Source organism: Alosa alosa, chromosome 10, assembly GCF_017589495.1.
Source record: "Alosa alosa isolate M-15738 ecotype Scorff River chromosome 10, AALO_Geno_1.1, whole genome shotgun sequence".
In the NCBI taxonomy this organism is placed as follows: Eukaryota; Metazoa; Chordata; class Actinopteri; order Clupeiformes; family Clupeidae; genus Alosa; species Alosa alosa.
The window spans coordinates 17,052,462-17,273,361 of record NC_063198.1 but is presented as its reverse complement, the minus strand read 5'-3'; the positions used below and the strand labels follow the sequence as shown (position 1 = coordinate 17,273,361).

Sequence of the window (220,900 nt, the reverse complement as noted above, 5' to 3'; positions counted from 1 at the left end):
ACATTGGCACAGGCTTATGTGATTGAGATTCTATAAATTATCCTCTGGACCTCTAGCCTACTGTAAACAACGATAGTGTTTAATGTTCCGATCATCACAGACCACATTCATTTTTTATGATAGATAGATAGATAGATACTTTATTAATCCCCAAGGGGAAATTTAAGAACATGAAATCATGAAAAAGCCAAACAACACCATAATCCATTTTCCTCACGTCATTGAAATATTTTAAAATTGCGTTCATCTCATGGTGATGACCTGTGGTGTAGTCTACGTAATACGCAGGACTACGCAGTATACCCACTTAAAAAGCATCAACATCTCAGTATACCCACTTAAAAGGCAAATATAGGTATTAACATTTGGGGTTGATCACAGTGTACCCACAGCTAACTACTACATCCAGGGGCGTCATGCAAGGCAAAATTCAGAGGGGGCACAATCAGGCCAATTTTTTCGGGGGGGGGGTTCCTGTTAGAGGGGGCCGGTGATTTCTCCCCCAGTATGCTGCTAAACATACCATTTCAATGCAGTTTGGGAGGGACAGAAATACCTTAACAGAGCAAGCAGCAACCATCCTCTATCTGAGGACTAAGCTAAAGTATCTATTTTGTAAGTTAATGTAAAACACATAGGTTGGTGAAAGAACTGTAAGCTCAAATTCAGCTCATTAAAGCATGTTAAGACACACACATTTACACTTAGGCCTACTACACATGATTTTAAAAACAGTATCATTGCAGTTGTTATGATTTGATTGATATGTGACCTAAGAACAATCTTACATTAAAAAAAGTTGCTGAGGTCTGACTTTGTGGTGCTCAGAAATTAAATTATTGTAATCTTAATTCATGTGATGAAGGACTTTGAAAGAAGTTTGACAGGTTTCAGTGCTGAGTAAGGTTAACCCTAAATATTTGAATATTTTACTAGTAATATATTTTTCATGACCATTATGGCAAGCAATAGGCTACCTCATTTGTATAAGTTGCTATCTGCAAATCATGAACAAGTGACCTGATAATAACCTAGTAAATAAAGTTATGAGCACGAGAGAGACTATTATAGGCCTACTTTCTTGCCCTCTAGATCACGGTCATAGCGATCCTATATAAAACAACTTTAAGCCTCCTTTTGAACGGGTAGCCTATCCCTTTTCCTTACATGGATTAGCAGCCAGATACGTGAAGAGAACAAGTGGAGAAACATCCAACGCAATTCCTTGGTAGCCCTAATGTTATTAGGTTGGATTTTGTAGTCACTGCAAATCTAACACCCTCGTTTATGAAACTGGAAACAATTGAACCAGGAGACTTTGCCAAATATTTGTAATAGTAGCCTAGGCTACGTTATACTGACACCATGTAGGCTAACGTTAACGTAATGCTCTGAATTCGCGGCCAACATCAAATCCATAGTTCTAACTATTTGATCAAGTCAAAATGTCCTGGTCAACTACAAATAATTCCACTACTTTTTATTGCTTAGCTAGACTACTTACCACTTCAACACCATTGACTGTATCTGTAACTGTAACAGTTCAACTGTTCAAACTGTAGCCTAAAGTTAACTGTAACAGTTCAACACAAGCAAAACATTGCGAGCTGAATGCACGTGTGAGTTGTTACGGGAACATACACAGACACCAATTTTAGGAAAAGGGCTGTTGACTGGTCTTCAGCTATTTTGCTACGGTTTATTGCACATCTAGAAGAATACATTTGAGCCGTTATAGGCTCTGGCTTATTATGAAGCATAATAGGAACAAAGTTATGATCAAAAAAATGATCAGGGACGAAAAATCCGAGGGGGCACGTGCCCCCTTAACTTCAATGGTCATGACGCCACTGACTACATCACAGTATATCCACTACAGCTAACTACACCACTGGTGATGACCAGTGTTACACACAAAGGGGATGGTTAATCTTGTGTGGTTAACATACAGTCATTTCTTAGCCACATTGTGTATAAACTGCAGGACAGTTCCTATGCAAGTTAATTAATTAAATAATGAATAAATTGTCCAAAATGTCTAAATGCTCTGTAATGCTGTCTGAAGTCCTGTGTGTACACCAGGACTTCAGACAGCATTACAGAGCATTTAGAGTGTACAGCCGTACTCACTGCCGTACTCACTGTTCTCAAGGAGAATTTCCTCTGTGTGTGTGTGTATTCACACCAAATTGGCCTACCATAACTTCCCAACTCTACACAGTATCCCATTTACTGCATGACAGTAGGCTATTTACAATGTTCTGTAAAGTTTGTAAACACGTTATCAAAATTAACTTCAATCCTGCAGGCGCCCCTGGATGGGATCATCTCTCTTTACTCCTCAGAAGTGAGTGTCCAAAGTTTTTTTTTATAAGCCACTAGGACAAAAGTCCTAACTAATGCTTTAACTTATTATGGGGAATTAGTGTATTAAAATGGTAAAATCAATGTTTATCTGAGAAGTGAAATAACTGAGTTGTCTATTTGATTCCATCAGTCATGTCTGATGTAGGAAAAGTAATGTTATGGTATGCCTGCAAATTTAAGTTGTTGTTGTTGCTTCCAGGATGACAGGGTGAGAGTGTAATGCAGTGTGTCTAAAATGATCAACCACTGTGCAGTTAATAGCAGTCAGCCTATTTGAGCCCTGGAGAGAGGTTATTCACCAGAAGATCAGACAAAACTGCTCTAAATGTCAGACACACCTCTAGGTAGAGAAGGCATATAGACTAAAATTCACACCTGGGCAGCTTTAAATACTAATGGTCTCCCAAGCTGTAACTTTAGTAAATGGAGGGTTCTTTAATGCATATCAAGTCTGATGAATAGGACACTTCTATTAAATAAAATGACTTTTGCTGATGCTATAAAGAATAAGCATCCCCTCAGAGGCTAACTTGGAAGCACACAGCAGCAGCTTGTTAGATAGTCATGATGACCCTGATCTGACCCGGTGCTTCCACAATTATAGTGTGAAAATTACTTTCAACTAATAACCCCTCTCTGATCACCTCCGATTTGGCATTCCAGTCATTAGCAGCTGCAAATGACCTCTGGCATTAAGCAGAGGGAAGCTGGCCATTTTAGTCCAAAAGAGAACTCATGGAGATGTCATACATGAAAACCGAGCTATTAATAAATATATCATAATATTACTGATTTTACCCAACAGACACAAGGTATTCAAAATCCTAGTTTAACCCTGATGCATGAAGTCCAAGTGGACATTGGGCCACTCCATTGCTGCATGGCTTCTACAGTGGATAGCTGCATCAGTTACATTTGTATTTATTGCAAAGAAAGTAAAAATGCTATATTGAAGAAACTTCAATAAATTATGCCTCCTAATTTTAATCAGAAAAAAAGTATTTTACAGATATTACAAAGTTCACAGGTCATGTCCATTGGCATCTGCCATTTTGCATTCATGATGTTAAATGTCCGAATAATAATAAATAGCCTAATAAACATAATACTCACATAACAGATGATTGGGGGATTCCCCTGGTTTGGAGTAGGCTAAATCTTGCCAATCATGTTGTTTCAGACGATATTAGAATATCTGTTCATTGTAGTGGATGCTGCACATGAAAATGTTTTAGGCTACCCTGAGTCCACTTCTTCACTCTAAAGATCCAGTACCTAAACAAGGGTATGCAGATGAAGGTAAGTGGTGGGATAATGAGCTATATCCACAAAAGCCGTCAAGGTTGATAACCTTCACGAGGGCCCTCCAGTGTCTATTCAAAGATATTATTGCATAGCAGCGGCGCTGGGAAACACTACAGATTTGCCAGTGTTGCAGAGCAGTGAACTAAGTAATTCAATTAAAACTTCGTTTTGCAGAATTTTACATTCATGTTGCATAATAACTCAATTCCTTTTTAATTACTGAATTACTTTTGTCGTTGTTATTACAGTTAGCTTGAAAAGTCATGCTTTCGAAGTAGGCAATAGCTTCTTCCAACACTGCCATTTGATTTCACAAAAACCTCAAACCCATATTGGGATTCGAGTGGTCTAGGACAGTTATGCTTACTTCGTAGAACAGAACTAAGTGTAGCCAAATATGAAAGGGAAGTCATTCTGATTATCTCGTGTCAGACAGATGTTTGATTGTTTTCGCATAGTCCAACTAACGGTAGGCCACAGTCTATGATAGGCTACACATTATTGCACCTTTTTCCTCTAGAGTAGACCTATATTTTTTCTAGCTATCATTTGAAATGGTAAATCAACAGTTTGAAAACATTTTACATGACGTGTTTTTTACGAGTTGCCGGCAATATGAATTTTCATCAGTGAGAGTAGCGTAGCCTACTCGATGAAAGATAATCTTACTTGGCACTTGTGGGCGCTGTTAGGCTACTTCATGCAGAACACGTCATGCCTGAACCTGATTCCGCGCTCGCTGTCGAAATAGTCCTTTCATTCACACAGTTTCAAGATAAATCATATGGTGCATGTGCATATCAATGATAAAACATATGCCTGCATATTCTATTGCAAAACAATTTACGTTACCGAATGCTTTCATTTTCATATTGCTTGAGAATAGATTCATATAGGCTAAATCATGTTTGACGAAGATTTTGTTCCTGGGTAGGCTATACATACAATTTTACTTCCTATGGCATACTAGCCTAATTTCCATGTCGACTCTTTTCGAATATAATAATAGCTGTTATTGCAGCTGAAAAGGCTTTCTATAGCACCATTTTCATTTCGAACGATTAGTTTCCACCCCCTGCCGTTGCGCAAGCACCTATCTGAGGAATCCTTACGCTTTGCAAACACTTGCAATGGATTAATGTAGATGTTCACTGGGGGTTTCGGGCTAGTCGAGGGCTCTCAAACCGCTCTCCAGTGAGAATCCATTGAGTTTTACTTTCTCATTCATGTCTACTCTTACTATGATAGATAGCCTAACTCTATGGAAAGTAGCCTAATTGTTCATAACCTATGTATTTCAACGTATGCATGGAAACAGAGTCCATTATTAAGTAGCCTATGTTATTTTCTGGTTAATTTATTCTGTCTACTTGTTTATTATCGTTTTCACTATATTCTAGTTCCTAATTTTCTGAGAGGTGGGGTCTTCACATATAGCCGTTCACATATAGCCGTTTAACTTAAACAGCTGGTTTACAGCTGGTCTTATATATATGTTTGTCACGATGAAATAGGTTACACATAAAACACAAATTATAGCAAACCTGGTGGAATGCTTGGGCATTCTTTGTAGCCTATAGCAGTTCTGCATTATCTACGTTGCATATGATCAAATGTGCACTGTGGGCGGTGAGCGCACTGCATCGCTTCAGTTGTGCAGCCACATCTGAGCTGGGTGGTTCGCTCTACCATCAATACCACCAGTCACTCTCATATCAACACCGTCTTTACATCGAAAGACACCGATAATGGAATCATTTGCCGAATTGCTCTATTAAGCCTATTAAGGGGAACAAAGTTGTGAATAAAAGGGGCCCGTATTACCCCCTTTCAGCATCACTTTTTACAGCGCAACAGCTACTGGTGGCGTTAATTTGACAATTCTCCTGGATATCCCTCTGAACAGTGGATGGAGTTGTCTGGAATTTGAAGAGAATATTGCTCTTTTGATCAGCACCACGCCGACGATTTGATAACATGTTCAGGAATAAAGTTATGCTGAAGGTGAAGGATCAGTACGCAAGATGAAATTGCAAGGACAGAATAGACTGGTGAGTAAAACTGGGTCAACTTTGAAATATTTCATTGATGAGCTGGGGACAATATTTGGTGTGCCCGGACTCTAATAACCATACACACCCCTCAGCCACGCAGTTTAGATAGTGTGTGCTTCTGAAGTGTTAGGCATTTTCCTCATGTACAATAACGAGCCTTTGTCATACAACGCTTCAAGAAACAACCACACATTCTGAACGCATTTAATAGTTTGCTTTCGCCAGTTTTCATGTAAAACCATGTTACAACACTGTGAGTGTTTCGTTTAGTCACAGCGATGCTTTGTCAAATAGCTTATCCTGCAGATCTTTCGTCAGCACTGAATTTCTATAAAAATCAATATTTACATTTTCCGACCTCCCCTTGTTATTTAAAGCATTGGAGGCTGGAAGGAAGAACTGACACCAAATTAGATGTCACTGTATTAGCTGCATGCATTAAACCCAATAGAGTCACTTGGGGTGGATTAAATTATAGGCTGAAAATCTTATTTCTCAGTCAAATAAAGATATGGAACTCCCAGAGTGAGTCTTTCTGCTGGGCTTCCTAGCCAGCTCACAGGCAGCTGAGATTTTCTGCACAGGTCCCAGTTCTTCAGGTAAACAGCAGCAGATGCTCTTGGTGGATAAAGATACTAGGGATTGTCAATGGAATTCTTTCCATTTGCTGAACCTCAACCTCTTCATAGAGGAGAATACAGTGACGTAACAGTGTCTCTATCAATTGGTGGACAAATAGGCAGACAGACAAATGCAACAGGCTCATGGATTTGTCATGCAGAGAGGTTCCAAATATCTGATGTTTTTTTTCTAATGTGAGAGAAGACACATGCCTCCTTTATGTGTTTTTCACTGAAGAACTTGGAGGATTTCTAGATATTACATTATGTTTTCAGACATGTTCAGTAATGACAGTGAGTGTTGTAAATGTTTAATGCCTCCCCCTATCTACACCAGAGGCATTTATGATTGATGTGTTATATAGTTAGAGTCATTCATCCAAGTCAGCTGTGGTGGCCCTCTTTCTTCAGCACCTCTTTTTTCGTTTACTTGGATTTCATTTGTACAGCCACTGTGCTTGATTCATTTTCCACTGCCCTTTTGGCTTTGTATTCATATACCTCTAATCAAAGAAATTAGTTGGGCAGGCTTTGATGAGAGAACACTTGAGATAAAAGAGCATTGAATGATGACAAAATCTTGGTGAGGAATAATGTTCCAGCATTGCTTATGTGAAGGTGTCAAGGCGACCAAACAAAGGAGCCATTTCTGTTTGGTCAGTTAGAGCACAATGACGGACCACAGACCAGCACTCGTATTTAACGAGCTAGAGTGATGTTAAGGGATTCTAAGCCTCCTAGAAACCGTGTATTGCAGCTTAAATGATGTTAATGACATTAAATGTAGCTTAAGTCAGGGGATGAGTATGAGTCTGTGACAGAGATACGGTAGAATCCTGTGTAATTCTCCGCCCAGCCATGCATACTGGGAGCCTGATTTCACTGGTGCCAAATGTGGATGAAAGGCCTGATCCATGTAGGGAGAGAGCTGTCCACTCATCACTGGACTAATTATCCAAAGAGTCGGGCTCAGCAGAAAAATAGATTCAGATTCAATTTGGTCCCCTCTCTCTGAGGCCCTCTCTCCACCACGGGCGAGGGTTTCTGTGGCTGTGTTATCAGGTCGTCCCTCCTTGAACGTTCTCAACCAAGTCAGCATTGTGCCAGGCAGCCCCAGGAGAAAGACAGATAGAGAGAGAGAGAGAGAGAGAGAGAGAGAGCAGAAGAGGGGAAGAAAGAGAGGAGAAGGGGAAAGGAGGAGGAGAGAGAGAGAGAGAGAGAGAGCCTGCCGGGGGTTCCATGGGAGGCTTCATACCGGTAGCCCGGGTCCAGGGTCTTGGTTAACTTTGTTTGATACATCTCCCTCAGCCACCCATATCTCTAACTTGCTCTCGGCCACTTTTAACAAGTGCAGACTCAGCGCCACGAGTCCCCCCAAATAGCTGCGGCTATGTGAAGATCATTAAATATGTCATCGGCCTGACTCAGAGTTATAGTGGAGCTGATAAGCCTGCTGAAATCTTGCTAAGTTAACTCATCCTGAATACATTACACAATGCCAAGGGCCCAGGGTTGGCATGGACCCTCATGTAGTGGGGCCATTCATCTATCAGATGAGCCCATGCAAAGAGCCTTTGATGTCCACAGCACTTGTGCACAATTGTGTTCTCTAATGAGTGATGAGACATTCTTACGTGTCCAGTGAAATTGGTGCTTTGTGTGTGTGTGCGTGTGTGTGTGTGTGTGTCACACAAAGCACATAAATACACAGTGTGTATGTTTGTGTGTATGTGTGTGTGTGTGTGTGTGTGTGTGTGTTTGGGGGGGGTCATACAAATGTGTTTTGTGTGCGCATGTGTGTGTGTATCGTTTTTTGGGGATATAAATGTCTGAAGGGGTGTAGAATAGGATGACCGCTTGTGACTCACACAGCGCGTCCACATTCCAGCTCAACTCCCTCACTTTCCCCCTGGCTGCGGCCATCTGCTCACCACAGGACCTCGCCAAAGAGCTCAGTAGCTGAGGAGCATCCAGAGAATGATGGAAACAAATACAAGGAGAGAGAGAGATAGGGAAAGCAAGAAAGATATGGAGTGAGAGAGAGTGAGATAGAGAGAGAGAGAAAGAGAGAGAGAAAGAAATATATGGGGGAAGAGAGCGAGAGAAGAAGAAGAAACAGATGAGGGAGAACAAGGGTGCAGGGGGGAGGGTAATCAGGTGAAGAGACATTGACATGGAGAGAGAGACTTAAAGAGGGGAATTATGGGAATGGAGAGAGATGGAGCCTCAGTGAAGCGCTGTGCATTTCAATGAGGGGGAGGTGCACACTCTAGTCAGGAGAAAACAAAACGACACATTATGTGCCCAAAGGGGCCAATATTTGCCATCTCTTATAGCTGAAAACTAAATGGCTAAATTATCTGGAACAGGCTAAAAGCAGTTTGTGAGGCGTATCGTCACAATATTTGTTGGACATGACCAAAAATAATGAGTGAAAATAACATTTACAAATATTGTAAACACCATGGCACGTCATGAGTCTAGGAAGTACAACTGCCTAATTATAAACAAACTTATAATGAAATATGGCAGTCGCTTTAAGAGCTGTTTTCGTTGGAAAAGTCGGAAATGTTATCAAAGACCTTTTGCTCTTGATTGGGCAGGGCTGTTTCAAATGAGGAAACACCACCTGGGATTGCCAATCCATGGTCAGCACCTACTCCTACAGATGAGTCATAAGGGGTGTGTGTGGGCTTATCTTATAAATAAAAACTCTTGTGATCACACCAACCGTCAGGAGAGAAACCCACCTCTGAGCTTGATAAATTACTTCTCGGTACACAGTAATTGCACATGTCTGTGACTTTCTCTCTCTCTCTCTCTCTCTCTCTCTCACACACACACACACACACACACACTCACACTCACACACTCACACAATCTCTATCTCCAAATGTCTCCACACCTCACATGCTTGTACACACTGTTCACTTCTCACTAACTGAGTGCCCTGCAGGAGGAACAGAAACACACTTTTATTACTAGAATTTCACACTCTTTGTCATATTTATTAACACTTCATATGTATCGGCATATATTATCTATATTGTAACATTCATAGCCAAATAGGAAAAAAGAACGAAACAGCACTGGCCATTGGTGAGGCACCCACCCACCACACCATAAACTGACGTCAGAATAACTGATGTCACTTCCAGCAATCTAACAGTTTCACACATGCCTTAGAGCAGTGGTTCTTAACTGGTCTGGCTTTGGGACCCACAATTTCCCATGTTCATGAAGTCACGACCCATATATATTTTATAGCGTTCAAGACAACAGATTTGGTGAGCTACATGCTAAGGCGAAGTGCCTGTAGGCCTATTTGTTTGGAACATGCTGTTTGGCATTACATTTGTGAAGTCTCCAACTCCTGGTGTCACCTTAAAGTACTTGACAGGTCTGTCTTTAACAGGTGTACTTTATTATGAGGCATTTTCACTCATGTTCCAGCAATTGTGAACATCGCACACTGTGGATTCTGCACCATTTCGTCTCAATTTAAGTCTATTTGAAATGGGCGATTTCTTCTCTTTTTTTAACCACAAGCTCCGCGACCCACCCAGAATGGTTCCGCGACCCACTTTTGGGTCCTGACCCACCAGTTAAGAACCACTGCCTTAGAGAACGCATGGTAAGACAGGAGAATGAAAAGTTGTGGCACTGGAAATATGTTCTTGTGTTAAAATGTGTACCAGAATTAGATTAGAAAGAATAATTATTAGGGCTGTAATGCTGTTAAAGCAGGTGTTATTACTGTAAAGGTGATACCGTCGATAAAATCATAGTTGAGTGTAAAGCAAGAGAGTTGCAGTGAGAGAAGGAATAAAATAAAGCAGGACAGGAGCCTCATCCCATTTTTCCATTTCTTCATTAATATTTTATGTATGCATTTCTCCTTCGATTTATCATTATACTATTTATGTATCAGGTTTAAGAGCCTTGCTTGAGGGTGTCCATTTGAAGTGGTGGCAAAAGTCCATGGTATAGGGCAGAAGTTCAGCGCTGCTTGAAATGCTGCAGGTGAGCTCACTGGCGGCCAGCCAGGAAGGGTCAATGGGTCGTGCTGGTTTCATCTTCGGCCTGATTGTCTCGATCTGCCAGCATGCCCACTCTCTGTACGGCTGTGCGGTCACCATGCAGTGGTTCCCTTCAAAACAACAGTGTAGCGTGCGTCCCCTTAGGCACTGCCACCCTGAAGAGAGTGTGTTCGCTGTCGCCAAAATGGGATTATATAGCTAAGTTTGTCCAGGGACACCCAATCTGCTTGGCAGTAATAAGGCAACTGTTTTCTGTTGATTGTGGGCTTAAAGTTTTTTTGTGCGTGGATACGTTTTTTTTTTTCTTTCTGTTGCCCTGACTGTGGGCAGGTGATGTGTGTTTGAAGTATTTTATCTGCTTGCCCAAGGCTCAGTAGGGTGTGTTTGGTAGGTTCAAGAGCCTGGGGGTCTCCTCCCATGTACATGAGCAGCAGTATGCCAAAGCGCAAAAGGAAATCGCAGTTCAGATGAGCTGCCAGGTTAGGGGGGACATGAGAGCTCGGCTTTTTAAGCAAACAAAAACGAGTGAAAGCGAAAAAAAAGCGTTCAGCTTGCCAAGCCCTGCTCTCTGGACCCCAAATCTGCTGAATCGAGAGGGGGGAAAATAGACTCCATTCCAATTCAGTTGTTCTGAATTTCTGGTGAAGGTATGGGATTGACACCCCATCCCAAGCCCCAAGGCACACACAATCAGCCAGCACGCACATCTGTCACGTGGCCGGAGGCAGCCTAGGGATCTGTAGCGCTGACTTAGCCTGCGGTCGAGACTCAGTCAGGTCCCTGGCTTTGGCTTTGAGCACCAGAGGAAGGCAGATCCCTGTGTGTCATATGCGAGGCAGGCTCCAGTCATGTGGCGGTGTACGTGCATGCATGTGTGTGTGCGTGTGTGTATGTGCCATCCGTCCTCCTTGGCTGGGTGTCTGCTAAATGGACTGTGAAATGAGCACACTTAGCACTCCCAACGGCAGGGCCAGCAGACAGGGATTCTGCGGCGGTGGCGGTGGCACTTAGACTTCGGCTCAGGGCTAAACACTTCTCCTGCGGCCTCTGATCTCCGAGCAGCTCCCAGAGCTCTGGGCATCGCCCGGTCATCTCGTTTTAATGGAAACGACGAGAAACTTTCCTCTTCTCATGGACAAGGTGTGATTATTGCTCAATTAGCAATACACTCATGCATTTATATTGTTTCATGTTACAAACAAAGCACAGATACAAAAAAATCGTGTTTGTATATTTACTATATTCTATAAACAATAGATTTGTGTGTGAGTCACATTCACACACACCAACACACTCAGAGGCAAACATAAACTAGAAATGTTATAAGCACAAAGGGAAAAAAAATCACATTTAAGCCCACATTTCCAATGACGTATGACGAAAAGAACAAGCTACTCATCTCTGTCCTCCACCGTCACCCGCACTCTGTTTCTTCCTCTTTTTTTGATCGCCCCCTCTCTCTCTCTCTCTCTCTCTCTCCCCCTCTCGTCTTTGGGGCACGGTGCAACGGCAGAAGAGAATTGCTCAATGAATAAAATTTTCACCAACACACAAGCAACAAGGTGGTGCAGAGGGCCGTGAGCCGCGCTCTGATTTTCATGCTGCAGTGACAACCGAGGAGGAGATGTATCCCCTCAGCCGCCGCTAATGATGCAAAATGGCATGTTCAGAGGCTCGTTAAGGGCCTCCGCTGCCTCCGCCGCTAGAGTCCCAGGCTTTGATAACGAGAAGTATTTATTTACTAAGAAGCCTTTATTAATAATGGATGGACTGCAACCTGGGGGAGAGGCCCAACAAGTCTCCCCAGCCCTGCCCTCACCACCCCGACTTGCCCTCCACCCTCCCCACTATCTCAAACGGCTGTCTCATGTGCATGCGGTCTGGCTCTCTCTGTTGGCTCTCCTCCTTTCATTTCAGGCTGTCCGTCGAGGTCGCGTATGAAATGCCTTCCTTGACCCTCTCTCTCTCATTCTTGTCCGTCTAAAAAGGCTTGCTGAAATTGAGTGTCGGTTGGCGGCTGAAACTGTTGACGGCCCTAATGGAATTGAGGTGGGTTGTCTGATAGCGTTAGAGAATGCAGTGACCTGCGCTCCGCAGAGGTCATATTAGCTTTCTCCCTCCCTCACTGTCGCCACGTCAACAGGACACATGGCTTCTGTGCGTCAGTCAGAGGGTTGTCATAGACATGTTTCACCGATCTTGGGGAAACTTACACGTGTCCATCTCAAAGCCTTGTGGGAAAACCATCTCAAGGGCCATGTGAGACTGCCCCTTTGTGAGTCAGCTGAAGGTGCTATGGCTCATTTCAGTGATATTCCAAACATATTGCATTGTATTTGAAAAAAATACTTTTTGTGCGCATTATATTGAAGCTTTGTATTATTTACAGAAAAGATAATAAGCTGAAATAATTTACACACTTACTGAAGATCCACACATCTCACACCACATCATGTAAATATTTCATTTAAATAGTGATTGATAATCTTTGCAGATCTTCTGAGTCAATGAAACCCTTGCTGCTTCTGCCTTCAAAGCTCTGAATTTGCTCCAGTTCTAATCAAGTGTGTTCATATAAAATTTAACGTGGAGAGTGAGATACAGCTCAGATGGTTAATTTTATGGCTGCATAAAAATGATTATTGAGGAAGCAGAGGTCCATCCATGCAACATTAATGACAGCGTGAAGTTACTCTCTCCAGGAGTGACTCAAGGATGGTTTCATGGGAATATAGTGCCATGTGTTTTCTGGAGCGTGAGAGGCATACAGTTTACTCTATAGTAAGCACAACATGCCCACATTAAATTGAATCTTGGACCTCTCTAACGCACGCTTACAGGGTATGACTAACACCTGGCCAGAAAAAAGCATAGGAGAGAAACTAAATCATCCCATGAAAGCCATTTTAGATACATAACATATGGTGTCAGGATTGCGTCGAGCACAGTGCCGATATAGACGTTGCAAGTGCACCCACTATGCTATTTGCATATGCCACTGTGTTCATTAATCTTGCAAGAATCCTTTGGATGTTCAAACAGCCACTCTATAGCAGGCAGATCCAAAAAGTGCTGTGATGTTTGAGAGCTCGCCTCCTCTGCTCCGCTATGCCACTGTGTGGGTGTTCTCTTTTTGTCTCCCCCGTGAGGGATGCTCTTGTTGTTTTGCGGGGGCAGGTTGAGTTCCAAGATTAATGAAAAGCTCCATCTTAGTCATAAAAAATGCATTTTCACAATTTATTCCAATGCGGCGTGCTCTCTCCGACATGTCTAACATTAACGTTTGCAGATATCGACACGGGCTGCCTGAAGCGGCGTGCTGTGGTGCATGGCAGGCCGCTGCTGTGATTTCTCCCTCAGTGTCCCCCAAAAGTGTCTGCGGGCATTTTCTTCTCTCGTTCCTCCCTATATATTCCTCTCCGACTTTCCATATTGAGCACCAGGACAATCAGCAGTACTTGTTGCTCTCTGGGGAGTTTGCTAAGAGTGGTCTGACTGAGTAAAACAACACTGAATATTCATGAAAGACATGCACATGTGTGACAAAGTGAATGTCTGCTGCATTCGGGCGCCCGCTCGGGCCTCTCGCGTACGGCGGACGTGGGCTATGTGGCCCCTACAAGTCCTCTCGCATTAACACACACTCGTGCTGATTTATTAAACACCTGTGTGTCAATCGGTTCATTACCTCCGACACTGCACATTATTTATGATTTACTAAAAGGGACAGAGTCCAAATGTGCCGTTGAATGTGAGAGTGGCTCGCTCAGTGTGTGGGTCGGAGTGTGCGCCTGAAATGACTCAAGTATTACTTTCCTCGCAAAAGCATCAGCTAATGAGACAACTGCCTCTGGATAACCAGAAATGACTATGCACTACAGTCGCAGAGAGACATAGCTGAGACGAGCCTAAGGTAGTTAGTTATCTGTTTACAGGAACAGCAGTAAAGTGAGGCAAGTGCATTGTGACTGAGCATATAGGCTAGATGTGTTTTCACGAAAATTGGTACATTTATGTAGCTTCATAATAGCCTACAAAACAATAGAACGACGAGAACACAACAACAGTAGAACAACGTTATCTTCACCTAATGCATATGATCCGCTATGAGTTTGAGAGATGATGTATGAACTGATCTTTATTACCCATCATTCATTCCCCATTCTCTCTTGAAGGGCTTTTCTGTGTATTTACCACATTTGAAGGTGTTTTTCTTTCAAATTTAGTCTGTAATATCACCAATGAACATTAAAATGCCAGGGAAATTATTGGTGGAATCAGTTGTTATAATGTAACAAAAACATTGTCAAGTAACATGAGAGCTTTAATGAATAATCTTGTTTTTCAATCAACTATAAATACAAAATGTATATTCATAACATAGGGAATGAAAAATAAAAATGCAAAAAAAGTAAAAAACGATTTAACTGTAACAGACATTTTAAATCTGTTCACAATCTAAGCAGAGAATCAAAATTAGTATCTTCGATAACCAGAAAAAAAAATTCACAACAATCTTTAAAGGATTTATAGACTTGCTATTTAAACAGTTCAATGTGCTCAACAATGCTGATGAGCAAATTTCTGCTGAGGGATTAGCTGGGATTTACAAAAACGTTTCACATGAAGGACTTCAAATAATAATAAAAAAAAACTGGCATGCCACAAACATGCCCCCAGTTTATGTGTTTGCTTACAGGGCAGAATTACAGAGCATCCCACCTCTTTAAACAGTGATTGTACATGCTGCCGCATTACCGAGCAATCCTCCGAGGACCCCAAACATGTCTTATTAAAAAGAGCACCTGCAGAGAAGCAGAATGCGCAGCTTCAGGAGCAGGAGGGACGTCCGTCGAGAAGAAACCCGCATTTAAAGACTTATTCATGGTGAATTATTGATTTGGTGCAAATGGTAGTTATTACATAGAGGACTCAGAGGCCACCTGGAGGTGGGGGGATTAGAAGGCAGGTTGTGTGTGTGTGTGTCTTTGTGTGTGTGTGTGTGTGTGTGTGTGTGTGTGTCGGGGGAGTCAGCATGCTGTGTATGAGCAGCTTTCCAGGAACGTGATTGTTCTTTCTGCTCCCGTAACACTTTGCCTGTCCCTCCTCACTGCTCCGTCAGCGGTTCCCCACTCCCTCTTTTGGGACCCCGGCATCAGTTTGGCGGCCGAGGACCGCTCTCCTTAGGAACTTGTTCTAAAGCGTGTTAGAGATTTGAGTGAAAAGCCTCCTCTCCTGCCTCTCTCCACCGCCTCTCCAGCAATCACGGCCCTTGTCAAGATGTCAGTCGGCGTTACCGTAACCGCCCCCATCCCGAGCGCATCTGTGAAGCGCAAGGCGAGGTCGCCCGCCAGGAATAACTAGAGCGGAACGAAGGCACTCGCTCCACGAGGGGCGAGGATGGAGCAGTCGTCTCCATTGTCCCGTGACCTTTCTGGGTCTTGGAAAGGGTGCAGAGGGAGCGGGCCCCGGTGCGAGCAGCCATGACGGGCGACAGCAACAGAAGACAGCACACTTTGTGTCACCGCTGATTACAGGGATTAGATGAAAGGCAAAGGTCAGGAGGTTTCGGCACTGGAGGGCTACTTGTTGGATGATGACCAGTCCCTAGGCTGCTCCAAGTTTAGTGGCCTTCCTGTCCGTCGTCTGTGTCCTCTCTGATGATTGAGTCATCCCAAAGGACCCACCTCAGCGTGCAGTGCCCTTGACAAGGTGACTCTGTTCTGACTAGCTCCTATTATCAGTCACAGGTGATGCAATCTCTGAGAGTGCACTCTGATTAAGATGTGATGCATTAGCTCTAGTCTATAGAAGTCTCAAGTCGAGGGAGAGACAGAGAGCGAGCTTGACACACTTCTCTCAGGGGAGCTCTTGCTTTTTATCCCAGTACAAAACAAACTCTACAATATGTTGATTGGGTTTGTTTGTTCTCAAAATACAACAAATATATATATTTTTTATAAATATACGAGAATCAAAGCCGGAAATGAAACTCAGGCTTGACAGCATTAACTTTCAGAGCAGTGAGGGAATTTCAGTGATTTGCTTGTCAGTGCTTTCAACCTGAAAGCTGACAGTCAATTAAATATAACTAAATAAACATGCACACACACACACATATTAAATACATTTCAGTGATCACAGCATGAGGTGAAGAGATATCTAAGTCGCAAAATGGTAGCAACTTATTTGGCTTTTGACAATTGTGTTGGATGTGGGGGCCTTAAAACACTAGCTTCTTGTCTATCTACATACTGAATACAAAGAGCCCTGATGCAAGACTCTAGTGCACACAAAGAAGCCTGACGAAGCCCTGTCACCTGACTAGGGAACTGTGCTAGTTACTATGCATCCGATTCCACGCTGCACTGCGAGCTGCCTCTGCTCTCCCTGCTGACTGCATATGAATCACACTGCCTATCCTCTTCCTTTGGAGCACCGAGGGCTCCACTGCGGTATTATCTTAGAAGAGCAGTCCATTGTTAAATCTGACTGGGTGAGGTATGCATTTGCTAAGGGAAAAGTCTGTGAATATTTATATTCATCTAATGTTAACTAAATGGTTAAACAGTGAGATGATGTTAGAGTGTTAGACTGTGTTGGGGTTATTGATTCACTTATCTATGATTTATTTTGTGTCTGACAGGCAACAGGCAACAGTCTTGTTTTGTGTAGTTTGTGATTGCGGCACCTTCAATTCAGTACAGTAATTTCCTGTGTATTAGCCACATTGGGAAAAAACCGCATGACCATGTTTTATGCAAATTCTAAAAAAGACGAAAACCAAAAGCTCTGTACAGACTGCAGTGCCCAATAACTCAATGAATCAGAATCAGATCATGTTTTAATCATAAAGAAAAATGAAGGAACGAAATGCATTCCCATGTATAGTCTGGCCCTGTGTATTAACCTCTTGGCTGAAGAAAGTTTGTAAAATCTTGCACATTTTGCAATTGATGTATAAACTTTGGTTAGTAGACGGTGAATTACAATATGCCCAGCTGATATAATGTAGAATTAGGTGAGTTTGGCCTCTAGACAAGCTAGAATGGATTCAGTTGATAGATATGGACATGTCTTGAGGTAAAACATGTTTGAAATTCTGATATTTATACACCACATTTCACTTACGTCTGTACATAGGCCTACACATCTCAAACACATAACCATTCACCATCTACACACTGCGTTTAAAACCACGTGCACATACACACATGTTAGTCCAGAGATGAAGAGAGATGAGAAGTCATGCTTGATATGCAATGAAGACATCAGCAGCATACACAGCAAATCATCACTGTCCAAACGAATGAGGCTCAAATCAGTCAAGCATCTCCACATGGCTTGGAGAGCAGCAACAGCATGTCTAGACTTGCGAAGAAGAAACCCGTCCCTGGTAGTGATTTGGGGGGGAGGCGAAGAGTAAGACTGAATTATCAGATATTATCATATAAGAGATCATATTGAATTCAAGGAATGGTTACACATTGTTGGTTTATATATAAGATTATTTATTTGTGCTAGCCTAATGACTCATTTCAATACAATCATGTCGACATGACATCATGTTGCTGAGTTTTACTAACAGCAATATCAGAATATCTGGCGGCAAAGGTATTTATTCAGTTTTCTAAGATCTTTCAATAGTGAAGTGGTCTTTCAATAGACATGAAATCGTTCTCAGCTTATTAACAAAACAGTTGAGCAAAAGAGGATGTACTCCAGGGGAAACGTCTGCATGCAGGCTTACTGTAGAAGCACACCAGCATGGCATCATGTACTAACTCAATTTTCACATTTTTCCCCCTTTCAGAAATTAAATTCAGAATGAGTGTAAGTTAATGGGAATTTGCCCCTAGGCCTACCTGTTTTGTGGTAAAATTGTTTGAGGTAAAGCTGTATTAGAAAGAGCTTGGGAATATTGACTGAACAGAACTTAGATGATTTAATTCACATTTATTTCACTGTGTGCTTGCTGACAACTTGGGAAGATATTGGCTGTAATAACCTAACTGGTGTTTTCATCGAAATGGACAATCAAGACTGAACAAATGAGTGAGTGACTACAGTCTTTTATGCAGTAGTGGACAGTCTAAGTTGACACATCTATAGATACATTCAGGTTACTTTTTTTCTGACTATGCACGCCTATTCATAGTCTGAATAGTTCTGCTTAGACATCTATAATCTGCTATCTATTTTCAGCTCATTTCAGTCAATTGATGTTGGCATTTTCTGAAATTCACACTTGAGTTGAGAACAATGTACTGAGTGTTGAATCCATTTCAGCTCAACTGTGAAGTTGATTGGTCATGATAGGTGACACAGGTCAATCAATCAGGTTTTGCCTTTTGGTTTTTAGTTTGCTAAATTAGGCATGTGAAATACATCACTTATAACTCTGAGCCACACCATTTAACAGGAGACAGTAGGCCCATGTATTCCTGGTAGTGATGTTTCATAAGTCCATAACTTAACTGAATCCAACGAATACTGATGCACGGTATCAAGTCTTTGGCTGGGTCCTTCATACAGCATTGAGGCCAGACAAAATGTGTGCGTGGAGGGAGGCCTGATATAGTGCAGCTGATCAGCTGATTGATCAGCTGCAGGTGTAAGGCTTTAGTAGGCAGGGGAGAGAGAATAAGTGACAGGAGTGTGAGTCTGATGAGTGGGCGTGGCTGGGGAAGTGACTGGTGCAGAGTGAGGTGCTGCTGAAGAACCTGGCAAAGCTGTGACATGCCTATTGGGTTAGTTACTTCCAGTACTTCTTCCAAACTATTATGGCTAAAAAATGGGCCAATCTGAACAAGGACAGAGTGTGACACTGAACACAGACTGTGACGCAAGCCATCCCTCTGATCACTGCCCCCCTCCACTCATTACGATACCACTTTGAGTTGGAGATTCAGGTAAAAGTGTCTGGAACCTGCAGTGAGCTGTAATGAATCACTGGCTGTAAGGCAGCCAAATCAGCCTAAAGCTCAATCAATTATTCCTCTGGGTGTCAAATAAGAATGAAAGAGAACATGGCGGAGCTAACTCTAAAACGGCAGTAGTTCTTTATGAAAAGATAATTTCAGGGTTTGTGCCCTTATATTTTGTAAAATGTAGCGAGAAACAATCACTTAAATTAAATCTAAAAACCCAGGTTTTGTGACCAAAAATTTACTCATTTACGACCTATTTGAAACTTAGTGTTTTCCTTACTCCAAGGTGACGTTATGAAATCGTTTCTCTCTCGCTATGAGTGAATAGAATGTTTGTGTTGATAATTACTAGCAGTTAAAAGTCTTGAGTGGCGTTGTGCTGGGATATCGCCACCCGCGATGACTCATGGCCTCTCGTCCAATCAGAAATTAATAAATAGCTCGACCGGACCGAACTGTTGTGTAATATGATTTTAGATTGATTTGAAAATGTCTTGAAGTGGAACAGAAAGAGTGTCCATGTGACGGTCAAGATGACATATTATGGTGTTTTGTTCAGCCTCTCTTCTCAATATACCACCACTGGTAAACGAGCTGAAAAGAATGTCAATGATTTATTGTCCAATTTCAAACAATATTACTCTCAATCCTCTTGCAGTACAGCCAGGCCGAGAGAGAGGTCACAATGTATGGTCACTGCATGTCACCAATTTGCAGTTTACGCTTTCTTTCTGCTTCATCTTTGGTCAAATAATCCCAATTATTCCTTTTGGCCTTCATAACGATACTGAGCTGCCTATTATGTTTCTGGTCATACATATGATTAATAGCCTGAGGGTTCTATTACTTACAGTCTTCATAAAATACCCAATTTATGTGCTGTCCATGGAACATGTCATTCATTTACTGTCATTATATTCCCTCTTTCTCATCTCCTGATGACAAATTATTATGTGTTTATACAGCGCCAAGGACCTCATTCACCTGAAATACAAAAACATACTACCAGCTATCCATCAGTGTAGAAGAGATGGATGGTTGTGTGTTTGTGAGTATAGATGAAAATTAATGAGCTAAACATTCGAGAGGGAGATGCCATACATAGCTTGTCATGTTGCCTGGCGCCTCCTTTCATCCCATAAGTTTCTTTCTTTTGTGCCAGTCTGACTTATTCTTAGACATCTTGAAATTAGGGCTGCAACAATTCCTTGATTAAAAGATTAGTTGTCAACTATTAAATGAATGGCCAACTATTACAATTGCGGCCTTTTAAACGTAAATATTTTCAGCTTCTATGACAGTAAATTAAATAAAGCAAGGCATTTGAGGACATAATTTTTTTTTTGAAAAAAATTACAAAACACAGATCAACATTTTATCAATCAAGTCCGGTCATGATTGAACATGCACATGAACAGAATATAATAACCACATCCAACCTGTTCAGTCGGTGTCGTTCACACATAATATCCGCAGGTTAACATCATACCTGAATCACCCAAAGGGTCGGCCCTCTGTTTGACAAAGATCCGCGGAGGTTGTGTCTGATAGCAGCTAATGCGACCTGGGACTTGCTGGTCTTCTACTCTATCATATCCATGAGGTAAACTTGGGAACATGGAGGCCTGTCAAATTCAGATTCAAAATCAATACACCCATAGTGGACTCCTGCAACCCCATAAAACCTAGATGGATGCTTGACATGAACTCTCTGTGGCTCAATGAAAAGTGCACTTCTCAGCTATATTAAAACAGATATGGGAGTATGTGGACTATATAAAGGAGTATTTCACTGGTGTAAGTCTTTTAAATGTACATCAATGTGTATAGTGATATCATTGTAATCATAAGGAACAAGACTAGCAGGGCTAATATCCACTAGCACTTTATCACTTTAGGTTGTGGGTGCCTCTCATTGACAAATCCAAGAATTGGTGTACCAAGGAGGCAGATGAGGTGCCATCTGACTGTATGACTGCATTCTATTAGGCAATACAATTTGCCCAGTTTCTTTTGCTTCTCATGAGTGCAAATTGTAACTTCATGAAATATATGTGATGTGAGTGTTACTGGAAAGAGGACTAACCAAGCAACACAATTAAAAAGACCTCTCGAGCCCCTTGATTAAAAACAAGTACAGCTAATTAACCATAGTCATCAACAAGACTCTCTCTTAATGAATGGGAATGGGAACAAGTGCCATTCAATTTGGGGCTTTTTGACTAATAAGCTTCACAAAAAACTTCCTTCTCCCATGGCTTCCCCTCGGATACAAATACAATGCTTTTTGACAAAACATAGTTAAATAACACTATGTGCTTACAGTTATGGTTAGAAATATTTTAGAATTAGAAATAACTTTTGACAATGTTTACAAATAATCCAATCCCAACATACAATTATCAATATAACTCAGATGTTGATGTCAACTACAAATCAAAAACAAGCAGTTAGAGGAAGAAATACAACTATTACCACAACTGCTACTGTTTTTCTCAAGATGTCACAGTTCATACCCAACCAATATGGCGTGTCATTACTGGTGCACCTATATAAACATGACAATCTCAGGAGCTAGCAAATTCTTGCAAATTGCCTACAACACCCGAAGGTATCCGTCAGTTACACTGTCACTGGACACGGTGCAATATCAGCCAGTTGGATCTGCACTCATTTCTGGAAAATATGGAAATGAGGCAAGAAACATTTTTGGGCTATTGACATCATTAACCATAGGTGTATACAGTTTTTGACCCTGGCATTATGTCTGTGTTCCATATTTGTGGAATGTGAAGAGTTAGCTCTGCACAATTATCCTGCTAACTCGGCTTTGTGCTATATGTCAGGGCTGTCCTTGGGCAGCCTTATGGGGTAGACAACAAACCTGAGCTAAAACTAGAGAGACGCTCTAAAAATGGCTCAACAATGGGATTTTTTAAAATAGATAAAGGTTAAGCCTATCAACACAAGGGTTGCTTCAAAAGACAACGCAAGTGAAAAATGGAAATCCCCAGCTGACAGAAACAGGAGCGCAGCAGCTCTATTTTCTGACAGTGCCTAAAGCCCTGTGTCCTTAAAAGTGGTTAATTGGGTAGATGCACCTTTTTAATCAATCTGTTGGACAGAGATAGCAATTGAGAGGTGAGAGGTTTTTGTAACAACTTTCAAAGGTTCAGCTTGTAAAGGAGAGGACGGATGTGTAAACAGTCTTATATTGGTAAAAACTGTAGGTTCCTTCTCTGTTTGCAAAGAGCTGTGAGTTATCCAGCAATAACCATTGACTTCTATAATACCCTTTACTTACACTTTACTTGTTTTTGTTATGCCTTATTAATACTTACCTGGTACTTATCCTGTAGAATTGTTAACCAGATAATCTGACTCAGAATATTAAAGGATAATTCCGGTATTTAGCACTTTGAGTCCCTTTTCTGGTGGATAAACTAGAGTGGTGGACACCAAAATTTTGACGATTGGTTCTGTCTCGACTTTTCTGACTCGTTTTGAATCGCCTTTGACTTCTTCAGAGTGGCTGCCTATGGGCATGCACAAACATGTCCTTAAAACAACCCTTAACGTTTGTTTTTAAAGCTGTGCAACTCACCGAGTGGTTAGTGGTGTCCGTGGTGTCCGTGGTATCCTTTAAGATTGTCCAAGGAGTCACACCTGAATTGCAGATACTTTCCACCATAACAATAGTTGGGCAGTTCCAGCGTTATGGATGTGACAATTGGACTCATATTGGTAAACAAAATGCCTTAGAGTGGGGGCAAAATTAGTATCAGTAAATTAATTTGCATAACTTTTAATGTAACCTCTGTCCTCTGAATACTGAGAAATCCTCACATTTCATATTATCAATTTCATTCTTAGAATACAAGGCATTTTATCAGCGTTATGGATGTTACATGAAATGGACACACTTTTGTGAGAGATTACAGGTTTTCTACAAACTCTGTGAATTTTGAAGGAAACTGCCGAAACTATGATATATGTAGCATGAAGGAGACTTGAATGAACACAAAAAGTGTGTTTTTGAAACTATGCGTCATTTTCGTAATGCATTATGTAGGAAAAACTGGCGTTATGGATGTGACGGTTTCACGTTATGGGTGTGACGTGTCTGAACCAGTCCTCGACAAAATACATAAAACACATACTTAAGTAGTGAATTTTGATATGGAACAATTGAAATAGTAATCATGAAAAACTAGCAATGAAATTATTGCTTCCTCAGTGCCCACTAAGATCCACAGAAAGAATCAGGACAATAAGTCATTTAAAATATAAAAAAGACATTTATTTTTTTCTTTTACCGTCATCAATTTTGGTCAGTGATTCCCGGGTTACTGAAATGCCAGGAAACATGAAACTAGGGAACATGAAACTTGGTGGCCACTCCCCTAAATAACTAGCCCTACCTCAACCGTTGCACCCAAGATAACAAAATATTTGTTAGTCTCAAAAGCCCGCATCAACCTAACCCATACCCACTCATTTGTGATTTGCACACATAAAGTACACGCACGTGCACACACACACATGCACACACACGCACATGCGCGCACACACACACACACACACACACACACTTGCACACATACAGACAGGCAAGCACACACATAAACACATACAGACAGGCAAGCACACACACACACACACATGCACAAACACCCACCCACATGAATGCAGACACATAAACACACACATGCACAAACATCCACCCACATGAATGCAGACACATAAACACACACACACAGGAACGATACGCGTAATGCAGCAAACACAAACACACACACACACATAAACACACAAACACAGGCACGCATAATGCATACACAGACACACACACACACACACACACACACACACACACACACACACACACATAAAACAAAGCAAACTCACAGCACACACTCATTTACATGCACATGAGTTGCAGGAGTAGGAGATGGAGACAAATTGACAAGCGTGATTTATTTTTGCGAAGAGAATATGCAGGACTGAGAGGCGGTCATATTTTGTACCGCTATGTGGTACATCTAGTTTATTGCTGCCCTTACTCATGTTACTCTGTGGGTATTAGCTACAGAGGACCTGACACTTATGCTGTCATATCGTGTCACATTTAAAATTAAACTGTGTTAAGCAGACGTGAACGGCAGGCTGAACAGATCTGCAACAGAAGGAGGTTGCTATATTAACTCCAGCTGCAAAGTCAGCCATCTTCACCAGCTAACACGATAATCCAGTTACTGTACAACAACAGTATGACAGTTACAGGAAGATAATCGTTCAGATTTTCGTTATTAGGCCACTTGAAAATATGCTATGGCTAGGCTAATTACTGGAGGTATTTTAATATTATGTTTGTTTTGCTAATGGTTAGGCAAGGCCTCCCTGAGGTTTTGATCATCCTAATAATCTTTGAAATGTCAATTGTAAAGACTAAGTTGAAATGCGTTGAAACTGACATGCCACCAGAACAGACGTTTTATCGGCTTTGAGGTATAATAAAGTCCCCAGTCTTGTAAATTCACATAATGTAACATCAATAACGTCACATCAATAACGTCACATCCATAACGCACCATTAAAGGTTTTAAAAGTAAGAAAGGGGCACAATTTGGTCATCACACTTTACATTGATATAAATCAGCTTTGCACAGACACTATGGACATTGTCGCATCAACACTGTATGTGTAGCATAAACTTTTCCTATAAAACGTTATGGATGTGACATGGCCATGGAACTTGCTGACTTAAAAACAAAAGCCTTACAAATGTAAGGAGTTGTGCTCTTAAAGGCAAGCTGAGCATAGACATTGCTCTACCATTCCCTTGTCAATCTGGAATTTGTCAAATGACACAATTTGTTTGAACCTTGGGTCCATTTATCCACTTTTTAAATATGTATAATATTACCATGTGAGAAATGTTGTTATTTCATATTTATGATGTAAAAAGAGTGTCATTCTCCATCAAATTCAATCAGATCAATAAACAATAAAATATAGACCTAAATTAAGATTTTAACAACAGTTCTATTTGCGTTTGCACAACTTTTTTTTCCATGGTAAGGATGACCTTTGCATGGAATTGCCCAGTTAGTTCTTTCTTACTAGTGTGTATTTTTCTCTTTGGTTCAGGCAGTCACCAGTCCTTCACATACAGGCAACATTTTCTCTGAAGGCAATGTAGCTCCACATCTTGTCACAAGATCTTTAAATCAGGGAGCCTGCTTTGAGTGGATCCATTGGGAAAGGTAGGAAAGGAAATCTCTAAGAAAAGTGCACTCAGAGAACACACATTGCCAGTGAACAGTGAAATGCACTGTGTTGCTCAAAGAAACATTCCAGCATGTACTTAAAAGAGCACCTTTTTTACAAAAGAGCTATTTTGTTTGTTTGTATGTTTGTTTGTCTGTGTCTGTCTCTCTCTCTCTCTCTCTCTCTGTGTGTGTGTGTGAATATATTACACAATCCCAAAGGCAGGAAGGGACCCTTGTGTGCAGGGGCCATTCATCTATCAGATGAGCATAAGCCTTTGATGTCCATAGCACTTACTCAATTGTGTTTTCTTGAGCGACCAAAACATTTGGATATGTTCAGTAGTTTGTTTGTGTGAGGGAGTGAGTGTGTGTGTGTGTGTGTGTGTGTGTGTGTGTGTGTGTGTGTGTGTGTGTGTGAGTGTGTGCATGTAAGTGTGAGTGTGTGTGCCTAGTTGGGTCTGAGACCCCGTTTATATGTACATAGTTATTTTGAAAAAACGGAAACGTTTCCCTTTGTTTGTTGTTTACATGCAAACTGAGAATTAGCCTCTGAAAACGATTCTTTCTAAAAACTCCAGCCAGAGTGGAAAACTTTGTTTGAAAGTTTGGATGTAAAGTGAAAACTTTGTTTGAAAGTTTGGATGTAAAGTGAGAAAAACTGAGTTTTAGGCAGCCAACATCACAGTATGCGCCAGAACTTGCACCTGTGGCAAAAGTGCGACCTACGTTTACGTTTTCATTTGGCTATGGTGATCAAAAGAGAAAGAGGAAATGATTCGTTGCTGTTGTTGCTATTTTCGGGATTCTGATTTGCTAACGTGGGCTTGAGCTTCTTATTACACTGCCACCTACAGGTTTGGCATGCTCTTGACGGCATATATATACGGGTTAGTGTAAATGAAAACTGACAGGTGTGCACAATGTTATTTTTGAAAAAGGGCAGGGTGAAATGTAGAAACGTAGTGAAACGTCTACAGTTAATGTTAATGTTTTGCGTGTGCATGTGTGTGTGTGCGTGCATGTGATGATCAAATATTGTTTCTCTAGTTTCCATTGTGGTTCCATTATTTTGGTATGGCATTTTTATGACCGCCCGCAGCGAAGCGGCGGTCATATAGGTTTAGTCAGATTTTTTTTTTTTTTTTTTTTTTTTTTTTTTTTTTTTTTCGCATGTCCAAATTTCCGTCAAGGATTCCCGGGACACTGTAAGACCGGGGTACACTAAACTTGGTGGGCATGTAACCCCACATGGATAGCATGGAACCTCCTGTTTTCGTTTTGATCTGTAGCCCCCCCGCTGGACTGGACCCCCCGAAAGGAGGGTAGGGCAGACACAGTTTTCTGTGAATATCTCGAGAACCGTAGGGTTTAGGAGGACCATTTTTTTTGTATGTTGATCTCAAAGGGCCATGTCAACCCATTCCATAACCACTCATTTCATGTATAAGCCCACCTAGTTAAACACAAAAAGTAAAAATGAGGTGTTGTAATCGCAGGTATCTGTGACCTAACATAGTCAAAACTGCACGAAATTGGAAGTGTAGGATCATTATGACACCCTCTGAATGCACGCCAAGTTTCGTGGAATTCCATTCATGGGGGGCCACACAATAAATTAATTTATGTTACTATACACCAACTGGCCTGTAGGTGGCCGGAGACAGTTTTCTGTGAATATCTCGAGAACCGTAGGGCCTAGGAGGTCCACCTTTTTTTTGTATGTTGGTCTTAAGGGGGCATGTCAACCTATCCCATTACCACTTATTTAATGTATAGCGCCACCTAGTTAAAAATTAAAAAGCAAAACATTAGGTGTTTTCATCACAATATCTCTGGCTGACATGGTCAAAACTGCACGAAATTGAAAGTGTAGGATCATTATGACACCCTCCGAATGCATGCCAAGTTTCGTGGATTTTCGTTCATGGTGGGCCTTACAATAAAATAATTTATGTGTACATTTAGTTTTTATTTGAAAGACTGAAAGACCGGGGTACACGAAACTTGGTGGGCATGTAACCCCACATGGATAGCATGGAACCATCGCTTTTCGTTTTGATCTGTAGCCCCAGCTGGACTGGACCCCGAAAGGAGGGTAGGGCAGACACAGTTTTCTGTGAATATCTTGAGAACCGTAGGGCCTAGGATGACCAATTTTTGGCGTATGTTTGCCTCCAGGGTTCATGTAAACCCATTCCATATGCACACATGTGCATCAACAGATACACACGCACACACATACATTCACAGTAATCCTACGTATGACACATACTCACACAGTAGACATATATACGCATGCATGCACATGCACACACACAGGCACATAAACAGGCAAACACACAAGCACATGCACGCACACACACCCACCCACACACACATAAACATAAACATGTACACGCACACATGCACACAATTCAAGAATTTCTCAGAATTATGAACAGGCAAGATGGGGGTGGGGTTGTATAAAATGTATATTACATGTGAAATCTATGAACTAATCATGTTTTGGTACTTGTTGCCTAGCAGATACCAGTGAAAATTGAGTGTGCATAATGCAATTCAGTGAGACAGTTAGAATCATATATGCCTTTCAGCGTGACTTATTTTTGTGGAAAACATGTGCTGGACTGGGCGGCGGTCATATTTTGTACCGCTCTGCTGTACATCTAGTTACAATTTCATTTTGAAACTTGCAGTAACAGCTGGCAGTTTTGTAAAAGATGTTAAATAGTCTTATTTCTTTTCAGTAATCTGGGAGGAAACAACTGCCTCTTCTGTTTTCTTTCATGGTTCCTCCACCCTTTCTTGTATTAGTTAAGCAACAGTTATGGAAGGCTTTTAGTCAGCTTGTTATTTTAGAATGCTGTTCATCAAAGCTTTCCTGTTTACAGTAAATGAAACCTACCTGAAATAAAACAAATGTCTCTGTCAATTTGATGTATAATAAAAAGGCAGCTGAGATAGTAAGGGTTTTTATTGCATTTGAGTAGTTGTGCTGTTGTGAATATGTGGAAAGCATCCAAGGCAGGCAGCAAGGTTAAGTAAACACAGGGAAGTCTTGGAGATCCATCTTCATGTCCTGTGTAATCCTTTAGACATGGGCCCTGGCCTCTAAATTGGACCAATGGCTTTATCCAACAGCCCTGTTTGCTGATTAGGTCTTCATTAGACATACCGGTAATATACAAATCCTCCTGGATTTGCAGAGAAAATCACACACAGAGGGATTTCAGTGATATCCTTTAATTAGCCTCTGATTAAGTGGAAAATGGTGGCATCTAATAAGGAAAATAATAAGATCAAATGAGGTAAAGGTTAATTAGGATGTAACCCTGGACCAGGTGGTATGATGCCTTGGAGTGAAAGGAGGATAGGTTTTAGAATGATTTCTAAGAAATCGTATGGGTGTACTGTGGTATTAACCTTTAGAATATAAGAATAACACCATTCAAATCTTCATGTTTTCATGATCAGAATTTGATGGGATTCTATACTGCGGTGTCCTTGCACTTTAAGTACCCCCTTGCACACATTCATTGAAACACAACAAGGAGATGGAGAAAGAGTTCATTACTCCAAAACACAAAAGAAGTAGTGGCAGTAAAAGGTAAATAATGTCCAGACTAAGACTATATTTACTTTTGGTAAATAAAACAGACCCTTGAAAGGCAAGTGACACACTTTGTGACACACACAAATTCAAAGGAGAAAGGAATAGAAATCCTTCCTCATATTGGTACAAACTTGTTTCAATTAACTTGTAAGAGGGTTGAATGTACAACATGCTGATGTACTGTGCCTCAGTGTGTTGCACATGATGATTAGTTTATTTCATTGTATTTAGTTTGTGGAAAAAGTTACTGAAAAAAGTGTGATTTTTTACCATACAATTCCTATGATACTACAAGATTCTGATAAATGTATTAGTTATAGAATAATACAAATGTTCTGTTCTAACCAATTCAACTGTCCTGATAAGTGATATGGGGTGCCTAGATTGTCACTTTTTGTAACAGGATTCAAGCCCTTATGCTGACTCCTCTTTTCGGCATGAGTAAGCTTTGACGCCAACAGCAGTCTTTTTTTCCCGCACTGACAGCCAAGCTTATTCAGTAAAGCAGAATTATTGATGTATACTCTTCTGTATTATTCACACATAGTGAGTGCTGGTTCATTAGAAATGAATGGTAGCATAACATTGATAACATACATAGTCTACTATAGGTTAGTAAATTCTTTCTCTGAGACTGTGATTGGACACCATAGAACTGACGTAGGCTACCTCTTGCGCAGTAAAACTTGGATATGGACTGCTTGAGACTTAAGTAGTGCAATACGCTAGCGTGCTAAAGCCTTTGTAGTTACTAAGCTGACCAATTGTGCCGTCTATGTGATCACAGGTTTAAGAATGGGGTGTGGCAACAGACTGCCATGGATGACAAGTGATGTGAGGCCTTAAGAGAAAGATACAATTCTTTGTGAATATATATATATATTTTTATATCAGATGCAGCTAATGCACAGCATCCACTCCAAACAGCTCTACTGTTGGCCCCTACTAAATTACAATGTGACTCTATGTATAAAACTGACATGTGAAAAAGCAATTTGACTCTACACTGGTACTATTTAATTGAATTCAATTGTTCTCATCTCCACTAATCTTCTCCCTGGCATATTAGTATGTGGGTTCAAAGGCCCGCATGTGATGCTCGCTTCATGTGCAATCCACTCACAGATCAGTCGGCGCTCGGCAAAGTGATATGCTTATCTGACGCCAAACAATTAAGTCTTCCAGAGTCATAATGTCAGATATGTGCCCTTCCTGTACTTTTGCTGATGATGCAAGTTTGTTAGGGGGGGGCATCCTCTCAGGACATCTTTGATAAGCCATAAATTCTTTAATCTTGACAGGCAGTGGGAGCCAGTGCACAGATAAATCAATCCAACTGACAGGGATGGCTGTCTTCACTATTGACTGCGTCGCTCACTCAGTAGCACAACACAGATAACAAACAGCCTCATGTCATCCATCTTGCCCTGATTGGATTCCGTTACCCTAAATTACATGAAGTGAAACATGTTATCCTCTCCTGCATGGGCTGTGTGAGTAGTGAAAAGTGACACCTAAGCTGGGGCAACATTTTAGATAGAGATTGCTCTCAGTATTTTTAAATCAGTTAATATTTTGTTTAAAAATAGCAAATGTATTTGACTTATTATTACATGATAGAGGGTCATTTAAACCTTTAAAAATGTTGCTTAACGAGAGTTTTACAGCTGCTTGAAGGAACACCATGGAATAATTTATATCTTTGCCTCTTTTAGTGCTGTGACGGTACCCAGTCAGTCAAAAAATGACTAGAAGGGTCATTATCTTACCCAATCAACAATGTTACATGCAATATCAAACATTTCAATCACGCACTGGCAATGTCAAAGACTTTATTCTCCATATTATCAGTTGGTGTAGCATCTGAATGAGTTTGAAGCCGTATGGTAAAAATAACTGCACTGTGTTGCTTAAATACCTAGGCTTTCACAAAAACAGACATAAGCACCTATAACGGTATACAAAGCTTGTTTTCAACAGGTTCAAGCTGTTCAAAAAGGCATCTTAGTTATCTTTGATGTTACATGAAAATGTGTACATATAGGTTAAATTACATATTTATGTCACTTAGGTTTATGGTATAAGGTGATGAGACGATGCTTGAAACGAACTTTTGTGGTGATGTGTATTTCTGATTGTAGATTGATATTCTATTGATTGACAGAATGTATCAGCTACAAGCCAGAAAATGGCATGTTACACCATCACTCAGTTCGAAGCTTTCATTTATGTTTACGGGTACTATCAGACTTATGCAGGGGTCAGGTGGCTATAATAGGGCAATTCCATGGAAAATTGACTTTTTGTCACATCCGTAACGCCAGTGAAATGCCTTGGCATTTGTATGATGTGAATGATAACATTGATTTTTTGTGCATTTTTTCTCATGTACATTCTTCAGCCAAAAATAGCAAATGCTCAAATTTCATGTAATCATTCACATCATATCAAGTAAACAAGTAAAATTGTTTCATTGCCACCTGCTCCACCAGTGCCTGCCAGTCAGTGACTCCGACAGACAGAGTGAAAGAGTAAACGTGACCCACTTTCACGCAGTGCGTCCTGGATCATTACTCTGACTCTTGCAGATGGTCGCTTTAATGTGGAGACAACAGCAGAGGCTTGATATACAATGCTCTCCACTATCTCGCTGGGTCATTAACCAAACAAAGAGAACAGCTTTGTGCAGGGCTGAGCGGTATACGCTGAGCAGAACTGGAGGATGTTAAGGGATCACTCAAACTCCGCCGCTTCTCCCTGACAACCCTGAGACGGGCAGAGAAAGGGACAGCGTCCTGTGAATGATGCAGTGGTGTCCAGAGAGCCCAGGTGGATCAGCATGGCATGTCCCAGACCCTTCATGGAACACGCAGCTTCATCCCCCTATACATACTGTATATATCTCATATAGGATAGATGGCATAAAGATATATTTAAAATCAAGAGAGAAAAGGCCACACTTTGCAATTTTCTGCGTAGTGCATTCATCAGTGTGCTTAGGTAAAAAAGTTACATACAAATCTTACATGCCCACACCCATACACACATACCCATCATCAACCAATGGTAATACAGTCCCATCCAATACAATAATGATATTAAAACAGTCCATCACTTAGCCTACTAATCTCAATATACAATGTAGATGCATGTGTCATATGTTAGATGTGGTTTGCAGTTGTGTTGTAGGATTAGATATGTATAAGAGGATATGACATATTGATAGATACTGTATGTTATATCTGATATATGTGGTCTACAAGAGATGAAGAACGCTGCCTCACTATTATCTGCTTTATGAAAGGTTGTTTTCATGGTATGGCCATGACAGAAAGGTATCTGAAAGGATCAAAAGAAAAGCAGTGGCCCTGACAGGTTCCTGTGTGGTCATTAAGGCGCTAGGTGTCAAGGGGGTCACAAAAGCTGGACTCAGTAATGAGAAGTCGGAGAGGTCAGAGGCATTAGCCCCCAGTGAGGCAGCAGCACCCTGACAACAGTCCTATTTCACCCAGCTTGCAACCTCCCCCATGGGACGGTGAGATCCAGATCTCAGCACTTCCGCAGAATTTTCTGGGCTAAATCTCTGAACATGCCTTGCTATTTATACTTTAATGGTTATATTTAATTGATCTCCTCTTTCCTCTTCCTTCCCCGGACAACCTGTTGTTATGAGAATAATAGGAATCTGGTCGAGAGTTCTGTTTTATATATAGGCTAGCTGAATGCAGGGTTCATAAGATGCTGTGCAAAATTGGATCGCAGTTGATGCAGCCATCATGAGGCAGTATTTTTTTCCTCCAACAAACAAAACCCACTGCTGAACAGCTAAAAAACAACTAAAAATATACACGGTAAAAGTTCAGACAATTATTCCAGTCACAGCATATGTATTATGCATCTACAGTGTATGCGTACACTGACTTGATAACAGCAGACTTTGCATCACAGTTCTTGAAAAATTCATGAGTTTGTTGACCTAGGGTAGAACATCCAGTACATACGATTTACTACAACATTTAAGTTGTTGATTAAATGTTTATGAAATAAATGGATACACACTATAAATATCCTACCATAGGTTTGCAATGAAAATAATCTTTCAAGCTACAGAGATTAGGCTACTTTCCCTGACTTGCCACAAAGATATTTCTTCAATCCATTCTCCTTTTTCCATTCTTGACATGCTGGTCTGTTCCACTCTGTGCGGTGGCTTTTTGAGAGGAGAAAGACGCCTGGATCCTACTGCTTTGCATGAAATGATTCTTTTGATGTGCCTCTGTTTGATCCATCATAGATGACTCCCCTCCGATTGTACCACGGCATGCCTGCCTAATTTTTGGGGCGTGATGGCTAAGATAACACTCAGCAAACTCCACATCGAGACAACGCTCTGGTGTTAACTCAAAGGTTGTAGTACATAAAAAGTGAATAAAGATGCTATTGCTGATATGGCTGTTTTGTCACTGCAGAGGCATTATGTTTCAAGGGTGAGATGTTCCAGGCCAAGGAGATCTGTCAAGTGGCAACCATGTGGGTCGTCCTGTTTGAACACATAGTTTGTGCTGACCTTCCTTCTGCCTACTGCTCTTCTCAGCAGGCCAGAATAACTGTATGTCACGAAATATTTGTTGATTCTGTTACCCTCCGAGGGAAACACGGTATTGATTTAATAAAGTAGGTCAACAGTTGCAAACACTGTGTGTAGGGAAGAAAAATTGGAAGGTAACACTCTGTCCAGATGCAATTGTGTGGAGTATATGAGCTTCATGATGTTATAAAAGCAAAAGCAGCAGACCATATACAGAGCCATCCCTGGCATGTGGGAAATATATAGAGTTGGAAATCAAGAGAGTATTCCTCCTACTTTTTAACTCCTACACTCAGTGGAAATCTTTGCAAACAGATGAAGGATAACCTGGATGCCTCTTCTGTGGAAAGCCAAGTTAGAAATTCTTAGGAAGTTTGCTTGTGCCTCACATGCACTTGTTCTACCACACAAAGCCTACCCAAGTATATTTTGCCTTTCAGTTCCTAATTTTGTATGTTTACAAATATTTATCCTTGCAATAATGCTCATAATAAATGTCCTTATCTGTTTTACGAATTAGACCAGATTTACCGCCCTTCCCCTTTTTTTGTTTGTTTTGATTTTGTTTTCAGTAATCTCCCTGGTAATTACCATTGTAAGTACTAATTAAGGCTGCAGGGCTCTAGAAATGGTTTGAATGGTCGTACCTCATTAACCTGTTGTATTTGCTACATGCCAGCAACCATTCAAGGTCGGATAATGTTGAGTGACACCTCTGCTTGTGGGAGATTGGACCACAAGTCCGTTATGCTACGTATGTTCTGATAGCAGAACAGATGGTCTATAGAGGACCCTTCAGTCCACAAAGTGTACACTGATGGCACTGCTATCAAAATGCCTATGTTATCAATATAATTAATTGTTCAATATTATTTCCAGCTCACTTTGCTCCACGCTCATGTAAGAATTACAGTACTCTCCCAGGTAATATACTGTATCCAGTATATTTATGTTAGTTTCTGTAACTGCATAGTGTTCCGTTCAACAACATAGTATTACTACAAGATAGATAGATAGATAGATACTTTATTGATCCCCAGGGGAAATTCAAGGTAAAAGAGAGAAATATAAATAAATAAATAAATAGCAGCACTGGATGAGATGCTTTTGGGTGCTCCCAGTATGCCTGGTGCTGCCACCCCCTAGGACCACATCACACAATGCTATGTGCCAAGTGCTGGGGCATCACAGCTCCAAGCTGGCATGTGTTCATCAGCGCATTCTCACCATGTCTGTGCCAGCCTACGTCAGCCTGGTATCCCCATCATCCTCTTTTAGTGGTGAATGAACTAGAAAAAAGTACATCAACTTCAGTGACTTTGAAAGAGGAGTGATCGCTGAGGTTAGAGTTATTTGTTTACCGCTAGCAAAATCTCTCAGGCAGAGAAGCTGTCAAAGTGGGAGAGCAAATAAGTAATTCGATCTCTCCCGCGTGGCACTTGTAACAGCTTGTTTATTAGATAACTTGGTTACTTTTAAGATGCTATTGGTATAACACTGTTAGTGTGGGAATTAGCACAGGCTGTGTCTGGCAAGTCCAACCCATTGCCCAGCAAACTAACCAAACAAAATATTTATATTGGGTTCGCCAGTCAGCATTTTAAAGTGTAGAACTTGGCGCTTGTTATGAATGTAAGGCACGCTCGCACAAGCACTCTACTAGTGTAGGTAGGGAGTGTTTTTCTCCAGCTTGCGTCATGTTTATGCATAAAAATGTAGGACGCCTTGGCCCAGGTAGCATGCGGGGCAGATGTATAGAGGTATGCATGGAGTCAGCCAGGGCCTCTTCCTTTTTGCTGGGAACCGGGGGGAGAGAGGTTCTAACGGGTCGGAGGGGGTCTGCACTGAGAGGTGAATTAGAGAGCTCCTCCTCTCTCATGCAGAGGGCTCTGCGTGGCTCCTTCCCCCGCTACACACCCAACCGACTCGCCCCAAAGAGCACATGTGTCAGAAATACAGATGGGCTTGATGCTGCCTCTTGTCCTCATTTACTGCGCACTTTTTGTAATTTATTTCCCACAGACCCATATGCCAAAGAGATGTGTTTGGTCTTTAGAGTGCAGTCACGTCTTCCTTTTGATGTCGAAAATGGGAGGCGAGCAGTTTAGTTTTTTTCTCGCCCTCCGTCTCTGTCTCTCTCTCTCTCTCTCTGCTCTCTCTCTCTCTCTCTCTCCTTGTCGGCATACCTCTGGTAGAAATGACATCTTCTCAGATCACAAAGTGTTTAGTTCAGAGGGAGGATGCTGCTAAAGTGTTTTCTGAGGGAAAAAAAATAAAATAATAAATAAAAAAGACAAGGCAGGCTGTTTGTGGAATGGAGCCAGTCCTCCACCAATAACAAAGAGCATTTTATGGTCCCTCATGGCTTACTATACAGTGTGGGCTTATGGTCCTCCCCCTCCAACTGACTCTGAGAGGCCTGTTGATTATGATAACATGAAAAATGAGCAGTGAAGGAAAAGTGGGCCACAGTTGAAGGGTCTTTGTTAAGCGCTGACAATATCCCCTTCTCTGTCTTGTGTTGAAGCGGTAGTGAAGGGAAGGTTCAGCCAGCATTGTGTTGTGCCAGCATTCATGGCCAAGTCAGTGTTTCAGTATGGCTGTTGATTAGAGATGTTGTGATGTCATCATTGCCGTTGCAGTTGTGTGCCGGAGGAAAGGACTCAACCTCAACTCAGACCTGAAGGTTATTCCAGCAAACTGAAATATTCATGCATTATTGATTACATATCCGGCCCCCCAAACCTGGGAAGAAATTACTTTTTCTGCACCAGTCACATGCAATACACAGAGCAGTCTTTGATTTGCTTTTGTATTTGTAAAATACTTCTTCATTTCATTGCAGTCGAGACCGGTGGCAACTGATATTTATGGCTTTAATTTTCCCAACAACAGCAAATTTATTCAACTGTCTGGAAAGTAAAATGAATTATTAATGGAATGAAAATCAGCAAACAGTATGGATATACTGTACATGCATAAATGGACAGACAGGTACATGCATAGTTAGATTGTTTGTAAACTAATCATATTAGGTTTCAGCATGTTTGCCCTGAACACCATGAAGGTTAAAAATCTGATTTTAATTCAGTCAATGTTCTTGGACTCTGAACTAAGAGTTACATTTAATTTTATAATGGCAACCAACTTCCACTTGTAAAATAATTATCATTGTGAACAGTTCAGTTCAACAGATCTGTTGGTTTCGCAAAAATAAAAAATAAAAAATAATTGGCTGTGGCAGCTGTATACATACATATTATCAAGAACTAATTATTTATGTATTAACATCATGGAGATTCAAATTCCAAGGCAGTTCATTTAAATTATTGAAATGAACTGCCTTGGAATTTTAATTCAGATCTGTTACTATTTTGTTATTATTTTGATTGATTCATAGTTAGTAATAGTAATAGTAAAAATAATGGATAATTGATTAAACAAAAACATTCCACATTCTTCACTGACTTCACTAGCCGTATGGCATTCGTCAGTGATGTCATCTATGATCAGACACAGACACACACACACACACACACACACACACACTACACAAATGCACATTTACTGTATCTAAATCTACAGTTCATAAAGATAGGTCTATGCACACATACATGCGGGGAAATTACATGGAGATCAAATACAAGAATATATAACAGAACAAGAATATATAATAGAACATATTGATGTAGTATTAGTGTATAGAATAATATGCCTGTGCTGATGCGTCTGGTATATTGCAATAACCAGCAACATTATTACCGGTACAGACCCTTCTCCCCCATCTCCCACGGCAAACACTGGACTCCAGATCAGCTGTTCATTAATGGTGTTTTCTTATGCCTTGGTGAGCGATATGTCCTTTGAGATGTCTGTGAAGCTCCTGATATCTAGTGATCCTGATACCCCCCATAGGCCCTCCCCCTTCCCCTGCAATAAGCCACCTCCAGAGAGTCCGACGGCAGATGATGGAGCGCCCCCCAGGACCCCAACTCACCCCAGCTCACCCCACCCCAGCCCACCGTGGACTCACAACTCACTCTCCCCTGTCTGCTTTGTGCAGTGAAAGCAGCTTGTGAACAGGGGGAGGGTCTCAGGGTGAACACCACACACATCATTATCTTGGAATAAGGGAAACATCTTGAAGAAATATTGCGTGTGTATTTGGACTCGTAGGCGAGGCTAATTTGGTCTCATCTTTGCAGTTGTCCCGTATGAAATAATCAGCCTATTTTTTCTTCTTTCTCTTCTCTGATGTTGGTTCTGACCGTTAGATTACTGGACGTAGTGCTGTTCTCCACCAGCTGAAACTCTAGCCGGGGTGCTCCTGCTGTGATGGCCTTGGGTAACAGCAGCATCTACAAGGCCTCAGTATCTCTTGTTTTAGGATGAAACAGCACTGGTTTCAATGGCCTTCCATTTTCATAGCCATTTCATATGATGAAATATTTAGTCATTAAAAGTATTTGATATGATCAATCAGGTAAGCTCAGAAAAAAATATGCAAAAGACATAATTTATGCCTAATTCCTGATGGCACTTAGGATGTTGTGAGACAAGAAATATGTAGGATGTGTGTGAAATCTTTTTTATTCTTATCCTTTGTAGAGATATGTGTCTAAATAATTGAATATAATTTACAATTCTTATTACATGAATGTTTCACAACCTAAAACAGCAGTATTCCAAATGATAGTAATTAACAGTGATTCATATCCATGGATCATTTCCACATTTGGGTTCAATCTTTTTTAGAAAATAGTGGGCAAGATCATCTTGTCTAGTGGGCAGACAGAGACTTTTGATGGAGCCGCGTTCCTGTTCTCTTTACAGAGATTCAACAGGACTGAATGAACATGGCGAAATGGTTTCTCCTTTGAGATATGGAGTGTATTTAAAGTTGCTGGTACTTACACTGTGTAAGTGATGAATCTCGTTCTCCCCTGGTGTGTAGCCGTGTGACCCGTTCCATTCGCGGGCCCACTGCCTTTGAGCGTGTGGGGAGAGAGATTGATACTTCAGGGTCAATTATAACAAGGACTGACTGAATGGTGTCAGCCCCACAGGCACAGTGAAGGTAGATAAAGACACCACCTCTGTGTGAGAGAGAGAGAAAGCGAGAGAGGAGGGCAGGGAAAGAGAGAGAATGACATGATTAAATTACTACTACAGTCGTCTGACAACACAAATATTTTTGTGGCACTAATTTGATTTTGGCCTCTACATACTGAATGTGTATAGAAATATTGAAAATATAACTTTAAATTAAACATCAGTAACAGTAAGGAGTGGGCGTTTGAGTGTATTTAGACCTGCGCTATAAAACATGTATAAAAATGTGCATAATTAAAGTCTTTCAGCAGAGACTCAGGCAACATGAGGTGCATGGATTTTGGATTACTGCCAGTCTTGTTGAAATGAATAGTGATTTATTTTGATTAATTAAACTATACTCTGAATCTTAGATGCAGATGCACAGAACCATGACAACAATCATAGTAAAACAGGGAGCACATGGCTGTGTTAGTTAATGATGCTTGAATCTAGCATGGGGACAGGTGGAGAATGTGAATATTATTTTTGCTAAGCTTGCACAGGTATTGGATGCAGGCCAGTAAGGCATTGGATTCGACAGCACCAACCTAGCATGGCCAATTGATGTAGGTAAAGCAAGCGACTCAGTCAAATAAACTCAGCTAATAAAGTCAACTAAAAGAGAGAAGAGACGTAGATCCTTGCCAGTTGGCAGATGTGTGGACAGTCGAGTCACTTGGGCGAACAAAGCAGGAGGGAAGCAAGGAGCACATATGGGGGCAGTCAGCACAGGGGACATGAATCTCGCCGACCACAGCTTGTTAGCACAGCTGAATTCCGCGGTAGATGACCTCATGAGAAATCAAAGAGAGGCTGCTCCTTATGCAGCTACTGCACCCGGGTCAACTGGAGAATATCTGTGGCCATCAAAAGCTACAGCTCTGGCTCTTGGAATTGGCAGCGGGTGGCTCTGTGTATTAGTTTAGCGTGGCACTACAGAGATAGTGGAGAAGAAGTAAATGGCCAAAATGTTTTTATTATAGATAGATATCCGGTAACTGTACTTCGGGGCTCTCAAGGATTAAATCACAAAACCGATAATGACAGAGAAGATGGGAAAGCATGAATGAATGCAATGCAGAGGGTGGATATTTCTAAATTCACAGCAGACCCCTACAGGACTGCGCTGAAGACTTTCTATATTCTGCTCGCTGCTGTTGCGCTTCACTGACTTGTGCAAAGGGACAGTAGCCACATGGCGTTCACCAGTGATGTCATCCATGATGGGATGATATAGCTGTGGCAGCACACACCAACGCGCGCGCGCACACACACACACACACACACACACACACACACACACAGAGCTGGAGTGGGGCCACTTTTCAGCCTGGGAGTTTCAGGCCCAAGACTGGCCCACGTTTTCCATAGTGGTGGAAATTGGATAAATGAAGGAACATTTCAGCTCTTACTATTCTGTAGTTTTTATTAGTACCATGGTTCAACAAATGTGTAAAGGTTATATAATAATATTCCACAACTTAACAAAAACAGAAAGAAAGAAAGAAAGCCTTTGAAATGTAACCTATCCCACGCTTCCACAAAGAGGCATATTGAACTAATGTTTAGGCTACATGTTTTTTGCATGGGTAGTAGGGCTGGGATAAACGATTATTTTTTAAATGATTAATCTAGCGATTATTTTTTCGATGCATCGATTAATCTAACGATTAATTTTTTCAGTCCGATTCGATTTCGATTTGATTATCGATTATCTCCCCATTAATTTAACCTGACAATAGCCAGATGAATGTCGTTCCGGTTAGCTCCGCCTAGCTTCACTCACATCCATCTGGGACCTCTTCCATTGAGAGTGATTTCTGCAACCGACTTTATGGTTCAGCCAATCAGGACGCAGGGCGGGAGTTTCATAGATGTGACATAGCGTAGAAGCGACTGTGAGACTGTTATCAGCGTCACGGGTTGGCTTCGATGTGAGTGGTTGAAGTAGCACGTCAATAGATGACGGACAAGTGGCTTATTCAATCATATGCAAGCATTTTTTGATTAGGCCCAGCCTTCTGAAGCAACACTTCAATGGATCGGTTCCAGATGGATGAGTGGAGCTAGGCGGAGCGAAATTCATCTGGCTATTGTCAGGTTACCATTAATTGACTAATAGCAACTTATACATGTTGATTTACATATCTGAATGAAAAAAAACATGAATTCCTTAACATTGGAATATTGGTCTTAAGATTCCAAAATAAAAGACTATACAAGTGCAAAGTAATGCATTCTTAGTCAGAGGTAGCATTCAGTTCAGTTCAGTTGGTCTAATTGAGTGCCTGTCACTTTAAGACGACGTTCGTGAGGGAATCCCTGCAATTAACATTAACACTTTTAAAACGCTGCTGATGTGTGAATGCCATTCATACGGTAGTTAGTTCAAATAACGGTTCGTAGCCTACTTCTCCTTGGGACAAGCACTTTTGAGTCTTGGAAAACACTTTTCCATTTACATTGGGATTTTGCAAACATTCAGAGTCAATAAAATGAGCCCTACATGAGTAACGAAATTGACAAGCAGATGTAAGTAAGCATGCTAAACTTGACATCCGAACAGTATTCTAACGTTAGCTTTGAGATACTGCTTGATTGCATAACTTAACTTAGTTTGGTCTCCTCAATGTAGGCTACTATGTTGTGATGAGACCTTAGCAGAGTTAACTTTAATGCAGCAGTTTTGAACACATTTGCGCAGCATGGTCACGATGCTACGCGGATTTAATAGCAATTTAGCCCACCTTGTTCTATGCAATGCTTCTATGTTGCAACAACAATCCTTTATCAATCGTGAATATTTTGTTAAATACACATGCAGAGGAGGAGCAGCGGGCTCATTACAAGAGAGAGTGGCCAGGGCAAGGAAAGGCTGCGTGCGTGAAAAGCACAGCTCAATGATTTCGTGGCCCCCAGCCACAGATTAGTCAACGTATGGGAAACACTGAAGATGTAAAATTCAAAATATGTAGTGGCATACATTATGCTTAATGAATAGACGCGCATATTTTGCGTCGACGTCATCGATTACGTCGACGCGTTGTCCCAACCCTAATAGACCTCTCCAGAATAAGTCCCGCCTCCGTAACTTCCGTATCCATCCAACTTCCTGGCGTTGATTGTCTATGGGAAATAACATGGCGTTTCGAAATATCATACCTGTAAAACATCTGTAGGTAGCGAAGTAGAAAAAGCTGGTGGGCAGATTGGCCTACACACTTCTGCCATCTAGTTTCCACTGGATTTTTTGATTGTCAGTGCCGTTTAAGTAGTATACTATAGACTATACTACCTACAGAGTTTGACAGGTACGATCTTTCAAAACGCCATGTTATTTCCCATAGACAATCGACGCCAGGAAGTTGGATGGATACGGAAGTTAGGAGGCGGGACTTATTCTGGAGAGGTCTATGGGTAGGCTATATTGTTGTTTGGTGATTTAGCCTACTCCTTTACTAGGCTACACCCTCTTCTGAGCAAACAAGGCATATAGGTTTATCATGTAGGATAATTGCTCTTTCTTACATTAAATAACTTTAATTTATCCTCTCTACATGTCCCTGTAGTCATGGCCTCCTCATCACTAATTTCGGGCTCATCATTTTCAGTGGTCGACTGGTTGATCTGCTGCTCAGAGGCTAGTATATATATATATATATATATATATATATATATATATATATATATATATATATATATATCTATTAGCGCAATAATTACATTGCTAATAATCATTGCCTAGGCTATCTCTCTTTACCAGTTGCCCCTTTTTTCTGGAATCTGGAATCTGGCACATTTAGCAGCATTCTACCTGGCCGTTTCAGTCCCTCCTAGCCTCTTTCTACCATCCATCCTTCCTGACGCTTATGGGCCGGCTCGGCTATCCGTATCTGAGAAAACATTTTGGAAAAGACGGGCTATGGACCCAACCAACTCTTTTTGGGAGGGGAGAACTCCCTCACGTTGGCTACCCATGAGGCAAGGTGTCATGCACAGAATGCGGAACGTGTATAGCATCCTTAAAGAAAAGAAAGACTAACGTGACAAATGTCATTTTTTTTCCTCGACCGGCCCAAAAGTGAAGCGGCCCACCGGGAATTCTCCCGATTCTCCCGATTACCCACCCCGGGCCTGCACACACACACACACACACACACACTCGCACACACAAACGGGCACACACAAACAGGCACACACACACACACACACACACACACACACACAGGATGGAGCTCCATCAGTCATCAGTCAACATTCAGTCTCTGCTGTATGTGTCAGGAACAGAATGTGAAAAATGCAATTATACACACTAGTGTAGCTCAGAAGGTTCCTCCATGTGCAGAATGTTTTTTTTCTGTGTTTTTTCGGTCCTGTCTTCCATTATAGTCATTTGGAGGCAACAAATAATTCAGATGGCAGCAATTTTACACATTGGTTTGGGGGAAATGAAAGATAAGACATGTCAATATATATATGAAAATTCAATGGAGAAAGAATGAGGAACATCACTGAAATAATCACATTACTTACATGTGGACACACACGTGTAGGGACTGTGGGCTGTGAAGTGTATTTTTAGTGTTGTATCATTGACATTTATAGGTGCATTCAGTAGTGCAAAGGGAATATATTTCTCCTTAAATGGATGAATAAAAGATCCTTCTCTTTGAGGTTGCTGAACATAGATATTTTTGTTGCTCTCTTTGATGCCATACCTAGGAGCGACTCTTATTGGGGAAATATACATCATATAGGCCTAGCATTGCGGTCTGTTTGTAAGTGAATATGGAAAGTGTCTTCAGCAGCTTCAGGGTGATATTTTATTTAGTGGCTAAACGGCTTGCCTTTTCGTCCATTACCATACAAACAAGGGTGAAAGAGTAGAGGTCAGGTGAACAAGTCTGTGTTATTTTACATATTTATTAAGATGCATCATGCAAAGTCAGAGACCGGCCCCAGAGTGCTGCTCTGCTGAGTGCATGTCGTTAGCAGAATTTGGCCATGTACTGTTGTCACAACTCCTGTCTCGTCTCGTTCCCAGACCAGATTTCTGTTCCAGCTCTCCATAGGCAGAGCCAGTGCATTCAGCCTCCCCAGTATTTTAGTATTTCTCTGTATGAAGTTTCTCTGTCCCGCCATGTTTAGTTACTCACCTGTGCCCAATATGCTCATTATGTTTGTATTTAGGCCCTGAACAATTCCCATATCCCTGTGTGGAATTGTGTCTGCATCCGCATTCTGGTGTTCTTGATTTAATTCTCTGAAAAAGAAGTCTTTGCCGAACCCCCTCCATAATATGAAGCATTATTTTGGAACATAGCCAACTAGGCCATGCTATCCTTGATATCTACCGTTTTGGCGTTTGGTCAGGTGTTAAGTGGTGTTAAGGGGTGTGAGGCTTGATGTTAAATCAGCACTGTGCAAGTTTTTGGTCTAAAACTAGCAAACTGGCTACCAGAAAGACACGCAAAACCTTGTATACACCACCCAGAGCATTACTGCTACTGCTGGTAGGCTACTGTGAAATAGTCAGTAATGTTGTGCTGCAACGCTTTCTTTCATATCTGCTGTGTGTTCCTACCTGGAACACAGTACAGCATAATGCATTTCCTGGATGGCTGGTGGGAACATCACATGGTTATCTCTCCTTCATATATCCATATACCATTCAAATTAATCTGAAGATACCAAAGATACCAAAACTACCTGTTAAAAGCATACCTCAATGTGACAAATTGCTGCATACTGTAGTTTTGCTTTAAAGGGATATTCCACTTTTGAGGAATTACACTCATTTTCCACCTCCCCTTGAGTTATACAATTAATTTTTACCCTTCTGTAGTTCATCCAGCTGTTCTCTGAGTCTGGCGATACTAGTTTTAGCTCCAGCCTAGCATACATGTAGATAATTGAATCCGATTAGACCATTAGCTTCTCACCTGCTAGCATCACGTTTAAAAGTGAATAAGATTTCCGGTAATTTTCCAATTTAAAACTTGTCTCCTCTCAAGTTAGAAAGTGTAATAAGACCAACAGAAAATGAACATAGCGGTTTTCTAGGCTGATTAGACATGGAACTATACTCTCATTCAGGCGTATTAATCCAGTCACTAACCAATTTGTCTGCTTGTTGCTGGAGGTTGGCCTACAGTGACTATTTTCAGGTGCTGCATGATATCATTGTGCTGCTGTGCCCATGGTGTTCCTTGATTATTATGCTGGATTATATATGTTACGCTGGATTATTATGTTATACAGGTATATGACACAAATGTAACAATACGCTTTAACAATTTAACAATTTGCTTTTGATATTCCCACAGTAGCAATTATCATGGTGAGTTTGGAATGAAATTACACAGGCACTTGACATTCACCACATAGCAAGATCGTTACATCATTAAATGGTAAATTAAATACTCATAATTGAGTTATCCAGTTTTGTTATGAATGGTGAAAACGTTTTAGATTTTTGAACAGAATGAATAACAATATAAAGTGAATCCTAAAGTGCATCCTTTTTAACAGTTGCAAAGTTACAGCAGAAGTAACAGCAGAAGTAAGCAGAATGTTGATGCTGGATACAAGGAACTAAAGGTCTGTTTAAGTCCTTGTGATCAACCAAAGGATGTACATCCATAACATTATAATACATTAAAATGCTCGAGTTCATGTGTAGAGACCCTGCGATACTTCGAGCAAGGTTTCATGTTGTGTCGAGCCTTCTTAGTGTAAAAATAGTGATTTTGATGCGATCATAGTGCCCCTAGCACTCCCATTCAAAAGGCCATTTGACCCAAAAACGAAAATACGGTCAATCTTAAAAGTGGTGCTATTTGGTATTCACTATTCGTGTTTATGCCATCTTGGATGAAATGCATGTTAAATGCTAGACTAGATGCAAGCTCTCGTTGAGACATTTCATATGAAATACAGATATCAGTATTGTGTTGTCGGAGCTTTGGGTGCAGTGAGTATTAGTTTACTGTGAAAACAGATGAAAAAAATGTATAAATGTGTACTCTCTGAGACACTGACACATCAGATAGGAAACCCTCTGGGTAATACAATGGAACAGTGCATCAAAATTCAACATTTCCATTCGCTGTGTTGCAAAGAAGTCTGGAGGAACTAACTTTCATTCTCTCTCAACCTTGGGAGTCCATGGCAACCCTTTCTGCTCCATTCAAGAGGGAGGAAAGCGTCAGATGAGACCTTTTCACCCAGTTGTACAAAGAAAAGAAAGTTTATGTAAGAGAAGGAGCGAAAATAAGTGAGAGAGATACTGTAGAGAGTGCAATGCCTAAAAACATTAAAAACAAATGTGATGCTCCTCTTTCCCGTCAATTCTTTTTATCTCTCTTTTTTCCTCTTTGTTTTTTTTCTGCTCTGACTTTCAGGTGTTCCCTCACTCACCTGTCAACCTGGGAAGCCTGAGGGACTGACGTTTGGCACCTTTGGGAGAGGACAGCGGCTTTCAAGAGCTTCGCTTGGCCGCGAAGAGGAGGAGAGCCGACAGGATTATCTCTCACCTCTGTGTTGTCCAAAGCCGCCTCCAGGGGGGGGGGATCCACACGGTCCGGTAGGGAGTCCACGTCGGGTAGCCAAGCAGTGCTGTGCTGCCCACTCTCACTCCAACCAAACATGCAGAACAGGGCTCGCACTTAAGAGGGAGGCCAAATCCATGAGAAATAGTTTTTTTTTTCCCCCAACCCAAAAGTACAGCTTTGAGCAATGAAATAAATCCAAGAGGATCCTTTCTACCTCGCTGAGCTATCAGGTTGATATTCGGTTGTGCTCTTCAGTCTGAATCGAGAAGGAAAAACGAGAACAAAAGGGGGGAAAGAAATCGTTCGGAAGGTACACGCGGGTTTGGGCGACTGCCATGTCTCCGGTTTCTGCCAACAGACGGACCTGGCTGGGCCATCACCGCGGCCTGGCTCCAGTCCCTGTCCTCCTCCTCCTTCTGTGCCATGTCTTGGCATTGCGCGCCGCCCGTCCCAAGGGCCCTGGCCACACGTATCTCAACTCTATCCGCATCGACGGCGACATCTCGCTGGGCGGCCTCTTCCCAGTGCACGCGCGCGGCCACGACGGCAAGGCGTGCGGCGAGCTCAAGAAGGAGAAGGGCATCCACCGGCTAGAGGCCATGCTCTTCGCGCTCGACCGCATCAACAATGACCACTCGCTGCTGCCCAACATCCGCGCTGGTAGCGCATCCTGGATCCTGCGTGCTTTCGCGACGACCGCCGCCCTCGAGCAGTCGCTCACCTTTGTGCAGGCGCTCATCGAGAAGGATGGCTCCGACGTCAAGTGCCTGGGTGGCGGCGCGCCCATCATCTCCAAGCCCGAGCGCGTGGTGGGGGTCATCGGGGCGTCGGCCAGCTCCGTGTCCATTATGGTGGCCAACATCCTCCGCCTGTTCAAGGTAAGAAGCTCCTCAGTGTTGCTATGCTTGGGCATGCATGCTTTGGCAAGGGCTGTTGTCACACTGTGCAAACTGATGGAAGGGAAAATGCACTTCAACACAACAAAGCGTCTAATTATTTAGAGAAGTACTCACATAATTCCCTCGAGGACATTGGCCAAGCAAACATTTATATAAATAATGATATGCTGGTTTATGTATCTGTTATTGCCTTTCTTCACAGATTGAAATATTTGCTGCCCTTGAGTCTGATTTATCCCTTTGATTTCCTGTTTGACTGTGTTTGTGACACGCTGATATGTTGGAAGCTCGGTTGCCTGTTGTTTGTGTTCATAATTTCTAGCATTCCAACGAATCTGTGTGGTTATGTTTTGATTATTCACATGGCAGGCTTAGACCGACCCTTGTTGAAACCAAGATTGAAATTCAAATGGGATGTATGTCGCACTGTTGGTTCAATAAAGGCAATGTGAAAGCTAATGCATCTGCTGTGTTGCAGCAATAGGACGCCTGACAGCCAAGATTCCTTTTTTTCACTAAAGAGATTGTCAGCACTCCAATGGCAACATGTCTCAAATTGCCAGGAAGGATGCACAGTTTTGCAGAGCAAATACAAATAGAACTAGCTGCATTTTGACGAAGAATGAATGAATGAAATACTAGTTTGCAGAAGGCAGCTGAAAAAAGGCCAGAGACCGACTGTGGACAGATGTTCCTTGACACAGGCAGGAAATATTTGTTTGACAACTTATTTTTCAACTTTTCAAGCTCCATTTAGCTTTGCCCAAGGGAGTGACCAAAGTGGAAAGCATGTTCTTTAAAACAGCGTGCAATCTGTTCCTCCTCCTTTCAAGATATGAAGCAGCCTCATACTTCAGCATGCTCATCTGGTCGATCTACTTAAAAGATATTAAGTGAAAGTATCAAGGCAGATATGACTTTTATTGGTGATAACTCGTGACAATTTGTTTTTCCATTTGTCGCCTTCAGAAAGACGGCACATTCAAACAAGTGTCTGATATAGCCCCCTGATGTTTACTTTGAGTTTGCCATACATAAAAGAGACTACAGATATTGTTTTTGTTTGTGGTCTTGCCTGAGGTTATTAGATAACAGCTTTTTTGAAACACCACTGCCAACTGTTCCCAGTGAATCTGAATGCATTTGAATGACGATAAGGCCCCTCAGTACTTGCAGGATTTGTATCGCTGAGCTCCGTGGGCTTAATTCACAAGTGTCACATTATCTGTGTGGCGGCGTCACCCCTGCTCCCCCCATTCACGCTTATCAGCTTAGCGAACAAGAGCCCTTATCTCATCGGCAGTTTCAGTTTGGTCGTTGTTGCGAACTTCCAAGAGTTTGGCAGGAAGCATAGAGTGATGCGCACTGGAAATCCCTTTGTGTAGCCAGACAGTGCGGTGGAGATATTTACCTTGGTTTCCTGTCGTGTTTATCACATGGGGAGCTGGGGGCAGGGAGGGGGGAAAAAGTGTGCAATGAAAGAGAGTGAGATCCCCGGAGTAGAGCAGGCCCCGGCTGCAGCGTGGTACCAGTGACAGCCTGGAAGCGTGTGTGCTGTGATAAGCACATTTCCAGCCGCACAGCGAAAGCTTGTATTACTTGGTGGGGGGGTGCAGGGGAAGTTATGGTGTGAGTAACCCCAGGGGTTTGTGTTTGGCTGTTAGCAGTAGGGTGAAGGCTGAACTGAGGTTCTATTGGAGGGTTGGGGGCTCATTACCGCACACTCACACTGTACCTTCCCCCTGCTCCCCCACCCACCCCCCAACAAAACCTAAGTTAAGCCTTCACCCTAGTGCTAACAGCCCCACACCCTGACCCCGACAGCATCACGGTATCCATAGGAGACGTCAACTTAACTGACCTCTCCCTTATAGTGTTGTTTCTGTAATTTCCTTTTAGTCTGCCGTTGTTCAGTTAGCAGGGGAAATAAAAGGAAAACACTGACCCCAGCAGCCCTCAGGTTCATTTCTGAACCATTACAATCCATTTAGACCGCTGATTCTCCAGTTCAGTGGTCACACACACACACACACACACACACACACACACAAAGAAAGAACTTTGAGTAGTATTAAAAAGGGGAACAACATTAATCCCTTACACTTCTGATTGTAAAATGTCGGCCGAATGATCCAGGAGACAGCACTGTCTGACTTGTGCTATAAAGCAGACATAGGTATGGATTAAACAGTAAGCTAGTAAATGGGAGAAGGGATCCCAGATGGCAGTGACTGGTCTGGGCACTGCTCGGTGCAGAGTGGTGCCAAATGATTTGCAGGTCAGCAGGGCGGGTCTTGGCGGTACACGGGCCAGTAATGGCCAGTCTCGGCCGCTAAGAATAGTGCCACCTCATCAGGATCTTGCCACAACAGCCTCACGGATAATGCCACAACCACTTTCATTTGCTTTGAGATGTCACAGCGGCCTGCCACAGGAGACGGCAGGGATGATATGTCCAGGCTGACAAACAAATACACGATTGCTGCTGTTTGTTCAAGCACACATAGCTAATAGCCAATCATGGACAGACGTCATGCGCATTGTCTGCCTCCCTCAAAAAGATGCATGTGCATCTCACAAATGCACACACACACGCGTACGCACGCACACACGCACATACACACGCACACACGCGCGCACATACACACACACACACGCACACACACACACATGCACATATACTGTACACACGCACACCCACACACACACATACACACACACTACTTATATACAGTATAACTCACAGCTGGAAGTATACCACCCATGTGTTGTTGTAGAAGGATGAGAATAAGGATGAGGTGGTGTAGCAATATTGCACACAGTGGGGTTACATAATTATGTCTCCGGCATGGATGTTGCTGTGCTGTGGTGACTGAGCCAAGAACAGTGCCAGTGCGAGGAGAGGGGAAACATGTTGGGGAATGGGCATGCTGACCTAATGACCCTATTCATTATCCCACCAGATGCATATAGACCTATGGACCCTTTCAAGAGAGTTCCATTATCAGCATCATAGTTGGCCCCACAAGACTTCCTTTTGAACATTCCATATGTTATCTTAATGCAGAGGAAGTAGATTGGGGCCCAAATAGAACGTTCAAGCATTGTTTTTGTTTACCTTGTTGAAAGGGTCCATTGAGCATCCTCAGCCCTGGTACATGTGTTCGCACTTTCGCCCCATCTTCACTTCTCTTCTCTTCTCTTCTCTTCTCTTTTTTTCACTTCACTTCTTTTCTCTTCCTTTTTCTCTGTCTCTCCTCTTCTTTTTTCTTCTCTGCCCTGATCTACTCTTTTTCCTCCTCTCATCCTCTGTCTGAAAGAGCCTAAAATACACACACGGAAGTGAGTAAGCCAAAGAGGGCACTGGAATCGCCATCTGGTGTCCCAGACAAAAAATCCTGTAATGGGGACCTGTCACATTTTTCGTTGTTCTTAAACAGTTGGAGGCACAGTGTAAAACATGAAACTAAACAATCACTGTCACTTAAACCACCAACCATTACAGAAAAAGAGCAGAAGAGAAACAGCAGGGGGAGAACACAAGTCTCAAGACCTAGCATGACAGCATAAACTCTGACATAAGTGGTCAAGCAGACCAAATACTTTCAATAGACAGCCCACACACTGATTTATGAGAGCTTGTGGAGATACGTATACTTGCCCAATAAAAAAAGGACTGTACAATAGCTTTGCAGAGGTGGATGAGCGTGTGGTTTAGCAGTGGATAAAAAAAACCTACGACCTGATTTGAAATGGAGTAAAGAGTAGGTAGCAGGGAGACAGTGCCAGGGAGAGGTTGGAATGGCCAGCGGAACTCAAATGGAGTGGATGAAGCATTTAACTAAAAAGCTCTCTCCTGATTTCTCCCTCTCTCTGCCGGTGGAAAGTGATTATGTGCTTTAGCAGATTTCACGTTAATTGGCAGAATGTCAACGTCTGTCCCTCTTTCCCAGTCCCCATAATCTCTTACAATGGCCAATCATCATGGGTTATTTGATTAATACTACATGGAGATGGCTTGGGTATCACTGAGACATAGTTTTAAAACATTTCCATCTGCCCTGGAATAAAAATGGTGGGAGATTGTGATGAACAATGATATTATCTGATCAACATACATTACACTGACAGTATCCTATATATCCAAGAACATAACCACTAATAACTGACAATTTGATAAGGTTTTATCAGAGCATACTGTATCTTGACAGTTTATCTTGGCACCTCTCCCTGAGATATTTGAGGAAATGTTGGGTTCCCTTTTCTGTCCAATAAATCAAAACATTTTATTTATTTACTGAGCCCCTTACTGAGAATTGGGTTTCTGGGGAATGCTAGAATAAGAACAACAAATACACTTCAGCATATTTTTCTTTCTCGGTTTGGGTAGCAACATAAGACCTTCTGCTGTGAAGCTAAATTCTTCATACGTCCCCCGAAAATACAGCACAGTAAGACTTATGTGTGTGGATGCTCATAAATGGCTTTTAGGGCTGAAATGATCAATAATATAAAGCAATAAAATATACCTGGCAATAGAAAATCAATGCATTTAGAGTCTCAGTCCACAGATCAAATCCAATACATTTTGGTCAAATTCAGCGATCGCTCTTTCACGGTCCCTCAGCTGCCCATTCAGGGTGTGCACTCCATAAACTCTTGGTGTCTGTTCCCAGCCCAGACTGTAAATGGGAAACAAAAACAGGGTTGCTCAGACTGAGCCGCACACTACTCCAGCTGATCAACGTGTTCCGTTAGGAGCACGGAAGGAAGGAGGGGTGCAGGCACTGGTGAGGAGCAGTGAATTACAAACTAATTACATTAGTAGCACTAGTAGTTTTACCAGAAAGACTCTGGAGACAGAAATTTAATGAAAGAATTGAATCCACCTGAATATGATATGTAAACAATATCAGATACATCAGCTGAATACCGATCTGTGTATTAAAACAGTCTTTGGCAGAGGCATGGGAGAGGAGCCTACAGCAAAAGCTTAGGACAGGGACCAACTGGTGGCGGTGGGCTGGAGGTGGATGCATCAAAGTAAAAGAAGTAGCAAAGAGGTGAATTAGAAGCAGAAGTTTTGAAAGAAAATGGTTGGCGTTACTATTGGTTAGTAGTAATTGAATGAATAGAGGTGGTAAAATGATTTCCTATTATGGCTTACACCCGAACTGTGATTGATTAGGAAGAAGCAAATGAACGACTTGACAACATGACTTGTAGTACTTGTACTTGTAGTACTTTTTTCCTAGGCTATAACTGATTAACGAGTTGTGAAGTGACAACAAGTCTTCCCAGTAGAACTTCTCTAAAGCATTAGTATTAACATTAGTACACAACTAGTACACTAGTAGTACACTAATAGTACACAACTAATAGTACACAATGAGCATTGTGTACTAGTTCAATACTAAAACGGCAAACAATTGTGCCCCCATACGTGTTTAGTGTTGTATAAACAGTATTTTGTACACTACTTAGTATCATATGTGCATTGTCAATTCTTGGAGCTATGTTTTGTTTACTGTATCTATAGACCCTTTCAACAATAAAAACAAAAACAATGCTTGAACGTTCTATTTGGGCCCCAATCTGCTTCCTCTCCATTAAGATAACATATGGAATGTTAAAAAGGAAGTCTTGTGGGGCCAACTATGATGCTGATAATGGAACTCTCTTGAAAGGGTCCATAGACCCTTTCAAACAATAAAAACAAAAACAATGCTTGAACGTTCTATTTGGTGCCCAATCTACTTCCTCTGCATTAAGATAACATATGGAATGTTAAAACGGAAGCCTTGTGGGGATCAACTATAATGCTGATAATGGAACTCTCTTGAAAGGGTCTACATTTTAAGTAGTTTGAGCTACCATTTCTTCCCTCCTCTGAACAGTAGAGGACCACGCGGCTCATTGGAACCATGCTGCCTGTGGCATCCTGTCCCTGCTGATTTGCACACTCAAACAATGAAGTAGTGGAGGAAGTGGGGTGAGAAGAGGCTCCTGTTTGTGATCGTGTGTCCCCGCTGTATTGAGCACCTGAGAGTGTGCGTACTTATGATAATACTCTGGACTTGTTCTTGCGTCTTCTTGGGGACTATGAATTGTTCCTTCAGTTCACACCAGCGACAGGGACAGGCAGTTACCTTTTTCATTTTATGCTGAGTGGCTCTTGTTATCTCCAGAGTCACAAGAAATAGAAGCTTCTAGAAGTGCAACGAGATTGCAAGGCCCTAAATCCCCCTACTTCCCTATTCCTATCATAACAGGCACTCTCAGAAGCAGAGTATGTGCCATGATGCATGCCAAAGAAACTACCACTCTGTGAAATAATGGTATTTGTTCAAAGCCCCTGGTTCACAAGGATAAAAGCATTAACCTTGGAGAAACAAGGAAGTCTGTCAGTTCAGTGGAGTTGATTCTTGATTTAATTTTCTAAGTAATAAGTGAGTGATTTTCCAGTTTCTGAGATTTCTTACTGCATTAATGGAGATGATGGAATACTGATGACAAGAGGAATATCAATATGAAGTCATTTCAAGGTACTGCACAAACCTGTGTTAGTACCGTGCCAGGAAACAAAAATAGTAAATCTGACTAAAGAGATGGTTATAAGTTGTTATATTGCTGATAGATAGACATTTTGCATGTCACCATTTCTTTGTGCTAAACACTTCTGACGTTGGTGTGTAATGTGATGAATGGATTGCATATATCAAACCCATGTTTAAGCCTGACTGGCCAGATCATCCTTTTTTAACATTACTTTCCAACAACAAAATGGGCTTGCATGTACACCAGTGATGCTGAGATTCTGTTCAACTGTGCCTCTGACGGCTGAGTGCAGCACTGAGGACCGTGGGAAACGGAGCCATGCAAAGTGAGCGCAAAGACCATCAAACGATCTCCATTTGTCAAATCAGATTACATCTGAGGAACCAGGCATCTCCCAAACCTCATCTTTGATTCTCTCCCGCTAGCCTGGGTATTTACTGTCCTAGAAATCCTCCTGACTGCCCTGATTTCAAGAGGCGCTCAGCACGCCGCTCAGCTCCGCCGGGACGTGGCGAGCCATCCGCTATTCAGGCGCCTTGCTCGCTCGCTTGCTGTCTCTCTCTCTCTCTCTCTCTCTCTCTCTCTCTGTCTCTCTCTCTCCTCAGCGCCGCGGGGGCCTCCCAGCCGAATGACAAGCGCGATGGATTTTCTCCCAACATCGCGCCAGTCTGTTCATTAAGCCAGATGTGGCAGTGCCATTTTGATTCTGACAATCTCAAACCCGAATGGATCGGTGCCTTCGCACCTCCAAAACAATGTCAGAGGTTTTGGATCCATGTCTTGGGCAGAATTGGAATTGATTTGGGCGATGTCTTCAGGGGGTGGGGGGGGGGTTGGGACTGTTTGAACGCGCTGGCTTGTTTTCCTTGGCAAGATGATTTCATTGAAACAAGTGTTGCTGGGGAATCAAATGAAAGAGTCCCTTAAATGGAGAGTTGGACTCCATTCATCGCTTGGTGAACAGCGCTGCTATCTCATCTGTAACACCATCTGAGTGCTTGTCAATAGTGGCTGAAATTTCAGTTCAGTCCCAAGGTTCTCCACAAGCAACAGCCCTATTCAAGATGTTGCCCACAGCCCCTGACGCCTGCTACTTCCCTAATCTGGCAGCAGCTTTTTCGAATGGCATTTTACATGGAAGTGTGTCTTGGGGTGAGGTGGATGCCCTCTGGGGGTTGTAAGGTCTATGCCAGGCTCTACTAGACCGTACACTAAATTTCCAGTCACTGCTCCCTGCCACCTTTCTTTCTCTGCTTCCATTTCCTAGACACTATAGAAACATGGCTCTTTTTGTGGATTAGTCGTGACTTACATTCCACTCTGCACCTTCACCATTGTGATCAATTGTGCAAACAGTCTTTTCAGGATCAGATTAGATGGCTGGCATCACACACACACACACACACACACACACACACACACACACACACACACACACACACACACACACACAATGTGGAACATCCAGTGGTGTGCACACAGGGAAACACAATGATTGACAATCAATGATGGAAATAATTATAGTAATTAGAATGATATTGATAACGAGAGGTGGAATTAAGGACCAATTTGTGGAGAAGATGAAAGCCATACTAGTTATTTCTGGACCAAAGAAAGATTTTATTTTCTCTCCATTTCATGACAAGATGCAAAAAATAATTAAGGTGACAACCATTTCAATTATGGCAGCAATCTCAACAAATGTGAAGTCCTCCTGTGATGTCCTATCTTGTCTCATTCTGTTGACATCCCTGTGTCAGCCCAATGTTGAGTTTGCCAGGACAGGCAAATCCACATTTAAAATCTCCTCAAACCCTGTTTGTATGAAGCCAGAGGGTGGGTTTTGGTGACCTGCTTTGAGATTGACTGAATGTTTAATTGCCAGCGACTGAGGAGCAACACGTCAGTTTAGCTGAAGACATCAGATTGAAATTCTCAGATGACATTATGTCGAGGCTAATGAATGACACACGGGTGGCAAACCGTTTCCATGATTTCACATTTTTATCCTGTTGTCAGCCTTGTAGGGGACAGCCTTGGTTTGATCATCAACATCAGGTTCAAATTCAGGTTGTACTGCTTTTAAACTGCTTTTATGCTGTTGCACCCTGCCATGCCAACCCTTAATAAATGAATCTGAATCTGGAACTAAACATCACAATTCTGGGCTTAGTAAGGGCCAATATTGTTGTAGTCGCCTTAAGTTTTTACTGTCATTCTTTGCTGCATGTTCTCTCTTTCTCAATACATTGTTAAGTCAGTTTATCTATAGAGATATGGAGCATTCAAGTATAAATCTTCTCTCTCTAAGATATTTCAGTTCCTCTAAACAAACACCATACCCATCCCCTGGATGCATCTGTATGTATGATTTGATGAAGTAATTTTGGTATGATTTGGTTGTCTTCACTAATATGTGCAAGAAAAGGACTGTAGATCCATATGGTGGAGCAGCTAGAGATATATTGATTACAGCCATCAATGAGGATATGCCTTTTGGTTCAAAAACTTCAGTTGCTGCTCAGCCAGAAAATAGCTCCTGATCAGCAAGAGGTGCCTGTGTGCAAAATAACCAAATAACTGTAGCTTGAGGCAATGTGATTGATTTTACAGCAGTGGGCTATGTAGCAACGTTGGCATAAATATGGATAAGTGGTCTTACTTTACTATTTGAATCCAGTATAATATGTATTTAGCTGACCAGATCAGGATATCTTACAGTAAGTGGCTAGATATTGATAAGTTAGCTATGTTATGAGGGCTAGAATATTTTGCTTGAAAGGAGCACCTTTCATTTTTGTCAGTTAGTCACCCATCAACCCACCCAATAACCCATCAACCCAATAGTTTTGTCACCTACATGTAGTGTAAAACCCAGACTGGATAATATAAAAATAGTGTTTCAAGTGTAATGCATTTACAACTACACAGACAGGAGCCAGTACACAGAAGGGAGACACTGACAGTACAAAATTGAAGAATTAAACAAATTAAGCATTACTGTCACACTCACATTCACAACACATTCTGGCAACTAACAATCTCCTGTTACATACATGAAAACATTACTATCTCTTACCTCAAAAAAATACTACTGTATTCACTCATGTATACATTCATGGCTCCTTGGTCCTGAATGAAACCCAGTGCTAGGATATGGTAGAGCAGTGTGAAAGTCTCAAGGAGGCTTTCATCTGACAGAGGGACCTCTAAGACCCCGTTCACTGCAGGCAAAAGTGGCCTAAAATTAATTTTTTGGGGGGGTCAAGTGACCAGGTCAGACTTCTTCAGAAGTAGTGTGAACACTCAAATCTTGCCCAGATCTGATTTTTTCATATCAGATTTAGACCACTTCCATATGTGGTGCTAAATAATACCCAGGTCTGATTTTTTTCAATGCGGCCGCAGTGTGAACAACCAAGGCTTCTCAATCTACTGTACATCGACATTTGTCACAATTATGTGCTGCGGGAGTTAGCTGATGTCATTGTTATTGTTCTTTTGCGCATGCAGGTCAGTTCGAAACCGCAAACAGTTCACACTGGAATCTGATATAGGCCACATTTTAAAAGGTAATGTGAACAGCCAAAAAAAAAATTGGATCTGAGCAAAATATTTGAATTGAGCATTAAGACTTGCAGTGTGAACGGGGTCTTAGAGAGCAATTGGTGGAGCTCTGGTGCAGCATAGAGACACCGTTTCTCATCAAGTGGGGAACTTGTTGAGCAACTTGAACTTGCTGATGTGAAGACATGTTCTTCACATCAGCAAATCATTCAGCATTAAAACCAAATGGTGGTCTAGCGGACAGCACCAGCAACCTTTTACTTCAGTCACTTTAACAGGAATTGTCTTTTCTTTTCAAGGACTCTCTCTCCCCCTTTTGCCCCTCTTCTACTTTGTTGTGATTTAGCCGAAGATAAATTAGGGAATTACTCAGAGCAGCCTTTTTTTGTCTTGTCCTATTTCGCTTTCATTCTATTTTCACACCCTAGAGTGAGATGCATCTCTGCCTTTGGCTTTACATATCAAAGCAAGGGCAGAGCCATCCCATGGACATGACTGCCACAAGGCATCTGCAGAATTATTTCTCATTTTGGTCGAGGATAGAATTTTTAAGACAAGCATGTGCATGTCTGTGCTGGGTTTCTAACACTGTAGTGTGTTGAGCTTAGACTGAGGTATCCATTTTTTCTGATTCTCTTCTCTTCCATAAGCAAGACGATCAAGGGGGCTTCTCAGTGATTCTCAGACAATCTTTCAAAGGAACAAAATGTAGGAATTCCCCTTTTGTTTCTATGGTCAACATACTGGGTACTCATTGAGTGCACAGTGGGTACCCAGTTCTCCTAAAACCAACAAAAAGACAACTGAACAACAATCCTACATACTGTAGTGCAATATACTGGGCATTCTAGGCGCACAATGGCACAAACGTGTTAAACTGAGTTTGAAGTCATTATGTTAAGGTAAAATAACTACGTTGTGTTGCTTTAAGAGTGTCTTGAAGAGAAACCTTACATATGCATTAAGAGGCTGAATCCATGGATCTGTAATGAATTATTGTTATTTTTGCGTGCTTGAGCTGGACATGATGAGTTTGAATCAGATTGAAGCGCAAGTGATCAGTATTAGAAAATTTCATATCATATGCTAGCTCATTGGAGCATAACATAGGCTGTCTGGATCTTGAAAGGGATTCTGTAGCATTGTCTCAGCATGTAACAGTTGCCAGTGCAAAGAGAAGTTTCTGCTTGTTTGGATAATTTCTCCTCCGAGTACTTACCCATTTAAATATCCCCATATTATGCATTTCAAATCCTGATTTGCCCATAGCACGTACTACTGGCAGAATCCCTGCTGCCATGTTGAAATATGTTCAGATTCATAACAACAGACAATTAAACCCCCATTTGACTTGTAAATGGATTAGGCAAAGGAATTTACATAGGCAAGTTGGATCTCTGAAGCATAAAAAGGGTCATTTTAAACATTCACACCTATCAGATGGGGATACCAGCATGGCTGCAGTCTCTCTGGAACACAGCCTCTAGGTGTTGACAGGAATCCAATCCCATCCAAATTTATCACTCCCGAGGTCTGGACAACAGCTATAGTAACCGTAGCAGTTCCTGACACAGGAACAACTTCAGGAACAGCTCTGTTAACATGCAAACATAACTCTATCATGTTTAAATCATGCAACATTTACTGTGAGTTAAGTATGATAAATTATACATGCATTTATTTGATCTTTTCCTTATCCTCATTACTATTTAAATGCCTGGAGGTAATAACCCTCCAAGCTACCATAATGGAAAGGAGTACAACTGTACAGCTGGACCAAGATGGCTGCATGTGGGAACAGAAGAAAATGAAAACATGATGCAGTGTGTCCTTTAGTAATGAATAAAAGTGGGCAGGTGATAATGTTCTTTCTGCAGCAAAGAAAGGCCCTGTCGTAGCTGGTCATTATAATTAGACATGTTGACAAAAGCTTCTTGTATCTTAGCTACTCAGCTACTTTCAATAAAAACATCCTGAACTCCTCTGAGGTTATGGTTTCCGAATTGACAAAAGACTGGGACACTGGCTTACAACGGCCATTACCTGCAGATATTTTGAAGACAAATTATTCCACCTCACTGGACAGAAAATAGTTCATTCAGCTGATTTCTTTTGATATTACAAATCAGGGTCACAAAGCTGTCTCATATCATTAGTGAACATAGAAAAAAGGCAGAATCTACCCACTTGCTCTGGAATAACAAGGGCATCCATCTTTTTTTGGCAGGGAAACATAAAAGCAATGCAATTATTCAATCAAGCACTGAGACTTTTTTATCAAGTAAGACAAATATATATAGCTTTAGCAATATGCTAGATATAACATATTGGGTCTTGAAATTCACAGGAATCCATAGAAATTGAATAATCATGTTATTTTATTCATAGTTGTGCAGATGTATAGTCACACCAATTGAATTGAAATAGAAAGATTTATATTTTTGTGTAATTATTCCATATTTAGTGTAGTCATTCCATATCAGAACCCCTGAAGTACAATTCAAATACGAGCATGAAACTTCAGTGTTACCTTTCATTTGAGACCAAGATTACTGTATGCTTCTACACAAAGGGGTTCATAGGCAGTAAGCATTTGATTGTCAGTATGCATTTTGGATAACCATATGGGGAGTTTCCATAGGGCATTTTACAAAATGCATGAACATACTTTGGCAAATAATGGTCTAAAAATGTTCATTTTATATTGATCTACTTTTGAACACAGCTTCACAAGACCACAAGGTCTCAGTTGTTTTCTCATATCAAGTGACTTAGAGGGCTGAGATGTGGTCAGTTTGAGAGATGCTTGTTATCCGGTATAAAGAAAAAAACAATATGCTAGCCTCTGTAACTCTGTGTCAGTACATCACACACAGTTATTCTGATTGTTTTCCAAGAAACTACAGTGTCTGAGCTTTCCAAAGAGGTCAAGCAGGCGCTGTGCAATTTCAGGCAGACTCTGGAAATTGGTATTGAGGATTAAGCTGTGAAAAAGTATGTACATCTCATGTATGTATGAAGCCAAAAGTGTTGTTCACATATCAGTGATTTATTTCTTCAGTTTTCAGAGTCAGGAGCGGGCTTTCAATCATCACTTTCCATTTTTCTCTAATCAAAACCGATAATGAGGTTTTGATTTTTTTTTTTTTGTGCACAGAATAGTATTGACTTAATGCTTTTAGAGTGTCAAGACATGGAAATATATAGGGGACATATGCACACTTTCTTTCAAACACACACAGAAACACTAACACACACACACACACACACACACACACACACACACACACACACACACACACACACACACACACAAAACCCATTCATTCTCTGAGCACTCTACCAGCACTACAGTCGAGCAAACATGTACAGTACATGTATCATGCATACAACATATTTTATATGAATGCACTTATAAATAATAATGCTGAATACAAATGTGCATGTAGCCACAGCACTGTTTCCATTTATTAATTAAATGTAAAAAAAAAGCCTGGCAAACCGAATCCATCATGTATGTATAGACATGTCAACAAGCCTTCTTCAAGGTAGATTAGAAATTCTAATTCAGATGCAGCAGTCTGTGTGCTCTGTACAACACTAGAACTCCGTGCCTGTCTGCTGTTGATGATGCAGTCCTGAAACATATGGCATTGATGAGACTTGTAGATTTCTTAAGCATAACTCACATCACTTCCTGACAGGGGAAGTGGAATGCCATCATAATGCCCCTCAGCTACCAGGAAACCACTCAGCCATGACGGTGTGTTGTTCTCAACAGGGCTTAGAATGTGGCGCTTGAAGATATTGATTCCTCATGAAGTCACTGTTGTCTGATCTAATTCTTTGCCGTTAGGCTTATGACCCACTGAGCCTTAAAAGCAATGTGGCCAGTGACCGGTGCAGGTCAGTGTATAAACACATACAGTATCCTTTATCTCTAGGTAAATACATACAGGTGCTCTATATGAAAATGTTTAAATAAATTACATTTCCTCAGCAACACACCCAGAATTGTTCTAAAATGTAAAAATCATACTTCTTTTTGTCTCTGGTCTCTGGGAACATGAGGAAGGCTGTAAAAAGAAATGAAACAACTGTACTTGTAAAGAATAAAAGGATGATGATAGATTTATCACAGGGAAATTGAGTTCTCATGCAAGGGCATCTTATTCACCTGAGTTCTCATGCAAGGGCATCTTATTCACCTAAGAAGCCAGATAAGTGTACAGCATATGAGGTATGATTGTTAAATGTCAAGTTATAAGTATACCTTGTGATGTTAAATGAGTATAATATGTTTTGTTCATTGCAATCTAATGACAACATTATTATGTGTTTCCCACACCTCATGTTTAGTGCCTTCTAACACATTTGTGTCCTAAAGTCAAACTACTGGATTTACCCCTCCCAGATCCACCACATGGGAAACTAATATCTCTCCTAGGGATTCAGCTGTAAAACATATTAGAGTTTTCCAATACCTTGCCACCCAGTTACTGCCTTAAAATCCAGTGGATTCTGAATGGAAACCAATAAACCTTAGCAGAGTTAGCAGAGTACAAGACAGGATTTTAAAATCATATCGACAACAAACATATAATACAGCTGTTTAGTAAGAAACTGGACCTTCCTTCTCTTTTTTTCTTGTTTCAGGGAGGATCCTCTTGCAGAATAAAATTACAGTTGCTGTCTTTTTATCACCATGCAGGTCAATATGTTATTTCTGATGTAAATATTTGAGGGTGTTCAAGTATACTTCCGAATATTTGTATACTTCAATCCGAGGGGCAGGATAAACAGTTGTCTTTCAAATTCCCTCTGCACGCAATAGGATAGCGCTACAACCAGGGGTTAAAGTGGGGGGAACGCAGTTCTGCCACCTCAGATAAATGAATATCCGGTCGGCAAAACTCTGAATACACCTTTATTTTTTAGGAGTCGAAGGAGCCAAAGCCGATTTGAAAGACTGTTGTTCGCCAGCAGCAGCCATCTTTTTTGTTTTCAATAGCAGGGAATTCACACGGAACCGTCGCAACTCTGTCATCATTATGTTAAGCCCGCCCACCGACTCTATACACAATGCTATTGGCCTGACCGAAGTTTGGTTTTTCCAGCTCGCAAGCCAACGGAGAGTTGCGTAGACGACCCTGGTTGCAAATTACATGCAATGACCGGCGTTCTACACATTATCCCGCTAATTATACGGCTACTTGCCAAAACTCCATATGATATGTCTCTTTACATTTATTTGTTACTGTTTCGTCTTTGCTTTTGCTGAGAAACAAATAGTTTGCAACACACACTGAACTTGAATCAAACATTCTTTAGAACACAGCTGATCAACTGTCTGCTTTCACTTTTGAATGAAGTTCCATTGCAAGAACTGACCGGACTACTTGCGAATGATATAAAAGACGTGAATCAAAAGCACAAAACTCGTTGCCATTGACAGTGGTCATTATATACTTTGCACCAATATAATACTAATATCAACTTTGGTCAGTTTTATTCAGTATGCATGTTTTGTGCTTTGTGGTGTAAAGAAGAAAGAAGCGCTATTATACGGCTATTATACGGCTATTATACGGCTATTATACGGCTCTTCAGAATGCTGCAGAGAGTTTCACTGATTCCCCTTTCCAACGTTGAGATGTCAGATATGCTTGTCAAGCATACTCTCATACCTTACTTAAACTTTTACTCTCTTCCATACAGCATTAAGCTAAGTGGTCTTTAGCACCAAATAGACAAAAGTGGTTGTTGGCTTGGAGGAAGTGAGAGCAAATCTGAGCTCGAATGGCTGAAGCATCGATTGCTCAAAGAGACGGGCCAGCCAAATGGGTCAGGAGTGGAATGAAGCTATCTCAGGTTACAGCTCATAGTCCAGCAATCACAGCCCCCTGAAATCTAACCTAGCGACAACATGAATCACAGGGTGAGAGAGAGCAGCCAAATCTCTGGATTGAACAGTCAAAAGATAGGAGATAGGCGATAGGAGATGATCCATCAGATACTCCAGTACGAGTGATAATGGTTCAAAGGGGATAGATAAGCACACACCTGTTCTATCATTTAGTTCATATGAAGACAGGGTTATACGCATTGCAGGCAATAGATATTGAATTAAGCTACACAGAGCAGTGTTCTTACATGTCTATGTCTAATTAAACAAATGGGAGCAGAGACATCCACAGGATAATTACAGCCGTTATTGAGGTTCAGGTTCCAGATCTATAAATGATTTTAAAAATAATAAAAGAAAAGTCATGACATGTTCCTGTAAAATATAGCCGCCATGTTAAAACCATTAAGCACATAAAGCTTAACCTCAATTTCTCCATGGGGAAACATACATGAATCCACTATAAATGACACACACACACACACACACACACACACAGGACTGTGGCGTTAGCATCGGCCGTTTCTCTCGGCGTAGAGGCTAATTTGGAGAAGGCCTGCACCGGGATGGGAGGGCTTGACCATTAGGGCATAGAAGGGACCATTACCCATAAGCCTCATGCTCTGTGAGTGATGAGGAGCTCCCTGATGATCCTCCTGAGCCCCATTCTCACTGTCTCCGGCTGCAGCCCAGTGCTTCCTGGCGGCGCAGCTTAGTGTAGTGCTCCTCTGCTCCCTTCTTCACCCCATGCTAATGTGCTCGCTTGCTCGCTAGCCACCCATTTGCTCTAATAGAAGGCAATGGGCTTTGTTTCAATGACATTTCTAACTGGCAAGGATAGAGCGCTTTGACCGTGCATTTGCCCATGTCAGGTCAAGGAATTAGCCAGCGCCGCTATTATGAGGAGGTATCAATGTTTCAGAGTTTTCAGATGAGGGAGCTCAAATGCACTTTCATGTTACCCCTGGGTGGTATAAAATGTGCATATAGAACACCAGCTTGGAATTTTACCTTTGCCTTTCGAACACAGTTTCTGTGAGCCGTGTAAAATGAATTCCATTGCTTTGGAAAAGGTTTCAGGGCCTAGGTTTAGACAGTTGACTTGTACCAGACATGTTTTGCTATGGAAAGTAATTTTGGCATGTTTGTTTCTATGCTTTGGTTATGGTTGTTTGATTAATAGCTAATGGTTTCTTTCCATTGCTTTGCAATTCTTTTTACTCATATCCAGGGGTGTAGGGGTAACATAAGAGGTGGGTGAACTATGAATTATGTGATCACAGTAAAGTGGACTGCGGCATTGGATTTTTAAAAAAGGCATTCAGAACATGTTTGATGAGGGTGGAGGTTATTGTCCAATGTTTATCAGTGTTATTGGTGAATAAACTCTTTTGAGAGGTGGATAAACTCTATTTCTGAAATTTCAAAAAAACTGTGTTTACTTAACCTGACTCTTGCCAGATGAATTTCGTTCTGCCTAGCTCCACTCATCCATCTGGGATCAATCCATTGGAGTGGTGCTTCAGAAGGCTGGGCCTAATCAAAAAATGCTTGCATATGATTGGATAAGCCACTTGTCCGTCATCTACTACTTCAACCACTCACATCGAAGCCAACCCGTGACGCTGAGAACAGTCTCACAGTCGCTTCTACGCTATGTCACAACTATAAAAACTCCCGCCCTGCGTGCTGATTGGCTCTACCATAAAATCTGGTGCCAAAATCACTCTCAACGGAACCGATCCCAGATGGATGTGAGTGGAGCTAGGCGGAACGAAATTCATCTGGCGAGAGTCAGGTTAGTGTTTACTTGCGTTTAGCCTCCAGTACAGCCCTGCTCATATCTGAGATTAGGACAAGTAGTTTGAGGACCCCTGAAGCCCCTGCCATGCCAGCTACAAATATGGTTCACCCCAACCCTGGGACACTAATTCAAATTTAGGGCCATGTGTGGATTATGGAAGAGCATTACCTTCACATTCTGGTTGAATCCATGATCCGCTGGGCAAATGCTATCTGTGCCACCCAGTCCTGCTGAAGGATGTGCATGACAGTTATATTGCCATGGCATGGCTGTTGGTAATGTGTTATGATTTGTGTGATAGGTGAGGAAGTTTGACGATTTTCAAAAAGATCTGGTCAATTAAGCCTAATGCAAGTCTGGTAATGGCACTTAACAGGATATGTGGTGATTACACTTATCTACTTTTGAAAGGGTTGAAGATATTCCAGACACGCACATGCACACACACACACACACACACACACACACACACACAAACACACAAATATGATTCTAGTGTCTGTGCCGATTAAAAAGTCAGATGTGAATTGTACCGTGTAATTGTGTTTTTGATATAGTTCAATTAAATCATGGTTGTGAACACTCCAGCACAGGAGAATCATACAAGATGAAATAAGGTTTGCCTAATATCCACCCTTCTGAAGTCTCTACACAGTGGGAGCAAGGACGTAGGGTGGAGATGAAAAAATCAAACTTTTTTTGTTTGTGGACTGACCTCTTGACAAACTTAAGGAGTGGAGCAACATTTTTATTTTGTTTATATATTTTTAGTATTCCAAACAGTGCATGCAGTGGCCTTTAAAATGTGATTCAGTCTAGTGTCTGGCTGCTCCCTCCCTCCTCTGGGTGAGACATCAGAGCCCAGAGCTGCCACCCTCCCTGATTGATAATCTCTGTCTCTCTGCGTCCTCTTTCAGAAACGCCCTCTCCATGTTTCTTTCTTTGGTTTCCTTCAATTTCAGAGACAAGAGGTTTCCTCTTCCATTCTCAATGACACAGATACACCTTTTCTGTAAATACTCCCACTTTTTATTTGACTTTGTCCTTGACTGGAACAAGCTGCTTTAAAATGCCCTTTGAAAGGAAATACCTTGTGATAGGGAAGTGATAGGCAGCCCAGGGGGACATGCAGAGCCCACTTAATACTTACAACTCATCTGAAACATGGCCTGCCTCTTCGCAGGAGGTGGGATGTATGCAATTTTAATTGCCTTGGCCTATTTTCACAGGGACATGGTATTAAGACAGTGTGTATTCTTAATCTTTACAGTATATAGTACAGTCTTAAAGGGATCTTTACAGTATATAGTACAGTCTTAAAGGGATATGCCACCATTTGGGGAAATACACTCATTTTCCACCTCCCCTCAAGTTAAACAATTGAGTTTTAGCTTTCACGTTAGCATCTCGCCGCTAGCATCATGCTGAAAAGTGACTAAGATTTCCAGTAATTTTCCTATTTAAAATATGTCTCTTCTCAAGTTAGAAAGTATAATAAGACTAACGGAAAATGAAATGGGCCGATTTTCTAGGCAGCACCTAAAAAATAGTCCCCGTAGGGTATAACTCACAAGTATAGTTTCATGTCAAATCAGTTTTAAATAGGAAAATGTAGTCACTTTTAAGCGTGATGGTAGCGGGCGAGATGCTAATGGTCTAATCTGATTCAATGATCTATGCTAGGCTGGAGCTAAAAGTGGTATCGCCACACTCAGAGAACGGCTGGATGAACTGGAGAAAGGTAAAACTCAATTATTTATCTCGAGGGGAGGTGGAAAATTAGCGTATTTCCCCAAATGGTGGCATATCCCTTTAAGTATTTTGTTAAAAAAGGGTGATAGTAAGGTAAGAAAACGAGGACAACATACAAATATAAGGGTTTTACAAATTACTGAGCATCTTAAAGATAGGGTAAGCAATTGTTTATGTTTATCTTAACTTCAGTATTCCCAGAGAAACCCCACACAGTGTTTTGTTTTTGTTTGGGGGACAGGCTGCCCCCACTTTGTTTATTTCCATTTGTCAGAGAATAGGCTGCCTAGACAGGGTGAGCAGCTAGCGGATTGTGAGTAGATGTTCGCTGAATGTGCCAAACAATGTTATGAGCTTGCACCTTTTAACTTTCATAGGGTTCCTGTTGAAATGATAAATGGATGGCAATCTAAATGTGTGTGTAATGCAGTTTTTGCAACTTTGCACACAGTTGCATGGGCAGCCTGAAGCTGTGGACTTTAGCTGTGGACTATAGAATGTGCACACGTTGTAACAGACACACACACACACACACACACCCACCCACACACACTCATACAACTCCCTTCCCAACATATGGTAGCTCACAGAGATATGCAGTAAGTGTGTGTGTGTGTGTGTGTGTGTGTGTGTGTGTGTGTGTGTGTGATGTATTGTGAGTAGTGTGTACACACCGGTCACAATAGTTGAGTGGGAATTGGCAACAGGAACCAAGAGACTCTTTGTGAGGAAGATTGGCTAGGCTGCAGCAACACCTTCCACAGAGACACCTCCCATATGAGTCTGCAGTGAGAGGGGAAGAGAGGAGAAACAATGAGAAAATGGATGGGGTATTCCGATCGGTTTGTTTGTGTACATGAAAACATGGGTTATAATGGTGGAGAACAATAGTCATGCTATGTCAGCATTACAGAACAATTCCGTGTTTTGGATTCGCTGACTGAACCTGCAAGTAATGTGTAGTAATATATAAATATTGAGATGATTTTGGTAAGGAGATGGGTGTTTACATGTTTCAAATTATCTGACACACTTGCTTCACCTTTTTGGATTTGTTTCAAAGAACACACACACACACACACACACACACACCATGTGAGTGACTGTATATCACTGTGTGCTACCATATGTTGGGAAGGGAGTTGTATGTGTTTGTTTGAGTGTGTGTGTGTGTGTGTGTGTGTGCGTGCGTGTGTGTGTATGTGTCTGTTACAACGTGTGCACATTCTATCATGGTGAGAGAGACAGATATATGATTGGAGATTCCAGCAGCAGTCCTTTCAGAGGCTCTCGCCGGCATTAAAAATGCATGAGGCCACGGTGGGAGAAACACACAGGCCTGCCTGCCTGCGACTCGTCCCCATAGCCAGGCTGCCTGAAATGCAGACATAAACAGCTATCTTTCATATCGTGATAAAGTGATCTGTCAGCAAGACAAAGAGCCCCATAGTAGCACCGCACAAACAATAATTGGAGTTTGAGTTTGGGTCGGTCCAATTCATGTGGCAAGACTACCTCTGATGTCTCGCCTTGCCGCCTTGTGTGTTATCTCTAGCAGGGGGTGTCAAAATGCCATAAATATGCCCTCGGAGCTGTCATGGCGCTGATAAAGCTATCATGCTGTCGTTTTCGGTGAATACACGTCGACGAATAAATCAATTTGATCAGCAGGGCTTTTTTTTATCCACCCTCGCCTCGCTTATTATTACTACTAAGTCCAAGAGTTAATACACCTGACTGTCAATCAGTTACCTGATTCTACTGCTCCTCACCTCTGCTCTTATTTAATTGGATGGAGTTTGACGAGAGCTCACTTGTTTTCGAGGGCACTGTCAGTTCAGCAAGAGTGCATGAGGGTTTTGTGAGACCTCAGGAAGTGCACTTAGTTTGAGGCCTTCTGTGCTCGCTAGGACACTATGAGCCGATGAGCTGATGAAACTATTGCAAACAGTGTGGCCAGGAACCAGGGAAGTAGGACGAACAGCTCCAATGGCAGCTGAACTGACAAGTCAAACTGAACTGATAGACGCAAGGATTCCTCAGATCAGTAGTGTATGGCCAGGGATTTGGCAGTGAGTGAGTGTTCATGAACATAGCCGGACAAGGTAAATCGATCTAATAGGCCTGTTAGAATAGCTGTGTTGTCCCTTTGCACCATAATATTAGGCCTACATGTGATCATTGTGATCATTTCCAGTTTTGCAATCACACAAGCCAGTGTTTACAATATGAATTCTATATGTAGACTATGTAACTGCTCCCAGCTCCACATTGCAAGTTCAAGTCCAGTGCTTCAGTATTTTGACTCTGTCACAACGGGTTTTGTTATGACAGCTTTACTATGCTTTTACACTGGCGTGCTATTTATTTATCAAACTGGATTATGAGCCGTCGGTATAATCATATATGTTCTGGCTCTCTAAAGACCATTCAATTCATAACTGGTGATGTTTGGTTTCTTAGAGTTTGTCCGTATAATTATCAAATGTAGTTTTGGATTTCTTGGATTTCTTGGTTTTGGATTTTTAAGATGGCACTATTTCCACCCCTTATACTGTAGCAAGGAAACTCCAAGGCACTCTCTTTGGAAAAAAACTAATATGCATTTATTGTTATGGCTTGGTCATCTTAAACCTTTAAAAACTCTGACGCGTTTCGGCATACAAGCCTTCGTCAGGGAGACTCCCTGACCAATATACATCCAAGGATGAAACTTTTCATTTGTACACATGTACTTGTACTTGCGCTTCACTGCTATGGTATGGCCACCGTAGCCTGTTCACTGAATCTTCTGGATTAACCTTTGCTTACAGTCTCATTATTCGCAAGATTAGCCCTAAACTCTTATGACACTTAGCAAGGATGTATATTGCCAGTCCAACAGTCATATTTGTGCTTAATGAACCTGAACATGATCTTTGCTAGTTGCTGGCAAGGTCATTTCTCCCCCAACTTATACTCTATAGAATATGCCCATGAACATCCGCATATATTCGGTATGATTGCACTGACTCACGGCTGATCTTGAGGTAATTTCACAAAGCACAAGTAGGAAAAAAATCCCATTTCCCAGGGCCTCGCTCAGTGAATATTGTCTGTCAGGTAGAGACATTGCTTGATACAGATATCTGTAAAGCACCAATGCCACCGTTGTGGCGCTCGTGGTTAATGGAGCAGTGACAGCAGGGGGATGACTGGTCTCCATTCGATGCAAATGTGAATTTTTAAGAGATATTTCTCTCCTTGCCTCTTGCCTTCTCAATGTCCTCATTTGTTTCTGGCATTACACATGCTCGAAGCGTATGGCGGACATTTGTTCCACAGTATAGGTGAAAGTAGGGAGGCTATTTTGAAACTTCTTAGTAATTTCTTAGTCATTAGTAATAGCTTCATAAGGTGAATCTGTTTAAAAATGTATTGGCCAGAGCAGTACACCTAAATAGTGAATATAAAGTAAGGAGCACGCACCTTGAATACAGACTGTGTTTATTTTGCTGAAAGGCATTTCATTTCATGCCATAATAGAGTTGCAATTACATTAAATAGACATGGAAGTGGAGATCAGCCATGCCATACATTTGGCCCAGAAACCGGCCATTCACTAGTTTTACTGATAACCCATTTCGTTGCATCAGTGCATGTAAGTGTGGAAGATTGGCTTTGGGTCCCGCTGAGACACCAAGAAACCAAGAACTTGTGTTTACTGAGAGCTTGGTTCACTCTTCTGGACACTGCACAAAAGAGAGAGAGAGAGAGAGACACACAAAGAGAGAAAGAGAGAGAGAGATAGAGAGGGGGAGGAAAAGGAGCCTTTTGCCACGGTAAGTGGGTTGACCAACGGACGTGAGCAATGAGGTGAGTGGAGTGAGTTTTCTACAGGAGTCAGGAAGCTGGCCACAAAGAATAACATACAGAGCCACCTGTCCAGTCCAGGTAGATGGTTGGGAGGGATTTCATGCTGCACAGGGGTGTATAACAGGCAATCTAGCCAGTGCAGTGGCACAGGGGCCTTCAATCTCACGGTGAGAGACGCTAGGCAGATGCACATGCATTAGTGTGGATATGGAGAGCTAAACTTTGCACTGAGGCCCAGAGTAGCTGGCTCAGGCCATGGCTGCACATCTCCCCAGCTGCCTGCCTTATGTTTTTATTTTCTCTATGAAGGTTAACGGCGATAGTGTTGGTGTGAGAATGAAGAGTTATAACTATAAATGATGAATGGTGTCCAGCACAGGGATTGTGACCGAAGGTTTTTATAGTGAGGTGGATGATTACTGAATTATGATTATGATGTAATGTCTCATTTAAATGTTTGTATTTGTGATAGTTTGTCTGAAATGTTAAGGTTGTTTGTATTTGTGATAGTTTGTCTGAAATGTTAAGGTTGTTTGTATTTGTGCATTTGTCTTTTTTTGCCACGGCAGGAGACTGTAATATTCAACTAGCGCAGGATGAAAGAACAACTTCCATTAATTTCCAAAAAAAGAACACCATCTAAGTGGAAACTCTTTCAAGTATTCCAAAAAACAGGTGCAACACTATATGCGTCTGCCAATGCAGTCCTTCTTCCTGCCAAGGAGGCCTACAGAGCACCTTTGAGGAGGAAGCAACGCTGTGAGAGTTTGCACTGAGACGGAATAAGTGAGTAAGTGAGTGGGGCACCTCTCACCACACAAATCCAAATGATCTATGATTTCGAGTCAAGACATGCCCATATAATGTGCTGAATAAAGAAACCATTGGCTTCGGTGGTGGCGAGGGGTTAAAATCCCATTAATTATTCAAATTAAAGTATGATCCCTGACTGGGGCGTCTGCGTGGCACATGCCGTAAGCCTCGAATAGAACCTGGACTGCCTGCTGATGACTCACCTCCCGCACAGGAAAGGCACTATGGGGACATTAAAATAATATTTCCATGAGCCTCCCCACTCTATCACACGTGCAAGGCTCCCTGAGGAACACATTATTCTGCTGGCCCTCTCCAAAATCTTGTGAAGCCATTGTGATGGTGATGGCAATGACAGGACAGTTTATCAAGGGGGTCTTAAAGAGCTTCATGGCAGATTTCTTTAGGGGGGGATGTGAGGAGGCGAGATATTGGCATTCAAGCAATGGATCTATTTTGGCTCTGGGAAGTCAGTGTGGTGTAGAGCTCTCTTGAAGATTAATAAAGGAAATTGGCTGTAGATGTAGAAATGGTGGTCTCATGTAATTTCTTGTTCTGACTATTTCAATGAACGTGTTGTGTGAGCTGTAAATAGCTGCAGTGTGTCTGTGACACTCTACTCTGCACCATGGCTATCTGATTCAGTTGTAACCTAAGAGACAAATCAATTTTTGCCGTGGCACTGGAAGAGGCTGCTAAGCTAAGTTCATAGTATTATTAGATTTCTCACAATCTGATAACCCCTATCCATTTGATTGATTTCCCCTGTTTACAAAGGTCCACACTAGGAATCATATTTTTTCGCTCTGAACAACAGCTCTTGGTATTTTAATGGGAAATTACAAGTAAGCAATTTAAACAGACACACTCATTGCAGAAGGGTTGTCATTTAATATTTCCTTAGAGAAGAGGGGCAGTAACTAAAAGTGTGTGTGTGTGTGTGTGTGTGTGTGTGTGTGTGTGTGTGTGTGTGTGTGTGTGTGTGCATATGTGCATAGCTTTCCTCATGCATTTGCTGACAAGGGTTAAAACTGGCTTTGAGAAAGCTAAGAAGTAATATAATCAATTAACTCACAATGTATTGGGCTTCAAGGTCAGTTGCTATGTATTGTCTGTTTTGTTTTGTTTTCAAGTTGTGCTGAAATGACACAAGTGGAGTTTGTTGACATAATGGTAGCTGATATAAGCTTCTACCAAGGGAGAAGACTAAGCACATATGTTATTGTGATGGAATGCCATGCCAAGCATGCACTCTAACTGCCATACCAATGAGCCTGACTCTTTGGCATTGCGGTCAAGGTGCAGGATGTGGTTCTCAGACTGAGAATGCTCCTCTGCATGTGGCCCTCTCAAAATAGCATGGGTCTTATACAGTAAAAGCAGGCCAGGTGTACCTCATCACGGGTTAACTGCCCAGGCACCTGGGTAAGGGCAGAGACACAGAGCAAGACCGAAACCATAACACCGGCACCACACAGCCAACAGGGTGTGCCAAAAAATGACCCCAAAAGCAAATTGAGAACTTCAGGGTTCGTAACAGTATGCCCAATGTATGGGCTGTATGAGGGACCCCCAGGTTGACCCCTGTCTGAGGGACCCCAGAAAAGGCTGAAGCACTAACCCTGGGATGGGGGATACAGCTGGTGGATGTGTAAGGGATGCCTGTGGGTGTTAAGTGCATGGGCACCCTTCCCAAAGGGGAGGGCAGTGTAACAGAGTGCAGTCATTAAGGTCGAGGACTCTGACTGCCACACCAATGAGCCTGGCCTTTTGGCATTGTGGTCAGGCTGCAGGGTTGGTGATGGGTGGGGTGACTGTTCCCTGTTTCCCTTTGCTGCAGTTATCTTAGTGCCACTGGCTAATTGTTTGAACTCAGTGGTGACATATTGATTAAAATATCTTCTTGCTAACTTCAGGATCAAACCACCTAAGGCGTCTGTGCTCGCTAGCTGCCCTGATGAAGTCACAAGTCAAGCAAACATTATCTGAATGGCAGCTCTCACAAGTGCCTTATTACCTGTCTAGAACAAATTACTTCTAGAACTTACTAACTATGTGGCTATTAGCTAACACCTGATCTGGCAAAACACCAATTGAAAACTAGGCCTTTGGAGGCTCAGGCCTAGTATCTCTTGCGTAACTGTTGTTGATTTATAGGTAAGAAGTAAAAAAGTATAATTTCATATTTCCATTTAAACTACTTTTGTTGTGAATGTATGATGGCTGGGCGTGCACATGGGATGGGTAAGATGGGTAACATTTGAGATAGAACAGCTTGATATCATTCCTATGCAAATACAGAATTTTACCATCCCAAATGAATCGGCTCAGCTACAGTATGCGCTACTGCATGTGCAGTAAGGTAGAAGAGCTCCCCAGATTATTGAGCATGTTGTGCACATGATATGTGGATTATTAGACACAAAATGCCTTCTATACGTGCTGCACCTTCTATTTCAATCAGACAAGTAGGCTGTATGTTGCACATAAACATCAAGATCTGATGACAAACACTGCCAGCCTCGCCAGGTCTTTGATTTTTGAGACGGAAATTTTACCACATAAAAAGTTCATGGATTCAAAGCTTTCCTGAGCTTGCCGAGCAAAACTACAGCGTCTGATGTAGAACATCCAAGCAGATGCCAGAGGGAGCGTGCCTCCAATTTCAGTCTGCGAGAGCACTGACAAATCAAAGATCAGAGAGAGCACCATGACAACTGCATTGTTGTAGAATAGATACGGGTGGTATCCCTCTTTCGGGTACAACAGTATGTGGACAGTAATAATTCGAGGAAGTATCGAAAGGAACATGTCCACTCACTGCAGACTTTTTTGTGTAAGTGTGTGTTTGGTGGTCAGAGGGCTGAAATTGACAGCACAATGCAACCTCTGTAATGCAGTGCGCTGTGTACTGTATCTGCACAAAAGGAATGTGTCAATTCTCTGCAGAGATGTTCTGTGGATCTTTTGCAGAAATGCTTTCACTGCGTATATGAAATGAAACCCGCTCTGTGAATGCCCACGTAATGCATTTCCAATGTGAACCTGACTGAATGATTTCCCCTCGACATGAATCATATTCACCCACATCAACAGGGCTGCAATCTTGTGAGCTTGCCTGAAGAAACTTGGATTGAGTCAGACAATGTTCAGATTATTAAGAAGTCTCTAATGCCCTCTGAAAGTATATCCAAAGTTTCAATGAATCCAGCTCATCAAAGAAATGTGGGGTGAAGAACATTCACACAAAGCTACAGCTTCAGATTTTTGTTGTTTTTTATTGTTGTTGAATCAGGATTTAGGATCAGAATTAGTGGGAGAGATGATGCCTTTTCAGCCTAAACCATGAAAATATGCATACATATGCAATATCTTTCTACAGCTTTCTACACTGTGTTTTGGCCATCTTAAATTCTGCATAATATGGTATGTATGTAGACTTCTGTGGTGGGTGTCCTTTTGTAAAAGATGTTTTCTAATGAAACCACAGTGCTGCAAATCAGCTGTGCTTCTCTGCATCATTATTTATTCTTTTCCTCGTTATGAAAAGAAATGTGACATACGCTGGATGCATTTTAAAATTATATAAGATATAAGTTTCCCATTTCCTTAAACCAGAAAGAGATATTCAAGGGAATATATACCACACCATTTACTTGATCTATTTGTTTGTGCTTAAGGGCTGCAGCGAACCTCAGCTTTTCGGCACCACTCCAGTTCAGAGAGCAGGAAGAGGCCAGTGCAAAATGTTGATTATATGGTCACATTAACATTCATTATCATTTTTATGTGGATTCAGGTATGTGTGTGATGCTGGGGGTGACATGTTGTAACAGCAGTGCTGTCTGCTGGCAACAGACAAGCAGGTTATGAGTTGTTTCGGAACTCCCTATACTCTTCTATACAAACCAAGACGGCGGATTCCTAAAGAAACGCAAGCACCCACACCATAGGTGTATCTAAATTAGCTATGTACCAAAAATGACATTTTACCATTTACATTTAACAGTGTTGTAAGGCTGCGTCAACAAATCCGCTTGGAGCTCCAGTGGAATTTTAATTTCATGACGAGATTTCTCGGTCTAACCGTTCATGTGCCATTGAAATGGCGTAAATAAGCGACCCACCAGGCCAGCACTAACCTCCGAGCGTGGTAAACAAAGTCGGATATTTCAGGCAGTAAAAGCCCCAGTAAGAACCAAACCAGATTTGGTTCAAATCTACACACCTATGGCTACTGAAAAATGTAAGGTTCATTTATCAAATGTTATTTTTATGTATTTGTTTTAGAATTTTCAAACGAAAGTGGTGGTAATTGGAGGCGTTACGATACAGTATGTTTAAGCAGGCAGCCACTTACAACAACCGGACAGACATAGAGGAGTATACAGACACTGTAACCTCTTACATCACCAAGTGCATCGATGATGTGACCCACACAAAAGACATCATCACTCGGGCTAACTGGAAGCCATGGCTGACAGGGGATGTCCTCAGGCTGCTGAGGGCCAGAGACAAAGCCTACAGAGCTGGGGATGAAGCTGGCATGAAAACAGCGAGAGCCAACCTGTCCCGTGGCATCAAGGAAGCAAAAAAGGAATACACTCACAAGATAACCACCCACTTCAAAGACAGCAGGAACGCACAAAGCCTATGGCAGGGCATTCAGGCCCTCACGGACTACAACCCCGCGCCACAGAGCTGTGAGAGCAACATCCCTCTGCTCAACAACCTGAACCGCTTCTTTGCTCGCTTTGAAGCACAAAACAGCACCTGCCCACAGAAGACCCATCCCCTCTACATGAGCAGCCCCTGTGCCTCTCTGCCGACAGCGTGAAGAGGACACTTGCTGCTATCAACACCCGTAAGGCAACAGGTCCAGACAACATCCCAGGTCGTGGCGCTGAAGGACTGCGCAGGGGGAGCTTAAGGATGTCTTCACAGACATCTTTAACACTTCCTGAAGCAAGCCATCGTCCCATCATGTTTCAAAGCTGCCACCATCATACCTGTGCCGAAGAAAACTGCTCCATCCTGCTTCAATGACTACCGCCCTGTGGCACTGACACCCATCATCATGAAGTGCTTTGAGCGGCTTGTCATGTCACATATCAAAGCCATTCTCCCCCCACCCTGGACCCCTTCCAGTTTGCATACCGAACCAAGCGGTCTACAGAGGATGCAATCTGCTCTGCCCTCCACCCAGCCCCTCACCCACCTGGAAAAAGACTCATATGTGAGATTGCTGTTTATAGACTTCAGTTCTGCATTCAACACCATAATACCACAACAACTCATCTGCAAACTTGACAAACTGGGACTCAGTACCTACCTCTGCAACTGGCTACTGGACTTCCTCTGTCAGAGGCCCCAAGTAGTACGTGTTGGCAACAATACCTCAAGCAGCATCACACTGAGCACAGGGGCCCCCCAAGGCTGCGTGCTCAGTCCGCTGCTCTTCACCCTGCTGACGCATGACTGCACTGCAACCTACAGCAACAATCACATAGTGAAATTTGCTGACGACACAACTCTGGTGGGTCTCATCACCAAGGGCGACGAGACTCAATACAGGTTGGAGGTCGACCATCTGACCACGTGGTGCAGGGACAACAACCTCCTGCTGAACGTCAGCAAGACCAAAGAGATTGTTGTTGACTTCCGGAGAGGTCACACCCAACACCTGCCACTGACCATCGACGGTGCTTTGGTGGAGAGAGCGAGCAGCACCAAATTACTGGGGGTGCACATCAGTGAAGACCTCTCTGGACCACCAACACTGCATCACTGGCGAAGAGAGCTCAGCGCCGCCTGTACTTCCTGCGAAACTCAGGCGAGCAAGTGCTCCACCAGCCATCATGACCACATTCTACCGAGGCACCATTGAGAGCATCCTCTCCAGCTGTATCGCTGTGTGGGGCGGAAGCTGCACTGAATACAACAGGAAAGCCCTGCAGCGCATAATGAACACAGCTGGAAGGATTATTGGTGCTTCACTCCCCCCCTGAAGGACATTTACACCACCCACCTCACCCGCCAAGGCGACCAAAATTGTGAGTGATGCAAGTCACCCCGCTCACAATCTGTTTGATCTACTGCCCTCTGGGAAGAGGTACAGAAGCCTGCGCTCCCAAGACTACCAGACTCACCAACAGCTTCATACACCAAGCTGTAAGGATGCTGAACTCTCTCCCTCCTCTCCCCCTCCACCCTCAGCTACATAACATCCTGGACATTGGACCCAAAATGGCCGCCTGCACTACTCCACTTGCACACTTGCACACTTGTACACTTTACAACTTGGTGTTGTTGTCCTGAAAACACAACACTTCTGCTGCTCTTACATAACTTGCATCACTATGCCACTTTCTTTCTTACTTAGGTCAAACAGAACTACCCAAGCCTTTTATTGGCCTGACTTTGCACTAGCATTTTATTGACTGTCTATGCACAATTTCAACCAAATTTTGCTGCTCTTATTTTTTCATTATTATATGTGCCCTCTTATTTACTTATTTACTTACTTTTTTGTTTACTTGAATGTTATGTTTGTCTGTGGACCTAAATTGGTAAAATATGTCTTGTCTTCACCGTGGGATAGTGAGAAACGTAATTTCGATCTCTTTGTATGTCTGGAACGTGAAGAAATTGACAATAAAGCTGACTTTGACAGTAGTATTGAGCGGTTTTGCTCAGGAAACTACTGTAGCTCCCATGACATTAAAAAAGGCCCCAAGGACCAAGCCCAAATCCAGGTTCCCAGACATGGATTAAGCCTAGCTCTAGACTAAAACTTCAGTCGTATTCTTGTTGATAGGCAGCCATCAGACATTTGCTGTGACTCCTACCCATCTGTGAAGAAGAACATTCTGATATTAGTGACCGTTTGTTAGGAATAATATGACCGTTTGGAATGTACTGACAGGTTGAGGAGTTGTGATTAATTCTACCTGAATGTACATTTAACATTTATCCAGAAATCCATCATAAACCTGCGTGGCTTCAAAAATTGGCCAGTGCTAATCTGAAATTTAAAACCAACTGCTGTGGTGTGACTGCATAAGCTGAGGAAGCATTTTACACTTTAACATTCTATTACTGCAAGACAAAAGGATGCTTCACCTATCTCAAGTTTTCATGTGGAATTCTATTCTCGGTTTTAGTGTATATCTATGCCTGAAGAATTTGAATCAGCATGCATACAAAGGCATTGTTAATGAACATATTCTTATTTAACTGCCTGTTCCTGTCCCAGCATAATAATTACTTGCTTCAACCTCAATGATCTGTGGTGGAACATGATCACTAATGAGCTTATGGAAATCCAAAGTTCCAGGCAGAAATTGCTTTCAATTCTTAATGAATATGCCCCACACCGAATTACCAGGAATGGGAGAGCAGGCAGATAATTCCTACGCATGAGTAGTTAGGTTTCAGGAAAGAGCTGGGGTAACTGGTTGAACCCTCTCCTCCCTCATTCATTTGACAGCTGGAGGGAACAGCGGAAACACCTGAGATCCATCCATCCACAAAGCAGTGACAAAAATCACCACAGTAATGGCTAATAAAATACATTATTACGACTGTAATGGCGATATTATGAATGATGTATTTGGTGTGCGTGAAGATTCTTCATAATTCATGAGGGGATCGTAATATATTACAATTGTGCTAAACTGAGAAACGACGTCCGTGGATCACGGGGCTTCACCCGGGTCTATGTTCTTTCTGCTGCCCTAATGGTAAATAGATTAGCCTTTAACTCACTTTCAGCTGCTTGTCAAATGCCATTAGTTCCCAGTACAGGCTAGGCTGCAGCAGGCAGTGTGCTACGGGGGGATGGCAGTGGCCTCCAGTTCTCTATGACTCTGCGCGAAGGCCTGCCAGACAAGCAGGTAACTGCCTGGCTTTAGCCCCTCAAGGCAAGTTGTGAACTGTCACTCTGTCCTCGCCATTGGAGACATCTCCTTTTGTTCCTGACGGTCAAGGAGATGGTGACTGAGGCATTTTGTATTTACACTTGGAGACTACTCGAGGTTCTCTGTGAAAGCTGAAAAAAATGGCCTGTTCAGCTCCTCTTCTGACTTGTTTCAGCCTTCATCAACAATATTATGCACAAGAGGTAATGCATTTGTAATCAACATTTGCTTAGAAATATTTGGTTTACAACTTAAAGTATAAATGAATACAGTCTACTATCCAGTGTATTTTATAATCCAATCACCCATCCAATTTTGTTATCCAATCAAAATGTAAATGTAATTTTGACTGGGGAAATTGAAAGTAGTGATCAGTTTCTCCATTGGAACTCATAATTATGTGCTGGATCAGTCTATAGTCCGGTGGACAGCCCATAGAGCCCATGTAGTAGTTCAGTGGACAGAAAGGTGAACCCGGAAATGTTGAGTACACCAAAGTTTTATGATGGAAATATATAGTATGGGTTCCCAGCATACAGAAACTGTCGGATGCTAATTTGCATATGTTGGGCAATTTGTGTAATTGAGCTAATTAGCATAAATTAGCATAATAGCATATATTGATCATATTATAAGAGCTGCTTGGCCAAAATGGACAATGTTAGTATGTTTTTAGGGGTTACTGGAGATGTTGAGTCCATATCTGACATTTTCAGGTTTTAATTTCACTATTTAAACTTGGTTTGGTCACATTTTACTCTCATTAAATTTAGACAGATTTTTGGAGGATAGGGCTGTAGCGATACACAGTAGGGCTGTAACGATACACCAACCTAACAATTCGATTCGTATCACGATTTTTGACCCACGGTTTGATACAAACCTCGATTTTTCTTTTTTTGGAGACGGGGGCTAGACATTTTAATAGCCTACCTTAGAGTACCAGAGGATTACAATGTAATATATCTGTATTATTTTATATCCTGATATAAAAAGAGAGAATACTGAATGTCTGATATTTATGACAGCACACTTTATGTAGATTAGCCTATAGCTTAGGCCTACTATTTCTATTACAACTCTACCACATTCAGCTGTCTGGTTGAAGCCTGGAAATATTGTAAACAAAGTAGCATAGTTGGCTAGCTTATCCTAGTCTACTGATTGGACTGTTCAGTTTCCTCATGTGTGTTTAAGGTAATACTGTTCTCCTTGGGACAAGCCTTTTTGGGAAACATTGGTATTGAAATGATCATTCAGTTATCCCAGAATCCCCAGCCTTGGCATCGTTAGGAATCTCAAGCACAGTCCAGCACGCTGGCGTTGCACAGCTAACCCAACAAGCCATTGCCATCCTCGGCGCGGGCGTTCCCACATTCAGCAGGTGGGGTGCACACACCGCAAGAGCCCTACTCACCCTGGGGAACCACAACCACCAGCGGCCCAATGCGGGGCGTGCTAGCAGTCACCTGGTCTGTCGCCTCTCGTCCCCAGCTCCCTTCAGAGAACGCCCTCAGGTCGCACTTTCACAGTGTGCACCACCGCCGCGTTCCCCAACACCTGGCGGGGCCTAGCCTCCACTGCCACAGACTCCCCGGCGCTGAGCACCGTAACTGGCACTGCACCTCCGATGCTCCACTCCGTCGTCTCGCCAGTCGGGGCAGCAAACTCCAGTTCCATCGCAGCCGGACCACGCTGCACACAGCTACAGCTTCCGACGTTGGCGTCCCTCCTCTGCTGCCTTGTCGCAGAGCTGTCCTCCGCTGTTTCGGCCACTCCACACCGCCACGATCGCGCCAAGGCCTAGACCTTCTCTCTGGCTCGTGCCATCGGATTTCACACAACAAACTTTTTTCCCCCTTATTTTTCTAAAGAGCACCGCCGAACAGGCCGACTCGAACAGGCTCCGCCAACCGGCCCATCCTCAAGGCACCACCTCCTTGCCGCTCCACCTCTGCTCTGCTCCCGCCCGCCAGGGCCACCGCCAACTCCAGCCTAAAGCTGTCCGGCGGGGGCAGGGGCTCAAGGTCTTCTCTCGGTGAAGTCAGCACCCAGGCCAGCGTCACTACCTTATTTTCCAAGGCCGCTTCCTCAGACCGCTCTCCCAATCGCGTGAAGTCCTTCTCCGCCGTGGCCACTGCATCAAAACCCTCTTCAGGCAAGCATTTCTCCCGTAGCTAGGCCCAGGCGACGGCTGATCTCCTCCTGCGGCTCTACTGAAGGCCTCTGTAAGCTTTTTAGTACCCCTTACAAGGGTTCTCTTCGGATCCTTTTGCTTGGGCCTCCACCTAGTGGTGAGGATGGACGGATTATGAACTTTCGGGCCCCTGGGCCCAGATGTATTAAGGGCCCCCCATTAATTGAGCGTCAGCAAGACCAAAGAGATTGTTGTTGACTTCGGAGAGGTCACACCCAACACCTGCCACTGACCATCGGCGGTTGCTGTGGTGGAAGAGCGAGCAGCACCAAATTCCTGGGGGGTGCACATCAGCGAAGACCTCTCCTGGACCACCAACACTGCATCACTGGCGAAGAGAGCTCAGCGCCTGTACTTCCTGCGGGAAACTCAGGCGAGCAAGTGCTCCACCAGCCATCATGACCACATTCTACCGAGGCACCATTGAGAGCATCCTCTCCAGCTGTATCGCTGTGTGGGGGCGAAGCTGCACTGAATACAACAGGAAAGCCCTGCAGCGCATAGTGAACACAGCTGGAAGGATCATTGGTGCTTCCTCCCCTCCCTGAAGGACATTTACACCACCCACCTCACCCTTAGAAGGCGACCAAAATTGTGAGTGATGCAAGTCACCCAGCTCACAATCTGTTTGATCTACTGCCCTCTGGGAAGAGGTACAGAAGCCTCGCTCCCAGACTTCCAGACTCACCAACAGCTTCATACACCAAGCTGTAAGGATGCTGAACTCTCTCCCTCCTCCCCCCTCCACCCTCAGCTACATAACATCCTGGACATTGGACCCACAATGGCCGCCTGCACTACTCCACTTGCACACTTGTACACTTTACAACTTGGTGTTGTTGTCCTGAAAACACAACACTTCTGCTGCTCTTACATAACTTGCACCACTATGCCACTTTCTTCATTACTCAGGTCAAACAGAACTACCCAAGCCTCTTATTGGCCTGACTTTTGCACTAGTTTTTTATTGACTGTCTATGCACAATTTCAACAAAATTTTGCTGCTCTTATTTTTTCATTATTATATGTGCCCTCTTATTTACTTATTTACTTACTTTTTTGTTTACTTGAATGTTATGTTTGTCTGTGGACTTAAAATTGGTAAAATATGTCTTGTCTTCACCGTGGGATAGTGAGAAACGTAATTTCGATCTCTTTGTATGTCTGGAACATGTGAAGAAATTGACAATAAAGCTGACTTTGACTTTGAATTGTCGCATATGTGGAAGGGGGGTTTGGAGGTCCTTCCTCAGAAATGTTTTCATTTGTTTGATGTGATTTCCTGTATTCTGGTGCATTTTGGGGATGGCCAGTACTAAATTCAATCAGATTCATAGCCTACATCCTAATGTGTTGATATTGAGGCAATGATTTTATGCAAAGGCTTGGGCTTCAGGGCCCCCTGACCCCTTGGGCCCCTGGGCCGGGCCCGGTAGGCCTGTGCAGTAATTCATCCCTGGCGGTGAGGTCTCCCACTCCCGGCTCCTCCAGCACTGAAGACACTGTCTCCTACAGAATGCAACTTGCTCCTCCATGGAAAACGTTCCCATCTACAGGTGGTGCTTTGGAAAGCAGCAGACCGTCCTGATCCACCGGCTGTGGATATAACCGCGTTTGGAGGGAGTTAGAAGACAGGTATGAAGAAAGGAGAGGAACTTGCCCACCCTCGATTCAAGTCCTGTTGCTCCTCCTGATTTGTTAGATGTTATCAGCTGTAACTGCAAAGCTGGGTTAAAACTGTGTAACCATGTATCTGGAAAGTGCAGCTGCAGGCCTGGCCTGTACTAATTATTGTTTCTCAAAGGCAGTGATGTTACATGTGGCAATATATTTACACAGCAAAAACAGCAGAAGGACAGGGATGAAGAGTCTGGAGAAGATGGCGACAGGACAACGGATGAGGACAGTGAGGAGTAGTAGAGACTAGTTCTTCCCTTTGTTACTCAATTGTGAGTCACAGCAGAGGGCCAGTGAATAGCTTTTTCCAAAATGATTGTGGAATTCAGAAATAACTTGAGGATCCAAATTATTCCTAAACACTGAACATTTTTATCCTCCAAAAATCCGTCTAAATCACCCCCAAAAACTCAGCAAAATCAGCTTAATGAGAGTAAAAACGTGACCAAACCAAGTTTAAATAGTGATTTTAAATCTTGCAAATGTCCAGTAACCCCTAAAAACATACTAACATTGTCCATTTTGGCCAAGCAGCTCTTATAATATGATCAATATAGGCTATTATGCTAATTTATGCTAATTAGCTCAATTACACAAATTTCCCAACATATGCAAATTAGCATCCGGCAGTTTCTGCATGCTGGGAACCCATACTATATATTTCCATCATAAAACTTTGGTGTACTCAACATTTCCGGGTTCACCTTTCTGTCCACTGGACTACTACAGTATGTCATAAGAAAAATGGGTGAGTGCTGGAATAGTGTTTTTATTTCAGAAGCACGTTTTATTGAAGCACAACAACATCAACACCTGTAATAGATGTTTTAAAAAGCTTTTGTGATCTAAGAGTTCTAAAAGCGGAATGATTTGGAGAGTAGGCTAGGCATGTCAGCCGGATGGTTTTTGAACCAGAGGTTTTCATGTTGCAAATTATATTCATTAATCACTTTATATTTGGAGAGTATGACTCAGACATGACAGACTTGTTAACAAGGAAGTGTTATTTTCAGGGCGGGGTTCTCTTCATAGCCATGCTGTTCTGTCGATTTCAAGCTGCATGTTTAATAATTTTTATAAGTGACGGCAGTGAAGGCAGAGCTGACAACATTTCTGCTAACTAGGAATACTCGATTGTCAGTCCTCATACATCATGATGCTTAGTTCAGAGGGGCAGATGTACATACCTTGGAGAGCGTAGGGCACACAGCAACCTGGCCGGTCTGCTGAAAGCACTTGCGCTCTTTTGATTTCATGTAGAATGTACTAAATCTGCGGCTAATCCCTAATCCCGTAATCAACAGGTCTGGTGGATTTGCATGATAACGCAGTTGGGTGAAATCATGGACCTGTCAACCAACCGGAAAGGAAACAACAGTTTAGCAATCAGAAAGCAGATATGCATGGTAACAAGGTTTGATCAAACAGAAGGGTAAAAGCGGAGGAATGCTGCACCACACAAAATTCCCACTTTTCCGAAGACCCTCCCATGAATGTAAATGCATAATTCGGAAAGGTGTAACAGGCCATTCCTCGCTCTCGGCTGACAGGTTGTGGTTTGAGCCATGCTTGTCAGCATATACTTTATCATGTTTGTAAGGTCCAGCAACGGAATTATAGCCTACCTATAACATATGCCATTCAGAGTATTTTAATAACATCCACCATGCACATCTACTCTATCTATCTTATTTCTCTATAACAGTGGGATTTAAAGCAACTCTCAGCACAATATCATTCAGGCCTACCTTGTGCAAATATAAAACTCATGCGACTTTAAAATGTATCCATGTGGTAACGAAGCTGGTTTGTGATGTGTGTGTGTGTGTCTTTAGTTAGGAAATGATAAGGAAAGCTAAGCCTGTGTGTGTGTCTGACACACAGCAACCACTGCAACCATATTTTGAGTTTTGCGCATGGATTTCTTGTGCTTCTCACTAGAATAAACAACAGAGAACTACAGAGAGAGGAGAGACAGCGGTTGGTTCTGCAGGTGGAGAGAGAAAGAACAACAGGGTGGGGGCAGCAGGCAGACCTCTGCCTTCCAACTGCAGTGAATCAATAATAAACAACACAGCATAAGGTGTATAATTCCATTTATTTCAAACTCTATTTATTTATAACTCTATGAAACACTTCAAGACAACTCAGTGATCAGACAGAATGAGTGTATGGCCACAATGTATTGCTTTAGTCTGATCAATCAGACGTTGCCGTCTGTGGAGATAGCATCCTCATCTGTTGTTTATCGACAGCAAAGTACCTTCAATGGGATTATTAGTGCACTGAGGAGACAGGGAGAATAAGCATGGCAAATGACTGCAGTTGAGTCTGAACCTGACTGATGACCATACGGCTGGGAGCAATGCCAGGGCCTAAGGATTAGCTGGGGCTCACGGGTATCATCAGCCTCCAGCCAGCAGGTCCTCACTAGTTTCTCAGGCAACTGGAGCTGCTGTGGCTTTGGGAGGAGAGAGGTCTGTGAGCTGCTGCAGTGGTGCAGCTCCATGCTGCTGCTGCTGCTGCTGACGAAAACACTGCTGACCTCGCTCACCAAGTTCCTGTGTTCTCAGGCCGACTCAGTCAGTGGAAGTGACCACAGTGGACCAGTGAATACCAGACTGTTACATTTCAGAGTTTAGTTTAGTTAAGGGTGTATATGAATCCAATACCATTTATGTCAATTAATACATATGTTTGTATATATGAAATATATATATGAAAATTCCTGGCATAGAGGGATGACACATCATTGTCATCACTGATCCAGTAGATATGCAGGCTTTGCCATTTTTACATAAATGTTCTCACAGAGGTGTTCAGACATTTTTTTTTACATTTAGTACATGCCAGTCTAGAGTACATATTTTATGGTATGCTGTATGTCACTATGCTTGTAGTGATGGATAGGTTAACGATTATATCATTGTATAATGATATTCCATAGTTTCCATAGTGTAGTGGTTATCACGTTCGCCTCACACGCGAAAGGTCCCCAGTTTCCCCAGGTCCCCGGAACTGGGTGGAAACAAATTCTTGGGGCAGCCGTGGCCTACTGGTTAGCACTTCGGACCTGCAACTGGAGGGTTGCCGGTTCGAACCCTGACCAGTAGACACGGCTGAAGTGCCCTTGAGCAAGGCACCTAACCCCTCATATATAATGTGCTCCCCGAGTGCCGCTGTTGATGCAGGCAGCTCACTGCGCCGGGATTAGTGTGTGCTTCACCTCACTGTGTGCTGTGTGTGTTTCACTAATTCACGGATTGGGATAGATGCATAGACCAAATTTCCCTCACGGGATCAAAAGAGTATATATACATATATATATATATATATATATATACTTGTAAGAGTGGATTAGAGAAATGTCAAAACCAACAGAGAACATTATTAGAACATGTAAATTATTAGAAGGCTCTTACAGAAGATGGTGGATATCCAATTATTTCAATATTCCACTAATTTCTAATTATTCCACTTGCCTGCTGTTGAACTGTGGCTGACTTGTCAGGTCTGAGAAAACTGCCCGCACTGTGCCAATAAAATGTCCACTCTTGCTGTGAAAAGTCTGGTGAACTCAGATTGGACTTTCTCATTTTACCGATTGGCTTTTTCGATCGCTTCCACCCCTCTGGCTTTGGCACACCATGTCTGCTTTCCTTTCAGCCAGGTTTTTTCTCATGGCTACATGAAATGGCCTTATCTCTTCCGCCTTCTGGGAACCTTCATAGTTTAATCATTCACAGCAAAGAGAATTTATTCCAACCAAGGCAGATATATCTTTGAGCAAAGGGATGGGTTTTTTTCCATATATACATACCTGTTGCGTGAGGGAAAAAAATATGTTCAGAGCTGATACAAAGGTATGGGATAGCTGAACAAATACGACATGTGCTTTTTTATTGTTAATGTGCTCTTCACTAAATGCCTCTGAAAGAACTGGTGCTAACAGCAGGAATTTTCTCTGTCTTTTTCTCTCAAAAATGAGAATCAAAACAAAGGAATGTGAACTTGAATGTGTCTCTTTGAAGACACATTCAACATGTGCACAGAATATCTTCAATACAGCACCACCAAATCAAAGCTTTACAAACTGAAAAGAAACATGTCTTCGTATTTAGCTGAAGGACAAAACGTGTACTCAGAACTATCTAGTTCATTGTGGGGGCCATTAAAGACATACAGTGAGCTATAGGATATATTCCCATGTAACATCACAGCCAAGGTCTAAACATCACTAAACAGTCATCTGAGCCCATCATAGAGACAGAGACCAGTGGGTATGTGGAGGGGCTGTGCTCCCAAAGCCTCTGAAGCAAGTGACAGCTTCCCGATACTGTGGTCATTGAGGGGTGCATCCGAGACAGCGATGGCATCTTTTCTTACCCCTCAGCTTCATCTTGTTTTGATTCTGTGTGGTTTTACTGTAGGTGTGGAGGATGTGGCCTTTTCTGCAATTTGTAATGTGTAGATATTGAAGTTGTTCTTACATTTAAAATGTGCATGTATGCACTTGTTGCATCCTACATGTTAACTGTTTTATGTTCAAACTCTAAACTGACCTAAAGTACAGTTTGTAATATAATACATTTATGCAAAATGTACATTGTACAAATCAACTAACCCCATCTAAAATTATGTTGGTCACTGTCAACCAAATATAAATGTTTTTTCCGCTATTGTATGTGGTGCAAAAGTAAGGAGTAAACTAGTGCATTACTTGAAAAGTACATCTTTTTATATGTATATATGTTTTATATATCATAGTGTTATATCTTACTCTTGTAAATCGTACTGCATTTTCCAGAATAGTACTGAAACTGCCAACACATTTGTGTCAAATGATTTTTTTTTTAAATGGACACTTAACAGGACCTTGAGGTTGACAGAGCATACAGATTTGCTTCATGCTGAAATTCCCATGTTCCCTTTGACATGTGTAGGGACCTGCTGAGGGATCTGGAGTGAGTGGGCGCTCAGAGTAGGCATGTGTGTCTAATGGCAGCAGGGATGAAAATGACCATGACCAGAGGCCTAAGCACTCTCTAAATGCTGAACTGCAGGGGTACCGCTATGATCTAAGCCTGCTGTGCCACCCAAGACCATTGCCAGATTGATTGCCAATGGCAAAGCCTTGTTTACATAATGTAGATATTGACAATTGCATCCAAACTACTTAACAGGTATCCCCAGTGCCCTCTCAGAATACTGAGGGGGAATGGCTATGTCTGCGTCGCTTCACATGCATCTTTAGAATGTGAAAACCATTTAAATGCACATTTCCAAGCATACCTCCAAGCATACCACCTAAAGTGGTTTTCAGCACGCACAAAAAAGAAGCTGAGTGCATCCCTTTTCTCTCCCTTGCTCTGTGGCTTCCACTCCGAGCCTACAGATGAACTGATGCCTGCTGCTGCAGACTCCCTGTGAGCTGAAATGCTGCTGCTGCTGCTACTGAGAAATAGTCACACTGTATTAATATTGCAGGGATGTGAAGTACTTACGCATTTACAAGTGTATGTTAATTGGAGATATTAATTATGTGTGAACTCTGAACTTTCAAAGGAGAGACCTCTAGGTTTTACTCTTTTTTTTTGTTCATCGGTAATGTCACTGCGTCCTCTGACACTGGCTTAATGGCCGATGATGGACAGAGAGCCCGGTGCACCGGAGCCTTATCCTTTGCCCACCACTAATGAGCATAATTAAGCAGGTGGCAGTCTCCCCTGCTAATACCTTACCCACAGAGTTGTGGGTCACAGAGTTGTGTAAAAACACTTTTAATAATAAATGTCCATCACCATCATAAATAATTTACAAAGCGTCACTGAATAATTGCTAATGTTCTTCCGTTATTTCCCTTGCGCTTGGCTGACCTCGAGAAAATGTAGCTTCGTGACAACCCCGCAAACTACACACTAAATTGATGTGAGATCATTTGACACAACATAGAATTTGATTGCTATTTTTCCATTTGACTCCAATCCGTTTGACAGGTAAGATAAGAACATTTAGAACAATTGTGGTTGCATGTTCAAATACAGAATACTCAAAAATTCCTGGAAATTGATGAAATCAGCAATAGATGAAATCAGCATTTTTCAATCTTAGTGTCATCGGGCCCCTTCAAAAAATGCAGTTTCTTTATACATTGCACTGCAAGGCCAAAATCAATACTGTCTTAAACAGTGAAATACATCAAGAGTTAGTGGTGGAACCAGGGGGGCTCTCTCAAGAAGACAAATGTGTGCCCCTTGACTATTTTAATCAACACTTAATCTATCAACCAGATATTTTCGCCGCTGTTAGCTATACTGCAGATTCAAGATGAATGCTGTAAAATGTATATGTCAGATGATTTTGACATGCTGAAGTGAACAGAGGTAAAATATGCAGTGAAGTATAGTCAGATTTGGATTGGAACACTGTCATCCACCCCTCAGCACATAAGCTGTACTGGAGTGTACGACTTCTTTAGTACAGACAGATGTCTGCCATGGAAGAGGAATTGTTAGCACGAGGTTGCTTAGGAACATAGTGCTCGCCATAAACTGACAGCTTTATTGTTTTGTAATATCCTTGAGTTTTGTAGTGAAGGCCATACCATATGGAAATCCAAAGCCAGAGAGCCTCTACTGTGGTCTCCACGGAGTGATAATGTTGAGGTTTTTAAATTAAATCTGACTGTGCTATGCATTCTGCTCATTCACAAGAGGGCAGCATAGCAGTTCACGTTCCTGGTCATTGCCTCTGTTCAGGATTTGCTCATAATCCTCTGGTTTTTAATACATGCAACAACATGCTCAGCCAAACATAATTATCACCAAATCGGTTTCTTAAGACAACCCACCAAAGAAAAACCATTAACATGATAAATTATATTTACAAGTTTATAGCAGTAAGTAGCATGGCCACTGTAGCAAAATATGTAATTATTTCAGTGCACACATTTATCATATAATTATTCATCGTTTGCTTCTTGATATGACACTGCCCTTAAAGATATTTTCCATCTGCTTTTCCCTATTTGGGACTTGTAAGCAGAGGAGATAATTCCTGCATGATTGCATCCTAAATTATTATTTCACTCTAGCAGCCGATTATCTGTTGCCTTGTTATATTTCTCTATCAGCTTCAATAGATGTATCTCACCACACAAAGCCCATTCTCTAGAACTCTAAATGATAATGGATAGAGGTAGGTGACAGCACAAAAGGGTCAGCAGCTGCTATTTGCCATCATGACATGAATTGCAAAACAAGGATAATGAAGAATCAAAGTCAGACTGCAGAAATGTATGAGAGTCATCCCATTAGCAAGCTCCCATCCCTCTCCCCACTCTCCCTCTCTAGTCCACCAGGGCATCATTAATTTACATTTGCCACATCTTATGCTGACATCAGCACACTGCTCATTTTATTTTGGAGGCTGTGAGATTGCAGGCATTTAGACTCTATCCAACATGTTGTTGGCCCACAGCATTGCCCTGATGCCCCCAAAGCCAATACCAACGTGTGCAATCAACACCCAAAGAACAGGAAATCCTGTTAAGGCAACACCACAGATGGTGAGTGGTGGCTCTGTTGTCATAAAGCATCTCTGGATGGGCCTTTGCTTCGCAGACACAGTGTCTGAAGTCATTTTCGCAGTACAGACAGTTGTTCAAATCACAGTGCATCTAGACTAGAGCACCCTACAGAGGCCCTGGGTTAGATACCTTGGAAGTGTGTGGCCAACAAATCAATAGGGAAGCAGCCTGGGCTTTTGCCAGCTTCAAGCTCCTTTGCTCTCAGTAATCACAGGCCTGAACAATGGCCTGATTGGAAAGGACTGCTTCCGCGTGGAGCGTCTGGCCGTCCGGCAGACGGCAAACTTGACTGTGGCTCGCCTAATATAGCCCTGGAACTTTTCCAGTCACCGCAGAGATACCGAGGTCGGCTTCTCATCCTTAATTATGGGTTACTGTGACAGAGGTCGGCAAGGCTAATCACTAGAACAAATGGATCTGCTAAAGCACTGGCGAGCACTGGCGTAGCACATATGGCTGTGAATATTTTTTAAACAGTCTTAAGTGCTGATCTTTGCAAAGTTTAGTCATTTGCATAGAAGTTTCTACCTCTTTGCAAGAAAGGCTTTTACACTTACTCCTGCAGACTAAACCGACCTCACACACAGAGGTGGCCTGTAAGTGCATTAATTTGCCTGAAGCTACATTAATTTATTGAGTCTAGAACGCCATTGAACACCAGTCGCAGCTCATTAACGTTGACGTATTTTTCAAAGTAATCCTGTTTTCATTCTTTATCCCACCATTACTTTTTGAAAGCACGACAGTAAGCTGGCACCAGCTGAGAGGCCTCCTGGTTCCTGTGTGCACTGGCCTCAGATGTGCCAAGGTAACATCAGCTGCCAACTGAGCTGAGAACAGCACGGACCACATGAGACAGACGCCGCTCAGGAAGCGGCAGGTAGAGCACCGTTAGCGACTGGCATGCATGATTTACACGCCGGACGGAGGGCCTCGCTCGCTTTCTCAATATGAGACAAACATTACTGGCCGTTGCCTACTGAGCCACTGCATGTTGGAAGTTTTAAAGGTCAGCAGTGAGTGATGAGGATGCGGTGAAATCCTTGGCGGTATGCCTGCCGCATTTCCAGTCTCTCTCAAACTTCTTAGACAGGGTCTCATTTATGTCGGGAAAGAAAATCACAGCACTGTTCACAATGAATACATTATAATGTATTATAAATGACTTACACACTGTGATTTCTGTATATGAATTAATCATGTGAGTTTGAGGCACCGTTTCAAACTTGTTTAATCAGTTCCAGGGCTTCATTCAAGTGCAACATTTATGAACACTTCAAGGGATTAATAACACAAAATTAGAAGATTTCAGGTCACTCCCTCCTCTAAGGTAATGGGGGAATGGGGTAGAGGAGTGCAGCCAAAAAAACTAAAAGGTTTCAGTGTCTTAGTTTCCCTCTTTGAGTGCAAGTGTGATGGAGCAAAAAGACAGCGAAAAGACAGCGGGGGGAAAAAAGCAGGATCTCTTGTCAAGGAGCACATTTCAGTGGATGCCATTGGGGATGGGAAAGGTCTGAGATAATGCATGAGATTAAACCTAACCAGTGACTCAATGAGTGAGTGAGATATAGCAATTGGGTGTGAGGGGTGAGACAGAAAGACTTAAAAAAAAGGGTAAAGGAGGAGGAAGAGTGAGAGTGAGATAGTGAGAGCAAAAATAAGCCGGAGAAAGAGAAAATGAGTGCACATTCGTTAAGTGTCTTGTTTCATCATACCCGATGCTATGCATTCACCACCAGACACATTCTACCCCTGACACCCTAAGACCATTCTCATTTTCACACCAACCGTTGATTGGTCATCTGGAGATGTTGCAATAGAAGTGTCAAGGCTGGTTTGCAAACAGAATTAAACTGAAGCTAGGCAAATTATACGTGCTGCTATTTCAGATCGCTGCCCACGCAATACAACAACCAATTTCAGACAAAACATATTACATATTATATATCAATATGGTTATGGTTATGGTTATGGATTTAGCAGACGCCTTTGTCCAAAGCGACACATAAATACAAAAAAACATAATAATATTTAAAATTGAACAGGGAAAATATTAGAATGTAGGTCAAATATAATAAGGATTATATAACTAGATGTACCGCATAGCGGTACAAAATATGACCGCCGCTCAGTCCTGTCCAGCTGTTCCGCGAAAATAAATCACACTTCAATTTGTCTCCATATTTTACTCCATCCCCCACTCTTGAAACTTTTGTGTATGCTTGTTTGGCATGCCTGAGTGTGTGTGTGCGGCTGCACAGAAAGTAGCCTACTGGTGCTGAAAAAGGTGAATAGATTGTAGAATAGCCAAAGAAGATGTAGCATTGTTATAAAACCTTTAAAATCTCTAAACAATCACAAGTAGGGCAGTTAATCACAGTTCATCCATTGCAACTGGATTGATGAAAGGTCACTTACACCTGTAGGCTACATTGTATTTGGGAAAAGCAAAAGGTATCAGCATAATGTTATTTATTTTTTTTTTTTTTTTTTTAATGTATTTTTAAACAAAAACATCTCTGTCAGTTCCATGTCGTTTTCAACAGCTATCAAAAACAAAGGTCATTTTTGGATGGATGGATTTTTTGTGAATGTTTCTTCTTCTACATAAGATTTTAGTCATCTTTAGTTCATGTAATACTTTATTGTCAATGCACAAATTAAGTAACAGTAGTCTGAAACGTTATTGTTAATGCACAAATTAAGTAACAGTAGCCTAGTCTGAAACGAAATGCTGTTTTACATCTAACCAGTGGTGCAAATAACTGACATGTCCAAATGGGCCTTGATGAAATGCGCCGCTAGACTGTTCATACACATTTTATCGGGCCAAAGTTGAAGAAACTTTGTCCGTTATTGTTAGTGCAAATATAGGCTGATTCATGTTCCCTTGCATTGTTTAACTGAGGTCCATGGCTAGTCTGGCTTTCATCAGACCAAGCTCAATCTTTTAAGAAATCAAAAAATAAATAGCGGGCAGATCAGGCTGGGTTCACCCAGCCTAGTCCATAGGCACCCGATTTTGTTTAATTTTCCGATTGAGATATACACGCTCTGGCTATTCTAAATGCAAAAATGCATCAGGGAGTTATGACAAAACGGTAACTAACAAACTAGATCCTAATAGAAAGCTGTTAGCTTCCCTAAGCTACAGGTAGGATTATAAGGTAGGCCTATTTACAACATAAATTGTCAATAGGCTATGCTGGCGACACAAATAAAATCTCCTTTGGAAACCTTACAGGATCAAGCGGACTTAAACTGTCATATCGTGGCGAAAAGTTGTAATAACATTCACGCAGCTCCATGAGTCAAGGAAAGCGCGAATGAAGTAGCCACTTCTAAATGGTACCCACTACACAGTAGCTTAAGGTGTTTTGCTAAAGCAGCCATAATGAAATGAAGGTGTCATTGTTTGGATCCTTCACACACACGTGGTTTTTAATTTCACAGACTACAACTACCAAGCTGTAATCAAAGCACGCACACCCTGCACGCACTTAAAACAAAATAAACAGGCGTCTCAGTCTCACGCATGTATAGGCAAAACTGTATCAGACCGGTGTAACGTTGGTAAATCTTCCATTGCACAGAATGATTTTGTAGCACGTGCAATAAATGACAGTCGAAAGATACAAACAGTGCTGCTATACATTTGCTATTGGACTGAACCGCAAAAAAAAAAAACAGTTTTTCCTAAATAACTACCTGAACCGTGGCACTGAGGATGAAGAATCTTTTATGGTATGTTGGTCTCAAGGGCCCACATCAACCTGGCTCATAATCACTCATTTGTGATTTGCACCCCCACCCCCGGTAAAAAATGAAAATGCAATATTATTCTGCTTTAATCGCCCCTATCTTCAGTTAAGATGTTCAGAACTGCACCAAATTTTATGTGTATGATTGACCTGGCATTTTCTGGGGGTATGCCAAGTTTAGTAGAATTTCATCCATGGGGGTCTAAAAAATTAGGTTATGTGTACATTTAGTGACTGTACACTCATTGGCCTGTAAATGGCGGTGCACACATATACACATGCACACACAGGCATCCACATACTATCGGTATTAGAACGGCCCGATAATGTAATTACAAATTCAGTAGGATTAAAAGAAAGCCAAAATAAATATTCATCATCATCATCATGGCTGCATTTTCAGTATTGGCGAGAAGTAGTCGTTTGTCCACTAGATGGCGATCGTTGCAGTGAGGCGTAATTTTGTTGGAAGTTAAAAGTGGGTTGGAAAAAACAATGGATGCTTCCTACAAGGACTGTAATTTACCGCAGCTTAACATCTAATAAGGATAGGACGATGTTCACATGAAGTGTAATTCCCATTTCTTCTTGAAGCCAAAGTAAATCTGAGGATGTTTATCGGACATGCTTGGTTTTACTGCAGGCAATGCGTTAATCTTGTAATATCAATAAGGACCTAGGTAATGTTACCGTTAGCGTTGGTTGAGTGATGGAGGCATTTGATTGATTGCATTTGTAGAAAACTATAAATGCGGTTATACCAAGCAAATGTATAGCAGCACTGTTTGTATCTTCGACTGTCATTTATTGCACGTGCTACAAAATCATTCTGTGCAATGGAAGATTTACCAACGTTACAATCGGTCTGATACAGTTTTGCCTATACATGCGTGAGACTGAGACGCCTGTTTATTTTGTTTTAAGTCGTGCAGGGTGTCGCGAGGGGAATCGATGTGCTTTGATTACAGCTTGGTAGTTGTAGTCTGTGAAATTAAAACCACGCGTGTGTGAAGTATCCAAACAATGACACCTTCATTTCATTATGGCTGCTTTAGCAAAACACCTTAAGCTACTGTGTAGTGGGTCCCATTTAGAAGTGGCTACTTCATTCGCTTTCCTTGACTCATGGAGCTGCGTGAATGTTATTACAACTTTTAGCCCGCGATATGACAGTTTAAGTCCCGCTTGATACTGTAAGGTTTCCAAAGGAGATTTTTATTTGTGTCGCAGCATAGCCTATTGACAATTTATGTTGTAAATAGGCCTACCTTATAATCCTACCTGTAGCTTAGGGAAGCTAACAGCTTTCTATTAGGATATAGTTTGTTAGTTACCGTTTTGTCATAACTCCCTGATGCATTTTTGCATTTAGAATAGCCAGAGCGTGTATATCTCAATCGGAAAATTAAAACAAAATCGGGTGCCTATGGACTAGGGCTGGGTGAACCCAGCCTGATCTGCCCAGCTATTTATTTTTTGATTTCTTAAAAGATTGAGCTTGGTCTGATGAAAGCCAGACTAGCCATGGACCTCAGTTAAACAATGCAAGGGAACATGAATCAGCCTATATTTGCACTAACAATAACGGACAAAAGCTCTTCAACTTTGGCCCGATAAAATGTGTATGAACAGTCTAGCGGCGCATTTCATCAAGGCCCATTTGGACATGTCAGTTATTTTACCACTGGTTAGATGTAAAAACAGCATTTCGTTTTTCAGACTAGGCTACTGTTACTTAATTTGTGCATTAACAATAACGTTTCAGACTACTGTTACTTAATTTGTGCATTGACAATAAAAGTATTACATGAACTAAAGATGACTAAAATCTTATGTAGAAGAAGAAACATTCACAAAAATCCATCCATCCAAAATGACCTTTGTTTTTGATAGCTGTTGAAAACGACATGGAACTGACAGAGATGTTTTTGTTTAAAAATACATTAAAAAAATTTTTTTAAAAAAATAAATAACATTATGCTGATACCTTTTGCTTTTCCCAAATACAATGTAGCCTACAGGTGTAAGTGACCTTTCATCAATCCAGTTGCAATGGATGAACTGTGATGAACTGCCCTACTTGTGATTGTTTAGAGATTTTAAAGGTTTTATAACAATGCTACATCTTCTTTGCCTATTCTACAATCTATTCACCTTTTCAGCACCAGTAGGCTACTTTCTGTGCAGCCGCACACACACACTCAGGCATGCCAAACAAGCATACAAAAAAAGTTTCAAGAGTGGGGATGGAGTAAAATATGGAGACAAATTGAAGTGTGATTTATTTTCGCGGAACGGATGTACAGGACTGAGCGGCGGTCATATTTTGTACCGCTATGCGGTACATCTAGTTATATAACTATTATATCCTTATACCGTATATTTGCACTTAACTTAAGTTACAGAAATTTCAGGTTTCTGGCGAAGTTGCCGCAAATTTGCAGCAAGGTCATATTTGCACATGCAAATTAGGTTTCTGGCAAACAGTTGACTTAGGTTTCTGGCAGTTAACTTTTGGTAATGTTGCAGCAAATTTGCAGCAATGTCATTATGCAAATTAGGTTTGTCACCAGAAGTTCACTGGAAGTTTGCCATTATTGGCTAAGTGTGATGGCAAATCACTGGCGAACACATTTGCCACTAGTGGCAAACTTCTTATTGTTGCCAGAACGTTGCTGGAAGTTTGCCTCTAGCGGCCAACATTGGCAAACTTCTGGCGATATTTTCTGGTGAACTCATTTGTTTCCCACAAATCACCCACAAGTTTGCTGCAAATCTGCCGCATAATTTTTGTGTAAAACACAATTGTCCTGAGGTTCTCCTTGTGACAATGAGGAAGGTTTGAGCCCCGAATGCACAGTGTATTAGTTAGCAAGTTACTATAGCCGATTTTCTTTACTGCTTGAGCCAAACACACAAATGTTATTTTCTTCCCTAAGATTTGAATCACATAGAGTGCTTTCTGCCTTGCACATGCATTTAAAAGTCAATATCCATATTAGTCTGAGCATTTATTTCCCCAAACACTTATACCCTTACACCCCTCCAGCATTGTGCTGCATAGTGGCCCATAATCAGGTCTCAATCGCCATCAAAGCTCTTTCAGTGTGCTACTCTGGCATTGGCCATGATGACAGGGTACACTGACATGTCTGTCATTACCACAAGAGGTTCCATCTTGCCCTTGCGTACAACATATTTCAGTGTTGATATGCCACCATGCAGTTTCAGAAAGAGAAAATGGAAGTGTGATTTTGTCAGCTTCCCGCCCTGAGCTTCCGGTGTCACTTTCACACAAACCACATCCAGCCATATGCAGCACATGATGCCTTTTATAGAAAGTGAGAGGCTGCAAAAATATAGTGTTGACTATGCTACACTAACGGTCTGGTTTAGTCACTGCATACAGATTAATGGAAACTAATGACTAAGCATGTTATTTTAGTGGCCGAGGAGCTCTTGAAGGATCCCACTGCCTTTGTTCTGCTAATATTTCTGGCTGTATGGAATAAGGTGCAGGGGGTTTTTTTTCGGCTCAGGAGAAGAAGAGCAGATAGTCTCCTTTGAGAGGCACCAGCACTTTGAGCAGGTGATGAGTTTCACCTGTCGGACAGAGAAGAGTGCAGGTTGCAGCTGCCAAAACTGCAGCTGTTTTGGCCGGGCTCGTCCTTGTCTCTTCTTAGCGCACCACTGCCAGCTCGACCAGGCTCCCACTGAAGCCTCTCACTATCCACTCTCCACTTTAATGTGGGCTCTCATGGCTGAGGAAAAAACCCAAGAGTGAAAGCCTTTTGAAAATAAATGGCGGGGAGTGTGGTGGGCTCGGGTGGGGTGGGATTTTCATGACTTTCAGTAGTCCTCCAAACAATCAAACATTAGCGGAGCACCATATTGTCGTCACCCCCATGAGAGATTAGTTGCCGTCTTAACATGAGAGAGGGTGCCGTGGCGGCCACACTCTGCTGCAGGATCTAAGTAGACACGTGCCAACGTCGTGCTGCAAGACCTCAGCAATGGAATCGGGGAAAACACAGCGACCTGCCGTGTGATGTCGGAGGGACGTGAGGATGTGTCGGGGACTCGGGAGAGGCAGTTTGGAGGACCGAGATGGCCGGAGGGACCAGTGATGGTGTGGTATTAAACACTGGGCTGATGCAGGGGCCTGGTAATAGAGACAACGCTGCTGCTGTCACTACCCGCCGTCATGCAGAGCATGATATTTGGTGAATAAAACCCCAGATGTTTTTACAATAATCTTTTGCCTAAGGCATTTTTGTGGGAAAAAATCTTTTTTATTTTTCACTGTTGTGGTGTGGAGAACAGCTACACAGAATATCAATATCAACAGCAAAATGACAAGAGCAGAGCTGCCAACTTTCACGCATTGGCCGTGAGACACACACATTTGATTAGTTTCACACGCTCACATGCCACACCCCCGATTTCTGAAGTGTCAACCCGGTTGGTCAGATGCCTGAAAAATGAGTTTAGCCTATAGATCTACCTGTTGAGCCACTGATCGACTTAGAGGGTTAGAACTCCAAAAAAATTAGTAATTGTACAGAAATGTTTCATGTTTGTCTATTAAGGGTGTTTATATGGAGGATAGCATTCTCCCTCTAATAAGCTATGCTATGTCCTGAATATCATATGATGAATGCTAGCTGAAAATGTATCCATGTATTGAATCAGTGATTAAAATACAGCAACATGCTAACTATGGCTTAGGGACAACAGCATTCTGCATGTTTAGTTACAGTAAGACATCCTGTGCTGTGCTGTGCTGTGTGTGTGTGTGTGTGTGTGTGTGTGTGTGTGTGTGTGTGATAAACTATTGCAAACATTATGCAATTGCCAGAGGCATTGTGTATAAGTAAAACAATTTTTCTTGAGGAAGGAAGTTTGATCATGCAGGACATCAGAATTGTACCCAATGCAAACCGCACTGAATGAGCATACGACAGACATGCATACTGGGCATCAATGGTAGGAAGCAATGTCAGGGAAGGCCATTGTTCAATATTGCAGGACCAATCTGCTCAAACCAATTATTCTGAACAAATCGGGGGTTTAAAAAAATGTCAGTCTAGCACGGCTTCATTACATGTGACATTTCAGATGCCAAAGGCTCTGTCACACCATTCAGACTACTGTCTGTTCCCGGAGCTGAAGCAATCTGTTTTGTTCAATAATTATGCTGCGCCATGTTGTCCTATTCTTAACATTCAGCCATTTGCTGCTCCACTTAGCCTGACAGCAACAGATGCGAAATTTTCAGTTCTTCTCATGGTAAACAGCAGCTGATAACAATTGGAGTGCAATGTCGGGTGTGGAGGTTGTGAGTATTTGTCTACAATTAGTTTATACACAATGGCCTCTTGTGATCCATCAGTAATGCTGGCACAAAGGCACAAGAGGACTGAAGGTTCCTCACTTCTCTCTCATGGAATCGAGAAGGAAGGCAGGATCATAAAACAAGGACTAGGACTGTGGGATTTTGATATCAATCCCCATTAAGTATGATGCATGTTCCCTGGCAGTTTTGCTCATATTTGGATGCCTGATCAACCTCCAGATGAAGTGTTTGGTGGGAGTTGCGCCAGGATGATTCATTTGCACAGGATATCAATGTCATTACCTAAATATGCACAGACTCTAGCCTGGCATTGCCTTCCACACATTCTTTAATGTAATCTAATGGGATTTAAATTGGATCAGCATTCATTCACAATACTCTTTCCAGTCCAGGTGAGTTTCAAAACCATTCTCTTAGCTCATCTGACAGACAGAAAAAGCATGAAGTCTCAGACTTTACTGGCTGACTGCATCACCCAAATTTTCAGCAGATACTCACTCCAGCAGGGCCGAGTTATAGCATGTTAAAGCTCCCTGCCTGCTTGCCAAACTGCTGAGTCTGATAAAGCCTTGGCTCAAGGCACTGAAAAATGCTCTTAGGTAACAGTTAGTAAAAGGGCATGACAGGAGCATAAGAAATGCATTGCATTTACATAACATTAACATGACCTATTGCCTCAGTGTTTGATAACTTTACTTAGCAGATGCAAAACACTGTCACTATGACTGAGAGTTCTTACATGTGTTTTTTTAAAACTTTGACTCTGGTTTGCAATTCATCCCTCTTTTCATGTATGCTTTTAACAAGGTAGGGAGCAGCACTTCCCTATTTCCCAAAGGTAAAGCAGGTGTTGCTAATTGACTTTTTTTCTGTTTTTAGTAAAAACACACAGTCCCAGTCATATTGCAGTAGACAAACTTCAACCAAAGGGACCTGACTGCACAGTCTCAGCCACTTCATAATATCAATATTGTCCTTCTCAGAACTATTCAATTTCTGTGCAGTTAGAGCATCATTTAAGCATCATCTAAGTGCTGTTTACTTTTATTTTGCGGCACTCAAATATTAGCACATTTGTGCAGCTGAAACGGCCCCCCAACGGCACACGCATAAAAAAATACATTTTTTATAGCCTATAATTTAGTATGAAAAGTATTTGTTTTAAAATATTAATTGCTTAAAAATACTGCTAATTTTATGCTGTTTAACAAATGTATAAATTGTGCACTGTAAACTTTAAGACAGTTAAGCTTTAATTCACATTTATTTCTCAATGATCTTCTGCCTGCTCCGCTATGCTAGTGCTGTACCTACGGCTGGGCCCTCTCACAGTTTTTAAATGGTCAATAGTGGGAACTACTGTTGCCTTCATGATTTCCTTTTAAAACTTTCTTATAAGAAGGAGATATCAATTATCAACAATCACAAGCCAGCTGGAACCTGCGGCTCCCTCTCGTGAGTGCAGACGCATTCCCAATTAAACGGATTGCATAATGTTCACGTTAGATCTGCTGCAAAGGAGATAACTAAAAGTTAAAGGAGAATTCCGGTGTGATATTGACTTAAAGTGTATTGAAACATGATACCGAGTGTGAACGTATGTCTCATAGCCCATCTCGGCTTGTCCCCTGCACTCCAAAATCTGGCTAGTTAGCCCGATGCTACCAACAGCTTTTCAATAGTGGTGTTTTTACATCGGGCTAGCCATGCAAAAAAAAATCACTGTTTTACACCCATTTACGAGGCTCAATGTATCTCCACACTTCATTGGTAGACTTCGAGGGCCCTGACATTTAAAACGAGACATTGAGAACTTTGAAAAAGCACTGGTAGTTTACTTACAAGGCGATTTATACAGACAGTATCTTCCACGAAGTTTAAGCGTTTGCAGCCATCTTGAATTTAGTCACGATAAATTCGAGCAGCGAGTAAGAATGAACAGGTATGATAAGGGATCAGATTCCAAAAGTAATTTAGTGGAAATGCATGGATTCCAGTTGCTGCTACTGGTAGAAACTGGAATCCATGCATTTCCACTGAATTATTTTGGAATCTGATCCCTTATCATACCTGCCGCAGTTTGCCCACCCCTGACTTAAAAAAAACCTCACGGACCACCTAGCTAATAGACACAATAGGCCTACTCACTGAACCACCTTGCTTATTGTCTTTGCACTTTGCTTATTGTGTCAGAGGATTCATGTGATTTAAATTGGCATATCTTACATAGGCAGTGTTGCAGAACTGTTTAGATTTACATACAAGTTGGTTCAATATTGCAAACAACTCATCTATAGGCCTTTTTACCACGTCTGCTCGCGGACCACTTGGGATATCTTGCGGACCACACTTTGAGACTCACTGCACCACAATAAAACAAGTTTAAAAGTTCTCTGAGTGCTCCAGTGCAAGTGACACCCTTCTTACACATCACTCTACTTTTGGCTACTTTTGGGTCTGTTAGATGTGGATCTGGTATCAAATCCAACACAGATCCATTACAGGGTTAGCTGTTGCCTGGGTTAGCCATCACTGTGCCCCTGTAATGTTGTGAAAGTCAACCTAACCACGATCCTGTTTTGTTGTTAGTTGTCACTCGCCGATGTGAGTCGCGCATGCGTCACTATGCTACTTTGCGACTACCTGTGCTGTTAGCCTCAGAATGATGACATTAGCCTACACAGCAGTAATGTATTATTTAGCGTAAGGCATCACATTTAATAAATTAAATAAAACCTTGATGAACCTTTTATAATAAACCTTGTTTAAGTTCATTCACAGAACTATTACGCCTTAATTTAGTTGTCAGACAAGTTACAAACTCGTGCAGATATTTACTAAGAGGTCCCTTTATTTGATAACCTTTATCACATTGCCTGAAGCCTTACTCATTGGGGGATGTGTTCACTCCCCACTTTTATAAAAAAAAAGAGTGAGGACGCCGTCTCAGCTTAGAACTCAGCTGTGATGCCCATAGGTGATAGAAGATGTATGGCTCCATCAGTAGTCAAAAAACAGGTATGAAGCAAAGACATAAGCTGCATCAGATCTGTACTCTCGTTTCTAGTATTGAAGTAAAAATTACAGTAAGGGGTAGAAGAAATTTAGTTCCAGGAAACCTTCAAACGTTCACAAATATTTAAAGTAATAGTCACTTGGAAAAGTCACATAATTAAACTGATAGAAGCAGTTGTGTTTTGGTCCTTTCCTGCCTGTGTTGCAATGTAGTTCTGTGTTAGTGATTAACAGGACAAGAATGATTAATGGATATATCATTACCATTGAAAGTATTTTAATCACAAGTTCACAACATATGGAAGTTTTATCTCCATCAAGTGCTCAGTAATGAATCAAATTCTTTTCATCTTCTCACATCTCTGTGAACAACACAGCCATTGGAGTGGGGAAGGGGAGAAAGATGACACAGTGATGCATGTTCGGCAATCTGTCATTCTTTATTGCACTGGCTGAACAAAACTGTGCTTTTTCTTTGGAGCTGTTATAACAATTTGAGGAAAAGTCAACAATGTTATGGCAATATGACTGTCTTCATAATACTGTTTGCTATTAGCTCATCCACAGCTGCCACATCCAGTGCTGTGTGGATTTTCTCCTTTTCTGCTGAGTAATAGATAAATTGTATTTAGGCAATTTAGTCTGACAGTATTGTTTATTTCCCTCCCCATTGCCATGTTGGAGCCCCCCTCCCACTGTTTGAGGACTGTAATTGGGCAAGCTGTTTTTTTAATATGCAGCTAAACGTCAGGGAAGCATATGCTCCCTCTGACTCATGACTTGTGAAGTTGTACAGCCATATTTAGGCTAATTGAAAGACAGAGAAGACACATTCTCTTCACTCACACTGTAATAGAAAGCTGAAAGCTTTGAAGTTCCCCTCAGTCTGTGTCTCCTTTCAGAATGAGGATGTACATTGTGGAAGTGGAATTGTATTGGGTGTCCAGTACACTTGAGCAACAAAGTTGAACGATTGGCTTTTATGTGACGCAAATTCAAAATGAGATCAGCTCCCTGTTTGCAATATTTTTAGCCTAATGTACGATTTGTTTTTCACATCCGTTTGCTGAAGACAAATTGCCTCTTCTAAGCATACTCTTTGTTTGTTTGCCTTCGGGGTGGACTACCACCTGGGAACACAGTTCCGGGCCCTCCACTATCACAATGCAAGCATTCATGAATTTAGTGAAGTGTTTTTTTTTTAGCTGTTTGTTCTGCAGGTTCTGCAGTCTGTTTTCAAAGATTGCCAGGCCTTGCTTTCCAGAGTGGCCTGTATAATATAGAAAGCATATTTACTTCCACATAAGTAACCATGCATTATTCCTGGAAACTTAAATCCCAGTTCTAAAGAAACTGCTTTATCAGTAGGAGTTGTGGAATTGTGACAGCAAAGTCTAAATGAGAGAGAGAGAGTAAGAAAGAGAGAGAGAGAGAGAGAGAGAGAGAGAGAGAGAGAGAGGGAGGGTGTTTGACTATAATAATGAAGCAGCACCATGCGGAGAGAACCACCAAGCCAAAAGTCCCCCCATCCCTCACTCTACACGCTAGCCTGGATCAGGGCTACAGACTTAAAATGGCCTTGATTTGTCAGGGTTATATTTCCCTGCATTTTCCTCAAACAAATCAATTGCTGCTGTAGATAGCTGAACAGCTACTATTTATACCTTCACTTGTGTAACATCATCATTAGTTTAGTTTCTAACAGTTGTCTATTTACTTACCCAGGGTGAAATTGGTGTTGTGATACTCACTTGTTAGAAAGAAGGTTTGCTTGTTGCATTTTAACTATGTATGTAATTTGGTGCCTTTTTCTGTACCCATAGTGGCAGGCAGAATTAAGGTTGCTATGTAGATGGCATATGGTAGCGGTTGTTGTCTAGGTATGGTGTTATTATGGGATTCATTGTGGATTCATTGCTTTTTTGCTCGGTGGATTATAGTGTATTGTACAGAATATACAGTATTTTAACCATAATTGTCATTAACACACAAAAAAACTCAAGTTCGTCACTCAGAGGGTAATTATTGTCTTCCTCTAATCACTGTGAGGTCCATTGACAGCCTTGTCTATGAAGTGTGTCAGATTTAACAAATATTCTGGCTGTTTGAACTCATTCTTATACCCAAACACAGCAAGGTGACAAACGTTCTTGTGAATGGCATGTCTGCAAAACTCTGACTGTTTGATTATGAATGTTTAGGCCATCCACATTTATGAATGGTTAGTGCCATCTACATTTATTGCCACCCCTGGTACAGTTGAGTAAAAAAATTATATTATTAAAAATCATCTTTTGGCAATTTATCTTTGTGTCACAATAGAAACAATGAGAAACAATCCAACCTTGAGGGGAATCAAATTTATTCTGACAAACAAAAATACCTTTTAAATAAATAAATCTTTTTTAACAAAAAATGTACCACAGTTATTGGCAAACCTACAATATTTGTCCACATAATGTTCAGTGTCCCGCTGGCGACCTGGTTACCCCCTCCCCCACCTCCCCCCAACATTCTAAATCAATTGTATGCACTATATTGCTATGTAGCATAGTAATGTTATACACCATTTCAAAGCTTTTACTCTTGGGAATCCAAAAATGACAACTTTTTTCATGTACAATCTGTATAGTGCTTTACATTCTCAGATTAATCTTAATATGTCTCAATTAAATTTCATCCAAAATGCCCCCCCCCTCAGCTTTTGGTGCTACCCTGACTTCTGGCTGCAGTGTAGCTGCAGCACGATAAGTAGATACAACATATTGGGTACTGAAATATTCACAAGAATCCATAGAAATTGAATCTTCATGTTGTTATCCAATATTAGTTGTACAGATGTATAGTCTATCTTATACACACTCATTGAACCAACAAAGTGAATGCAAAAATAGAGACTTTTTTGTAATCATTCCATATTTAGTGTAGTCATTCCATATCAGAACCCCTGAAGTATAATCCAAATACAAGCATGAAACTTCAATGTGTTACCTTTCATTTGAGACCAGGATTATGCTTCTACACAAAGGGGTTCATGTGCAGTAAGCATTTGATTGTCAGTATGCATTTTGGAAAACAAAAAGTCCTATGGGGAGTTTCCATAGGCATTTTACAAAACGCATGAGCATACCTTGGCAAATAATAGTCTAAAGCACTCATATTTTCATTCTATATTGATCTACTTTTGCACACAACTACACAAGACCAGGTGCTAGGGCTCAGTTGTGTTTCTAAGTCATATCAAGTGACCTAGAGGGCTGAAATGTGGTCAGTTCAGAGATGCTTGTAATCCGGCAGAAAGAAAAAACTATATTCTAGCATCTGTAACTCTTTGTGAGTACATCACACATTTATTTTGACTGTTTCCTACGAAAACTAGAGGTTCTCAGCTTTCTATAGAGGTCCAACATTGGTAGGCCCCAGAAGAGGTGGGAACAATGCCCTTGTAAATAGGCACAGTGCAAGTTCAGGCAAAAACTTTAAATTAGTTTTGAGATTTAAAGAGTTAAGCCTCCCTTTGCCAGTAATCCATGATGGACTTGAGACCATTCCTTTTTACAAAATCTCTCCAAATCGCTCACTTGTGCATTCTCCTCTTTGACTCACCCCACTGTTTTTGTAATGAAGTTTAGATCAGAAGACTGAGATGGCAATGGCAGTTGCTTGATTTTGTGTTCAGTAAACCATCATGAACCACTTTTAGTGTCTTGGCAAAGAATGACTAGCCTAGCCACACCCAATGTGCTCCTTTCAGGGAGATACTGGTCTGGAACACCATAGTTCACTAACGACCCAGGAAGGATGGGCCAATTAGCGACGAGAGGGGATGATGCTATAGATTCAAAATCCAAAGTGGCTGTGATAAATGGTAGTAGCAATGCCTGAAAACATCACAAATTGCAGTCGGAAGAATGTGTACATTAATTTACAGTAAAGGTACACTGTTTCCTGACTAATGTAAAGTTTGTGTTTGTAAAGTTTAGGTGAAGTAGGAAGTAACATTAGGAATCCCTGATCAATGTAAATGGATAAGCTGGACCAATGATTTCAAAGTTAATGTAAAGTCTACGCCCGTCACCATGCTAATGTTGGAAAAGTTTCTCAATTGTGAGTCTCCAGACTTTATTCACAAAGTGAATGACTCTGGTTTGAACCAGGCTAAAGAATCACAGATTTTTTCTGAAAATTTGCAGGTTTTTCTTGGAGTTCATGATACCATGTATCCTATAGGTTCCCAGGGCCTTTGGAATAAATATATATATTTGCCATAATTGCCATTAGGCATGGCATTCTTTTCAGTATAGTCAAAGAGTGCAATTTTCTTTTAATCTGACAATAGACCATAATTTCAGACCAAGTCACTGTAGTACTCAGTAACTCCTGTCATTTACATCTGTGAAAGGCCTTTACCTGGCATATGTTGTAAATAAGAACAGAGACTTGGTGACCCGCAGTTGATACTTTTGTTCTATAACAGTGATTCTTACGGAATTTGTGGAGTTTGACACGTTTCCAGTTAATTGAACCCTCTGTGTCACTTTATTTTCATATACCTTAGTAAAACAAAAGATAGTCATGGATTACTGTTGAAAGTTCACAGACGGGGGGTGTGTGTGGGGGGATTTTTTAAGCCTTAGGGGAAGGCCCAGGAGAACATTTTTGGCCTGGGGGGAGGGCCGAGGAAAATATTTTTTTCCTGATCCATGATATTTTTTTCCCTGATCAATGATCCGTTTTCGATATTTTAAAAGGTTTGTAGGCCAAAACATGATTCACGTCTCTTTGACAGAGTTGGCGAGTCCAAAAAGTCGCAACCCTACCTGAAGCTTGCAGGTTTTTAAACATGGCGTCTAGCAGTGTTGCGCGGTCTGCCCGAAATTAAGCGAGCAGACCGCTTCAATAAAGCATCAATACAGTAAAGTCAACAGTAAAGAAGCTGAAGACACGAGTTAAAATAATAAAGACACCCCTTCAGGAAAAGCGATATAGACTATGGGAAATATTGGGAAAAGTTCTTAAAGAAGATGACAGTAGTACCAGTTATGGTCTATGTAGGCCTACTTCTTGCGAAGCCATTTAAAAGTATGACAGCCAAAACAGGCAGCCTGCAGGAATAAATGTTATGGCACAGACTACACAGCCATATCTAACGGTATGTATAGGTTCGCGCATGCATAAAAGTTACCTTAGTTCGTTGTGTTTGTGACTTTAAACAGTGGATGGGCTTTAGTAAAGCTTTTCAGCATTACAAACCAGTTCTTACATCAAAAAGATGTTTTGCCCAGCAATGTATCTCTCTTGCCTACCTTGCCTCACCATTTCTGTTTTCGAAAGAAAGATGTATGTCCATGGCCTTCCAATATTATCCTAGTGTTCTAATCCTTGGTGGTTGCGTGCGTGCTTGCGCTCTTATTCTCATTCTCTCTCCTGCACAAAGATTATGTCCTGCATGCCTACTGCGTGTAGCCTAGTTCTACTGCATAAAGTTTCGCAAATAAATTAGTTTGTTTTACAGAAATGGCCTACTGTCGCACTGCATGCAGGCTATAACCAAAAGCACACATTTTGTAAATAAGCGGGGTTGGATCGCGGGTCGGGTATAATTTTGTCCTAATTAATATTCGTGGTCCGAGTTGCGGTCAGGTTGATTAAAATATCGGGCAACCAGTGTTGGGAACGTTACTTTAAAAAAGTAATTAGTTATAGTTACTCACTACTTGTTCCAAAAAGTAACTGAGTTAGTAACTGAATTACTCTATGATAAGAGTAACTCGTTACCAGGGAAAGTAACTATTTGCGTTACTGTTACAAAAAAAAGTTGCTATATGTCAAAAAAAATTTTTTTAGCAGTTTTGAGCAGCCAGTTGAAATGAGTAGAACAGACAGGTGTTTGTAGGCTACATAACTTTCCATATTTATTATATAGATAGATAGATAGATAGATAGATAGATAGATAGATGATTTAATAATCCCAAAGGGGAAATTCAAAGATATTGCACATCCACAAACCTACGGTTGACATCAGCCTGTGTCATAGGTTTTTGTTGTGAGGCAGAAAGATCGAGCTTTTGCTGCTTGGAGGGCTTTGCTCCGAGTCCTTCTTTGCTATTGGATGGCGAGCTATCATCTGTTGTGGAGGTATCGTTTTTTTGGCCACTAGCTTTAGATGCGTGTGTGAGATGCTTCATTAAATTACAGTTGCTTACAACGGATGTTGACAAAGTCTTCGCTTCGACATACATGTAATGTACACATTACATGCACGTTCTTGCCTTTGACCACAATGAATTTGAAGCAGTGCTTATATCTCCACCTTGAAAATGCCAACTTTTCATTGTCGGATTGCTCCTGACTGCTGTTTCGTCGAATCTCTTTTAATGTTGCGTGTGTGTGTGTGTGTGTGTGACGCGTGTGCTGGCAAGTGTGTAAAAACACTGGCTTTAATTGGCTATCATGAAACATGACTCTGCCTTAGCTAATTATAATCGCCTACGTCGTTATTAACCCACCTCCTCACTAGCTGTGAGCCAGGGGTGCGTTCGGACTACACAGTTTATTCAATCAATGCATAGTAACGCGTTGCATTTAACGTCCAGTAACGTTAACGGCGTTGTAACGACGGGAAAAATAATTAGTTAGATTACCCCGTTACTGAAAAAATACCTAATACCTAAAGACATCTAACAATATGACTATAATAAATATTTTTCAGGCGCACACTTGGCTTCTGGAGTTAAAGATGAACTGAACTGAAAGAATCAACATTGATAATGTGTTGATTATGACAATTAAAAATAAATGACACTAAAAAAAATAATTAAAAAAATCAATACGTAGCCTTTTTTAAGCAACACCAAAATTGCGTTTGTTAGTATTAGAACGCTGCCAGTTTCAATGATGTCACTGGCATGGTAGGACCTGAGAAGGCAACAGCTGCAGCATATTATGTATACACGAAAATTAGTAATTTTAATGGCATGGGTTACAAATTTGAGCCTGTGAGGGACAGGCTGTAGTGTCTTGACTACCACTAGATGGGTTTCAGGCTCCAGCTCAACCTTCAGTAGGATCATTTGGGTGAAAATGACTGTGTGGGCGCTGCCGGAGCATGGACACTGGAATCTATCTGTTGCAAAGCAGTGGCGAAACGTAGGGAAAATGTTCAAGGAAGCCAAAGTGACGGGAAAAAATATGTTTATTTATGTATGTGTTGATTTCGGGGGGTATACATTTTGTGCAATGTACAACATAGATACATTTTGCGCGGCACAACATAGGCTACTGTAGACCTAGCCTACAGGTCATGTAGAAAACTGGACGAGGGGCGCTTGAGACAGCAACACGCACGCTGTCTCTCTGTCTCCCTCCATCTCTCACACACACACATTGCCTACTGTACATCCTCCACACAACTGCATACTCACTCACCACCACTACATTAGGCCTATGCGAAGGCTACGGTGCATATACAAATAAGCTATATAACACGCATTGTCACGTCAATGTAGGCTAACGCAGTATGGACTACTGGCACTCGTAACAGCAACTCACACGGGCTCTCTCTCTCCCTCCCTCGAAACTGCTAAAAACTTCGTTACCCCAAGTTGACACATGTGGGCTCGCCCTTCTATGAATTGAAAAAGACTAGCTGCCCCACCGAGTTTGCGATAAAGTAAGCAAGAAAAGGGTTTTTTAAGTCAGGATATGGCAAGTCAATGGCATTTATTCGTCCAAAGTTACAGACCAGTTTCCATAGTGCACATCTTATCAATAGTTTGAATGTCGTGTGTGTTTCTGCTCATTGACAAAATAGCGTTCAGTATGATTCATGCCCAATTAATTTCCCCTGTTAAAGTGTTTGCTTTTGTTTCACTAGTTTGGTTTCATTTTGTATGAGATTTTGTGATGTAGGCTAGCCTATGATAAATGGCTTATGGCCAATATGTAACTCAGCTAGGCCTAATGTTAGTTTCCTCAGCCATGTCAGCTAGCCTCAGACTCATTATCTGCAATGGCTGCTAGTGCTAGTGCAGAGTAGCTTACCATGCCAGTGACGTAGCCGATTGTTGAAATCCAACATGGCGGCGCCCGTGTAACAACAACACCACGTTCAACGTACAATTTTATCCCTTTTAATAGATTCAGCCATTTTAATAATTGTACCAATGAGAAGAAATAAAATACATCTGTTATATCACCTTTACTTCAAATTCCAGTTCAGTTCATCTTTAAGGTCCCATTTCAGAAGTCTGTGAGTTGTTGTCCGCTCCACCAAATAATCAAAGATCAGAAAAATTTCACAAACTGAAATAAGATAACAACTGGGCATTACAATGTTGTCTTTTCTTTTTTCCTCTCCCATGAATCATCACAGAACCCCTCCAGATTAATCTGTCCCTGTATAACTCCATGAAGTAGGTCTAACTAGGTCCACCTCCAGCGGCTAATCGAATACTGCTGCTGCTAAGACACTGATTTTTCAGCATTGTAATGCAATGTGTGCAATTTCTCATATACAATATGAGATAATATAACATGTCTGTCAGAGGGATCATAACGCCAATTTTAATTCTATAATGCCGCCAATATTGATGTACTTTATTTTTCATGTAGGTTTTTTACTTTATTTATTTATTTTTGCTGTATTGTTTTTTTTTTTTTTCTGCTTACGTGAAGGCTCTGAACATGATTTCCACCATTGGCCAAATGGCAAGCTTCCATTTCATCAGTATGTCTTCTTGGGATTTAAGCTCATAAACATGACATTCCTGGTCCCTTGCTCTGGTTCTCGAACAAGAGGATATGAAACATTAAAAATGTAAGGCTGCAAGGTCCTTACAATTTGCTTCATAATTTCATCATACTATCACATAGTATACTAATAAGATAAAGGGCTAATCGAGTCTCAACTGAACAAAAAAAGATAAATTATTCAAGTCTTGCCTGTGGGAACACTTCCTGATTATATTGTTTGCTAAATAGTTCTATGCCTGTGTGATCTTCGTTTCTGTGGGAATATTTGCACAAACAAAAGGCGAAATATAATAAAAAGGGGCTGTTTGCAGTGTGCATTAAGTATGCAATTAATGGAGGTGGTACACACACAGCATGTTGTTGCAGGAAATGTCATTCGCTGTACATCTCCGATGCCATATGATTGTCATCTTGAAATCATTACTGGTATGTCATACATCACACAACACAAATTAGGAAATTGTAGTCAAAGCTAAAGGACACACATAATTTTAGTTTTAATGACTATTTATCTATGATCTAACATTATACAGTATTTTCATTGACTGAATGAAAGACAGTAGCACCCACTAACATGTCCAAAAGCTCTGCAAACATACTACATGGACTACCAAGCTTTCACAATGTCTAAGGTGAACTGTGGAGATTATAAAAAATATCATGGATTTTTTTTTACTTGAAAACCTTATGTGAAAGGAAGGTGCTTATTTAGGTTGACAACTGCCCCATGCGTTGATCTTGAGCATGTGTGCGTGGTTCAACGATCTGCAGGACATGTTAAAGGAAAAGAGAAGGGAGAGGCTGAATCACTGGGGTATGTGACGTGGGAGTTCGAATCAGTTTATTGGGAATAAACTGAATTTGCGTGTGTCTTGTAAACATTATTCTAAATGAAATAAACCGAAAAAGGCCATATTCGGTTTACTCATAAACCATTTTAAACAGAATATTGGGTCATGAAAACACCTTAAACGGAATATGCTTCCAGAAGGAAGAGTGTTGTAGGCCTGCGCATGCTCAATTTGCACAGAATTAAGATAAAATGAACCAATTGCCTCTCACACACTTTCCTAATCTTGGCGAAACAACACACACACTTTTGGAAAGACGAAGAGACAAACTTATGTCTTGCAATCATGCAAATGTCATGTAGTTCATCGATGGAAGAAAATGCCATACAGTAGCCTAATAGCGACGTTTTTAAAAAGATTTTAAAAAACTTAATGAGGCTGGCTATCGACATAGGCCTGAACAAGTGAAATACAGGTGGAAGACCCTGAAGACACTGTATTATTCAGCCAAAAGACTGAATTCCACCAGCGGAGATTTACGTCATGACGTTGGGAGCCTATTTGTGGGCTGCGTCGCTGACTTATTCGGAATAATGTCGAGCTATGTAAACAGGAATATGCTCAAAACGTGACATTCTACTTGCATGTAAACAGGTTAAACAGAATATTGGCAATAAACTGATTCCAAACGGTTTATTCTCGCAATGAAAACACACTCAATGATAGACAGCAAAACAGCAGTTTAGATACCATTCATCACATTATTTCAAAGAATACATTTTCAGTACTTTTTCATAGTGGTCTATTCATTTGAAATGACATTGTACGGTCTCATAGATCCATAGTTACAATCTATATCGACCTAGCTCTGACCGTCACCACGGTCTTAATAATGATGCCATCCTTTTACCTATCTGTAGTAAGACCGTGATGACCGCTATCGTTTGGTCTCATAGATCCATAGTTATGGACATAACATTTTATCTTACTTCACAACTATGAGAAAACATATAATAACACCACACATTGTCAACTTTGCTAGCAGTCAGTATAATGTCCTCACATACATTTACTTTATTTACTTGCTTTTGAGTTTTGTTATTATTAACTATGACCGTCACCAGCAAAGGTTTAGTCAGAGTTGGACAAAACTTGGTGGGTATGTAGCCCCACAAGGATGACACACAACCATTGTTTTTCATTTGATCCATCGCCCCGACGCCGGACTGGACCCCCGAAAGGAGGGTAGTTTTCTGTGAATATCTCGAGAACCGTATGGCCTAGGAGGACCACATTTTTTTGTATGTTGGTCTTGTCAACCCATGTCAACCCATCCCATAACAGGTATCTCTGGCTGACATGGTCAAAACTGCACAAATTTGGAGGTGTAGGATCATTATGACACCCTTTGATTGCATGACAAGTTTCGTGGTATTCCGTTCATGGGGGGCCATACAATAAATTAATATATAAGGTACAGGATACAAGGAAGTTTATTGTCACATGCATATAGTTACTGGATGTAAGAAATGCAGTGAAATTATGTCTGGTGTCAGACTATTTGTGCATTTATGGGGGCTAACCTAACTGCCAGGGGTCTTGGTGTGTGTGTTGGGGGGATGACACGGGAGATGGGATAGTGTGCTGTGTATGTGGGGAGAGGGCAGTGTGCAATATGTGTGTTGGAGAAGCTTCCTCATGAGACAATGTGCTGTGTATTGGGGGTGCATGTCTACTGTGTGTGTATGTGTGTGTGTGTGTCTTTATGTGTGTGTGTTTTTGTGTGTTTATACATGTGTGTGATCTACCCATGTCCTTGATTGCCTAGCCTTTCTGCCTTCCCCCCCCCCACCCCCATCCCCAACACATACACAAAAAACACACACACTTACATCACTGTCATCACCTCACATACATACAGCACACTGCTTGCTACAGTAAGCCTCCTCTACATATTTGCTGCACACTGCCCCCCCTCCCTACATACACAGCACATAGTCTTCAGGATCTTCTCCAACACACATCCTCTACATCAGGGGTCTCAAACTCAAATGAGCTGGGGGCCAATTCTGCCAACGTCATCTGATTGGAGGGCCGGCTATTTCTGAAAATGCAATGTTCTTTTTTTTCAAATACCACACAAAACTGCAAACAGAAAGTGCAAGTGTTTTTATCTAGTTTTAGACACCTGTGCTAGCAACCTTAGCTTATAAATAAAAAATATTTTAACATTTTTAAACCTGGCAAACTATAAGAAAGCAACACCATTGGATTTTTATATCAAAATTTCAAAAGGCCATTGCTTGAAAGTGGTCAGAGATAAGGTCCTACTGTAAATGTAAAAATCTTTGAGTAAAACTAAATTTACCCATCTAATTTGCCACTGGATGGCAAGCACCTCAAATTATGCACATTTCAGTAAATACTGGATGAACATATTTGAGCAGGTTTACTTTCCTTTTTTCATATTACCCACATAACAAATTAACAGGAAAACATCTAAGATGTATACCAACACCTAAGATGTATATGGTTTCTAAACCACAAGGCCTACAATAAAGTATTCTGGTCAAATCAGTTCCTATCGCGGGTAATCTGAGTACCCAGAAGTTCGCATCATATTGCGGGTGACTTTGTAGTTTAGAGCCCTATTTCTACTAGCCCTGCTGTCTGTACCACAGCCATTACGGACACTATCATCACGATTACCACTGCAACCTCCAAGCTATGTTGGGCAGAGGGTCGAAATAAGCATGGTATGCTTAGCGGACACCGTCGCATAAGCTACACGCAGACGCACCTCCATTCAATAGACGATGGATCATAATCTCCAAAAGGATATTCTTCTTCAGATTTAGAATAGGTGAATAACATAGCCTGCCTAAGACTTCATCACACGTAAACGTTTTTCAACATTTGGTGTAGGCCTATTTCTGCTTAATTTCTGTTTCAATTTATGCAACACTATGGCCTGCATCACTTCCGCGTCATTACAAATGCACGTCTTTGTGTTTCTCTCGTGTAGCCTAATACAAGTATTTCCTGAAAACTTTGCGCAGCGATTTTGGGTTTGAATGAAGCTCTGGATGTCTAGCACATAGTGGAGCAGAGAGTACAAAATGAGATTTGTCACTGTACTTGGAACTATCGTCTATTTTAATCAGTATCGTTGTTTGTCGCAATTAAAAATAGTCTGAAGGGCCGGATCATATTATTATTTCGACATACGTCGCGGGCCGGAATTGGGCCGGACGCGGGCCGGATTTGGCCCGCGGGCCGGGTGTTTGAGACCCCTGCTCTACATACTTACAGCACACTGCCCCCACCTACCCACACACACACTACACACACACACACACAGTCACTGCTCCCTCTCCCTCCCGCCCACACACACATCTTCACTGTCATCACCATACATTATACATACAGTACACTGCTTGCTACAGTAAGCCCCCTCTACATATTTGCTGCACACTGCCCCCTCCCTACATACACAGCTCATTATTTCATCAGGATCTTCTCCAACACACATCCTCTACATCAGGGGTCTCAAACTCAAATGAGCTGGGGGCCAATTCTGCCAACGCCATCTGATTGGAGGGGCCGCTATTTCTGAAAATGCAATGTTCTTTTTTTTTTTACCACACAAAACTGCAAACAGAAAGTGCAAGTGTTTTTTTATCTAGTTTTTAGACACCTGTGCTAGCAACCTTAGCTTATAAATAAAAATATTTTAACATTTTTAAACCTGGCAAACTATAAGAAAGCAACACCATTGATTTTTATATCAAAATTTCAAAGGCCATTGCTTGAAAGTGGTCAGAGATAAGGTCCTACTGTAAATGTAAAAATCTTTGAGTAAAACTAAATTTACCCATCTAATTTGCCACTGGATGGCAAGCACCTCAAATTATGCACATTTCAGTAAATACTGGATGAACATATTTGAGCAGGTTTACTTTCCTTTTTCATATTACCCACATAACAAATTAACAGGAAAACATCTAAGATGTATACCAACACCTAAGATGTATATGGTTTCTAAACCACAAGGCCTACAATAAAGTATTCTGGTCAAAATCAGTTCCTATCGCGGGTAATCTGAGTACCCAGAAGTTCGCATCATATTGCGGGTGACTTTGTAGTTTAGAGCCCTATTTCTACTAGCCCCCCCTGCTGTCTGTACCACAGCCATTACGGACACTATCATCACGATTACCACTGCAACCTCCAAGCTATGTTGGGCAGAGGGTCGAAATAAGCATGGTATGCTTAGCGGACACCGTCGCATAAGCTACACGCAGACGCACCTCCATTCAATAGACGATGGATCATATCTCCAAAAGGATATTCTTCTTCAGATTTAGAATAGGTGAATAACATAGCCTGCCTAAGACTTCATCACACGTAAACGTTTTTCAACATTTGGTGTAGGCCTATTTCTGCTTAATTTCTGTTTCAATTTATGCAACACTATGGCCTGCATCACTTCCGCGTCATTACAAATGCACGTCTTTGTGTTTCTCTCGTGTAGCCTAATACAAGTATTTCCTGAAAACTTTGCGCAGCGATTTTGGGTTTGAATGAAGCTCTGGATGTCTAGCACATAGTGGAGCAGAGTACAAATGAGATTTGTCACTGTACTTGGAACTATCGTCTATTTTAATCAGTATCGTTGTTTGTCGCAATTAAAAATAGTCTGAAGGGCCGGATCATATTATTATTTCGACATACGTCGCGGGCCGGAATTGGGCCGGACGCGGGCCGGATTTGGCCCGCGGGCCGGGTGTTTGAGACCCCTGCTCTACATACTTACAGCACACTGCCCCCACCTACCCACACACACACTACACACACACACACACAGTCACTGCTCCACTCCCCTCCCGCCCACACACACATCTTCACTGTCATCACTCACATACATTATACATACAGTACTCTGCTTGCAATAGTAAGTCCCTTCACCATACTTGCAGTACACTGCCCCCCCTACATACACAGCTCATTATTTCATCAGGAAGCTTCTCCAACACACATCCCCAACATACTTACAGCACACTGCCCCCAGGTACGCACACACGCACACACCCACGCATGCATGCACACACACACACACACACACACACACATAAAGACACACATACACACACAGTAGACATGCAGCCATACGCACGCACACAAGCACATGCACACACACAGGCACGCACACACAGACTCACACGCACACACACACACACAGGCACGCTCACACAGACTCAAACGCACACACACAGAGGCACGCATGCACACACACACATAAAGACAAACACGTACACGCATGCATTTGCACAAACACACACACACACATAAAAACACACACATGCAGGCAAGCAGGCACACACACACATAAACACACACACACCATTACTCCCACACACACATACTCACAAGCAAACATACACACACACACACATGTAGGCATAAGTAGACACACACACATACACACTATTACCCCCACACACACTCACAAGCGCACATATACACAAAAGCAAGCGCACGCATGCACACACTAATTTACATACACAAAAGTTGTTCATTTATTTAACATTATTATTATTATTATTATTATTAACAGTATTATTTCTGACTCAAACTGGGAGATCAAAGTAACACAGTGGACAACAAAACATAACATATGCTTACAGTACATATGCTCACATAACACAGTGAACAACAAAACATAACATATGCTTACAGTACATAACACAGTGAAAAAAAACATAACATATGCTCACATAACAGAGTGAACAAAACATAACATATGCTCACATGACACAGTGAACAACAAAACATAACAAATGCTCACATACTGTAACACAGTGAAAAAAACATAACATATGACCACATGACACAGTGAACAAAACATAACATATGCTCACATGACAGTGAACAACAAAACATAACAAATGCTCACATAACACAGTGAACAACAAAACATAACATATGCTCACATGACACAGTGAACAAAACATAACATATGCTCACATAACAGTGAACAAAACATACAAAAAAAGAGTCTACACATTTGGTCTTTAGGCGCTTTTACAGCACAAAGCCTTTTTCTTTCAATGGTCTCTGTGTGTTTTCCCTATTTTATGAGTGAATTAATCAAAGCTCTTGCTTAATCTACACTCAGCTCTTCATCAGCTCATTGATTGTCTAGTGAATGGGTGCTCGTTTTCTCTTCTGTGTACCTCAGAGTTTACCAATGTGCCTGTTTAGCATCGTCATCGGTTTCTTCACACTCTGCCTCCGATCTCATTGCTCATTCCCAGCAGGATTCCTCTTGAGATCGGCTTTATTGTCATATCTTCTTTTTTTTCCCTCATTGAAGTTTTCTTTTTTGTTCTCATCCTCCTGGATGCTCGTGGTCATTTTTAAATTCTGTTTAATGTTTGAGTAAGTCAGAGGGCTCTCTGAAGTGTTGGAGACCGTGTGAACGTAACTGCCCTCATCTCTGCTCGTTACCACTTTATTTCCATTACAAACAGCGAGAGGTAAGACACTAAAATTGTTACTGACCATCCAATATTTCGGTTATTTGGTCTTGTTTTCTCACTCTCCATACTTGCCTTTTCATTCACTGGATATGAAATATGAGTGAAAATAAGAAAAAAAAAACATGAGTCATAGGTGTGGTTATGGGATAGAGGAAAGTGAAAGCACACAGGTGAAAATGAATGCTTTCTTTCTCAGGCGTGAAGGTTGGCAAAGTGTTGGGTGAAGATGCATACAGCTGTGGCATTTATTTTATTTTCTCCTGTGAAATGACAAAAAGTACAGAGTGTCTCATACGAGAATCTCTTACGTAACCTTCACATACGAGGAAGCTCTTACGCAACGCTCACAAGGCCCTTTGGAGTAAACACACATCAGCAAGTCAGCCCACACTTTACTGGGCACACTATAGGGCCAAGGGAGTGGTTGATAACATGCTCATGGATTCATGATGCACTGTGTGTGTTAGATTATCCAGAACTCTTCAGCCACACATCTGCCTGGATCTAGCCATTGAGTTCCTTTACTGATATATAACTCAGTGATCAATTATCCATTGAGCATGTTGTTTATCATTTAATAAAGTGGATGAGTATGTTCCCTCATTAATTAACTTAGAAGTGAATGGAAGACTGTGGAGTGTAAACATAATTCATTCAGTCAGCATATTATGAATGCTGTTAACCCCCTAAAACAATACCGAGCATGTCACAGTGAGGGCCTCAGTAAAACAATGCTGAGAAGGGTTTTTGTTTACAGGGGATATCCATCATCCCCGGAGTGCTCTATCTGACTATCTGACTCTATCTGTGTGTTTGGGCTTGTCAGGATGTATGTAGCTTTGTGTAAAGCTGTCAGAATGTAAATGTGAATGTCTAACCCACCCAGCACAAAATTACTGATGGCCTCCATCAGGTGTATAGTAATCTCATTTCACCCGTTTCGTTTTATGGTTCCCAGAGACTGATAATGCATTGACTGTCACATGAAAAATTACTTTGGAATAACACTGACTGATGGATGGCACTGGAAACTACTCCTTTACCAGAGGAGATGAGTTAGTTCATTGTGAAAGGGCTGATGACAAAACTGCAAATGCTTAGTCACTCACTACAGGATGACAATCATACATTTTCCACACTAATACTTATAAAATCTGAATCATATTTCTTATTTGTTTCCTCTACATTCAGTCCATCAACAAAAGTTAAAGGCTAATTCTTAACAACTCTTCTTCCCAGCCAAGCAAGCCTTCTGTGTCAGTGGGTACCAGTCCTTGCTGATGTCAGCCTGGTTGTCTTTTTAACTGCTAATTACAGCACCTTCTATTTTTTTCTTTGTTAAAAGCCGGCCTCAAAGTATCGACAATTCCATTCTTATAGGGCAAGTTATTGCAGCACTAAAATAAACCTGCAGATTTACTACGTTAAGTTACTCCCTGTACAGTTGCGGTCAATTGTGTGGCACAGCTACCTCTTTAGGGATGTAAACCTGGCCTAAAGCTGTTTTCATTATTTTTCTTTCAAACAAATCAGACAACAATCTCTTATAACCATGGTTCCATATATTCTCCATAGGATATCTACACCTCCTTTTGGTTCTACATACTCCTATGAGGAACAATGACAAATATAAGCAGATAAACAGAAGTTTATGGATTCATCTGGTCATGGAAAATCAGTTATTGATCGCAAACTCAAGCCATATGTTTGGTGTATGGGATTTAGACTGCAAAAAGTATGCTCTGTTTGTCTTTCATGCCCTGTCCCTCAGAGTGTTACATATTTTTCAAATTTTTGAATGAGACGTCACACCCCATTAAGTACAAAAGAGTCTCTCTAACAGACAATGTGCATAAAGAAACAAATTAATCATAATGACCTACCAGCAATATCCATCAGGGAAACGTATAAAGTTTAAATTAGGAATATTACAGATGTTGTAGCTTGCCATAACTGATGTGCTTTTAATTATTTTGAGAACAATTAACTTTGACATTAGGATGTGAATGTGTAATTTAAGTATGAAATGTTTGAAGATGTCTTTGAAGATGATGACGACTCCATGAAACTCCATGTGAGATCTTATACAGACTCTTGGCACTTACCCCTCCTTTGCTATTCCTTGTATGCACTGTCTTTTAGGACAGAAATATGTCTCATTACATGAGCCTTCATGAATGAGTGGATGTGGGTATCTATCTAGCTTGTTGTCATGGTAACCAACAGGGCCTTTCAGGCATAAAAGGAGGAGTGGTGGCACAAACATGTAGATTTCTCTCTTCTCCATTTACCTATTTTATGAGCAATGTTTGTGGGCTCTTTGTGCTCGTGTTTGTGGGCTCTTTGTGCTCGTGTTCAGACTCACACGGATGAGGCTGTGTAACTGTGTAATCTCCAAAAATGAAACATTCAATTGTATCTCTGTCTTTAGAAAGGGTCATTCCCTCTTCCCCTCCATGGATTAGTTCTATTGACTCCTCTTTTGTAACACAAAGCTTTGCCTGTCCAATGTATTTTATTTGATTTTTTTCATATATGTTTTGCCTTCTTGCCTTTATTGTGAAAGGACAGTGAAGAGAGAGACAGGAAGCGAGTGGGAGAGAGAGTTGGGCTGGGATCGGGAAATGACCCGGCCAGGTCGGACCCGAACCCAGGCCCCCGTGGGCACCCGGACCCAAATGCGGCACAGGTACCACAGCCAGCCGTGCCACAGCGCCCCCGTGCCTGTCCAGTGTATTTTACATGTCTGGAAGATCTCACTCACCTAGACACCTATGAAAGACGAAATAATCACACCATTATATCAAAATATATGTAATAAAAAATCTTTAACCCTACGATCACTGAAGTTAAATTGAAAGAAGTTTTTGTCTTTCTTAAAAAAAAAAAAAAACAAACACACAAACAAACAAAAACAAGGCAAAACAGTGTGTACAATGTTAAATATATAGTTAAATTGACTTACTGTATTTCAGTGCCAGTCATAATGGTGGTACTTGTACTAATGGTGGAGAGCCAATTGTTTTCTGAGGTGGAACTCATTGTTTGAAACACTGCTTTAGATGACCAGTGACCAATACCAGAAAACTGGGTCTGGTGCAACAAACCATACTCACTGAAATATAGCTCCTGACAGGCTGATATATGAGGAGCTGTTAACAAATAATGGGGCATGTCTGCCCTAATTTCAGGTCTCATATCGTTATGGCCTCAGACTAATTCCAGATGGACACACACAGCCTTTGACCTTGTGAGGCTATGTAAGATTGTGAGATTGTGTCTGTTTTTGAAGAACTAAATTATCACTATCTCCAGATCAGTTTAGTCTGGTAATTCCTTTTGATTGTTGTCATTAAAGAAAGTTATTAGCAGTACTCTTATATAAGTAACAGTATTACTAGCTGCTTTCGCCCTGGGGCCAGTTGTTGAAAATAATCTAAATAATGAGAAACTGCCATTGCATTTTTTATTCTTAACTCGATGCAATATGCATAGCTTTTCATAGATATTCACATTTTCAAAGCAAATGTTTAAAGAAATTATAAAATGTGATAACTTTTTAATGATTTGACAGCCCTGCCGTGAAGAGAGCTTTGCGCCTCTCTCCTGGCTTGAATAAATACTTATTAAGCTCTTGTACACACCCCTTTGAATCACTGACAAATGTTGGAGCTGTCACAGATGGGAGGATGGGAACAATGCCTTTGAAACCTTCATCAAGTGGCATTTGGTGACACTTAATAAAATTTGGCAGTCATCATCACACGGTGAATATACTATGAAGTACACAGTATTTAGAGACTATGAGCAAACTGTCACTTTTGAACCTAACTCAAATTCATGTTAAGCTAATGTTTAGAATGTATGGCAGTTGTAACAAATCATGATGTATAAGCACAGAAATTTGAGGTGTTTACCAATAAAAGGTTATTTAAGTAAGGGATAATGTATAGAACGCCGGTCATTATTGGGAAAATAAGTCCCGACAGGGCAAACCGGACGCCGACGCGCAGCTGAGGGATATGGTTCCGCCCTGAAGGGACTTATTTTCCCAATAATTACCGGCGTTCTATACATTATCCCGCTTATTACACGGCTACTTGCCAAAACAAAATAATAAACTTCCCACGATATGACTTTAGCCTACATAGCCTAGCCTATTTGTTACCGTTCATCGTGGCATTTGCTGAGAAACATAGTTCGCAACAACACACGTTGAACTTGAATCAAACATTCTTTAGAACACAGCTGATCAACCGTCTGTTTTCACTTTTGAATGAAGTTCCAGTTCCTGCGTAGTGATATGAAATACCTGTAGAAGCAGAAGTAAAAGCACAAACTCCGTTGCCATTGACAGCGGTAATTATACAGTATGTTTGCAGCGGTAATTACATAAAAATATTTTATAACTTTGGGAAAGCCCATTCAAGTCAATGGCGTTCTACTTGCCTTGTAAAGAGCTGTGTAATAACATAAAATAATGCCTTGTATTAATCTGTGGTCATGGCAAAGTTGCATTAGTAAAACCCCCTAAACTCCCTGAAGATCTTCTTGTAAATGTGCCTTACATTCATTAACATAAAGCTGTGCACACATCAGACTCTGAAGTGCTATCTTGACAAGCCAGGCCTCAGTGTGCACTTGCCCACAGGTTCCTGGATCTCAGGGGGCATGTTTGTGGCTCGTGGGTGACCCCCCGCATGTCAAGTCGACAGCCACACATTATCTCTAAATGAACTCCCCCGGTCCCCCTGGTCCTCACACTCCTCCTGTTACCACATGTGCCGATCCATATGAGGGGGCACAGCAGGGGGCACAGCCGTGCCGGTGATGAACTGTCTTGCAATCAGCTGGAAGTGGGCATGAAATCTATGGGCTGCTGTCATTCGCCCACCTGTCGGTACAGTTTAACAGACGTGCAATCTCGTACGCTGCCACATCGGATTTTGGCTCCTGCGTGCATGATCGGTGTCGCCTCGGTTTGAGATAAAACATTTTATTGAAAGGCTTTCGCTTTGGAAACGTTTCATGTATTTTTTGTTGTTGTAGAGAATCCTACTGCCAGCTGTTTTTTTTTCATCCAAAAGCCATTGTGTAGTGTATACAGTACAGTACATGTCTTTGCCTCAGGTTTCTAGATTCTAATCACAAAGGGTGATGGCCAGACTGTCGGTGTGTGTGTGTTTTGTGTGTGTGTGTGTGTGTGTGTGTGTGTGTGTGTGTGTGTGTGTGTGTGTGTGAATGTGTGTGTATCTGTGTGAGTGTGTACTATTTTGAGAGGTCAGCAGCAGAGGTCTCCAGACAAATAGTTCTTCTCAAAGACGAAAATGACTGACTGGCCAAAACGTACTTGCTAGAAAGCATAGTGTTCTCGCTCTGTTTACCATGCTTATGTTTTTTGGAGGCACATCACGTACCCCAGTCCTCTCAGAACCGAATTACTGACCCCTTGCTGTCAAACACCATGGCTTTTAGTCTGGTCTGCCCGCGGTGCTGAACTGAGTGTATTTGTCCTCCGCAGATCCCCCAGGTAAGCTACGCGTCCACCGCGCCCGAGCTAAGCGACAACACCCGCTACGACTTCTTCTCCCGAGTCGTGCCCCCGGACACCTACCAGGCCCAGGCCATGGTGGACATTGTGAGGGCCATGAACTGGAACTACGTCTCCACGGTGGCCTCAGAAGGAAGCTACGGAGAGAGCGGAGTGGACGCCTTCATTCAGAAGTCCCGTGAGGATGGTAAGTGCTGTGCAGGAGTGTCCAGTAAGCGATGGGGTCACTCTATTAATCGAATCGAAAATCTAGAACATGATCTAGGTCAAAAGAAGCCATGTTTTCAGTACTGTAGAGGAAGTGTGAGTTCAGGTTATGAAGTAATATCTGAACAAATTATATGTTTTTTATGTAGCTTATTAAACTATAGCCATATCAGTTTCAAACAACTAAATCAGAAAAAAAAAAAATCATAATGGTGTATCTTTCTTTTGAGTATCTTTCTATGACCCTTCTCTGGTGCAAAATATTCCCCTCATTTTTGTTGCTATAAATGAGATATGTTTCTTAATATCTACAATGGTTTCTACAGTTTCTTCCTGGCCACGAAATTAATGTCTCATCACAGAACGTTTGTGGAGAAAAAAGAGACTTTCATCTGGCCATACTGCAACACCCTTCTGGTATTCCAATCGCAGGGCAGCTCTCTGATTTCCCTCCACGAGTCTGAAAGATTGCCAGGCAGGACACTGTACTAAGCAGCCCAGGGATTAATGGCAAACACATCACTTGCTCGGAGAATTGTGTATTTCTTCTCCCCTTCCTCTGCTGTGCACTGTTCTACAATCACAGGTAGGGTTGTGTCAGGTATATAGAGCAAAATGATTGATAAGGCTGCAGGTTTCTCCCCCTTTCCAAGCACTCTTGGCCATTTATCTCTGCCAGCCGAGGTTCACATCCTCTTTGGATTGACAACTGCGATCCATTTGGCAGCATCTGGACAAGGAATGCAGGCTTTTTGTCTGCATGGCCAGAGACACAAATTGAAAGAGTGAATTTTCACTGACTTGGATATCAGGACTGGCCCCAAAAAAGTATAAGACGGCTTTTTGGAACAGACCTAGCTTGTCACAAAGCATTTCTGGTGGAGATTTGTACAGCCTTGTGGACAAAAACGGCAGACTTTCATTGTTGGCCTTATGTAACTCATAATGAGATTTTTGTTGATTTTCACTTGTGCTCGTCTTGGCATCCATAATCCAGTCATTGAATTCACTGCTCAACAACTAGCTTGGTCTGCAAGCAAGTGCAGAACAAATCACCAGGACAAGAGCCCCCTACTCCTCTATGGATCTTTTCATGCAGGGCAGCAGGAGCAGCGAAAGGAGACAGGATCACAGAGCCCTCTGGGCCTCAATTTCATGTCCTTCAGCCCTCTCATCCTCTTCCTCCACACACACACACACACACACACACACACACACACACACACACACACACACACACACACACACAGAGAGAGAGAGAGAGAGAGAGAGAGAGAGAGAGAGAGATAGATAGACACACACACACACACATACAGACACAGACAGACAGACACACATGCACACGCATGTGCGCACACATGACACACACACACACACACACACACACACACACACACACACAGACACACACGCACACGCACACTGACATACACACACACACATGCACACTGACATGCACACACATATGCACACGCACACACACACACACACACACACACAAACACACACATAGCATGAAGGAGTGAGCAGCTGCTCTTCTCCCACACACTGACCCAGGAAATGACTCCTCCGCAGGGGGAAAGAACACACGGACAAAGACTTTCTCAGGAGAGGAGTCGGAAAACAGTCACTTGCTCACAGAAAGGTTTCTCAGAATTGTGAGGTTTGTGTGAGGACAGGGAGACTTTCACAGAAAATAACCAGAAGCAAATTAAGCTGCAAATTTATTTTACACTTAACCAGTGATGATCTGCAGATAAGATCGCTATGGTTGTTTGCAAGGGCTGATAAAGCAGATTAGGTATAATTAAACACAAATATTTGGACCTGCACTCTCATCACACAAACTTCACTGTGCTCCACTGATTGATTATTTTATATTGCAACAACAATTAAGTTAAGAGGAAATTCATTGAGAATATCTCCAATAATATTTCAAAGCCTAATCATTGATCCATCCACAAGCCTAGAAAACCAAATGTTTCACCAAACCAGAATAGAATAAACCACATATCAATCTATATAAATCTAAATGACTTATCTGTATTGCAAAATCTCACACATTCACGGAGAGGAGTAAATTGGTTCTTCACATACACACTCACACATACACACACACGCACACACACACACACACACATTCATTTGCACTCTTTTCTCTCTCTCTCTCACCACAATAACACAATAATGACTTATCTGTATTGCAAAATCTCACACATTCACGGAGAGGAGTAAATTGGTTCTTCACATACACACTCACACACACACACACACACACACACACACACACACACACACACACACACACACACACACATATTCATTTGCACTCTTTTCTCTCTCTCTCTCACCACAATAACACTTTGCTGTGTTATGTTGTTATGTTGTTTCAGCACCATGGACAGCAACCATATTTCAGAACTACAGTAAATGGCCTATTCTCTCTCTCTCTTTCACACTCACACACACACACACACACACACACACACATACACACACATACACACACATACACACACATACACACACACACAAATACAAACACAAACATACACACTGCATAGTGTATGCTAACCATATGCCATAATCACATTCATGAAGCATGCAATGAGCCCCTGTGAAGATATACATATACATGTCACTATCATCCTGTGCCAAACCTCTTATGTCTCATTATTTGATGCGTCACCGCAACTCTCTATGGGTCAAACAACAAGGAGCTGACACATAGAGGCACTGAGGCTGCTTGTGAACGTGACATGGCACAGACACAGATAAATGAAAACAAATTGGAAAACAATCCACGGGCATCATGGCAGATGGGGCAAAAAAGGTTTTCACCAGAGAGAGAGGGAAGCACTCGTGTGTTGCAAAGCCAGCATAGGTAAACCAAGAAACCCAGGGAGCACCTCTGGCCATATCACACAAACAGCACCAGCATGCTACGGTATTGTGTTAAAGACAGCCCTTGAAAAGAGACTCACTGTTGATGGAATAGCCCTGGTGCTTTTACCTTACTGCCATGCAGCCTTCTCCAAATGTGAGCAGGTGATTTATGTCATTGAGCTGTAAAATGTTGCTGTATGTCATTGAGCTGTAAAAAAAACTTTCACAAATACAGTCTTGATATCAAAGAGAATTAAATAACAATAAAAAAGGTTTCATGATCATCTCTAAAAAGATTGTGACAGGTTCAGGAAGAGACCAAGACAGTCCTTACGTTAACGACTTACATTACTAACATTATTTGAAGGAATATTAATATAAAGCTTTACTAAGTAAGCTGAAGCTGAAACAATTTATTTTAATCTTTCACAGTGCACTTACAATGTATTCTCTCACAATATCTCCTAATATGGGCGTTCATGTCAGTGTAAGAAATGTCATGGCTCCTCCAGCAGATAAAGGATGAGGAAGAGTCACATTTCAACATGTCAGAATTCCATTTATTCACCTATTTCCTGCTTTAAATATTTCCTATGCTTCTAACTGATTGCTTCCCTGTCAGTGACTCATACATAAAGGTGGGAATCTGGAGACGGTCCATAGGAAAAAAAAACAGCTGTGCAGCCCAACAGCTATCAAGACTGAAGTGTACGATAAAATAAAAAAAACAATAAAAAAGGTTTCATGATCATCTCTAAAAAGATTGTGACAAGTTTAGAAATGAAAATAGCCTCATACATATGCCATACATTTTAGCATATAGAAATCCTCAAAATGTGAATTATTTTTTTTATAATTTGTATATTTTTTATTTGTATGATTATATACTCGCCATATACTACAGCATAAAGACCTCTCACTTCTACGACGGAGTATTAGGGCCACACATGAAGAAAAAAATATTTTTGCCATGACGAGATTAAACTCGACATGTTGACTTTAAAGTCGCCATGTCAACATTAAACTCGACATTTCGAGAATAAAGTTGAAATGTAATGTCGACTTTAATCTTGACATGTCAATTTTAAAGTCACCATGTCGAGATTAAACTCGACCGTTGCTCAGCCAAATACTTTCCTGTTATGTCCTTATCACGGAGTTACAGACGATAAATGCGATGGTCAAAAGTAAACGTCATTAGCGGTTTATTTATTTATTGTAGGCCTATTATTAAAGAGTGTTTTTCATCTAAAGGTTCAACTTCATGCTTATGCACTAGACTAGGCATACTAAGTGCTCTCCCCAATCCTAGACTTTCACATTGCATGTTTGTTTGTAATGGATGCAAAACAGCCTATTGCTGAATATGGAGGGACAAATTAAGCTGTCCTCCCGACCAGGCAACCCCATGTATTCTAAGTAAATGCACACATATTCTGTGTTTATATCCTCCTATATTTATTGTAGGTGAGACATGGAAAAGCAGTTTTAGAAAAATGAGTTTTGCCATGTTAACCTATGGAGAGTGACGGCCTGTGGGTCATGAAGGGCAGTTATTTGGATGTGCGGTGGCCTTACCCACGTAAAACAGAGTTAAATAACATTTTGTACTATAGAATCATTATATCATTAGAAACGTGTATTATTCTAGCTATATAAATGACATAGTGCATGGTATTTCCATAACCGCGAGATACAGCGCATCACGATGACAGCAATGAATAGTTAACAGACAAGCAATCTGAATATCTGCAATCTAGCAATCTATCTGAAATAACACCTATTTGAAGTAGGCCTATTATTCATGTCACATATTGTGTGTTAGTGTAGGCTACATAGTTTAACTGTAGGCTATGTTTAAACTGTAGGCTATTTCGAGTTTAATGTCGGCATGTCGACTTTAAAGTCGATACGTCGAGATTAAAGTAGATATGACATTTCAACTTTATTCTCGAAATGTCGAGTTTAATGTCGACATGTCGACTTTAAAGTCAACATGTCGAGTTTAATCTCGCCATGGCAAAAATACTGTTTTTCTTCATGTGTGGCCCTAATTCTCCGTCGTAGAAGTGAGAGGTCTTTATGCTGTAGTATATGGTGAGTATATAATCATACAAATAAAAAAATAATTCACATTTTGAGGATTTCTATATGCTAAAATGTATGGCATATGTATGAGGCTATTTTCATTTCTAAACTTGTCACAATCTTTTTAGAGATGATCATGAAACCTTTTTTATTGTTTTTTTTATTTTATCGTACACTTCAGTCTTGATAGCTGTTGGGCTGCACAGCTGTTTTTTTTCCTATGGACCGTCTCCAGATTCCCACCTTTATGTATGAGTCACTGACAGGGAAGCAATCAGTTAGAAGCATAGGAAATATTTAAAGCAGGAAATAGGTGAATAAATGGAATTCTGACATGTTGAAATGTGACTCTTCCTCATCCTTTATCTGCTGGAGGAGCCATGACATTTCTTACACTGACATGAACGCCCATATTAGGAGATATTGTGAGAGAATACATTGTAAGTGCACTGTGAAAGATTAAAATAAATTGTTTCAGCTTCAGCTTACTTAGTAAAGCTTTATATTAATATTCCTTCAAATAATGTTAGTAATGTAAGTCGTTAACGTAAGGACTGTCTTGGTCTCTTCCTGATTGGTAGGTGTCATTAGCATATACACTGAGCAATTATAGGTCAAACCAGTTACACTGAAATGCCAAGTGTGTATAGCCTCTCTTTCGACATTTATGGCCTTGGCAATAGAATGTCTAATGGTGCGTCAGTATGTTGTCAGTCTGAGATTTTGAAATCAATCAGCTATTGGATTTAACTAAGCTGAAGCAGTAGAAGCAGAAAAGCCACTGCTATTTGAGTTCCATTAGAATAAAACAGTGTAATTGGCAGGTGAGTTAAAAACAGGCTAAGACAGCGTTAAAAGGAGCCCTGGGATTTTAGAAATGTTCAATGGTGGATTTCTAATCTGTGTGGACATTCTTTTCCAGATCATTTCAGATCTGGTGCCTTGGCTGGAGCCAGTATTTGTATTTCTATCATTTTGGAGAGCTCTCCAATTTTGCATTCTGTAGCCGTTCATAGATGGATGCTCTGCTGCAGGCACACTTGATGTAAACATGGTCAATGTGGCGTCTACATTTATTTTGCTCCAAGTATATCAGAGGGCCAAATGTTTGTCAGGGAAATGCACCATGCATAATCCACACAGCTACAGATGGAATTGGTTTTGGTATTCTAGCCCCGTCATTTGTGTGAACCAGCACTTCAGAGGAGTCATCTGGCCAACCAGCACTTTTGGTGTTCCCTGGGTTCTGCCTAAGCAGATTTCTAACGTCTGTCTTATACCCTGTAACACCTGGGACAGTGCATTGTAGAAGGCTTGGCTGGAGGTCTACAACTCTGCACAACTCACTTTTTGATCAAAGGGCTGTGATCAAAGCCTGTGGAAGAGGCTGGTGTTTGATTCACCAATATGATATTGCTCTATCAGGAGTCCCTCACAAGGTAGACAAAAACTCTGGCGACCTTTTCCCCCTGATGATTTCAAAACACAGTGTGCAAAAGCTGGCACTACCTGTGCAAAACATTTATTTGTTTTTGCTGGCAAGCTGGACGTTTTACAAATTTAGTAGGCTTTGTTGTGATGCTGGTAGCCTTTTGAGAATAGACTTCAGAGAGGCTGAGAATATGGTTGCAAGAAACCTACAGGTGCTTCTTTGGTCAAATTTGATATTGAATTTACATAAGATTGCTTTTTTTAAAACAATGATAACAGGCTGAACTTTCAAGCAGAAATGACGACATGTAAATATCTGTTTAAAAGCCGCTATAAGCACTGGTTCTGCACGCTGCCAGGTAAATCTGTTCACAGACTTATTTGTTAATTTGATGCACTCTGGAGGTACAGATATAGTTTTGCACTGGAGACCATATCAGAGATTTGACATCCCACCAGTGATTCACTGTGAAATATTAAAATGACACATTCTTAATCTTGAGTTTTTAAATTTCATTATGAAGACAAACTAAATTACATGATGTGACAGGAGATGGTGTGGTGAGATGGTAAGAGGTGTCTGGTGTCTGTGTTTGAAAGGGGTAGTCAAGTTAAAGAATTCAGTCCCATTCCCTGATAGGAGCCTGCATCCAGCCTTTGATTGATTGCTTGACAAATTAATAGAAATAATTGGCTCGAGAGAGATCTTTTCCATCCATCAGGTGAAAAGGATCGCCTGGGAAGCTTCACTCACACCTGCGTTCTGAAAATGGAACATCCCCTGCCTCTAAAACAGAGGCTGAAGGTAATAGATAACATCCTGGAGTGAGAGGCTCTCTCTCATCCATCAACCGCCTTCTCAAAGGCAAACAAAACAGAACCTCTGCTATCTATCCACATTTGCTGAATTCATAGGCACCTACATCCAGATACTTCTTGTGCCCAGCTAACATCATGTGGTGTCTGCTGTGCAGGCCTACAAAGTTTGACAAAGCTGCTTTGATTGTTTGTTTTGTCTTTCGATGACACTTCCTCAAGGACCAGTAAAAGAGGACTGATGCTATCCATTCGCATTTAAAGGATTCGTGAGAACAGAAATTTGATGAGACCTGCAGCCCACGGTTGTTTTCAAAGTTCCATGCATTTTTTTGTCTCTTCCTATGGTGTATGTCTTTTATCTACAACTAAATTGTTTGAACACTGAGACAGATAAAAAAAAAAAAGAAAAACCTTTAAGGTGCACAGTTTTCATGGCCATGACAATGCATCAATGTCGTTTTTATCTCTGGAACTACAGAACAGTGAGAGATGCACAGATCCTTTAGAGGCAAGTCTTTCAATAGTCTGCTTCCTTTTAAGTCCAAGTCAGCAGCAGCGCTCCTTTCCCCAGCTGTCAAACATGCGGTAGACAGGAGCTTCAGGACAACCCCATCCTCCTCCTCTTAACAGAACTTCATGATAATTCACTGACTCATTTTAGTCTCACTGATAACTTTTCATTGAAGTCTTTAGAGAAGACATGTCTTGAAAGGGATTTAAGGAATAACTGACTGTGGTAATGGAATGAGAGTGAGAGTGTATAATTTCTGATGTGTTGTATGTGACACTTTTAAGAAAAGGAAAGTAAGAGAAAGCGTCACTGAAAGACACCTCCATCTTTAAATGCATTTTAATGTGGTGTGATATGTGATAAGATTGTTTATGCTCTCTTTCTAGACTTTTTTGGCTTCTATTACTGACTAAGCAGAAGGTTATGGGTTTGGTTCATTGGGAGCATTCAGTAGGTACTGACAAAACAGACTGGCCAAATGTAGCTGTAAAAATGGCCACCAAACGAATAAAGGTCAATGTTATTATCCAGAAAATGTCCTTTGGATAAGGCACATCATTAGGAAAGGTAGATAGTGAGAGATGCACTAATGGTAATTGAACCCACCTGTGTTCTCGGCCCTCTAAATGAGCAGTGACACCGTTCTGCCTGTGCCAGCACCACAGCGGGACAGTGAATGTCAATACTGAACAGTGGAGCAGCAGTAGCTAGAGTCGAGTCAAAATCATAAATGCCTCATGTTAAAGCCGATATAGCATACTGTATGTCTGCTCTTTTTAAAAAAAACATTGAAAAACTTTCCAAATAGAGGTCCATTTGATATACTGTGTTGAAAATTATATGGACATTTTCCCCTACAAACTATTTTCAGACGCCCTAGTGGTCCCTGATCGGACTGTCCATGTCGTGCATTGTTCACACCAGTAGAATATGCATTGCCCATGACTTATTTTTTGAGTGTATGTCTATGTCTTTGTGTAAAGAGCTATGAGTATCCTAAATGTGTTATATGAAGAAATACTTACTTAGTTAGTTATATGGGCCTTTGTTCAGCCACAGGTATAAAAGGTCAGCATGGCAGTTGACGAGTGATAACAGAACTGATGAGACACAACAGCAATCTAGCCGATCACCGCAGTAATCTATCTAGTATAGATGAGGAACATCATGCAACCTAGTGTATGTCTATGTCTTTGTGTAAAGAGCTATGAGTATCCTAAATGTGCTATATGAAGAAATACTTACTTAGTTAGTTATATGGGCCTTTGTTCAGCCACAGGTATAAAAGGTCAGCATGGCAGTTGACGAGTGATAACAGAACTGATGAGACACTACAGCAATCTAGCCGATCACCGCAGTAATCTATCTACTGTAGTATAGATGAGGAACATCATGCAACCTAATGCTCAGTGCATGATTCTATCTAACTGATTTGCCTATTTCATCACATATCGTTTGGCTAATAGAAATGAGTGTCTGTGTGCTGTGAGGGCTGTGCAGGCTACACGTCCTGTGTGTTGTGTGGCTGTGTTTGGTTAGGTCAATTAGAAATGGACATCCTCCTCATCATAGGAGTAGTTGTAAACAACTTTGGATACCCAGAGGTTGTCAAGGGCAATCAGGATTTTCATTTCAAATGGGATTCACATTATTTCCCAATTTAGTTAGATGGAAACCCAGCGACAGTTTAATCATGAGTGTGTCTCTCTCTCTCTCTCTCTCTCTCTCTCTCTCTCTCTCTCTCTCTCTCTCTCTCTCTCTTTCTCTCTCTCTCTCTCTCTCTCTCTCTCTCTCTCTCTCTGTGTGTGTGTGTGTGTGTGTGTGTGAGAGTGTGGGGGGTGGGGATGGCAATGATTGGACATTTCCCATAAAATTCAATGTTAAGATTCAAACTAATAGATTGTAATGATCATAATATCTGCAAAATGCACTGATCAAATAGCCTAGAAATCTAGACGCACCCTAGCGGCGGCAAATTAATTTGCTCAGCCTGTACGTCTAGTATCAAACCATAGGGATTTCTATTGGCTTAGCACCGTGGATGTTCTCCAATCACAGCGCTCTATTTTGTTAGAGAGTCTTAAGGCGGGCTTAACAGGATAACGACAGTCCTGCGACTGTGAACAACAAGGAAGGTGGCGAACGAAGAGCGGTTGTTTGAATCGGCGTTGGCGTCAACTTTGGAGGAGTTGGACTTGTGCTTTTCTTTGAAAGTTGAGCAACACAATGCACTTAAGTCATTACTTTCGAAGAAGGATGTATTTGCAGTTTTGCCGACCGGATACGGATATGGTCGTAGCGCTGGCCTATTGCATGCCGAGGCAGTTTGAAAGACAATTCTCTGCCCGCCCCTTGGATTAAGCGAGGTGAATGGTTCGATGCCAGACTATACATCTCAATGATATAGGATGGCCCCGCCAGGCTACTGATCAAACACATTGTGTTTACATTTCCCACTTAGGGTTGACATTTCATTTATGTACCATAATGTAATAAGACAGGCTGCATTGTACAAAAAAGTGCACTTAATGAACCTTATGAACTTAGTGCACCTAATGAAGCCATCTTGTTGCTGTGACTGAGGTAAGTTATGTCAACGTCGAGTAGTTGTTACCATGATGAGACAACTATGAGCCTAAATTTTGCCTCATAGTGACATACCTGCATCTGAAATCCCTATGATTTTTATGTCCACAAAAGCGATTTTTAAGTTGACTCTTCTCTCTAGGCCTTGTGTTTAGGGCTGCTGCAGCTTCCAAATGTCTGTTGAAACCAGACCAAAAGCCTAAACACGCCAATAAAACCACACAAACACACTGATCCCCTCCAGCCTGTCTCCACACACCATTGGATGTGTGGTCTGTCCTGCGGGGCATAAGGGTTGGCTGTAGGCTGCAGGTCATGGGTCTTTGAGCAGTTTGTCATGGTAAATGGTCTAATCCACAGGCCCTCAGATGTCATGTTTCATGTAGGCAGACATTATATTTGTGGTCACGATTCAGAGGTGAAGACCAGAAAAAGACTCTCATTTGAATCTATGAAATTCAGATAGTTGGTATAATCCCTGTAAAGGTTTTCCAGGGCAGTAAAGTCAGTGAAATAAACTTATCTTTGGCAGTGAACAGTGATTTCTTTTGTTTTTTTCACATCTCTCATATTCTTTATGCATGAATTTTATAGCAAGCTATTATACTTAATCAAGGTGAATCAATGAGGTGAAATATGCTGGAATTTCAAAAGAAACTTGGAAATAACTATAGTAAATTTGGTAACATTTTACTTGACGGGTGAGTTCATAACACATTCATAGCAGCTGTCATAAACTGCACATAAAGCATTCATGACTGTTTCATGATACATGACTCAACAATCATACCAAACCTTTTATGAATGTAGAAGACAGAACGACGACAACTTGTCAAAATAAAAGTGCAACAATCGCAACCGTTCTTCTCTCCAGCCTTTGTAAATATTTCATGAATATCTTATGAAGTCTACATCGAATGTCACTTGACAAGTTGTGAAGTATTTGTAATCACTGAGTTTAACACTGGGAGGTAAACTAGTATTCATACTGGCATGCATAACGTTCATACTAGCATGCATAACATTCAGCTGACCCGTATTTGTGTAACCGGTTGGACATTCAGTAGCAAAAGATGAGAAATCATCTGTAAAGGTTACATAAAACAAATGCATTTGGTAACACTTTACTTGACGGGTGAGTTCATAACACATTCATAGAAACTGCACATAAAGCATTCATCACTGTTTCATGAGACATGATTCAACATTCATACCAAACCTTTCATGAATGTGAAAGACAGAACGATGACAACTTGTCAAAATAAAAGTCCAACAATCGCAAAGCAGCATTGCCGTTTTTGTTCCAAACCTCTTACCTGATCACGTCACATCTGAGTCAATGGGCTACTCCAGTGCCAAAAAGACAGAACATGGTCAAGGAAATAGTTTTTGTTTCATAAAACATTATTTGTAACCTTTGCAGATATTTTCTCATCATTTGCTACTGGGAATGTTCATTGTCCAACCATTCCAGGTTAACAAATAAGGGTCAGCTGAATGTAGGCTAGTTTAGCCTACCTCCCAGTGTTAAACTCAGTGATTACGAATACTTCACAACTTGTATAGTAAAGTGACATTCAATGTAGACTTCATAAGATATTCATGAAATATTTACAAAGGCTGGAGAGAAAAACGGCAATGCTGCTTTGCGATTGTTGGACTTTTTTTTTGACAGGTTGTCGTCGTTCTGACTTCCACATTCATGAAAGTTTTGTTATGAATGTTGAGTCATGTCTCATGAAACAGTCATGAATGCTTTATGTGCAGTTTATGACAGCTGCTATGAATGTGTTATGAACTCACCCGTCAAGTAAAGTGTTACCAAAATGATTTGCTTGACCATGTTCTGTCTTTTTGGCACTGGACTAGCCCATTGACTCAGATGTGACGTGATCAGGTAAGAGGTTTGGAACAAAAACGGCAATGCTGCTTTGCGATTGTTGGACTTTTATTTTGATAAGTTGTCGTCATTCTGTCTTCCACATTCATGAAAGGTTTGGTATTCTGTTGAGTCATGTCTCATGAAACAGTCATGAATGCTTTATGTGCAGTTTATGACAGCTGCTATGAATGTGTTATGAACTCACCCGTCAAGTAAAGTGTTACCGTAAATTTGTATAAAATTATCCCAGACAGTTACCCCATTTTGTGTGTACATAAGATTAATAGGGTATTAGAAAACTCAAATGTCAATACTAATGGCATTTAATCTGGTCCATTGGAACTCCCTGTCTCCACCAGCAATCTGTGACCTATTAGGCAGATGATGCTTCATTAGCATACAAGAATTGCCTGGACGTGGCCCAAATTGACCAAAGTTGGCTGTGTTGAAATGGCTTTGCAGAGCAAAGGAGGTCATACAAGTTGAAAAAGGAGAGCAGTCCAAATGAGTTTTTGCAGTGTGATGATGTTCACTATGGGGGAAATTCTCTTTCTATCAGGGAGCAGGCAGTCTTGCGGCAGTGCTCAGGATGAATTACAAATCTAAACAAATTTGTCCATTTTAATCTTCGCCAACTAATCGAGTGTCTACTTCAATGAGAGAAACAGAGAGCAAAATGAGATTTGGGAGGAAAGTAGTGCTGGTTTATCCAATAGCCTTGAATGGGCTCTCAAACTTCTCTCTCTTCAGCTCTGTTACTTCACAGGAAGCCTGTTTGGGTGCCAGATTAAACATGTCTTATGAGGTTTTGAAAGAAGCAAAACAGTACCTAATAAATAGTCACTACACTGTGATATAATTTGGCCAAATACTGTGTACGAAATCAAATCAGGCTGGTACTCCCTTTTGTGACTGTGTCCTGTCCCCTGAATTCACACACTACACTATGATGCTGCTATATTCAGTGTTTAACAGTAGTTATTACATACAATCCCATTTACTTCATATCACTGGCCAGCAGATTGAAGTATTCTTTCCCATGACTACAGATACATTTCTATGTGTTAGGTATTCTCTTGGGTCTGAAAGGGGAAAGTTATGCATTTAATCAGCCTGGTTTCAGTTTTGGGACAGAAATCAGGGCAGGGAGGGAGATGGAGGAGGGGGCTGGTGGGTGAGCAGATGTCTGCTGTGTCCCTGTCTCAGCAAGAGCCCCTTAATGAGAAGACATGTTGCTCCATATTTGGCAGTTTGGGGTTAACCTGTAAGGCTCTTGATTTGTCTATGTGGTTTGAAGATGTGTTTTGTTATAAATTGGATGTATGCCATTACCTGGTTGAACCAGCAGGCTCTATTTATTTAGCCATCCATACCTGTTCTGATGTTTTAAGTAAGTCACCTGCAACAGCTGTGTTTCATTCACTAAAACCTTTTTTCAAAGGAAGTAATCAAAATAACTTTGTGCAAGCTCTGCATAGAACTGTGTTTGTTTATTATAACTATCAACAAGCAACCAGTTTACTGTACATCACTGAAGCCTTCCACAGTATAATGACTATAATTCAATGTTCCATAGTCAATGTCATTGTATGATTACAATCTGAAAATGTAGCTACAAAATATTGTTTGAGCACTCATTGATGTAGAAGTAATTTCAGAATGCTGTCACTACAGCAAGAGTTGTCTGTTATATCTCCCTTGGCGGCACTGGTGATACAGCTTCGGGGCCTGATGAAAGTCTATTTGAAAGTTCCTTTTTGTTTATTTGAATGTTTATTAGAATCTCAATGACCTTTCAGTCTCCACCACATGGGCCTCTATAAACAAACCTTACACCAAACCTATCTCCATCCTCTGAGAACATACATATTTTTCAGTGTTTGAATCGATCATCAGCAGCACCTTTGTGAATGCCGGGTACATTTTGTGCCAGACCAAGTCTGGACTGCTGTATAAATTTATGTTAACCCGTCAGTGTTAATGCTGTATTAAGCTCAGAGAATTTTGAGGAATTGAATTTAGAGGTTTGATTGTAACCTTCAGTAGAGCAAACTGGATTGAAGTAAAGGTAGCAGGCTACAGTATTTACATTGTAGTTTATTTCCTTTACATAGTATTGTGAAAAACTTAAAAAAAAGTTAATTAGGCCATCTCTACTTGCCTTTGTTCGACTCGACCATAACATTTTTTTCACATTATGTAGTTTCTCTGTAATTGTGGTAAAGCCCAGAAAGAGATATATAAGTCAAAAGTGATGATAGATTGTCCAGCCTGTTTTTTTGGGTCATTGGGCGAAAGGGAACTTGGAATTCTGTTGCAAAGATTTTTGGGTTACACTTTACTTGACAGTGTCGACATAAGAGTGACATGACACTGTCATGAATGTATCATAAACGTTTGTGACATAACGTTTCTGTTATTAAGTGACATTCGGTTTTTGTCATAACAAGTTAGGGTTAGGATTAGGGTTAGGTTTAGAGTTATGGTTAGGATTAGGGTTAGAGGTTAGGATTAGGTTTCATGTGTCATGAGAGTGTCATGTGTTCATGACAGTGCCATGTCACTCTTATGCCGATACTGTCAAGTAAAGTGTTACCGATTTTGTTGATATAATTACAGTATTGTTTGTTCGACTATTTGGCACAGTGCAAAGATACTATGACCAGATTTTGCAGCTGGTGGTGGTGTGTTAGTTTTCTTGTTAGTCCTGTTTTTTCTCCTCTGAGGGGCCTTCTTCACCACGACAAGTTCTGCTAATGATGAGAAACTATCTTCAGAGTGTCTCTCACCCAACTCTGTCTCACACATACACACAGAGAGATAGATAGATAGAGAGAGTGAGAGAGAGAGAGAACCTTCACTTGACATTCTTCTCAGTTAGCCTCAGCTCTGCACCCTCTTGAATATGAGTCACTTGCGAAATGCCAGTTTGTTAAGGGGGCTCCAGCGAACAAAGGTCACAGGATGTTGGCAGCCCCTCATTCAAAGAAACCTCTCGTTCTGCTGCTCAGCACCACAGACGAAGGGCATACAAGTCACACAGCCAAGGATGCCCATTTCAATGAGCAGGCTTTAAAACATCAAGCTCTGTCCAGACAGAGGAATGAGGCGCAGCAAATTCAATCAATCAAAGGCAAAGGGAGTCGCTGTTAGCTCAGGCTAGCATGCCATGCAATAAGACTGCACAGCTGCAAATGAACAGGAGTCTGATTTTTCATCAGTTTGTTTGTTTGGGCAAATAGTCCCTACATCCCTCTGCTCTGAGACAATGATGGAGAAGTGAACTTGGCAGCCTGTGGAGATGAGGCTCCTCACCGGAGCAGTGTTGTCTCTCCAAATGACTTGTGATTGAGTGTGGTACTCAAAGGCCCTGCACTGAAGCGTTAGGAACCTGCTGACTCACCGCCTCTCCCAGATGGTGCCATTTTAATTAACACATCTGATGCTACACTGCAGTCTGGGCTGGTCTCTGCATTTTTTGGATTCCTATACTTTTTGTTGTTGACCCAAGATGACCCAAGAAGATAACTCTCTCTCCAATAAAACAGTAAAGCTCTGGCTAAATCCTTGCACACATATTGTGTATTACAGGGAGGCTACACTGGTCACGTAACTGAAATATTCCGTTCGCGGAGCGTCTGCTGCAACAATTAGCTGCCAATATAACTAATGGAACTGGCTACACCACACGTGATAATGGTGCATACATTTGGAAAAAATTAGACCTGTAAAAATGTAGTTTTTGCACTCCACGAACGGGACGCTTTAGTGTGATCGGTGTAACCTCCCTGCCAGACTCAATATACACCCCATTCCTTTGCGTAAACGCTGGCATTTTTGAACTGAGTCCTTAAAGGACCAGTATGTAGGAAATAATGGAAAATTAATTGTAACCATTCCAAAAATGATCACCATATGTTGTCAGAGAGTAAGGAAACACGATGAATTGAAGTAATGGCTTATTTGACATTACTATAACCCGTAAAACACATGAAACAAAATGAGTTACAGGGCGGAATCTCTTGGAATTTTCGTTTATGTTTTGAACGATTAATTCTAGAATAGCGTATTAATAATGGGCTGGCGTGTCCTCCTATTTGTGTTGCCAAATTAGCAGAGGCCAACTGTCAACTTGCTGTCAGTTGTAGGCCTATCATGAACACCTACGAGAGGCAAGCAAATTTCCAAAATTAAAACAAGAAACAAATGAAGTGGACATCGGAGGAGCTTCCTGAGATGGCGACGTCTTCGTCAAACGAAGAATATCAAGTCTGACGCAGAGCTGGCCATATTTCTCCACGACAGGTATCCTAGCCTAGGCTAAACTTCATCTGCTGCATCAGCTGCTTTAACGTTTCTCCAACCATGACCCAGCTACACATTATGGAAACAGTGAAAACAGAAAATACCTCTCTAACCAACGTAACATATTTAGCTGAAGTTAGCGATGCAGATGACGTTTAGCCTAGGCTACCTGTTGTGGGGAAATATGGCCAGCTCTGCGTCAGACTTGATATTCTTCGTTTGACGAAGACGTCACCATCTCAGGAAGCTCCTCCGATGTCCACTTAATTTGTTTCCTGTTTTAATTTTGGAAATTTGCCTGCCTCTCGTAGGCGTTTTTTTACATTTTTTTATTGCAAACACCATTGACATTACAGAAAATGCAACACTACAACGACATGCACAAGAATACTACATCGGACAAACAGATGTACATTACACAAACACATACTGTAACTTAACAAGACATCACATTGACATGGCTTATTAACACACATAACATTAATAACAGAGAGGCTAAGGATGATTTGCGTCCAGGATGATTACAGATATGATTATCAGGGATGAAATTGATGACCGGAATGACAAGAAGGGGGGCTGGGGGGGGTGCGGATGGTAACTCTGAGAGTGTGAATGAGGTGGTGTTGGGATGGGGGGGTAAGGGGTAGTGAGTGTGTGAGGATGTATGTGTGTGAGTGTGTGTGTGTGTGTGTGTGTGTGTGTGTGTGTGTGTGCATATGTGTAAGGTTGGCTTGCTGTTGGGCCAGGAGGAGAGAAGCTGTAAGCGAAACATAAACAAAAATTCCAAGAGATTCCGCCCCGTAACTCATTTTTTTTCATGGGTTTTACGGGGTTTTACGGGTTAGAGTAATGTTGTCAAATAAGCCATTACTTCAATTCATCGTGTTTCCGTACTCTCTGACAACATATGGTGATCATTTTTGGAATGGTTACAGTTTATTTTCCATTATTTCCTACATACTGGTCCTTTAAGCTGAAATCAGTTTGAGATGACAGTGTGTTAAATTTGAAATTTCACATTATGCCAAACAAAATCAATCAGGTATGGGCAGTTGATTACATTGATTACAGCTTTGCTTTGATGCCTATCTCAATGGGTAGGTTAGGGAGGTGTCACAACATCATCTAGGTAATTTAGTTAAAAATAAACAGTGGAATATAATATAATCCATGTCCAGTTTGTTTTGCTGTAACTCTGATTCCCCCAAATTTATTGTACCTGTTCTTACTGGAGACATTATTACCTTTCTATTTGCATGTTCTATTTTTAGTGCCAAAGTCCAAACAACACACAGGCACTAGAAAACACACAGAGACAGACAGACAGACAGACAGACAGAGAGACAGACAGACACATTGACAGATCGTCACGCACACAGACACAGAAGCACACACACCACACACACACACACACACACACACACACACACACACACACACACACACACACAAACACACACAGCCTTATGTCCAGTGAAAATAACTGGCTTGTGGAAGAACCAAGAGTAGACAATGGAGTAGGCTAGCTGTGACTGAAATATCACGCAACATTAAATATGTTTCAGAATGATGTAAATGCAAAACACTACACTACTAACACTACAATTTTATACCACCATTGTTAACTCCTTGTAAAAAGTGCTTCACAGATACAGAGAACTATAACTGTCACTATAAAATGACAGCCTGTTAAAAATAGAGGCAATAGAGGATGTGGTGCAGTTCGCCAGTGGTGGGGATCGTCTCAGAGACAGAGAGAGACCTCTTGGATTCATAAATCTGATGCACTGATATATCCAGGCCTCAATGAAGAAATTGATTTCAGATTTTTTTCATAATTCCCTAATTTAACTGCAATGTTGATGTTTTTCTCTTTTTTGTTATGTATGTTCTCTTGATGCATTTGGCATGCATGTTCCACAACATTAGTGTCGTCATTTCTAATATGCCGGTGTGATTTGGCCACATGACCTATAGCCTATTTAAACTATAAACATCCCATTCACTTGAGTACTCTTTCCAAACCACGCCCTAATTAGGACCCTGTGAGTGTTGAAACCGGTCTGTGTTTTTTTTGTTTTGTTTACAATTGCTTTGGCCCAACTTTAAATAAAGGGGTTTTAACTTTCTCCTTTATGCCCCAATGCCAGTGTGCCTGAAGTGAGCCCAGCAGTCTCCTCGTCTCCACATACAAAGAGCTGTTGTTGCAAGAGAGACCTGAGATCAGCAGAAAGCACACACATTACACTGGACATTAAATTCTTACACTTGGCCCACACTCCAATGGCTGTGGCAACTACAGTCACACACACACCCTACACGAACACAGACACTTACAAACAATCCTTTTCGACTTCCAAAATCATACCCACTTGCAAATGTTTGCAATAAAGCTGCTTTCACACATGAACTCCTAACATTTTCTGTCCTCCCGTTTTCTGACGTGATGTTTTGGATGCAAGGGACTCAAATGGGACAATGGCCAGTAGCCAAACATTTCAGACGATGAAATAACCTCAGGTGAATGTCTTACTTACTTTACACACACATTAACTATGTAATTGCTGGTGCACAAAATAAACATATATTGGTAAGTGTAACAGCAAAAGTAGTGCAGCAGAAATCACAATTATAGAATCCATTGGCGCAGTACAACAACAAATTGCCATTGCAGGGTAACAAGAACTGAACATGAATTCACCATGAAGTACAAGATGTCACCCCCTGAAACAAATTTGTCGAGGAAGCAGAACAGGCTTCTCTGAGAAAGAACCATCGAATCAAACCCTGTGGATACAGAATCAGGTCTGACTCTGTGGACTGAAAACCTTATGATAGGTCACATAGGCCTAATCCTGAAATTAAAAAAAAAAAACCAAGAATATTGAATATGTTACACCAGAATAGCTGTATCAAACAGAACAGTGCAAGCTATTTTACAGAATTGGCAGTTATGCAGAAAAAAAGAAAACTGCTGTATAACTATAGTTTTGTTGGTAACTACTGTAGTTATTTTTTGTAAGGGAGACTGTAGTCCCATAGATATGGAAATGTTTCTACGCATAGCCCTGCATCTCCTCAGGAATGACTTACCTAGGAGCCATGCTGTTTTAACAGAGGTCAATCAGAGATGCTGCTCCTCTCCTCATCAGTCTGTTTAGGTGCATCAGTGATGAAGTCAGGGGCCAGTTGTCTCAGTAGGGGGCAGCCCCTGGCGTTAAGATCCATCTTTACTGAAGGAAATGTCTGAAGATGCATCTGACCCAGATTGAGAGGAAAGTTTGAGGCAGCTAGTTCAACAGAGGTGAGAGCAAGACGAGTATAGCCGCAGTAAAACCACACCCTAGGCTTCCTAACGACCAGGCCTACAGTTATTCTGATACTTGTCTGCAGTAGAAGATCTGCTGCAGAAATGGATTATTCAGGGAGAGATTTGATTGGTCTAGCGGTGACTTATGAGTATCCAGGTACTTGGTAATGACAGACAAATAAATGGAAATGGAAACAAAAGATACCATGGGAACGGAGAACTCCTATTCTTTCATATGGGCCAATACTTAGGAAGCAATTTAAAAGTCAAAGATAGGAGAATGTAAGCTTAACATCTCCTCCATTCCCCCCATATGGAGTGTCCACACTAGCCCTGCTGAGATTTGTCCAAAGTGTTAATGCCCTTTGGTACCAGTATTTAAAGTGGGAGCTCTGTTTGTGTTGTGCCTCAGTCCAGCAGGCAGGCCAGGCGGCGAGAGGTCTCATCTCCGGGAGCGAGACACCTGGTCATGGTAAAAGTAATTAATGGGCGTCCTTCAATTTGTGTCCCTCTGGTGTCCACAGGTGTCACCATGCCCGAATCCAGTTATGACCTCAGAAACAGATGTGAACTTGTGAATCACATTGAAGAAGTTTGTTTTAGATTTTTTGAAGTTTCCGGAAAGTCTGTCAGAACTCACATTGATTGCTCACAGTCATTTTTGGTCAGATATGTTAAAAATGGTAAAATATTGAGAAATACAACATTGTTTGTAAAAGATATACCATGTACACCAATACTATCATTGTAAAATAAACTATAGACAGTAACTTTTCTTTATGTGTTTTCTCTCCTCAAGAAAAAGCACAGGGGCCGAATAACAGATACATATGATGAAACCATATAGTCAGCGTTAAAAGCACTTAAATTACCAAAACAATGCACAGGACAACAATGGCGTGAGGAAAAGTACTGCAGCTCAGAAGGACTGTGGATCAGTGAGACAAGTGGCTTAATATATTGGTTTAGTTCATTTTCCTTGACATTATGTTCCATAGCTTATTTTTCCTTGCGCATGTATGGACTATTTGCTTCATATCCATTTGGCATGTTTTGATGTATGTATGTATGTTTGACATTTTAAGTTGTTTCTAGCACTTAATGGTAGCAGCACTCATAGCAAAAAGCTTTAGCCAGTTTAACTTTAGCGTTACTTGCCATGTCTTGAAATTATACGATTTGTGATTTTTTGGTGCCTCTCCAGCAGTTATGGGACAGAAAAAAGCACCACAGCTCATTTATCATAGCTTGCAATTATTGTACATGGTTGATTAAAAAATGAAGCAGATTTGCAAATAAAAGCAATTAATATATGACGTGTAATCTGTAACACATGAGACAGGAGAACAGTATAGATTGCAATTTCGTTTAAAAAAACTGCAATGTTTTCTTTACCTTTAGAAATGTACAAAGGGTAATGGTATAGTTACATTATTGATTCTTATGCATAGGGTAATGGTATAGTTACATTATTGATTATTACATTCTCCTATGTGGTCTTTCTTTGGGGGTTAGAGCAGCTAGTTTTGAAAAAAAAGAGGCCTGATCACATTTCTGTTTCAGTAAATGGCAGTGGGTGATCAATTTTAAACCATTTAATGGCTATCACTTTACATGTACACTATGTCTAAGAGCAACGGTTCTTTAAGTGTTTCATGGAGATAGCCCAATGTATTTGTTGCTTTGTGTGGCTTTTACATTCTGTTTCTGACACACAAGAAATAGATGCCCAAGTATATTGGCTTGGCCTCCATAATGTTCAGAAGATTAGGTCATTTATACTAATAAATTGAACTCTACTGTAGAAAAATGTCTTTTTGGTCCGTTCCAATGTTCCTTTTCAATTTTTGTAGCCCCTAATTCCTAATACATTTATGTAAGTCCCTCCAACTCGCATTTTCCATATTAACATATTCTAAATCACATTTGCTGTGGTAGTCACAGATTGGGCCTGGTCCCCTGTTGGGCAATTACAAGAGAGCCAAATACAAATGGCTTCACACCAGGCAGCTCTAAGCCTCCCCGCTTGAAGTAAGAGACTCTGGAGAAGGCCAAACTACTTAGGCTTTCTCTGTGCAGTGACTAAACAAAGCACATCAAATGCAGTCAATGATAAATCTCACCTTTTCCCCAAGCCAAATATTTAAATTCATGGTTTGACAAGATACCATATCAGTGTATGCGACAATATTGTTATGCATAGGGCCTACTGCACAGCCACTATCTGATTTACTGATATTGAGAGATATTTTGAACTTTATCTCATTCCTTCTCTTCTCTCCTTTCCCTCTCCATCTGTTCTGGCCTGTGTACAGGTAGCGTGTGCATCTCGCAGTCTGTCAAGATTCCAAGAGAGCCAAAGCAGGGAGAGTTTGTCAAGATCATCCAGCGACTCTCGGACAACCCTAATGCAAGAGTCATCATTCTCTTTGCCAATGAGGATGACATTAGGTGAGATGATTAAGTGGGAAGAGCATGTTTGGTTGTTTCTTTCTATTTCTTATAGTATGTATGGTATTTTAGCTTATTTTATTTTTAGCTTAGCTTCATCTTACACAAGGGATATTAGTTACATTCTCAGATAAAACTCCCACATCTTTGTGTTCCAAGAGCACTTTTTCAGAATGGATATGAAATGATTTGTAAGTGGGTCAGCATCCTTTTCAAGGTAAAAGGGGTTCACATTACATACTGTGTTACAACTGCACATGGAAACAGAGAGCAAATTTATACCTAGACTTTTGGGAATGGCAAGCTTAATTGGAATAGCTCGGAATAGCTTAATTTAATTGGAAAGTTACGTCGAAGTGGTTGAGAACTTTACATTTAAGGACATAAAACATTTTCCTTGGGAGGACAAGATAACAGTCTTTTTTTCTTAGAATTGTGCCTCCCTTAGTGATGAATTCAGATGTTGGTGTTGTTGATGTTGGAAATGTGGAAAAACATGGAGATTAATTCAGTAATACTAAATTACAGCCCTAAAATTATAGGCTAAGCAGTGGGTATCGGCATAAAAAAAAAATATAAAATCTGATTTCTGTCCAATTTACATTTACCGTACATATATTTAACAGACACTGTTGTCCAAAGTGACTTACATATGTCAAATATATTGCAAGAGATTACATTGTCCCCAGATCAACTTAAGTGCCTTGCTCAAGGGTAAAATGGTGAAAGCCAGGAATTGAACCCACAACTTACAGGCTACTGCATGCTAGCCCAGCTCCTTAACCACTACACAACCTCCGCCCTATTTAGAACAACATATGCAAAAACACTGTGAGAAACCACTGTCTATTTAGATGTGGCAGCAGTTTCACAAACAAGTTTTGTTCTTTATTTGTATAATATTTATGCCACTAAGCTATTATCATACCCTTTACTTATGCTTTATTTTTCTCACACCATATTAGATACTTACCCTATAATGTACATATTGTAATCCACAGTTATCTTTTGAGATACTGTGAATTTCAAATCACTGTTAACTCCCTTACTTATGAAATGATTGTGAATTGTGCCGTAATAGCCACTAAATTCCATTATCATACCCTTTACTTTTCTGATGCTGTATTTCCAGGTACTTACCCTGTCATTTTTAGGCTGTAACTTCTGTTAATTCAGAGTCTTATTTTGTCAACTAGACAATAGGTGCTTGTCAGATGAGCAGTGTGATAACTGCTTATGTAATGGAGGCATAATGGCCGATGTGTCTCACCATTGCACCTTAAATTAATGAGATCCTGCAGAACACAGCTGCCACTTTAAAGCTAGAGGGAGCTTTAAGATGGACATTCTGCATACCACCGTCTGGGGTGGAGACTGACTTTGAAAAATGGTCTCTATAACTGTCACTTTGAAAGGATCTAGTGCACATTCAAAAGTGTAGGTGGTTCAGAAGGGTGGCTCCGGTGACATTTAGCAGAAATATGGTGAAATGATTTGCTGACAAGGCATCTATTCCCCTAATGGCAGCCCCGTTGTCTGTCTTGTTTTGTATGCAACCTGCTCACACAACTTTGTTGAGGAAGCAACAGACTACGATACAAGAATGTTTATTGGTAACCCATTTCACAATGTAAGCAACTTGCACGGATATGTTTCAGTCTCAGAAAAATGTCTGGTCACAATTTACTTGGACGTTCTGCCCACAGACTATCTACAGATGCTCAGATTTTCAACAAGTTATTTGTTGACTCAATTAACTACTAACTGTTATCTCTATGAACTACACGTTATGGTTGATGTTTAGTAACAATTCTACATACTGATCTTGAATGTTAACAGATGATCTGTTAAATCTCTGTGGGTGGGCTATCTAAGTTAAGTGTTATGTCCATATTTCACTACAGTCTGGACTCAGTGGTGAACCTTCTGGTACAATCAAAGCAAACAGAAAACCGGCAACACATGCGGCTATTTTGGTCCAGCAGTAGCTGCTTTCTGTTCATGTTTTTTTTTTTTTGTGTGTGTGTGTGTGTGTGTGTGATCTTGCTTCAGACGGCTTCTGCAAGCTGCAGAGAGAGAGAACAAGATTGGACACTTCTTGTGGGTAGGATCAGACAGCTGGGGGTCAAAGATCTCCCCTGTGGAGCACCAGGAGAGAGTTGCAGAGGGCGCCATCACCATCCTCCCCAAACGCCAGCCCATACGAGGTACGAGCAAAAAGAGGGAGCGGTCCTCCTGATCAGAGGTTTCAGACTGTAACGGCTCCATCGCACCGTCAACAGTCAAGGAAATCTACCAAAACATTGAATTACTCCTTTTTCCAATCACTGTTCTCTTTAAGGATGAACTGTCACGAGTTTGTGTTGAAAAACATATTGACAGTGTTGTCACTGGACCTATTGATTGTGCTCGATGGGGGGTGCCATTTAAATTGAGCCAAAAAGCTGAAACAGCTGGCCTCAGTACTCGGATACAGATATCAGCTGTGGTTCAGCCACTTTCAAACTGTAGAATAAAGTAAAAGAAAAAATAATGTAATTGTTTTAATTGACTTGATGCACAATGTTTAATTGAAGTCTTGACTCTGTTTTGGAGGCATTTCAAAGACAAGGCTCTCATTGACCTCCTCAGGTTTTGATCGCTACTTCATCAGCCGAACACTGGAGAACAACAGGAGAAATATCTGGTTTGCAGAGTTCTGGGAAAACAATTTCAATTGCAAACTCAGCCGACACCCCTTGAAGAAAGGCTCGGGAATAAAAAAGTGCACAAGTAAGAAACCCCTTTTTCAAAGCACCACTCTGCAGCACTGCACAACAAAAAAAATTGGGTATAGAACAGGGGGAAAAACCCACACACATACACACAGGCAAGCCTGAGAGTTGCCAAATCCAGTGTGACAGATTTGGCCCACAGTTCTATGATCTCTGGTAACACAAGTGCTCCGTTTTCAAACAGCCAAGTGATTATTCATACTTTCACCAAGCCTCTTTAATCTTGCAGCTAACCAGTGCTGAACAATGTCTCTCCCACACTTCTTACTCAGTGGGTCACACATCAGATCAGGCCCTCCATAGGGAGGGAGACTGAGGCGAGATCCCATGCATTCATTACTAAACAAGCAACTACGCCCCTTCAGCTACAGCAAGGCACCACAGAGCCGCTTTGATCCGAGGCTGACCAAACAGTTTGGCCAGCTGCCCGATATACTCTCCACAACCACATTTTCCAATTCGTGTGTGTGTGTGTGTGTGTGTGTGTGTGTGTTTGTGGTTTGTGTGTATGTACATGCGTGCGTATGTGTGTTTTGAGGAAAACGTGTGTATGTGTGTGTTAATAAGATTGCTCTAGAGGACTGATGCTCCGTGACAATGATTAAAGTGCCGCCGCGGCTGCACTGCACCAGTGAGTGCTGGCACCTTACGGGATCCAGCTGTGCAGTGGCACATACCCCCCCCCCCCCACACACACACACACACAACACCCTCTCCTCCTGGACATGATCAGAGTTACTCAAACATGCCTGCTCATACATTTCCACATTAACATTTTCATTCATTCATGAGATATTAATGGCAGCAGAGCCATCAAATATTTAAAATGGTTTATTTAGAATAATGAACTAAAACATAAATCTCTTGTCTGCACTGCATAATAGATTGTATGAATTAAATTACATTCCATTATGCAAATAAGCAGTATTGATATTAAATTGATGCTGTAAGAAGAATGTATGGAAACAACCAATTCCCAGAAGTACAACTATTTGGAGAAGCTGCTGTTTATCCCCTAGGAAGTAGCACACACAAAATGCACCCTGTAGTAGTTCTAAACTGTCAGAGAAATGGTACCATTAACAATGTCAGCCTTTGTTGATAGGGTTTGATCCGTGTGGTTGGTCTTATTAACACTTGGGTCTATTGTGTCACCTAGTTAATTTTGTGCATTAATGGCAGAGTACAGTGGGGAAATCATTAGCTAACTCAGCGGGATTTCCAGGCTAATTACAGGTGATTACGTGCCATCTCTTTTCACTTTGTTAATTGCAGGAAACAGGAAAGAGGGTTAATGGCCATGGTATGTTCTTGACCATGCACTGACTGACAGAAACAAATATTGAGATGTATCCTTTTATTTAAAATACCTCTTCCCTTGAAGGCATGTCATATTTAGTAGATATTTACATCAAAAGTCTTACCCTACAATTTAGTGGAAGACGTGCACTTTTCAGTTTCAAATTTTACATTAAAAGTTAGAACTTAAATATTCCTGAAAGCTGACTGCAAGGCAAACCATCGCAAAAGAATATATTAAATTTGTCTTTTGCTTTTTGGGATGTACAGTATAGCAAAAGTTTTACATAGAAATGTAACCACACCTATGGCAAAGCCAATGGAAGGATATTTATGACTATGCAAATTCCCTGGAGTAATGTAGTAACTATATTGGCCATAAAATCTAATATTAGGGCAATAGAACCAACAAACCCAACTCCGCTATATGGATATTCAGATAAACCAGCAATGATGTTGTAGTATGACCTTTATGTCAACCTTTTTCACAGTTTGGGAATGATGAATGTCAGGGATTTCGTCTTTGACAGTTGACAAATAGAAAATAGAAAACCAGAGGAGGTTGGTGGTCAAATTTTGTCAACAGGGTATTGGCACCGACAGCCTACTCATGCATGAGCGTTCCCAGCAAATGAATCCAAACTCTTACTGTGGACAGTGTTGTTCAACACTAATCTGACACAAAATAATCACAAATGCCCAATTTCTCTGCTAGTCCACATACACAGGCACACTGTGACATTTGGATCAGATTGTTTCTACATGGCTTGTGACAAAATGTGTGACAGTTCAAATGCTGAGAACTACTAGAGACACACACACACAGACACACACACACACACACACACCTACATGCACACGCACACACACACACCTACACGCACACACACACGCACACACACACACACACACGCACACACACACGCACACACAGACACACACACACAGACACACACACACACACACACACACACACACACACACACACACACACCTACATGCACACGCACACACACACACAAGCCCTAAAATAACAACTGACCAATCACTGAATTCAATCAGTGACTTATATCTTATACAACATTTGGGTTCATGTGTTGAGTTTTTGTGTTATGTCTGGGTGAAAAATCAGTCTATTCATATTAAAGTCAATTGCTCCATTCAATGCAACTGTTTTGCAGTGCAGTTTTGTGTACAGTTTGGTCAAATACAAAAATAGAAAATCTGTTGTGTGCTGAGAGTGGAAAGCGCTCTCTAAGGTAAGTCTTTACTATTTTATTTTAATAAAGCTAGGAATGTGAAAACATACCCTTAACCCTACCTATCAAAATGTCTATTCTAAAGCACTGCATGTTTTTGAATGTCTCTGCTCATGGTTTCTTTGAATTGAATTGAATGTTAACATATCCATAATCATTAGCTTACAGTTTTTTTTCCAATTGCTAACACACTAAAATGGCAAAACCTCTTCTCAAGTCTCCAAAAGTCTACACACATTTTATTTTTATTTTTTTAGTAAATGTACTGAACACGGTTCTCTGCATAAGACACAACAATGTTTGACATTTCAAAACACTGCCATTCAAAATGACACTACATGAGCTAATTGGCCAATATAGTACAGCGGCTAAGCACCAGAATCGTTCAGTTTTTGCAGAAAGCATGAAACTTGGCACAGTTATACTACTACCCCTAGTGATCAAAAATTGAAATGGACACCCTAGTGGCCGCCATCTTGAATTCAAATATGGCTACCATTGTTAATAGAATTGTTGATACAACTTCAAAATTAAACGAGATAAAAAAGTCTTTTAAGTTCTAACACTCAATTTTTAGGGTCAAGGAAGCTATTGACATGATTTCCAAACAAACTTGATGTTGGCCATTTTGAAATCCAATATGGCGGATACCAAATGTGAAAATATAGACCATCTCTATTGTTATTCATGATAGAAATATTCAAAAACAATTTCAAAGTTTGAACAGTCATTTTATCACATGACAACCTTAATAATATACAAGGCATCAAGTATAATCTGGTAAGATTCCAATATGGCCACTACAGTGTATGTGTAAGAAACACTATGTGTAAGCCAATTATTCTATATTTTGGTTAATTGAAGTAACTACCTACATCATCAAAAAATTCTTATTCTACCTTCTTCTCTTTCTGAGCAAACCTTAACTCTTACTATACACTGCTCAAAAAATTATACACTTTAAAAAATAAAACACATCAGATCTCAATGGGGAAAAAACATCACGCTGGATATCTACATTACATTACATTTGGCTGACGCATTTTTAGCCAAAACGACTTACAACCTGGTAAACAGTTTAACGCTTTTAGAACAATTTTAGAACAATTTAAAACAATTTAAAAAGGTAGAGGACAATAGGGAAAAGTGCATCAGTGAGTGCTGTTTTTATATAGTCAAGTCAGGTGGTAAGTGCTAGAATTAGCTAGTTGTAAGTAGTGCTATGAGAGGAGATATTCTCTGAAGAGCTGGGTCTTCAGGAGTTTTTTGAAGATGGAGAGGGATGTCCCTGCTCTAGTAGGAACTGGTAGCGTGTTCTACTAACGAGGAACAACAGATGAAAAAAGTTTGGATTGACCTGAGCGTACCGGTGGCAGAGCTAGACAATGTTTGTCTGAAGAGCGCAACGGTCAGGGCATAGCATATATGCCTGTATGAGGGCATTCGATTAGGTGGGAGCAGTAGGTTTAGCTGGGAGGACCAGCAGTTTGGTTTTTGAGAGGTTTAGCTGGAGGTGGTGTGCCTTCATCCATGTAGATATGTCTGAGAGGCAATCCGAGATCCGTGCCGAGACCAAGGGGTCATCAGGTGGAAAGAACAGATAAAGCTGTGTGTCATCCGCATAGCAGTGGTATGAAAAGCTGTGTGAATGGATAATCTGTCCCAAAGAAGTGGTGTGAATAGCAAAGAATGGGGCCCAGTACTGAGCCCAGGGGGACCCCTATGGTGGGAGGCTAAGGTGCGGACAGCTGTCCAAGCCATGATACGTTAAACGAGCATCCTGTGAGGTAGGATTCAAACTGATATGGACTGGGTAATATGTTAGGCACAAAAGGATGCCACTTTGTTATTTGGGAATGAAAATTATCAATCCACAGAGGACTGAATTCAAAGACCCCCGAATATCTAAGTGGAAAAAATGCGCAAGCTCATCCATTTTGCTTGAATATCAGCACAGCAACTCATGATGGTACTCAGTAGTTCATATGGCCCGACATGCTTGATGGCATCGGGGCATGCTCCTAATGAAACGGCAGATGATGTCCTGGGGGATCTGCTCCCAGATGTGGACATGGCCATCACTGAGCTCCCTGAGAGTCGGTGGTGCAACCTGGATGGACCAAAATATAATGTCCCAGCGTGTGTTCAATCAGATTTAAGTCAGGGGAGTGTGGGGGGACAGTCAATGGTATCAATGCCTTCATCCTCCAGGAACCGCCTGCACATTCTCACTACATGTGTCCAGCCATTGCTGTGCACCAGGAGGAACCCAGGGCCCACTGCACCAATACAGGGTCAGGCAATGGGTCTGAAGTTTTCATCCTGATGCCTAAGAGCAGTGAGGGTGCAGTTGTCTTGCCCGTAGAGGTGTGTGCGTCCTTCCAAGGATATCCCTCCCCAGACCATCACTGGCCCACCACCAAACCAGTCATTCTGAATGATGTTGCAGGCAGCATTTACATTCTCCAAGACATTTTCAGATGTCACATGTGCTCAGGGTGAACCTGGTCTTATTTGTGAAAAGCACAGGGCGTCAATGGTGAACCTGCCAATTTTGTATTCTATGGCAAATGCCAATTGAGCTACGGTGCTGGGCAGTGAGCATAGGTCCTTCCAGAGGCCATCGGGCCCTCAGGCCACCTTCATGAAGTCTGACAGTGTGGTCAGAGACATTCACACCAGCGGCCTGGAGGAGGTCATTTTGTAGGGCTCTGGCAGGGCTCCTACTGTTTGTTGTTGCACAAAGGAGCAGAGACTGGTGCTGCTGCTGGGTTAAGGACCCTTTACCATCCTGCCCAGCTTTCCTAGAGCAACTGTCTCCTGGAATGCTCCTACATGCTCTTGAGACTGCGCTGGGAGACACAGCAATCCTTTTGGCAATGAAACGTATTGGTGTGCCATTCTGGAGGAGTTGAACTACCTGTCCAATGTTTGTAGGCTCCAGGTACTGGCTTATGCTGACCCTAGCCAAATGTGAAACTAGAGAAAAATCAGTCAAGGAGGATAAAGATGAATAATTGTATAATTTGCCACCACCTCTAAAACCATTCCTGTTTTTACAGACCTATCTCCCTTCTTCCTTTCTTGTCAAAGTTTTTGGAGAAAGTGGTCTTCAAGCAAGTCTTGGACTTACTATATCAGACCAACCTGCTAGACCCTATGCAGTCTGTTTTCAAGAGTCATTCTAATGAAACTGCTTTTATGTCTGTGACCGAAGCATTGAGAGTAGCTAAGTCTTCATCTAAGTTGCTAAGTCATTAGTATTCATTCTACTACACTTATCTGCAGCCTTCGATACTGTTAACCATGACATTCTCCTTTCTACACTATCTGGGATGTCTAAGAAAAGTCCTTGACTGGTTTAAATCCTACCTTAAAGGGCACATGACTTCACCACAGGTGTGCCTCAGGGATCAGTATTAGGGCCTCTACTTTTCTTTATTTACACACTTCCTTGGGTGAGACCATTCACTCCCAGGAATTTGATTATCACTGCTATGCAGACGATACTCAACTTTACCTGTCTTGAGCTTTTGGTGTTTCCACCACAAGGCACACCCAAGGACTGGGCGCTGAACGCACTAGCCAGTGTCTTAAAAGTGCTGGTTCACTGACTACCATGAGCCCTAATGGGTCAGGAGGGAGCTAAGCTCATAAGGTATTATATATTTAAATTAGCTTCATTGACAGGCATAATCATTTTATGGGATGCAAAATGTACAAAATGGATATTTTCAAACAATCACTATGAGCCTTAAAAGAAACTTTAGCATATGCTAATTGGCCCCACCCACCTCAATTGGATTAGGCTGTAGGACAGTAGGATGTGTTGGACTGGTTATGTACTAATTTATCTAACTTTGACTGGGTGTATGTACTAATTTATCTAACTCTAGGATGGAAGACAAAAAAAAACTAATTTCCCAAAAGGCAGTATATGTTTGAGACTTGACAGATGCTAGCATCCATGGGTTTTAGCCTCCTTGCTAGCATGCCAACCTCTAGGGGACAAATTAGAAGGATTGAGCCCAGGCAAGTGCAGAGTTTAGTCACACAGTCGAAACTTCACACATGGCCTAAACGCACCCCAGTTTTTGACTCAGTGTCAGAATGTATGGCTACTTCCTTAAAATCCAACATGTCTGCCATTTTAATTATGCATGATTGTCTCATTATGTATTTCATAATGCTGAAAGATGGCTATAGACACGTCATATTATGTGTTAAAAGCAGCATAGCATTAAAAAGGTAGAAAAAAGGACATATTTTGGTGGCCATATTTGAAGTCAATATAGGGGCCACTAGGGGGCGCTATGTGTTGGGGTCCATTTCAATTTTTGATCACTAGGGGTAGTACTATACCTGTACCAAGTTTTGTGCTTTCTGCAAAAACTGAACGATTCAGGTAAAAATCTGGCCTTAGCCGCTGTACTAATATGTGTGCATAATGTTGCACTTGTTTGGTGAAAAAAAAAAAAACATTTTTTAATACCATGTGTGTGCATCTGCAAATATTTCTGTGCATGTGAAGAATTTTCTACAATATGAACAATTTTAGTATTATGGCAAAGTATACTAAAGATGAGAGTGCTTTTCATTATGCCCAACAGTGTAGTTGGTGAGACAAAAATCTGGTTATATGAATGAAGTGTGTGCCATGTGGTGTAAAAGTTTGATTTTGTTAATATGTAGTTTTGGTTGCAGTGCTTCCTTTTGCAGGATATATGAGGTATATTTGCCGTTTGGGTGTGTGGTTTTGTTAATTTTGTGTGAATTTTGATAAAACCAGCCTAGTTTGAAAAATTGTGTTTTAGCAATTGGAAATAACTTTAAAACCCAAAGCCATGTGAAATAATCAGTAACCTCTGTCTTTCCTGCTAAAGAATCAACCACTTGCGAGAGACTTTTGATGGGCTGAGCTGGAGTCTCTGAGCCATGTTTAATGTCGTGTAGGATGTTTTGTACAAGTGGCTCATTGTTATTGTAAAAAATCAAGGCCGTAGTCATGATGTCAACATTGGGGGGGACCAAACAGAATTTCAATACATTTCCTACCATGCAAAAAGTATTATTAAAAATCACAAACAAGTCATTAGTTAAGTCAGTCAATTAGGGTACTTTTGACGGACATAGGCATGCATGGATGGATTATGAACCCCTGGGCACAGATGCCCCCGTAGGTTTGGACCTATAGCCTAATAAGATTTTGTCTTTTAATTTAGATTTTATTATGCTGGTGGCTAATCACACAGTTTTAACGTAGTTAGAAAGGGACAGGATTCAAGAATAGGCTACTAAGACAGGCCCCTCTTCTGTCTGACTCACCTCATGTTACCCCTTGCATTATAGACTGGCTTCTGACAGAAATGACGTTTTGTGCCAACATGTAGAAACACTTGGCATACAGCCTTTAATTGGTGAATGGAGGTGCAAATTCCTTTCTTTGGTTATTGTATTCACATTACAGTTTTTTCTGATTGCTTAAGCACATTTTTTGTAACTATGGCTTTTTTGCAAAACTCTACACACAAATGGCAAAACCTCTCACCCAATCAGCAAAACATTGTAGTTCTCTTGCAAAAGCTACACACACCTTGCTTAACTCTTCACACCTTCGTATCTAACAGTAAACACAAGCCATCACAATAGTAAGCACACAATGTGCCAACAACACACTGATGGTATGAATAAAAAACTCATCTGGCTTTTGCTTTCTCTGTGCACAAGGTAGACTATGTCATGAGGTCATACTTTTGTCATAGTTATGTAAACATACAGGGATCCAAACTTCAAGTATTAGTGTTTATTTACACACATCAAAACAAACACAAGTGTGTTTTTCCAAGTCAAAACACAAAATAGCATTTCACTGAGACTAAACAAATCAGTCTACATCGGGTCGTCTCTCTCAAAATTTCGTCTACATCACATGCAATGTCCTAGTCCAAGGCACCGGGGAAAATATATTCTGGAATGCCGTATTTAGGCCTGACATGACAAGATGCCCACATGTAGATTGATTTTTTTTCCCTGTAAAGGGCTATTTCTTACTCTTCTTACCCTTCCTCTCCCCCCTCCCCATCCTCCTCTTGCTCCTTCTTGTCCTCTTCCTCTAACTTCACCTCCTTGTCCTTGTCATTCTCTCCCTCCGCATCCTCTTCCTCCTCTTCTTCCTCCTACTTCTTCACCTCCACGTCCTATTCTTCAGCCTCCTCTAATTCTTACTCTTCTCACTCTTCCTGCTCCCTTTATTGTACCCATTGTACATTACCTGCGGCTTATTTATAGTGCTTAGGCTGGTTGCAAAGTGAACTAATTATCTAAAACAGTTTTCACATGAGAAAGTGTGCCAGAGAGTTGGCAAAATAGTGAAAATAATAGCCATACGTGTGTATAGATTTGTTAGGAGTGTGTGGATCATTTGGAAATTGAGTGTAAAGCATGAGTTGTGTTTACAGTTCCACAAAAAGAGTAGCCTGGCGGGCCATCCTATGTCATTGAAATGTATAGTCTGGAATCGAACCATTCACCTCGCTTAATCCAAGGGGCGGGCAGAGAATTGTCTTTCAAACTGCCTAGGCATGCAATAGGCCAGCGCTACGACCATATCCGTTATCCGGTCGGCAAACGGCAAATACATCCTTCTTCGAAAGTAATGACTTAAGTGCATTGTGTTGCTCAACTTTCAAAGAAAAGCACAAGTCCAACTCCTCCAAAGTTGACGCCAACGCCGATTCAAACAACCGCTCTTCGTTCGCCATAGCCACCTTCCTTGTTGTTCACAGTCGCAGGACTGTCTTTATCCTGTTAATCCCGCCTTAAGACTCTCTAACAAAATAGAGCGCTGTGATTGAATAACATCCACGGTGTTAGCCAATAGAAATCCCTATGGTTTGATACTAGACGTACAGGCTGAGCAAATTAATTTGCCGCCGCTAGGGTGCGTCTAGATTTCTAGGCTACAAAAAGAGTGCTGTGCAGTGAATTGTGCCTACAGTTGTGCAAAGTGTGTGTTACAAAATTGCAAACTGTGTGCAAAGCAGTGTTTGTGCTTTTAGTTTTGCGAACTCAGTAAGTGGTTTTGCTATAAGTACTGTATTAATAGTTTTAGGAATTGTGCTATAAGAATCACAGTTGTGTTTAAGCATTCAGAAAAAAACTGTAACTGTAGGCTATCACCACTGTGCATTGTAAACGTTTTTTACAACTTGTGTGTTCCTACCTTTTGGCTGCATGGATGCGCGATTGAGTGCGCATCTAAATAATTTACAAGATGCAACAACCATTTCTAAGAACCCTATAAACGGCAATGTCTGGCATTACTACTAGAATGCATTATTTATGTTGAAAGACGTGAAAGAAATGAATGACACAGGCTTGCACAAATTCATCATTTAAAATAAAACGTTTCACTTTCGCCCCTGGGGATCTATCTATCTATCTATCATTGCGAGAATAGGCTACAATGGAAAATGTTTCAAAGTTCCCTGTTTCAAGGCTCCAAAAATGTATGGGATTTCTTTAGCCTGTGCTACACCTTTCCAACAAGTTTTGTGAAAATTGTACCAGTATAGCTTTTGCGAAATTGTTGACAGCCCTACCTCACCGCAGTAGGGTGCAGTAAATGGAAGCTTTTAATAGCGCACACCACTAACGAAAAATGGAAAACCACCAGGACAAACCACTCAGGGGTGTAGGCTACTCTGGAACCATCACTAGGTCACTAATTTGTGCGTTATTTACGTTTGATTACATTTCAGATGGTGGTGCGTGTTGGTTTTTTCTGTAGGCTTAGTAGGCCTATAGCGTTTTTTTCTTTCTTTATTTTTCTATGTCCGTATATTATTGGGGCATTTTAGTCATATTTGAATATCTATGTCTATGGTGACTACGGCCCTGGTAAAAATAGAAAACAAAATATTGTGTGCCTCTCTCATTAGTTTAGCCAAATTGAAAGGTTAGGAAACACAACCCTGACCAGTGGCACTCAAGCGTTCTCTTTAATGAGCTCCACTAGCCCTTGGGATGACTTAAAAGGTAATTACGTTTTGAGAAATAAACATGAGTCTATAGATCAAACAGAGCTGTGGGCCAAATGTTGTGTAAATATCTTTTAGAGCAAAGTCTAATTAGACTGAAGTGTTTGGGTAATCAATGAGCAAACTTTTATTTCCCTCAATCTCACTAAATCCATCCTTTTTTTCAGTGTGGGCATTAATGCTATACTGCTATACAATGCAACAATAGATTTTCTTTGTTTTGAGAATAAAATGCCTCTTCCTCAGGTCTTGAGTGAGAAAATTAAAAACAATGTCAGGGTTTAACTGCTGCCATTATTGTTAGTGGAAATCATGCACTGCTTTCTCATTAAGTTAACTGAATATCTGAACTCTAATTGTTTTCCATGCTCCTTGTACCTGAACCTTTGATCTGACTGTTGACAAAGCTTGACCAAGACTCCAGACTTTCTCAAAGCAGTACACCACATGGGCAATACATCAATCACAGACATAGCAGCTTGTTTTTTTTAGTTTTTGTCTTTGTGGAGGGCGAAATGCATGGAGGAAATGTTCTCCTCAGGGGTCTTCATGTGCATCTGAAGATCAAAGATGAAGCAAACGTGTGACAGGACCTGTCTTTGTATCTACCACGCCTCTGTGATGGATATTGAGAGCTCATGAGGATAGGAGGGAATGGAAGATGGCAACGACACATTTCCAGAGGGAAATGTAGGTGGTTGTGTTTAGAAGATCTCCTGGCATCTTGTGCAAGGCTCAGGTAACTGGTGATATGGTTTGATGTAACTAGGGCAATTATGAGGAACAGTATTTGAATTTGATATTAAATCAATTGTGATTATAACATCAGTGCTGTTTATCAATGGGGACAGCTGCTGACATGGAAGGAAAAAGGCCAGATTCCTATAATAATGTAAAGTTTATATGCTATGAGGCGCCAAGTGTAACCTACCTTTTGTAATAGTATCCGTAATACCTTTTCTCCACAGAATACACAAATCAGTTAATTCATTTTTGTGGACCAAATTGACTCATGGCTTTAGTGGACATGATACTGAATTCACTTCTCACTTTCATGGAGGAAATGAACTCTCTTATAGATAATAAGAAATTCTGTGCATTTATGCAGGCATTTATGTGTATGTGTCACAAATTGTACAAAATACAAACATCATTCATTCCATCCTATTTTAAAAGGTCTTATGTCGACAAAAGGAAAAGGCCACTAGTCAACTTCATTCACAAATTGAAGCTTTGATTTTGTTTTCTGTATACAAAAGGACATGCTTTCTAAAGTGTTTCTCTGGAACACAGTGCTAACTGATTTGTGTATTCAGTGAACAAAAAGTGTTACAACGTTATATGGTTTCTTAATGAATTTATGAACTTTGTAGCACAAAGGGCATTCTGTCAACGAAATAAGGCGTGCACTTGGTGCTTCATAATATTCTTCTGTGCTAAAATCCTAGGGGAGCGTTATTATGTTTTGCCCCAGCAGTTCTCACCTCACCAGGGATGATCAACAGCAGTACATCATATACATTTTTATTAGTACATACACCATACATGTTATTGATGCTGTGTATCTCCTCATATCATAAAGAAGCATTGCCTATACTTGCATGTAGGAAGTGAACTGTGTTGTAAGATATGAAGACATCTGATAATGAAGTGAACATGAAGTATAGTATCCATATTCAATTTCCACCCATATTGTCACCACCTACATCCTTCCGTTTGACAGTGAGAGTGTTATGCCATGTGGGCATGAGACCCATCATCTTGGATCCATTACACCTCATAGAATCCATATACACAGTACAGTATTATTCCCTTGGATCAGTGTATACTGACTATGCTTTTCCCAGCATGTGTGTGCATTAATATGGAAAAAAAATTCACATATGGGTTGATGATGTTGATAATGGTCAGGCATAATATCCAGAAATGGCCTCATACGTACCATCATCGTTGACGGTCACAGAGGCAAAGGAGATGTTTGTTTCCGCTCCATGACATCTGTGCAGAGTTCTTAGACAGTGTCCTAAAATGACTTACTATCTCTTTGGAGCAACTGTGCAAGAGGTTTTCAACAGTCACCTCATCTCCTTGCCCCAGGGGAAGCCTCACCTGAGGCCTGTCCATCAAACACTTGTGGAGGGAGAGCAAATTTACAGTACAGACGGGGCCATCTCGCCCAGTACACCATGTGTGCCAGTGAGAATCGGTAAGAGATTTGGTCGAGTTGAGATTCATCCCACATTTCTCTCCTCATACCATGGTGGTCAGCATTTGTTGGTCATCACCTCTCTGAGAAATGCAGAGCATCAAAACTGAGTTCCACTTCTAACCCCTCAGTTTTGCTGCTGAAACTTGACCTCTGCCACAACAGAGTGTAGGTCTACTGTTGTTGAACACAAACTGAGAAGGCCCACAAACAAGTGGAGTAAAATAATTTTACATGGCCAATAAATGGCCAATTTGCACGGGATTAAGAAATCTCTGTATTCTACCAGAAGCGGGAGGGGTAACTCGATTTATGCACTGCCGTCACCTACGTTGCTTCCTGATATTGCATTCATACATGCATCATGGCCTGAGTAATGTTTACTCATTAGTTTAGGGTCAAATTCAAGTTTATTTGTCATTATGCTCAATATATCAAGGACAACTGTAGGCTAGGAAATGCTACAAAAAAGCTACAGAAAAGGCTACAAGTAAAAAAATATCACACAAATTCACCATCCTTGTTGATTACATTGGTAGCCTATCTTACCAGGCAAAATCATCACCCTGTGGTTGCATTGCATTAGGCTATTTATTACCAACTGCTTCTTCAATCGCCTACATGCTTAAAACCGAGGAAAACTATATATGTTTAAACAGGATATAACAGAATCTCTACAGACAGAGGGTTGTATACACAGGATTAATATTACCCGAGGTATTTTTTCTGGACTGTTTTATATAAGGTAAAAGTCGCCGTAATTTCTTCTGACATTGTCCATAATAATTATTGATGTGGCACATTCGGATGGGACTAAAACCACTGGTAATAATTACTTTACCCCACGTTTCCATGTAAAACTAATCCCGTCTAAAAAGGGCTATGTTGCAAAAAAGGCAGTGCCCAGAAAATATTATTGGTTTTGTACATACATGTCATTGGATGTAAACCCAGTCATAGTAGGTCTACTGTATATCCTTAAAAAATTAAGTTTACCAAAAAAGGCAATCATGCTCAACCCCTCTCTTTAGTGAAATAGTTTATTAAGTAATTCCATTAGCTTTTGCGGCAAAGGTAGAACTAATGTATTATGTCAAAGAGACATAATCCATTTTGAATGCAGTGTGACAGCCCTGAGACGTTTTGTGTGGTACTTTTTGGGCCCCTCTGAATCCCTCAATACGTCAAAAAGAAATTGCTCTTTACCATTGATTTTATGCCTGAGGAGATCGCAAATGTGATTCTCCTTCTATCTTTTTTTAAAATGGAGTAAAGCAAAAAACAAAAAAGAAGTGACACATTTCCGAGTGCAGTACTGTATTTATTTATTTATTTATTTTTAAATATATATATATATATATTCAGTTCAATGGCACAAAGCATAAAAAGGGCATAATGGTTGAGCTCCAGCATTGGTTGATGGGACAATCAGATCTTAACATCCTAATGGCGTGTTAATAATGTCTGGTATGTGTGGGGAAAACGCACCATTCTATCTGTATTAGAATCAGCAGGGGATGGATGGATGGGTGGGAATGGCAGAACTGCAGAGCTCGTATAAAGGGCTGTGACATGGATCACTCTCAGATATTACTGCAGCATCTATTTACTTTTCCATTTATCTGCAGAATTGTGAAGCTATTTTAAGGAGATTTTAAGACACTTTCAACAACAGGACAGGAACACTCAACATGTGGCACAATGTGTACATTTAATTTGAAAAAATTACCACACAGCTGTCGCTAGTTCATTTGGTCTTCTGGCAATAGTATGAAACGTGCAGGAAGATGTGGGTGTCAGAGCCACTGCTCCCTCTGTCATAGCTTAAGCTTCCAATGTTTCTGCAATCCAAGCTACCCCAATGGCAAGGCTGCCCTTAATCTGAATAGATTTCTCTTTAGGCGAAGAGCTTGCCAAGGGACTGCACTGGCGTGCTCTGACTTGAGGTTGAGACAAAGTGGCGTGTGGGCTGCTCTTTCTGCAAGAGAGATATCACTCCGGTCCTCCCTTCCAGGCAGCCCCCCAAGGCCCCTCTGGCTGCAGTCGCATGGTGACAATATTTGTGTGTCCATCCGAAGTGCTTGTGGCACACAATTACCCTGCTATAGCCTGGGTTCTTTATTTCAAGTTTTTAAAGATGCATGGCTTGTCAGGATGTTTTATTGCCTTTGGTGAACCTTAGCCAGCAGAGATATAGTGTGGCTGAAAGGCAAGCTGAAAGTGAGGCAGCGAGCAGCTTGTTTTGCAAGCAGCATGTAGTTCAGCACAAGACGTGTTGTCTGGAAGAATTCTGTACGGGTAGAGAAAGCTAACACACGGGAAGACAGGTGAAAGATAAACGTATTTCCTTATACATCTACACATACAACATATCCTTTGTTGTTAGCCTACTCTTTGTAGTGTTTATCAAATTGCCTCAGCTATTACTTGTTGTAATTTCATCACTACTGAGGTTCATCCAACATATCCAAGATGTTAGAGTTTACAAAACAGCTTAATCCACATGTAAGTAATGACGCCATGCCAGATTTTCATTCCATTGTTATTATTGTGTTGTCATCTGTATTGTTGTGGTTTGAATCATTCTCTTACAGTGTGCAGAGTCAGACCAAACATTAATTTCCTTACTTGGCTAAACCATTTAGGTACGTCCACACCACACTGAAGAAGCAGCAGTGCCTTGTTTTTGGTGTGTCTGAAAAACCTGGTAGTTTTATTTTAAGTTGTGTAAGGTAACACTTTAGTTTAGGGAACACATGTTATCAACTAATAAATAACTAATGTGTATTAATGCTCAACAAAGTCTGTATAAGGAATCATTGCACATTTATAAGGTCTTTATGGTGACAGGTGTATGTTAATAGTAATTATATTAAATACATATTAAGACAATGTATTTGAAGGCTGTAAAGTTTTTTCTTTGATCCATAATATATATTTTTTAATATATTTTCTTTGATCCATAATATATATATATATATATATATATATATATATATATATATATATATATATTTTTTTTTGATCCATAATATATATATAATATATATGGCTAACGTCTTCCCTAAACTGTATTACCGGTTTGCAGTTCACCAATTTTGTGAAGTGTTCTCTGACAGCTATATCTAATCTCAGTAAGACAGTTTAAATTTAACAATGAATTGAAAGATTGCAGATGTCAGCGAAGTGTGCCCTTGGACATGCAGTAGAGAAACATTGATCTTATTTAGGTCAATATTTCCTGGAAGGGCTAAACGTAGGTAATGTAGGCATAGTAAACCACCATTCTCAAGAACAAAATGTGTCAAGTAATTAAAGGAACCGTATGTAAGAAAAGTATTTCAATAAATCATAAAATGGGCCTGATATGTCACTAGACATTAAGAAATCATGTTCATTTCAAATACTTATATCACTGACAACAATAGTCAGGCCAGGATATTGTAATTTAAAAAGTGAAGTTGCAGCCCTCAACTGATGTTGATGTTGTGTTTTGTCATGTCATGTTGTGTTTTGGCCTGATGCGCCACCCTCCACCTATCTACTAATCACAAAGTCAGTAGTGTTTTGGCATCTGGGTTGGCAACCTCGAGTCAGGGTGGAGGTGGAGGGGAAACACCGCTCTACAGTCATTTGAAAGTGATTGCAGTACCAGTTTTGGCCACAATCTTACATATGGTTCCTTTAAATGTTGTTGGTAATGAGCAAAAGAAGTGAAAGGTAAGATTTGTTATGGCGAAGAAGCATGGAGAAGGAAGGCATGCCCAAGTAGAGATTCTGTAGAGTAGAGTAGAGTAGAGTAGAGTAGAGTAGAGTTGAGTAGAGAAGAGTGGCAACATGTCTTTTTCAATACATGAATATGTTGATGATTGTAGTGGACACTGAGTCCACTGACACGGCACCAACATGAGTACAGAGCACTCCGCTTTCGACATTCGATTACATTAGATTCTATTGTTTTCAAAACAGCTCCGCATACCAGCATCGAACTTTGCTGCTGCCTCCGCCACCGTCAGTTTGCCGAACGATTCAGTTCTATTTTTGTTGGTGCTACTCAATAAACTCCATTTCATCCCATGCTTGTCAGTTAATCATTTTGGCACTGATGTGCATGGCAAGTGACAGTGCACTCGTGTCAGCACCTATATGTGGAGCGCTTTACAGTTGATGTTACTAACGATGACATGAGAACCTTTCTCATCCAGCAAGCACTTATGGGTGATGAGAGGAAAGGTGTTAATTGAAATGTTCATTCAGCAATTAACATTTTATAAGACTAACTTGAACGATCTCAACCCCTGTCACCATTGATTATATCAACGTCTAAAAGATAATCAATCTTGTGCTCTCTCTGTGTCTATCTCTCTCTCTCATCTGTATGTTGCTGCTTCTCTTCTCAGCCTATGTGTTTCCAAGCTTTATCCATTTCATCCTCATCTTAATCTTGTGAAAGTATGGACAACATAAAAGCTTATAACGCATTCCGAAATTAGAATAGCTGATTGTTCTTAAAGGTGGACACATTCAGGAAACCTTTTTTAAAAAAGTTTAAACTCAATTAATTTATCTCAAGATAGGTCCAAGTGAGAACCTGGAACTTCAGAAATTAGAATTGATTTATTCCTCCACAGCAGCCTTAACATTTTCCCAGCTAATTGTGTGTGGCAGTTCCCAATAAAGTTATCCGAAGGTGAATTCACCAAGGGATTAGTAACTTCTCTCTAAAGGGTGTTTGGTCTGCTGCTGCTAATTAGTACTCATTTTGAAGTTATTGCTGTCTAATAGAACAAAACACCATAGCAACTCACAAAAAGACAGCCTGACCTACTGCACAAGGGGATTTTTCTGGGCTTCAATAGGAACCCACACAGTAGACAACATAATTGATAATTGAACATTGCAAAAATGTCTGTACGGACACATTCTGTTCCTAAAATTATTTTTTAACATTTACTAATTGTTTTTGGAGAACTTCAGTTTTCATGCAATAAGGTCATGAAATGACGATGATTAGATTTATTGTCTCTCCTCATTTGTAAACTGTTTATTAGCTGAGATATTTGCCTTTAGTTTGTGTCTGTTTTAGATCCCTGGCTGCCAGAGCCTGCCACCATGTTATCATATGATGTACATGCACACATTTATAAATCATATGAGCTTTGGCAACCCAAGCTCAGTCCCTATACATAGCACAGTTGTTGTTTTTGGGGTATTGATAGCATTTCTTTAGCCTGGCTGACGCCAGACCTCATCTCATTGAGATGGGGGTCTAGGAACTACACATTCATTTTCTCGTATTCGAGACGTGGTTTACAAATGCCCAGAGCCGTTTATTGGGCGCTACGAATGTCTATAATGTGTCTGTACGTAGCTCATGTGATTGGTTCCTTCGTTGAGGTGAAAATTTGGTCCCTTGCCAAGGGGCCATACATTTCAAATATACACAGGAGAGATGTTAAATTCCTAGTACTATAGGTAGGGGATTTCACACAGCAGCCAATACACAACCAAGCCTATCTACCGTCAACAACTAAATCTAAAAAAATCAACCTTTTGTGGCCAAAAACATCACCACCTAGCATTTCACTAGGGTTATCAAGCAGGCACTTTCCTTCATGGGTATTAGGCCCACAACACCTCCAGGCTCAACAATGGCATCTGTACACGCAGAATATCTATACTGCATAAAAAAATAATGTAAATTGATTTTTACTTTTGGATCTAGATCTGCACTATACTGTATATTTGAAGTGATATGTAAGTCACTGTTTGTGGGGTAGCAGCCATTCAGTCCTGTTAACATGCAACTGCTGTATTACACGGAAATATAGTGCATGTATAACTTTGTGCCAAACTCAAGTATGTGAAGTAACTTGTGAAATAACATTAAGTTAAAAATAGGTATAATGGTGTTCAAAATAACCTCAACTAAATATTATATTGGGCAGGCTATCTGTCCATATGCTACTTGTTCCGCTGAATTTTACACCGCTGTCAAGGAACTTCCCAATGTTGTTTACCTGCTATCAATAACATTGTTTTTCTTTGCCTTCTGCAGATGAGGAACGGATCGGGAAGGATTCCTTGTATGAACAGGAGGGGAAGGTCCAGTTTGTGATTGATGCAGTGTACGCCATGGCACACGCTCTTCACAACATGCATCTGGATCTGTGCCCAGGGAAAGTGGGACTGTGCTCCAAAATGGAACCCATCAATGGCACTCTACTACTGAAATATATACGCAACATCAACGTCACTGGTGAGTTCAGTGATATCCTTAGTACTTACCGTAGGTGAAACAAATTGTGGAAAAAAATACACATAGTGATTTTTAAAAAAACTGAATGAGAAATCCATTGTAAAGTAACACAAGAGGGATTTAACAGACGCTTCTATCCAAAGGCAACAGGCACGCGCAGCACGTAGGTCTCACGTCTCACTACTGCTGCTCCAAGATCTTTTTTTGCTATTCTTATAGTCTCTCTCTCTCTCTCTCTCTCTCACTTTCACACACACACACACACACACACACACTCACACACTCACACACATGTAACGGATGCCAGCTAGCTTAGCTGTGCTTTTGGAACGTTGGTAAACCTCACTCCCCGACGCCTCAAGAGTGCTGCTGGCATGCGAGCCAGTAGCCTGGGCTATTGGCTCAATTGTTAGCGCGCTCGCCTCCCGATCCGAGGTGCTGCTGTTCGCGGGTTCGAGTCCGGGCGTGTGCAGGGCTGAATCGCGCAGGTTCAACACAACGCAGGTTACACACACACACAGGTTTAATTACCTCTGTCCAGGAGAACTTTTCAGTTAGTGACTGACAGTTAACAGGCTATTAACAGACAAACTTGCTAACCAGGGTGAAGAGCAATCCATTCTGATCCTTCCCATCCATCTTGCCACTTGACCACAGAGGTGTGAACTGATTGTGTAAGAGCAGAACCACATCAGGTTGTCTCAGTAGAAAAGCAGAAATTAGATTTGACATCCATTATGTGCTCTGCATGTGAAATCATACTGTGAATTCTTATACTGTAGCTGTACTTGATAATTTGTTGTGTCTTTAGTTGCCTGTCAGAACATCAATTACAAAGTGATTTAATATGAAGCCTAATCAATCATAGTTGGTTGCTGGCTGGTTAGTTTTGTTGCTTAAATCAAGATTCCATAATTCTTAATTTCTTATACATTTTGGTAGAAATGACTTCTTTTAAAGCTTGTTTTCAACTGAAAAGACGAAAACGGAGGAACTGTTGCTTCAGCATTGGTCAGCTGTCTGTAATTTAAGCTAGGTGATTTTTATCTTTTTAGAGTTTCTAACCACTGTTCAACAGCAACCTGATGAGGGTATCACAAAATAACAGGCATCCTACCTCTGTCTCTTCATGTATATCAGGATTATTCTCCTCTTCTTTCACAACCAGACCACCACCTCTAAATCGGGAGAGACTGATCAGATCTATAATAGCTCAGTTCACCCTGGAGAACCAGAACACTTTTGACTCTTAACCTGCACTTGACAAATGTTGAGAGTGACAATACACCTAACGGATGAGGCACACATGGGCAGCCTACATGCTCCCCATGAGTGACAGTTCCTGGTTCTCTGTCTCGATTAAGGAAAAAATGACCACCAAGGGTTCCTGGATCCTGGGAGCTGCAATTAAGTTTGCTTCAATAACAGCTGGTCACAAAAATGTGATACATAAGCATAGATACATTTCTGGTAGATAAACATTCTCTTTGACAAAATCAGAACCTATAATGGTGCAAAATATTTAACTATTGATGGCTGTGTACTCCAGAGTAACAGATTGTAAGTATCTCTATGTAATGCACTGGATGCCTGATCATGCCTCAAGAACAACTGTCAACAAGACCTGTTGGATTGGGTGATATGCCATAAAAATTCCCATCCACTTACATATGCTGATTCCACATCACAGGAGGGCTGACCAGTTATGCACTCTGATTGTGTGAAGGGATCCATCAACCTGCACTTCATTTAAATGGATTTTGGACACATGATTTCATACGCTTAAACTATTCTCTGCAGTGCGGTCTTATGTGTGGGAACCCACAGAAGCATGTCCAATTTTAAGCACCTGGTGCAGCATGTCAGAGCATTAGCATTCACAGGAAATGAAAGGAATTCACCTCATGTCCACAGTACACCAGCTCTCCTCGATTCTTGGACACTCAAAAAGGCTACAAAAAGCCTGCAAGCCTGCAAGAGCCAGCTGATCTTCACATAGCCTGGGTCCTTTTTCAAATCCAGCTCAAATCAGGAAATCACGACAGCTGTTTCAGCATTTCATGTATTGTGTTCTACAGCTAGGTCTGTTTATTGAAACCTTTCAGACTTCAACATCAGGCTTTTTGAATAGTATTTTATATTAGTGGTATGGATTTGGAACTCCGTGAGGGAGGGTGGTGCTATTATGCTGAGCAGAAGACCTATTTTAAAGTACCGATCTCCTCCAGTGCAGAATGATTTGAGAGGAAGGGAAATGTGAAACAGTGTGCCCACAGGGTGAAGAGCCTCTTCTATTCTGTCGATTACATTTCCATTTACTCTGGCTACAATGCTGTTATAGTAATTCTACTGTGTTCATTTTAGTTTCCCCCTCCTGCATATAACAGTTTATACTTAGCATTTTGAGTTAATCTATTGGATGGGCGCCTGTATTTTAAGCAATACAAAACCTTACCCATATCTGCAAAGGACTTATTGTCCATGTGAATACCTGAAGTTATTTGATACATTGAACCGATACACTGAAAACAAGAGGCTACTTGTAATTCAGGGAGTTTTGTATCATAACACTCATAATGTACATGTGTTTACTCATAGCAATCCTACAGCAGCTGGATGTAGTCAAAGGGCTCTAACATTGTACATTATCCTTAGTTACTCCATGCACAGTATATACAGTATATACAATATATGAGATTGACAGGTCATTGTAGGTTATTATATTCTGAAAATGATATTCTAACTGCAAACTTATAAATAACTTTAAACTTATATTCTGTTGTGTCTTACACTGTCCTTCAGTTGGCGGCACCATCTTATGCTGGTCGCTGTTCCATGCCTCATTATTTAGTGTTCCGTTGGTTTGGGGGTCCTCCTGTCATCTATTATATGAGATGCTTGTTTTGTTGTAAAGCACCCTGTAGAGTGGGAAAGGGAACAAAGGTTATTTTTGAAACTACTGTTGTTTTTTCTTGCCTCTACTGGATAGGTCAGTGATGTGTCAGAACATGATTGAGAGGAAAAGATATGGGGATAGGGGCAGAGAAATTACCTCAGGCTAGACTGCAAACCTGGATCCTCATGGTGTTCTAAACAGACCTGTATTGTAGCTACACTCAGGTCTGTGGATACTGACTTCAGTTGATTTCAAGCTATTAGATCTACTATGGATTTGTTTTCACTTACATTCACTTAATTGTAGCCTGTACATTAAACATACTGTACATGAGATTATTCAAATGCAGAGGTTTCACAAAGCTCTGACCCAACAAGTTTACATAATCATGAAGGCAAGAGTTGACCACAGCCATTGGTTACACTTAAGTTTTCCCTATTGCATCAGCAGAAATCAGTATGCTTCACACACTCACACACACACACACACACACACACACACACACACACACACACACACACACACACACACACGCATTCACTCACTCACACAGACACACATACTTACTTGCATACTTACCAGTCTGTTTGTGTTGTCAGGTGGTCAAGGGCCATATATCTTGAATACATAAAGTATAAAGTAATGCAATAAAGTAATGCAATTTTTTCATATAAAATAATCCAGTTTGTTTGTTGCTCAATACATTAATCATTCCGACTCCCTCGGTCATGGCTCATTGATAAACTGTGGAGAGTGGAGTTGGTCTACTCTAGCCTGGACTCCTCCCTACGCGGCTGTTACAGCAGGATCTGGAAGCAGCACACATAATGTGCAGTCAGTGGCAGTGTGAGAGCCCGGTGCATATTTAGCGCATGTTGTATCATCAGGCACCAAAACAAACACAGATAGGGATGTCAAGTGAGATCACAAGAAATCCTGACCCCCAGCAGAAGCATAAACCCACTAGGTTAGGTGAATACTGATAGTTGTTAAGCTATCAACTTCTTGTTTAACATGCCACTCATTCCTTTCCAAAGCGCTGTCACCACGATAAGCTGTTTTGTCATATCTCCCAGGACCAGACGACTGTTTACGGTCCTCCAAGTTTTTACCATGTTTACATAACGCTACCATGTGAAATACTCCAATAAAAACAGTCTGACACAGTCCGGCATACCAACACTTTGCTACTTAAGGCAGTTGTCATTATGTGGTATGTTATTTCAACCCAGAGAGTGCCATGAAAAGTCAACTAAATAGAAGCCATGACAGGACCTTAAATCAGCCTGTAGAACTGTTCATGTACATACTGATATTACTTATGTGACTTCTGTGACTTTTATGACAGTCTTACTGAAGGAGTCATCTATGTGTAATAATCGATCCCACCAAATAAATAAAATAAAAAAAAATCAATATTCTCAGTACAGAAAAGAGGAGACTTTACAGTATGAACATAATATTGAAGTGGAAATTCAGTATCATGGCTACAATCACGTTTCATATTTTATTGTGGTTTCCTACACCTAATTTTGTGCATTCTCTATATTTACCTTCAGTGGCATTCATTTGAAATACACACACATTTGAAGAGATGACCTGCTGAGATACAGTTGATAATTCTTCGCTGCCACACTATTTGAAGTTCCCCAATTAACTCCTGCAGCTCTTCACCGGAGGTTTTCCAACCCACTTTAAACCGGTGCTGCCTATTTATTGACACTCCCTCCCCCTCGGCCCTCCTCCAGCCTTTGAAGGTGCGTGGAACAAGGTTGGCTGGAAACTTCAATGGCTTGCAGGCGAATGAAGCGCCCCATCACTTCTGTATCTGTGCTCCCCATCAGTCTTGTGAGAGCTTTCTCTGCCTTTGCACATTCAGTACACAGTGGCCTTTAAGCTGTCAGTTTCACTCGGCACCCCAGTTATTACTCTGGAACAAAAGGCTCTTGGCTACCACTGCGAGCTGCTGTCTTTTCATTAAGACTAAAGACTTTGAAAAACCAAATATTATGGGCTGTATTTTTTTACTGTTTATTTATTTGCCCACCTTCTTTAAAACATACAGAATGTTAATGGAGATGGCGGTTTATGATTTAGAGCCTATTATCCCAGTGCTAAGTGACCCATTAAGTTGGAAATAAATCTGATAAAAGACGCAATGATCACGGAGAGCATATCATTTGATAGAGATAGTGGTACATATTTACTAAGAAATGCTGATGTTGGCCTTTTAAAATCGGAATGTGAAATAGAATGTGTAAATATGGGCAAAAAAAAATTCTTCCCCGGATCCTCTTGGGCAAGTAACAGGAAATACTGAAATGTAGAAAATGTGAAAAACGGCCATTACCCATTGTAGTGTCGTAACATTAGGTTGGTAGTTGCCAAGCTGTATTGATATGTGACTCATTCATACAGCCTAATCTGTGTGGAGGGAGTGAGACTCAACCGGTGGTTATGAGATTGACAGGTCTTTTGAAGTCAAGGAGTTCACGAGCTGAGTACTGTCCCTCCTCCTCCTCCTCAGCTTGCTGTCAAGACTGGCCTAGCGACATCAGTTTGAGTGGCTGCGTCACGCTTAGTCTGTCATTAACTAGTGTGATGGTCCATTAAAACTCCAGAAGCAGCACAGCTAAGCAGAACAGCAAGCTGTAACCTTGAAGAAATGCATAATTTACTGGTGTCCATAAAATACCATTTAGTGACCGGGCATTACCTTGAGATTAAGACCGATCATCTCAACGGTTGGATTTCTAAAAGAATCTTATAAGTAGGCTTAGGCCTAATCTCCGATACTGGGACTTCAATGTCCAGTGTGGTGTGCCAGCACATAGCCTATAAACTAGATACCTCATTCTTATTTGATGCAAGACATCCCAACCTGCCCTGGAAGTTCCAGGAGTCTCCCGCATATTGATAGTTGCTCCCTGACGTCCGCAAATTCTATACATTTTCCCGCAAATCGATTTGAGTGAGAGCGAGAGTGTGTGAGAGAGTCCGAGAGCAAGTGACAGAGAGAGCATTCTGATAGGTCATCTTTATGCTATTTTAGAAGGCCTTGTTGTCTCTGTGGACAGGCTATGGGATTCATCTCAATCGTCTTCATTATCCAGCAGTTCAGTTTTGTCCTGCAGCACCTTGGCAAAATGTTCCAAAAAAAAAAAGAAATAATAAAACACATTTCACCCAAGACTGCTAAACACACTAAAGTGTACCCTTGCCTCATAGGAGTAGAAAATGATGCTCACTCCATTGTTTGCAATACAGACTTTTCTATTGGCTATGGTGGGTTAAATGAATGCAGAGATTCTAGAACATGTTAAAATTATTCTGTGTCATTTGCTCTTTAGCATAGGTAACATTATTTAACCTAGCTGGCTAGCTGCTATATGGAGATACCCCACATGAGTCTTTGCCAGGTGGGATATCTGATGATTATCCCCTTGTACCTTATGGAACAGGCCTCAAGTGCCATTTAATTTATGCTTTAAGTAACCATATGTAAGATTGAGGCCAAAAATGGTATTGCAATCACTTTCAAATTACTGTAGAGCGGTGTATCCCCCCCCCCTGACTCGAGGTTGCCAACCCGGATGGCGAAACACTACTGACTTTGTAATTAGTAGATAGGTGGAGGGTGGCGCATCAGGCCAAAACACAACATGACATGACAAACATCAACATCAGTTGAGGGCTGCAACTTCACTTTTTAAATGACAATATCCTGGCCGGACTACTGTTGTCAGTGAAATAAATATTTGAAATGAACATGATTTCTTAATGTCTAGTGATATATCAGGGCCATTTTATGATTAATTGAAATATATTTCTTACATACGGTTCCTTTAAATATCCTGATCAGCGTTTGGAATAATGCCGTTTAAAAGGTAACAACGTTATTTTTTCACTAACGGGGTAATCTAACTAATTACTTTTCCCGTCGTTACAACGCCGTTAACGTTACTGGAGGTTAAATGCGTTACTATGCATTGATTAAATAAACTAATCCGAATGCACCCTGGCTCACAGCTAGTGAGGAGGTGGGTTAATAACGACGTAAGCGATTAGGATTGGCTAAGGCAGAGTCATGTTTCATGATGGCCCATCAGAGCCAGTGTTTTTACACACTTGCCAGCACATGTGCCACGCAAACACGCAACAGCTAAAATAGAGATTCTACGATAGCAGAGGTCAGAAGCAATCCGAAAAGATGACATTTTCAAGGTGGAGATATAAGCACTATTTCACACTCATCAAGGCAAGAACGTGCATGTAATGTGTACATTATGTCCAGGAGCGAAGACTTCCCTTGTCGACATCCGTTGTAAGCAACTCTAATTTAATGAAGCAAAGTGGCCAAAAACACCGATACCTCCACCATAGATGATAGATCGTGTCGTGGAAAATTAACCACTTTCTCGAACCTCCAATCTCAATAAGCACTCTGATGTCAAAGGACCCGAAGGAGACACCAAGACGAGAGATGCTGAAGACTGTTGATTCTTTATTTGCCGTCTTGCAGTGAAGATACAATTCTAACAGCGTCAGGACTGGACCGTCAGGCAAGAGAGCGATGGGTAACAGCTGCTTCCCCGATGAGATCTGATCTGAATGTGCCTGCGCTGTACCTTTTATGCTTCTAGGGGCCTGGGAGATGTCTCTTTCTCCTAAGAACCCAGGCCCCTTTTTAGCCAATCAGAACGTTTCTCGAACTTGGGATATTGGTGGAAACTCCTCCTCATTTAGACATTAAAAATATGTATTGGCCAGGTTCTATGTGTAATTACTTGTTGCTAGGTAGGGCCTGTATTCGTTTTGGCTCTGTGAATCACTGTCACCTAATTTTACTTCCTCTTTTTTTACCTGCCTTGACATTTCAATCTTATGACTTAGTCTCATAATTTTTCAGCAAATGTTGCATGACATTGTACAAACATTGAAGTATTACATCAATTGAAGTATTACATCAATTTTCTGGTAAATCAAATCAGCATACACACACATAAAATCACCACAATCGCCATCCACTAACAAAGAAGGACTCGGAGCAAAGTCCTCCAAGCAGCAAAAGCTAGATCTTTCTGCCTCACAACAAAAGCCTATGACACAGGCTGAAGTCAACCGTAGGTCTGTACAATATCTTGAATTTCCCCTTGGGGATCAATAAAGTATCTATCTATCTATCTATCCATCTATCTATCTATCTATTTATCTATCTATCTCGAAAGTTATGTAGCCTACAAACACCTGTCTGTTCTACTCATTTCAACTGGCTGCTCAAAACTGCTCAAAATATCCAAATTCTTTGACATATAGCAACTTTTTTTTGTAACAGTAACGCAAATAGTTACTTTCCCTGGTAACGAGTTACTCTTATCATAGAGTAATTCAGTTACTAACTCAGTTACTTTTTGGAACAAGTAGTGAGTAACTATAATTACTTTTTTAAAGTAACGTTCCCAACACTGGACCTGATCAAAAATAGAGATTTTCTGTTGAAAGAAAAATACTACTATTGTAAGTCATTTTTTACATTGGTTATAGTTTTCTGTCAAATCCAGCAGTGTGGGCAATATCCTAACATGTCTAATTACTGCATGTGTCCATTGTCAACAACCTTTAGATTCTTTTAATATTTTTTAACAGTAAATACTGGTGCAACAGATGAAATGGCTCTCAGGAGCATGTACTTCTGGTTGCTGGCACACTCGACATGACTGTGATTTGTCTCTCATTCAGCGCTCACTGCAGTGGCACAGATGCCAGTCGCTCCATGGGCCGAGTAGGCAGCTGAGCTCATTACGGCCCTGCCGCACTAAGGCCCTGTGTGGACTCAGACAGGCCGCCGGCTGACAGGTCAAATTCCTCATCTCCAGGGGAGCTGTTGACCAGGCGGCCCCGGTTGTGTACTGCTGTCCACTCAAAGGGAGATGGAGTGGGTGGCTGTGTTGGGGAAATGAGGCAGATCAATGCTGTCGACGCGTCTCGCTGTGAGCGCACTCGATGGCACCCACTCCATCTGTCTTCCACTGCGAACTTAAATCAGGCCAACGAGGTGTTCAGGATTTGACATCCACATACATGTCTTTAACAAATGAAGTCAGCAATTGCTTTTTTAAGTTACCAGAGTAATGGACTGAACTGTTATTCTATGTGATGTGAATTTCACCAATTTGACCATTAAGTAGCACCCTGTCCAGTTATCCAGTAATCCATTACAAAGTTCGATACACACACAAACACACACACACACAAACACACACACACACACACACACACACTGCATCTGTATCCCATTCATAACAACATGGTTACACTTGCAGATGGTTCTACCCCTTGACACCTCAGCAGAAAATGGGACCTTATGGGAAGAGATGTACATCTTCTCCATGCGTAACCAGTAGTCCATGTTCTCCATGCTTAACCAGTAGTCCCTACTTACTCTGGCTCTGATCTGATCGCCAATGTCACAAACTCTGCTGTAGCTGTTACTACAAGATCTTACTAAGAGCAATATTACTTTCAGTATTGGTCTGTGGTCAGGAGTGATATCCCAATGATTAAACTCAAATGTACTGTATGAATGTTGAGACCACAGTAAATCTAAATGGGGGGGGTAGTGACTAATGTAATCCACTCCCTGTGGAACTAAGTGAATGGGGATGGCAATTTATATAATGTAATTTATAGGGAGAAATGTTTATGTCTATGATAAATTAGCCACTTGAATCAGTGTTCTGGTAGCAGGAAGGGACACAATGGTTCTGCCTTAGTCAGTGTTATAATGTGTCTATTCTAGGCTCTGTTTCTCTCACAGTTGCATAAATCCCACACACAGACAGAGCATTATCATTTGATTGACCGGTATTTACTGCATTAAAGCAGCACTGTGCGGTTTGGGTCTAAAACTATTCATATGGACATGCTGTTCAAAGATAAATACAGAGGGGATATAACATCGGTCAAAACGCTGTTGTTCTGCCTTTAACACCACTTATCAACTTCACACATCAAGTAGTCATCAAACAGACTCTATTAAAAATCAAGCAAACTATAGCCTATACAATCCTCCTTTGACAGTGATGGCAAACCTGTTTTTTGATTTGTTTATTTATCTATTTTATCAAATATCTTTTTTCCACTCATGCTTTACACTGTTCATGATGCTGTGCAAATACAAGGCAGTCGGCAGATTCTGGATCTGGACCATCATGAATTAGCCTAGCTATCCTGTAGCCTCTGCTTCCCTTTGTAAGAACACCTTATACATTACATTACATTCCTTATATTCCTTCTCTGCTGTAAAGGTTATATAAATATCTGAAAAGTCATCTGACAAAATGCATACCTTAAAGTATGCAGCACCTGAAAGGCAAGAGAGCAGAGAAAACAGGCCGCCACATCAGTGTGAGAAATCAGCAGCCGAATCAGAAAGAGAATGTATCTTCTGGCATCTTTTTGTAATTCCTGAATATTTTTTTTTTTTACTAAAAAAATGCCATGTGAAGCATGAATGCCTCCACCACGTCTCCACTAACATAAAGCCATGGAGGTCTAACCCTCCTCGCTCTTTTGATTCCAGAGGCCTGCAGCTATCTATAAAAAATGAAATATGAGGACGTGGTAAGTGGTTAGGGGTGATGCGTGCGGTAAAACCAAATGGGAAGCTATTTGTCTCATGTCTTACACCAATTTTTCATAGCATAACAAATTTCTCCAAGAAAGCACCTGGATGGTACCATTTAAATGCTAGCACCACATGTTCAGTCACTGACTTTAAAGAGGAAAAAAATAGCAACATTCAATATACTGTTTCTGTGAAAAGAAGCTCTAAGATTATTAATTCTACAGATTAATAAAAAATATTACTGGTCTGCCCCTCAGTAGCTGGGCTGGTGTTTGTATAAATATTTCTCCCACATCGAGCCAGAGTTATTCTGTACATCTGTGGGTGCTTTGTGCTCAGGGCTCCTTTGTCGTGAAAGCGTATGTAAGTCGATTCTTAATGCCTTAATCCACAGGCTGACTCATCGAGATGTGGATTAACGTCTTGCATCTTCTTGCGCAACACAAAGAGGGGATATTCATCAATAGAAAGTCCAAAAGCACTCATCACACTGGCTTTTATCCATGTTTTGAGTGAGGAAAGCTTTATGCGGAATGGGGGCTTCCTATCAAGCTAATACAAGAGGGCAAGACACTACTTAGGATGCCTTTTTTCAGGCTTTGATGTGATGTTGCACATGAGAATACATATTCACTTATTTTATACATGGGAGAGAGAAGAAAAGTCTTACCAATAGAGTGGTACAGATTTTTTGAAATGGTCTAATAGCTGTAAGGTGACTGAATAAATGTTAAACTTGCAATGAACCTACAATGCAAGCCTGAACTTGTGCTTATCAGGTAATACTCATTACCTACATTGCTTACTGCAACTGAAATATCTAATATATATCTGAAGACTTCAGTAATAGTCAGTTATACTGGGATGAAATATTATCCTTTTTTTCAGCCTGTTCTAATGGAAGAAAATCAAAAATTGTACATATTTACCTGCTCATGTGGACTACATTCTGTAAATGTTCATTCATTTTTTATTGTCTTAGGTATTGCTGGTAATCCTGTGCTCTTCAATGAAAATGGAGATGCTCCAGGCCGCTATGAGATCTACCAGTACCAATGGAGGAACGGATCGTCTGAATATAAAAAGATCGGCAACTGGACTGACCAGCTTAATCTCGAAGTAAGCCTGGAGAAGATCCATCAAGCATGATATAGTTATGATATCATATAGTTCAATCAATATATCAATACTATCAATATAGTTCTTCAGGATATAGACCATATTTTGAACCAATTTTTTCCACATAACTAGATCATCCCTCAGTGAGTCTGTGTAACGATCCAACCTTTTCTTTTTAATACCATTTCCATTCTGGTCCCCATACTCCTCATAACCAGACATTGCTCTGTTCTGTATCTTTTGTGAGATGTGACATCCCTCTGTGTATTGAGAATGTGACTACAGGGAGCAGCAAAACTGCTAGCTAACACAAATGTGAGTTTGGGGGAGAGCATTAGCATAGAGTTTTGAAAAGCACAAGGTAACTGCATGACTTTGACTTCTTTCTCTAAACTCTCTAAACTCACCATAGACGGATATGTAGGCCTGAGGCAAAACTGTTAGCTCCAGTTAATTGGAGGGACTTTAATAGCAGCTTTAATCAATGCTGCACGCCTCTGTGTTCACCATGGAAAAACATTGGTCTCAGTAAAACCCTTGTGGTGATTCTAATTACAATTCTCCATGAGTAAGGCTTCATGGAACAGTTAATTGCCTACAAGGTAATGATTGAATGCGTTAAATATGAATTAGTCAGCCTTCTGCCTGGGATGGGAATGGCCAGCATGTCTTATGCCTGGAGGAGCACTTTACCTGTCACTGCGGCCTCCTCCACTTCTCCTCCTCCTCTCTTCCTCATTAGATGGAGGAGATGCAGTGGCCTGGTGGAGCTCAGCAGGTGCCCACCTCCATCTGCAGCCAGCCGTGCAAGCCAGGCGAGCGGAAGAAGGTGGTCAAGGGCATGCCCTGCTGTTGGCACTGCGAGCTCTGCGATGGCTACCAGTACCAGTACGACCGGACCACCTGCAAGATGTGCCGCTTCGACCTGCGGCCTAATGCCAACCACACGGGCTGCCAGCCCATCCCCATCGTCAAGCTGGAGTGGAGCTCACCGTGGGCGGTCATCCCCGTGCTGCTGGCCATCGTGGGCATCATGGCCACGCTGTTCGTGGTGGTCACCTTCGTCCGCTACAACGACACGCCCATCGTCAAGGCGTCCGGGCGTGAGCTGAGCTACGTGCTGCTGACGGGCATCTTTCTGTGCTACGCCACCACCTTCCTGATGATCGCCGCGCCCGACGCGGGCATCTGCGCACTCCGCCGCATCTTTCTGGGCTTGGGCATGAGTATCAGCTACGCGGCGATGCTCACCAAGACCAACCGCATCTACCGCATCTTCGAGCAGGGCAAGGTGTCGGTCAGCGCACCACGTTTCATCAGCCCGGCCTCGCAGCTGGTCATCACCTTCAGCCTCACCTCTGTGCAGCTGCTTGGTGTCTGCATCTGGTTCTCCATGGACCCCTCGGAGGCGCTCATCGACTACGAGGACCAGCGCACCGTCAACCCGCAGCTGGCGCGCGGCGTGCTCAAGTGTGACATCTCGGACCTGTCGCTCATCCTGCTGCTGGGCTACAGCATGCTGCTGATGGTCACCTGCACCGTCTACGCCATCAAGACCCGCGGCGTGCCCGAGACCTTTAACGAGGCCAAGCCCATCGGCTTCACCATGTACACCACCTGCATCATCTGGCTGGCCTTCATCCCCATCTTCTTTGGTACCTCCCAGTCCACAGAAAAGGTCAGTGACATGTGAGCTGCCCAAAGCACTGTCGTTCTGTACAATATGTCTAATGATGGTGATCTAATGAAGGATCATACAAGGTCTACATTTGAAGGTCCACATTTGTGACCAATGAACAAGATGAAATAATGTTCTCCCTTATTAACATTGTTTTGTGTTCCAAATGAGCATTGCAAGTGGAACAGAGAAAAGCATGTAGAGTCGGTTTAATAAAGCATCATTAAGAAAAGGCCAGGCATCATTAAGGGAACATATTTGGACTACTTCCAATTCTGATGGCTCTCTTCTCTTCTGGTGTCAAGTGCTTTGCTTGGAAGTGCTCCCATTCATGATACTGAGTGGCACTGTAAATAACACAGAGGAAAAAGTCAGACAGAGTAAAACTCTCAGTGCAGATTAGAGCTCAGTCTTGAAGAAGCATAGATTTGCTTTGCTTTACTTCCCCCACTGAGGGAGCGCATATGAGTGCATTTAAGGTCATGCATACAGCACTCTCTTGAGTAGCACAAGGTGTTCCCGAATGAACATTTAGATAGATATAGAGGGTATCGGGGATGTATAAGCTGTTTTTTATCACATTTTGCCCTGTACCTGGGAACCTTATGCAAAGTTATTCTGCCCCTGGTAAAGAATTGATGCAGAAAGCCGTGTGCTCTGGCAGCCTTTGAGTCTCATTAAAAGAACAAGGAAAAGGAGGTCATGGGGGAATGTTCAAGAAACCTCGCGACTTTGTGAATGTGGAATGCGAGTCTCTCTCTACCTCCAGGACAGATGCCCTCTCCTGGTCTCAGACACTGTGTTAAGCACACACTAGGTGCTGTGACCTCTTGAGAAGTGGCAAGTACCAAGAGACAGGGAAAAATGAATGGGGGGCCTTTGAAAATGCCAGATCTGTAATTAAAAGACCTGCCCTATCATATTGTTGGAAATGGGATAATAGACATTTTGTTTCATTGCAGTGAAATGAAGCATATGGACAGTAAGCAAATCCACCCACACATTGCTGCTATGTATTTGTAATGTCTATTTTACAATTCTATGTTGAGTTATGAGTCTTTTCCCATCCATTTAGATACGAACCTGATCTTGAGTATCAGAAAAAGCTGCCGAGAGGCTTGCCAAGATGGTAGCTAAGTGGTGAGCCTATTAGAACTTTATGCAGGCAGCCATCTGAGCACAGAATGTCACCACAAAAGGAGTCACACAAGGCCTCTGCAAGCAGCGGGCACACTTTATCTGTTGGGAATTGGTATGAAAACCTCGCCTGGATTCCTCTTGTACTGCTCACTTCCCCTTCTGTTCACACACCACCCTGGAGTGAACCAGTGACCTTTAGAAAAAATGGGAGCTGTGTACACAAAGGCATCGGTGGCCCCCAAACGTTGCTTTTGCACGGTAACTAAAGTCACAGAGCTTGCGTTTGAGAGTGTTGTGTTCTTCGAGCAATTTCATTGCTGCTTGCTCTTCTGATTCATTACTAAATAGATTAGTGTATGAAGAGCAAAACAGTAATCTGTCGATGTTTAATCACTTAAAAGGCCTTGAAATTGTTGCTTACAAATGAAACCATGGTTCTGTAACTGACAGAGGACTGCTGGAGTGAGGTAATTGAATTGGCATGAATTGAAATTGGGGGTAATCTATGATGTAGTTTAATTGGCATGAATTGGAATTGGGGGTAATCTATGATGTAGTTTAATGCAAATTATCTTGCACATCTCATATCCTTTAACATTTGTACATGTGATTATATGATTAGCAAGTATTGGTTTTGTAAATGAGGTAGGTTAGGGCTTTATGCTGTCTCTTGCATCAGTCATTGGCAGGTAACAGAGAACTGCATATGCCATCTTAAGCCTATGGTACGCTCCCGCGCCTGCGTCCCGCGACACTGGTGAGCGCGTGGCGAGAATTGCGTCATTTTTAAGGCATGCGTTGCGTTTTTGAGTCGACCGGAATTTAAGACCGCTGGCAAAGTGACGCGTGGAGATCATGATGTGTGAAACGGAACTGCTGTAAACACTCCCTCCAGTAGGTGGACCACATAGAAGAACAACACTTAAACCTAGAAACAAACCTAGACAGAAGAAGACTTGTTTGGTTACCATAACGACGATGGAGCAGAGTGCCTGTCCTCAGCTTGCCTGGCTTTGAGTTACGGGAGACACCACGTGGAGTCAACTTCGACCGATGTAAAGCCACAATCCACAGATAAATTATTTAACATTATATTTAACGGTTACTTTACCATCTATGGTGTAGAACCCAAAGACACCACATTTTAGATGAGTTGGGGACGTAATTGTCCGCTCAGGCTGGCCGTTCTGTGCGTTATCTTTCATTGTCGAAACAGGGTAGCTGCATGGGCTCATTGTGGCTACTGGCTATTATATTGGCTTGATTTGGTCATGAGCCCTGGATCATATAGCACTGAATGAGATGGCAAACAATAAAATAAAACGAATCAGTGTGTGACTTGGAAACAGGTGGCATCATTGAGTAGTATGACTGAACTGTTAGGGACTGCAAAAGGCACATTTCTGTCTCTATTTTTAACTCAAAACACATTGGTTGAGAATAAGGGGGATAATCTATGACGTAGTTTAATGCTAATGATTTTGCACATCTCACATCCTTTAACATTTGAACATGTGATTATATGATTTGGTTTAGTAAATGAGGTAGGTTAGGGCTTTATGCTCTCTCTTTTGCATCAGTCATTGGCAGGTACCAGAGAACTGCAAATGCCATCTTAGTGTGTGACTTGCAAACAGGTGGCATCATTGAGCAGTGTGACTGAACTGTTGGGGACTGCAGAAGGCACATTTCTATCTCTATTTTTAACTCAAAACACATTGGTTGCAATAGCAATCAAAAAAATAAAGTTCTGTACCGTCAAAGGGCAAACACAAAAGAATTGGTATTCTCATTCATAAAGGCAAGACATGTTCATGCATGCCTCATTTCACATATGACACTGATTCACGAAGCGTGATGGACAAGCGCGATCTGACCAAAGCTCAGCACAAGAAAATTCTGTCCTGCACTAAGTGCAGTGGTGAAGGTAGAAAAGACTAATGAGTATGTGTTTTGGGCATGGGTATTTTTAGTGGGTTTGATCCAGCACTATTGTTCTTCTTAAGTTTACTTATTATTAGTGGGTTTGATCCAGCAAGACCACAGCTGCTTCTTAAGTTTTCTTTATTTCTTTCTTTATTAGTGGGTTTGATCCAGCAAGCCCACAGCATGGCTTCGCAAGCCCACTATTGTTCTTCTTAAGTTTTCTTATTTATTATTCCTTTTCACCCACTTTTTGGACGAACTACTGCTCCTAGACCGTTTGAGCTATCGAGGCAGTTCGAACTCCAAAAATTCAGGCCCGAACTGGTGTAACTTGCTTGTTACTTTCGTGTCGCTGGCCCTTGTCGTTTTCGAGGTATTCCCGTTTTTCAGCATTTTTGGGCCCCATTGAAATGAATTCAAGGATTCTAATTCCGATTGTGACATCACAGCTCTAATTGTTTAAGCTTGCACCTGGCAGAGTTCTGAGCCATCTGGCAGAGCTCTAATGGGCTGGGCTGGGCTGTCTGTGTATATGAAGGTGTGTGCATGTAACTTTTGACCCGTATGTCCGATTTTCATAAATGAGGTACCGTTGGAATCCTTGGATGAGGCCATGCCCCTGATCAAACCCACTCTTGCAGTTCCTCGGAACCGCAATTCTAGTTGTAATTATTATTTCACAACATTGGCATAGCCAAAAAAGACGTTGTGCAAACAATAATAAAGGGGAAATGTCTGACTTTAATTTTAAGAATATGTTCTAGACACATAAGATGAAACCATAGCTGTAATTATTATACAGTAATATGCATTTCATAAATGATGGAACTACCGGTAGTTTAGTTTCTGTGTTGTTTTAACTGGGGACTGATACCGCATAGGATTAATTGTGAGTTTTGGAGATCCCATGTACCCTCTTTATTTTTGTAAAGAAAATATATAACAAATATCTGTCTGACATAGAGCACCATTATCATTGCAACAATTCTTCAGCACATTTCTTGACGATGGACCCACCCTTGCTGAATGCGAGATCCGCAAGGCAGAAAACTAGCAGTCATCATCAACAACATCACAAAAATTACAAAGGGTCATAGCCTCAGTCCTAGCTCTTTTTGACAGTATTTTTCTAACCCTCACATAAAAAATAGGACACAATATTAACGACAGCTGAGTTGTCAGTATAAATTACGTTCAGAAGTTATAAGTTACTTCCAGAAGACCATTTGTTCTCCCAGATGAGATACTCCAACTGGACAAATAGATCAGAGTAGAGAGGAAAGACTGATGTCTGCAGCCAAAAGAGTCAGGTTCCAATATGGGACCTGCAGTGGAGGAAGGTAAGCTGATATGGCTGTATAGGGTTTGAATGTACTGTAACATCCTGCTCTATAGCAAACACTGGGCATCACCATTCCAGCAATGTGATTACAACACAGCTCTGGGAGGAATGTGAGTGGGGTTGGGGGAGGGAAAGGGCCTGGTTGAGACATGGGGGAAGGGGAAAGCTGGGAGTTCCAGCCACATAATGAGGTGCACATCCACCTTACATAATAGCAGAGTCAGGATAATAGCGTTGCCGGGATTGCCGAGGCGCCTCCTGGGGTGGGTGACATATTAGATGAAGTAAATCTAGTTGCAATTATCTAGGAATCTGGGAACCAGAGGCCACATAGTGTTTCTTTCTTTCTTTTTTCTAGACATGCCCTTTATGGTGTTCTGTTGGGCAGAGGTTTTAGTGCGATTTTTGAAATGATATGACCTATATGGCTTTTCCCCCTGAAATCAACAGCAAAGTCCAGCAGGGTTGTCTGTACAACTGTAGTTTGTTCGAATAGATGAAAATATCAAGGGATAGTATTGCTATGGGGTACCAATATCAACTTATAGCGTAGCATATAAAAAAAAGTAATGTGAATTTGTGAGTGAATTTGAAAACCTGCCACATAATTGTACAAGTGTAATAGCAGATGTTTGCCAACAGAAGTCCTACTGTTGATACGGCACTTGGAGGGTGTAGCTGTGCTCACAGAGCTGCAGGTATATGCAGCGTAAGGAGAGAGAGGGAGCCCAAAATGCAGATACATGCAGCACAAAGACACAGGGCAAAAGAGGACACAGGGGCATTATCATTAGCAGTACCTATATCATTCTCCATAGCATCAAAGGACCTTATGTGACCGCTACAGAAGAAGGTGTTCACTTAAAAGAGCTATACACACACTGGTGATAACTACTGTACCATTTGGAAAGGTTGATTTAAGAGAAATAGAGCTGCTGTTGTTGTCCTAGCAGGTGTGGGTTTTAAATGGACTGGCAAATGGACCAGCAAGGGGTGCCTTTAACACAACAATCAGAATGCTTATATAATATTATATTATAATATCAGTGATACATTATTTTCTGATGTGAAACAGAATCCAACAATGACAGTAAAATATAAAACAGTGTGTTCACATTGACAATAGGCTTATTTTTTTATTTTGTATAGTGTGGCATTTCACACTTACTTTTATTTTTCAGTGGAGATGTATGTCTGGTGTTTTGCATCAGCGCTAGTCAATTCATAAAAAATGACACATCATTTCTGAGTGTGCCTGTCTACATCTGCAGTGAGGAGGGGGTCTTCAATGTTAAACAATTTCACCACAACACATGTTCCTGGCATGCCTAGCATCGCAATCTGAGATATACAGAAAACACTGTGAGAAAGGAGCATAAAAAAGACTTTTGCACTTTTGTGAGAAAGGATCACAAGAATATTAGCGATGCATTATTACAATACTGCATTGTCAGGGCAAATGGAATAGACACGGGGATCTGGAAAACAAAGCCTTTTCTCCCTTAGCTGTCCTTCTTAGATGAAAGGGAATTCTAAAGTAGAGTTGAGATGGGAGCATCATCTTTTTGTAGATGATGTAATCCATTAGCCAGTGTGGCTTGGAATAACAAAGCAGGAAAGAGACTAGAGAATGCCCTTAAACAGGCCTCATTCCATTTCTCCTCACATTCGCCTAAACCATGCATTACTTGCTTAATTGAAAACCTGGAACATTCTCTTTCAGAGGCTTAAGATAAGAGGTTTTGCCTTTCTCCTTCATTTTATTAGAAGTTATTTAATTAGCTTCTGCTTCAGCAAGAACTTATGGTTAAGGTGTTTTTCATCAACTGTCAGGAGTTGGTGTGAGTTTTGACAGTGTAGTCCTTTTAATCTAGATGCTCTTCATCTGTGATTTAAAAATGTGAAACTTCTTAGCTTAACATATTTGAAAGTAATTACATTTATTTAAAAAGTGTTTTATCTCTGTGGTACCTTTTTGTTGAGACATTATCACAAAGAAAAGCAGAGTTGGGTGGTTTGCTAATGTAGTTGAAAGCTGATGGGAGTGTGCAATGAACAACTTTCAGCTGCAAAACCAAATATTGGGGAGAAGACTTGTAGTCATGTATTTTCATAGAATGAGTATGATATCAGTATACTACCATCAGATTTTACAGTATTCGGATCAGTTTTTTTTTTAATCATGAAAATAATGTTAAAAAAGACATTTTGATGTTTTATCTTTTATTTCAAGATACATTCATTCATTAAATTATTGATTGTAAAATAATCTGAATTTCTTTGAATCAGAACCATTAAAGGTCACATACCTCTTTTCCCACAATCTAATAGTTGCTTGAGATCTTAATAAAATGTCTGTGTCATACTCAAAATTCCAAAGGAAGAAGCGCACCATTTCTACTTTGTTCAGAGTGCCCTGTTTATGTACCTCATATTGCACGATGGCTTTGCCTTGACATTTTGGCGTTCAGAGCTTGCAGGATAAAAGCAGTCATGAGTGAAGACTTCAGATAGATAAAATTGAGGTAGTTTTATTCAGCAACCTCCCTTCTTGATGTCATGAAGGGAAAAGTTCTGAAAAGCTCATTCTCCTCTCACTGAATCACGTTTCCAGAATAGGAACACAAACAAATGACTGGACTGTATCACTTCGATGGGGTTTTTTTGCAAGTAGCTATCCTAGATACCCCAATACATGCAAAAAGTACTGAAAAGTGACGTTTTGTAATATATGACCCTGAAAACATAACGTGACAATCTAAGCTGCTGTTGTGAGATTTAGGTAAAGCTCCACTTGTAAATTCAGTCGCCTGAAGACTTTGCACGAATGTGACAACCTGGCCTGTGATATCATTTAGACATCACGTAAAATATTAATTGGCCCCTTTTGTGATTCAATAACAGGAGACACTAGTAATTCCTGAATCATTGGACATTGTTTCTAAAGAAAATCTTCTAAAGAAAGCCATTGATGACCGACACAATTAAATATTATAGCCACCTAAATTTGCTGTAAATATATCATACTTTTTCATCGGCATTCATCTTACTGGTACTTGCACCTCCAATGGCTGACATTGCTGACAAGGTTGTTAACATTAAAACGACTCTTTGCCTTGTTCTGAATGTTGTTTCAATGTGTAACGTTGTGTAGTGTATTTTATAGTTCCATCTTTCTGCCTTTTCTTTACACATATTATTTACTTATACCGGACTGTTTCATATTATACCCAAGTTTTATGAAAAGGAGCATGTGAATGAAACAGTGTTAGTGCATAAACTGCACATTCAACAGTATTCTCCTGCCAGACAGTGAATGATTGATAGTATTGACAGAACAGATGTGCTGTGATTGCATGTTGATTCCAAAATCAGCTCATGGTTTCATTCATTGATACATCCAGATGTGCTATGAGAAATGTTTTGACATAAACATACACTGTGTGGTGTGAAATACTGCAAAATATGTATGTCTTGCCAAGCCTGGGGCTCATTACCTTGTTGATTGATGAGATTGTGAGCAAACAGACTATCCCATTTGAAAAAAAAAAAACAGCTTCTATCTCCCCATCCCTTTGAAATGCTTTGTATGCATGTCTGTGGTGTCTTGCCTTTGTGTCCTTCAGTATAAACGAATCCACTGCCACAGAGTCTCAGAGTCCAGTGGGAGCGAGATGATAGCACCCTGCTGAAAACGACTTTGTTTAGACTGCTAAGCCATTTCCCAGCTAATGAAATAGTTTGAACAGTACGTTGACAAGACTCCTATATGAGAAAAAAAATGTATAAAACATAAAATCTCCTAAATTGTTTAGTTCAGTAATTATGCAAACTGTAGCAAAGACAAATGTTTGTTTAGGCCTACTTTATAAAGTAAACAGGACTATGAACAAGAGGATTATCTGCACGGAAATGTCCAGAACAATAGCATTTGTGTTTGATTGGATGTTGCATTTGTCAGAGCACTAAAATAATAACCAAAACCCCATTATGCCCATTGTGTTCGTGAGAAATTATGAACAGATGAACGTGCAATTCTCCACCTCCGCTCCACTACTGTAAACAAAATTACGCACAAATATAATGCCATGACTTTTTTCATTTTAAAGGGGGGATTAGCATATGAAAGCCTAGCTCCTCCTGATCAGTGCCTCTGACAAGCACAACAAAAGCCCAAGAGATGTGCGATGACACATCGCTTACTGCAATTATTTGCCTAGCGTCCGTCGGACTCTTGATTTACCTCCGCTGTCCGCCCATGTGCTCATCAGCAGATTACAGTGAGTCTGTGTATCAGTGGGCGACACGCTGTCATTTATTTGTCATCCGGCATCAAGATAAATATAATGGATGCCCCCCCGAGAAGCTCGTTGTATCATTTTAAACGGGGGACATCTGGCCTATCCATTGTGTTTGATCACAGAGCTAGCGCTTGGTGGTGGAATCAATCTCGCATCTGGTCACCTGGAGAGGTGCTCTAAATCAGTGCAGACTTGACAGGGAAGGCAGGGGAGGGACTTGGTGATAATGGAGTCCTAGGGCAAGTGGCGGCTCTCCGCATTGTACTCTTCTGAAAAGCACTCCCCCAGCACTCTGCCATTACACCTCTGAATGGTTCACGTGAAAAAGGAGTTTTTCTCTGCTCGCCATTGTAACGTTGACAATCTAATTATTGTCTTGTGGCAGCAGTAAAAAGAGGTCAGGGGCACTAACTCATGTCTATAGTGTGTGTGTGTGTGTGTGTGTGTGCGCGCGCGCGCGTGCGTGCGTGCATTTACATTTAAAAAGACTTGTGAGTTGAGCTTCACAGTCAACCTTGCTTGGGAGAACTCCTAACACAGAATGTTTCCAAACATTTGCTCTGGTCCTAATCAGTTGATGTGGTGATTTGGTTTCTTGTTTTTTGTTTCTTTTCACAAAGACAAAAATCCCAACAAACCAAAACATATCACTGGAAACCATGTGAGAACATTCTCTCTGCTTAATGGTCAGGTAGGTTAGAGATGGGAGCAAGGGAGTAGGTTAAATGTACAGAGAGCAGGTACATGTTTGTGCTGTTTTAGGTAGTGTGTATTTCTGTGAGACAATTCTAGACCAAGTGTGACCTCATCTTATTCTTGAGCTAACTGCTATTGTGTGTGTGTGTGTGTGTGTGTGTGTGTGTGTGTGTGTGTGTGTGTGTGTTCTGCTACATCTCAATGCAAAGCATAGAGGGGCCATTTAGTTCCAACCTGTGGAGTAAATCTGGTAATTAGGTCGGATAGAGGTTGGATCATGTTTTCACCACCAACTAACCACTTTAGAGATTGCTTGGGATTGGACCGAGACCCCCTCCTCTCAAGAGTGTGGTTGCTTTGGTCTGCACCTGTTCAAATGAGTCACAGTAAGGGGGGAAACAAATCAAATGTAAGTGGACTAAAAAACAGGTCTGAAAACAGTAATTAAGGATCTCTACATTTCCTCATGCTAAGAACTCAGTGACTCATACTCAAGGATCCTCCAACCCCCTCATTGTGTTGACATAACCTCTTATGAGAGATTAGGTGCTGTTTTTCCCACAATCAAGGTTCACAGTGAAAGAGATGTCCTTAGCACTGCACTGAGGGAATATTTGGAATACAACAATCAATCTCACACCTGTTGCTATCTGTAGGTACGGTCTTCCTCACTGCGGCAAGGCTTGCTATGAGAGGTATCCTTTTTATGGTCAGTGCTATAAAGGATGTTCACTGGCCTTAGGAGCTGAGTTTCAAATAGTCCTTTCAGACTTCAGTGTGTTGACGCAGTGTGTCGAGTGATGTCCATGTCACTAATGGCATTGAGTTAATAATCGTAGTTTGGCTATTTCATTTTTTTCTAGTGTTATGTCATCTTACCAACTCTTTGTTGGGTTGTTAGTGGTGTTAGATAGGTTATGTCACATGGTAGGGGAAAGTACTGACTAACAGGCAGAGCTTCAGTGATGTCACTACCAGTGGCTGTTTGGGGAACACACCTGTCCTGCAATCAATGCAGTTGGTTAGGCCCCCTCTGAGGAGCAGAGGGGCTATTGTTTTCTCTCTCTTTATTTTGCCATGTGGGTCGGTGGGAAACTGCACTAACAAAGATGCTTGGGTTGATCATTTCACTAGACACTTGTAGGAGCAGCGGGCAGGGAGTACCAGCACCCCCTAAGGCAGGGATCACATCAGCCAGCGGCAAGCTGCAGCGGCAAACGTAACGCAACGCTCAATCCATAATAAGTTTTATCTCGTTCCTAAGCAACACAAACAGTTTGTCAATTGAATACACTCGTGCTGTGCTTTGAAAGTTGAACCAAGTTCAACGCTCAGCTTGTTCAACACTAGCGTTATGCCAGCGTTGCCACCGTTCCGCTGCCGAAACATAGAGAACAATAGGAAACCTGCCGCTTGCCGCTGGCTAATGTGATCCCCCCCTAACAGTGGTCTCACATGCCTCAAGTGTTTCAAACTGTATTCACTCTAGTCAAGTGGTTTGAAGTGCAACCCTGAAAATGACAAAAAGTTTGTGAGCCTTGACTATGTTGTTATGTGCTGGAATGTTACCTCTTTCAGGGCACTCTCCTCTTCTCGGTCACACTGTTATCTGAATGAAGGAGTTGAATGAATTGAATTCCATTAGTGTACTCCAGCAAGAAAAGATGTTGGTTGTAGAGTGCCACAGGGTTAACAATTTCATCTCCTGCTCTACCTCTCTGCACGGGTCGCCTGAATGCCATTCTAAAAAGTTAAGTGCCCTGCACTGATGAATGGGACTTGGTCTTCTCAGAAAGCGCTCTAGTAGACTCTCTAGGGGCAGCTCTGGAGCCTTAAATTTGGTGGCTATGGTCATTATCTTGACACTTCTTCCATGGCCCACTTTACTGTGAGCCTTCCCATTTCTATATTCACCATGGGCTTACTTTATCTTTGCTGTTTTTATCTTCCCAGACATCATTTGCATGGCCTGATTTTTGTATTCTGTGGATTTTTCCTGTTGTATGTCTAACAGCTAGTGCTGTTGCTGAGCCTCTGAGAATAGACTTGGCTGCTCCATCAGAGATAGTTGTCCTTGGTCAGGGCCTGGCATTTGTTCAAAAAACAAACAAAAAATATTACCTTTCAAATGTGCGGCACACCGCTCTAGGTAAAGCCTCATTGCATTGCTCTTTGCGTCGAGACAGAACCTCTGTGGCCTTTTTGATTCAGTCTCCTGCTCCTCCATAGTTCTTGCTCTCTCATTAGTTTGCAAATTTGGTGTCTGAACATACATCGCCCCTGGCAGTCCTCCTAATGAGGCCCTGATTTCTGTACGTGTAGAGTGTGAGCCAGTCTACCTATCCTTCACCAGCATTCACACATGCAGATGCAGGTGCAGGAAGATTAAGGGTGAATTTGAGGGTACAGAGCAAATCAATTCCTCCCCTCACCGTCTACCCTTCGGGAAGAGTCAAAAGAAATGGTTCATCAACCGAGGATCAGGTGTCCATTGAGGAGTCATTAAATCCTGTAAGGGGCCATGCTGCTCAATGGATTATTTGCTTAGACTGGGCAAAGAGCATTCACCATTTAATTGTTGATTTTGAACGCTTTAATTCTTTTTAGATTAGCTTTGTGTCTGCGGTGGTCTCAGCTGATCAGGAATGTAAAGGAGACGCAGGTCTCTCACCCACCTCACTACATTTCCCAGTAGTACTTTAGTTTTGAAATGAAGCGTTTTGAAGTTATGAGTTATTTAATCCTGACTTATGAATGAGGCCCATATTGAATTGACAGCACTGGTCAGGGAGCCTCTGAAATAGAAGCAGTGCTGCTATTGCACCTCCGAAAATCATTTGTCCCGAACGCAGAGATGGAGCCTCGGCTAAATGTAGAAGAGGCTGATTAGCAGCACACACCTACTGTCCATCTCTGGCCTACTGGGAGGTTCTGCAGCTACATTAAATAAACTTTGCTGCTGCTGAGTCATCCCTCATTACAGTCAATCCTGATGTGGCACGATTCCAACATTTTGAAAACAATTGGGGCTGTGTGCTGATCTTTGGTGGTTGACTTAAGATTGCTTAAAGGGAAATAATATTTTATATTATTAGGAACTAGAATTTTCATCAGAAGAGTTAACTCATATGTTTAAACTGAATTAATTACTCTGAATTAATGATTGAAGAGATTTTAGCTGAATCAATGTGTTTATTAATAATAATAAGTAATTTCACTAAGATTATGACTATAATGACTGTATTCTACATCTGCTGCTATTGGAGGGCGCAGCCAGCCAGAAGCAGATGGGCTCCCCCTATTAAGTCAGGTTCTGCTCAAGGTTTCTTCCTGGAATATGGGAGTTTTTCCTTGCCACAGTTGCCATATGGCGTGCTTGTGGGGGGTAAGACGGTTAAGGCTGCCAGTCTTATGACATGTCATTTTCTATATTTTTGATATGTTGCTGAGTGGATCATAAACGGCCCCAGCAATGAAGAAAAGTGATTGATAATGACCGACTGACTATTATTGTGTTACATGCTTCAAATGTAAAGCACTTTGAGCTGCATTCTGTGTATGAAAAGTGCTATACAAATAAAGCTTATTATTATTATTATTATAATTATTATTATTATTATTATTATTATTATTATAAGGAATGTCATCTTGTGGAGAAGTGGGGAAGGAAGTGACCTTTTATGTGTGAGGGCAAGAGCCAAGATTTTCAATGTCACTCCTGGAGTGGCGGAAATAAGAACAGTTAGACATGTTTGCATTGTCTGTAAACAGTGCATCTCACTTCAATCTGCAGTTATTGATTGCTGCACCACGGCTAGCCAAAGGATCAATAAAAATGGAGTGCGAACAGCAAAGAGGAGCCAGGTGAAAGTTTTTTTTTTTTTTTTTTTTTTTTCTTTTCAATATTGCTGGATCAGGGGTTTGGGATATTGGTTTGTTGGAGGAAGATGGCTAATGTTGTTATATCTTTGTTAGAGGGAACACACAATGGTGTACTGGTCTTGTGTAAAGACTCACTGAAGCTGAACACAAAGCAACTCCCTGTTAGAAAACTGGCCATGAGCAAAAGTCAATCTGATGTCTGTTAATTCACGGATGCTATAACTCTGGGAACTCTGCATGGAACTAAGTTGCGTTCAGGTGTAATTTTACAGAGATAATGAGATACAGATCTCAGAAATTATTTGTGGTTTGATTTGCAAGCAGGCTTGGAAAAGTCCCTTGTAATCTGTTGTTACTGCAGCTCCATTTAAACACATAAAGCAAACAAGCTGAAGGGCAAGACATCACACTTTGATTTGTTGTTTGTTTAATGGCCATTGTTCTCTCTCTGCCTCCCTCCATCCCCCCCGCAAACAGGCATTCTAGACAGACTAATGAAAGTCATTTTTATTGACATTGAAAACTTCTTCATATGCAGCAGCATGATTTTGAAAGCCTCTGGTGTGAAACTAAATGAACTCAGCAGAGCATAATGCACAATTGGAAAGACACAGCAGCAGTATCTTGTCTTGCCGTGTCTGTCACTGGATATCTATTTTTTTTACCTTGTCCTCTAGGGTATGGGAATCCTCCCTCTGTCTTGCTATAGCACTTGGTATACTGTACACAGTGCACTCACATTCACCTGAGCTTCCACATCAAATTGTAATTTGTACTTTCTGTAGATAATCACAGATGGGGAAAAATATAGAACGGAATACATTGTTTGCATGATTGCGTTATATATTGTTGAATCAGAGTGCAAAAAACACATTCTTTTCCCATCTACATTTCATTCACACTCTGGAGCTTGAAAGTATTGCTAGTGTCTTAAGAGTTATATGTGACCTTTCAAACTGACATTGTGTGAGTGGTGTCTAACGGATATTGGCACAGGAGTGAACAATGGTAAGTGTTATTTATGGTGCTTTCACCTCTTTGATTCTCATCCTGTCTGCTGCCTTTCTCTGTTCTTTTCCCCGGTCCCCTGCAGATGTACATCCAGACCACCACGCTGACCATCTCTGTGAGCCTGAGTGCCTCTGTGTCCTTGGGGCTCCTCTACATGCCCAAGGTCTACGTGGTGCTCGTCCACCCGGAGCAGAACGTGCCCAAGCGCACGCGCAGCCTCAAGGCAGTGGTGACCGCCGCCACCATGTCCAACAAGTTCAACCCCAAAGCCAGCCTGCGGCCCAATGGCGAGGCACGGACCGAGCTCTGCCACAACCTGGAGACACAAGGTGATTCCCTCTGAGTAGCAGCCCTCCCCTCTTAACTGAGCCGCAGGCAGAGAAAGGTAAAGCTGACACCCCCCACATCGCCTCTGTGCATTCAGCGCCTTGTGTCTGGTGCATGGGCATCCTACTGCATTAATAATCTATGCATAATGGCTTCAGCACCTCGCATGACTTGGCCATCATCGTGAATTACCCGTGTTCATGTCGCAAAGGTGATGCGACCTCATGGAATGAGTGTATTGGTGCTAATGCTTTAGCCATCAGCATTTATTTTTATTTTATTTATCCTTTATTTTACCAGGTGATGTCCCATTGAGATATTCAAATCTCTTTTACAAGGGTGCCCTGGGGCAACAGAAACACTGATGACAAGACAGACTAATAATTACATTACATTACATTTAGCAGACACTTCTTGACCAAAGTGACTTACATATGTCAGCTATATTACAAGGGATCACATTGTCCCCGGAGCAACTTGGGGTTAAGTGCCTTGCTCAAGGGCACAACGGTGGAAGCCGGGAATTGAACCAACAACTTTCAGGCTACTGCACGCTAGCCCAGTTCCTTAACCACTACACTACCACCGCCCCATAGTAAGGACAGAATAACATAGAAGAAAGACATGAGGACTAGACAGACCAAAAAAACAGCGACACAAGCCAGTGACACAACAAACAAAACAGATTTACAGTACATGTAAAAACAATATAAGAATCACATAAAGGATTCATTGGAAACATGTGCACTGTTCAAATTTGGATCGTTTAAGTAACTTTAAAATGTCCAAGTGGGATAAAAACAGAAAGCTTCAAAACTTTTTGGAGCAAATTCCAATAGCTATGCTAAGGATATTGTGGACAACTGAGGGACACCGATAAGGTCACCTGGTACAGGTCATTGGGTACTAGGCATAGGGATCAGGAGGGCACTGCTTAGCAGAGTTAATTCAATGTGCACAGTATGCCTCAGGAGTCGTAAGTCAATGTACTAAATGGTCATGGGACCATTATTACGAAGTTCCCCATCATTATTTATCCAGCATGCACTGTTATTTTACAGCCCAGTGGCTTTTGGAAATTAGGTGCCTTGTTTCCTCCATCCCTGGAAATTGCAGTCAATTTCGCACAATAGGCAGAAGCATTAAACCGTCTTCAATACTTTAAGTTGTTTGAGGACCAAAGGCAGTGTTTCCTGTGGAGTTTGGCGTGGGTGTTATGTATTGAAGGAGGGGTTCACAATCTAACTGACCAGACAGGGCTGTTGAGGTGGTGGTATGGGTATAGTGGTGTTTGGGATACGCAATCTGCCTGACCACATTCTCTCCTTTCCAAAGCCATCTCAATGATTGTCAGCTTGAACGGCATGTAAAGTGTGCAGATACTTTCATTTTGAAACTGAATTTCAGATGAAAACACACTGAAGCTTTAGAGGATGAAATTCCCGTGCACAGCCTTTCAGGTGCTGGTGAGGTGCAGTCATTAATTGATAGACAGGAGAGTGAAGGATCACCGCACACTGGTGGGATTTCTTTGCTGATTTTATTTAGTAGTGAACAACGCATTTCGCCTATGCTTCATCAGGTTCACTCTTAATCTCCACATGCCACCGACAGGTGATATAGGTGATTCACCAGGTCACATGACCACACCAATTAGCACAAGGTACCACCCAATTCACAATCTTGTCTCCCATACAATCCAGTCCAAAGTCCTCATAACCAAGCCCACATACATCACAGTACATCCATAGTCCATACATTACCCACAACAATGCCCAAAACCTGAATATATATATATATATACACATTTGGAATTTACATTCACTGAAGCTTTACTTTGGCAAAAGACTTGGTCAGCTGTAGAGGTTATGTGGTGTGCAGCTGGTTGGATTGGAAGTTAAACTGCTCAACAAACTTGCCTAAATTTGTGAATTCATGTGCAAATTAACATGCTAATTTGGGCAGCGCTCAGGCGTAGTTATCAATAAGTTTTAATCACAGTTTGACTGTCAACAATGCTTTACTAAACAGCCTCACTACACTGCATCTGTAAAAAAAGGAAAGTCAAAACGTTTTGGATTCAGCGCACTACTGTTTATGTTCAATAAAACACTTTGCAACGATTTGTCCATTTTGAACTCAACCCAGGGCAAAGGAGTTGGATTCGATTATTGATGGTTGGTTGGATTGTTTTTTGTTTTGTTTTCTTGCTGTGGACTTTGCCTTGATATCACAAAGAAATTGTTACCAGCGCTGGGGGAACTCGGGTAAACACATTGAAGACTGCTGTTGTTCCGTGGCCTCGGAGTATACAGTAGTGAGAAAACGACAAATCTGCAAATAATACCACAACATTCCCATCAGACATGAAATCTCTTCCTTGGAAAACATATTGCGGCTGCCAATCGCACTGGGAGGCGGTAAGCAAATTTGCATAAAACTTGCAGGGAAAAGGTATAAGCTCCCATTGTTAATTTGATCAGCCCTTTCCTTATATGTGTACAACATGGGAGCATGAGAGAGAGTTGAGCACATACCGTGTAAATAATGGAGAGGGAAATTAGTTTCCTCTCAGTGCCACCCTTAAACTCTCGGTGTCCAGCACATACTCATTTAAAACCAGTTTAGCATTTAGCATGCTTGCTGGTATCGGGGACCTCCAGGCTCCTGTGTATGCCTGCAGTAAATAACAAAGTTAGGCGGCTGAGTCAGCAAGGGGCTGCCTGGGTGATTATGCAAACACGCACACCCAACCTGCTTCTCTTTTCGACATGTCAGGGGGGGGAAAGCATTTGTGTCTGGGAAAAAGAGATACATTCCACATGTAAGAGACTTAGGAGTCAGATTCAAAAATGGTGCAGAGATCTTTAGAAAGTTCTGTTCTTGAGGGAGGTGAAAAACAGGATTGCCTCTGTATGACATTTAAACAATTATGGAGCTATCTCCTGGATGTGATGAGAATTGAGAACATGACCCCCAAAAAAAAAAAAAAAAAAAAAGGTTCTGGGATACTTAAGTATGTCATTCAGTCGCCTTAGCTGATGCAGATGTGCATTCCATCTCTGAAACAGCTCAGTGAATGCAGAGTGATCGTCATTGATGGAAGACATAACATCCAAATCTGACCAAGCCTATAACCATAGCTTTCCCCATTATCAGTTTCCAGTTGTGACAAAACTGGGAGATTTGCTCTAATGGAGCCTGTGGTGACAATGGGTGTGTGTGTGTGTGTGTGTGGTGGTGGGGGGGACGGGGGTGCAGGGAGAGACAGATTGGATTGCCAGCACCAATTCTCCCGGAACCGTCTATTGTTCAAAGGCAGCTCTCTGCACATGAATATTTAAATAAGGTTCATTTGTCATTGCCATTGGGGACACAAAGCGCGGTGGGAAAATAAAATTCCTCGCTTGCGATTCCCCCCAAAATACTTTTGCCTGTCAGCAGCAGAGGCTCATTCAGATATATCTACTGCGACTTGCAGATGTGACCAGGCAAGCGGGGGATGTGTGTGTGTGTGTGTGTGTGTGTAGAGGGTGGTTGCTGGTAAGTAAGGGCAGTATGTGCAGATGGGGTGGGGGATTGGGGGTTGCCAGGCATCAGGCTCCAGGGGGAGACATGCACCATGTCTTATTTTAAGATCTCAAGTGCCTTCTCTGGGGCTAAACTGGTTGAAAGCAACAAGCCCCTCTGAAGCCAAAGAAAAGGCCAGTGGCATTTCACTGTGGCTGGCGAGATGTTAAAAGTTCAAAAACGCGGAGTCGTGAAGAATGATGCAAGTGCATGCAAAGGTAATTCACTCCATGCAAATGCATTTACAAACTGATGAGCCAATGCTTGTTCTTGTTCGTATTGAAATGCATGAACTAAAGGGCCTAATGAAGAAGTACATTAGCATGAAAAAGACTGGCATGAAATGGCCCCTTCATCATTAGTGGTCACCTCGTTGTGATCCTGGTATTTGGTGGGTAAGTGACTGAAATACACAATTATGCTTTGCTTTTGTCTGCATTTTAAGTGGACTTGATATTAATGGCTTTATGCATCAATTTAACCCCTTTACAAATATTACCTCTGCCTACACTGGTTTACAAAATGGGTTTGATGTGTAAACAGCCAGCTAATTAGCCTTAACCACTGCAAATAGCATTAATTATGGGCAAGGAAATGGACAGCATATGATAAGGCAAAGTGTAATGTTAAACAGAGAATATAAGTCTATTTACTCTCTGTGTGGTGGGGAATGTTAATTTGGCCTATTCCATCACAGTTTAATGAGGGTCTGTCCCTGTTGAAAACAAACGGATTGAATACTGAGATGACCTGTTTCGTATCTAGGTGACTACTGAGAGTGATGTGGCTTCCATGACAATAGCCTATAGCTAACAGTCAATAGAAAGAGGACGAAAAGAGTCTGACAATTAAATCCACCAGCATTTTTAACATCCATCTAAGGCATAGTTTTGACTTACTGTGATGCACTGATATGAAGTATGGTGAAAATTAATAGTTAGAAATGGGCTGTAAACCTTTCATTGTCCTGTCCTATTTGAAGAATGAAAATATGGCAAATTAATTCTTCAAATATAAAAATGCTAATGTTCTGCTATGTGCAACATCAATGTATTTGCACCCTGCTATGCTGTGGCATGTGGTCATCATTGCCCTCTAACTTGTAACATTGTCCAGCTATGTTTGTATGTCCTTCTGACCAACAGTCTTCCTCTTCCTCCTCCTCCTCCTCTCTTTGCAGCCTTTGGTTCCAAACAGACATACATAAGTTACAGCAACCATGCGCTCTAGAGGAGCTTCCCCACCGTGTACCACAGATTGACCTCACAGAGAGCAGCCCTTCATTCTTAGGCTGTCCACATGGTAAAGACGGAAATAAAAAAAGGCATATGGACTTCTCTGGGAGAGATGGCTCTCTAAATGATCTCACTAAATGAGGATATGGCGCAGGAGCTCCAAACGTTGGTCCAGAAGAAGAACTTGGACCGGTCCAAGACTTGGAATGTATGCTTCTGTACGGCAGTGTCACATCAGTGTGTGTGTGTGTGTGTGTGTGTGTGTGTGTGTGTGTGTGTGTGTTCGTGTGAGCATGTGTGAGCACAGCGTTTGCACGACCAGACACAAAGAGAGGATCTCGTCAGATGGACAGATTGATTCTTCTGTGAAAACTACTTATCAGCTGTGGGCTCTCTCCCACTAGTGTTTTGCTTTTGGTTCAAAACTCTTTTCAGTTTTGGGCAATCTCGTGGTCTGTTGGTTGACTACACTCAGCATCAAGCATTAACTTTTGATGCTTTAAGATATTGTGGTGGGTAAACTGGGTAGCACAAATGCAGATTGATGGATTCAGGGTTTATGTGTGCATTAACCCCAAAGAGAAAGAGCAACACTGCAAAGATGAATCACAGTCACATGATGTTGACTGAGCAGGGTTTGATTCAAAACATCTGACTCCTTCCCTAATGTTTGGAAATAATGTGAACGATTGCAGCAAAACACATTTTGTCAATGTTTACAGATGTTGAGCATGTTGGTTTGAACATCCCTGTGTTGTGTTGTAAAAAAAAAAAAAAAAAATCTGTGAAATGCATTCAAACTGTGTCGTTGCAGTACCACTATTTGGTCCCTGGTCAATTGTTGATAAAAATGAACCTGGTTAAGTGATGGGTCTGAGTTTATGTATGCTTGAGTGACCCACTGTCATAAGAAATAAAATAAAAATAAAACATGAGATGGCCTTTGGTTTTGCAGTGATGGCTGCAAGACATTCACTTCCGCTTGTAACAGATTCGTAACAATTAGCCCAACTAATTAGACCATAAATATGTTGTAGAGAAATGGTTTACAGCACCCCCATTCAAATATGTGTGGGTTCATGTCCACAGTCATACCTGTATGTGTACTGTGGGCTTTAGCACAGTTGTGAGTCCCCATACAAACATACAAAACAAACTTAACATAGTGGCGGAAGGCTTGTAACTATTTTACTTTAATTTAACTTTTTAAGACAAGTTCCTAAATGAACAAATAGATGACAGGTCAGTGGCCAGAATAGAAAGAACTTCGGGATGAAATGAGGTTTTACGTGTCAAAACACTGAACTAATTCCTCCCTGATAATAGAAATGTCCCCAATGCAGAACACAGCTACCACCAGTAGACAGCACAGAAATCAGCAAAGGCTTGTATCCATCCTAATGTACCCTAACTAACAAACTCAAATAAGCACAGGGATATGAAGCAAGGAAAGCACAAGGGTGGTATATGTAAGGCAATTACAAATGTTCTAAAAGTGTTACAATATACAGCCCACGTAAGGCACAAAGTCTTAGTAGCCATGATAACTGCCTTTGATGCACAAACTAGGCTCCAGACTGACAAATAACACAGAAATATTTAATGACGCTGAAAGAGCTTTACACAAAGGAAACACTGTTGCTAAGGTGAGCACCAGCAATTTTATACTGAGTAATGGCAAAAGCTTGCATATGGGAACTCTCTACTTTTGACTCAGAAAGTCTCATTCAGTGGAAAGGCTTACTGTACAGAGTAAAAATATCTGACCAATGATTTGGGAGGCTGCAGATGGGAACACCATGTGAGTGTGCAGAATATGACTGATTCATGTGTAATGTCTCTCAGCTAGTTGCTAAATTAGGAAAGGCTGTAATGATTCAAATGAAATGGTCTTGTTTTTGGTTCACCTTTTCAGAGAATATTGGTTGTTTGTGATGTAAATTCAATGACTTGCTGCTTATGTTTTTCTCCTACATTTGTTTTCAGCTGAATATTTGTGTTGCAAAGCAAAACATGTTAGTGCTGACCAAAATTAAATGGCAAGTTAATGTATGTTACTAAATGGATTGGTAATGTTTGCGTTTTGTCCTGACAGCTTAAAAACGAAAAAAAAAAAAAAAAAAAAATGATACAAAAAAATAAAGCAGTGCCTGGATATCTACTGTATGATGAACAAAAGTATTTGTTAAAAATAAAAAAAACAAAGTATGTGAAGCATGTTCATTTTTTTATACAAGAACATATTTCTAATAAAATGTTTTACAAACCAATTTTGGTCAGGGTAATGTTTTGCAGTTTAAGCAATGACATACAGTACATATAAGCCAAGCAAGTACACATGATGGCAGATTCATTTTTTAAAACAATTGATGAAATTATATCAGGGCTTTGCCCCTAAAAACTAAGATCACAGGTTTCTCCCTTGATGCCTCCCCCCATGTAACTAATGAGTGGAAAGGAGAGGAGCAGTCAGCTGATGTCACAGATATTATGTTCTGCTATACGATACGATACGTGATCAAAACCTCACTATTGCCTGTAGCTCTGGAAGTAATGCCTCATGTCAGCCAGCCTCTCCAAATTCAATTATTTAGACATATTGTCCAGCATGGCCATTAAAGGCTCTCACCAGGCCGACATGTACACCTGCAGTCAGGAATGAGGTAATGAGACTGCCTACCAAAAAAATGCCACAGAATAACTGCTGCCTTCAGTCGAATTGTATCCATTGCTGAAATGGTTAGATGGAAAAAATACAGTGATTAATCCTGTATCATAATTACAAGGTTTGCCCACGTATAGGTTTGCCCCTGTACACACGTACCTGGATAGTTTTAAAGATGTTTTTTAAATATGTATATTTAAAATTGGCCCAAAAAATATATTTTTGGCACTTAAAATATATTTGAATATATATATTTTTTCTGTATGCCCTTTTCTGAATATTTGTGTTCTGTTCTGTATGCCCCTACACAACAAAAACATATTTTAAATATAAAATTATAATATATAAAAATATTTTTGAAATATATGTAAATATTCAAAATTGGCCCAAAATATATTTTGACACTTCAAAATATGTTTCAGTATATATTTTGCTTTGTATGGGAAAAACTCATTCAACAGACTCATTTTTCTTCAGCAGTGGTGTTACAATGAGTTTTTTAAGGCAGGTAGGGAAGATTCCAGACAGTAAGGAGCAGGCATGCCAGCGGATATGACAGTGTTCAAGGGGGTCCTAAACAAGCTGGGAATTTAGCTAGGCTATCTTACTTGTGCCTGTCACAGCTAAGACGTGAGGAGTTATTTGAAGCTCAACAAGGAACATTTTTAAATGTTTTTACTTTGTGTGTTTTATGTTTTCTTTTTTTATTATGATCTTTACTATTAAACTATTAATAGTAAACTATTCTTTGACTATTGTAATGGTTAGCTGGGAAGAGCTGGACCGGTATGCAGGGCAAGTTGAGGAGAGGCACACTTGGAGCAAACCAGGAATCTTTAATACAAACTTAGCAAACCACGATATTGACCGACAGGGGACTGAGGGGAGACAGAGGCTTTAAATACACAGGGGTTAACAGGGCACAGGTAAACAAGGAACAAGAGACAGGTGGAAAACATAATTAAACTAACAGACTAGCGAGGATCAGGTGAGGGCCGGAGACACAGGCATAGGCAACAGAGACACATGGCAAAACAAACAAAGGAACACATGGAACAGGACACAGGAAGTAAACAAGAGGAGCAGACATGATGGAAAAACACTAAACAGGGAAAACAGAACAGGAACGGACCCTTACAACTATTGCCCTTCTATGCTTTTATTTGCTATTACTGTTAGCTTTTGTTTATGTAAGGCACATTGAATGACCTCTGCGTATGAAATGTGCTGTATAAATACACTTGACTTGAATGTCTCATTAGGCTACAATACCAGAGAAGTCCAAGAGGGTATAGCCTGGAAGTTTTGCTATAGCCTACAAACGCTCAGTGCACCAAGTTAGCCCCAGGCATTCACGTCATCATTTGTACAAATCCCCATTTTGCATGTCCACACGGATCAAAAAAAGAACTGACGTTTTAAAAAATCTTCACTTTGTAAGGTGTTTTTTAAAATATCCGTCTGAGTAAGCTAAAACAACGATTAAATGTGGACGAAAGGCCAAAACGAATAAAGAAATATCTGGGTACATGTGTACAGGGTCTAAGATGAAGGGACATGGAGGGACATGCTGGGTATTTGTAGTCTGGTTAACACCAGACCACTTTTCAAATCTCAATTGAGGTTGGAAGTGGGTCTGGAAAGACTTCACTGACTTGTGAATAATCAGCAGTGAAATTAAGCTTAAATTGGTGCATCAAACTCTTACCAAATTACTTCAGAAGTGCACCAAATACATCTTTCTTGTAAACAAAAGTTTTTAATGCAGTTGTTTACTCAATTGCAAAGAAAATTCATGTCCCTATCTGTTTAAACCTGTCACAATCAGTGCCATAGACTTCTGAAGTTCTCCTGCAAAAAGGGCTTAAAAGCTGCCATCTTGGCCCATATATAAAGAAGATCCGGGTACCATCTTTGCCTCTATAAAGAGATCCTGATCTCATTATATAGGCACAGATGGCGGCTTTTGGTACTTTTTGTAGGCAAACCTCAGAGGTCTATTGGTGGTGTTGAATGCACTGCTCTATCTATCATCATATACAGTAAAGCCCCCTTCCCAGATAAGCGATTGTGATTGGATCCTGGGTTTTTGGCAATTTGGAAATGGGCGTCAATGGTCTCCTTTCCAGACCGACCTGCAGAGCAAATTCAAATTTCCTGACAGGTTCATCTGGGTTCACCCAGACTAAGATATTTGCTCAAGTTTTCTGATATTCACCATTATTTGGCTTCATTCAATAGCCTCAGCAGCTCAATCACAGGAGAGCAAAACATTTATGAAAACATACTGCTAGCAACTTAAGTTGCTTGGGAAAATACCTTTATTGAAGTGTCATTATTGTGTGTATAGTTCATATCAGGATAATTAAGTGATTACTGACCTGAAGGTCTGTGTTATCTGGGAAGCTTGAAAGTCATAACATTCATTCAGTTCATTACTGTACATGTTGGTCAATCCAGACAATTGTTATGATTTACCTGAAGTATTGAGAGATGAGTTGCACACCAAGCACTTATAATTTTATAATTTTCTTTGAATCATTGGGTGAAATTACTGTGGAATGAATAAGTGGTTTCCTATTGAAAATGAAGGCAATTATGACTTCCTCTTCTGATATCCTGTTTATTTGAACATTATACCTATCAAATACATTATACATACAAATCTCTTTTAATTTCACTCTTTACTGAGCACACAAAATTACTCCATTAAATATGCAACGTAACAGTAGGTCCTTACAAGAGCCAGTTCAACAAACTGGCAGGTTATGAAATTAAATGTCTTGTCCGAGTGTGACAAAATGTATCCTGCTTTTGTTTATGTAAAGCACATTAATGACCCCTGTGTTTGAAATGTGCTATATAAATAAACTTGACTTGACTTGTCAAGAAAGTGACACACTCTGTTCATATTTATTGTGTTTGTGAGATTGAATCTGAACATATATTTTAATATGGGTAAGAGTGCACACAGAATGAAATGACGTGAATTGCTTTGAGAACATTTGGAGAACAAAAGCATGAACCATGCTAGCATATGGTCTCTCTACTTCTCAGTGCTTACAAATGTGGGGCCATAAAATATTTTTCCTGCTGAAAAAAATGACTCCTTCATAATGCTCACCTCTTTTAATAATACACCATTTGCGCACATTCTGTTTTTCCATTTTGACCAGCTCTATTGTGGAGGCCAATTTCATCTCCAGTGGGGTTCAAGCTGAAGCTGAAGTTTTATCCGAATATTTGGGTATTCCTGGGGAAGCTAGGTCTCTGCAATGTAGCTGGGAGGAATAAAGGAATCCTCCACGGCCAATTCCAGTTAGTGTTTGGTAGCCCTGAATCTTATTTACTTAACAAGAAGGAATATGCTTTCTTCAGAAGTGTAGCCTACCATGAAAACTTGTCGTTGATGAGGTTCATGTCACATACAAATGGTAAGTTTAAAAACGTTAATGTTAGCTACTTACCTAACTTGTATGTTAAAAGATGGCATTAGAAGAATGCTTTGTTGATCTGATTGGTTGATTTGGCTTGTCTATCACCAACATAGGTTGTGATAGACAGATGGTTTATCCAATCAGCTAACCAATATGTTCGCCCCTTCCCAAACGTTCTCCAACGGAGAGTTCCCAGATGGATATGCGGAGCAAATATGAAGCAATATGAAGGAGTCAGGTTAGGGCCACTCTAGGACATTCACAAAGTTGTCCTGAAGCCACAGAGTGGCTTCCGTCTGGCCACTCTACCATACAGGCCTGATTGGTGGAATGCTGCAGCAATGGTCGTCCTTCTGGAAGGTTCTCCTCTCTCCACAGAGCCATGGGCGTCGGAGCCATTATACGACTTTTTAAAATAGTTAGTTTGGACCCCCCCACTTTTGTCGTGCGAAATACCAGTGCTGTTTTCAGCATCTGTTTAGTGCATTGTGATTGTCATTGGATTCTCCCATTTGCGCATAAATCGCTCGTAAGATTTTTTTTTTTGTTACACACATTCTCCCATTCCGCTTCTGTCACACACACAGCGACAAGCGCCAAATCCCCCGCAGTGATGAAGAGATCAGTCGTCCCCCTCACTTTTGATAAGGAAAAAAGCCTTATAGGTACGCCAAATAAATAATAACCTATAGGTTTACGCTAGGCTATGTAAAACTCCCCATTAACAGCATCACGTCACTAACCACAGCCATCTAAGACTGCACAATCTCGTATTCACTCTGTTGGATATCTGAAGGCAGTTTGTCTACTTAGAGACCGTAAATCCTCAAATTATGGCCGGGGTCTTAAGACAAAGTACAGGCCTTTAGGGGCTGGCTTGTATTCGAGACAGCCCTTTATTTCTTATACAAGTTTTATTTTGAGACATGCGTTTCTTGGAGCGACATACTGGTAGGCTATCAAAAGCATGACATTTTTGGTTTAGTTTGATATTTAATGTACTTTTGGACTGTTTGATTATATTGTTAAATGTTGGGACTGATGGGCACTGAAATCTGGGGAGGTATTTGATGATCACTATTCCAGTACGTTCCATGTAGTTGAAAGAGTGTCTGGATTTCCACCCGCTTGGAAGACAAACCATCCGCTTTCATGCGTTCATTGAACGTCACCGATGCTGTAATGGAAACCTTATTGCATAGCCAAGTAGCCTATTGAGTTATTTTTAAATTATGCATGATTTACTTTTTATTAATTTCGTAGGCTGGAATGCCTCAAGTCGCAGCAACAATTATGTTTAAACGTAGTAGCGTGCTTCAGCCTCTGGCAAGCTCTGGCAAGGCGGCAAGTGACTGAACTTGAGAGCGACATGTTGGAGACCCAGCTGGAAAGTCAGTGGCCAAATGTACGCAAGAGTTGTATACATAAGAAACACCCAGAGTTTGGGGGTGCCAAAACGCATAACTCCCTCTATCGCGCGTAAATGACAAGGGAGAATTCTGGCAGGGTGAAATATGCGTAGTTACGCGTTTTTTTACTTTACGCACGCACTTGGGTTAATTCCCCTCTTAGTGTTTTGTTGTGCCTACAGTGTTGGGAGTAACACGTTACAAAAGTGGCATAACGTAGGCCTAATTTGCTGTAACATGGTAGGCTAATGCAAGGCATTACAAAAAAATTGGTAAATATTTACTCGGGAGTCGGGACAAACTTCAGTAACGCGCGTTAATGCATTTTAACCCAAAATTAAGTGGTAATTTGTTTTTATAAGCCTACACAAATTCACCAACAACGTCGCGAGATCAACAGAGGAGAAAAAATCTGTGTAAATTGTAGAATGTTATCTCCTGTCAGGGCTAGGCTAGGCTACTTTCAAGATGATTGTGGCTGCAGCAAGTCGGACTCCACATTTGCAACATGGCTTGAGCATATGAAGGCAGAACATTCATTCATATCACAGAGGGTATAGGCCTTAGCCTGACGAGCCAGACCCACATTAAAATGTAGGGTCTGGGCACTCACCGTTCACAGTGCTCAGTCCGAGGGGTGGGATAATCAGTTGTCTTTCAAATTCCCTCTGCACGCAATAGGACAGCGGCAGCGCTATGAGTCCCATGCGTTTCCCACCAGCGGAGCTAGTTGGCTAGTTCAAACGTTTGCCAACTTAATAAAAGTTTAACTCGTGTCACACTGCTGCCAACAGCAACATCCATCTCATCCATCCAAGTAGCAGGGAATTCAAGCCAAACCGTTGCAACTCTGCCATCAATCATTATGTTAAGCCCACCTAACGACTCTATACATGATTTCATTGGCCTGATTGAGTTTCAATTTCTGGAGCTCACAAGCCAACGGAGAGTTGCTAGACTAGCCCTGGCAGCCGCTAGGAGCGCGTCTAGATTTCTAGGCTATATAGGCATCTGACTCTGGGTGGAATGCCGCCTAGATTAAAAAAGTTAAAGCAGATAGGCTATACCTTCCAAAATCGCCTGTTTTCCGTTGTATGTTGTCGTTGACAGCTGCTGGACTGGACGGTGGAAGAAGAATAACTCTCAATTAACTGTGTGTCACCCTGGCGTTCGTTAGGACCGTACCACTGGAGGAGGGACCGCTCATAAATTCCCCTTAATTGTTGCAAATATAGAGTAGATATAGTTGCGACTTCCGAACAGTTTTTGTGAGTGCTACTTTGTCAATATTTGGGGAAACTGCGAGTAAGGGGGTGCGACCATTCTACATGTAGGCTGCTGAAGTGCCGCAAGGGCGCAGCAAATAAACTTCAGAAACATACTTAAGCTCACGATATTCAGACTGGCACAAAAAGTGAACGGCCCACCGGGAATCCTCCCGAAGCTCCCAATAGCCACTCCGAGGTTGCATTCAAAGCATTAAATAACTTAATTTAACAGATATTGCAACTGCATGGTTAACTATACCATGAGGTTAATAAAGCTGGTTCTGAATTAGTCATTGGATTAATAGCTTTATGTTGTTATATAGAAGTATTTAAATAACCTGTTAAAATGTACCAGAATTCATGAAATTGCGTCTAGTCCAAAAAAAAAAATTCTGGGGGAGGACCCCCATACCCCTCGCTGAAATGTCCCACCCACTTTCAGAATGCCTCCGACGCCCATGCCTGGAGCTCTGTCAGAGTGACCATCGGGTTATTGGTCACCTGCCTAACTAAAGCCCTTCTCCCCTGATCACTCAGTTTAGAGGGACGGCCAGCTCTAGGAAGAGTCCTGGTGGTTCCAAATTTTTTCCATTTACGGATGATGGAGGCCACTGTGCTGATTGGGACTTTTAAAGCAGCAAAAAGGTTTTTTTTTTCTGTACCCTTCCCCAGATCTGTGCCTCGAGACAATCCGGTCTTGGAGGTCTACAGACAATTCCTTCGACCTCATGCTTGTTTTGTAATCTGACATGCACTGTTAACTGTGGGACCTTATCTAGACAGGTGTGTGCCTTTCCAAATCAAACATCTCAAGGATGATGGAAACAGAACAGGTGGAAACAGAATGCACCTGAGCTCAATTTTGAGCTTGATCACAAAGGCTGATTACTTTGTGATCAAGTGATTACTTTGTTTTTTATTTTTAACACATTTGCAAAAATCTCAAACAAACTTTTTTAAGTTGTCATTATGAGGTATATGTGTAGAATTTTGAAGAAAAAAGAAAAAAGTGAAGCGCTGTGAATACTTTCCGTACTATGCACTGTATGTGAAATAGGATGGAAGATGGAAGTTTTTATGGTTTGATATGATACCTAGGCTTACTTATTACTAGTCAGTAAAATGATTCAAAATTCTTACAGCATCATTTCCATAAAATGGGAATTTCACCTCATGCTGGGTACTGTGGCCTTTATAGCCCAACAGACCTTACACCTACAATTACTTTAGTCTTTTTCCTACCCCACTGTCTCAGTGTAATTCCCTGTTATTAGAGCACAACAGAAAGCTAACACCTGCAGCACATAATAACTAGCCTAATCTTTCCAGTGAGCAGGAGGCAAACAGAGTGTACATATTTCTTATGTTGCTAGGAAACACTTGCTGCTCAAAAAGCATTCCACTGTGATTATATAAAACAAGGCTGTGAACATCCTGACAGTTAAATGCCTGGTTAAAAGCAAATGTGTGGGGAGTTAATGTAAGCCTGACAGAGGCACCATGCCCTGCTCAAATGACATGAACGGCATACCAAACATCGAAATTGCTAAATGTGTAAAATACAAGATAATTTCCAAGCACTCAATGCACCCAGCCTACCCCTCTCCCAGCAAATATTGTCTCCAAATTACAAATATGAAATCAAACTAATGTTCATAAAAGCAAACACTGGCTAAATATAGGAATAACATAAACAAATCACACTTTTTGTGGATTTTCAGAGAGAATCGATAATGAGAATCGCAACACAAAAAGGGAGAAATCAGTCACTACTGTGTATGGAGTGCAAATATGTGAATGTGCTGAAATCAAAGATTATGCTACCTGCTATTTCCTGCTGGATGTTGCTTGCTGTAATTGAGCCCCATGGAGTTTGGAGAGGAGTCGGGCATGTGCTTAGAGAGGCATAGGTTAAAGGCAAAGGCTGCTAGAGAACTTTCCCTGGGGGCAAAATATGAAAAGAGGAACTGAAGGGTGGGTGAAGGGTTTAGCACAAAAGTAGGCCAACATTGCACACACTCTGGCTGAAGCCCACTGAACATCACACAGAGTTAAAACAAATCGTCTTAGTCCTCAACTGCTGGAGGTAGGGTACATTGTTGCTCCGGCTTGCAAATGTAGCAGCTAATTGGGGGCCAAGCAGCGAAGCTGCGAAGGCACCCATTGAGTTACTAGCTTTTCCTATTATTACACTTCCGCCATTGGAGTCTATGGCAGCCCATAGAACGCCAGGCTAAAAAGTGCAGATTTTTTGGCAGAAAGTTTCGGGACACTCCACTGACCATTCACACTCATTTACGGACCTCTAAACCCAGCCATCTAGCGCCACCAACAGGTCAAAATCTGGCCGAAAATTGAACCGCTGGGTCTAAAGTTATGAAATTTGGCACACTGATTCAGCACTGTCCCATGATCACTCTCACCAAATTCCAGAACTCTATACCCAACACTCTAGCGCCACCAATGGGTCGAACCTGGATTGCATTCACGGATGTGACCATTGAACGGTGCGTCCGATTTTCACATATCAGGCACCGTTGGAATCCCTGGACCGACCTAAGTTCAATGACCCCTATTACGTCACTTTCCGCCATATTGGACCTCCGCCATATTGGATATAGTCCAAACTCTACGAAAAGTTTCAGCGGTTACAAATTTAATACGATTTTCAAAGAACTTGGCAGAGATGATCTTCAGACCGAGCCGCACAAACGATACTTGTCAGATTTTTGAATTTCAAGTTTATTTGCCCGTGACAGCCAATCAGACATGGCGACGATGCCGACCAACAGGAAGTGGGCTAACATCTCGGCTACGCTTTAATGTATGAAGTCCAAACTTGGTACAGGGACTTGGTATCTGATTGTGAGGACGCACTAGGAAATTGGCATCATTTGGCCTCTATAGGGGGCGCTGCAATACAGGAAGTGAGCTTGTATCTCAGCAATGCTTTCAGGTACAAAGTCCAAACTTGGTATAAGGACATGTTACCTGATTATGATGACGCCCTAGGAAATTGGCATAATCTGGCCTCTATAGGGGGCGCTGCAATACAGGAAGTGAACTCGTATCTCAGCAATGCTTTGATGTATGAAGTCCAAACTTGGTACAGGGACTTGGTATCTGATTGTGATGACGCAATAGGAAATTGGCATCATTTGGCCTCTATAGGGGGCGCTGCAATACAGGAAGTGAGCTTGTATCTCAGCAACGCTTTGATGTATGAAGTCCAAACTTAATACAGAGACAAAGTAGCTGATTGTGAGGACATGCCAGGAAAGTGGTCTCATTTGGCCTCTAGGGGTGCTGTAATAGACAAATCCAATTGCAATCAAACTTGTAGTGAGTGCTTGCTCATGCCATGGCAACTCCATTCCTGCTATAGCGCACTGCTTGGCCCCCACATTGCTGCTTGCAGCTATATTTTGTGTATGTCTGCTCTCTGGTGCTAAGTAGGGGTTATTGAGCAGTATTTACAGTTCGAAAAGCACCCTGCACCCTACAGTTACCTCTTATCTTGCTTGACTATTAACAATGTTCCACTGATGCCTCACACAGGGTTATTCTTTAGCCTATTCCATAAGATGCAGCATAAATAGATTTGCATGCAACAGATACCACGTGTATGGATATAGATCAATATGCTGTCATGTTTTACAGACAACACATTTCCAATCAAGAAAAATGTTCCAATACAATAATAAAAAGTTGTCTTTTGCAAGCACTTTTACAATGTCACGCTGGCGCTGTGAGAATGGAGGCCTAGAGCATTTGGTTGGAAACGAGTTGTCTTAAGACCAGGGCATTGAAGGACGCACACCAGCCTGATGGATCACATGCAGGATTCAGACGAGCCAACAGCCATTAGACAATTTGCTTGAACAAACATCAATTTGAATAACGTGTCTCCAGTCTGCCAGGGCACTGTCAGATGAAGGAGCACAGGAGACGCAGAGCCGCTGGCCTCAAGCGGTGCTCCAACTAGGTGGGGCGCTGCAGTGAAACAATGACGGGCAAAGAGGAAGATCTGATCACTGCTATAGAAATGAAACTCTACGGGAAATCTATGGCCGGGATGAATACAGCATCACACTGAAGTGATAAGAGGGAAATGTTGAACCATGTAGCTCTCACAAAAGTGTATGAGCTGAATATATATGTATATGAAGAGTTCAGATGCAAAACTCTCTAAATCCGTCTGACCACTTTTCTTTTAAATGAGCATTTAAATTCAGTCTCCTATAGGTTTTTGCCTATAAATCGATATTTCAGACCAGGAAAGGAGTGGTATGTAGTGGGTTTAGAAGTTAAATTATTTGATTAGCGTATACTATGTGTGGAGAGCATCCCCTCACCATTTTTATCTCATTTTTGACATAGGTGGCATTTAGAGGGTTTTGCATCTGAACCCTTCATATACATACACACACACACACACACACACACACACACACACACACAACATGGCTGTTAGTAAAGTCGCTACCTGATTGTTTTTGGAGTTGCTTGTTTAACTAGACAAACTGCAGTTGTAACAACCCCATGTTATTGAATTAATTTCATTTCTCATCTTAACCAAAGATTTTGTAGATTTCAGGAGCATTCAGTACACTGGGTTGGTGGTTGGAGAATTATTGAGGGGAAAAAAAATAAACACAGAGAAAGACTCCTTTCCATGTCCTGCACCCAAGTCCATCCCAAGGCTTACAACTGTAATGGAATTTCACATGCAGCAACATTTTTGTCATGGCTAATGTAGACAATCCTGTGAGATACTCTGTGTATCTCAGTATGCCCTGGGTCTCATTTCCAAACAGAACATTTCTGCTCTGAAGCATTTGCCAACTATTTCTCTGCATTGCATGTTAACAGTGGAGGATTCCTTTAAAGAGCTCTGAGGTTGTGCTCCATCCCCTCTCTGTGGTAGTGGGTGGGAACTACTACATTTAGTGCCTGCACATGATGAAATCAAAAGGGAAAGCAAGAACAACTGACTTCCTGATACATTTGGTTTAGTGCATATCTTGTCATAGCGTGAAACAAACATATTTTGGAAAAATGGAAAATATAGATTCAGATATGGCAGGGTGATTACATTATTACCATTTCTTAACAATCGGTGATGTCATTACAACAGGCAGACTACAATGGATGCAAATCATGACTTAAATCCAGAAATGCAGGCAATCTGGGAATATTCAAATAAATATCCAACTGTTATTGTTTAGACATAATGTAAGTGGGTATGAAAGGGACAATTGTATTGTATATGGCCCCCACCTTTTCCACCCTTGTGGGCTAATGGGAGCTTGTAAGTGTAAGAAACAGGTAATATTACCTCTGTATGGGGTTAATTGCTAGTTTCTGCCTGTGCCACTAACAGATGGTTTCCCACCGTTTGGTGAGTACTGTTTCAGCTCTTTTCTAATCTCCTCACCCCAGCGCTGGCATCCGTCACAAGAGTCAGGCTCAAGATCTCTTTTGGCAGCAGACACATCCACCCCAACTGGGCCGCGGTCGGCCTGCACGTACATAGATGTCTGGTCTGCAAATGATATCCAGATTTCATGTGAAACCAGCATCGAGAGGTTTCTAAATGAGGCCTCCCAGGCAAACTGCCAGCCACCCCAGAATATCAGAGAAGCTTGTAATTGGGTGATATTAATGGCCGATCAGATCTCCACATCGATGTAAACCGTTTGCTCTGTGTTTCAGATTTTTTTTTGCATGCATGTTTGCTGTAGATTCCACACACTGTCAATATTCAGATCATTTCACTTTTAGACTGTTTTGTTAGGGATGCATACAGAGCAATGCATGTGTATATACAGCATAGATAAATAACTTTCAACTATGGTCTTGTTTTATTAGGTTTAAGTTTGATCCCAGTCACCCTAATCAACAACTTCAACAAACAGCATTTCCTGTATGAAAAAGGTTTAATTTCCAGTTGTTCCGAATGGTAGACTGTGAATAATAATCAACACAGAAATATTTTGAGCATCTAGGAGATTTTAGAGGTTCACACAAAATTTCTTGGATGGGGTAAGAAGAGTTCACCACCTTATTTATTACTGCGCCTAGCCTATCTGTGTACAACAGTCTTTGTTGACATTGTGACTGGACTGCTGATGGGATCTGCAACTTCTGTAATTAAGACCGGGCCCTCTGGCAGCAAATATGTAATTTAAGTCTCAGTGAAGTTCATTAAATCACGTGTGATCTTTTTCTATTCCTGGCTGTCCTGTCTGCCTTGATGCCATAAACATAAGTCAGCATTCTCCATTGGGGGTTGAAAGTTCTCTGCTCTTTCATCAGGAATCTAAAATTAATATTTGCATGGCTGTGGCAGAATATGTATTTATGAAGAACCAGTGCACATTCACCTAGGAAATGACAGCTAAACACACAATATTAATGCACATGTAGTTGAATATATCAATGGGTCATTGATACAATCGCTCATGACTAAAAAACTGTATTTTGTCATATACTGTAGATTCATTATTTTGTACTAGTGACAAGAGGCACTGCATACTTTCACCTACAACAACACTGATGGAAATTGGTGTACCATATAAGATATTTTTTAGAGCATGCCTTGTGTTAGGATTAAAATATTTTCATATGGTAAAATGTACATTAGCGGCGTAATTATTAAATAAGTGCTCAACCAGCATTATGTGTAAATTCCAAGGAATCATAACAAACAAAAAATTAGCCCAAAACGGGCTGCTATAGCTGTTAAAAGTATGCTTCCCAGTAATATAATTAAAGTAAATTAAACATTGATTTTCTCCCCCCAGTAATATGTATGTCACATAAGACTTACTTGAATACTTGAATTTCCCCTTGGGGATCAATAAAGTATCTATCTATCTATCTATCTATCTAAGAGCAATTTATGTGTTGGAGCAGAACCACATCGATTATAATCAGATTTTCCGTTTGCACTGCCCCCCATTCAATTGTATCAATATGTCGACAATGCACGGCTCACCTTTTAGGACAGCATAGATGTTACAGCTTCCTGGCCATTACATCATCCATTGTCCGTCATTTGTCTTAGTTGAAGTATAATGGGCTCTAACCAGAACTTCAGTTGAGTCTAATCAGAGTGGAAACATGACTGACAAGTAGTGATATCCAGAGTGACATTATGAACAGAGACCTCATGACCCTCACATGAATCTGTTTCTATAATGATGGTGGTAATGAAACGTATTATGTATAATAATAATAATAATAATAATAATAATAATAATAATACTTCCCATAGCTAATTGATCAAAGACCTACAAATGTGTCACCATCTGATGAAACTTTCACTTTGACACACATTATTAGCCGAGTGAGCCGACTAATTATTAGTTGTTTTATATTATAATTAATTATATTAGTAGTTACCCTGCTTCGTGTATTGGACAGAAATACATCACTCTAAAAGGGAGTGAATGTACTTTTGCTAGAGGGGGTTTAAAATGAGTCTGATATAAAAGCTCAATCCCTCTGACAGGGAAAAGGGTCCTGAAAGATTACTTTTTCATTGGTGTCTGTAAAGTAACCTAATACTCCATAGCCCCCAGTTCCTACTCCTGACTCTTGTCCCTGGATGTACTACAAGCCTTTTCTATAGAAAAACTGTGGCAACAGACACAACCCCTGCCCTGAACATTGTTTTTTGGCCGTTAATGGAACAGTTAACTAAAACTTGAAGGCCCCTATCTTGCACCCAGCGCAAGGTGGCGCAAAGCGCAACACAAACCTTATTCTTATCTTACACTCAATCAGTGGCATATTTTTTTTTTTACTTTTGTTAAACCTTGTGCCCAGGGGTATGGTAATTAGCAACATAAGGTGTGGTCTGGCACATGATCCAAAAATCGCTATCTTACACCCTCTAAAAATCATTACGCCACTGACCAAGACACCCAAAGCAGGATGTTACACCCAAAACACACACCCATGACTGATTTAAGAAACATAAAACAACTTTTTTGCGCCAAGCGTTTGATCACATACAGTAATCGCGCCATTAAATTAGAGATTTGGACTAGTGGATGTTCAGGATGTTCTACCAGTCTGTTGTTGCCAGCGTCCTCTTCTATGCAGTAGTATGCTGGGGTGGAAGCACAAGGAAGAAGGATGTGGGGCGAATTGACAGGCTGGTAAGGAAAGCTGGCTCTGTAGTGGGAGCTGAACTGGAGTGTATCACTTCACTATCTGACAAAAGGACCCTGAACAAACTGATCAATATCTTGGACAATGAGTGTCACCCACTCCACAGCACTATTGTTAAACAGAAGAGCCTGATCAGCTGGAGACTTCGCTCACTGCCTTGCACAACTGACAGACTGAGAAAGTCATTTGTCCCCAGGGCCATTGAACTGTTCAATGCCTCACTTAAGGGAAGAGGAGAGATAGACTTCTCTGCATAGTCTGTCTGCCTCTTCATCCCCTCCATGTTTGGTACTGTCTGTCCACTAGTCACTTGTACCACTGTCTTTATGCCTCACTGTTTTGCGTGCTATATTAGCACATTAGCACATATGCATAACCCCCCTCCATGCCACAGCCGAACTGTGGCCACACTTATACATTTTTCTTAAATAGTTAAATATATAGATATATAGACTTTACTTTACTTTATTTCTGCATTGTTGCACTGTTGACTTACTCATTTGCACTATCACCATGACCACTATCACCATTGCACTACCACCATGACACTCATTCACACAGAGCACCTTAGAGCACCTTACCATACCTTACTATGCACAGAGAATCACTGGCTCAGTCCCTGCCTCAGTCATTGCAAGCGCCTCTGATTTATTAATCACCACTATGTGGATACTGTTTTTAGAATTGATTTAGATTAAGCGTTCGTATAATTTGTAATTTTGTTATTTGTATTTTAGTATGTATGCTGCTGAGACCTTGAATTTCCCTGGGGATCAATAAAGTATCTATCTATCTATCTAGTGGCCATGCCTTTAATGTCTATAAACTTTACGCCTCTGACTATCCGTTTCTGATCGCATGGTAGAGCCCAAAATGTGTTTAAAGCTCTAATATAGATACTGTATTCTAAATGTAACCACTCTTTTAAAAACAACCCACCCTGAGCATCCATTATTAATATTAGCACTGAAACATACAAATATAAGCATGCATGACTTCTGCTAACTCCAGTGGCTAAAAAAAACAAACAATTTGAGCAGAACTATATTGTTACAATATTGGATGTTCGTACTTGCTGTATGTTGCTATCTGTCTATTTAACAGCCCATAAGGATGTTATGCATAACCAGACCTGCATGAAAATCATGCATGGAAATCAAAGCTATATAATCAATACACAGCCACTTAGTCTTGAAAACATGACGATGAACATTTATCATGGCGAGCTATGCAGTTTCATAATCAAAAGAGACAACAACCAAACAACTTTTTTTCCCACAACTTCCAACTGAAGTTGACACTAAAAATAAATGGAATCCCTTGAGGTCTCTCCAGCACTTGGGCATCCCTGGCCTCACATGCGCGGTCTTACCAGGAACGGGTCATAAGACAGACGCTCTTTGAGTCTGTCCTTTCCCCTCCTCTCTGATTGCTACTGCCCTTTAGCCATGCTGACTGACTGCCGCTTGCCGGGGGAGGTGCTGTCTAAAAAGACCATTTACATGAGGCTTGCCACCGGGCTTATCAACCCACAGGGATTTATAACCTTCGCTGAAGCTTGAGTCAAGCCAAGGATGGCACTCTCACACATTACTCAGAATGATGACTGTCATTACCTTCTGTCAAGGGATATGGTCTTATAGTGGGAAAGGCCCTGATGTATAGCCCTATAATAGACTGTGACAAACAAGGTATTATCGATATGCAGACGCTGCTTCTTTGCCTCACCTACAGTAATATCGAAGAGATATGGCTCGGTAAACAGAAAAGTCTACTGGTGAAAGATGGACCTGAAGGAATAGTTCAGCTAATGATATGGTGTGTTTTTGAATAGATTGAGTGAATGTGTAGAATTACTGTCAATAATGTCAAGAAACATTCATATGCAAATCCATATGTGCCAGTCTGTGGTGTGTCAGTAGAGTGAGTGACCAAGCCAACTTCAGTCTCCTCACAGCATCTTGGTGTGGTGGTGAGAAAATCTGTCAGAGCTAATGGAGAAATTCTTATTAAAGAAGTGTGATTTGTTGGGAATATATTTTTACAAGAGGGGCTCGTCCATCATAAGTGCATTGCATAGTGCCATTATTATCACAGAGTTATGTGCCGCCTTCACTGGTAACAGTGTGGTGCCCAG

At 41.3% G+C, this 220,900-nt stretch overlaps 1 protein-coding gene and 1 non-coding gene across 4 annotated transcripts; both read left to right on the top strand.

Annotated features, from left to right (window-relative positions):
• Positions 1-5,309: 5,309 nt before the first annotated feature.
• Positions 5,310-204,073, top strand: LOC125302265 (metabotropic glutamate receptor 4-like). 3 transcript variants are annotated; one of them, XM_048255375.1, is made up of 12 exons: positions 5,310-5,723; positions 25,471-25,582; positions 46,287-47,314; positions 124,712-124,928; positions 147,082-147,217; positions 149,270-149,424; positions 149,849-149,989; positions 168,853-169,053; positions 180,559-180,695; positions 181,438-182,373; positions 196,754-197,000; positions 201,749-204,073. In XM_048255375.1, exons 3-12 carry the CDS (start codon positions 46,772-46,774, stop codon positions 201,796-201,798), a joined length of 2,763 nt encoding a protein of 920 aa, XP_048111332.1. In that variant the 5' UTR covers positions 5,310-5,723; positions 25,471-25,582; positions 46,287-46,771; the 3' UTR covers positions 201,799-204,073. The 3 variants fall into 3 exon arrangements, with proteins under 3 accessions (XP_048111332.1, XP_048111331.1, XP_048111333.1); XM_048255374.1 differs by lacking the exon at positions 25,471-25,582; XM_048255376.1 differs by lacking the exon at positions 25,471-25,582 and having other exon boundaries at positions 196,754-197,056.
• trnav-cac lies at positions 86,329-86,413 on the top strand. The gene has a single exon. It is a non-coding gene; the product is annotated as a tRNA-Val (tRNA).
• Positions 204,074-220,900: the final 16,827 nt, after the last annotated feature.

Coding starts and splice junctions, on each gene's coding strand:
- LOC125302265 (XM_048255374.1), top strand. CDS start 46,772: ATGTCTCCGGTTTCTGCCAACAGACGGACCTGGCTGGGCCATCACCGC. Junction 147,218..149,269: donor GCCAATGAGGATGACATTAG/GTGAGATGATTA, acceptor ATCTTGCTTCAG/ACGGCTTCTGCAAGCTGCAG. Junction 197,001..201,748: donor CCACAACCTGGAGACACAAG/GTGATTCCCTCT, acceptor CTCTCTTTGCAG/CCTTTGGTTCCAAACAGACA.